Source organism: Sciurus vulgaris (assembly GCF_902686455.1).
Source record: "Sciurus vulgaris genome assembly, chromosome: 1".
In the NCBI taxonomy this organism is placed as follows: Eukaryota; Metazoa; Chordata; class Mammalia; order Rodentia; family Sciuridae; genus Sciurus; species Sciurus vulgaris.
Window position 1 is genome coordinate 204,810,964 of NC_136461.1, and position 288,358 is coordinate 205,099,321.

Sequence of the window (288,358 nt, forward strand, 5' to 3'; positions counted from 1 at the left end):
TGGGTGGTTCTGCCATCAGTTGGCCCCTTTCCGGTTTCTCCTGTCCCTGTCACATGCCCAGGGCAGGGCTGCTGTCTGGGGTGTCTCTGACCCACAGGTCTAGAGTGGGCTCTCGGGAGAGATGCAGGGTGGAAGAGCCAGGACTGAGGCGGGGGAGGCGGCAAGTCCCCACTTTGGGTCCCCCCAGGGGCCTAGGGCCTGCCACTGCCTCTGTCCCTCCGTCCTTTCTTCTCCCTCTTGTCTGCCTGGTGTAGTTCATGCACGGAGCCGTCCCTGCCTTCTTAGCCTGCAGGAGGTGTGACGACTGTTATCTACCACGAGCCGCCGAAGCCTTAAATTACAGCAGGAATGGTGACAGTGATAGATTAGGATTTTTAAAATCAAACCCGAACGGGTCCCGTCTCGGCTAAGAGAGGGGCGAGTTGACTTGAAAATAATTTACTTAGAGGATTTTGTGATGCATGGTAAATTAAGTCCCCCTCAGCACACAGTACTTCTCCAGCAAAGTACTAGTCTATCTAATTGATTCCCAAAGATTTCCTGCTATGACTAAAAACTACTGGCACCAGGAGGGACTGTCGTGAACCTGGACTTCTTCCAAGGGCTGGACGGACAGTTCATTCTGAAATTTTAAGAGGGGCGGAGTGGGGAGAGGGATCTGGAACCAAACGGTCTTTCTTCTCCAGCCTTGAAAGATGGAGCTGGAGTGCCAGGGGAAGCGTCAGTGACGACAGCTAATGAATTTTAAATACTTATTACAAGAAAAGTTAATTTGCTAAATTAGTCCTGTAGGTACAGGTTGAAAAATGAGTCACTGTCTCCTCAAAAATGCAAAACTCAGGGCCGCCAATGCAGGCAGAGTCACTGATGCCGGCCAGGTGGAAGGCCATGCCAGGTCCACATGCTGGGACCCTCGGCTGGAGTGGCCCCACCCCAGCACTGCACAGCACAGCACAGCACCTCCACCGTCGCCAGCTCTGGGGCTAGTTCACGAATGTCTCTGAGCGTTGCCTGAGCATACTCACCCCTCCCAGGACTGGCATGAGCTGAATGCAGGAGGGACAGGGCGCTCCCTGCAGAACCTTGGTGCACAGGGGGTCGCCTCTGGCCAGGGTGCCTGCTCCTTACTCAAAACCTGGCCTTTCTCCTTGGTTAATTGGTGGGAGCTTGTGAGGGGAGTCCAGGCTGCAGAGGGACAGCCTGTCCAGAGGGCGCTCAGGCCTATGCAAAGAGCCAGGGGCTTTGGGGGGCCAGGCCAGGTGGACACTGCCCTCGGCTTCCTCCCCAGTCCCAAGTGTCACAGGGACTCCTGGTGGCAACTGTCTCTCGCTCAGGCTGGCCCTGGGGCTCCTGTTCCTTCGCTGGGTCTGGCTCACACTTGGTCTCCTCTTAGCTTCATGTAGACCTTGCCTCTGACCCTGTCCCCAGCCCCTGTCCTCACTGTGCCCTCCTAGTGTCAGGAAGGCATTTACCGGAAGCCACACGGCCCAAGGAATACAGAAAGCGTCTGAGGACGTGACACGGGAACTTCATGTCTGCACTCAGTTCCGGGTGCCTTGCTCTCTAGCCTTCAGCGTCACCCAAGACAGGTCACTTACCCATCCCCTCAGCTCCAAAAGGGAGGGAAGAGTTGGCAGAGAGGCATGCTGGTTCCATGGCAGACTTGCTTGGGCTTAATTCCTGGCTCTGTCTTTTCCTCTGTGACCTGAAACAAGTTGACTCAAGTTCTTTGTGCTAACATTCCCTGTCAGTTAGATTCTAAGGACAGCACCCACCTCACTGGGTAGCTGTGATGGTGAGTGCTGTAGCCCTGGCACAGGTCAGCACTGGCGAGGCACCAGTGCTGACGAAGGCTCACGACGTCCAGTCTCACGAAGACTCAGGTGGTGGGAACCTGATCCAATGATGCCTGACAGGAGCCTGGGATCTGGCCCAGGCAAGCACGGAGCACACGGTCGGGTAGGGAGGCGGGGGTGCTCAGCCTGTGAGCTCGGGCTTTCTCTGGCCTGGCACAACGTACAAGCTAGGTCTTGTATAGATGCGTGTGTGATACAGAAGCTTCAAACGACGTTCTGGAAAGAACATTGCTTTGTCTAAAAGTACCTGAGAACAGAGGAGAGGGACCCTGGGGAGGAAGGAAAGAAGCGGCCTCTTGTAGGCCCTGGAATGTGCCACAGGACTCAGCAAAGTGGCAGGGGAAGAAAGCCTGAGGAATGACCCTCCTGCCCTGCACAGCCCCCAGGAGGGCAGTCAGCCATTCCTTAGTTCCTGTCTCCTGTATCTGTCCTTCTGGTAATTTGGGGTTGGTTGTGAAAATGGAGTCTGTGTCCTGGGGAAGAGCTGGTCCCCTGCAGCCTGTTCCAGGAGTCTCCCACCACCCAGTCCCACCTCTCCCCTACTAATCATGACCCCTTTGAGGGAGGCATTGGGGGACATGCCCATTTCTGTCCTCCACTCTTAAGAGGACAAACAATAACTGATATTTACAGAGTGTGGGCAGGTAGTCTGCTAAGGGCGTCTCAGCTTTGCTCAGTTAATTCTGTCAATAACTTGAGGAGTTCAAATTGTCTTCAGACCCATTTCAGAGTGAGTACATGGAAGCTTGGAGCAGTCTAGTAACTCGCCACAGCCCTGTAGTGAGAGGAGAGGCATGGGCTGAAGCCAGGTCCTCCACCTCCCACCCCAACAGTGGCCTGGCCTCCTGCACCGAGAGGACAGTGAGGCTGTAGGGCAAAGGACAGTCAGGTAGGTGATGGATGACTGGTCAGGAGGACAACTGCGGCAAAGGGACTACAGTGTAACACCTCCAGAGCACAAGGTCACCGCCTCCAGGGAACTGTTCCTCCCTGCCAGGAGTTGTGAACGGGTAGCCCCTGGGTGACTCCCTTCCCGCCCTGGTCACTCCACCTTTTGGTCAAGTAGGCAAGATAAGAGGAGGAGGGGACATGAGAAGAAAGGAAACCTAAACCGTATAAAGGGGCAGACACCCCCACTCTCTCAGGCACCAGCTTAGGACCACTTCCTCTGCGGAGGAGTCTCTGTGTCTCTCTGTCTCTGTATGTCTATCTGTCTCTATCTCTCTCTTCCTCTCTGTTCTATCCTTTAAATAAGACTTTTTGCTCTTGCCTTGGCTTTTCTTGGGTGTTCAGTCTTCAACACTGAGAGAACAGGACTTGAACCTGATTCTCAACACCAGTGTCATCTCTGGAGTTCCCACTGAGACCATCGCCGAGGCGAACCCCACATCTTTCTGAGGTGCACATTTTTCTCTCTCTGGAGGACAAGAATGGGCACCTATGGCTAATTAAATGCAGTTGGTGCAAGCCGCCATTCTGCAAGACTCAGATGACAGGATTCAGGGCCTAGATGGCTCTTAATCGCCTGACCTGCGGGTCAGGCACGCGGGGTTCTTACCATCCCATCCAGGCTCAGAGCACACTTGGCAGGAGCACGTGGTGTCTCTACTCCTGGCTGCCTTTCCACGCGTGGGGAAAGACACAGGGTTGGAACAAGTGCAAGGCTCTGGTCAGCCACTTCCTGGTGAACCTCACAGGCTTCTCCCCCGACTCCTCTCCAACTGTTCCTCTGAGGTATCCTGTGGTGCCCAGTGGATCATGCGGCACTGAGCAAAAGCCCCAGTTAACACAAGCACCTCTGGAGGAGTCACAGAGCACCCTGCCCTCCCCATCAGACTCCCACCATTGAGAGAGGGACGCTTCACATGGAGAGGGTCATAAGGAAATGCTGGGTCCCTTGGTTCACATGCGCAGCCTTTGCAAGCCCCTGGGGATTCTCCCTATTGTTCCTCCACTCCTGTGTGCTCCTCTAGCTTCTCTGTCTGCAAAGGGAGACATTTTCAATTTACCCCTTCTGTAAACTCCTCCAGGAAAAGAGAGTTAAGCGTCTAATGTGACGAGATGTCCTCCTTACCCTCCGGAGATTCCTTTAGCCCACAGAGCAGAAAAATGTACCCCGTCATGGGCCTTTTTTTCCCATGAATTATCATATTTAGAGGTTTATGATGGCAGGAGGTAGTCATGCTAAGTCGGAATTCTCCCAGGCATTTGGCATGGGGCAAGCAAAGACCCTCAGATTCTGCCAATAAAGCCAACGGCAATAGCGTTACCAGAACTGTGAGGTGACAGACGGGTTTTCTGGACTGTTAGAAGCTCATACATAGGGAGACATCCCAAGTGAAATGGACAGTTCTCTCCCACGCAGGCGCTGAAATTCTCTTTCCTTACCTAGATGGGAGCTTCATTCTCAACAGTTATGCCAGGTTCACCACTAGCCTGCATACCAAAAAATTGGGAGAAGTTTTACCCACAGACACTCAATAAAAAGTGTCTCATTTTTTGTTGCCAGTCCTGGGAAATGACCTAATCACAGTTGGAAAAAGAAGATGTCTCATAATTTTCTGCATCCAACCAGGCCTGATTACCAACTGGGGAAATAAAAACTGGTCTCCAAAGGAAACATAAGTTACAGGACCACAACTTAAGAGACTGATTGTACCAAAGGGGAAAAAAATGGTTAAAACGCCCCATACATGAGGTTTTGTCTCTCAAATTCAAAACACTACCTTCTCTTACTTAGCTTCTGCCAGATCTCTCTCTCTCTCTCCCAGGCTTGCAGTTAAAATGTAAATTGCAGAGGCTTACAGAGCTTGCAAGACTTATAAGACTTGGAGAGAACCGGTTGAGACCAAAGAAAAAGAAGTATGCTTTTAAATTCAAGCCACTTGTGAGACCTAAGTGGCTGGCTATCTTAACCTTTCTCCCATTCTACCACACTGGTTTCTTAACAAGCTCCTCCCTAAACAGCACGGGGAGGAAAAATGAAATGATCTCATATATACAAGTTTTCTTTACCTTGAGAGACTTTGAGGACTTCAGGGCTCACATATTGTTTAATTATCTGAACTGACTCTAATCTGATCTGATAAAGATGTTCTGCATGCTTCTTTACTAGAGTAATTATGGCTGTGCCATTATTGTTATTTTTTTTAGAACTCTCATTTTTTTAGATTCTATATTTTTGAGCTCATGGTTTTATGGTGAATTCACATCTGAACCTGCACACCTAAATTAGCATACTTTTCTGATCAGTCTTATTTTATCTAACTATAGAGATTTTTACACTCTTTGTTCAGAAGCCAATTTTTCAAGGATTAGCTCTCAAACACATTGGGGAAATCTCTCACAAAATCCTAAGGCGGCTACAGACATGGTGCTGTTGGGGATAAATTGGATAGCCATTGAAGACAAGTGGCCACCTGAACCTTTGATTTCAGTGCCCACTCTGTTGTTGTTGGTCTTTACACCTAGCATTTCCAACTGTACAGACCTTCCCTATATTTAAGTCATGATATAAAAGACTGATAGGCTTTATTTTAATTTCTACCAAGTTAAATCTAATTGAGACTTTAATAAACATCTGAAGCATTGCCTCCTATTGTGGAGATCTATCTACCCAAAGATGCAAGATCTTTCTTCCCTGTCTGTTTATGTATGTGTGCACACCTGTGTATTGTGTTGACACCATATATCATGTATATGGCGTGTAGGTAGGTGAGCTCTCATGAAGCAAAATTTAAATGAGAAATGCATCCAAATGCCTTTTAGTTTATGTGACTTAAAAAGAGTCAAATTAGGTACACAGATGAGAGTAAAGATGTCTTTAAGATTACTAACTCACAAGTTTTCCTAGGTGGTAATAAATAAACAGTGTGGTTTCTATAAAATGTCTAGAATGTAATATCCATTATTTATAGAATTTTTCTTCAATCGGGAAGAGAAGGCTAACACCGTTAACTACACTTGTCTGATATCTTGTTTTTTTACAGTTAAAAATGAGTAATATAATCTTCATAAATGTGTTAAGGAGACATCTGATTAATTTACAAAGTTAAAGTGCTAAAACATCAACTGCTTAATATAAAACCAAGTACTCTTAACATCTTAAATTCTGTAAGGTAACATATCTAAACGTGTGTTTTCATAAATTGATAAATGAAATAAAAAGGTTTGAAAATGCTTTGTTTCTATGTCTTCACTAAAAACAAGGTTACTAAGTTAAGATTCTATAGATGCATTTCTACATTCAAAGGGTACAAAATATTTCAATTGGATTTCAAATCAAGTACCATAAAAACAAAGTACTTCATCTTATTAAAACAGAGTAATTTGTGTAAATTCAGAAATTTCATAAGGGTTGTTTCAAAATATGAATTTAAAAAGCAGTCAACAACTAGGAAAGAGATATAAGAAGGTTCCAGGTATAAAAATAAATCTTAATATGGAAAGTAGAAAGAAAAGGAAATGTTTCTGAATGAGAAAGTCTTTTGTGTGGTAAAGCAAAACATTGTAGAATGTCTAAGTAAGTTATAGAAGGTTTGTGAAGGGTCAATTTAAAAAAAGTTTGTGTGTAACTAAATTGTCTTATATAAGTAGAACAATAAATTAAAGATATTCAGGGTTTTTCCCTAAGATCAAATATTCATCTACTGATATAAATGAAAGTTTAATCCTCTATGTGTTGAAGTAACAAAGATTTCTTAAAACATTAATCTACTCTTATCTATCAAAATAATTTCTTGTGTCTGTTAAGTTTTATTCTTTAGAGGAACTAGAATTAGGGCTTGTATAACTCTGGTTAAACAAAAACTGTTATTTTAGAGTATTACACTACAGCAGATTCTGAATTTTTCTTTAAAAGCTAAACTTGGTTAATACAAGAACATCGGTGCAATTGTGGTGCTGCTACTGACCTCTTTGTATACTAAATGTATTCATATCTTCCAAGTATACAAGTCTTTAAAGTATAAGGTTTGGAAGAATATTTTACCAACTGGTATTCTTCAAATTAAAAGTTTAAAGTAAAGGATTGGGATTATAAAAATTATGCTTCTTGGTTCATAGCTATTATATAAACTAAATAGCTATTATATAAACTAAATATTTTTTTACTCTTGTTCATTTCATTTTATATTTTGCTTGTAAACTGTAACTATTGTCCATCAATGCCTTACAGAAGTATGACTTCTAATAAAACAACCTGAGTGGATTTGAGATAACAGGCCATCGCCTATAGGGCCGACAGGATGTAAGGCTAACTTCCAGTAGTAATACTGACTACAATTAAATGGAAGTGGTGAATAACTGTAAAGTTATAGACATTAAAGGTAAAACCCAGAAATCTTACTTTAAGACTGGTGAAACTGATTTGCTGAAGGCTTAAGATCAAACTTAAAGACTAAAGTTAAAGAAGTAAAAGGGTCAGAGAAAATAGCTAATATGTGGCTCCTGCCCTCGGAGTCAGCTCAAACTCAAGAGAACAAGGCAACCTCTCTAAGGGCTTTGAGATTCTCTGCCACATGACCTCCTGATCAGGGCGATTAATTAGACCCTGGAGAACAGCAAGCCAACCAGTGTACATGCTGCAAAGAGGAGGGTTATTGGAGAGGGAGATGTTCCTGATGCTTCCAAAGGAAGCCACGTGGTCAAGGAGCTCCTGATTAGCAGATGACACTAAAGGAGATAATAGGCTGCTCTCAAGTTCCCAAATATGACCCCCTGAGGAAACTCGGCTGACTCTTAACAATAGATAGGAACAAAGTTAATTTGACCAGCTTGGTCTTAAACACCTAGTAAAAATAGTTATAAGCAAAGTACAGTCACTCCCTGGCATTTAAAAGGAAAAACAATAGTTCTTTTAATGTAACTTAAGAAGGGGCTAACACAAGTTAGCCCACCAAGAGTAAGTAAGGCTGGAGGCTGCCAAAGAGGGATTCTTAGACAGGAGTGCCTGATAACTATCAAAAGACATTCTCAGAGTCAGAATTTTTTTTAGTCAATTGAAGGGCTACATATCTTCCTAACTTCCTATATAGGAAGATTTAATCTGTGTTTGCTAGTATGATTATCTAGCCCTAAGGGACAGAAATAAAGGGCCCTCTATTAAACACAGAGTTTAGGTTATGCCAATAAAGAGAGATTTTACAAAAATCAGATGGCATCGTATATCTAAACTACATGCTATAAGGGTATCTTCGACATTATAAAAACTAAGTGTTATATTTATATCCCTGACAACTCTGACAATGTTAAAGATTCACATTCCCAAATATAGGCCATGTCCCCGTGTCCCCTGTCATGGGAACAACTTCTTAGCTCTTGCTTCTCCTGGTGAGAGATTACTGTTTCCTATCATCATCATGATATTCACTGACATGTTCCAGATGCTATGACATTTTGCATTAATCTCATTCCAGTGTTCATATCTTCTTGTTTCTCTCATAGAAGCACCCACCTCCCAGATGACTTTTCGACCTATTGCTTCCAAACCAGACTTTTTCCATGGGCCCCTCAACTGACCCAAAACATTCCTAAAAGGGAAACCCAAACTGCTTTCCCCACATCGCTCCCTCTCAGCCCAAAGCACTCAGAGCAGTCATGGTTCATTTCCCCTACAGTAGTAAGGGTTTCATCATCAGAGCGGGGCTGAGGTCGGGGAGCAAAAGGACAGTCGGCGTAGACGATGAATGACTGGGTCAGGAAGATGGGCTGAGGCAAAAGAGCTACAATGCTAACACCTCCAGGGCACATCCCCCTTGGCCAACCTGTTGCCAGGGTTACCTGCCTCCAAGGCACTGTTCTTCCCTGCAAGGAGTCGTGAATGAGTAGCCCCTAGGTGACTCCCTTCCTGCCCCTGGTCATTCCACCTTTTGGTCACTGGTCAGGTTGGCAAGATAAGAGGAGGAGGGGACACGAGAAGAAAGGAAAGCTAAAACGTAGAAAAGAGGCAGGACACCCCCACTCCCTCAGGTTCCAACTTGAACTCATACTTCTACAGAGGAGTCTCTCTCTTTCTCTGTCTTTTAAATAAAAACTTTTGCTCTTGCCTCAGCGTTTCTTGGGTGTTCGATCTTCAACATTAAGGGAATGGGACTCGAACCTGGTTCTCAACACTGGTATCAACAGTGCTGTCTGGACAGGACTCTCCAGGGGACTGGCTCTGACTGTCTCATCCTGGGTCTAACAAGGACCGTGGCCTCCCTGGGGTTCAGGTAATAAAATCAACACTGTCACCCAGGGTATCACACACATGCCCTTCTAGGGACTGGCTGGTTGATGTCTCCATATCTCCCGGAGGCACCGCCCCCAGAAAACTGCTTGAAGCCATAGCAGGTGGCTTACAGGCCCCATCTCTGCCCACAGTATGCCCACCCTAGCCATTCCAGGGGCCCTTCCTTCCTTCCTTTGAAGACCAGAGGCATATCCTTACTCCCTTGGGGCAAGAGGCCATTTCCTCCTGTGATAGAACAGCAGCCCTGAAACTTCCCCAGATGCCCTGGGGCCCCTATGGGACCCTGCAAGGGGAGGTGAGGGTGGTCACTGGAAGTCAGGTGAAGCTGAGCCCCTGCCCTGGGCTGCTGTATCTATAGCCAAGTGCTTGTGCACCTGTCCACCATCCCACCTAGAGGAAGGGATCTGAGAGTACTCAGTCTTGACCTCAGTAAGCCTGAGGTGGAGATGTCAACAGACTCCAGGGTGGGCAGCACTCGTCTGGGTGGCCCACCTCAAAGCTAGCAGATTTACCAGGAGCACAGACCAGAGATCTTAGTCACACAAGGCTGCGTCCCACAGGTTTCTGATGGTCTGTTTACGGCTCCTCGCAGACAGAGTGGAGCAGGGGCAATGCCACCTCTTGGCTGGCAGTGAATCAGACACTGGCCACCTGGAAACAGAAGAGAAGATCACTGACTCCAGAAAGAGAGCCCGGAAGCCCATCTAAGTGCTTAAGGGAGAAAGAGCACCGCCAGCTGCAATGTAAGGGCCTGGGTCTCAGGTGGGATATTCTAGGTGGGGCCAAGCCTAAGATTTGCACCTGGGCAGGGGACTGTGAGTTCACCCACCACCTCTCAGCAAGGAGCCGGAGACACATAGGCAAGGAATGCTTTTATTCCATCCATCTCGCCACCTCAGAATGGCAGGTGAAGAGGAAAAGTGCATTTTTCCTAAAAGCAAAAGAATGCCAAGATGGTAAGCTGGGCCCTGTGAGGGGTGGAGGCTACTCCACGTGACCATGAGCACCCACACCTGAGGACGGTAGGGCTCGGAGAGCACCAGGACAATCCCACCCACCCACCAGGGGTGACCCAAGACCACAAGGTCACTTGCTGTGGGGTGGCTCTCTCCCTTCCCCCAGACCATACAATGGGCCATATGAGGACGGGCACCTAGACAGGGACTGGGGATTGGGGATGTGACTGGAAAGATGCTGATGGGGACAGAGTCTCTGGAACTTGAACAAGGGGCAAGGTGGGCAGGAGAACTGGTGCACGTCCTTCCAGAAGCAGACGATGCAGGGTCATGGGTGCCTGTGCTGAGGAACTGGGTCCTGTGCTGCTGGTGATGCAGTCACCCTGACCACCCGAAGGAGGGTCAGGAGAGTCCTTTTTGGCCACCGGCAGGAGAGCAGAGGGCCAGACTGGCGTGGGATGTCCTCTAGAGCTCCGGGGCCGGCTGCGCCTCGGCCTGCTCCTCCACGGGCTGCACGGCCTCCTGCACGTAGACGATGAACTCTGAGGCCTCCCCGCCCTGGGTGTAGACGGTCACCGTTTCGATGCCCTCCACGTCATCGGAGGACACCACCAGGTGGTGCTGCTCGGCCAGTTCCACAGAGGCTTGCTGGAGGGTCTCCTGGATCATGACCGTGTGGTTGGAGCTGGGCTCCTCATCAGTGACCTGGGGAAAGCGAGAAGGCAGTCACACAGGTCCACACATAGTGACGAAAGAGCTCTGGTGGATGCACAGTTCACACAGCCCAGGCGCCCGACCAGACTGCACACAGCCTCAGCCACACTGTGTGTGCTTTTGCCCCACATTCTGAAGACAGCAAGGTTCCCTGACACCAAGCAACATGGGTAGGGTCCCTCCACTGTGGCAGATGGTGGACCCAAGTTCAACCTCAAAGTCCAGGCTCTTTTCCTGGTGCCAAGCTGCTCCTGGGGCTCCCAGGAGATGTGGGGGTCACGAAAGGAGGAGGGTTGGGTGTTAGGCAGGCCTGGGCTAAGGGCCTCCTGGAGATGTGTGGCTGGGTGATGTGGGGACAAGGTTTTCCTGGGTTCTGTCTTTCCACACACTCCAAGAGCTGACATCTGCATGAACACCATACCATCCCAAGCAGAAGCAGACGCCCTTAGGACCCTCCCCAAGGCCATTACTGACATATGTGCCCTAAGCATTCAGGAGGAGGCTTGTGGATGGACACTGTCTGCCACAGTGTGGGCAGAACAGCCCTCGGGAGCATCTGGCAGTGGAGGGTCCTGCTGATTTCTACAGCCGAGCCTTTCTCATAGCTCCAAGCTGGAAGAGTCTGAGTGCGGCTGAATTCCAGCTGTGCTGAGGCCCACGTCCCTGACTCTGTCCGCTCTGGAATGTTTTTAATAACGGCTGCCTTTGATCTTGAGAAGAGGATTAAAAAACATGGGATGATTTAGAAAAAGAGTTGAGACTCTAGAACTGCAAAAATGAGCAAAGGATTAGAAAACAAGCCTGGGAGGAAGGTCGGAGGGCCTGGGACTGTTTGGTGTAGGATGACCCTCAGGCTGCTTCCCATGGCTGAGAGGTAAGCAGAAGGAGCACGTGCCCAGCCTGCACTGGCCAGTGTGAGCATCCCTCCCGCTCCTGGCTGCGAGGTCACGTCTCCACCCGCTCATGCGACAGCACTTCCTTACGCACCTCTGCCCAAGGGACTGTGGCCATCAGTTACTCCTTTATTCCTTCATCAAGATGTCTGCCATCTTTAGAGCAACCTGTACACTCCACAAGGACAGGAGTACGTCTGCCTTGTCACACAGTAAGCACGCAATATCTGCTGAGTGTCAGACACTATGATAAGCACTGAGGTGGTGACACCAGAAAACCAGTGTCCCCATGAGAGCCCAGGCTGGGAGTAGGCATGCAGCAGACTGCCAGGGGACACTGGTTCCTGGGAGGTGTGGCCTGGGCCATAGGGAGGGCATGTGGCCTCCAGGAGGCGCAGGCAGGATGGGCTTGCGCGGGCAGCCCAGTGATGTTTCTGTCTCCTCTCCTAGCTCATGATGGATACTAGGTGGCTCTTTATCCCCCTGCCCTGCCTTTCTGTGATAGGTCATGGCCACACACCCCCTGGGAAGGGTCCATTAACCCCTGTGTTATTCCAGTTGCTGGATCAACAGGTGGTCTGGGTTTGACCCAGAGAAGAAATTGGAAAAGGCAGTTCAGGGCCCCAGCAGTTCTGACACCAGGGACTGGAGAACGTCTGGACTGACAGAATCCACCAGAAGCTGGAGAGCTGCTCTGAGAGGGCACTGGTGATGGATTTAGCTGGCTTGCTGTTTTAGAGTGAGTGAAGACCTTTTCTTTTTTCTTCTTTTACTGTTTATTTCAAGTTCACTTAACTGGGAAAATGTACCATGAACTAGGACTGGAGAAGTAAACAGTGGCATGTCACTTAAAAATCCAAAGGGTATGACAGAAGATGTGATGGGAGGAACATGCAAGAAACTTCTTCTCCTTCCATGTTAATCTACTCTATGCAGAGCAAGGGTGAGGACGTGGGGTGGGCTATGCCGAGGTCCTCAGGGCTTCATGTGCCAACAAGCCCAGCACACCCAGGTAAGTGTGATGAAGGTCCTCAAGCAGACTGTGAAGAACACAGCCAGATCAACGAGCCGCCCGTTTAAGGCACACTCTGGGGCCTGGCACTTTCACTGGGCAATGTGACTGCCTTTGAGGCTGAAGCCTGAGAGGAAGCAGTCGCCCACAGAAATATTCCACTGGCTGTGCATTCTTGTTTTTGTAACATCCTGACTCCCTGCTGTCTGAGTTTGGATGGGGCTGAAATCCTGGCAAGGACGAGGGGGACCTGCCCCATGGATCCTCCAGGGGCAGGGGCCACTCCCATCCCTGCTCCCAAGGGGATGCAGTGGGTGCACACTGAGTCCTCAGGGCTGGCCCAGGAGGAAGAGAGGGCCTGGGATGGCCAGCATGTGGCCACTGCCCACATGCGGGGAAGGAGGTGAGGGTCAAAGGATGATGCCTCCTGCTTGATGGGCAAGTATGCCACATGCCCGCCATTAACTCTGTCCCCTCAGGTGGGCTTCACAGAGGCAGCACTCAAGGGGCCACAGTGCTAAAGGGTACTGCACAGTGAGCAAAGGGCAGGCACATACCACAGCCCTGCCATGGCCACCACCAACCCCACTCACCGAGCCCCCAGAGTCCATCTCCCCCTTCCAGAATGCTCCACACCATCTGATATGCTGCCTGTCCCAGCTTTGTCCCTGAGATGCCCTCTGCTGTTTTCACAATGGCCCCGGGGCTGTTCTGACCTCTCTCAGATTCCAGGACGCCACACTGCTCTTCCTCAGGCTGCTGCAAAAGCTGGAAGGTCCTGGGTCTCGGTCCTCAACGTCTCTGCAGAGACTTTTGCTTCTGGCTGAGCCAGACTCCAGTCCCAACCCTGGGCTCCAGACTGACCCTGGAGTACATGCAAGAGTGACAGGGATGGTTGTCACATCATGCCTGAACAGGGCTGTGTAAGTCACAGTGGACAGAGTGGCGTGAAAGGACGATTACGAGCAGATCTTGAGTCACTAGCTGAAAGCTGGAGCTGCACTTTGCAGACAGCCAAGTTTCCACAGAAGGGCCCTGTCTCATCCAGTCTGTGGCATCTGATGGATCAACACCCGGCCCAGGTGAGACTTCCTGAGGACTGCACTTCTTTCACAGTCCCTCTAAGTACGTCTGTTTGTCCATATTACCTTTTCTAGACAGTAAGTCTACTTACAGAGAACCCTTTCTCTATTTGCCTTGGTTTTCCAATTTCTAGCTCCAGGGTGTGTCCAACAAAATCACCACTAAATCTATCCACTGCTAATTCCCAGGGTGCAATAGAATTTCCAAACACAACGGGTTGAGCTTATTTCAGAATAAGTGATGGAGGCAATTGTAAACGTGTGTCCCACAGAGGTCCTGCTAGGAGCGTCTCTCAGCAGCAGTGTGACGGCGGCACACTCTAGCGCTCTTTCACTGTGCGTGCCAAACATCCTGACACCAGCCGGGTTCCCAGGGTCTGCCTGCTGCCTGCTGTCAGGCCTGCTTCACACGCTGGACCTTCTGTGTGGCTCTGCGATCCCTGTAGAAGCTGCCTGTACTGGTGCCCACTCTGGTCAAGCCACTACTGAGCACCCTGCACAGAGGACGAGCCGGGGACAGTGAAGGCTCGAGAGGGTCATGAGGCCTTCTGAGGAGTGCGCGCCTCTGCATTTCAAGTGTCACATGATCACCTCTGCCTCTATGCAGTCTCTATTAACCAGGTGCACCCTGCCCTGCTCCCAGGGGGCCCAGGGTCCCCTGCAGTCTCCCGGACATTCTCCTATCTTCATCCCAACTACTTAGGCACAACTGTGGCTTGGGCATGTCTGTTCTTTTTACAAATGCCAACACTGAAGGTCCTCGGGTTCTAGTGACTCACAGTCAAGTGATTGCCAAGTAGCAAGAGCTGGACCTTGGCCTGCATGACCTGAGTCCAGAGAGCTCCCTCAGCTGGTGCAGGGCAACAGTGACTAAAGGCACCGCACACTGCAGACTGACAGAATTAAATTATTGTGCCTGCCCATCCCGAGCAGGCCAAGTCTGTCCATATAGCTCTCTACCATTCTCTGTTCAAAATGCTCACCCGGGTAGCTTCATCTATTAGCACAGTCTCAACATTGCTCTCTGCGGCAGAAGTAATCTGCGTTCACAATGTCATTCCCCCTGAGATGGATCCTCCATATCCCCAGTGTTGTATCTAATGTGTCCTTCAGCTAAATCATTAGCAGCATAGAGAGCTTAGCAGAAAACCTGTGGGACCAAATAGACGATTGTTCCATCAGGTCTGAGTGCTGCTGCTCTGCCTGTATCAAGGGCCCATCTAGGATAGACCCCGAGCTCAGCACTTGGGGGAGAGGGCTCCCTGGACCTGAAGAACAGCTTTCCCTGCAGACCCTGTTTCTTTGGCTTCAACCCCCATAGTCCACTCACCCGGCAGTGTTGATGGAGTCCCCAAGGGGTGTGAGGCCTCCAGGGTGGCTCTGACCACCTTACCCTGTTCCTTCCTACTCTCTGCCTATTTTGACCCTCCTTCTCCTCCAGCTCCCCTCTGCAACTTTTGGAAAAGCTACTCCTAGCAGGTTAAGTGTCTCCCTGTTTCCCTCCTAAGGTAAGGAGAGAGCGCCCTGAGCAGCTACGTATTCCAGGCCCAGCAGCGCCAGGGTCCCCACTGATGTGACCGTGGGAAAAGCAGCAGGCCCTCTGTGGAGGAAAATGCCCATCAGCTCCAGAGTCCCAGGGTCACCCCTGATTCCACAAAGGGGAGCCCAGGCTCAGAGGGAACAATCTGCCCAGGGCCACATGGCTGGAAACTGAGTCCCGACGTGACTTGATCTGCAGAAACCCCCTGCACCAGATGACTTTGCAGCAGGCCACAAAGCAGCCAGAACACAGCGTGGCGCCTGGCACTTTGGTGGGTGATAAGCGGGATTTCCCTGGAATTATCAAACAAGGAAAGCAGCTGACACAGGACAGTGAGAGGGCAGCTCTGAGCCTCAGGGACTACATCTTCCTTGCTGCTAAGAGTGGTTGGAACAGTCTGCTGTGATGATAACAAGGGTGCGCCAGAGGCTGGGCCAAGCAGCGCGCCTCGCAGCATCAGGTCTTCACGGCACCCAAGGTCCTAGTGCCCCTGCCTTGGAGTCAGTGGGGCTCAGGCAGGAAGAGAAGCGTCCTCAACAGCTGCCACTCTGGCATGCCCACCCCCACCCCCGCCCCAGGTGCAGGCTGCGTGCTGTCCCTGCAGGTCTCTGCCTCTGATGGACACAGGACCCCAGCTCCCTGCCCACAGCACAGGAGTGAGGCAAGTGGAGGTGGCATGTTAGGGGACACACATCTTCTTCCTGATTCTCCACTAGCCTCCTGTTCAGTACGGAGACTCTGAGCGCAGTACAGGGTAAACACATCTGCAGCACACCTTTCACCCACGGCTCTCAGAACACTGTGCAGTGCCCTCCTGGGCCCAGTGCCCTTGCCTGGTGAGGCCCTCATCAGCGATCACTGAACGGTGCTCATGACTCAGTGCTCATGAGTCACCAGAGCTGCCAGGCTCCAAGCGAGCTAAGTCAAACCAGCACGCTGCTGTTGGCGTTGCTACTTTGTGGCACTGGGGATGAAACCCAGGACCTCAAGCATGCTAGGCAGGCGCTCTGCCACTGAGCCACATTCCCAGCCTTTGTTCATTTTATTTTGAGACAGGGCCTTGCAAAGCCGCCCAGACTGGTCTTGACCTCGGGATCCTGCTGCCTCACCCTCCCAAGAGCTGGGAGCATAGACGTGTGCCACCACATCCAACTCTGCACATTATTTAAGCTTGGCTCTGCATACATAATACATGATGTCTAAAGAAAGAAGTGGAGAAAGCCCTCTCTTGGCCCTAAAATGAAAAGAAATCAGAAAGACGCACAGTGGGATGGCATCGGTTTGACCCATATTCGGCTTGTGACCCTTTGAAGGGTACCTCCACTTAGAGGCTGCCCACGCTCTCAGGGCCCTCCACAAGCCCACGCCCTACCAGGCACTGGAAGATGGCGAATGCCTTTGCCTCAGGGACCCCAGGGGGAGGGTCTGCTTAGGACAGTGATTGTCCTTTGTGCTTTCAGGAGAAGAAGGCTCATCATCGTCTCTGCCACCGCCACTGCCAGCACAGAGGCTGATTCACTTCAGGCACTTCATTTCAAATCCATTTTAAATTAGTTGACCAGGTTCCCATTCATTAAACTGTGTCTTGGGGAATAACCCTTTCTCAGATGTCATTAATGTCCATGGAAGGGAAGGCTCCTGGGGCCATGTCCCAGGAAATGAACAGAGAAGCCACTGTTTATCCTCCACTCACTGGCACTCCTGCTGTCCAGGATTAGTTCTCAGGACTTGTGGGAGTTGGTCCCAGAGCTGGCTCTCTGTGATTTGGGGGAGGCAGACAGGACTCAATGCCAGCAGGAGGACACAGTCATTGTCAAGATCATCAACACGGAGAATAAGCAACCCTCATGGGCAGGGCTCAGTGACATAACCTCCCAGGAGGAGGACAGCTGGATGTGGGCAGCTAGCGTGTGAGCGCGTGAGTATTTACATGAGTATGTGTCTGCACTTGCACACTTGTGCATGTCCATGTGCATGCAGGATGAAGCTATGGGGAAGTGTGTGCATTCTGTGTTCATGTGTAAAGGTGAATATATGCATGCACACGGGTGTGTGTGTGTGTGCATGTCTGTGCACACGTGTGGGTGGAGTCTGGGCGTGGCTTTGTGCACAACCCATATCGTGTGCAACTCTAGATCTCCAGCAGAGGAAACTGCTCCTAGCTTAAACATCCTTTTCCACTCTCCCCATCTGTTATGGTTTGGATGTAAGGTGTCCCCCAAAGGCTCAGGTGTGGACAATGCAGGAAGGTTTAGAGAAATGTATGGGCTATGAGAGCCTTAACCCTATCAGCGAGTTAATCCCCTGGCGGCATTAACTGAATGGTAAGTGAAGGCAGGTGGGGTGTGGCTGGAAGAGCAGGGACCGGTCCTTGGGATACATATTTTGTATCTGGCGAGTGGAGTCTCTCTGTCTGCTTCATGACCATCACATGAGCTGCTATCCTCCACCAAATCTTCCACCATGATGTTTGGCCTCACCTCGAGCCCTGAGAAATAGACCGGCGATCTGTGGATTGAGACCTCTAAAACAATGAGTCCCCAAATAAACTTCCCTCCTCTGTAATTGTTCTGGTCAGGTCTTCTAGTCACAGCAGTGAAAAACCTGACCAAAGTCCATCCCATCTTATTAAACTACCTACTCTTTGTGTTCAGTTACTTCTCAAGATGACCTAAACAGGCAGGCCCACTGCAGTTCCAGAGGATTTGGATCCTTTATCTCAATTTCACACAGCTCTGTGAGGAAGGCAGGGCAGGGAGGATTCCCACCACATCCTTTGAAGCGGGGGAGCTGAGAGAGTTTACAGGATCTCTCAGCTGGTAATGGATGATTCCAGAATTTGAAGCTGTGCACAGAGCATGGAGGTCCACAGTTTTGCTAGGTGGTTCTCTGTACTGTACACTAGCTCCCTGCAACCCTTGGGATAAGGTCCCAGCTCCCCCACTGCACAGGCAGGACCTTCCTGCTGATCCCTGCCTGCACCCCCACACACTCTCTTTCCTGCCTCTGCACTTCCCTTCCACTTTTGCTCCTCCACCAGCCTGAAGCCCCAACCACACCCTTTCCCTATCTTGCCCTTGGGAACTCAGGTACACGACCCCACTCCAGGAAGCTCCCAGGCTCCCTGAGCCACTGTTCCTGCAGAGCCCTGTGTTGATACCTGCCATATGTTCACCACCCAGGGGTGGTTTTGTTTTGGTTTTTTTTTTTTGATACTAGGGATCGAACCCAGGGGCTTTTAGCCCCTGAGCCACACCCCCAGCCTCTTTTTATATTTTATTTAGCGACAGGGTCTCCATGAGTTGTTTAGAGCCTTGTTAAGCTGCTGAGGCTGGCTTTGAACTTGCAATCCTCCTGTCTCAGTCTCCCGAGCTGCTGGGATTACAGGTGTGTACAGTGGGCACAAGGTACAGGAGGCCACAGAATGGTGTCCCTCACAGTCACACACCACTCCCTCCTCACCTGCTCCAGGCAGGCTTATGCCTGGTCCTCCCTGGACCTATCCTGTCCCTGGAGCCTGGCTGCCATCCCATCTACCACTCTTCCCGCTGCCTCTGCTCAGCCTCTGGCAGCAGCTGCCTCCAACTCTTTCCCTCCTCCACTCCCTCTGCACAGTTCTCTCCCCTCCTACTACCGCCCAGCACCCAGCGTGTCCTCTGGTCCTTGCTACATTCCACCTCCTCTTCTGGACCTGGAGCAGAGCCCCTGCGTCCAGCAGGAACCACTTCTCTGTCTACATCCCTTCCCTACAGCTTCTCATCCACTCACTTCAAATGTGGGCTTCAGGCTCATGACTGCCAGACCTCTTCCCTGACATGCAAACATGCAGAGCTTACTCCCTGCTGGACGCATCCTCCTGGACGTCAAAGGCGACTTCCAAGTTTACAGCTGAAATCCAACTACTCACTTCCACCCATCCCAAGGCTCCTCCCTCCCTTAGCCTCCTCTGGGCAAGAGGCATCACCACCTGCCCAAGAGGCCAAAAGCTCCGAAACACCCGTGGCCTCCTCTCCCATGAACTCCGTGTCCACAGCACCAGCAGGAGCGGCTGGCTTCTCCATGAAGCCGCAGTCGGCGCTCCCAGCCCGCTCCTCCGCAGGCACGGGTCTGATCACAGTGTTCTCAGGCAACCGCTCACAGCCACGGATCAGCACTCGAGTGGGCATCTCAGCTCACCTCCTAGAGCCACCAATACAGGGTGGCATTCAGTCAGACTGAGGCGCACATGTAGAAGATACCGCGGTCTGAGATGGCACCAAGAGCAAGGTGAGCAAATGGTGAGTGCAGCTGCTGTAGAGTCAGCTTGGACTTCCCAAGAGAGGAACCAGCTGCCATCCCAAGCTCTTCTCAACCACTCTCATGTTTTAGTGAGTTATTTTGCAGCTGTGACCAAAAGACCTAACAAGAACAATTTTAGAGGAGGAAAAGTTTATTTTGGGACACATGATTTCAGAGGTCCCAACCTGAAGATAGTGGCTCCATTGCCCTGGGCCCCAGATGAGGCATGACATCATGGCAGAAGAGTGTGGTGGAGGAAAACAGGTTGGGACATGACCACCAGGAAGCAGTCAGAGAGCTCCTTCACCACGGACAAAATATAAACCCCAAGGGCACGCCCCCATCAGCCCAGCTCCTCCAGCCATAGCCTACCTGTCCACACTTACCATCCAGGTAATCCCCATTAGAGAATTAATCAAGACTAGGTTAAGCTCTCATAATGTAGTCATTTCACCCCTAAACTTTCTTGAATCGTCTCACACATGAGCTCTTGGGGGAAACTTCACATCTAAACCATAACACCTTCAAGTCACAATGTCTCACCTGAGGACAACCTTAAGGAAGCCTCAAGACCCATCAGACATCACTCAAAGACAGCTGCCTAGCCATCTGTGCTAGAGAAAATGTAGGGCCAAAAAGCTGCCTGTGTCTTCTGATACATAGCATGATGTCATTTGAGGGGACAGCTGGACATGCTGTCAGTCCTGGGGGGCTGGGACTGACAACAGGATACAGAATATAGTTCCTTGTTTTCCAGAACTGAGGATAGCTCCCTGTTGCTAATGCTATCCTGTTGTTCCAGGAGCACCATATTGGGGTTCCCATCTCTGCCGGGGCTCCCTCTTGACTTCCCTGCGATCCTACATTCAGACAGCAGGAACATCTCCCCTTCAGGAGTCTGGGGAAAACAGCCCCGCCTTCCCAGCTTCCTCGCTGCCCGCCCCCTGAGGGGCTACTCCACCTGGCAGGCCTGGAGAGGAGATCACACTTGCCACTGGCCTCCCTCTCCATCCTGCTGTCTTCTGTTGGACTCCTCTCCCTGCACTGTGCAGGAAATCTGTGATCCCAGAGGCACAGCCCTCCACCCTCTGCGCGATGCTCAGGAAGATGTGCGGGTGGTGGCAATGCACAGTCATAAGGACTAAACAAATAGCAACAACAATGCTGTTTATGACGGTCTGAACCTGGAACCTAACTCTGAGTTGCACATAAGCACAGAATGCTTTGTGTGCAGTTTCAGAGAAGTACGCCCCTGTGCACACTGAGGGAGGCCTGCGTAGGAAAGCTCCCAGTGTTTGCAGGCTGCTCGCCACGTTGGATCACCCCCAGACACCACCTTCACTCAGCCTGGCTGGAAGCTGGTGCACCCATTGCAGACTATGCTCAGGTGATGATGAACTTAGCAGCTTAAAACAACACAGCTTTATCTACAGTTCTGGGGTTCAGAAGCCTGAAATCAACACATCAGCAGGGCTGTGTTCCTCCTTGGTTTCTCCAGCTTCTAGGGGCCCCCTGTCTCCCCTTGGCTTGTGGCTCCTTCTACCTCCAAAGCCAGCAGTGGCTGGGTAATCCCATGATGCTGCCCCTCTGATTTTGACTCTTCTGTCCCATATAAAGGCAGCAATAAGCTTGAGCCCACCCGTAGAATGCAGGTCAACCTCCCCACCTTAAATTCAGCCAGTCAGCAACTTTCATTCCTTCTTGCCATGAAGAACCTACCATGCACAGGTTCTGGGGATGGGGCCCTTAGCATCTCTGGGGACCACTGTTCTCTGTCTCTTAGGCAGTTATGGCTGAGTAGTGACATACTTGAAGTCTTACTGCTGTGCTGTAAGTAACTGAATCTGCTTCTCCTTGCCATTACGGTAAAGACACTGGTGTGATTTCTTTTTGGCATGCATGTGTAGCATCTATGAATTTCATCTGGGATGGTAACAGATGTTACAAAACACTCGTCATTCAGTAGGAGCACACGTCTGTGGGGTGGAGACCCTGTGAACCAGGTCAAGTTGCCCGCCTCCTGAGATGACCTGCCCTGCTGTGTCCAGCTCTGTTGAGACTAGAAAGCCAGGCTGGGCTCCAGCCCATCCTCCTCTCCACAGAGCTGTGCTCTTGTTACAGCCTGAGCTGGGCCTCGTTGCTCAGTGTTCCCGTACCCCGAGATCAGAGGAAGGGCTACGGTGAAGTGTTTCTTACGAGAGGGTGCCAACATCTTCTGAGTTCCCTTTCGTCCCGGACACTCCCCGACTCCAAGACGTGGTAAGAGTCAGAGGGCTATAGACAAAAAGCTCACTAGAGCCAAGCAGAAGAACAAGCAAAGAACCCCAAAGCCGGCTCTTCCAGGTGACACCACGGGGGACGTTCAGGCTCCAGGCAGGAGCTTACCCTCCAAAGCAATTAGGGCTTCTCCCACTGCTTAGACTACAGCCACACCACAGCCCCCTGCATTGAGGGTGGGAGGCAGAGCCACTTCATGAGGGTCAGAAGCACACGTTGGCCTTCACAGCCCTGTGCTCAGAGCAGAGTCACACGTGTCAGAAAGAAGGAAATGGCAAATACAATCCCAAATTTATGTGGAAAGAGATGGCATAAGTGAATGTGGTTTGTAAAAAAACCCCCATAAATTCCTAGCTGTAGAAATATGTATGTACAGACCAAACAAAAACGGGGGTGTTATCTGCAAGAAACCTGTGGGAATATCAAGATATTCACAGGCAGGAAGAACCCATTACAGATGTCAAGGAAGACTGAAAGCCTAAAAGGGAGAGGGCGGCGGGGAGTGAGGAGGCGAGATGGCTCACAGAGGGGCCGGCACACTGCCTGCCCTGCTGCCGGTTTTTTCTTGATTGTATGTAGACAGCAGACTTTTCTGGAAATACATGCCACACATGGTCCTAAGCCTGCACTGTAATGGCTGCCTGCTGACACTCATTTCCCTGCGAGTATGTCCTGGGTCTGAGGTGCTGAGCCTCCCAGGGGACGGGCAGCTGCAACCCTGTCTGCTGAGCAGCAGAGCCCTACACAGAGGGGCACCACTGCAACGTGACATGTCCACCAGCGGCTGGCCCAAGCCACAGGAGAAGGGCCAGCTCCCTTTGTTGTGAGAGGGACCTGCGAAGGGAGAGAGGCGCCACCGGCCTCTGCACTGCAGGAGAGGACAGAAAGGTCTCCACGCGCTGCAGAGCAAACAGGACTCACCACCGGGACACCTCGTACTCCTCTGGTTCGGGAAATGGGTCTAAAAAAGACCACCCTTCTCCTGCAACAGGCCTCTAATTCTCTTAGAGTGTGCTGTGTGAACAAAGAGAAGCAGAGGGGGTGGTGCCTGGCACAGGACTCCCCATGGCTGCTGGATGGCAGCCCTTCTGGGAGGAAGCTGCACTGAGCAGAACTCCCCATGCGCCTGCACTACCCTGTGCTTAGCACGCGCTCCTCAGGGTAGGTGCACCACAGACACCGCGCTGTGTCACTCTAGTATCCTAGCGTGTCCCTCAGGACTATTTTAAACCCCACTAGAACAGATGGCACTGCAGCCACAGTGGGGAAGGAGGCAGGCGGCAGCTGATGGCTGGAGCGCCTGCTGCTATTTAGACAGGATTTCTGCGCACGGCCTTTCCTTTGCTGACCTTTAAGCACACCGTTGGACTTCCAGTTCTCAGTCCACATACTGCGGGCAGGGCCCCTTCATCGCCAGGTGCTCGCACGGGGGTCTCCTCCCTACCTCTCCATCTAGCCTGGAGACCCCCCAGGGCCAGGCCGGCCTCCCTCCTCTCCTCAGTGGGGGTCATTCTGCTGCGCCCCTCAGCAGGAAGCACCCACATGCCCCGTCTTCACAAAGCCACCCAAGCACCCATCCCTGCAGGCCCAGCCTCCCTCTCTGCCCGGGTCCTGTCAGGCTGGTGCAGCTGGCAGTCACGAGGCAGGGTGTTATTGTCCCGCCCCCGAGGTGCCCCTTCCAGGCCAGGGGGGGAAGCCCTGGCGACTTTCCTGGGCTGACTTTCCCCCCGTCCGGCGGTCGGTTTTCTCTAGCAGTTTTCTGCCTGTCCTCAGACATGAGTGGAAGAAGCCGCAGCAAGACCCCAGAGGAGCCCTGCTGGACAGCAGGGTGGAGGAGGACAGTGCGGCGGTGAGAGCCAGGCCGGCCCGCCCTCCCAAGGCGGAAATCCAAGCCCAGCCCTATGGGGGTCACAGCTTTGTCTCAAATTTGTTTATCATGAGGCAACACCATCCACCTAAATCACTCAGCACACTTAACAAACGCAAGATGTTAGTAGCAAGCCGAGCCGTGAACAGAAAAAGAGACTGTCAACCCCTTCTTACTTTGAGCCCCACGCAGCTCCGAAGTCGCCCCGCAGGAGCTGGGGTGAGGAGTCTAAGATCCGAGGTTAGAGCCCACGGGTGCCACCCCACTCACTGAACACTGGACCACCTGCCCTCGCTACTGTGGCTCCCTCAGGTAGGAAGATCCACCCAAACCAGACTCCCTCTGGGCCTGCTCCCAGATCCGTGTGCTTCTGGTTAAGCTCCCAGCCCCAGCTCCCCTGCACTTGGGGCAACGTGCCTCAGCACCAGCCTTTCCAAGTCAGCCTCTGCCTTGCCTAGCTGCGGCTGCTGTGACAAAGCACCTTAAACAGGGTGGCTTATATACAACACAGGTTCATCTCAGTTCTGGAGGCTGGAAGTCTGAGATCAGGGTGCCAACATGGTTGGGCTTGTTGAGAGCCCTCTTCCAGGTGGTGGACAGCTGATTGCCTTTGTGTCCTCACCTGGAGGGAGGAGTGTGCGCCCGCTCTCTAGCCTCCTCCTCTAAGGACACTAATCCTATCCATGAGGGCTCCATCTGTATGGCCTGATCACCTTCCAAAGGCCCCCGCCTCCAAACTCCGCCCACCACATTGGGAGCTAGATTTCAACACATGAATCCTGTGGGGACACAAACATCCAGTCCACAGTGGCCTCCCTAGGACCTGCCCTGAGGTCAGACTGCCTCCACTACTAGATGTTGTAAGGCATCAGGTAATTTGAGCCACAACCTTGTTAATCTAGTGTAACTGCCTGCGTGGAGCAACAAGTTCCCCTGGAGAGAGGCAGCGTCCTTCCCACCTGGGCTCCAGGTGCCCAGCAGAGAGCCCACATGGTGCCCGATGCTTGCTGGATGGGTGCCACCCAAGGGGAGAGAGTGGGGCTGAATTCCACATGCAGTCAGGGCTTAGGGAACGCGCTGTGTCTGTAATGACACAAGCTAAGATTTTATCAGAAGCTTAGCAGCAGCAGGCTCAGGGGCAACTGCTTCATTTGCATCATCCACACGAGAAACCCCTGGGGCAGGCTAAAAAATATTTTAACATTTTACAGAGAAGGAAACAAGTTCAAAGAGCAGCACTTTGTCCAAGGTCAAGTGCTATCAAGTGAGATCTTGGCTCAACCCAGGCTGTCTCACTGTGCCGCTGGCTCTACCAGGGGCTGCTGCACCCTGTGCCACAGGCTTGGGAGACACTGCTTGCTCTGCCACCTGGCAAGGCACCCCAGTCAGCCTGGAGCTCACGAGCCCTCCCAGCAGCAGCAGCTGCCTCCCTCCCACCTGCCCTCTGGTCCGTGGTTCAGAACACTCAGCAGCCTCCACACTACGCCAGCAATGATCCAAGCGCTGGAGAGCCTGGAGGTGGGCGGGACCAGGTCTCCACCCACTTGCAAGAGTTTCAGCTGGAGGGAGAGAAGCCAGATGGCCACACTAAGATGACCAAGAACCGGGCTCGCGGGTGGCCTGCCCTCCCCCACTTCCACCACTGCCCAGAGCGGAGAAGAGTGTTGGCCCCTTGGGGGGAGGATCCCATTCTGATGGTCCACACTGACCACAGGTGCACTTCTTTCTGGGGTAACTACTTCCATGTGGAAGCAGCTTCTCCCAGATCTTCCACTTCCTGTGGTCAGCACAAGTGGGGTGGGTCTCCCCCCAGAGGACGGCCACTCCACTATTCTCCCACAGGTTGGGTGAGGTCAGGGAGTGACCTTAGGGCCCCTCAGATCTGAATCTCCGCTCCTGGGGAAGCAGAAGCCCACAAATGGCTGCAGCCTTTCCTTTGAGCAGAACCCCATGCTGCGAGGCGCTACAGGTACTGTGGAAGTGGCTGATGTAGAATCACAGGGGCGCTTTTTCCCCATTTGCCTATTATTTAGTGCCTGGGTTCATTTTCTAAGGCTGCTTAACAAAGTCAACACAACGGGAGTGGCATGGAACAGTTCAAATCCTTCCCGTTTTCTGTGCTAAAGTCTGCCACCAGTTCTCCACCCGTGACTCAGGGATTTGATTAGGCCCAGGTGGCTAAGCCTCTCAGTTAGGACCCACTGTGTGGCCTACAACCAATGGTGGTGACAGCTCATCATATTCACAGGTCCTAGAGAACAACACTCCTACAGATCTGAGAGGCTGAAGAGGCTTATGGAGGATCTTGTGAGACTGGCCAAGGGCAGCTGGGGCAGAGGCCATAGCTGCGCACATACTTGAAGGTGTTTGGGATTAGCTCGGTAGGACAGCGGGAGGGAAGGCATCCCAGGGCTGGTGTGTGATGAGCAAGTAGAGGAAGGGGAGATGGGAGGCAGGTGTCCATGGGGCCTGGCAGGCCCAGAGGTTCTAATCTGACTTTACGGACCCTTCTCAGGTCACTGGAGGGCTCTGGGTGAAGGATGTCGTGATGGATTACACTGAAAAAACTCAGCTGTCCTCCTTCGGGTAAGGCAGACCTCAGAGGAGCAGCGACAACACGGTGTGGCCAGAGAAGAGTACTCCAGACAGGGGAAGAGACTGACGATGGAAATGGGTGTGTCTTAAGCTCTGACTTATGCTTGAGGCACATGGGATGCTGGGAAGGTGCAGTCTGGCAAGGCAGGCCTGGGGCGGAGCCAGTGACTCTGCATTCTAAGAGGCCCCCAGTGCTGATGCTGCTGGCCCAGCTGGAACTGCATTTTGGCTTGGATAAAGGCAGCAGCCATGGAGACAGAGGGACTATTTGAGACATGATGGAGATGAAGGCCAGAGAACATGCTGAAGGTCAGATGTGGGGGTGGAGAAGCAAAGAAATCAGGACTGAGCACCCAAGTAGCTCTCGTGGGTAACGTGGAGAGGAGGGGAAGGGCAGAAAGTGGAGCATTCTAACTCAGGGGACTTCCTCTGGCCAGGGTGGAGACTACTACCCCCTGGGAATGTGAAGCAGCAGGGGCCAGCTTGGAGCTGCACTGTCCAGGGGCAAAGCCAAGGAAGGCCAGTTTCACCTCGCATGCTGATGGGCTGACAGCTCTGGCCCCTTCCGCCAGGGCATACAGCCCTGGGCCCAAAGCTGGGACAGACCAAGCGATCTCAGCCAGCTAGGTGAACTTCCAGGGAGCACCGTCAGGGAGGACAGGAATCACAGAGGAGGTTAGGATGCCGACTGGGACCAGGCACCACACAAGGAGCAATAAACTTAGCAGTATTAGAATTCAAATGAAGTGGGATTCTGCAGAGAGCACCAGCCACAGCCGCAGCCTACCGTGGACTAATCATGGGAAAGTGGGGCTTGGGAAAAGGAAGAGAAGGGAGAAGCACAGTTCAACAGGCTAGCATCCTCGGCGGGGTGACATGGGAAAGGGGCCTGAATGGGATAGAGAGAGGCCTTCATGGCTCAGTTTTCTCGACATTTCCCATATGGCCACAGACACATCATGGGACTAATTACTTTAATGATTTCACAAAATAATGGAATTTCAGTAACTACCATGGCATAAGAGGGCTCAGTAAGTTGTCTGACAAAAGAATTTTGAAAACAGAATGTGGCATGTCAAGTCATCAGAAATTATGCCAGAAACAGAAATCTCTGAAAGAGTTTTATTTAAGACAATGAAAAAGAAAAGCTTCAAACAGCTAAGGGAGGACCAAGGAAGGCCTACAAAGGACAAGGGGTGGTGTTAAGTGATGAAAGTAAGCCATCGCCAAGAGGCCGAACGAGTTTTCTGTCCCTGCGTCTATAAGCTGAAAGTCACCACCCAGAGGCTGCAGAAAACACCTTCTGTAGGGAATGGGAAGGATGATCAGACTTTACGAGGCTACCTATATGTATAACTAGGAGCTGGATATAATTAAAGCTGGCAGAGCCCCAGGAGCAAATAAATTGTACTGTGAAGTTCTTCAGGCAGAAGCCAAAGCTCATCAACCAACCAAAACCTGCAGCTGAAAAGTGGTTATCGTAGTAAGGCCGCACTGGGGGAAGCATCCTCAGTGAGACTTTGGCATTTCACATAGATCCAAAGAGCTGCGAATCAGACAACAAAAGTTAAACCTGGATCACAGACACCTGCTCAGTGTCCAGGTTGTGTGCCTGCGCATCCAGCATTAGATCACCTGGGCTTAGGCAGCCCGTGCCTTCAGTCCCTGTGACAGGCAACAGCTCAGATTGCCACAAAGGCCATCTGGGGTCCATTTGCACGGGTCTTCCAAAGGTGCTTAATCCATCATGACTATGAGGAGTGACAGGAGGCAGAAAATGCAGTATGTGTGTGTGCATATGTATGTGTAAGCATGTATGTGTATATACATGTGTACGTGTATGTACATGTGAGCATTTTGTGATCGTAGCAAAATAATAGAGGAATATGGAAAGCGGAGGAATATGGAAAGTGTGCATGTGTATGTGCATTCATGTGTATGCATGTATTCATGTGTATATGAATGTATTTGTGCATATGCACATGGGTGCTGTGTATGTGTATGGATGTGTGTATTTGTGTGTGCATGCATGTGTGCATGCACTGCATGTTTGTGTGTGCATGTGTGTATGCAGGTGTGTGCATGTGTGTGAGTGTGTGAGTACACTTTTTTCTTCATCTTTCAGGAAGAATCCTTAGATGAGCCACAACAAAGACCAAAAGCCACAAGAGGAAAATAGTCAATGGTACAACTCGAGGGTGCTGGATGTCCTGCTGTTATGATGTGTCACACACACAGGCAGCAGGGCACACAGGTGGAGGAGGCGCTGAAGGGAAAGGAAACAGGAGGAGGAGACAAGCTAGGGATACCTCCCCTTTTCTCCACCACGTGGAATCCCTGGAAGTCAGGGAGAGACTGTCTAGGGTATGCCTCTGTGAGGGAACAGAAAGGTGAAATCCCATTTCCTCATTACATAACTGAGTTTAAACGGATAATGGAAAAGGAAGGACTTCACTCATCCTTCTACCGGCAGAGGAGAGACTATGCTTCGGCCCACTTCAAGGCAACTCGGATGGCACATCTCCTAGACCAGGATCTTTCAAGGGTTCTTCAGCCAGGCCTTTTGCTACACATTTAAAATCAAATTAATACAACAGAGTGGTTGTTTTAAAAAATGATAATGAAGTACTTTGAAGCCTCTCCGCTTTCCATACTCCTCTCTATTATTTTGCTATGATCACGACGAAATGCTCAACACTGCCCAAGGGAGGGCCTGGGTCTGGGCTCCCCTTGCAGAACCAGGCTTCTCTCAGCCCAATGGCTGCACTTGAGAAGTCCCCCCGAGGGCAGTTTCTCCCCAGCAGATGCCCTGGTCCAGATGCACAGTGAGAAAGCGGCTCCGGGACCCAAAGCCTCAGGCCTGGAACTCTAACAGGGCAGACTGGATGTACACGTCTTTGCCAACAGGCTACTGGTTTAGGAGAAAAGCAGATATAACGAACAGCAAATAACAGTGATCAGGGTTTCCTAGTAAGCACTAGAACTAAGCTCTGCACACTGGGCCAGGGAGTGCCTCTGCTCTCCTCAACCTCAGTCTCCAGTGCCAACCCACAGCCACCCACCTGGGGATGACAAGGGCGGGTGGCAGCAGCTGGGAGAAGGTGGGTTGGTACAGGCAGACCTGGGATTCCTGACATTTTGCCCATTTTCTGCTCCTATAACAGATACCACCGCCTGCCTAAGTTACAGAGAAAGCTCCCTGTGGCTCGCAGCTCAAGAGACTGGATGTCCACTGTCAGGGACCAACCAGTAAGTCCTCCTTAGTGCATTGAGACTAGGCAGACGGCATTGAGCCACGTTAGAGGACAGAGGGAGGGAGATTCTGAGATAACCAACCTACTCTTAAGAGCCTCACTCTCTTCAGGAGGGTGGTGACCCCAGAACTGAATCCCCTCTTAAAGGCCCCATCCCACAATATTGTTATAATGGCAATTAGACTCCAACATGACTTTTGGGGGGAAAACTCAAGCTATAGCATTTGCCTTGATTTGTTTGTTCATTTATTTTTATTTTTTTTATTTTTTATTTTTTTATTTTTTTTTTGTTTTGTTCATTTATTTTTAAATCAACAGTTTGGTATGTGGGAAGCAGGCCGGGATTGTGAAAGAGCCCAGGGCTAGGCAGAGGGTGCCTGCGGGTCAGAGGCAGACTTGATCACTCCTTCCTGCCACTCTCCACCACAAGGCACCAGCAGACTCGTTGGAAACATTTAGCACAGGAGAGAAAACAATAAACAGAAGAGTGGCAATGCCGGGGGCACTGGAGAGCTGGGAATGGACAGGCAGTAGGCCTGACACCTCTCCACACATGAGCCAGGGGCAGGCAACTCTAGGGCTGAAGATCAGACGTCCCTGTGTGGACAGAGATGCAGGCCTGTGGTCAGTAGTATGAAATATTTACGCCCTTGGAAGGCAAGTATGACACCAAGCATCAGATGCACAGAACAGGGTCAGGTGCTCCACAGAGGGCCCTGGGGTGCTGTGGCTGTGATGGCACCTCCTGACCTGACACCCAAGATCTGTGCCAGAGAAGATTCCTGAGCCCTGAGCCGAGGTGTCAGCTGTGGCAGAAGTATAGACCTACCCACATGTGTGCACTCCTGCAATTTCCAAACCACCACGAAATCTGTGACCAACATCACCTCCATGACACCTGAGAATTCACCTGAGGGAGCCATAACCCTGGAATGAGTGACAGCCCTGCACTCTGAACTCACTTGTGCGTGTGAAGGTTAATTTGATTGTCAACTAGACTGGCCACGAGGTGCCCAAGGATTTGACTGCATGCTACTCTAGATGGGCACTCTACCATGAGAGTGGTTGTGGGTGAGACTGACATTTGAACTGGCAGACTGAGCTGAAGCAGATGGGTGGGTCTCATGGGTTGGAGACTTGGTTTAGGAAGGCTGACACTGCCATGGTGGTGATACTGGTCTGGGTGTCCCCCAAAGGCCTATAACTGAAGGCCTGGTCAACAGGTTGGCACTACAGAGAAGTGATGGCACTTACAGGAGATCCTGGGGTCACTGGGGGTGTGTCCTCACAGGGGCCTGGGGGAGCACTGTTTGCTTCTATACAAGCTCCTGCCATGTGTCACCTTCTGCCACCCTTACCACAGGCCGCAGTGGGTCCACCTGATCTTAGACTGAACCTCTGAAATTGTGAAGCAAAAGAGCCCTCTCTGCTTCACGGTAAGTAGGATTCACTATGAAGGTATCTTGTCATAGTGGTGGAGAGCTGACTGACTCTTCCCCAAGTAAGAAGGAAGTCCTTCTGCTGAGCCATCTTGGAACTGGGTGTTGTCTTCCCTCCTTCAGTCTCAGTTGACAAGTCACCTCCAAACCTGAACTATACCGTTGGCTCTCCGGGACCTCAGCTTGTTGATGGCAGGTCTTGGGATGTGTCAGCCTCCGCCATCACGTGAGTCAATGGTGCTGTGTCTCTGGATTGCTCTCCCAAACACAGCACGCTTTCTCACCAGTCTCAGCAGGGGTTGGCGGTCACCGCTTGCTGGAGGGAGTTTGGCAAAGTGCACGCCACTGGACGGCTGCAGCTGGGCTGAGCTATAGGAGGCGGGGCCCTGCACAGGGGAAGGTCACCAGTATGTCACGCATGGCATCTGAACTGAAAGAGTGTCTCACTGAAGTTATTTGGTTTTTTAAAAGGTACACAAAGAACAACAGATGATTCACACCATTTCACCTGCAGTTCAGAGACCTTCTCCCAGAGAGACCGTCCCTCACCTGAGGGGTCAACACCCACAAAGCTCCCAGTATCCCCTGAACCTTCCGTAGTAAGAAACAACAACAAAGGTTTTTAAGAATAAAAAGCTCCTGGATTATCAAATCCTCTTGACCTTGACAAGAAGCAGCTACACTGTGAGAGGGCAGGTTCCTCACCATGAAAACCCTGAGGAGGAGGGCAGGGCGAGCTGGCCCTGCTGATGACAATGACAGCGGCACAGTCCCAGAGAGGCACGGCTGCACTGGGCCACCTCCCCTGGAGGATCCCTCGCCCTCTGCGGTGACAGGCTCATGAGGGCCTGCACGGTCCTCCCTCCCACTGCACCCCTCGCCCCCAAGGCACCAGGATCATTCACACACACAGTAAAGGTACCATATTTCACGTTCCTCAACTGCCACAAAAGCTCCTCACCACCTCATTCGTCTGTCACTCACTGAAGTACCCCCGAGTGCTGAGGACAGCACTGGCCGGAGGGAGCAGCCTGGGCGGTGTGCGCTGAGTGAAAGAGCTTTTGGGTCTTCACAGCAGCCCAGTGTGAGCAGAGGCCTCCCACAGGATGCCCTGTCCTGGTCCCTGGGCCTGTGAACATGTCACCGCACACAGCACAGGGGACTCTGTGGCTGTGACTGCACCAGGCATCTGTGACAGGGAGATTATACTGGGTGAGACATCGGGAGGATCTGGGTCGGGGTAATCACAGGGGTGAGAAGGGGAGGTAGAGAGGTAGAGTAAGTGGATGTAAGAACTCAGTCTGCCCTGGCAGCTGTGCAGGGGCAGGAAGAACCAGGACACAGGAATGTGGGCGGCCGTGAGACCGAGGAAGTCCAGGAAGGGACCTTTCCCAGGGGAACGCAAGTCAGTGGGTGCCTCGACTGCAGCTCAAGGAAACTGCTTCAGACTCCTGACCTCAGAGCTGCAAGATAATAAGTCTGTGTTGCTGGGCTGGTGGTCATTTGTGACAGTGGCAACAGGAAATGCATCCAGGGTCTAAATGTGCCACCTGCAGCTGCTCAGCCAACACCTGCTAAATGTCTGCAGGTCAACATGAAAATGTTACTTATAGCCTCTAATGTAAAATTTAATCCATAAAAAGAGCCAAGCGTGATGTCTGTCATAAGCCCATGGGGAGATTGCATTCCTGCATCTTCTTTTCTTTATATGACCAGCTGTGACTCAGAGACTCTCGTGATAGTACTTCCTGGGCTGACAGATCTTACATCTAACCTACTCAGGCAGTTTTATTAATCAAATAAAACTTCTCATAAAACCCCAAGGAAACAAAAAAGAAAGAAATGCATTTAATGAAAACTGGTCTTAAAGACGTGCTTGGTGGCACTGGAGAACTGTGTCCTGCTGCAGCTGGCAGGGGCCAGGTTCCTCCTCCTGAGCACTGCCCAGTATGTGAGCCCAGGACATGTCCACAATGCGGAGAGGCGAGGAAAGGGAAGTGGGGACAACTAGGACGTGCCTCCATGTCCAGTAAGGACTCAGATGGTCGGACCATGGGCACCATCTCATCCCTATCTCTTTAAGAAGCAAGAGGAAGCAGAGACAAGCAGCTTCTCCTCGGCTGGTCACCCACAGGCTCCGCCTCCCCACAGGCTCCGCCTCCCCACAAGCCTGCCATTTTCCTCTGCCCAGAAACCAAACTCAAAGGCGTGAGGTTCAGCACTTTGAATTACAAATGAAGAATCATGATATGTAAGATTCTTTCAATTAATATTAATGGATCATGAGAAAAATAAAACTGTAAATAGAACATATAATATTTACTCATATGAGAAGGAAATCTGGACATTTCTGAATATCAAGAGTTCATTTTGGACACAGCAGAAGATGCATATAAAACAGGAAAATTCAAAAAGATCTTTCAATCTGCTATGCAACAGCAATTTTAAACCTCTGTTCAGCAATACTGCACACCATGTGCCTTATGATGAAGTGTCTTGCTTTTTCTTCTCCAGTGCTGATTTACAGGATACAACTTGAGAATCAAAACGTGAAACCCGCAGCGTGATCAAGTCCACTTAACAAACACTTACTCATCTGCTGCTCTGTGAGGTCTTGGGGTGGGGAGCCAAAGGATGTCTCCATCACAAGGCTGTGTGCTCCCCACAGGGCAGAAAGGAGGACAGGGGCTCAGCACACTCATTAGGCAGGTCTGACTTCCCAAGTAAAAATGTCCTAAACCAGAGTTTGACTGAAGAAAAAAACTGAAACCAACTCACCTGATATAACAGCTATACTTCAATTTAAAAGAAGGAACAACTGAATTCAGGGGCATTCTTTCACCTGGGAGAGGCTGCAGCCTTTTAAACGCCTCTGCTAAGGAAGTGGGTTTTCAATGTCACCTGCCCATCAGTCCATCTGTCCACTTCCCATCCGCTGTATGCCAACAGCCACTGTGAGCCGGGCTGGGCCAGGCAGACACACGCCTCCTGGAAACGCATGTCCACATGCAGCTCCTCACCTCCGTTCCCAGTGCCATGCTCGGTCCAGTGCTCACAGGAGAGAGGACCCTCTCCAGGTGGCTGCCTCCTCCTCCTGTGAACACCCTTTCCTTGTTCACACTGGTTATGCTGGATGCTCGTCTGCCTCGTCCCTTGTCGAACTAGCTGTCTAACGCCGGGAAGCACATCTAAGCTGTATCCTACACAGCGACCTCATGTATCACTGCACTGCCGCCGGTTCTCAATAAATCATGTCCCTGAGAGGCAGCAAATCAATCCTGCTCTTAGAAAGAAGACACAAATCACTATCAGGAGCACCTTCCCACACTCTCACAAGCATCTCGCCTGTCAGCAACATCCAAAGTCCTCCCAACACTTTGGATGGGAGGACCCAACCAGACCCTTCCTGAAACACCAGTCTAGCTCAGGACTCTACATGCCGAGATGCAAATGACAAGTTCCAGAAGAGACTTACAAGACAATCTGAGATTGCAGCCTAGGAAATGCCCATGAAAGCTGAAAAGCCATTCTGCCAAGCATACAGCCTGCTTTCAACTAGTGCAGAACACCAGGTCACTGCAGGCTGGAACGCCCAGCTGCCCACTGTCCCCCTTCCCTCCAGGACCTTCTTCAGGGAAACCCCATCATGGCAGAGGTTTGCAGGGCTTAATCTAAACGCTGCCTGGAGAACTGAGTCTTCTCTATGAACCAACAAGTCCGCAGCTGAGCAGGATGCTCTAACTGGACAGTTACTTGGCATGAACCCCAAGCTTTGAGCGGTGCCCTGGGCACACCTAGGGGAGTCATTAAGAGCACACTGGGATGCCCACTCCTGACTCACCAACGGCAGGTCCCCGGGACATCACGCCTGGGTCCACTTGTGAGAGCCACGGTAACACGCATCCCGACTTATCAAGGCCCAGCTCATCCATTCTCTGCGTTAACTGTTTCAGGTTTCCTTGTTTTCAGTTGCAAAATTCAGAGTCAAAATCCAAGTTTGGGTAACTCAGGAGACACACCCTCTTCCAGTGCCCCAACAACCCTTCACAGGGAAGCCCTGCTGCCTCCACTCCACCTCCCCTTCCAGCCTGTCTCAGGGGGCTGGTTCGCCTCAGCCACCCTTCATGGTTTGCTGGTTTATTCATGGTTTTGTCCTTTTCCCCTCCAGTGAGTGACCACCGAGGTGGCCCTGCATCCCACCTGGAGCCCCAGCAACCAGAACACTACTGACAATAACAGGCACCTAGTAAACACTTCCCCAGTGACTCAAGGGAAGCACAGACAGCTGCATAGAACTCCATGCTGTGCACTTCGACCTCAACCATGAACTTGAATTTTGATTCTACATTATGTTTCCCTGGTTCTGATGTTTGCCATTTGTGTTTTCTGTCCTTAAAGCACTCAAGTAAGTCAGCTTAAATCTTTCATGAAATGAAGCAGGAGACGGTAGATGGAGAGACAGGTGTAAAGAGGTAGAAAGGATGCTCCACTCCCAAACACCGTATTCGAGCAGACGGGGAAGCTCTGAGGACAGGAGAGTTGCTGAGCCAACAGTGTAAGCTTTCTTCTGCAGCCAATGTTCTTCCCGATGTTCTGTGTGGACCTAAATGACTGATACTTACTATTTAAGAAGGGCAATCTAAGGGGGAAAGGGGCCTGACATTGTGGGTAAACCCACACTTCCCATTGGCTACTGTCTGGTGAGGCCTCAAGCAAAGAGGGCTTTTGCTTTTCACCCAGATGCACCCACATGTCCATATCATGCTCGTTTTCATTCTGGAATTCTTTGAAAGGGAATAAATGAAGAGTCTCCAGAGTGTTTTTGAAATATACTATACCTCTCCCCCAAACACTTGCCCCATACAGAACTACTGAGGATGCAATCCCATAATAATCAAAGGTAGAAGAAAATGTACCAGATCAGACCAGTTCCATTCCAAACTCCCCTTTAGGCAAGTTAATGCTCTGGCAATGTGGGGAGGACAGCAAGGAGGGTCAGTGACACAGGCAGATGGGTATTTCCTAGGAGGGACCCTCACCTGCTTCACCACCGTCACTGTTCCGGGTGCCATGGCAACCACTGAGGCAACGGCGGTGGCGTCGTGGGTCTCGCTGCCCAGCTCGATAATCTGCTGCAGGATGTTCACAGCTGTGGGGTCGAGCCGGTCGCCTTAGGAGGAGGAAGCAAACAGGAGACCATTAGGGCCTGTAAAGGGCACCCCTGGCAAAATGGACCCTCCTTCTCTGGGTGCCTCACTGGGCCTCTTCCAGAGAATCAACAGGTTCTCAGTAATCACTCATTCTGACAAAGAAATAATTTGTATGGTACTTTATTTGTATGGTACTTTATGCATTTTCTCTAGAAACCTCCCAAAAGCTCGAGCACCTAATGAAGAAACAGCATTGTGCTCCTATGCCCATTTCACAGAACTATCACTTTAAGTGACACCAAAAAAGAAAAAACAGCCTTGAGAGACTTGCCTCAGCCATGGGATTCTATTCTGCAACCTTTCCAGGGACAGAGCTTGGTGCCTGACTCCTGTACTTTGCATGCTGGGCCAGGGTTTTCGAGGTGGTCAGTGGGTGGACACCATTCATTCACAACTAATTCATCAGCAGGCAAAGACCTGCTCTGGGTGTCACAGGTAGACAGACACGCCCTCACCATTCTCGGAGGTGTATCTCAAGTCCTGGAGTGCGGCCACAGCTGCCTGCGTGCCTTGAACATCTTCTTCGGCCTCTGTGATGTGAAGATATTGGGTGGAGGGTTCCTCAGATGTCTCTGTTGCTGGCTGAAATAAAAACAAAACCTAAGTGGCCTTCTAACAGACTGATCAACTCCCAGAGGCTTTAGGATAATGCGCTGAGATAAAAAAAAACAACACACAAAGCAGCACTTTGACAACATCTAATTTACCAAGCATCCGAAAGAAATCAGTTGCTCCAATGAATAATCCCCAAAGAGAAACCTTCTCTTTGTAAGTACCAAGACTTTAAAACCAGCTCTGGTGGAAGCTTCTTGTTCCTCATTCTTGCAACAGGAAGAGCAGTGTATACTGCTCCTAGCCAGAGATTTGTAAGCTTATTTATTCTTGCATACACACTAAGAGTGCCTTCCCCATCTCCTCCTGCTGCTACCAATGCTGAGTCTAATCTGCCCCTTACAGGGGGCCTCAGGCCATGGGGCTGAGAGAGGCAAGCAAGCAGCTGATGGCAGGAAAGAGAAGAGGAAGGAAAAAGGATGGGTAAGTACATGACGTGCAGAGCCCGGGTCCCGGCACATGGTGAGATCCAGTGAATCCCAGCTGTTCATGCCACTCTGTTTGTTACGTGAGGGATACGAAAAATAAAACTCACTACCAAAAATCCATCTGCGCAAGATCAGCACTGGGAGGGGAGGGGGATGGAAAGGATGTTCACAGGTACAGAGAGGGAAGAGCAGTGAAGGGAGGGGATTGGAGGGGAGAGGAGAATTTTCACAGAGCTGGACAGCAGCAGTGGTCTCCTTCTGGTCGGGCTGGGAATGAGAGCAAAACTGAGGCACGACTGTCATCATGAAGGACAAAAAGGACTTCAGACGAAGCTTAGAGGGGCCCAGTCATGCTCTGAAGCACTGGTCAGGAGCAGACAGGCTGGCAGCAGCAGGTACCTATCCTTTCACAGCCAGCTGGCCAGCTTCATTTAGGTTTTTCCAGTCTGACACGTAGGAGATTCCCAATAAATACCTGATGAATGCAAAGATTAAGAAAAAGAAGGGCATTTCCCTTAAGTGCCCTCAAGTGATGTCTGAGCTAGCACTGGACCCAAGCATGCCTGAGCCTGCGGAAGAACAGGATGCACATGGAATGCTGCTCTTACTCTGGGCACTTTCTGTATTAGTACAGCATTCTTTGTGTTTGTTTTTGTTTTTCTGTTTTGGGTTTTTTTTTTTTTTTTTTGGTCTGCTTGTTTTAGGCTTTTTCCCAAGAGAAAAAAATTTAAAAAAAGAAAGGAGTTATTTTAGGAAATTTGTCTATACAAATTTGGTTTTCTAGACAATTGGGATTTTTCCAAATACAGTTCACTTAAATAATTTCAGGACAGAAATCCTGGCCTGCCTCTGTAAGGCATTCCTGAGGCCGGGAAAGAGCACGAACTCCCAGAACAGGCAGCGCAGCATGTTGGTCCCCTGGTGGCCACAGGGCCCAGCTGGGTGGGTGCTTGATGGCCTCACTTGTGGGGTCGAGGACGAGGCTTCACGTCAACTACTCTTGCTCTCCTTAGGGTGGAAGGTACTAGAAGGTACTGCAGAGGACAAGGGCACTGCTGCAAGCATTTATGAACACCCAGTTGACCAGGGTAGAACGAGCTCCGCATCATGAACTGGCATCCCAGTGTCTATTTAGGGCATGGAGCTCTGCGGCACCAGGGGATTGACCACGTCCCCCCAGACGGAGCCTGAGGCCAAGGGCACCAGCCTCGCCACCAGCACTCTGGTCTTTCCGGGGCCACAGGCAGAGCCCAGCGCTTCACACAGCCGTCTCCAACCCACTCAGCCTCTCAGGATTGTTAGCCTACTGTTCAGAAGAGAACCAAGGCCACAGTTCAACAATGGCTCGGGTCAAGCCGTTGTAGAAGATAGAGACAGGATTCAAAGTCTGTCACTCCAAAGCTCATACTTAATTTAAAAATTATTTAAAATGCCAAACACTGTCAAAAGCAGAGAGCTGAGTCCAATCAACCTCCGTGTATCCATCATCCAGTCTAACAGTCATGAACTCCCACAAGCACTTCAAGCCCTGCCCTTGGATGATTTTGAAGCGAAACCAGGAATCATCTTTTCCTCTACAATATTTCAGAATGTATCTCTAAAAGCTAGAACTCTTTCAGAACATAACTATAATACCACTGTCACCCTCAGAAACTCAGCAAGAAGCCCTGAGTATTATTGGTGTCCAGGTAATGTTCGAATTTTCCCCAATTATCTCACTGCTTTACCACTTGTTCAAACCAAACCTCAGTGAGAGTCACTCCTGAGAACTGACTGTCTCAGGACTTTTAAACCCCACATGTGCTCCTCCTTGCTGGCCTTCCCCTTGAAGACTGCTTGCGGAGGAAAGCAGGCAGCGCCTCACAGGTCCAACAGCCTGGCACCGCCGACCTGCTCCCCGGCCCCATGTTTCCATCAGCTGGGAGTATGAGGTGACACGGAGGCATGATCAGACTGGAGTCCCTTCTTGGCGCGAGTGCCTCTGGGCGGCCCCATGCCCTCTGCCCTCTGAGGGACACGTGCATTGCGTGGCTCTTGTATGCGGTGTTGGCAGTAACTGACTCTCCCTGATAGATCCACGGCATCATTGCAAGGTTGCAAAACTGTGATCTACAGGAAAAACTCCCCCTCACTAAATCTTTGGTTACAATAACATTGGTGGTTTTTTTTTTTTTTTAAGGTATGCTAATTGCTTATTCATGGCTTTTATTACCAACATTCAAAATAAATAGCTGATTCTCTAGCATCCTACAAAGGTGACTGAGTTATTTTTTCCAAAGAGCATTATAAACTTATAAAATTAAACATATTTTATGTATTCCTTTGTGGTTACTAAGCACTAACAGCCTCAGAATAACAGTATCATCCCTACCACCACAGACAGAATAATTGAAAATAGTGCAATTTTTGCAATTCTTTTTGCCTTCAGGTTATATCTCTCAAGGAAGGTACAATCCAATTACTGTTTTAAAGGCTCTCAAAACAGTTCCTCTCTGTGCAGTCATGCCACCAACTTGATGAACGGGTAGAGTCATTTATTTCATTTTATCTCAATATTTAGAACTTTCTTTTTTGTAGTTTGATTTTTATTACTATGTAACATATGTCCACGGTATCAGAGAGAAATTGACACCCCAGGGAACGTGAAAGGAATGAGCCCCTCCCCGTCCTTTCCATCTCCTCTCTCTCCTCCCCCATCCCTACACACAAGGCCCACTTTTTATTTTTTGTAAATACTTCAGTTTGAAATAACTGTAGACTTCAACAAGAGGGCCCCTGCATGCCCTTTGCCAGTCTCTCCTAAGATTAACATCTTTCTTGATCACAGCGCCATTGTCAAAACTGAGAACGACGCTGGTACCATACTGCCAGGCAGGCTTTATCCTGACTCCAGCAGGTTTTCCTCAGTGTTCTCTCTGAGCCAGGATCCAACCCTGGGTCCCACGGCACATCGCCCACCTACACCCGGGGTGCTGGGCATGGAACCCCGGGCTGTGCACATGCTAGTCCAACGCTCCACTGTGGAGCCACACTGGCAGTCCATCCCCACAGGGTATTCAATTGCCATGTCTCCCTAGTCTCCGCCAGGAGGTGACAGCTTCCCTTGTCATTCACGATCTTGACACTTCTTAGAAGTCCAGGCTAGGCATGTGACCACTCACAGGATGTGGGCAGGTCTGATGGTTTCTCACAGTCTGACTGAGGTTGAAGAATTCCGTAAAGCTCCCTTCTGGTGACATCGATTAGTTGGTACCAGTGTCAGTACATTTTACTACTGATGACACTGACCTCCATCCCTTGGGTGAGTTGCTATCCACAGGCTCCCTTTGCAATTAATAAATATTTGGATGAAGAATTCTTGAGGTTATGCAAATATCCTGTTTCTCCTTAAACGTCTGCCCACTGGTTTTAGGGATCTCGAGCTCGGGCATGTTCAGGATGGGATGGCCACTGTTTCAGCAATCTCGAATGGAACTTGTCTGCGGCAGTCATTCCTGAGCTTTCTCTATTTCCCCCATTCTTCTACACTTATTGATCAGAATCCTTCTATGAGGATGCATAGTCCCTTCTCCCTCATTTATTTGTCAAATCACTTTATTTATATCAAGTACGAACTCAGGAATATTTTATTCTTTGGTTTATAATCCAAAACAGTCATTATTAATTTTGTTACTGGATTTGTTTCAGCTTTGGCCACTGAGCACTCTTTCAGGTTTGTCTCCTGTGTCCTTTTGACATACATCTACTTTTTATCCCTTCCTTTTTTGTTTTGTTTTCTGTCTGTCTGGAGCACATTTCTAGTACCACGTACTCTCCAGTATCCTCTAATAAATAATTACACACACACACACACACACACACACACACGCTGCCTCAGCCCAATGATCAACCACTTTTATAAGGGACTTTGTTCCTTTTATCAGAGAATGCTATTAGAAACTAAGGCCTGGGCTGAGTGTGGTGGTGCACCCCTGTAATCCCAGCAACTTGGGAAGCTGAGGCAGGCGGATAACAAATTTTAGACCAGCCTCAGCAACTTAGTGAGGCCCTCAGCAAATCAGTGAGACCCTGTCTCAAAATAAAAATTAGAAAGGGCTGGGGATGTAGGTCAGGTTAAAGCTGTCCTGGGTTCAATCCCTAGTATCAAGAAAAGAGAAAGAAACCAAAACCTGGTCCCTGGTGTGCTCACTGCTTCTAGACCCTCTCAGAACAAAAGGCTGAGAAATGTATGCCTGCACACTAACCACAGTACACACAGGTTGATCATTCCCTACCTGAAATGCTTGGGAACAAAAGTGTTTCAGAGTTCAGACTTTTGAGATTTGGGAACACCTGCACATCTACATCTCTCTATATAAAATGAGACATCTCGGGGATGAGAGCCAAGTCTAAACATGAAAGTCATTCATGTTTTATGTACACCATACACCGAGGCTGAAGGTGGTTTTGTACAGTATTTTTACTGAAATTGCATTTGGACTGTGACCCCTCAAGTGAGCACTGGATGCACTGCAATGTCTCTGTTTTAACTGGGGTGATCCTGAAAGCCAGGGAACAATGAACATTGCTATGCTTTGGACATTCTTGGTTTCCTCAATGGATCCCCTGGGGAGGGGACAATGCCACTGGTAAATTGTGGGAAGAGGCCCAGAATGCAGCCAAACATCCTGCAAGTCAGGTGACAGCCTTCCACAAGGAAGAATCACTCAGCTCAAAGGTCAACAGTGCCAAGTCTGAGAAACCCTAACTTTGTCCATGGAGGTGATACCTGGTATTTGAAAAGAAGGCCAGGTGACTGCTCCAACTTTTAAGGGGAAAAATGAAGGTAGCAGGAAGGAGCACCAGCACCCAGGGGAGGGACAGAAGGTCTGATCAGGAAATGGGCCCTTGCAACTCTTTCAGTGAGAATGGCTACATGCTCCCTGTCTTCCCTTCTTTCAGATGCAACATCTGAAACTCTGAATTTGTGAATATGAGAAACAGAAATGTCAATGCGAAAACTCACAGCAGAGTCTAATTTTATTCCAGAAGAAGAATTCGTACACAGGACCCAGATCTCACCCAGCTGTGCCCCAAGACATGATTATAAAAGGTTTCAGAAATTTCCCAGCCAGCAAACCCAATGCCCTGAGGATTGGCATCTGTGCCCTGTTATTGCCTGGATTGTCGTTTGGTTTAACAATGTCGGGATCAGTACCATACTTTAAAATTTACCTCCCACTTGGGGTCTCCGTCAATTTCCACCACCTTCAAGCCGTGTTTGTTCTTCAAGTGCCTGTTGAACTCCCATTTGGTGCCATACACGAAGCTGCAAACTGGGCACTTCAAACCACCTGCAAGCACAGACAGGTAGAAGGTGTTCAACACACCCAGAAATGCCAGGTTCCTCTCCTACCCACCCGCCTCAATCTACATGCACTTACATTCCATCCAAGTTCACCTGAGTTGTTGGATTAAACAGCAACAGTGTATATGCTCAGGGAAGAAAATTTAAAAGAAGAAATATACTTTTCTCATTTACTGAATAAATATTTGCAGAGACCCTAATATGTGCTTGATATTTTAGATGCCTGCCTTCTATTAAGAAATAAAATGAGTAACATAATTCTCTTGGCTGAATGGATAAATGGTTAAAATCATTCTTTCATGTTTTCATTTGCAAATGACAAATAATGTGAAGGGCAATGGCTGCTGCAGTCCATCTCCTCTGAACCAAACACTTAAGACCAGGAGCCAGATCCTCAGTCTCCTTCACACCAGAAGCTACGTCAATGGTACAAATTCCCACAAGACTCTCCCAGCAAGGAACAAATTAAAAGGCTGGTCACATTCTGAAAATGTCACTATTTATTGAACTGACTGAATTCTGCACATATTCCAGGAAGTGTCTGGATGCTTTAATTAGGAGAACATAAAACTCGAGGTTAAAAAAAAAAAATTAGAGTCACACAAAAGACTGTCTTTCTAAATTTATATTACAAATTGGGGACTGGACAAAAATCCCCTTGAAGAGTTGCACTTTCGAAGGTAAACAGCAGTCCTGACGTCAGCCCTAACTCTACTGGCCAGTCAGGCCTGCTGCCACCGCAGGGCTTTACCTGGGGCTGGGTGGGCCTGGCTGCCTTGTCACAGTGCCTCTGGGTTCCAGCTGCTTGCTCCCCTAGTGGTCAGCTCTGGGCCCCTCATCCTCTTCAGACCTGTCTTCTCCACTGAGACCAAGCAACCTCTCCTTGCCACCATCACCCTTCCCTGTGTCCTGGGACCTCAGAGTTCTGGGGTCATGAACCCCAGCAGGGAGGACCTGCCTCTTCCCCCTCCATCTACGTGCTCTCGGATAGATCCTCTCCAGTGGGGCTGTTCGTGCTCAGGGGCCCCAGGTGAGGAAGAGGCCAGGCCAGGGCCATGCTGTCTCACTTGGTCACTTTCCTTATGGGTATCACCCTGATCTTGTGATTTGTCTCTTCTCTTTCACAAGCTCCAGTTAAACTTGCTGAGTCTTCTCACCATCCTCTGTGTCTCTTTGTGGTCATCTCTGTCATCTCTGGGCAACGTTCTGGATGACCACTTTTCCTCCTCCTCCCCTGGACACAGCTGCACACGCTTACACTTCCATCTGAACCTGGCTCTGTATCTTGGGTTGCTCCTACTCTCACTCAGGATGATCTCTTTCATTTTAAGTTGATTTATCTTTTACTATGTATTGATTATTATTCTTGAAAACCCCTTAGGAATGCATTTGTCCAGAGCTGATATCCATCTGCTTCTCCTGGGCTCTTTGGAGCACTATCACTTTGGAACCTCTTGAAATAAGTCCAGTTCATCACCTGAGCACTCCTGTGCTCTCCAGGAACAGGAGTCCAGGCTTCAGTTGTGTGTGGGGGGGTTACTTTTGGGTCACCCCTACTGAGGACAGCCCTGGAGGTCTCCACCTGGTGTGCACTGGGAGTTTTCCTTTTCAGCCCTTTCCCCAGCGAGGCCCTCAGAACAAGCTACACTAGAGGCCAGACTATTGGATGCCCACAGGGAGAAGGCCCTGGGTTCCCTACTCTGGGTTCTGTTTTCCTGGTAAGTTTGGTCCATTAATTCCATAGTATCTTGTTAGCTTTTTAGATCTCTTAAGATTTTTAAAAATGTTTTCTTATATTTTTAATTGTTTTTGCATTGTAAGGAGTAGCCTAAATAAAGTGTCCCACCATTAAGACCCAGTTGCTATTATTTTTCCTCTAAATAATTCAATAGTATTTCTTCAGAACAACACCTTCTTGCGGATGAACTAGTTCAGCGAGCAGGAGTCAGGACCTTTCACCTTGACACATTCTTGTCTAGTTCAAATTCTGTCCATTGTTCGGATGCTGCTGTCTCACCCTCTTCCTCACCCTTGACAAAGGATCTGCAGTCTGCGTTGTCTCCCACGTCCCCTCGTCTGTCCCTGTTCCCTCTGCTTCCTCTCCACACAGCCTCCCCCGTCAGGGCCCTGGATTTTCCAGCAGCTTTTCTTCCTACTGAAGCTGTATGGCAAGTCCATGGCCTTCCTTGGTGGGATCCCAGGACACAGGTGAATCACAAAAACATACTCATTTTGACTGTCATGTCTCCAACTTCAGGATATCCCTAGTCCACTCTCCAATTACCCAGGAGAGTGACCAATTCTCAACCATCTCTTTGTTGTAAGTTCTTGCCTTCTACCTCACAACGAGAACATCAGGTGAGGAGCTTCTCAGCCTTCTTGTACTAAAAAATGATGTTCACTGCACATTAGCCTGGGCAGGTGCCAGGTGTGATGAAGTTCTTCTCCCATCAGAGAGCAGCTGGGCCTCCGGCCCGTGGCCCTAGCACAGCCCTGGTACAGTCCCACTGGACTCAGTGCCCTTTCCATAACCAATGGCTGCATCCTCCCTTATCGTTCTGAACACTGGAAAGCGTAACTACTACAACATTATCAACAGGAGGTCCTACTATAAAGGAAACCACGCAACGTTGTATGTCAGACTAGTTCAACTGCAGATGGTCTGAGCTGTGCCTCTGCAAGGTGCAGAGACTATTTAAAATCTCCTCAGGTTTGTGACCTGCCTGCACGTGGGCCCACTCCACTGGCACCTCTAGGTGGAGCGCTCCTCAGGCTCTGTGACCACACGCCAAGTTTCCCTGTCTCAGGGGCTGGGCTCCTGCTGGCTCCTTGGCTGGGTGCCCAGACCTTCTTTTCCAGGGTCCTCCTCCCACCCCCTCTAAACAAGGGTGAACCGAGGGCCTACTGACCCTCCGGGAGTCCTCACTCTGCGTGTTATTCGTAAGCTGATGATGGCCCTGCTTTAGCGCCAGCCCAGACTTCTGCACTGAGCTGAGCCTCAAGGGCTTCCAGGCACCCGTCCCACGCAGGCCCAAGAGGAGTGATGCATTCCAGTGCCTCCTGGTCCAGGCCACCGTGGTCTTTTGCACAGACGGGGCAACTGGTTCCTAACTGATCTCCTGGAAGCCACTCTCTCTTCTCCTTTGGGTCTGCTCACTACCTCGCATGCTGAATGGTCTTTTGCAAACACAAACTAAACCACGTGTCCGCAGGTGTGAAGCCCTCCCATGGTGTCACACCTAGAGCATGATCCTGGCTTCTCTTGGCCTGAGCGCCCACAACCTCATCCCTGCCTCCTCTGACCTCATGTCTGCCCTCTCCTTCTTTGGTCTTTTGCACCACCCAGCTCATTCCCTCCTGAGCTTGTGCTGGAAGTTCATTCTGCAAGATCTGCATTCAAACTCACTCCCCTCTGGAGTCTCAAGACTCGCCTCTTCAGAAAGGCTTTCTCGGACTCTCCTGGCTGAGGGACCCCCACCCACAGAGCCATCCAAGCCCCTCACAGTCGTCATGCTGAGCAGTGATAAGCTGTATTTCTTATCTTCCTTGCACATTTTCACTGCCTACCTTCCCTTCTTGACGACACCCGAGAGGACAGGGACTTGGTCCACCAAACTCACTACCTGAGCCCCAGCACTTAGCAACCCTACATCCTCAATTAATGGGTCCTGACTAACTGCCTCTAGGTCTCCTCAAATCCTCTTTTTCCAATTGTCTCTTCCCTCTGACCTCATCTTTCTCAGCAAATAAGTAAGCTCAGGCTTATGGGGAAGAGGGGACAACCAGAAAGCCCACCCTGCCACCAAGGTGCAGCCCTCCTCAGAGTCGGTGTTTCAGTGAGCCTTTTTGCTGCTGTGACTAAAAGACCTCTCAAGACCAACTTTAGAGGAGGAGAAGTTTATTTCAGGGCTCACGGTTTTGGAGGTGTCAGTCCATAGATGGCCGACACCCGTGCTCTGGGCCTGAATGAGACAGAACATCATAGCGGATGGGTGGTGGAGGAAACCAGTTCAGAGCACGGTACCAGGAAGCAGAGAAAGAGACTGCTCTTCTCATGAAGGACAAAATATAGACCCCAAAGGCACGCCCTCAGTGACCCACCTCATCCAGTCACACTGCATCTGCCTATGCTCCCACCCAGTTAATCCCTATCAGGGGATCAATGCTCTAATTCAGTTAAGACTCTCACAACCCGATCGTTTCACACTGAACTTCCTTGCACTGTCTGACACACGAGCTTTTGGGGAATAGCTCAGATCTAAACCATCATAGCCAGGATGCCATGAAGAGTTTCCATCTCCAAGGATCCCAATGACTTTTCTTGAGATAGTAAGGAGGGACAGGAGGTTGAGGGAGGAGGGCTACTTTTCACTACACATTCTTCTGCATCCTCTAAGTTGTATTCCATGAGAGAATAATAACCCTATCCAAAAAAATTACTGAGTTTAAATCTAAACCAGAAAGTAATATGAAGCCATCACTTCCCTTCTTCCCTTCCTCTCTATTACTAAGGATAGTGGTTCTTTTTTTTTTTTTTTTTGGGGGGGGGGGCGGGGGGGTTCTGGGGATTGAACCCAGGGCCTTGTGTTTTCAAGGCAAGCACTCTACCAACTGAGCTATATCCCCAGGCCCAGGTCAGAGGTTCTGGCCTGGAGTGATTTCCTCCTAGACAGGGACTTCCGGTAATTTCTGGAGAAATGCCCACTGTCACACAACTAGGGGTGCTGCTGGTATCTAGTAGGCTCAACATCCTACAATATGCAGGGCAGCCCTACAACCAAGAATGATCTCCTCCAAACCTCTGGCTGCTGAGGCTGAGGGATCGCACTCCTACCACAGCGAGCAAGCGCTGCACCCAGTTCCTCCTGCTGCTGCACACGGCAGGAGCCCAGCTCCCTCTCCAGTTCCTCAGGGAGCACCATTTTACTCCCCGCACCACTGGCTCTGCCACCAAGGCAGTGACACACCACCCGCCTCTCAGACACCTCACAGGTTGGCTTACCTCCCAAGAGCCCACCAATAGACAAGACTTCCTGTTCCATACAGAGACTTGTGGTGGCAAGGTGACATTGCTGAGGTCACACTGCAAAACCCAAGAACTGGATCTATGTCTGCCAGTCTCTGGGGCTCACATCCTGAACCCCAGGCTGTGCAGGGCCAGTACGAGTGCTATACATTACACAACAATGCTGACCACATTCACCAGCTAAAGCAACTTCTTCCTGGGCTTCTGTGAGCCCCAATTCTCCTCTAAGCATCTTTCTGATGCCAACTTCTGTACTGCTTCTTCAGCCTGTTGGCAGTCCTAAAGTCTTGACCCCTGATGGGCACATCAGGGTGTCAGAAACTGTCCCCTTTCCCCAACACTTTATGACCTGAACAAATCATCAAGATGCAAAAGAGCTGAGCTGAGCACTGAGTGTGTCCTCATAGTAAGGCTGTCTGGACAAATTATGTAAGAACCAGATAAGCTCATGGGGATGTAGAACACTCACCCTGCCCCATTTTTGGCACTGGGGACTGAACCCAGTGCCTACCACTGAGCTACAGTCCCAGTTCTTTTTATTTTTATATTTTTAATTCTGAGATAGGGTTTCATTAAGTGGGCCTTGAACTTGCAATTCTCTTGCCTCTGCTTCCCAAGTCACTGGGACCATGAAAGTCCCAATATAATCATCTTCCAGAGGCACCTGTCACATATCCTTTACCAGCTCCCTGTCACTGGAATCGATGCAGGCACTGTCTGTTCAACAGGTTCCTCATCGAGGTGGTGGGTGATCCCACAGTCGTTGGCAGACCTGGAAGTGAACTTGGAGGTCAGGAGGTCCCCTTCCTCACTCACCGCTTCACAGCAGGTGCACAGAGACCAGAAGGTAAAGCGGGTGGCTCCCGCCATCATAGAAAGATCACAATGGAGTGAATTCTTAACTTCTGGAACATTCTACAGAAAGACAGCTCAAACTGATGCTTATTTTCTGAACTGCAAACACACTGCACTTTTTTTTTTTTTTTTTGGACAAGATCAATGGGCTTTTATCTTGACCAGAGGATAATTAAACTTGGTTTTTAATCTCGATTGTTATCACTTATTAATCACCTAAAATGATGTCTTTTCCTATATTCATCTTTGAAGACCCTCCAAGGTGTGAGGACCTCCATCCTTGCCTTTGGCAGGACTGACGCTGCTTCTCCTTGGAAGACCTAATGTGTGGCCATGACCAAGAGCAAACACCGAGGGTTAACTGGGGGCTTCAAAATGAAATTAAGGATTCCTTCTAGGGTACTCTTTAATGGAAACTAATTTAGGGAGAAAAACATTCTTATATTATGTTTAAATTAAACTTAATACGATAATGCCCCCACACTAATTAAAACTTCAACCTTTGCCATAGTGACTTTAATTAAAGAACAACAAATGAAAATGTGTGATCTAGACTGCATATAACTATGCTAGTTAATTGACACCAAAGCTAGAAGAAATTAATTTCTATTTCAATTCATTAAATCCTTAGCAAAGAACAGTAAAGGTCAGCAGAAGACTTGGTGGATTGACTCACAGCATTGATATGAAGTACACACCATAAAAACTGCAACCCCCAATCACAATTTCCTCACATGGATGATCAACCAGGCAAAGGCACAGAATTTCAGGAGCATTTTAAAGTCCAATCCTGACATCCTTGGCTCTTTGCGAAATGCAATATATTTCAGAGGAGTTTCAGGCATTAAAATATTTGCACTCCTTTGTGGAGCTTAACATTATGGAAAATTCAATTTCATGTTCAATAATGTACGTCTAAGAATGGCATGGCGCACCGGGCAGGTGGTCAGAAATCCTGCATCTGGCACAAGCTCAAGTGACCCAAAGTGACGTCCTTCAACCCTCGGGTTTGAGCGCTCTCCTCCACGAGGGTGAGAACTCAAGCTCAGACCCTTAAAGAAGGCACAGCAGACAGCAGGCAGAATGCTGGGACCCAGAGAGGTGGGCGTGCTTCTCCTTGGAGTCCGTGAACATGCTGCCGTGTGTGGGCAAGGGGCCACACGATGTGACCAGTAAAGCTCTGAGGACCATCAAGTGGGCCAACGGAAAGCACAAGGATCCTTCCAACAGAAGGCAGAAGAGGCGATCAGGTGGTGCCACATGGTGCCATTCCTGGCTGTGAAGACGGAGGCAGGGGCCCCAAGCCAAGGAATGTGGCCCCCTCTACAAGCTGGACAAGGCAAGAAAACAGGTTCAGTAGAGTCTGGAGAAGTGCCACAGGCTGGTTAGCCCCTCGACATTAGTTTGGAAGACTCATTGTGGAAGTTTGGCTTTCAAAACTGTAAAATAAAATATTTGTGCTGTTTTAAGACATTTGTTACAGCAGCCATTGGAAACTGATACAGGCTCTATGGGAATCACTGGATCAGAAGCAGATGAATTATCAAAGGAACCGGATAGAGAATAACTCGTTCAGGGATGTGGTCTGTGTTGACATTCTCCCCTCCTATCATCTCTGAATTGGGTACTTGCCCTAGAGCCTAGCCAGAATCCCAGTTTAGAAGGAGAAAATGTGCGAGGGGTAGGAATCAAGTGGAAGTCATGCGTGAGCACCTCACGGGGGTTCCTAGTGGTGTGGCATATGGATAGACCACATCTGCCATGGGAATTGTAGACATCTGAATACTGCATGAGACCCCAGCCCCATCTTCCCAGGGAAAGAAAGTACAGGAGAGAAAAAGCAGCACATTTTGTCCAAGGTCAGTCTGATGTCACCAACCCCAATGAGGAAAACCTGGTAAAGTTCATATAAGGTCTTCCCAGTAGTCCTCCCTATGCACTGTTCCTCAAATCTTGGGATCTCAGACTCTCTGAGGAACCAGGGGAAGGACTACAAAGACAGGCAGGACCCACGGTCATCCTTGGGTCAAACTAGCACCCAGCCTAGGAATGAAGACAGAGAAAGTAAGCAGCAGCTCCGGGCAACCACGTGGCCCAGCAGCAGGTGTGACCCAGCCCACCCTAGAACAGGATGGAGATGTCCTCCGTCTCCTTGCTTTCCTCTAGACCTCTTCAACAAGCACACACTTGCAAGTTTCTCATGGACGTGTGCAGGGCAAACACAATGCCCAGAGAGGACACGGGGTTTGGCTTGGCTACCTGCTCACTGTGTGGCCTGTGGTCAGCATTTGTCCTCTCTCCATTTCCTCATTTAAAACTGAATGCCAATCTCACAGGGCCACTGCACAGGAGCAATTAGCAGGTACCTAGAGCCAACAGCAAGGCATAACATCACATCACTGGAAGCATCTACCAATAATTTATTGAATCTGGGCCCTCACAAGTACAATTTTAAAATAATAGGGTCTCAAAGCCAAATTCACGAGTTTTTAGGTTTTGAGCTATGCTGTTTTCCTAACGTGAAAAAGACATGCAGATACATTCAAGGTCCATGTGTATAGATACATTCAAGGTCCATGTGTATATGTATTTGTATTCTTCTCATATAATAACATAACTTAACAAAAAATTTTTGGCAGATGCCCAAAACTAAGCCTTCTCCTTGACACGCCTCCTGTCTTTGCTTCTTTATCTCAAGTGTGTACTCTCACCTCAATGCCTCTGCAGCTGGGGACTCGGAGAAGGCTTGGTCACTTGAGAGAAGCAGCTGACTTTCCTCCTGTATACATCCCGGCACAGGCAGAAGCAGGGTCTGCTTTCTGCTGTACTGTCAAAAGCAGTGGCCTCACACCCGTCCCCAACCTAGACAGCAATAACATAAATGCTACCATAGGATGGCCTCGCTTGACACGAATTCCAGCGGCTAGCATAGTGCTGGGCATATTTTAGGAGTTCCAGGGATGTGGGCCAGAAGAAGAAATATGGAGATAAACATAACAGCAAACGTGAGCCATTATCAATTATTTACTACATGTTGGACACTGCCTAGAAATCTTAGCGAATGAGATCTAATCCTTGGAACTACTGTTGAGGCAAGTATTAGCTCTCCTCTGCAGATGCAAAAAGAGGTCAGAGAAGGTAAGCACCTGTCCAAGTGAGCCGAGACCCCTCCAGGTCTTACTCCCTCCCCTGTTCATTCCATGACCTAGAGGGACTTGAGAATGTTCTTGGACCTGTGGCAGCTGGCCAGCCCACTGAGCTCCATCTTCATTGGGTCATGTGCTCGAGGAGGGAGCCAAGACCTCCTAAGGCTTGGCTCCAAAGCACCTTACGCTTCTTGCTGCCTGTGATTTACGGACCAGTTCCTGAGCTAGATCAATGAGTCATGTTTCAAGGAGAGGAAAGAGGCAGACTACTGAAGCAACACAAGTGTATCTTCTTTACACAGAACCAAGAGTGCATTTCTGAGGGAGAAAGCCTCAAGTCCATGTTAATGAATGAGTGAGGGCTGAGAGGAATCTGCTTTCAAAATACCAGATGTGCATAAAATAGAAGCTGAGTAACACACTGACTTAGTGCTAAGTCTAAAGGTACCAGCACTCTGAGGAAACTGGTACATTCTGGAGGAGTCCAGCTGACAGGGACCTGGCAATGTCACCCCTGTGCCCTCAGGATCCAGGTTCCTGGAGCAGCCTGTACCAGCTCACAGCCCAATGTACACACACCTTCCCAACTTCCAAGCTGGAGCTTGGCACTGGTCACTAGGCGCATCTACACCACGGTGACTGACAAACGCTACACAGGTCTTCCCTGCCCTCCCTGGGAGAGGCGGCTGTGAGATGTCTGCCGCACACCCCTGGTGGGCCCCAAGCAGCTGCCACCCCCACGAGCTTCAGGAGCACACTGAAAACAGCCCAAGCTCTGTGGAGAAGACTGGGGCCGCTCTCCAGAAACCCGAGAACAGAAATGTCTTTTCTGGAAAGAGTTCAGCTTCCTTCTTGCCTTTTTCCTACTTCCATCAAAGCATGGTGTGCTGACACCCTTCCCAGACCCCCTGTGGCATGGAGGGCAGGACAGCCTTCTCCAGCAATTGATGGCTCTGCACTCGTCACAGTGTGACACCATTTAAATGTGGTTGGCAGACAAGGAATCCATGTACTTGGTTCAAGGAGTCCCTAACTTCGTTTTGTGAAAACTACATTTTATTTATGGCTTTTTTATTATGTTATTCTAACATATCTTCCTCTATATCTATCTATTTTAAAGAAATTACAAAGCCACATAAAGATGTTTTGTGGGGAGCAAGTAGAAAAAAAACAAAACCAAGTGAAGATGAGGAGAATTACTTGAAATTAATCAAAAAAGGATAAAAAATTCAGAAGGTACCAAACAATTCTGTATTTCCAAACAATTTAATCCAGTTTCACATTCTCCCTCCATTCTTCTTCCCTCTCCCTGACAAAAGAACAGCGTGAGCTTTGTGCTCCTTAGATGGCTAATGCATGTTCACACTCTGCCAGCTGATTTCAGAGACTCCAGCTAAAGCTTGATGGTGGAGCCAGGAGAAACTTGGGGTCTCCTCCAACATGTCCCAGGAAGAGGTGGAGAAGGAGGAGATTTTCATAAAAGAAAAAGACCAAACATACCTTGTAAAGATTAAATAAAACCCAGACCTGCCTGGAAATGCCAATCGATTACAGAGAACCTTAGTAACAGAAAACTTAGGGCATGAGGAAGTTCAGCCTCAGCACATTTTTTACAAGGCAGTGATGAAAGGTTGGAAGCACAGAGCAATGACAGTTTCATCAATCAGATCTACACGCTGTCCCACCAGCCACAGTAAACGTCTATTTCCTGTCAATCCTATCCATGAGTGTGAAGGATGTGAAAACGAAGCTCTAGCCTTCCATTCCAGCTATTTACAGTGACTCTAAACCAGTCCATCCCCCGCTCCATGATTCTTGGGCCTGAGAATCGTCAAAAATAATGTAATGGGGTGGGGTGAAGCTCAGCAGGGGGCACTTGCCCAGCACCCTAGCCCTGAAAAGTAGCAAAGGCTCCATAGTCTCACGTATCTTTACGGGAAAAAAATACAAAGCTAAGAATGAAACTGTTCCACGCCAATGCTTGAGTATTCGCCCACCACATCTCCTCCACTTTGCCACAGATGGCTGCTCCGAGCTCCTCTCTACAGAGAAGAGGCCTGAGAAGAGCGGTTAGGTAACTTGCCAAAGCCACTCAGCCAAAGAAAAAGAATCAGACTTGAGCCAGGGCCTCCCTACTTCTCCATCCTGCTCCACAGCTCCATAAAACTGCCACCCCAGAAAACAAAGGCACACGCGCTTTGTCGCCCAGATGGATGGCTTTGCAACCATCCTGAGGTCTCTAAGCCGCTCCTTCACTTCCTCATACCAGCTCTGTCACTGCAAGTGCTGAAGGATATGGGCTGTTGGTTTGTTTTACATTAAGATGCGTCTCCTGGCTGTTTTAGCAGGCAGAGCTGCACACAGTCTCGGAAAACGCAGCCCATAGTCCCACACTGCTATTGACCAGGGATGGATTTCTAAAACTATCCTCAGCTCAGTGAGTACCAAGACCCGGGGAAGAGCAGCAACTGGTGAAACGCACGATGCAATCACTTTAGCTGTATTACTCAAGGGTGGCTACAAATGCGACAGCATTTCTCCACAGAGTAACAGCACGTGAGCTAACACCTCCTGAGAAGGAATGCAAGATGATTTATTTAAAAAAGCAACAAAACACCAGAAAATAGTTAGACTTTTCAATAATACCACAGATTTTCATCGATTCTCATTAGTTCTAATGCTCTAATGTTTTTCCTTTTCAGGATGAATAAGTAATCTGTGTATCCAATAATATTTTTAGATAATGCAAAAAAGTTTGTCTATAAATAATATTACAATAGCATGAGTTATAACTGCAAAAAGAAAAAAGATAAAGAAAAATCTAGAAACCTCACAATGTTCAGTAACAGAAGAACCATTAAGATAAAATAACTTGCATTTAATGTTGTATTACCAAAAGCCCTTAAAAAATACAGTTAGGAAGACAGTAAATCAAAGGGAAAAAATGTTCCTGTCAATCAATGTTAAGTAAAGAAAATAAACCAGGAACTTTACGCTCTGCAAATCATGTGTGGACGGAGTAGAGAAAAACCCCGAGGAACCAACACGGCCAGGAGCTGGTAGAATTTGTGGGTAAGTTTTTGCTGCCGTCATTTTAGATCCTCATTAAGGCTATTCTATCCCGACGCAGGCAACAGTCCATACAGGTCAATAACAAGAGGAAGACAACAGACAAGAATGACGAAGAAGAGGCCAGGCGCACATTCATGGACTAGGCTCAACAGCAGGTGCCAGCAGCTCTCCTCAGGGGCTGGGCCTGAGAGGACGGAGCCCTGGGGCTGCCCCCTGCCTACCTTGCTGGATGAGAGCTTCTGCGGCCAGCTCCCCGCTGCCCGCATTGGCGTACTCCTCGTTGGGGTGCTTCCTGTTGTAGTGCCGCTTCAGCGAGCCAGAGATGTTGCAGGAGTAATGGCAGTGAGCACACCGGAAAGGCTGTGGGGAAAGCGGGTGCAGAAAGTGAGCCCCAAGGGAAGCAGAGGAGCACAGCTTCCCTGGTGCTGTCTCCCTCTGCCCGCCTGGCGAATATCTGTCACCCAAAACCCTGTGACAAGCAGGCCCGGTCAATGGTCAGATGTCTGAGGGAAAGTGCTGATCTCAGGAATGCCAAGTCCTGCCCCGTGGGACCCACCATGTGGCCAGGACGAAGTGTCCCGTGCTGGAGTTGTTTTTCCTAAAGAAGTCTGCTTTCATTGTTTCATTTCTTTCCCTTTTTGGTCTACCCAGAATCTATAGTTCTTGTTTAAGAAGATAACACACACATACGCAAAAAAGCAAGACAGTCATCGATCACTCTTTTAAGAGAATGTCATGAAAAGTAGCTTTCATTACGATTAATTTCCTGATGTTTGTGCTTCTTCGGCTAAATGATTTCCTCTGTCCATGGTATTTACCTGTAAGAATCTGTTAGCCACTGGGAAATTCCATCTGGCAAAATCCACTTCCTTACCCCGGTAAGATGAGGTACTTTCAGGATGAGGACACATATGGGTCCAAAGCCTTGTCTGCCCTCCTGCTCACTGCTTCAGGGAACTCATGAAGAGAAGAGGTGAAGGGGTGCCCACACAGCCCTCCTGGGAGGCAACGGACTGGGCCATGAACTCAGTGATAGGTATGCATCCGATCACTATGGCATCCCGTGCTCTTACCCCTGGTCAGAAGGATACCAAAGTGTCCTCCTAAGCCATGTGCTGTGCTGTTCTGATGAGTGTACAGGAATGCTCAGTTTTGCTCTGGCAGCCACCCTGCCCAGCAGGAAAGGAAGAGCACACGGTAGCCAACCATGGCCCCAACACTGGGTGGTTCAGAGGTTCAGACAGAGCAAGTTTAACCACTGGCCAAGTCATGAGCCTCTGTGAGCACTAGTCTTCTCATCAGGAAAATGTGGATGGTTACAGCTCCTTGTGAGGCTGGGGTGAGAACTAAATGTGTAAAGTGAATGGCCATTTAAGAAGCCGTATTAACATGCCACATTTTTCACTTTTTATCAGAACTCTTGAGATCTGGGAGCTAGCATACCACTGAGTCTACCAAGACCACGTTAGGTCCCTGGCTGTCCAATTCATCAACATTTTGCCACTCCTACGCTGGATGGCAAGCGCATGGAGCGGGGATGTCCTCTCTCCTCTGGGGTTCTCAGCGGCTCTCACAGTGGTCTCCTCCACTCAGGTCTACAAACGTGCCCAAGTGTCCTCACTGAGAGAGACAGCAGGGAAGGAGGAGGGGTGGAAGAACATGGAAGGAAAGCCTCCCCAGGGCTGCACGCTCTGCCCTCCTGAAGAGCTGCTTCCACCATGGCCTTCACACCCTGCCTCCCTGACCCAGGCACAGGGTCTCCTGGGCAAGCAGCTCCTAAAGTTTCAGTCAGTGCTCTCTTCTGGGACCTCACCGCCCTTGTCACCATGGCTGCCTGCCACTCCCAGGGCCAAACAGAGGCATCCCTCTGGCCAGGTTCTCCCGGCAGGCACTCTGGATGTTCTGGGTTTACTGATGGGTTTACTGATGAGACTTGCTTCCCAGGCCTGATGGTGAAGGCCGACACTCTCCAAGGTGCTGTCCTCGGGCCACTCCTGCTCTCTGCCCTGGGTCCCAGGATCATTTTTGTGCTGCTGAGTGTTGAACCCGCATGCCTGGTGCAACTCTCCTGAACTTGCATAGCCAGTGTGACTATCTAGAACCACAGACGGAATTTTCACTGCTTTCCAGGCCTCTCCATAGGGATGTTTTGTAGGCCCCTCAAGTAAACACATTTTTGGACCCTTTCTCCAATATCCGCTGATCATTCAAAGACAAAAGCCTGACAGTCGCCCTAGGTCTTTCCTTCTTTCTATACTCAGCCATTTTGAAACGTTCAGTCTGCTGGGACCCTCTCCAGACTCTGCCCTGCCCCTCTATTGCTGCAGCACAGGGAAAATGGCCATCCTGACCTTTGAAGATAACATGTCACTCCAAAGAGGGTCCTTCTCCAAGAGAAACACACAGGGAGGTTAATCCCATGGCCCACCCAGGTTTGACGTTCGCCAGGGAGTGTGAGACATCAAGGCCACACTTGCAACAATTGCTTTGTGCTGTTGTACACAGGCTAAATGCCTATTTCCAGTCCTTCACCTAAGAGAATGCTGTTGGTTTGGCTAGCAAGGATTTCTTAAACAAAAGGACTCGGCGCAAAGGCAAAATTAGTCAGGATTTCTCATCCATCAACTGAGTAGAGAACAAAAGGTCTAAAATTCCAATATATGATTATGGTAAAGTTAAAATAAAAGCTAAACCATTTTCAAGTGTTTTCATTTCTAAATAAGCAAGTATTATGAAGTCGTTATTTTTGGAACATTAGCATTTACACAGAAATCAAAAAGAAAAAACTGAAAATGTCACAGTGCCAGCACGGCAGTCAGTGGGCACCAGGGGCAGCAGGAGAGGGGGCGTCCCGTGAACCTAACTTCAGACCTGGAGCCCATCTCCCCCTTCCCGTGGCAGAGCAAACTCAAGGGTCTCACCCGCTTTACTCAGCTCCCTGGCAGAATCACAAATGAGGGGAAGAGTCAAATGGGACCTGAGAGACCACTCTGAACGGCTGATGCCTACCTTCATGTTGGCCGGGAACCTCCGTGTGGACCAGTCTTCCCTCCCCAGAAGCCCTTCTAGCATCCCTGGGGTCTGTGTCTGTTCAGCTTTGCTTTGACAGAGGTCTCAGCAGCCGCAGCCTTTCACTGCCCCGCAGCACTGGGGCTGGAAAGACGGCCTGCCCTCCCCGCCCGGGGGCTGCTCCTGCTCCCTCGCGCCCCTCACCACCCTCACCATCCTCCCGTGAAGTCAACCGCTGCTGACTGCCACTGCAGGTCCTCTCTCCTCACCTGCATCCAGGTTTTCACAGCAAAGCAAGTTCCGTCCCAAGCAGCAGGCCAGAGGTCAGCACGGAGTCCACTAGGCTGCTGCAGGGGAGGAGGCAGTGCCAGAGACCGCAGGGGCAGAAAGCCCGACTGCCTACCGATGCCGCGAGCCCCGAGACCCCACCTCCGAGGCATCCATCTGCTGGCCCCCACCGGGGGCCTGCGGTGAGTGAGGCGGATTTGTGACTCTCGGAATGTATACAAATTTTGGGACTTTAACGTCAACACCAAAGATTAAATGCTATCTAGGCAAGCTAAATCATAAAACTTGGTTTCTAAGTCAGACATTTGCGAATATCAAATGACACTAGGTCTCAAAAGGGAAGTTATTTATTCAGAGTTCTCAGGCCAGAATCCAGCCAATCCAGGCTGCACCAGCATAGTTCACCTGGAATAACTTATTCTGGTCCAAAGAGAGTGAATCGAACAAGACAGGGTCCACTGTTGTGATTAGCGATTCAGTGCTCCGCCGGAGTTATGAGCCAGAGTAATGAGATCTAACATCCCAGTTATTACTATGGAATGCTTACTGAGAACTACCATACACCAGATAGTGCTGAGTGTTTTCATGGGTTCATTAACGAATAACACAACAACCTTACATTGTATATAAAATTATTATTCCCATTTTTCAGGTAAGGAAACTGAGGCACAGAATGATTAAGGGACTTGCCCTAAGTTTCCCAATCCCCTAGCCAGACCAGTGGTTTGTACAGGACTTTGGACTCCAGGGACAGCCAACAATAAAGGATCGCTTTTATTTCCCATTGGCTATGATTTCCTGAGCACATATTTTCCCAAACCCCACAGGGAGGGACCTGGATTGGTATTCTTGGATCTCCCTGACATAAGGCCACTCAGCTCTAACCATCAGCTTCCAGAAATAAGGAGCACTGTGGTGAACTGGGGAGAAGCAGGGATGGGGAAGTGGAGGAATGAAGGCAACCCCCAGCCAGGTCACTGTGTGCTGGGTGCTGGGTGGGAAGTGATGTCAGGCAATGGGAGCCACCTGCGGGCCTTGGGCGGGAGAACGATGTGGCCAACTCCCCATTTAGAAATGTCACTCTGGAAAGACTTGAAAGGAGCAAGCCCGAAGGAAGAGGACCAACTGTGCAGTTGTTTAAGGGGCTGAGACAAGATATATTAAGACAGCATTTAAGGCAGATTGAGGAAGGACGATCAGCCAGACCCGGGCGCTGGGATGTGGTGTGGAGAAGGGAAACTCGGAGCCTCAAGGCTGACTCCGTTTTCCACTCTTGGTTGACAGAGCGGGAGAAATGCCAGTCGAGAAGAAGTTCTGCAGATGAGGGAGGCAGGGCTTCCTCGAGCTCTGGATACTCTAGAGAGATGCTGGAGGCAGGAGTCTGAAACTCAGAGGAAAGCTCCAGGCCGCAGATGCAGACCTGAGTACAGGCGACTGGCAGATGCCCTCCAACCAAAGGCCCCACAGCAGGACAATACAGAGTGAGAAGAGATGGCACTGGACTGGCACCCTGGAATAAAGGGGGGTACCAACGAAGAGGGACAAGAAGGGGGACAAGAGAGAACAAAGGCAGGTGGAAAAACAGGTCTAAGAGTCATGAGGTCTACACAGTGCTGGCCTTCAGGGAGGCAGAGACAACAGAGTTAAGTGCACGAAGAAACCCAATCAGAAAAGGCCTCACCAGTGTCACTGGTCCTGGTGGTGAGGGGTCACTGGGGGTCAGTAGCACATAGAAAGAAAAGCTGAATTCAACAAGTCACAGAGAGAGGACAGGACAGAAGTGGGCCTGTTTTCAAAAGGCAGCACAAAAGACCACAGTGTGAGTCCAAAGAAAAACTGCAATTAAATTTGTGAGGCTGACACTTAAAGTTCTTGGACTTATGTCAAGAAAGCAGATAAATATGTACGATTTAAATAATGAGAATTAATTAGCATAATTTTAAAAGGAAGGTAAAATGCACTTATTCACAATTTAAGAAGTTATTATTTTAGTTCTTCAAACAGAAAGAAAAATGGAAGAGGAATGGAGGCCCTGTCTCACAAACAAGTGGGTTCTAGAAAACCAGATATGATGGGAAGACATCTAACTACACAAAAGGAAGGCTGCTCCCACTTTCTGTAACATCAAGGAAGGGACCTGCAAATGTTCTAAAGGAGGTAAGAGGTTGGTGACAAGGTCATGTTTGAGGCTGTGACACTGACAAGAAACTAGAAGCCAAAGCACAACGGTTACACTGGGTAAAAGGAGAGGCTGCTTTTGGCTTCTTGGCAAGCAGGGGCTCTCACCAGGAAAGACCTTGCAGCCTGGTCTGCAACCTGGCCTGGTGTCACGGCTCTGGGTACCTCTAAAAGGCTCAGAAATCAAACCGTGAACCTGTTTCTCAGAGATGGGTCCACCACCCCATGCTGAGGATGGAGGAGGATTACAGAAAAGAAGACATCGATGACACCAGCAGGTACCTGGCCACAAATCATGATTTCATGATTTCAGTTGGATGACACAGAGAGATGGGGACACAGGGACAGAGAAACTGATACAGAAGATGACAAACCGAGCATCTGATTAGCATCCTGGCAAATGCAGGAACAGGTCATGCCCTCGTTACACCTGCAAGAAGGGCACTGGTTGGTACGAGCACCGTTAGACTGTGAATGCTTCAGTGCAGAGGGACCTTCACAAGGACATCACGGCATTACGACCCCAGGCAAGGGGGAGAGGGAGGCAGAAGGAAGCAAGAGTGGACCAGGGCCAGGAGACCAGGTCAGAGGTCGGGCCCACCACAATGAGCTGGTCACTCTGGCTAAGCCATTAAAACTTCATTGCTTCAGGTCCCCATCAACAAACTGCCCCCTAGGCACCCAAGACAAACCTGGGCTCGTCCTTCTTCCTTCCCTTTCCTACACTGATCATCAAACTTCCATCAATTCCAGCTCCTGAAAAGCTCCCTCATCCAGCACTCCCCCAGCCTCAACCTGGAAACCGCCATTATTTTTTAATGAATAAACACAGCAGTAAACCTCTCTGCGTGAACTCTTGCCACCTGCCCCCACCCCTCTATTTTCCACGATGCACCAACACAAATTCGCTACGACCTTCCTTGGAGCAAGTGCACACTCCTCAGCCCTGCTCCCCTCTCCAGACACTACACTGGCCAGTCACCCTGAGCTTTTGCAGCTCCCCCAACATCAGTCAGGCCTCTGTGGGGACGCTCCTGCAATCGTAACTGGCTCTCTCCTCTGTCCTCTGTCCTTACACATCTGCCTCCCTCTGGGAAGCTTCTCTGACCCCTCAGGACTGAGTGAGAATCTCCCACAGCTCCAGGGCCTGGGTTGGTCAATGTCGTCCCTGAAGAGTGTCCTCCCTGCTCCTGTACCCAGCAGCACGGGCCCAGCTGTGAGCTGAGTCACTGAGTAAGACACGTGCAGTCTCTGTAAGACACACTTCGCCTGCATGACCCCTTGGCCTCGCAACAGTCCTGTAAGACTAGAAATGGTTTCCTCATTCCAGAAAAAGCAGCCAAATCAAAAGAGGGCACATTGGCAGTGTTTACAAGCGCAAATGTTGGCATCTGGACACATGCTGAGTGTCTCCAGAGCCCGAGACTGGTTCGCCAGCAGCAGTGAATGACCAACTCCAGGCATTCAAAGCACGCATCGCTCTACACGCCCCAGTGACACCGAGGCAAGGTGGCAAGGAGTGGAGAAGGCCACGGGGAGGAGTCTGGAGTGGGGTTCTGGGTGAAGGCCAAGGAGGCCCGAGGCACCATTTCTCCCCGAAGTGCCCGTGGGGAAACCTCTTAACCCTTCTCATGCCTCAGTCTTCCCATCTCTAAAATGGATCTAAAAACTTCAGAAGGTTGCACTAAGGACTGAACTGGATGCTCCACGTGAAGTACCTGCACACAGCGTAGTGAGCATCAGCTCTCATCAATCCCCTCATTGTGGTTAGTCAACATATTATGACAGAAAATGTCAGGAAAGAAAGCAAATAAACCATAAAAAGTGAACAACACCAACAGGAAAGAACAACCTTTACAGGATCTACAGAGAAAGTCTCAGTCATGCTGGCAAAAGCGAAATGCCAAGGGAGGCCATGCTTCGCCTGCGAGGGTGAGGGCGTGTGACAAGCAGGATCCTCTTGCCTCCCTCGGCTGCGCACGGTCACAGCTGCTGGCCCAGAGCTGGCAAGGGAGACTCTGCTAAGTGAGGTGGGACTGTAAAATGCAACAAAGGGCAGGAGGAGGAAAAGGGATCAGCTTCAGAACATTCTCTTGAAGGGAGGGAGGAGGAGGATGGCAGGAAGGGCTGAGGAGTAACCCCAAAACTCCTTGCTAGAAACTTCTAAAGGCCCTTGGCCCATAGCTGAAGCAACCAGTCTCCAAATGCTGAGGCTGAGTAAGTACCATGGCACGCGTGAGCAGGGACCAGAACAGCAGCAAGCCTGCCTGCACATGAGGCGGCCAAGACTCCCTAGGCACCACCACCTATGAGCCACGTAACTTCGGGCCCTTTCCCAGATACCCTGGCGTGTCCGTTTCCTTCTCTGAGATAGGGGGTCAGAGAGTACTGACGGCACACAGTTATCATATGGGGCGAGAGAGCGGTAGGCAGCAGTGTCCTGCTCCCCACCTGTCCCCCGTCTTCCCCTCCCCCTCACCTGGGATGGTATACTCAGGATTCATGACTTCCCGACATCTTTTCCCCTGTTGTATACCTCTTGTAAAAGACTCACAGCACCAGGGTGACCTCCCTGTGCCCAGGCTCCCCCAGGCATGCCCTCCTTTGCGGGACTCCTGCTACGTGAGATCAGAGACCACGTAGCCCAGCCCCACTTTTCCAGGGAGCCACCCCACTGTGCTCCTGTGTCTTTGAACCGGCTTATTTCAGTGGCATTTACTACCTCTGATACAACACTGGCTGGCTGTTATTCTGATTTTCCTCCTTATGAGAGTGGAGTTCAAAGAAGGCTGTTTTTGCTGGTTGTCTCTGGTCTGTTCTGATCACTGTGCTCTGTAGCACCTTGGACAGTGCCTGCAGGTGGGGGACTGGGGATTGATGGAGTGCATGTGACTCTGAACAAGCCTTGGGACCAGGTCTGCTCTGTGAAGACCAGGAGCTGCCGGGGTTTCCCTAGGCATCATTGGGTGGTGAAGGGAGAAAACAGAAAATGCACCAAAAGGTGAGCAGCGGGCATGACTATGGCTATGCTTATTATTTTCTTCTCCACAAATTGCCATGTGTTCAAAGCTTTCTACAACTGAAGCACTTTGAAGTAATCAGAATCATGTAAATATTAAGTTAAATAAGTTTTAAAAAATTAGACCCAGGCTGTGAGCTGAACTTCTGCCAGAGAGCATGACATAAGGGGGAAGAGACTGGCACAACTCTCACTGAGGCAGGGAGGCCTTGGTGAGACTCCATGGCACAGGGCCTGACCAGGGGCCTTGGCCCACTGAGCCTGACACCTACCTGGGGCAACAACAGCTCAGCTTGCTCTCCAGTCACCTCACTGGCCCTCTACAGCGGCGTCCAGAGAACTATCTCTTACCAGTGTGAACCAGACCATGTCACATCCAGCTCAAGCCACCCAGTGGCCTCTGATGGCACTCAAGGAAAAAGCCCACCTGCTCTGCCAGGGCCTAGAGGGCCTGCCTGCTTGGTGCCTGCCCACCCCTCTGACCACGTCCCTCTCCACAGTCACCCTCGTTCCTGTGGCTCCAGCCACACTGAATCCTTCCTCACTACTTGGCCCAGAACAGGCCACCAGCAGATTCCCAAGTGTGACTGTGTCCTGGGTCAAAGTCAGGTCTCCCACTGCCCCTCTCGCCCCAGACCCTGCCTGTTATTCCCTTTCTACAAGTATCTGGGCTGGTCCCCTGTTCAGAACCTCCACAGTCTGTCCATAGCCCATGGAGACAAGGGGCATATAAGAGCCCAGACCTCTCCAGGTGCACTCCAGGTGCTGCGCACTCAGAGAGGAGGCATGTAGGAGCCCACACAAACCCCCATCACCCTCCCTGGCAGTCAGCCAGGAGCATGCTAGGTGCCTCGCGGGAGCCCACCCACTCCACTTTACTCCTCTTGGTTGACTCAAGTTTCTAAGTAGTTCCTTTCTGAACATTCCCTACCTTACCCTTCTCTACGTGGCTAAGCTCTAGGGGCTCAGGTGGTGATTTCTGTCCCCCTTAAGGTAGCGTGCAGGAATCCACTTCTGATCTTGCTCCTTTCTACCTGATTTCCTTGCGTTAGGTTCTGTATCTCTTTCTTTTAATAGTCTTAAGGAAAGAATACATTAGCCAGGCACAGTAGTGCATGCCTATAACCCCAGCTACTTTGGGAGGTTGAAGCAAGAGAATGGCAAGTTCAAAGTCAGCTTCAGTAACTTAGTGAGGCTCTATCTAAAAATAATAAACAGGGCCAGAGGTATATAGTTCAGTGGTAGAGCACTTGCCTAGCACACATGAGGGCCTGGGTTCCACCTGTAGTACTAAAAAGAAAAAAGAAAAAGGATAAGTCTAACACTACAGGACATTAAAACAAGAACGACACATGGTTATCTTAGTGAAAACCAGCAAATGTTTCTGAAAGAACAAGGATTCCACGCTGGCCTGCTCATTCCAAGCAGAGCATCAAGCCTTAGATCCCCAGGAATGCATCCTGGGGTCAGACTGCCTGCCCGTCTACGCCTCCCCTTGTGTTCTGAAAGGAGACATCATTCTGCTTTACAGATCTGAGCTGAAGTTTATGAGTTCAACATTTTCTTTATCCCCAAGTCCCAAAAACTGTGTAAATACTGTCTGGTAGTCCTAGAGTGGACAAGTTCACCAGACACGCTCCCATTCACTCCTCAAGGGTCTTGGATCACATGCCATTTCCCTTCCCCTCTGAAGCTCCCAACTCCCCATCTGGCCCCAGGAGCCAGGGAACCTGGCACCAAGTCTGCTGCCAAGCAGCTGTTATCTGCATGCCCAGTGCCCCAGCCTTCCAGTCCTTTGAGGGAGGAGTCCACTCAGAACTCACCTATGCTTCCCAGGAAACAGGGCAGAGCTTTGTGCAGGTGGACATGAAGGAGAGAGAGTCATGTGCTGAACAGAAAATGGAAATCACCTGCCTCTTTCTGTTAACAATTTATGTGAGGTTAGTCTAGAAAATCCTCCTGACAACAATAACAAACCCCCCTAAGAAACCAGATCAGATGTTTTTTAAAAAATAAGAACTTTAAGACATTATAAAGTGACCAAAAGTGACAGAATGAGAGATTCCTTTTACAACATACAACCAAAAATCAACCCACACCCAAAATATATAAAGAATTCCTAAAAACAAATGTAAAAACAACAAAATCACCCAATAGAAAAGTGGGGAAATAATCAAACAGACATTTTACTCCCAAGCACACAAAGAAGAGAAGGAGGAAGGAAGGGAATTTAAAGGCCAAGAAATATGAGAAAGGGCTCGATGTCACTAGCAATCATAAAAAGTAAACCACGCAGAGAGGCTGGCAAGCCCACCAGGCTGGGGACCAAGGCAAGGACCAAGGGGTTCCCGACTGCTGCTGCTGCCAGCTGGGGCAAACGCTCCAGGGAGAGCTGGTGACCGCCGAGGGACGCCTAGGGCATGCATGTCCCACGGGCTGCAAATCCTCTGTGGGCATATTTACCCCATAGAAACTGAGAACAAGGGCTACAGGGCGTGTGTGCAGACAGCCCACAGCAGCAGAGCTCACAGCAGCAGCCAAAGACGCCATCATCCATCTGCAACAGAATGGACTAGAATGTCATGCTGGTTCACGCAGCAGAGGACTACTTCACATAACGGAATGCTGTGCTGCAAAGAAACAAAAGATGAGAGCCAGGTTCAAGGACACCATTCAGTCTTACCAACGAAGGCTGAGTAAAGAAGCATACTCAAAACAAACCGTGTGACAAAAATTTAATGCATATATAAATCCTTATAGTAATTAAGATGTTCAAAAGCACACACTAGATTACTCTGTGTAGAGATGCATACCAGGATGGTAAACTATAAAGGAAATTAAAAAAGCAATTCTCAGTGAAGTCAGGATAGTGGTCATTTCTGGAACAGAAAAGGGGTGGGCTCAGGAAGTCCCCACAGAAGGACACCTCATGATTGGCAGTGACCCGTTCTGGTCAGTGGCCACGACTGTTTGTTTAAGACTTATTCTTCTTTCCATGCATTCAATGTTATATACACTATTCCAGATACACATTCTATTCACAATAAGAATAAAAGCAAAGAAAGGAACAAAAAAAGAAAGCAGATGACAAAGTGAGGAAACAAGACACAACCCACCCCTGCACAAGGTTTTTATGAGGACTGCAGGTAACCTAGGTGAAAGGCCTAAAACAACACAGAACCCAGTGGTAGTCACCATCAAGTACCGACGACGACACTTACAGTCAGCCATGCAAAGTGATTTTTAGGTTCATTTTCTTTCACCTGTACAATAAAAATTGCACTGGTACTATAAATGTGCTCTAATATAACCCCAAGTGTCCAAAGAGGAGACTGCAGCAGGAGTGACAGGCCTGCAGAAAATATTAACTATAACTCTAGCGCTGCCAAGCCTAAATCAAGTTCCACGGTGGAGGGACGGTCTTGGATTATGCAAGCATTTCCCTGGGGCTTCAGTGACAGGACACCTAAACGATTTACAGCAGTGCTTCTGCAGCTGAGAAAACTCGACAGGAAGATAGAGGTTTTTCATTAATGTCTGAGGTAACTATCAATCCGGTAAAATGCAAGCTAGCACCAAGTCACCCTGAGAGATGCAGCTGGGCTAAGGGGAGGGTGGGGAGGGATGCCAAATTCTTGAGAATTTTGAATTCAGGGCTCGTTTCTCTCCCAGACTTAATTAGTTACTACTGAGATTTGGGAGACAATTTCAACTAATCAGAGTCTGGAAAGAAAAGGATGAAGTGACAACTTCCTCAAATGGAGGTCTTACCTGGATTTTATTTCTGGAACAGGGCAATCAGAACAGATGTTTCTGCAATGTGTTCCCCAACACTTGCCATGGAAAGAACCACGGTCGGGGACATTTCTCATTGATTGGTAGGGGTATCACCAATTGCATAAATGAATAATAGTGTCAACAGAGCAGCCTGCACAAAGAGGCCCATAAAATTATCAAACACTGGCAGCTTAGACACAGAAGCTCAGTGCCAACATTTAAAGGAATAGAAGTAACGATACTTTTCACCTGAAAATCTGCATTTGGAGTTTAAGAATTCCCACGTTTATTCCTGCTACTGCCGAGGGAAAGGAGATCAAGGGGCAATGTGAATCCACTGCTGACAACAAGAGTGGTTACAGTCTCTCCTGCGTGTCCCAGTGGAAAAGGAAAGAGTCAATATCTGTCTTTTGCAGATGAGACCCTGGGAGGTGGAGCTGAAGGCCCTACAGTCAATCACCAGCCACACTGGTTTGGGCTAAGGTCTGTCTGAGCCCAAAGCTCACACACTCTGCTGGGCCACTGGTGCCCCCATCGTCAAGGCCACTGCAGGCAAGCATTGCTTAGCATCTGTCACTCCTGCTGATGACTGCCTGGGTGGCTTCTGCCACTCTCCCTGTTATAATGCATTTGAAGCTCTGCAAAGGACTTCAGACTTCAAATCAGGGCATCACCAAGACGGAACCATTTCACAGTAGTCTTTCCAGCACCTAAGGTTCTGCAGCACCACCTATTCACCAATTCTTCCCCTGCCCTGCTGCTCCCACCTTGGGGACTTGCTCTCTATAGCCTTGGTCTGGTCTGCCTGTGAACAACCTGCTGTCTATCACCACCTGCAAACCTGCAGGTCAGACAGGGTTAACACTGCTGCAAAACTGAAGATCGATCATGACTTCATTTCCATAGATCTCCAAAGAACACACCAGAAATGGATTACACACATGGCCTTTGACAGGAATTTCCACTGAGATTCCTTGAACATAATACAATAATGAAATAAGGCTTACTGTGCCCAGCACAAGAAAACGATATTCCTATAGATATTAAACCTGTTCTTTGCTAAGAGCTCCTGACGGGATGAGCTGAGCATCTCCTGTCATCTGTTGGCACCAGTGAGGGGATGATATAGAGTGTTTGGTGAATGTGAAGAATCCTATGAACCTGGGACCCTGCTGGTTACCCCGGAAGAGAGTCTCTCACGTCTACAGCACTCACACATGCTCCATCTCAGTTTAATCACTACACCCCTTGCTGCTGGGGCGAGGAGGGACAGAGTTTCAGACCATAGTGCACTGAGAATGGTGTGAAGATCCCAGCACAGCCCCACAATGGACAATCTTTGAACTCTGAGTCGAGTTCTTGGGTTCTGTATCCTTGAAGGAGCTCAGATGAATCTGCAGCACTAACATTCTGTAGAATCTATTTGTTTACTCATTCCTTCCCTCAATTAATATTTATTAAGTGCTGACTAGGTGCTTAAAGAAGAACAAAAACTAAAAACACAGAACCTCCCTTCTTGCATCATGAACAAGTAAGGAGATATCCTTAAGCATACAAAAATAAAGCTAGCATACAAAAATAAAGCTATGTGGTAAGACCTCAAAGTGGTCCCGGGCACCATCTGGAAACAGAGCACATAGAGAAGAGCAGATGCAAACCAAGCTGGTAAGATGCGGTGCAGTCCACTGGGTCTATACTGGGTGTGTAGAGACTGAGGCCGAGGGAACAACAGACAGAAGGCAAGCTGGCAGGTGCTGGTAGCCATCTGTAGATGTGTGCTTTACCTTGGAGTGTGACCAGAAGCCACCAGGTTCATTTTACTATTTTCTGTTTGGGGATTCTCTGCTAACCAGTACTTTCCTGTTTCATAGACCCAAACGCTGGAGGCACTTAGGTTAAAAAGGAGGGTAGTTTCTGTCACGTCCTCCCCAGACCACCTGCCAACCCATGGAATTTGTGTTCTAGGGAACACACTCTGGAGAACTCTGCCTCAAACGTCTTCCAGTGGGAGCTTGTTGAGTCTCTCCCAGGCTGACAGTGCTTCCTGAGGACAGGTGCCATATCTTCTCGCTTCTGCTGGGTGGCCCACTGTGGCCAATGGAGGACTTGCAAAGTACAACATGCAAAAACAAAACCCCTGATTGGTTGACTGTTGGGATAACCTCGCTCCTCAATGGTAATGTGTCTAGGAGAATCTCCTTTCCGACTCGGAGAAATTTTGTTACACTGAATCTTAGAACCTTTAGGTTCCACTACCCACCAAGGTTCACCCAATAAAGTTTGTGACCTTCTCAGAATGTTCTAGATGATGATGTGGGCCAAGACTGAAATGTTTTACAGACATGCAGTGGACATCCTCAGTGTCTGCTCTCATCCTCCTGAGAGGCATTTCAGCAGAGCCATGTGCAGGCTCATATAGCAAGAAACACTGGCCACCAGGCCCGTCCCCAAAGACTGTTTCTGCTCCCCTGAACTGGGAAGCGAGCCACTCAAAACATAAAAATATGCACACTCACAAGAACAAGGACCAAGATGGCAAATGATAAGATGCATGGTGATATACTCTTAAGGGACGTTCCCCAAACACATGTGTATCTGGAATCCTTCCACACCTCCTCCTCTGCCTCGGCTCAGTAGGAAATCAGACTTGCAAGCACACAGAGGCACAGGGCAAGGGGGACATCGCCCACCCAACCTGACATGAACACAGAGAGCCTCATGATGCACTGACAGTCACAGGAGAAAGAAGACAAAGAGACACAAGCAGAGATGCGAAAAGACCACGCCACGGAGAGCACCAGGAGGAAGGATGGTCCCAGGGAGCCATGCTGCTGACAGTAAGCCTCTACAGACGATCGCCCCAAGATGACAAAGTAGTGGTGATGCTTACAGGTCTCGATGTGAACGAGAAGATCATTCCCTTCTCCTTGCCCAATGGCCAAGTACAGTTCAGACAGATTTTGTATGCCACGCTTGTCTGCAACCTGAGCCCTCCTGAGAGCCGAGTGGCTCAAGGTCAAGTTCCCTTGGCCAGGGGGTAAAAATCCCGTGATTTTTTTCCCCCTTTCTTTTTCCCTCTATCTCTTTAGGATTTCACACTTGAGAGAATGAAGCTGAAACTTAGCTCCATCTGGGATCAACAACTACAGGAACAAACCCAAAACTGGGGTAAGATCCAGACAGAAAAAGCCAGGTTTTAAAATAAGGCCAGAAACGAATTAAACAATTTAAAAGAACAAATGTTTTAAACCATGGGGTACCACAAGTTCAAAGATGGCTTGCGTTGAGGCAATTATCTCATCACAATAAGTAACAGTAAATCAATCCACACTAATTACTTTTCATGCCAGCTCTTAGAAGACTCTTTAGCATTCTCTGATTATTGATTTTTTTTTGTAATCACTTCTGCTGTCAAAAATGTAATATTTCCCGAGAATAGACTGCACATTCTTAGATGGACAAAATTTTAATTTAACATGAAAGTATCCGATTTTCATTTTTTCCAAAGATGCTTTGAAAGTCTAAAGCACAACGGAGCTGAAGATGAAACCAAGGTTTTTAGCAGAGACTTTTCAGTTGAAAGCAATTTAACAAATGGCCCCTCCTAGCCACCCCCACCTCCCACTATCCTTCTTCCTCCTACACACATGCCACACTCAAAAGAAATGAGAGAAACGTGCAATCTTGGATTCTTCACTGTCCTGAAAATTCAGAACTGAAAAGCAAAACAAACACCACCAATAAAACCCCACACTTTATTTCTTAGCCTCTGCCCCTGGGTTCAGTCATTTCTCCTGAACTTGGAAAATGCTCTGGCTGCTAACTTCACACTCAGTCAGCATTCTGCTTAAAGATTTTGCTTGAGTTTTGATAGCTAAACACATAACTGCAGGCTTATGTAATCAAGGCAGTGAGGGGGAAAAAGGACAAAGGAGTAAAAATGTTCCTCCGCTCTGCTTGAAAATGAGAAACCATAGACTAATGGGTAGAGAGTAACTGTTGATAAAGACAGAAGGTCAAAATCCCAGTGCAAGCATTTGACAGCTGTGTTACTCTTGAGCATATTACTTAACTAGATTCTGGGCCTCTGTGTTCTCAGTTATAAAATGTGACATTAATGCCCACTGTGGAGGGGTTTTCAGGATAAAATAATGCACACAAAACACCTGCTGTGTTATCAGGCATGTGCCTGCTGTGAAAGGGCCCTCCGTCTTCCTTATTCTGACACTAGATATTGAAACAGTCTACCTTGTGCTAGAACTTTTGCACGGAAAGATGAAACCATCTCCTGGGTAACAGAAGTTGTAGTATAAATAAAATCACAGTGCCATAAGCAAAGCAGATTACACAGCACTCTGAGAACTGAGACTTTCAGGTTGTGAATCTGAACTGTTTATCAGTGTGTGCCTTAGAAATATTCTGCTTATTTGAGATCCTCTGTCACTCCCTTGCTCGCAAAGTTTAGATTGAAAACCACGAGTGAATTGCTCAAGCAGCCACAGCCTTGACGGACCTCATCCAAACACCACCTCTGTGCGATTTGGCATGGAACTCATTTTGGCTTCACATGAGCACATTAGGGGCCCATTCCATTATCAGGAAGGCAGCAAGAGGTGGATGTCAGTCAACCACAGAACTCTGCAGGTTTTTAAAGACATAGGTTTTACACAATGGGATAATATTATATTAACCCAGTTAAATCATGACTTAAAAACTGGTGAAGCTGGAAGAGTTAATCTGTTGCTCTTCTGGGTTCCCACTGCCCTTGGTATGTAGCTCTTGCAGCACTCAACATATTTGCTATTACTGTGATGCACATGTGGCTCTGCTGAGATCTGAGCCTGGCAAACAGACCCAGCTTCCCCACAGATCCCTGTGCCTGGTACACTGCCTGACCCAGAAGTGCCTGGGACCTGAAAAAGACATGTTGAACCAAGGAGTAAATACCTCACACGCTTTTCACCAAAAAAAATCAAAAGAAAATATAGCACATTATTTGTCCTTCTGTTGTCTCTAAAATTCTGAATGCTGGACTACAGTATGACATACTCCATATGGAATACTCAGGAAAGTTCATCCATGATGAAATCAGAGAAAGAAATCTCCCTCACTGGTCACCAGTTTTGGAAAAATACCATAGTCATGTATATTTTGAAATTGCAATAGGCAATAGAGTCCTTAGATCTCACAGCATGAATTTCTGAGGATTCAATTGCATTTAGATATATATCAAACATAAATTTAACTGTGGGTTGTCCATATGATGGCCCTGTCTATTTTTCCAAACTCACCTGCACCTACAAGGTTTCTGGCTGCATGAGAGAGGTGGACCTGTCCTTCAGAAGGACCACAGCTCTCCATTCACTGGCCAAGGACATGACTGTCAGGCACTGCAGGGAGGGTAAGCACTAAGTCACACAGCAGTTCCTAAAAGTGCAGGTTTCGAAGCTGCTGATTTCAGACTGAAGTTTCCTTCTTTTGCAGACTTGTACATTCACACCCCACACTTTTCAGTTGCTCCTCAGGAATGTCTTGGTGACCTTGAAACCTCAAAAGAGGAAAGAGCCAAGGCACAAGCTCCCTCCAGTGTCGGGGCCCTGTGATGTCCCTGAGTGCAACTAAGGAAACAGGGAGGCCAGTGACGGGAGAGAAGGGGGCATGTGCAGGGCGACCCTCTTGCAGGGTCAGACCTGGAAAGCACAGCAGCAGGAGGAGCAGAAGGGGAACACACCCGCTGGGAAGACGCCTGCTGTTGGAAGGCCAGCGGCTAAGAACTCCGTGTGAGAGGCACACCTGGCAAAAGGTTCTCTGTCCACGGACAGACCTATGTGGTCAGGCACATCACGAAGGAGGGTGTCAAGTCTGTGGAATCGGGTTACTCTAAGTCCACGAGTGGCAGAGGCTGCCGCAACCAAGAATATGAAACAAAGGCAGGATAGAGGGAGAGAGAAGCGCAGTCAGGACAACGACGCAAAGAGGAGGAAGCCGAGAAGCCGGGATGGGCCTGCCAGAGGCGAGCGCCTGAGAGCCACGTGCCCAGTCCTCATCACTTGCTTCCACGCTAGTCTCAATATACTCAGAAGCAGCCAGAGTGCTGGCCCTATCCCCACATGACGGGTAAGTTACAAAGGTTAGGGTTCTTGTCCAAGGCCACACAGGGAGAAGATGGCAGAGCTGGATTCTAAGGCTGCCTGGTTGAAGTGCCATGGTATCTCATGTCAGGACAGGGTGTCTAATGTAAGATGGAGGCTTCTTCCCTCCTGCACACTGGGGTTTCTCCCCTGTGCACACTCCCCAGGGGCCCTGCATCTCCAGGTCCTCCCTGCCCTGCACAAGGGTAGCACCATGTGGACACTGCTGACCTCACGTCCACTTGGATCTCTTACACCTGTGTCAGGCTGCTGCTCAGTTGCTCTCCTCGCTCCTGACTTGCAGCTGAGGCTCTCCGTGTCAGGGCAGGTAAGCGGGCAACATGAACACCACAGGCACCCACACTGCTAAGGCACCATGGTAGGCACCGTCAGAATCACGCGGAGGGGCATGTTTCTGCTTCCAGTTAGGCTACAAAGAACCATAAAGGACATCACTCCCACACTAACAACATGAAAGACCTTTTCTTTAAAATCCATCAAACTGCTGAGAACATGAAGAAACTTAAGTGAGCTCATTCCAAAAGGGAATAAAATGCCAGGAAGAAATAAAATCTGTGGCTTCTTTCATGCCTGGCCCAATGGCCTATCCACCCCTTCCCTGTGAAGTGCAGAACTTCACCACACGTGGCTTGGGGACAAAGCCCACTGTCCTTACACAGTCCACAGCCTCACCAAGTGCACCACAGCCTCTCCAGGCTGGGCTGGGAAGGAGACAGGCGAGATCTCCCAAGGGATGGAAAGCTAGAGCAGGGCTGGAAAAACAGGAACTCCAGCAACAGGAAAGCTGGTGGCTGGCCTGAAAATTCCCATGGTTAGAAACCCAGCAGCTGAGCTAGGAAACAGAGGGATTGCTGGAGTCTCACTAGTGATCAGATGCCCAGCCTTGCTGGAAGGAAAGTCCTGATAAAGTACTTAAAACAGCTGCAGAAGCGGGGACCAGCTCTAGAACTGCAGAGCCCAGATCCAACTCAACTGCACATTAGATTTATTCACTCTTCTGCTGAGGGTCCCCAAAACTACCAGTGAGGTTCAACAACTCACTGAGAGGACTCACAGGATTCAACATACAATTTGTTATAGAAAAAGAACACAAAGCTAGATCAGTTAAGGGAGGAGACCCTGGGGCACAGCCCAAGGGAACCAGGTGCAAGTTCCTGAGAGTCCTCTTCCAGCACAGTCATATGGGACACACTGATTTCCCCAGCAGGGGGCTACGACAACACACAGGGACTGGTGCAACCAGAGGGGCTCACTAGAGGTTCAGCGTCCAGGATTTTATTGGGGGCTGATCGTGTGGGCACCCTCTGCCTAACATGCAAAAAATTCTAGACTCCCCAGAAGGCAAGTAGGTCTTCAGCATGAACTACCCTCAAATACCATGTGGACAGAGTAAGCTCCTCTCATCCATCAGAGTGCCAGAAACTTTTGTGAAGTACAAGTTCCCAGACACCAGTCAAGGGCCAAGCTTGTAAGCAGGCCTCTCAAAGGGCAGCGGGCAGGCCGGCCTGCACCATGACTCTTCTGCACAATCCCCACGATAAGAACATTCACTCTTCCAAGCTAAATGTTTACCTCAGTCTCTACTATTTTTTTCACACATAATATCTGGCATTCAATTAAACATTGTAAGACATGGAAAGAATTAAGAAAATGTAACCACAAATCAAGGAAAAAAGTCTATATGAACTGATGCACAGATGACCCAGATGTTGAAGTTACTATATCCAAACATTAAAATAACTGTGATAAAGGCTCTAGGAGAAAAGGGAAAACATGTATGAACAGATGATTAAATTCAGCAAAAAATAAAAATAAAAACTATTAAAAAACAAAATGAAAATACTAGGATATTTCAAACACTAAAAATGAATGATTCATCTGGAAGTCTTCAAAGCAGATCAAACATATCAAAGAAAGGATAAATAACCTTGAAGAAAGGTCAACAGAAATCACTGAAGCACAAAGACAAAGAAGAATGAGAGTAATGATCGGAATGATGTGAGATAATATCAGTTAAAAGTATGTGATATTATTGTCCCAAGAGGGAAAGAGAGCAAATGAAGAAGGATTTAAAGAGAAAATGGCTGAGAATGGTTCAACCATAAAAGATATCAAACCACAGATCCAAGAGCTCACCAAAGCCCAAGTAAGGAAAACCACACTTGGACTCACTTGACATTAATATAATAAAAACAAAACAAAACAAAGACAGGAAAATCTTAAAACATCCAGAGGGAAAAGACCCATTACATACAGGGGTATCATAATAAAGGTTAGAGAAAATGAAGGTCAAAAAGTAATGGAAAACATCTTCAGGGTGAAGTTTCCTAGAAATCTGCAACCATCAAAATACTCTTTAAAAGTGAAGCCATTTTCAAATAGGAAAAAGTAAACACAGGTCTAACCAAAAACCGAGGAAGGTGAACTAGAGTTGACCCTGGCACTTAAGAAACGCTAGAGGAAGTTCTCCAAGCAAAGGACCACGCATCAGAGGAGCCCAGGCCTGCAAGGAAAATGCAGAACACCGGAAAGATTAAAAGTACAGGTAAATTCACATCTGAACTTATTAATTTTTAAAATTAATTTCTAAAAATTTATTAATTTTTTATTTGATGGCTTTTAAAAATTGTATTTTCATGTGCATGTTTGACATATCTCTAAAATATTTACTGATTAAAGCAAAAAACAACACTGTATTAAGGAGTTTACAATATAAGTAGAAGCTACATATATGATAAGAAAAAAAGCACAGAGGAGAGTAAGCACTACGTACTAGAGTGTTTTATGGCCCCGAAGTTGCTCATGAAACAGCACACTACCTGAAACTGGACTACGCTGAAATAACGTGCTCTTCGCAGCAAGCACAGAAGCGCACAGGCGTGCACGTGCGCCCACACACACACACACACACACACACACACACACACACACACACGGTTTAGAGTCAAAAATCCCAGATGAAGGACATTCGATAAAACACTCTATTGACCAGGGTTCCTCAAAACTTCCAAGGTCATCAAAAACGAAAAGTCAGAAACTTTCAAATGCAAACAGGGCCGAAAATGATATGAAAACGAATGTGATGTGGCATCCTACTGAGATCCAAAAGCAGAAAAGAAGATTAGGTGAAAACCAAAGAAACCTGAACAAAAAGTGGACTTTAGTTAATAATAATGTATTAATATTGGTTCATCAGTTGTAACAAATGTACCGTATTTATATTAAATGGCAATAAGAGGGGAAACGAGGTGTGGGATATATAAAAACTCTCTGTATAGCCTTCAAAACTTTTCTGTAACTCTAGAAATATTCTAAAATAAAAAGTCAATAGAGGAGATAAAATGAGATGCTAAAACATACTGATTCGCCCAAAAGATGCCAGAAAGGAGGGAAAAAAACCTGACAGGACAGAGAAAATAAATACCAAGATGATACTCTTAAATTCAAACATGAGCGCAGTTCTACACTGTTGATGAGAACACATTTTAAATGTAAATATCTAACAGGGCATTTCTTCACAGAGTTCCAAATCCAGGGCAGTGGCTACAGACTGCGGCCCAAGGAGCCCTTCCTGGGTGGAGGAAGCTGGCAGGGCCCCCAGGGTTAAAACCCTACATGCACACATTTGCCAAAAGCCCATGGTGATCTCGATGCTGATTAAAGCTGGAGGAGAGCCAAACTGGTGGGAAAGGGGCCAGAGCCCTTTAAGAAGGCAAGCTGAGGCCATCCCCAGTACCTCCTCCTGGAGAGTGGCCTGGGCAGGGTGGAGGCAAGTGTGCCTGCGCCAAAGGGAGACATTCCTTCTGGCAGCTTCCTCTGGGCAACTCCTTCTGAAAGAGTCCTAGAAATACCAGTGTCATCATTCACATTTTCCAAAGGCATCCACAGCTCGAAGGGCAAGGGGACCCCCAGAGGTCAACTAGTTAGTTTGTAGGTAGCAGCATCAATATTTTAGCCCCAAACAGCCTAACTCCAAAGCCAACAATCCCAAAGAGCTCTACAATTACATAGCATCAGTATGTCTAAAGCAAATAAAGAGGAAGACTTAACACCTGAAAAATATTTGGTGTATTTTAAGCACAATTTAGTCTCACCAAAAAGAATATGAACATGATCAGTCTGGTTTATACTTCTTGCTTCACTTCTTTTGGGAAATTGGAGTAATTTTCAAGAGATAGGGGAGGAAAAAAAGAGCTAACTTTCTTTGATCACCCACCAGGTACCATGTACCATATCAGCTCCTCATAAAAATTGTATTGCTTTTAATATCTCCAACACTAGGAGATAGATATCACCATCAGCACTTTACAGATAACAAAACATATAGAAAGAAGTTAAATAACACAGCCTGCAAGCAGCACAGCCAGGAACTGAACCTCATCTGATTCTAAATCCTGTGCTTTTCTAAGATCTCATTGCTTTGAGATTTTCAAATGCCAAACAGAATCTCACCAAAATTCTCAAAGGCATTTTACCACTATCTCCACAGGATGAGATGAATGAGAACATATTTATACTCTGCTTTGATTTGGGGGAGTTTCTAGGATATCATTTTTACCTAAATGTTGCTGCTTTTTATTTTAAGTTTTTGAATAGGTAAAACATGCGATTCGCATGGTTCAAAATTGTAAACATGGAAGGTCTCACGCACAGACCTGTCCTCCATCAACCCCGTTTCCCTTCACCCAGGTTCCTTCTTTTCTCTGACCCCCTCACCCCTCTTGTGCTGGGGGTGGAACACCAATGGGTGTTTCTTTGTTTATTTTCCATGAATTCTTGGGGAGGTTTTAATACAATTGAGTTCTGCACATTTTAACCTTCCTTTTTGCACTTCATCATATGTGACAAACATCTTTATATAAAATAAGTGGAGTGCTTTGGGATTCTTTTTTGCAGCTGCACAGCATGCTGTTGTGTGGATGCCCTGTTTCCACCGAGCCCTTACCCCGCTCCTGGGTGTTTCTGCTGTCTTCACTGACTAGCCCTGCACGTTATCGTATCGGTGCAGACATATTTCTCGTATCTGCACCTGTATCTGTAGGAGATGAATTCTCACAAGAGGCCATGCGAAGTCAGGGTATATGCATTTGCGATTCAACAGATTCTGCCACCCTGACCTCCACAGGTGTCACAGCCACTTGCAGTCCTATCAGTAGTGAGACGAGAGCTGATTCTCAGAGTCTCATCAACAGAGGGTGCTCTCAAAGTTCTGGATGTCTGCCAATTCAAGTAAAAAAAGAATATCTTATCGTGATTTTACTTCTCTTTTTTATTATCAATGAGGCTGGGCATTTTATCATGTAGCCAAGAGCTACTTCCTTCTGGGTGACCTATGCTTTTTCTATTCTCTGCTTATACAAGACAACCATTCAAAAAAGTAAAACACATAAAAAGCCAACACCATATGAAAATAAGAATGATTCCAGCTGTTCAATACTTTTTCTTGGTTTTTGAAAAATACTATTTTAAAATACCATTCTCAGACTCTGATAGCTAACAAATATGCTAAGAGAAATCTAGCCATTTCCCAGAATGAATCAGTTAATCAATCGAGCTACCAGCAACCCCATGAAGGAGGCAGAGTGACCAAAACCAGCTAAAATGGCACTGTGAAGAAGCCTTCTGTACAGGCTGTGGTACAAGCCCACTTGACACGCATCTGTTTCTCTCCTCCCTGCCTCCTGCACTGCCACCCTTGGCACCTGACCCCCAGCCTCAACGTCTCTCATGACTGGAAAGAAAACAACACAACTACTTTTTTCAGAGTCAATCATTACAATCCAGCCTCACAGGTGAACAGAAAATAAAACCAACCCTCAAACTTAGTGTGTAATGACATATACAGAAAGAGCACCCTGTTTAACTGAAAAGATGAAACTTTACTTAAAGCAGGCACCTTTTATGTTTGGCAAGGCAACGGTCACTGCATCAACCAGCCCTGTCGCCAAGAACATTTCTCTCAACAGAGTCCAGGGCTGAGGGAGCCCAGTGGAGAGGGTCAGAGCTGCACAGGTGATCCCCGTCCATCGCCCACACGCCTTAGAGGGCAGCAGGCCGACTCATTTTCCAGCAAGAAAGCAAGAAGTTTGACAGCGACAAGGAAGGAAAATGCTCTTTCTGTTAAAGCTCCCTGGCTCTGCAGCAGTCCTCTTTGCCCAGTATCTTCCCTGGCCCTTCTCTGAGGTTGAAAGCATCAGCTCCACCTGAAGGAATGTGTTTTAACTACAGCTCCAAGAAACGCCGGTAACACCTCTACCATTTGTGAATTCCCAGTGATTTGAGGACTTCATTCTGTGTTTCATAGCCCTTTAGATTTTAGTATGACACAGAAATACTGTTTGGACATGTCCAATGTAGGGTTACTTTTAATAGCAAAAACCAGGAACAACCAAAGTACCCAAATGAGGAGCATGTTTAACTGTAAGACTTACCCTTAAGCAGGCATTAAAACTGTTGATTTTTTTTATAATAATGTAAGATTAAAAATTATTTTACATCATAAAAAAGTAGTTTCTAAATGTTTTTAGAAATGCCTATAAAATGACAATAAAAAGACAACATTTACAATTAATAGTCCAGCCTTGTCTTTGACTGGGAGATTACTTTGTCTGACTCTGAGGTAAAGAATTCTTAGCAAACCTTCTGGTCACAGCTCCAGCAGAGCTTTATCAGGATAAATCTGATGCTGTAATCTCCAGCAGAAAGAATATGCACATACTGTATAACCTCAGCCACATCCAAAACATACATTTAAGAAGTCTATGAGGAAAAGAATCAACATTTTCAAAAATCATAATTAATGAACATAAAGAACTGGATCCTAATTAGAATGTCATATTCCATGTGTGTATAATATGTCAAAACACATTCTACTGTCACGTATGCCTGAAAAGATCAAATATATATGTATATATATATAAAAATAGAAAACATGTAACAAACTATATATTGCAAATTATATATCTACATCTAGAAAAGCAAATTGGTTTCATCTTGTAAACCAAGTATAATAGATTAGTATCTAAGAATTTCTGAGGACAGAGACTTGATTTGTTAGCAATGTTTACTACTTGTATGAAATATGTATGCATATTGCTGTGATTTGAATCTGGAATGAAGCTGAAAGTTTCATGTGTTGAAGGCTTGCTCCCCAATGTAGCAATATTCAGAGGTGGGGCTTTAGGGAAGTCACTGGATCATGGGGCTCCATCTTCAGCAGTGGCTTAATCCACTGAGGGCTTCATAATTTGAATGGACTAACCAGTGTGAGGTGGTGGAAACTGTAGGAGGTGGGAGCTAGCTGAAGACAGTGGGTCCCTGGGCATGCCCTTGAGGACAGTGTCTTGTCCCCAGCCCCTCCTCCCTCCCTCCCTCTTCTGCTTTACCATGACATTAGCAGTTCTGCTCTATCACACCTGTCCTGCCATGTTCTGTCGCATCACCAGTTCAGAGCAATGGAGTTGAGTGACCTTGGAGCAAAATTTTTGAAACTGAGCCAAAGTACATACATCTATGCTCCTTTAAGGTGACTTCCTCAGGTATTTCATTACAACTATGAAGAGGTAACATGCATACCATGTACTTCCTGGCCATGATGAAAACGTTCTATAATAAAGCAGATATGAAAGGAAAAAAACGTGGAGGAATGTCACTGGCAGAATATTGCCCCTTCAAAGAAGTCTACGTCTTAATCCCTGGAACCTGTGAATAGGACACCTTACGTGTCAAAGAGGAATCAAGTAAGACTGTGGGTGGAACAAGGTTGCTAATCATCTACCTTAAGATGCGGACACTACCCTGGGTCATGTGAGTGGGCCCAGTGTCATCTCAGGGTCCTTGCAGGAGCAGAGGAGGGTCAGAGAAGACGTGATGAAACATAGCATGCTGCTGGCTCTGAAGACAGAGGAAGGGGCCATGTGCTGAGGAACACAAGTGGCCTTGGGGAGCAAGGAGAGGCAAGGGAGTGAATTTTCTCCTGGAGCAGCCAGAGGGAAACAGCCTGCTTATACCTCAATTCTATGTTAGTGAGACACGTGCTAGATTTCTCAATTACAGAACTGTGAGATAATAAGTGTGTATTGTCTTAAGCCACTAAATTGGTGGTAATTTATTATGGCAGCCAAAGGAAGCTAATACAGGATAGGAAGGAGAGAAGACAGAGAAAGAGTAATGGCCACTGTCTGGATGAAGGTGGTCCACATGGAGCAATTTCATTTTGTCATGTTAGACCCAATTAGCTGAGAAACACCCCCTAAACTAACTGGCACAGGAAAGTTCCCTGATTTATAGGATAGAGAGACCAAGGATGACTTCAGTAATCCTCACTCAGGCCTGAGTCTCCTTCCAGCCATGGTATGACTTAGAAGTGAGGGAGCCCACGTCCCCAGGACCAGCTCAGCACAGGAGCTACAGGTCCAGCACTGGATACCAACTGTGTGACAGCAGAAAAAAAGGTAATAACCACATATCATAAGCTCAACTAAAACCATCCTCAAATCCTCCTGCTCTGCACTTGGACCAAAGAAGCCACAATCTTGGAAAGAAAACAGTAAGGATTTTCATGGCAGAAAGATGGCTTCAGCTGTGTGTGGTCAGGAAAGGAAAACATCCACACTGAAAACCACGGCCTGGAAGCCAAGCCTGCTGATGATGAGTAGCGGGAAGATAACTGACTCTGCAGGGTCCACATTCCTTATCCGCATAGGAATGGCTGTCTTGGCTCTCTACTTTGTAGCTGATAAATGCACTAATACAGAAAAGTTGAAGTCTGACAGAGAAGCATGGCTTGGAGCTGAGAAATATGAAATAAAACTCTTAATTTTGATTTTATACAAAATATGCATAACACTGAAGACCTTCCCCAATTCAGACACCATGACACTCCCACCAAGTGACATGTGGGTTCTTTCTAAGAAACCCTGTTCAGTATAGAGGACAAAAGCAGCTACATAAGCAACAGCCTGCAATGGTTTTGCCATTTCCAGCCCCTGCCCGCTTTCTGGCCACAAGTAACTGAGAAGATGTAATGAGAAAAGCACAGGATCACTAGCGAGAAGATAAAGTCCAATTCCAGTTCCTTCACGTGCTGGGCTTTGAGAGCATATCATCCCTTCACCCCAAGCCACTTAGCTTCTTCAGCTCTAAGAGGAGAAAGCAAGAGAATCCATGTCTCACAGGTAGTTCTGAGCATGGGATGGGCTTCCTGCTGGGAAAGGTCCTTGTCACCTCATAAGTGGTGAGCAAAGTGAGTCAACATGACAAGGGTGACTTCAGTTGAGGACATGGGTATGACAGAAAAGAATAAGGGTCACAAGTCGATTTCTGCTGTTCAGGTTCTTCATTTCTCCAACAGGGTGAGGGTGTCTACATGGGAAAGATCTGAGTGGACAGGCATGTAGCTCCTGGCACAGAGCCAGCATGGAAGAGCTGCTCGATAAATGTTAAGCTGCGAGTGTGGTGACCCCAGTCCCTTCCTGACTCCAGATGCTCTGGGGTTTCACTGTAGACACCATTTGAAAAACCATGTTAGGGCCACACATCTGCAGATCCTGATGACGCCACTTCCATGTGTGCAGACCACCAGGAGCAGCTGCAGTAGGAGTGGTTTTAAGGGTCAAGTTTCCCTAAGTGATGAGTAGATATTTTTACTGAACGAATAACTGGACCACAGTTCTTATGCTCAATAGCTGCGCCAAGAGCAGTGACCAAGTGGATACTGTGACCTACATTAAGGAAATGTCACTTGGAGGTAATAAAAGAACACAGAGGGGCCTCTCTCTGGAGCCCTGCCGTATGCTGGTCAATGGATATGCCTCTGCTCTCAAGGCCCTGCTGGCCAGGCCTCATCAGAGCTGCTCGCCAGGTGATGAACTCACACTGACCAGAGCTGAAGACATGAGCATTCCTAAAGCTGCACTCTCTCACAATCACTGGTTTTTGTTTTTATGGCAAAATCGAGCCTTGTCTTCTGTCTGCATCCTTTCACACACCGTTTCTTGTCTTGGAAGAGAGAGATGCCACACTGGCAGAGAGAAAGCACAGAGGAAACTGAGGTATTCCTTGGACTCCAGGTGTGGCAGCTTAGGGGCCTGAAAGTGAAGGTGAAGCCCCAAAGTAGTCGTTTCCAGCCAGCAGCTCAACCTCTATCTTCCCACATCTCTTACCTTGAAGGAGGCGTGCTGCTCCATGTGCCGCAGCAGCTGTGGCTTCTGGGCTGCTGTGTAGTCACACACTGTGCACTTGAACTGCTTCCCTGGAAAGAAGCGGAGGACAAGGTGAGCATTGCAGGCTGGCAGCCCCTGTGTGTGAATGAGGCCAGGCATGGAATAGTCCACGCAGGAGTCCCTTGCCAGGTGGAGACCAGGACCTCAGGTAGGAGACAAGAAGGAAGTACACTGATGCAATGCAGCATGCTCAGTCTTCGACAGGTAGGACTGGAAAGGAGCTTGCCACTGCAGAAGGAACAGCCAGCCCCACTGGGAAAGGCCTCAGCATGGACACTCAGCAGGCTCCTAGAGAAAGAGTGGGGTGTGCCCTGCCGCCTGGAGAGAGGGCAAAGAGGAAGAGGGGTACACAAGGGTGGGAGCTGGTGGTCAGGAAAACGGAGTAGCTGGATCTTCTTCTGGAACCTGGAGGATAAGGGCTGTAGGAAGTCAAAAGCTCAGCCTGGGGTTGGGGGCCAGAATATCAAGGACCTGGGCATCTCACTAAGGAACTCAGATGGGATCCTCAGATTCCTCAGACAAATCTGCGGAATGATATTCTTTAGGCAGCAAGCTTTGTGTCGTAGAGCTGCTAATGCTGCCAGGAATATAAACAGCATTTTTGAGGGAATACTAGAAAGAAAACTACAGAGAATATAAAACACCACTCTCTTGGGAAGATTAATGTTTTAGCAATATTTAAATATCCAATAATGGGATGATTGGGCCAACATGTAAAACAAATTAATGGATATACAGGGCATACTAAATTATTTGTTCCTGATTAGTGTAAATAAAATCTCCATTTGCAACAATACAAATGCACACAACCAAAAAGAAGTATGTCCTACTTCCCACAGCAGTAAATGGTTCAACATTGGCTTGCTCCTGGGAAACACAACCATACCCCTGTAGTGTGCACCCAGCAACACTGGCTCTTCTGGAGCATTCTCCTCCTTGCACTCTCAGGCGGCTGTGAGACCTGTCTACAGCTGCAGCCTCTATGCTCTCCAGCTGTTGCACCCCTGAATCCAACAAAATCTGCCTGCTGGCACCAGCAGGCTGCAAATCCCATTCTCACCAAGGTAACCAGTGAACTCCAGGGGGCCGAGCCTATGGTGGACTTCAGTCCTGACTGTACAGGACAGTTCTCTGGAGTGTGACTGCTGACAGTGGATGCTCTGGAAATGTCTTAGGACCCAGGACACTGCCTCTCTGGGGTTCTGACTATTCATTCTGAGTGACCTTGAGGCAGCCCCTCCCGCCCACCTTCTTACACAATGATGTTCCACAGTGTTCCAGTCGCACCCCTATTCTCTTCATGCTGTGAGCATCCTTGCACATGACTGTCCCCTACAGGATTGTGTAATCCCTTGATGCCAAAGTCTACACTTCTCTGATCTCATCCCTAACCTGAGACTTAAGTATCCAACTCTACTAGCCTGACCACGTAGCTGCCCCAAACGTCCTGAGCTAGATTTGTTATCTTCCTCATCAAATGGGCTCCACTTCCAGTCCTCCCAGTTCAGCACCCACATGACCCCCAAGTCAGACACCTGGTGGCATTTTTCAGCATCATTATGGCCCTATCTTTCACTCCCTGCATTTTTTCAGCATCTGATTTCACCTCCTAACTACTCAACACATCTTGTCTTTCTATTTCTACACCTCCACACGGGTTTAGATCCTCCTCATTCCTTTCCTAGACAACTGCAAAAGCCTCTAAGCTGGTTTCTTTGCCTTTGTGAGACCTTCCCATCAATCCACCATCCATCCATCTATCCACTGCCCATCATCCACCACACATACTTCCTTCCCACATAACCCAGGAATGGGCCCGACTGTAGACCAGCTCAAGATCCAGGGCAGAACACAGAACGTCCTCCACAACCGGAACTAACCCCATCTTTCTGTGATCTCCTCTTGTGCCTGTCCCTTCTATATCTGGGCTTTGTTAACAGCTGCTTCACTTCTCCTAACTATATGTCTACCTTTGTACTCTCAGGCCCTGAGATTTTGCTAACATTTTCCATGGCTGTGATAGTTTTTCAGTATCTGGCCATTCTTCACTTTAACTCAAAACTCAAGTTGAACATCTCGTAAAACTGTTGTCTGGCAAAAAGCCAGCCCCTCCACATACCCCCATGACACATCAGCCATACACCTCAGTCTAGGTCCCCTTGTATAGCACTATAAACACCTGCTCACAATTCAGGGGCTGCCGTCAGCTGCCCATGGGCAGGAACCATGTCTTGCTCATCTTGGTGACTCCAGGGCTTGTATGCATGCAATACTGGACATGTCCATGCATTTTACTAAGCTGAACTGGGCAAGGAACAAAAAGGAAACTTTTTAACACCTTTGATAAAACTGGAAAAAAAAAACATGAATTCCAAATAGTAAATATATCAATACTACCATTGTACCTATTATTTCAGGTACAAATAAGACCTTACTAATTCAAGTCCAAATCATGAAAAACTTCTTCACATGTAAAGCATACACGTTATCATCAGGCAGCAACTAAAACTCTCTTAAATACAGTGTCACCTTTTAGTCACATGTAAGGCCACACATCTCTACACATCATCAGTATGATCTTATCCACACACACACTTCTCTGCCGGTGCATGAATCATGTAAAGACACCATCCCTGTTCCAGGCAGCCCAAGGAAAATGGTGTTTGGATTCTTCACCACCAGAGTGAGTGGAGGAAAGCTGAAGAACCAGTCTCAGATGCAACAGATATTTTGTCACTCATAATAAAACACTCAGATCAAAGAGTAAAAGATTAAGTGCTAAAAAGGAGACTGAAAATGAGTAAATGAAGTTTCCCATTTGAGATCAGGAGTCAGCCTTGTGCCCATATACTATTCTCAAGGCTCTGAAGAGACTGGAAAGAACAGAGCTCCTAAGAGAAGGTGCCACCAACACTGCCCTTGTTTCCAGCAACCCTTGACAGCCCTGATCAAACAGGCCTGGGAGAGCACTTGACATAATCTTCTGCTGCCCAATTAAGATAATGGAATACACATTCACGACTAATCGTAAAGGAGAGCTGTGAGATTATCAGGCTGCTCTCTTATCAAGAGACTCCTGAGAGTTACAGGAGAGTGGACTGGAAAAACTAGCATTTACTCAGGCTAGATGACCTCAAAGGGCTGCAGATGAATGTCACATGTCTGTGGATAAAAGTCACACAGCATCCCACCAAAAGAAAATGATTATAAAGAAGAAACAGAGACTGATTTTTTTAAATCACTCACTCCTCACATGTTTGTTGTACCTGGCTAGCTACTGACCTGCTAGGCACTGTGAGCAGTGCCAGCCCCTCACACACACCATCTAACTGTGCATCTGAGTCTGAGACTTAGGCGGCACCACCCCTAATGGATAAGGAACTAGGATCACAAACCTGAAAAACTTGCCAGGTTACAAAGTGGTAGGTGGCAGAGCCTGGATTTAGACCCTGGTCTGTTCAACTGCAAATACCCTGTTTTTACTTATTTATCCTTTCAGCTAATACAGGTGTGACATGACTTCCCCAAGGCAAGAAAGAATTTACGCCAGTAATATGGTTTGAATGTGAGGTATTCCCCCCAAAGCTGCTGTTAATGCAGGAATGTTCTGAGGTAAAATGACTGTATAATGAGTGCTGTACTCTAATCAGTTCATACTAGTCTGAATGAGCTAATTGGGTGGTAGATGTAGGCAAGTGGGGCATGGCTGGAGCAGGTGGCTCATCTTCCCTGGGCCCCTTCCACAACCCTTCTGCTTCCTGGCTGCCTCGAGGGAAGCAGCCTTCCTCTGCCTCACTGGGGCCCAGACCAGTGGAGCGCTGCCTATGGAGAGATCTAAAACCATCAGTCCAAACTAAATTTCCCCTCAAGTTGTTCCAGGTCACACAACACAAAGCTGACTAAAACAACCAGCGGCAGGCACACTGTGCCACTCACGCACAAAGGTGACACAATAAGGCTGTCCATTCAAAAGGGCCACCCAAGGGGGGTCAGTGGCAGGGGCAGTATGTGCTGTCTGGCTTTGTCCAGCTCACCCTGTGTGACCCTGGGCTCTTTCTTCTTTGCTATTCAGAGGTCTCATCAGAGAAAAGTAGGACGTCAACCCTGCCTGTTACAAGGATGACCATAGGCACAGGTCCTGGATACCTGATAAGTAGCCCCTGAAGTATGTCCAGGTGTGCATAGGGGACCCAGCAGCAGTCCCTCTCCATGGTGGCCACCAGGGCCACTTGGGAGAGCCCTGTGTCTTTAACTCCCTTCCACGCCCTTGGAGACAATCTAAGGATTCAGTTCTAAGTATGCCACCTAAAGCTAAAAGATGGAGACGGCAGGAGGAAGTGCTTGTAGAGTCCAGGAACACGCAAGCAGTCAGGGTGTCAAAGAACAACTAGGACCTTGTCTCCGGAGAAAGGGCCCAGCTGGCTCCCGTCTCCACTCCAGGGCACAGCGCACAGCCCACGGCAGGCCTGTGCTGGCTCTTCCCAGGGCCCAGGAGGCCCTCCCGGATCCCCCAGGGTCTGCAGGCGCAGCTCTCAAGCATTCCCTGGAATGTCACCTTCCTTCCCACCACACCCCCTCTCAGATCCTCCCCTCCTGAGGCACTGCTCGCATTTTTTAACCTATTTATTTTTATTTTGAAACTGAATCATTTCACATTTTTCTTTCATATCTCAATTTCTCAGCATTTGCAATGTTTTCATATTTCCCTTGTAATAGAGCGTTTTTATTGATCCATATCATGTTCATCATCTGTCTCACTCACTCGAATCTCAGCCTCTTGACAGGTGTGTTTGCTTGCTTGTTGCTGCTGCCCACCGCTGTGCCGCGGCTGCCTCGTGGCCCCTCCCAAGGTGTGGGCACTCCAGGAAGCAGAGGCTGAGAGGCGAGGCATGCTGGAGGACAGGCTGTGGAAGGTATGGGAGCCCCCCAATCCTAAGTCTCCTTCCTCCTCCCCACCACCAACGCCTCCTTGGTGGGTGTCACTGGCCCTGCCCATAGTCCCCGGCTCCAGCCACAGATGATCAGACCACAGTAGACAAGTGAGCCAAGCTGAGCCAGGTGCTGGAACATCTGGATGTGAAGCACCTAGTCAGGGGCCACTGGTCCTCGTGTTCTCACTCTGTGAATGAAACAAGAGGACAAGCAAGTCTGCAGGAGGGGTGGGGAGAGACAGCAGAGAGAAGGTAGCAACATCAGGGGGAAGCAACAGCAACAGACGGGCGAGGTGGCAGTACAGATGGCCGCCTGGCTGGCTGTGCTCATTACTAGCAAGCATCACTGAGTGGCCACTGTGTGTCAGGACCACACCTGCCCCAGGCAGATGAGAGGGGACAGGAGCACAAAGCCATTGCCCTCATGGAGCTTATCACCTAATTGGGCAGCAGCAAGTATGCCAACAAGTAACTAAGACTCACCACCCATGACCAAGGACACCAACTGGTGGTGGAGGACAGGGGGTGGGGCTGGGTATGCCACAGGACAAGCTGGTCAGGGCAGCCCCTAGAGGAAGGGATATTTGGCTGAAATGAGGGACAGGAAGCAAAGGCAGGTTTGGGAAGAAGAAACACAAACATGAAGACCTGAGAGTCCATAGGCCCCCAGGGCCTTCACTGGGCCTGCCTCCTGGCCACTCCAGCTCCTTAAACAGCTCCTATTAATCGGCAAGGAGTTCCAGCAGGTACAGTGGCTGAAGGAGCCAGAGAAGGCATGAGCATCAAGCACACGACTCCAGAGAGCAGACAAACAGAAAAGGGCAAGACCAAGCAGCTGCCTCAGGAGGCACTAAAATCAGATTTAACCAACCAGGAGAAGCCCCAGTGACAGAACACACCTACGAAGTACATGAACCCATGCTATATGTGCTTTAGGAACAGGAGTTCATTTCGTCTTTATATTACATGGGGGCTTTAGAGTTTCCAAATAAATACAAATTCTAACATGGTAAAACTGGACACCCAATAAACAAACAAAAAAAATTAAATATTTTTAGTAAAATGAGGTCGTGTTTTTTTTTCAGGGTTCCCAATATTGCATTTAATTTTTATCTCTCCAAACACTTCTTTATTAAAAAAATTTATTTTTTTTTTTTTATTTCTTACAGACTGCATTTTGATTCATTGTACACAATTGGGGTACATCATTCAGTTTCTTTGGTTGTGCACGATGTAGAGTCATACTATCATACTTGTACATAGGGTAATGATGACTGTCTCATTCCACGATTTTTCATAGCCCCCCCCTCATTTCCTTCTACATAATCTAAAGTTCCTCCATTCTTCTCATCAAAGTTAAGATGGGACACTTCCATATCTCTGGGATACATTTTTGTAAAGTATATTGGGTGCAACACACCACCAATTGTAAGGCCACAGTTACAACCACCAAAGCAGAACATTCACTCTGTTCCTGGGAGTGTGTCCTAAGGAAGGCAGCCAAAAGAAGGAAAAGGTAATGTACAAAAAAAAAAAAGGCCCCTCTAAGGTATAATAATGGGGTGGGGGGAGAAAACAACATTGTCCAGAAATAAGGAAATGGTTGTTACTCATGGACTACCACCTTAAAGCAACACTGTACACTTCCTGAACTTGTGATTTATGCACTGTGCAACTACAAAGAATAGCTACAATATTAACCTCAAGGCTACAAGAGTGACATTTATCCCTGCCTCACAGTTGTATAATCATTCCCTCTAAATGTGAATAAAGGTTTGTAAGGCCTCACTCACATGTGAGGTTTGCCTGTAGGATGGATGTTTGTCTTCTGTCTGCACTCTAATGGAAAAGCATTCCAGACCATGAGCACCCATCTTGGGCAAGCCAGGGTGTGCACCCACACTGAACACAGGAAGGAAGGCAGGTCTCTCAACGCAGAGCCATGCAGTGGTTCCAGTGGTTCCTGAACTTAAAGGTTCACATGTTTGCTGGCCTGGACCACTTGTGGCTGTTTCCCAGGGCTTGGTCTGCCTGGGCTTCTTGGCCTAACCATGAATGATCTCAGGGATGGTCAGTCTTATTTGCTGAGGCAGGATCTAACTTTAGCAAGTGGTCAAAGTCACCCTGAGCCAAGCCTTACCAGTCAGGAGGAATGCAAGCTGAGACACACCTGTCTCAAGAAGCACTCCTACAGAGAGCAGTCAGGCCTACTGAGGAAACAGCACCCTGGCAAGAGAAAGCAGAGGGGGGAACGAGCTGTCTCCATCACTAACCACAGAATTGATCCCTGAGATGTTTGTGAAATCCATCTCACTTGACCCAGAGGCCCAGGGAATGTTAAAGTCCAAGTCACAACAACTTAGACAAATCTCACAACGTATGTTAAGAGGAAGACGCCAAGCCCCAAAGAACACACATGACAAAGGGTCAGTTTATACAAAGTTCACAGAAGGGAAGGTCTAGGGATGGTGCTAGAACTCAGAGCAGAATCCACCCGGGAGAGGGCTGGGAATGTTGTCTGCTTTTTGTTCTAGGCTGTGGTCTCACTGGTCATACTATGTTGAGATGTACACTTACAAAGCAGCACTTCTGTGTAATGTATAATACTTTCATTTTTAAAAGGTAAAAATAATGACAACAAAACATGCCATCTTTCCCAGAAGGTGCTCAGAAACTGGCATCAAAATTCATCCAAGAAAGGAAAGATTTGTTACGTAGTTCAAAGATAAGGTCTGAGGACTGCCTGATAGGCTGTAGATTACCCAGGCTGCTGTCGCAGGTGGAAAGAAAAAGAACATACCCAGCGTGACATGGCCTGTGCTTTTCGGTTGGGCATCCCTCTGAGTGCCCAGTTTGCTCAGGTGTCTACTGCACGGGCTGCAGCTCCTGCTGAGATATGGCCTTCACCACCAGCTCCAATCTCCCTCCAAGGGGGGCTGCCGTCTCCTCTACCTCTGTTCATCTTCCAAGGAGACATGACACCATCTGTGCAAAGCCTCTGTTTTCAAGTTCTCTTTTAGAAGCAGCCCCTTCCCTCAACTAAGGTGGACTCCTGGGCCTTGTCCTGTACGGGGCCAGCTGGGGAGCACGCCTAGCCTCAGACTTCCTGGGCATTGCCTGCACTGGCAAATGAAAGCTGGCCAAATTCAAGTGTCTAGAGACAGAGAAAAAAAGCACAGGATCCTGAGTCCCATCATCCTGAGCTCTGCCTCTTGCTTGGGTCTTACTCAGGGGCAGTTATTCAGCTGCCCTCTGAGGACAGGGCTGAAAGGATCTGGAGGTAGGAAGAGAGAATGGAAATGCATGTTATCCTCCCCTGGGTTAGATAAATAGAGGCGCAGCAAACCCAAGGAAGCCAGGGTCATCCTGCCATGCATGAGCTGTCGTGGGCTGGCCAGGAGGGGGGCACTGTGGTGGGGCTGGCAGAGCATCTGTCTTGCTGATGTCCAGGCTCCAGTTGGATCATCCCCTAGTAAATGCAGAGACCCAAAAGTGCCTCCATTGGCCTGGACCTCCACAATTGTGCCCATAAGGGATGGACATGCCGAATCACCATTTTCTGCTCCTGAAAATGAAGGCAATTGCTCCTCGCTTCCAGGATCGGGGTGGCCCCTCCTTGTGGCAACCACACATCCAGCAGACAACCTGTTGTTTCATTTCTTACACAACCTCATCTGCTCCATGAGCTTCCATGAAACTGATCTCAGCTGTTCACTTACTTTAAATAGAGTCCTATGTAAAATTAAGGAGGAATGGAATGGTAGACAAATCTTCACCCATCCCCTTCAGCTTGTGGCATTAGATTTCCTTCAGAACAGTGGTAGAAAATCCTTTCTGATTGAGGCAACTTGTTTGAAATATGTTAAATCAACCAACACTGCAAAAGCAAACTTTATGAATGCCTCGAACTTGAAGGGGCACTAAAGTACTTAGAGGAAGAATTACCATAAATCCAAACTGTTATCAGTAATAACAGCTAGAGGCATAAAAGTGAGAGTGCCTCCTACAACTGTTTATCCAGGCTTACTGAAAAAGGTAGTATTTTGCATAGGCAAATTTTCAGCAGTTTTGGGAAAACTGACTATACTTTTTTTTACAAAGCTGACATTTACCCTTTTCAACAGTGGTACTCTTTGAGTATTGTCTATTGTATTTTGTCTTCCTGAAGACAGAACATCTGAATGCGGAGGAACTTCATCTTTCTTTGATGATGTGGATCATTGCTGCTGATATCTCCTCCTGACGTGTGTAGCTTACAGCTGCTGGGCATCTGAGGACCGTGCCTCCAGAACCCTGCAGGACCCAGCCGTGGGGCCCCAGCTCCCAGAAGTGCAAGCCCCACCTTGGGCGGCAGGCAGATAATGCCCACACCAGCACACTGACATCCAGGCCTGATCCCCTGGAACCTAGATACGCTACTTCACATAGGAATCAAATTGAGGATCTTAAGCTGGGAGAGGATCCTGGATTAGCTGGGCAGGCCCACTGAAATCACAAAGGGGTTAGGAGGCTCCAGGTCAAGAAGATGTGCTAATGAAGCAGGGCAAGAAGAGCCAGAAGATGCTATGCTAAATGATCTCAAGATGAGGAGTTGGGGGGTTCTAGGCCAAGCATACAGGCAGCTCAAGATGCTAAAAAGGATGAAGAAAGAGCTGGCCCTAGAGTCTCCAGAAGGAACATGGCCCCCAACCCTGCCCAAAACCTGACACCTCTGGAGGTTGGAGAGCTGATCTCCAGAGCTGTGGGACAATCAACCTATATCATTCTGAGCCATTACATTGTGGTGACTTGTTCAGCAGTCACAGGAAACAACCGCATTTGGAATGGGGCTGAGGAAGCACCTGTCCCAGCAGGAAGCCTTCCAAATGGGCCCACCCTCCTGAGCCCACTGTTTACCCAGTACACAGAGGTTCACCATCTAGGGGGAGGGGAGCGACCTGGAGACAGTCCAAGGAGCGACTTGCAGAACACATAACTTCATCGTTCCAGCATCTACAGTAATTTGTGTAATAGCAAATCAGAACAGAAATAGCTATGGCAATAAAAATACAGTTTCAGAAGTCTCCGTGCATTAGAAGCTGAATCTCAAGCAACTGCAGACTTTGCCTGATAATTCTCTGTAATTAGTACATCAGTTTTGATATAAGGAGGAATGGATCAGCAGGAGACTCAGTAGAGACACAGATAAAAGCACAGGGAGGAGGCGGCACCAGGTCTGGTTTAAAGTGACAGACACTCAGCTCACATCTGCACCCACGACCCCTCCACCCTTGTGAGGTCTGAGGTAACCAAGTCTTACTCAAAAGTTAACTTTGTAAATCAGCCCGAGATATCTGCTCAGTGAGCTCACAGAGTGGGTTTTGTGGTGTGGGTGCAATTATTCCCAACAGATCTTATGGTTCTGAAAAACTGACAAAGAGCTCAAATGGACCCAAACAGAATGCACCTGCAAAAATGGACCTTGAAATCAGCCCCACCCAGCACAAAGACACAAGCCCATGGAGACAAGCCACGGAGACCCAGGGTGTTCACCCAGCAGCACCACCCCCCACCTTAACCTTCTGCTGAGGTGAGTGGGAGGAAGGATGGGGGCCGAGGATGCTGCAGGGAGACCGTCTCATCAAAGCAGGATGGTTGCTCAGGTACCATTTGCTTCCTGTTTCTTGAGACGGGTTTTGTAGAAGTAAGTGGCCATGGGATAAGTGGGGCTACTTTACCCCAGAGTAATTTGGCTTTGTAAGGGACAGGAAAGAGGGGGCAGAATCTCCACACTTGTTCCTCCTAGACTATTTCAACATGTAGCCATGGGATCTTTTATTTTGAATTGAAGACGTGAAGGAAGAAATATGCTTCCTCCACTCAGACCTGATTTCCATATCCGACTCTTCACTTGTCTAATGATTACATTTTACAATAGTGCTTAAAATCTGGGTGACTCTTCTTTGTAAGTTTTGCCAGGAAACTTTTTATCTAGAGTGTATGAGGAATGGTTGGACTGGGAGAAGTGGAGACCCAATGGAATCAGCACTCAACTTCAAAAAGCTTTTCACTGCATGATCAGATTCTCATTTGATCATGTAATGCCAAGCACTGCACGATTCAGCTCCCTCGGGGCCAAGGGCGGGCAGAGTCACGTGCAAACCTCCAGACTACGTCAGGTGTACGCCCTTTTAAAGTCAAAAAGGGGAAATGTGTTACAACAGTTTTTGCTTTAAATCCTTGCACGCTGTTAGCATACATGCAAAGCGTTTGATCAGACCCTTTACAGATCTACTCTCTGTACATGTTGCCTGGCAAACCTTTTTAAGTGAAACCTTCACCCAGAATGGCCTTCCTAAGGTACAGTAATGAGCTCCTTTGGGAAACAGAAATGCAATAAACAGGGATACATCACTTTAAATAAGCCAACAAATGTGAAAAATTGAGATTTGCAAGTAGGTAGACAGGGTAATTATTCAATTCCTTTTTACTTCATTAAAAGATGCCCAAGAAGATTCATTTAATAGTGGGTTCCATATTTTAAAATATCTAATTCACAAGAATTTGATATAACATAATTATCTGAGAGATGAAATGGGAGGAAATAATTGGCAGTTTTTGAATACTATTATATTCCAACTGCTTTATGCAGGGTATTTTACATTTTTTTCACTTATTAACTCTATAAAAATCTACAGAACGTGTACTATAAGCCAGGTACTGTTTTAGGTGCTAAGATATAAAAAAAAAAAATGTAGTTAAGTCAGAAATCCCTGCTTGCAGAGCTCATGATCTAGTGGGAGACCAAAAGACTGTGACTCAGCAAAGTGAACAGTACGCTGGAGAAAACCCTAAGGAGAAACCAGAAGAAAACGGATGAGTGTGAAGTAATGGCAGACGAATTCCAGTAGTAGAGACAAAAAAAAAAAAAAGAAGAAGGAAACGAGATGGTGCACCTAAGAAAAGCCAAGGAGAAAAACCAGCAAGGGAGTGTGGACAACTGCAGGCTGCTGAGAATCGACACTCAGGCAGAGCTCAGGAGGCACCTGCCTGGAACGGGACTCTTCAGTGGAGACCTAAAGGGCAGGAATGGGAGTCCACCAAGACAAGGGAGAAGAACTCTCCCAGAGTAGGAAGGGCCCCGGTCAATGCCCTGCGCATACTTGGCAAGTTCGAGGGCCCAAGGGGCTTGAGATATAGGTGAGATGGGAGCTGGGAAGGGAAGGGAACGTGGGCAGGCTGCGGGGCAGCCAGGCCTGGGAGAGGACCTGGGCTTTGCCTGAGAATGAACGCAGACACGGGAAGCTCACCGACCAGGCGTGAGACCTTGACCTCTGTGTTGGCACGATCACTGGCCCCAGGCTGACAGCAGAGCCCAGGGCAGAAGTGGGAAAGCTGACAGGCTGCTGCTAGAGTGGAGGCAAGGGCGTCTCCCTCTGTGGACAAGGAGGATGGTAGTTACCACCCCACAAGGTCACACTGGCACTCAAACTACCTATTTCATCACTTCTGAAATACACACTTTTCATATTTTAGTACTTTGGAAACTGGAAGGTGTCTTAAAGTCAGAATGACTTGCAACTGCTTCCCCAAGTCAGGGCCAGCCAGCAACACTGTGCAAGCAGGTGTAAACTTAGACTGATTGTGCACGTTGTCACCTCAATCACGTGACACACACTGTCAGTACCTGCATGAAATCTGACTGCCACTTTGAAATGTCTTCAGAAACTTTAAGGGCTGATGATGAGCTGGTGACGAGCTCAGTGGCAGAGGACTTGCCGTGTTGTGAAGCTGCTGGATTCAATCCTCAGCCACACCCCCCCGCCCCCCCCACACACACAACTGTTCTAAACATAAATGGTCATCATGTCCACCGAAGTCACGGCATGACTGTGATATGAGTGAAGCAGGAATGGATACTTGAGGGAGGACTCTTATTCCACGTTTTCCTGCAAAAGTGGTAACGTATGAAAGGAAGTTCATAAAAGCAGGCAGAGCTGAGTTACGGTGAGTCCCTAGCCCATGTGGCAAAGGACAGCATGTTGCATCCCAAAAGGTTCAACTGAAAGTAGCAGAAACTCCCAAAACCCTTTGAACAGGTGACAGAATGAGGAAGCAGTGAGAAGGAATACAGCCATTTCATGCTGTATTCAGAGAACAGAGAACACCAGCAACAGACTTCCAGAGTGGGTGCTGCAGCCTGAAAGAACATGTTGGAGACAAAAGAGGACACCACAGTGTGCCCAAAGTACCCAGGACCATGTGAGCGAGCAACTGCAGATACTCAGTACTTGGCCAGAATCACTGAGAAGAGTTGGGCTCACATGGGAACACATTTAGGAAAATTGCCAAATTACTTCCCTATTTTTCTTTTTATGTACATGAAAAATATATGATAAAATAAGACTATGGTTAATTTTTTTTAAAAGAATGAGGCAAGAGTTAATATCTGTTTGGACTAAAAAGGGCGCTGTGAGGTGCTGAGAGGTGGGAGAATTCTGGGTTGTGCTGAGGGAACTAAAAAGGAGTCACCATTTACTTAGAAGCAAGCAGAGACCAGCCAAATCCACCCTACTTCCTGTTTTGTGAAGTTGTGAGTTAAGAATGACTTTTACATGTTTTAAAAAAGGTTTATTAAGACAAAAGACAAGACAAAAAATGATATTGCAGGATCCAAAATGGCGGACTAGACGGAGGCTGCCATCCTTCTTGCTCCATAACTCAGGTTTCAAGCAGAGGATATCTGTTTCTTGGTGAGGCAGTTTTTGTTACTTATCAAGCCCCTGCTGTTTACCCCATTTGTCTACTGTGATCACCTGCAGTCTGCCAGCATATCGACACCTTTTTGAGTGCAGATTGCTCACTGTCAGGCGCCTGCCATTCGCCATTTGCCTGCCTCTTGCCTGTCCATCGCCTGCCTTTCACCTATCCATCACCCACTGCTGAGGTTCACCTCCTGATCCTCCGACAGCAGTCAGCAAACTGACCACAGACAGCCAGTGGAGCGCCAGCTGCCTGCTGCTACCTGCAAGTTCACTGTTACAGTACCTGCAGGTTTGGTTACATGTGGCTGCTGCCATTTTGAGATAACAGCCAGGCCCCATAGGACCCCTGGTCAGACTGACTGAGCCCGTCTCCAGGATCCCTCAGCCCAAAAAATCACTCCCTGCCTCTGGGGCCCTCACATCGACTGACTGCTCCCCACCACCAGGACCCCCAGACCGACTAACTGCACCCTAACACCAGGAACCCCAGACCGACTGATTGCACCCCGCCTCCAGGATCCCGCAACCAGACTGACCACACCCCACCTCCAGGACCCCTGCCTGACCAACTGCACCCTGTCTCCAGGACCTCCAGCTGACCACACTCACATCCCGAGAAGCAGCTCCCCATTTGCCAACACATTTGGAAGCCACAGCGGCTATTTTGGATAATCCTGGAAGCTGTATCTTCCATCTTTAGGTGGGGCAAATCCCAGAAGCCTGCTGGAGACTGGAAGCTCATTGTCAGGTACCTCTCATATATCAGGCTACTGAAAGCTAGGAGGTTTGTATACTATATGACTGTTACAGTGTAGAATTTCTTTTTTCTCCTTATTTAAAAATTTTAAGTTTTTATTTCTTTACTTCTCTTGCTTTCTTTTCCTTTTGTTTAACTGTTCCCCTCAGAGTCTCTTTCTCCCTTTTCACATACTAACAACCAACTTCTTTTGATTACACTCTCATTCTTTTTATTATCTAGAACTTCTATATATTCTTTTCTTATCCCATTAAGAGCCACATCCTACACCCCTCCGCATCATCTTTGCCCTCCATTAGAAACTGTAGACCATGTTGCAAATCTATTTGTTATATTGAAGATAATAATTGAACTCATTCTGTTTATTTTGACAATATTGTTAATGTCCTCACAGGGGCTATTAGGTCTAGGATTGCATACTGTCTGAACTGGGCACTGCTAATATTTATCTCCCCCTTAAAGAAAAGGTTTTGGAAACCTATAGGGTCACTATAAGCCAATAATGGGGAAACTGCAATATCCAGATCTGCACTGCTAGAGGGGAAGATACATGAACAACATGAAAAAACAAGAGAAGAAAATGATCCAAATAAACCTAGAATCTATATTAATAGAACCCAGTGACAGTATGGTAGAAGACAGGTCAGAAAAGGACTTCAGATTATACATGATTAAGATGATTTGTGAAGCAAAGGATGAGTTAAGAGAGCACATGCAGGCAATAAATGATCATACCAATAAGCAGTTGAAAGAGCAACTGCAGGAAGCAAAAGATCATTTCAACAAAGAGAGATTCTCAAAAAAAAAAAAAAAAAAAAAAAAAAAAAACCAAATGGAAATCCTTGAAATGAAGGAAACAATGAACCAAATAAAAAAATCAATGGAAAGCATCACCAACAGACTAGACCACTTGGAAGACAGAACCTCAGACAATGAAGACAAAATATTTAATCTTGAAAATAAAGTTGCCCAAACAGAGAAGATGGTAAGAAATCATGAACAGAATCTCCAAGAACCATGGGACACCGTGAAAAGACCAAATTTAAGTATTATCACAATTGAGGAAGGCACAGAGATACAAACCAAAGGAATGAACAATCTATTCAATGAAATAATATCAACAAAATTCCCAAGCCTGAAGAATGAAATGGAAAATCAAATACAAGAGGCTTACAGAACACCAAATGCAAAAAATCGCAACAGATCCACATCAAGGCACATTATAATGGAAATGCCTAACATACAAAATAAAGATAGGATTTTAAAGGCTGTGAAAGAAAAGCATCAAATTACATATAGGGGGAAACCAATATGGATACGAGCAGATTTCTCATCCCAGACTCTAAAAGCTAGAAGGGCTTGGCACAATATATTTCAAGCTCTGAAAGAACAGAGAATCCTATACCCAGCAAAAGTAACCTTCAGATTGGAAGATGAAATAAAATCCTTCCATGATAAACAAAAGTTAAAAGAATTTACAAATAGAAAGCCTGTGCTACAGAATATTCTCAACAAAATATTCCATGAGGAGGAAATGTAAAACAACAATGTAGGTCAGCAAAGGGAGGAACTACCTTAAAGAAAAATCCATTCAAAGGCGAAACCAAGTCAAGTTAAAAACCACAAATAAGCCCAAATGACTGGGAATACAAATCATATCTCAATAATAACCCTGAACGTTAATGGCCTAAACTCATCAATCAAATGACATAGACTGGCAGAATGGATTAAAAAGAAAGACCCAACAATGTGCTGCCTTCAAAAGACTCATCTCATAAAAAAAGACATCCACAGACTAAAGGTGAAAGGATGGGAAAAACCTACCATGCACACAGACTCAGTAAAGAAGCGGGGGTTTCCATCCTTATTTCAGATAAAGTGGACTTCAAGCCAAAGTTAGTCAGAAGGGATAAAGAAGGACATCTCATACTGCTTAAGGGAACCATAAATGAGGAAGACATAATGATTGTAACTATTTATGCCCCAAATAACGGTGCATCCCTGTACATCAAACAAATCCTTCTCAATTCCAGGACTCAAATAGACCACAACACAATAATTCTGGGTGACTTTAACACACCACTGTCACCACTGGATATATCTTCCAAACAAAAACTAAACAAAGAAACCATAGAACTCCATAACACAATCAATAACCTAGACTTAACGGACATGTATAGAATATTCCATCCATCAACAAGCAAATACACTTTCATCTCAACAGCACATGGAACCTTCTTGAAAATAGACCATGTTATGCCACAAAGAAGCCCTTAGGAAATGCAAAAAAATAGAGATATTGCCTTGTGTTCTATCAGATCATAATGGAATTAAATCAGAAATCAATGACAAAATATAAAACAGAAATTACTCCAACATCTGGAGACTAAATAATATGCTATTGAATGAAACATGGATAACAGAAAACATCAGGGAGGAGATAAAAAAAATTCTTAGAGGTAAATGAGAATGACGATACAACATATCAAAATCTCTGGGACACTATGAAAGTAGCACTAAGAGAAAAATTCATTGCATGGAGCACATTCAAGAAGAGAATGAAAAGTCAACAACTAAATGCCCTAACATTACAGCTCAAAATCCTAGAAAAAGAACAGAAAGAAAAGTAGTAGAAGATAGGAAATAATTAAAATCAGAGGTGAAATCAATGAAATTGAAACAAAAGAAACAATTCAAACAAATTGACAAAACAAAAAGTTGGTTCTTTGAAAAAGTAAACAAAATAGATAAACCCTTAGCCACACTAACAAAGGGAAGGAGAGAGAAAACTCAAATTACTAAAATTCCTGATGAAAAAGGAAATATCATGACGGACACCACTGAAATACATAACATAATGAGAAGCTACGTTGAAAATCTATATTCCAACAAAATAGAAAATACTGAAAACATTGACAAATTTCTAGAGACATATGCTCCTCCCAAACTAAACCAGGAGGACATACACAATTTAAACAGATCAATATCAAGCAATGAAATAGAAGAAGCCATCAAAAGCCTACCATCCAAGAAAAGCCCAGGACCAGATGGTTTCACAGCCAAGTTATACAAGAACTTCAAAGAACTCATTCCAATACTTCTCAAAGTATTCCAGGAAGTAGAAAAGGAAGGAACCCTACCAAGCTCATTCTATGAAGCTAATATCACCCTCATAACCCAAACCAGGAAAAGACACATCAAGGAAAGAAAATTTTAGACCAATATCCTTAATGAATACAGATGCAAAGGTCCTTAACAAAATACTGGCAAACTATATTCAAAAACATATTAAGAAAATTGCACGCCAGGATCAAGTGGGGTTCACCCCTGGAATGCAAGGATGGTTTAATATCCGTAAATCAATAAATGTAATCCATCATGTCAATAGACTTAAGGATAAGAATTATATGGTTATTTCAATTCACACAGAAAAAGCGTTTGACAAAATACAACACCCCTGCATGCTCAAAACACTAGGAAAAATAGGGATAGTAGGGACATACCTGAACATTGTAAAGGCTATTTATGCTAAGCACAAGGCCAACATCATTTTTAATGGAGAAAAACTGAAAGGATTCCTTTAAAAACTGGAACAAGACAGGGATGCCCTCTTTCAACACTTCTATTCAACATTGTACTTGAAATACTAGCCAGAGCAATTAGACACACTAAGGAAAATTAAAGGAATACCAATAGGAAAAGAGGAACTTAAGCTGTCATTGTTTGCTGATGCCATGATTCTCTATTTAGAGGATCCAAAAAACTCCTCCAGAAAACTTCTAGACCTCATCAATGAATTCAGCAAAATAGCAAGTTATAAAATCAATATGTATAAATATAAAGCATTTTTATACATAAGTGATGAAACATCTGAAAGGGAAATGAGGAAAACAACTCCATTCTCAATAGCCTCAAAAAAAAAATAAAATACTTGGGCATCAATCTAACCAAAGAGGTAAAAGATCTCTACAATGAAAACTACAAAACATTGAAGAAAGAAATTGAGGAAGACCTTAGAAGATGGGAATATCTCCCATGTTCTTGAATAGGCAGAATTAATATTATCGAAATGGCCATACTTCCAAAGGCACTATACAGATTTAATGCAATTCTAATTAAAATCCCTATGACATTTCTCATAGAAACAGAAAAAGCAATCATGAAATTCATCTGGAAGAACAAAAGACCCAGAATAGCCAAAGCAATCCTGGGCAGGAAGAGTGATGCAGGAGGTATCACTATATCAGACCTTAAACTCTACTATAGAGCAATAGTAACAAAAACAGCATGGTACTGGCACCAAAATAGGGAGATCAATAGTACAGGATAGAAGACACGGAGACATACCCACATAAGTACAGTAACCTCATACTTGACAAGGGTGCCAAAAACTTACAATGGAGAAAAGATAGCCTCTTCAACAAATGGTGCTGGGAAAACTGGAAATCCATATGCAGTAAAATGAAACTAAACCCTCTCTCTCACCTTGTACAAAATTCAACTCAAAATGGATCAAGGATCTAGGAATTAGACCTGAGACCCTTCACCAAACAGAAGAAAAAGAAGGCCCGAATCTCCGTTATGTTGGCTTAGGACCAGACTTCCTTAACAAGACCCCCATAGCATAAGAAATAAAAGCAAGAATCAATAAATGGAATAGATTCAAACAAAAAGTTTTTTTCTCAGCACAGGAAACAATCAATAATGTGAAAAGAGAACCTACAGAGTGGGAGAAAAATCTCATCTCCAAAGTTTATAAAGAACTTAAAACACTTTACACCCAAAATACAAAGAACCCAATCAATAAATGGTTTAAGGAAATGGGCAGACACTTCACAGAAGAAGATACACAGGTGATCAACAAATATATGAAAAAGTGCTCCTCATCCCTGGTAATTAGAGAAATGCAAATTAAAACCACCCTAAGATTTCATCTAACTCTAATTAGAATGGCTATTATCAAGAACACAAGCAATAATAAGTGTTGGCGTGGATGTAGGGAAAAAGGCACACTCATACATTGCTGGTTGAGTTGCAAATTGATGCAGCCACTCTGGAAAGCAGTATGGAGATTCCTCAGAAAGCTTGGAATGGAACCACCATTTGACCCAGCTATCCCACTCCTTGGCCTATACCCAAAGGACTTAAAATCAGCATACTACAGAGATACAGCCACATCAATATTCATTGCTGCTCAATTCACCATAGCCAGATTGTGGAACCAACCTAGATCCCCTTCAATTGATGAATGCATAAAGAAACTATGGTATATATACACAATGGAATATTACTCAGCCATAAAGAATAGTAAAATTATGGCATTTGCTGGTAAATGGATGAAACTGGAGAATATCATGCTAAGTTAAATAGTCCAAGCCCAAAAAACCAAAGGCTGATAGTTTTCTCTGATAAGTGCGTGACAATATATGATGACAGGAAGTGGTGGGGAAAGAGAAGAATGAAGGAACTTTGGATGGTGTAGAGAAAAAAGGGGTGGGAGGGGGTGGGAATGGAAAAACAGTAGAATGAAACAGTAGTACCTTATATATACGTATGATTACATGAATGGCGTGAATATATATTGTGTACAACAATAGAAATGAAAAACTGTACTCCATTTGCATACAATGAATCAAAATGTGTCTATAAAAAAACTATTTTAATAAAAAAATGTAATAAAGAAATGAATGAAATGGAATAGTCAAGAATGGAAAAAAAAAAGATATTGCAAAAACTGAATATGACACTCAAAGCCTAAAATATTTCCTATCTTTCTGGCAGCTCCTGGGCCACAGGAGACTGGGACTGGAAAGGAAGATCAGCAGCCAGCTGAGTAGCCCAAGTCTGAGGGGCCTGTAGACTCTGTATACAAATGTCCAGAGGCTGTCCCAGCCGCAAAGCTGGGGCCTGGGGTCTGGGGACTGGGCTGGAAATTCAAGTTTGGAAGCCCTCCACATAAATGGTGTCTAACACTCAGACACCAGAGAGGGAGAGCACGGAGAGTGCGAGCACAGCACCCAGGGACGGAGCCCCGTGTCTTCCGAGAGGCACATGGGAGGAACCAGAACAGGAGCCTGGCAGGGGCATCCAGGAAAGCAGGAGAAAGCCCAGGGAGCACAGGGCGCGACCTCCTCATTGGTGCTTCAGACCCCTCTGGCAAGGGATATGTAACTATCCTCACTTTATGAGGAATGAGGCTCAGAGAGGCAATCTGACCTAAGTCAACTTGCAAGGAAGTGGCAGAAAAGCCCCAAAGCCAGGCCTCCCCAGATCTACTTAGTGCTTGTGGCTTCTTTACAAAAGGACCTACAAAATCATTACTGGTACAATAAACACGACAGAAACCAAACGATCTCTGACAGGCTTTAAAGCAAAATCGACTGTTAAATAAAAGGCTGACTCTATGGTCAGAGGCTAGAGGCTCCATCCAGGCAGCGGGGAGATCTCCTCGGGCACAGTTCCTGGTGGATGCAAAGCTCGGCACAAACGCAAGGTGAGTCAGGCATACTGGCTCTGCCAAAGCCATTTCTCACTATCCTGTCCAGGCTCAGAGCGTGTCCGCTGTCAGGAGACAGTGTCCCTGATCCCAGTTTGCCTTTGGATGCATGGAAAGGAACAAAGGACTGAAACAACTGTGAGAGTCTGGCCAGGGCCCCTAGCTGGCGAATCTTAAAGGTCTCTCCGCTCCTCTCCTGACACAAGAGGAGCACACTCTGCCGTAAGTCACTTTTCCCCCATGGGTCATCACACTTTGAAGTCTACAGCAGCAGGAGGACATCAGACGTCTGCTGCTAACTCTGGATCCTCCAGGGCCTTCACCATGCCGCAAGCTGTAGAGCCTCACTCATTCTCGGCAATGAGGCAGCAATAAACCAGGCAGAACCTTGTGGTGAGAGAGGGGTTTTGATGACCTTGAGAAGCTCATAGGGAGACAACCCTAAGTAAATGGAGTTTTCTCTGGTCCAGGTGCCTGAGTTCAGTTTGTCATACTCAGATGGGAGCTTCATTCTCAACAGTTAGGTCACCACTAGGCTGGATACTGAAAAGCTGGGATAAGTTTGACCCATAGATGCTCAAAAAGTGCCTCATTATCTTCTCACAGGCCGGGGAAATGACCTAATCACAGTTGGAAAAAAGCAGATTTTCTGCATCCAACCAGGCCTGATTACCAACCGGGGAAACAGAACCTGGTCTCCAGAGGAAGCATACGCTGTAGCACCACACCATAAGAGACTGATCTAACAACACAAAGGATGGTTAAAATGCCCTATGCATGAGGTTTTGCCTCTCAAGCTCAGGACATCAGCTTTCCTTACTTCTTAGACTGTGCCATATCCCTGTCTCTCTGAGACTTGCATCTGAAATGAGACCAAAGGGGGAAAAAAGTGACACTTTTAAATTCAAGTGACTGTGGGACCCAAATGGCTGCCTAATCTGTTTTTGCGCTCTACCAAGATGCTTTCTTAACAAGTTCCTCCCTAAAAAGAACAGCACTGGGAAGGAAAATGGAATGATCTCATTTACACAAGTCTTTACCTTGAAAACCTTCACCTGAGGATTTCAGGGCTCTCACGTTGTTAAAATATCTGAATCGACTCTGATATGAACCACAAGTACACGCTGATCTAATGAATGCTCTTTACTACAGTAATCGCAGGCAAGTGATTTGTTCTAGAACTTCTGTTTTATCAAACTCTATTTTGAGTTCATGGTTTTATGGTAAATTCACTTATTAACATATTGTTCTGATGCATCTTATTTTATTTAACTATAGAGTTTTCTTCAACAAGGAAGAGAAGGCTAACTGTTAACTACACGTGCCTGATAACCTTGTTTTCTACAGTTAAAAATTAGTAAATCAGATTTAACATCAATTAATCATGAATGTACTTGTTAGAAGAGACATCTGATTAATTAGCAAAGTTAAAGTGCTAAAACATTAACTGCTAAATATGAAATCAAGTACTCCTGACTTAAGTTACAGAAGTTTGCTTAGTTACAGAAGAATGCTTAATATGTTTAAGCATTAAGTGTGTTTTCATAAATTGGTAAATGGAAAAAGGTTTAAGAATGCTTTATTTCTGTGTCTTCACTAAAAACTGGGTTACAAAGAGTTAACATTTTGTGAGATATAATTTTACATACAAAGATTACAAAAGTTTTCAGTTGGGTTTCAACTAAAGTACTATAAAAACAAAGTATTTCATCTTATTAAAGTGGAGTAATTTATCTAAATTCAGAAATTTCATAAGGATTATTTCAAAATGTGAAATTTAAAAAGGGGCCAATCGTTAGGAATAGAAGAACAGTCTAGGTATGGAATTATATTTTAGTATGAAAGCAAAAGGAAAAAAATGTTTCTGGATGAGAAAGTCCTGTGTGGTAAAGTAAAATGTTGTAGAATGTCTAAATAAGTTGGAGGTTTGTCAAGAGAAAAAATCTCAAAGTTTGTGTGTAACTAAGTTACTATAATTGTTACAATCAGTTAAAGCTATTAAACGTTTTAACTAAGGTCAAATATTTATATACTTATATAAACCAAACTTTAATCCTCTAGATGTTAAAGTAACAAAAATTTTTAAAAATATTAGTCTGCTCTTATCTATCAAGATAATTTCTACATCTGTTAAGTTTTATTTAGAGAAACTAATCTTAAAGGAATTAGGGTTTGTACAACTCTGGTTAAAATGACAACTGTTATTTTCGAGTATTAAACTATATCACAAATTCTGAACTTTTCTTTAAAAACTAAACTTGGCTAATATAAGAATATCAGTGTAACTGTGGGGCTGTTACTAGCTTCTTTGTATAATAGATGTATTCATATCTTCCAGGTATAAAAGTCTTTAAAATATAAGGTTTAGAAAAGCATAATATCAAGCTGGTGTTCTTCAAATGAAAGTTTCAATTAAAGATTTCGGACTATAAAATTATATTTCTTGGTTCATAGCTATTATACAAACTCAATGTTTTTATTCTTGTTAAAAATGCATTTTACTAAAATAAACCATATCTTATGCCACAAAGCAACTCTTAGTAAATACAATAAAAATAGAGATAATACCCTGCATTCTGTCAGATCATAATAGACTGAAGTTAGAAATCAATGATAAAAAGAAATGGAAGCTACTCTAACACACGGAGACTAAATAATACACTACTGAATGGTGAGAGTGAAACCAGAATTGAGGACAGGCAGTTAATGAAGAATAAAGAATCTGGTCCAGTCAAGGAATGAAGGCCATCTGAGTCTGGGAAGTTGGAGACCACCCTGGGAGAAAGGAATGTCAGTGTCTCCAGGGCCCTTTTGATCACCAAGGTTACCTGCCTAACTGCCCCTCCCAAAAAGCAGCAGCAGGGAATTGCTATTTAATGCCTCCTGGGCCCTACCCTGCCTGAATCACTTGGGCCCTTCCCCTGCCCATCTGCTTCTCACCTTTTTTGCCATGTCACCCACATCTCCTGGGTCTAGTTATGTAGGCAGGAAGCAAAGATATAAGGGGGAAGGAAGAACAAAGGAGACCCTAATCTATAAAAGACGTAGGGTGTTCTCATTTCTTGGGACTCTAGAACATCAGCCATGGCCCCCTTCTCCTTCCTGGAAAAAGTCTGTATTTAAATAAAACCTGCATAGTATGTTTGCCTTAGAATGCTTCTCTGCTGGTCATCAAAAGCCTACCAACAAAGAAAAGTCCAAGTCCTAGACCAGATGGTTTCTCAGCTGAGTTCTACAAAACCTTTAAAGGAGAGCTCATTCCAATACTCCTCAAAGTATTCCATGAAATAGAAGAGGAGGGAACCCTCCCAAACTCATTCTATGAAGCCAATATCACCCTGATACCTAAACAAGACAGAGACACATCAAGGAAAGAAACTTTCAGACCAATATCCTTAATGAACAGCGATGCAAAAATTCTCAACAAAATTTTAGCAAATCACATCCAAAAATATATTAAAAAGATAGTGCACCACGATCAAGTGGGTTTTATCCCAGGGATGCAAGGTTGGTTCAACATCTGGAAATCAATAAATGTCATTCACCATATCAACAGATTTAAAGTTAAGAATCACATGATTATTTCAATAGATGCAGAAAAAGCATTCGATAAAATACAGCATCCCTTCATGCTCAAAACACTAGAAAAAATCGGGGTAGTGGGAACATTCCTTAACATTGTAAAGGCATCCATCTATGCTAAGTCCACAGCCAATATCATTCTAAATGGTGAAAAACTGAAAGAATTTCACCCTAAAAACTGGAACAAGGCAGGGATGCCCTGTTTCACCACTTCTATTCAACATCGTCCTTGAGACTCTAGCCAGAGCAATTAGACAAACCAAAGAAATTAAAGGGATAAGAACAGGAAAAGAACTCAAACTATCCCCATTCGCTGATGACATGATTATATATTTAGAGGAACCTGGAAATTCCACCAGAAAACTCTTAGAACTCATAAGTGAATTCAGTAAAGTAGCAGGTTACAAGATCAATGCTCATAAATCCAACGCATTTTTATACATAAGTGATGAATCTTCAGAAAGAGAAATTAGGAAAACTACCCTATTCACAATAGCATCGAAAAAAATAAAATACTTGGGAATCAAACTCACAAAAGAGGTGAAAGACGTCTACAATGAGAATTACAGAACACTAAAGAAAGAAATTAAAGAAAACCTTAGAAGATGGAAAGATCTCCCATGTTCTTGGATAGGCAGAATTAATATTGTCAAAATGGCCATACTACCTAAAGTGCTATTCAATGCAATTCCAATTAAAATCCCAATGATGTACCTTACAGAAATAGAGCAAGCAATTATGAAATTCATCTGGAAGAATAAGAAACCCAGAATAGCTAAAGCAATCCTCAGTAGAAAGAGCAAAGCAGGGGGTATCGCAATACCAGATCTTCAACTCTATTACAAAGCAACAGTAACAAAAACGGCATAGTATTGGTACCAAAATAGACAGGTAGATCAATGGTACAGAATAGAGGACATGGACACAAACTCAAATAATTACAATTTTCTCATACTAGACAAAGGTGCCAAAAATATGCAATGGAGAAAAGATGGCCTCTTCAACAAATGGTGCTAGGAAAACTGGAAAACCATATGCAACAGAATGAAATTAAACCCCTATCACTCACCCTGCACAAAACTCAACTCAAAATGGATCAAGGACCTCGAAATCAGACCAGAGATCCTGCATCTTATAGAAGAAAGAGTAGGTCCAAACCTTCAACTTGTTGGCTTAGGATCAGACTTCCTTAACAGGACCCCCATAGCACAAGAAATAAAAGCAAGAATCAACAACTGGGATAGATTCAAACTAAAAAGCTTTCTCTCAGCAAAGGAAACTATCAGTAATGTGAAGAGAGAGCCTACAGAGTGGGAAACTATCTTTGCCACTCATCTTTCAGATAGAGCGCTAATTTCCAGAATCTATAAAGAACTCAAAAAACTCTACACCAAGAATACAAATAATCCAATCAACAAATGGGCTAAAAAAATGAACAGACACTTCACAGAAGAAGATGTACAAGCAATCAACGGATATATGAAAAAATGTTCAACATCCCTAGTAATAAGAGAAATGCAAATCAAAACTACCCTAAGATTCCACCTCACCCCAATTAGAATGGCGATTATCAAGAACACAAGCAACAATAGGTGTTGGCGAGGATGTGGGGAAAAAGGTACACTCATACACTGCTGGTGGGGTTGCAAACTAGTGCAGCCACTCTGGAAAGCAGTATGGAGATTCCTCAGAAAGCTTGGAATGGAACCACCATTTGACCCAGCTATCCCACTCCTTGGCCTATACCCAAAGGACTTAAAATCAGCATACTACAGAGATACAGCCACATCAATATTCATTGCTGCTCAATTCACCATAGCCAGATTGTGGAACCAACCTAGATGCCCTTCAGATGATGAATGGATAAAGAAATTGTGGCATATATATACAATGGAATATTACTCCACCATTAAGAATGATAAAATTATGGCATTTGCAGGCAAATGGATGAAACTGGAGAATATCATGCTAAGTGAGATAAGCCAGTCTCAAAAAACTAAAGGACGAATGATCTCGCTGATAAGCGGATGAGGACATATAATGGGGGGTTGGAGGGGTTAGCGTTAGGGTTAGGGTTTGGTTTAGGGTTTGGGATAAGGAGGGTGGTAAGAATGAAGGAAGGAAGGACTGTATAGAGGGAAAAGATGGGTGGGAGGGGTGGGGGGGGAAGGGAAAAAAATAACCAAATGAATCAAACAACATTATCCCATGTAAATTTATGATTACACAAATGGTATGTCTTGACTCCATGTACAAATAGAGAAACAACATGTATCCCATTTGTTTACAATAAAAAAAAAAAAAGAATGCTTCTCTGATATTATACTTCAACATCTGAGAAAGTAGAACTCGGCACTGATAAATGGTGGTATCAAAAGGATAGTAGAAGAAATCAAGGATGAAATGAAAAAATACTTCAGGTAAAAGAGAATACTGCTACAACATACCAAAATCTCTGGGACACCCTGAAGGCAGCTAAGAGGAAAGTTCACTGCATTGAGCTCATTTATTAAAAGAATAAAAAGTCAACAAATAAATGGCCTGACAATAAATTTCAAAGCCCTAGAAAAAGAACAAATTGACACCAAAAGCAGTAGAGGACAGGAAATAATTAAAATCAGAGCTGAAATCACTGAAATTTAAACAAAAGAAACAGCTGAAAAAATTGACAAAACAAAAAGTTGGTTCTTTGAAAATAATCAATAAAATTGATAAACCCTTAGCCATGCTAACAAAGAGAAAAAGAGAGAAAACCCAAATTACTAAAATATGTGATGAAAAGGAAATATCACAATGGACACAACTGAAATACAGAAGATAATTAGAAACTATGTTAAAAATTTATATTCCAATACAATAGAAAATATTGAAGACACTGACAAATTTCTAAAGACATGTGACCTACATAAACTGAATCAGGAGGTCATACATGACTTAAATAGAACAAATTCAAGTCAGGAAATAGAAAACACCATCAAGAGCTTACCAATTAAGAAAAGCCCAGAGGCTGGGGTTGTGGCTCAGTGGTACAGGGCTCTCCTAGCATGTGGAGGCCCTGAGTTTGATCCTCAGTACCACATAAAAATAAAAAGAATAAAATAAAGGCACTGTGTCTACCTACAACTAAAAAAAAAAGTCAACAACACACAGATTCTCAGTTGAGTTCTATAAGAACCTTCAAAGAAAAATTAACACCAATACGTCTCAAATTTTTCCACTAAATAGAAAAGGATAGAACCCTCATTTATGAGGTTAATATCACCCTGATACCAAAACCAAACAAAGACACATCAAGGAAGGAAAACTTCAGTCCAGTATCCCTGAAGAACACAGATATAAAAATTCTCAATAAAGTTCTGACAAATCACATACAAAAACATTAAAAAGATAATGCACCATGATCAAGTGGGGTTCATCCCAGGGATGCAGGGTTGATTCAACATATGGAAATCAATAAACATAATTCATCATATCAATAGACTTAAAAACAAGAATCATATAATCATCTCAATAGAAGCAAAAAAAACCTTTGATGAAATAGAGCACCCTTCATATTCAAAACACTAGAAAAACTAGAGATAGTAGAAACATACCTCAACATCATAAAAGCTTTATATGCTAAACACAAGGCTAACATAATTCTAAATAGAGAAAAATTGAAAGTATTCCCTCTAAAAACTAGAACAAGACAAGGATGCCCTCTTTCACCACTTTTATTGAACATTGTCCTTGAAACTCTAGCCAGAGCAATTAGACACAAGAAAGAAATTAAAGGTATATAAATAAGTAAAGAAGAACTCAAACTATCACTATTTGTTGATGACATGATTCTATATTTAGAAGATCCAAAAAATTCCACCAAAAAACTTCTAGAACTAATAAATGAATTCAGCAAATAGCAGGATATAAAATCAGTACCCATAAATCAAGCACGTTCCTCTACACCAGTAATGAATCCACTGAAAGAGAAGTTAAGAAAACTACCCCATTCACACAGTTGCTTCCAAAAAAAAAAAAAAAAAAAAAAAAAAAAAACTTGGGAATCAATCTAACAAAAGGGGTAAAAGACCTCTACAATGAAAACTACAGAACACTAAAGAAAGAAATTGAAGAAGACCTTAGAAGATGGAAAGACCTCCCATGCTCCTGAATAGACAAAATTAATATTGTCAAAATGTTCATACTACCAAAAGTGTTTTACAGATTCAATACAATTCCTATTAAAATCCCAATGACATTCTTCATGGAACTAGAAAAAGCAATCATGAAATTCATTTGGAAAAATAAGAGACACAGAATAGCCAAAGCAATCCTTAGTAAGAAAAGTGAAGCAGGAGGCTTCACAATACCAGGCCTCGAACTATACTACAGAGCTACAGTAATAAAAACAGTATGGTACTGGCACCAAAAGAGACTTGTAGCAATTGTACAGAATAGAAGACTCAGAGACAAACCCAAATAAATACAGTTATCTCATACTAGACAAAGGCACTAAAGACATTCACTAGAGAAAAGATAGCATATTTAACAAATGGTGCTAGGAAAAATGGAAAGCCAAACATAACAAAATGAAATTAAATCTTTATCTTTCACCCAGAAAAAAACTCAACTCAAAGTGAATTAAAGACCTAGACGTTAGAACAAAGACCCTGTACCTACTAGAAGAAAAGCGGCCTAACTCTTCAAAATGTCAGCCTAGGATGTGACTTCCTTAACAAGACCCCTGAAGCATGAGAAGTAAAATCACAAATCAATAAATGGGATGAACTCAAACTCAAAAGCTTCTTCTCAGCAAAAGAAATAATCAATAATGTGAAGAGAGAGCCTACAGACTGGGATAAAACCTTTACCATATGTATTAATCTCTAGGATATATACAGAACTCAATAAACACCAAAATCCCCTCCCCCAATAACCCAATCAAAATGGGCAGCCATGGCTGAGCCAGGGTGAGGAAACTTCACCTGCTGCTTCCAGTGAGGCACTCTCCAAACTCCCAGATCCTACAATCATGAAAACAAGATCAACATAGGTCAGGCAGACCCTGGGAGGATCCTCAGGGCCTGGGTGATGCTCGGGCTTCCCTGGACGATGCAGGCCTGCCACCAGGATCTCTGGGGCTTGAGTATGAGGTACATCACCACAGCATCATCTAATCTACAACCAGCCATGGACCCCCAGGTATTATAGCAGTCTGTTCCAAGAAGTGTTCCACTGACTCTGCCCTTCTCTTGCCCTGTGAGCAGCAGCAGCCTGAGAAGGCCAAGCAGTCCTGGCAGAAGCATGCTAGAGATGCCAGCATGCCTGCCACCCATCTCCACTTCTCAACACGGACATACCCCCTCCCAGCCTGGGCTCCCAGCATGACCCTGTGCCCAGCTGCTCATCCTCCCAAGGTACCTCCACAGGGTAATCCCACAACAGCAGCTGGGTTGGAAGAGGGTGAGGGGGAAGATCACCAAATGCATTCAGCAATTAAGCTGTATACCATGTTTCCGCTGGCCAGTGTCCAGAAAGAGAGTGGCCCCAGTGGAAATGCCCAGCCAAGACAGACAGAACTGATGGACAGCCAGAAGACCCTGAGCACTGTGTATGCTGACACCATGGTGTGGGAGTGAAGGGTGCTGAGGGACTCAGGCAACTGCAAGGATTCCAGGCAAGACCACATCTGCATCTACCAGAAGACTCCTCTGCCATACCTGTGAGATACAGCACAGAGACTCTTCCCTGGGACACTTTCCCTGCCCTGCTCTTTGTCCTACCTCCCATGCTTTGGGAGAAATTTATTCTTAATTGCTTTTTTCTTAATAAATTATATAAAAAACTGATGTTTCAAAGATCAGAAAAAGGCTGTTTTGGTTTATTATTGTTGTTATTTGTTAGTTTTGTTTTTCAGAAGGAGGGTCAGGGCTCCGGCTGTAGCCCAGCAGCCATTTTCTCCAAAGCCTGGACCACTATGCCTCCCTCCCCTGCTCACGGTATACTTGGTGTTCTTGCTCACCTTGAGCCAGGGTAGATGAGGAATCACTTGCCTTAAGCCAATGTAGACAGGGACTTGCACTCCTTGACATTGTATAGGCAAGATGCTCCCCTTAAGCCAGTGTAGATTTGATCATTTTGAGCTGATTGCTTTGACCAGAAGGAATCCTTCCTCTGGTCTTCAGGCCCTTTCCTGAAGTGTGTGGGGAGGGTGGATTGTGGATTGTAGCACTGGAGACTCCAGAGTGTCCTGTGGCTTCATCTCCATAATCCCATATGCAGGGAAGGGAGAGCTGGGCCAGTAGCAGGGGCGGGCCTGCCTGCAGCAGTGGCTGGGTGCCTCACCACGCGCCATGCAGCCTGCCACCCTACAATTCCTCCTGGTCACAGCTGAAGATTGTGGAGAAAGACCACTTGGAATTTGGGAGCAGAGATGTGAAATCTCAGGGATGCTACTTACATAAAAGCCTAGTGCAACCATGTGGAATTGCTTGTCTATGGCTTCTGTTGACACTGGATTTTGAAAAGCAAAGAATTCACAAAAAGTAAGAAGTGCTCACATTAGGGCAGGAGGCTTCCTGCACCTCCAGCTCTGGGACTTCCACAGCTGCTCTGGCAGCTTCTTCCTGCCCTTCCCTTTAGTGCTCAGAAATTGATACCTTTTAAAAAGAGATAAGCCATGTGTCATTTTAACAGTTTGCCTTTTCTAACTTGAGCCAAGAAGAAAGTTTTAAGGTAAAAATACTTTATCATGCCATTTTAACAATGTGTACTATTTGTAAGTGTCAGGAGACAAAAGAATAAGTATTAGCATGTGCACATAACATAGATTTTCTCCAATTAAATTTATCCAGAAAATTGCTCTCAATATGTAAAATATAGCTGTAAGACTTTTACTTTTTGTAGCATTTTGATGATGCTTTGGGATGGAAGCATTTTATATGACTCCATGTTTTATATAGCTCAATATCTTAAAACTTTAGTCTTATAATAACTTGCTCCATTAACAAATTTTTGTTCACAGCAAAACGTTTCTAAAAATCTCTTCTTCACAGAAGGCAGCCCTGTCATGGGCCATGTGACATTTTAGTTCAAAAGCTGGGTGCCTATCAAGTCCATGGTCACAGAATCAGCAATTCAACTCTAAAACTGAGAAAAGGTTTTCTTTGTTTAGAATTCCTTGTTAACACTGAAGATTCTGCAAGCTAAGTGGTCTGAGCTACAGTTCCTGCTTTATTTGTTCTTGGTCCTCATTTTCACAAATGTGAAATGTGGGCAACAGCAGGTCCCTCAGAGTGGACTAAAGGGTCAACTTAAGCTACATGATGGATAGTGTTCAGACGCATGCTTGCCATCATCCCACACATGTTCATGAATATATAATTTAATACATAAAAACTAACTGTCATGATTACACCATTTTCAAACGAAGACCTGGTTGTAGGAATGTGTTGAATTTAACTAAGGCTACCTTCACATTTTGTGATAGGAAAAGAAATTTCCTTCCTGACCTGTCACAAGTCCTAAACCTATTGTCAATTTTAATCTGATCAGAATCACCAGAGAGTTAAGAAGATATGCAATATTTTGATCACAAATAGAAGTTCTCCAAAGGCATTTGGTAAAATGAATATGAAGTTGTATAAAACAACTCAGCCACAGTGGTGAGCCTACAGGACACTCAGGCATGTCAGGTTCTGGCAGGGCAGGAAGGATGCACCACCTCTGGCACCCAGTCCCTGGAGTGTACACCAGCCGAACCAGGACACACCTCTGGATCTCATGGGTCACTCTTGAGTTGCTTTGATGTCCTGCTGGACAGGACACAGGGTCTCATCCAAATCCTATCATTCCACATTGTGAGCTCTTCAACTCCCTGCCCGCTGCCAGTGAGTCTCAAGTTCCATGATCTCTGTGCTCTGATCCAAGGTCCTGGCACCCACCCACCTGATTTTCTAAAGACCCTGATAAGGCTAAGGAAGACTCTCACAGGAGTCTGTCAGTCTCAGACATGTCTCAAACAATCTGAATCCACATAAACTGTTCTCCTGGCTCTAGGTCTTTCCAGAAAACTTCTAAACTCCTACAGAAGCATTAAGGCCAGTGGGTAAGATCCACACACAAAACACACAAGAAACAATGTGTACATTTTTTGTAAACTGAGAACTAGTAGTTCAGGTACAGTATTAAAATAGGTTAAATTGAGTGGAAATTTTTAGATACAAATGTTTCGGTATATGAAAATACGGTATTTATATGCTGTAAGACATCGGAAATATACAGTTACAATTTATTATATGTATAAGATACTTTTCTAGACACTTTACATTCTCCCATTCAACCAGTCAGCCAGTCAGCCAACCAACAGAGACAGGGATAAAAGACAGATATTTGATTATCAAAGAAAAATAAATAAGTAGTAGCACTTCCCCATCAACTGGCTGCTAACACCTCTGAGGAAGGGGAAGGATCACACTTCCCAACATAAGCAATCAGCCCCTGCATGGCTCTTTTCCTGCCTTTTGGTCACGCAGACATGAGAAGAAAGGAGTCTTAAAATCCATGAAGAGGAGACACCCACTCCCACAGGCACCAGCTTGAGGCCCATCCTCTCCAGAGCAGTCTCTGTGCCTCTCTCTCTCTCTCTCTCTCTCTCTCTCTCGACAGATATCAGCTGGGGGCTCAGCTCCGACTGTCACTGAGGTAAGCTCCTTTGTGCCCCCACGTCTTTCTGAGGTATGCCTTTCTGTCTCTCTTGCTTTCTGAGGACAATAATGAGCACCCATTGGCTAATTAAATACAGTTAGTGCAAGCCTCCATTCTACAAGACTCAGGTGAGAGGATTCAGGGCCTAGGTGTCACCTAAAATCACCTCTCCTGCAGGTCAGGTACACTGGGTTCTGCCAATGCCATTTCTCCCTGTCGTATCTGGGCTCAAAGCATGTCTGGTGTCAGTGGTCAGTGTCCCTAATCCCAGTTTGCTTAGAGAAGCCCAGAGAGATGAACAAAGGGTTAAAACAACTGTGAGATTCTGGTCAGGGCAACTCCCTGGTGAATCTCAAAGGCTTCTCCCCTGATCTCCTCTCCCAACAGCCCAAATAGGGCTTCTTAGTGTGGTTGGTTGATGAAGTGGTGCTGGCGAATACCCAGTGACACACACCAGCAAATGAGCTGAACTGTGCTCTCCTGCACTCTATCTTCCTGAGCACTCCACTCCTCTCCCCGATCAGAACATTGCGCATCAGACTTGAGCTGTTGAGAGGGACACTTTGCATGGAACAGTTCACAGGGAAACATCTAGGTTCCCTTTGTTTACATACTAAGCCCTTACATGTATGTAGGGAGTCCTCCATTGTTTGAATGCTTCATGAGTTTCTTTGGCTGCAAAAAGGGAGATGTTTTCAATTCACTCCTCTGAGAAAAGGATGTCAAGTGTCTAAAAACCACCCCAAGATGTCCTACTTTTCCTCTGGAGAGATTCCTTTAGCCCGCAGAAACAGGAATATACCCACTGTAGGTGTCCACCACCCCCATGGGTCCATCACAGTTGGAAATTTAATGGTGGCAGGGGAGATCAGTCATGCTGCTGGTTCTGAATCTTCCAGGGTCTTTGTCATGCAGCAAACAGGGACCTTGTTCATTCTCACTGGTAAGGCAGCAATAAATCCAGTAAACCCAAGTAGTGAGAGATAGGTTTGCTGGCCATCAGAAGCTCAGGTAGAGTGGTGTCCCTAACAAAATGAACTCAGATGGGAGCTTCATTCTCAACAGTTCCAACAGTAGGCCACATTCAACAGTAGGCTGAATACTGAAAAACTGGGGTGAGTTTGATCCACAAATGCTCCAGAAGTACCTCATTTTCTTCTGCTGCCAGGCCAGGGAAATGACCTAATCACAGTTGGAAAAAGGAGATGTCTGGTAATTTTTTGCATCCAAACTTGGCCTCATTACCAACTGGGGAAACAGAACCTAGTCTCAAAAGGAACCATAAACTATAGCAACACACCTTAAGAGACTGATTTAACAACACAAAAGATGGTTAAAATGCCCTATGAGTGAGGTTTTACCTCTGAAGTTCAGAACATCCACTTTCCTTACTTCTTAGATTGTGCCAGTCTCTCCAAAACTTGCATATGAAACGTAAGCTACAGAGGGAATTATCCAAAACCACTTAGAAACCAAAGATTAAAAACACAAAACAGGTGTCACTTTTAAATTCAAGCCACAGTGGAACTTAAATGGCTGGCTATCTTATCTGTTCGTAAACTCTACCAACTGCTTTCTTAAAAAGTTCCTCCCTAAACACTACAGCACAGGGAGGAAAAATAGAACGATCTGATATGTACAAGTCTTCTTTATCTTGAGAATCTTTATCTGAGGATTTCAGGATTCTCACATTCTTTAAATATCCGGACATATTCTAATCTGACCCAAAAGTACACTCTGATCTGATAAAGAGGTTCTACAAGCTCCTTTACTAGAGTAATTACAGATATGTCATTGTTTAGAACTCCTGTTTTGTTAAAATTTCTATATTTTTAAGCTTGTGATATTATGGTGAATTAACATTTGATGCTACATGCTTAAATTAATACATTTTTCTGATCAGTCTTATTTTATCAAACTATAGAGGTTTTTACACTCTTTTTTCTGAGGTCAATTTTTCAAGGATTAGTTCTCAAATATATTGGAAAATCTCCTTTCACAAAGTCATAAGAGGGACATAGACATGGTGAAGTTGAGAATAAATCTGATAGCAATCAAGGGCAAGTGGTCACCTGATCCTTTGATTTCAGTGTCCACCAGGGCTGTTGGACTTTACACCTAACATTTCCAACTGTACAGACCTGCCCTATATTTAAGTCATAATGTAAAAGTCTGAGAGGCTCCATTTTAATTTCTAACACATTAAAACTAATAGAGGATTTAATATACCTCACTAGCATTGTCTCCAACCTGTGGAGATCTTCCTACAAAGAGTTACAAGACCTTTGTTTCCTGTCTCTTTTGGTATGTATGTACACCTGTGTATTGTAGTGTTGTGTCTACATATGTGCTTATTTATGTTCATATGTCATGTACATGGTATCAAAATTGGCACATAGATAAATGAGCACTCATAAATCAAAATTTAAATGAGAAATGATCCAAATACCTTTCAGTTCATGTGACTTAAAAAAAACAAAACACACTTCAATTTAAATTAGATAAACAGATGAGAGTAAAGATGCCTTTAAAATTACTCACAAATTTTTCTAGGTGGTCAGACAGATTTCTAGTTTCTAAAAAATATCTAGAATATAATATCTATTGCCTCTAGGATTTTTGCTTCAGCAGGAAAGAGATGACTAATATTGTTAACTACACTAGTCTGATATCTTGGTTTTTACAGCTAAAAATTAGTAAATCAGATTTAACATCAATGGGATTGATCATAAATGTGTTTGTTAGAGGAGACATCTAATTAATTAGCAAAGTTAAAGTGCTAAACCATCAACTGCTAAATATAAAATCAAGTGCTCTTGACGTCTTGAATTCCAGAAGGAAATATATTTAAACATTAAATATGTTTTCATAAATCGATACATAGAAAAAGGTTTAAGAATGCTTTGTTTCTGTGTCTTCAGTAAAAATAAGGTTAGTAAGAGTTAACATTCTATGAGATGTAATTATACACACAAAAAGTACGAAAGTTTTCAGCTGGGTTTCAATTAAAGTACTATAAAAAACAAAGTATGTCATCATATTAAAGTGAAGTAATTTGTCTTAATTCAGAAATTTCCTAACCAGTGTTTCAAAATGTGAATTGAAAAGGGGTCAACAGCTAGAAAAGAGATAGAAGAAGGGTCTAAGTGTGGAAATACATTTTAGTATGAAACTAAAGGAAAAAAAAAAGTTTCTGGATAAGAAAGTCTTTTGTGTGTAAAAGTAAAAAATTATAGAAAATTGCAGAAGGTTTGTGGAGGGTAAGTCACAAGAAGCTTGTGTGTAACTAAGCTGACTATAATTGTTACAATCAGTTAAAGCTATTCAAAATTTTACTAAGGTTAAATATTAATGTACTGATATAAACCAAACTTTAATCCTCAATGTGTTGAAAGTAAAAAGGGTTTCTGTAAACATTAATCTGTTCTTATCTATCAAGTTATTTTCTTATGTCTGTTAAGTGTTATTTTTTAGAGAAACTAATCTTAAAGGAATTAGGACAATATTCCTGAAAGGGAAACCCAATCTGCTTGCCCCACATCACTCCCTCTCAGCCTGCAGCAGCCAGAGAGATCTTTTCACATTCCCCCTTACAGCAATAAATCGTTCCCTTGATCAGATGTGGGGGATGAAACCAAAGGACAGATAATGAGTATAGATAATGAATTATAGGGTCTGGAAGATGGGGGCTAATTCAAAAGGAAATAAAATGATAATACCTCCAGAGCACTTCCCCCTCCTCCAACCTGTTACAAGGTTACCTCTGCCTCCAGGGAATTGGCTCTTCCCAAAGCAAGGAGTTGTTAATGAGTACCCCTTCGGTGGCTCCTTCCTCACCTTTAGGGCAGGTGTAGAAAATAGGGAGAGGCATGCCCTGGGTGGCACCTTTCCCACCTTTTGTTCTTTCCCACCTTGTCATATAGGCAAGATAAAAGGAGGAGGGGGCATGAGATGAAAGGAATAAAGAAGAAATCTATCTATAAAGGTTCAAGACCCGGCCAGTCCCTCAGACACCAGCTCTGGGTCCCCTCCTCTTCAGAGGAATCTCTCTCTTTCTCTCTCTGTTCAGTTTCTTAAATAAAATTTACTTTTTGCTCTTGCCTCAGCATGTCCTAGGGGTTTAATCTTCAACCAGGGGAACAAGGACCTGATTCTGATTTTTAAGACTGTTACCAAAATCATAAACTAAAAAAGTAGTAGAAGAATTTTCCCCAAGTGAGGAAGATTCCTTTAACCATAGGTTTCTCACATTCTGACCTCTACCCAGGGGCTGCCTGACCAGACATCCTGGCAATGCATGACCTTTTCCCACACTCCCCAGATCCCTGACCAGGCCCTGAGGCCACTGTGCCCATTCCAGTCCCCGTGAATGCCCTCCTAACCCTGCTACCATGACCCAGGGTATGCTCCAGACTCCCCTGACTCTGGGGACAGCTGTTCTTCATGACTAACGACTTTGGCAGTCATGTCAGAAAACATGATTCTTGCTGAGGTGTCGAGACTGTGGGAGATGAGCAAGGTTACTGCTTGTGGAGGTACAGAATTCACGTGCGACAGATGGCCTTGATGCCTTTGCTAATCACGCGTGGCTGCTCAACTCTCCTTATACTTTTTATTTTTGATTGTGGATGACTATATTCAGAGAGCACTCACTGCCCACGTTTTAACAATCATGATTCTGGCTCTATTTGTGCCTTCACCAAGCCCTGGCCAAACACTCTGAGGAATCCCAGTCAACCCACAGCCTCTCCTCTCAGTCGTTCAAGCTCAACCCAGTTCCTGTCGAGGACCCAAGCAGTGCACACACTCCAGGACTGATGTTCCGAACATTCACACAAAGCAGGATGTAACAGGTACACCATCCCCTAAGTTCTGAAGTTAATGATCACAACTGAGTAACTTTGACCTTCATAGGGAACTCTGTTTTTTGTATATAATTATGGGAAATAACAATATATTTATAAGTAAATTTTATAGATCTAGTTACCTGAAGCATTCACAAGTCCCTCATACAGTTGGGGTTTCTAAGTAAAAATCAAAGTTGTTTAGGTCTTTTATGGTTTAGTTGCTTTTTTCCTAGAACAAACCTCCTTTCCCTCTGTCAAGCCCATTCCAGGGGACCAGTTTTGGTGCTGGGCCTCCACCCTCCTCAATTTTCACCCTGGTCTCCAGAGCCCTCCCACATTCCAGTACTCACCTTCACCACGGCCTCTCCCCCTTCTACATCACAGCCTCCCTGAAGACAGGAGCTGGGTCTTGGGAGGATTTGGGCTTTGACTTGGAATGAATGCAAACCACTCGATCACTGGCCTGTCCTGAGAGCAGACCCTGGGGCAGAAGTGGGAGAGCTGCTAGGAGGCTGCTGCAGGAATAGAGGCAAGGGTTCCTCCCTCTGTAGACAGGAAGGTGGTGCCTACAGACCAGCACCCTGAGAACCCACCTTCAGGTTTAGCACACACATAATCGAACGGGGCGGGGTGCCAAGGAGTAAATGAAACTAAGAATCCACTGGGTATGCTTCACGAAATCAAGTCCACCCAACACTGTTCATATTTTAGGTTGGGCCCCATTTTGAACTGAACACAGAAGCCCTGAGGCAGCTTGGATGACAAGAGCAACAGCTTGAAAAATCAAGCCAGGTGAAATCAGAGTTGCCCCCCTTCGATCCCCAAGCTCCAGGTGGAACAGGGGCTGAGAAGGGTAGAAACTTTCAGAACCTTAAGGCTTCTGAGGATGCCTTACTCCAGGAGGTAGCCTCCAGCCCCCATCTTCCTGACACCTGTACCCCAAGTGTTTTTCCAGCACCTGCTGGAAATCAGGATTGTTCCAGCTCAGGCAGGGGACAAAGAAAGACTGGAAGGACCTGGATGCACCTTGGGACCATCTCCACCCTAAGACCATTTCCACTCCCAGAACCCCTACGCGCCTGCCCCCGGGACACACAGCCTCTGTTGGGCTTGGCAGACTAGCTTGAAACCACAGATCTACAGAGGCCCACTGGGGTCGCTAGCTCACCATCAGCAGTGTGAAGTAGCTTATGGCTCTTCAGTGTTCCTTTGGATTTGAATTTCTTGCCGCACATGTCACACAGGTGGGTCTTCTCAGTGCTGTGCCGATTCATGTGAGCCTTGAGGTTGCTCTTGCTACGAGTTGCATACTCACACAAAGAACATTTGAAGGGCTTCACACCTACCATGGGAAAAATGTGTACATATAATTTTCACATACATACATGCATATATCTGTGTGTGAATCCAAAGCAACCAGATTTATGCCTATGAAAGTGTCCATCTGAACAAGGCAGCACACATGCTCCTCCGGAACACACCCCACGCTCCCCGAGCCAGGCTCTTCCTAAGCTCTCCCTCCCACGAGGATGATCTTTCCTGCTGGATGGTCACCCTATTGCCTTTTCTGATCTTTTCACAAAGATTTCCCTACCTGTCAGTGTTCCCACATCCTGTCATTCTCCTGCTAGAATGTTCACAGTACATTACTGAAAGCTATTCACATCTGCATTGCCCCATAGTCTGAATTCCCAGAGGCCAGAGACCCTGAGCAACTTGCAGAGCAGAGAGTCATTAAATTCAATTGAACTGAGTTAAACTGAATAAAATTAAGGGCCCCAAGGGCCTTTGCAAAAATCAATGGGATTGGGCACTCAGAATTGAATGTGAAAGCATACATTAGTTCATAGGATAAACAGGTTTATAACACCACTGTTGGGCCAGTGACTCAAACTGTAGGGGCACCTAGCATCGAACTACTCCTTCATTCAACAAATATCTATGGGGGACCTACCTTCACACTAAGTTCTGAGGGCTAATCTTGAAACTGAGAAGACTTGATCCTTGCCCTCACTCTCCATTGGGAGATGCAGACAAGTAAAAAGACCATTACAGAACAGGGTGATGTTATGGGGATGGGGGACAGATGGTCCCCCAGTCCTAAACACAGGATAATGCTTAGTAGGCCAAACATTTTCACCCAATATCTATACCACCTATGACTTTGCAGTTGAGGCAATGGAGGCTTTAAAGAGGCTGTGGGATATGCCCAGAGGCACAGAGCTAAGATACTTATGGGACTAGCATACTTCACAGTCCATACAAAGTCCAGCATCCAGCTGGAGTTCTGGAGAGTAATAATCTAACCATAACCATAATAAGGTACATGACCTTGAACTAATGTTTAAGTTGTGGATTCCATGTTTGTAAGTGACAGAACCAGCAGCTACCTTCCAAGGAACCTCTGGACACTGGCCTGTGTTCTGGGCAGTTCACTTCTAACACACTTGCATGAGAGCAGGCTGCAGGCTGGTCCCAGTCTGTGATCAGTGTCTTTCTGGATCACATGCTGATCTAGTACCCTGACCAGGAACTTAAACACCAGGTCCCAGTTACAGATAGATCAGCAGTATCACCACCATGGAGAAGCCCACACAGGTGGAACGTGACACCCTCAATACACTTCATAAATGTGAGAACTGAACTATATTCAGGTGCTATTTAACCAAGAGTTCTTCTAAAAGATGAAAGAATTGAGCAATGCAGATAGAGGTTCTCTCACATTCCTAAGAAGACACATTCCTAACTTTTGTTCTTCATCTCCATGGGAGGGAGAAGAGCCACACTGCAATTCAGGGCCTCTCCACCCTCCCAGCGCCCAGCTGTGCAGACCAGCACCCTAAGAACCTACCTTCAGGGTTAGCACACACATAATCAGCCAGAGGTTCTCAAGGAGTCACCTGGGCAGCTATGCACCTCTACACCCTCACATCACATGAGGTCAAAGAAAGAGGTGAAGCTGAAGTGGCTAACAGGGCTGTGCAGACCTCCAGCTTCCCAATAGGCAATTCCACCAGGACACACCAGAGGCTTCCCACTCCATGCTCCTGTTTTAACCAGCAGGAGCCAGTGTTCAGAACAGCTGTGGGATTAGACCCATGCAGCACTCAACCACAATGAAACCCTGAGCAAATCACAGGTCCTCTAAACAAAAAATGGCATGCATAAAAAAACATGTCTACCTGTGGTTAATTACTACAGCCCTTGTCCATGTTTTCTTTATTTTTCTTGGTATTTTCTATGTTTTTCTCTTTTATTTACTTGGTTTTTATTTCTGTTTTTCTTATTGCATGTTTTATTTTGAGAGGAAACAGAGACAAGGAATAGTTATCATGCAGGAATCAATGGGATCAAATATGTGGTATGCACAAATATGCTTTTTTTCCTGTGTGATTTCATCAGTATAGAAACAGACTAGCAAAAAATTTAATATCAGGACACTCTTAACCAAAAGCAGAAGCCCGGTTTTCTGAAACTTTATCACAATTCTGAAGTTGTTTAGATTTCTTCCAAGTGGTAAATACACAACATCAAAGCACATCATACCGGGGTGCAATGGCATCCCAGGTCTCCAGCACCCCAGTGCAGTAAGCCTCTACTATGAGTCTTACACAAAGACCTCACTGATCTGCAGCAAATCCCAGAGTAGCTTATATCCCTATCTTATAGATAAGTAAAATGAAGCTCAGGAAGGTAGATGTTGTCCCAATCCACAGCTCCTAAGTGGTGAGCGCAGATCTGAAGCCAGGCCTCTCCCTCCAGCTCCTGTATGCTCACGTGAGCACAATCACAGAGCTGGTGCCTCTACAGATCCATGGCCTCCAGTCTCCCTGGGCTCCCAGGGCCTTCATCAGGGTCAGTTCTCCGCTGAATCTCACATTCCACCTGTCCTCCAGGCAGATGCTTCTGCTTCCTTCTTTGCTGAGAAAACTGTGACCAAGGGCTGTGAATGCCTTCAGCCTCATGAGGAGGAAATCACACACATATATTCATCCCTGTCACCACCCTCAAGCCTTCCCTGCTGCACAGTGCAGAAGAGGTATCCTTCCCTGACACAAGTCATTGGTGAAGCAAAGAACATGGGCTTTAGAATCGGATGGCATGAATCCAAATTCCACTGCTACTACTGCTAGCTGTGTGACCACAGGCAAACTACCTAACCTCCCTGAGCCTCAGTCCTCCCCACAGGTAGAAAGGAGGAGCTAATGGTACCTGTCTCTAAGGTTACGGCAAGTACTGAGTCCATCAGCGTGGGCAAAGCACTGAGTGTGCTGCCCAGCAGTGTGCAAGCATCATGAATGTCAATAAACGGAAAACACCTTCCAGCCTCACCTCTGCTCTGAGTCCTCTGCTCCCTCCTGGCTCGCACACCACCCGCGACACTTCTGTTTCCTGGACCTTTGGTCCCTCCCTTCCTAACAGTTCCCCCTGGGACTTACAACAGGCCACTTTTATCCCACACTGCAGAAAATACCTTATCGTTCAGCCCCCTCTAATCTTTTTCTCCCCCTCCTCTATGAAGGACTTCATCTCCACCTGGAGCTCGCACCTTAGGAATCTCTCCCCAAGACGCAACGGGCACCAACCCACATTCCTGCAGCCCTGGTTGCCTCCCTTCCATCCACTTGTAACATAAAACAACAGTTCTTCATGCATTTCCATGGTGCTATGGAAATGCACCACGCCAGGCACGGAGCCATGCTGTGAATAAAACACAGTGTCCTGCTCTCTGGCGCCTGCTTTCTTCCGGAGGAGGTGAGGCAATTTAGCTCAGTACAACTGCACCCAGAGCTAGGAAGAAGTGGAACCTCTGCTCACTGCAAATGCAGCTGATCCAGTAGTAATCAATCAGTGACCTTAGCTGGCTGGTGGACACAGCTCTATAAGCTAAAGAAAGTCCAACCACAGGGCATGAGGACAGGGCTTCTCCTCATGATCTCCCAGCGTGAAGTATGGAAGCACAAAATTAAATGGCTGCTCCATATGGAAAGACAAGTACTTACCTTCATGAGCCCAAATATGACGCTGAAGGTCTGAGCCATTCTTCATAAAGTAGAAATCACAATAGGGGCACTTCATGGCTCTCTTTCCAATGAGCCCCTTCAGCTGGACCCTCCTCCCGAGAACCTCAGAAATGGTGTTCATGGAGACCTCTGAAACAGAAGTAGACGGTAGTCAGGGAAGCCAAAGGCACACAGCCCAGGGTAGCTGTGAATAAACCTTGTGATAGCATCTGCCCCTGCAGGGACAAGGCAGAACATGCCTCACTGTGTCATGAGACAGCACCTTTGTCTAGAAAACTAAACCAGAATCTGATAAAACACCTGTTGACATGAAACGCAAGGAATGAAGAAGATATCCAAAGCAATGATCAGACGACATGGCTGTAGAACGTTAACACTGTCTCTAGCGAAAGCAACTCAGTTTCTCTCTGAAATCAATGGCAGGGAGAAAAGGTCGGGGTGGGAAGGCTGGAAGGCCACAGGACAAGAGAAACCTAAGAGACATAATCACTAAACAAAACTGCCTGCAACTTAAGTATAGACAGGCAAATACAAGTAGAAAGAAGGACTCGCTGTTAATTTTGTTTTTTATTGGTGACACAGTGTTACATTGAGAAAACTATGACTTAGTTGGAGATGATTTGTAAACTGTTTTATGGAGAAACGGCATGATATCATATTCTAGAAAACAAAGTTTATAGGGTAGATACATGCAAAGAGAATCTACAAAATGCAGATGCCTGTAGAAGCTGAGTTATGGGTAATGGGTCCTTAACTTATTCAGTGTACTTGCTTGGGGTTTTCCATAATGAAGTTTAAAATAATGAAGAAAGGATGCTTTACCTCTCTTCATGAGCAAAGGTTGGCAATTTTACATGACTACCTTTGGCTCATATTGGACCACTGATCACTTAGGACACAGGTTAACAGGGAAAGGACAGCACTGGACCTTCAGAGCATCAGGAGGCCCACGCATTGCCACACTGATGAAGGCTCAGGCGGTCCATTCCCAGAGAAGACAGGAGTGTTTGCGGCCCTTCTGCTATTTATCTTCCTCCATGTCTTGTCATTTACAATCAGCGAGTCAGCTCCTTTATGCCAGGGCAGACAGGAAAAGAGGAAAGAGGCAAGGACGCAGAGAGAGCCACATGTAGCCTGCCTATCACTGGTTTACACAGTGCAGTGGGCCCACATCTGCTCTCCCTGGCCCTGCTTATGGGGGGAGAAGCCCCACCTCAAGGATTCCATGGGGGATGGGGAGAGTACAAGTGGCCAGCACACCACAGTGTCAGCAGGAGGGCTGGCCACAAGATCCTCCCCAAGGACAGGGCTGTGAGGGAGGACAACAAACGGGAATTATCCAGGCACAAGAAGGTAAGTGCACCAGGTGGCAAGATGCACTAGCATGTGGATGCTCAGGTAATGACAGGTCACATATCTGAGCAGCATGGGATGAGAGGTCCACAGTAACGGTCACTCCAACTCAGGGAAGCCCCTCAGCCTGGTGTATGCAATGCCATTTATACCACCACTGTGGATAACACCAACTTAGAACAAGGGCCAGGCACAAGGAAGGATCTAGGTCAGACCTAAAGCTTAGGAGACCCATCTAAAGGCATCCAAGTTCACACTGAAGGGGAGAGGGGTCACTGAAACCACAGGGGGTGGAAGGAGGCATAGCTCTGGGCCAGATGAGAGGAAAAATTGAAATAACTACATAGCTATCCCAGCTTTAAATACAAATGATTGTTTCCCTTGAATTTATCATGTCTTCATCCCTTTTCATTTCCACGCAGCACAGTTGATATATAAAGCTATGTTTTAAAGTAAACATAAGCATTTTAAAATTAATCTTCCACTCCAAAATCCATAACCTTACCAGGATGGTTGGTCTTGATATGTGACTTTATCAATCGATCTTCTGAAAAAGACTTTTCACACACAGGACAAGAATAACTCCTTTTGTCCTTAATAGAAAGAGAACACAATCAACTGACCATCTATAGAAAAATAACTACCACCACCACCAGCACCACCACCAATATTGTCACCACCACCACCATCAGCAGTAGCAGTCTTGTCAGAAGTAGCCACAGGGTGCACCCTTCCAAGAGCTTCACTAAGTCTCCACTGGGCCCTGCACAGCCCAGAGAGCTCAGCAGAGGGGACAGGAATTGGCTCCGTCTCAGAAGGGAGGAAGGGGCTTAGAAGCCAGTCCTGGGCCTGGGGAAAGCCACAGTTCCACCACCGGGACCAGTGCTACTCCACAACCCAGCAGCAGACTGCATTCCCAGCACTCCCTGCATGGTCTGCAGGGGGTTCATGTAGGTCACTGTACTGAGACCCCCAAGCAACCACAAAAGGAAAGAATTCTTCATGTTCATGTTATAGATTAAGAAATTGAGGCCAAAGTCTGAGAGGAAGGGTCAGGTGTCAGAACAGGAGTGTCCAGGAGTGGCCCCCTGGCCCCAGGATGCCTCTTGCCATTCCAAGGCCATCTCCCTTCAAGGCCTCGGGAAAGGAGATCATTCTGCACCACTGCCAGCTTGGTCAACCCTGGTCACCAAGGTTACACACCCAACCAGGGAGCAGCTCTCAGGATGATCAGGCCATACACTTTGCTCATCTCCCTGTCTCCCAGAGGTCACTTGAGAGCTACTTTACATCAGGTTTCTCCAGAGAGTGGGTGTTATGGATTGAACTCAGTTCCCCACAAAATTTCTGTATTGGAGTCCTGACCTCCAGTTCCTCAGAATGTGACCTTCATGGGAGAAAAGGTCTCTACAGAAGTGACCCAGGTAACATGAGGTTCCCAGGGTGGGCTGTAACCCAACATGACTGGTATTCCTATAAAAAGAAGTTTATACACAAACATACACAGGGAGAACTTTGGGCTGAGGTACACACAAGCCAAGGACGTGGAGGCCAGGACAGAGGCCGGGCAGATGCTCTGTCACAGCCCTCAGGAGGAAGCGACCAGCCAACATGCTGACCCTGGACTTCCAGTCTCCAGCTCTGAGACCACAGATGGCTGTTGTGTGAGCCACCCAGTGTGGAGTTCCTCTGACTCACCTCCCAGGCCCATGTCTTCCAGAGAGCCAAAGCCTGGTGGGAAGGATGTCTGCGTGCAGATGAAGGAAACTCAGAAACAAGACTCACAGAAGCCCCCAGTGGGGAGATGCTCTGTGTCCTGACAATGTCAGCACAGTCCATGTTCAGGAGGGCTGGCAGCAGGAAGAATCCCCACCTGGGAGCTCAGCACCCAGCAAGCGCTTTCCTGCCTCAGTGAAGGGGAGGCAGGCCCACGGCCCATGCCACACCCCCACACCACCAGCACCACAGCCATGCTGACATCTTGAGAAGTCCATGGACACAGGAGGGGAACCAAGGTCATGCCACCACAAAGCACAAGGGTGGAAAGCCAAACCAGGCCTCTGGCCTCCAGAGCACTTGCTCTTGTAAGGCTATGACCAGAGGCACAGATTCAGGGCTCAGTGCCCCCAAGATTCCCCTTAGTACCTGTGAATTCACAAGTGGTTTGACTTTCCAGTGCCTCAATTTCATCCTCTATTAAATGGCACACTTAGGAAAGGGGACGTTATATTAAAAAAAAAATAAAAATCCCTCTGAACAGTAGGGTCTGAACACATATCCCACCAAACACCTGGGACCCAACAATGCCTGCCAAGCCCATGTGTCTGAGTATAGGAAATTCTTGAGAAACCATCCTGAGCTTTCTGGCCAACCACAGATCCTACCACAATCCCAGGCTGTGCCAAACAAGCTCAGAGCTGCTCAGTGTACTCCTATCACTGTCCTGCACTGCCCTCAACCTCCTGCTCACAGTGCCATGCTGGAAAGATGCCCTGAGCACCCCCTGCGGCATCCTGGAGGAGGCCCCACCACCCAGCGCCCCTCGGCACCTCAGCATCAGGGCTCATGGAAGCATTGGGAAGGGTTTTGAAGACGCTGCGCTGACCTCCTGCAGCCCCTGCTACGTGATTTTCTTCTTTTAATCCCTGAGAGTTTGAAAGCAATTTATCTCAGAGCTTATCAGGACCCCTATTTTGTGATGCCTTTGAAGACTGTCAGAAGGACACAGACCGTGGTAGCGGGTGCAGGGAGAAGGGTGAACTCTTAGAACTCATCTACTTCTTTTTCAAAACATCAGTTCCTTAGAGTTGGGATGAAGCCCACACAGCAAACCTAAAAAGAGCTGTGGTTTAAAGAGCACCTGGCAGAGGCGGGAAGTGGGAGAGAAGAGAGACCTGGCCATGGGATGGGAAAGCACCCAGGCCTTGGAGTCTGTGTGCCCAGATGAAGACACCTTCAAAGCAATCAGGACCCTCTGAAAGAAGGGGCACACCAGCCGGAGCCACAGCCATGGCAAGGGTGCCAAGCCAGCCCCAGGTCCAAGGCACAGCAACCAGCTCACCATTCTGGGCACCTCAGAGGCAGGTGGCATGGCCCCCAAAGGAACGAGACAGTTCTCAAGTCTGAACCTCCACACCACAGGCATGTAACCCACGCATGAATAAGTGGCCCTATAAAATACCTGATATCAAGTCACTGAAACACAGGCAGGGAATTTCACACTGAACAATTTTTCACAAATAAATTCCCTGGTCGTGGTGCCTACTTTCCTCTACAGCTTCACTTACTCGTTCCTCAAATGTTAAGGGGTCCCGTTACATGGCAGGCACTGTGCTAGGGATGAAGGTGTGAAACCCCAGCACACACCGGCTCACTAGGGAGATACACACATACTCAGAGCCCACCAATCAGCATTGAGGGAGGCAGGAGGTGCAATGAGGCACAGGAAGTGTGGCGCTTAGGTTATATTGAGTTGATCAAGTTAGAAAACAGCCAGAATGCACCTGACTTAGGACTGCGGCAGAAGATTCTACTTTCCACTGGAGATGGACATATCCGTCAGTGCTAACCTCAGCTATTCTATACACAAACACAGCTGTGCTATCCACAAGCTCTGGTAGCCTACGGCCTGCTGCACAGTGGATGAAAGGCCCCAACAGGACCACACTGAAACCAGCCTGCTTTGAGATCCAGTAAGAAAGGATCATACTCTTGCAGCTCTTGAAAAGGAAGAAACATTATGTTCAATCACTTTAAATAACAGTTCCCTTTACTTGATAAAAATACATACTGACCAGAAGTACCCATTTGTTTCCAAAAAGATACCAAAAGTACTTTCCTCTACTTTTTTGTGCTCTGTTAGCAATAGATTATTTCGGCTTATTTTTAGCAAGTACACGTAAGATCGTTTAAATATGAGTTCCTGTACAATCAAAAATAAATGGTGCACTTCTCAAACCCTGAGGCCAAACATCCTAAACATGCACAGAGAAATCAGAGACCCTGGAGGACGTGCCACCACCCCCACTGCCAGTGACCCTCCTCCGCCTCCTTGTAGCAGGCACTTTGGACAGGCTCCTCCATGCAGACCAGTGACCCTGCCGTGTCTCTTACAAACATTATCGCACTAAGTTCTCCCAGGAATTCTGGAGGGTGGAACTGATGTCCCCATTTACAAGTGAGGGACTAGAGAGGTTGGGAAGCAAAGCCACACCCCTTCTAAGACTTAAAAGCAACACTATACATGCCAGCTCCCAGGTTCAAGCTCCAATGACTGCAATGGCCTTAGTGACAGGTATTTCTGAGCTCTTCTGAGAAAAAATGCAAATTATGTTCATGTGTGAATACGGCATAGTGAATCCCACTATTACATATAATTATAATGTACCAATAAAAATAAATGATCTTTTTTTTTAACAAAAGTCAGAGGAAGTCAGAGGCACAGGGGATAAAGTGGTATATCAGGCACCATAAGCCCCACTCACTGCTATTTCTGCTTGTGTTAGGAGGAACTTCTTTCTGTGACAACCCCAGAACCCCGCCTCAAATGCGATAGAGGTGGGAGTTCAGGAACCACACTCTAACAACTGCCCCCACTGGACGGCGACTCAGGAGGGCACCAACTATAGCACTGTGCTCAGTGGCTTACAGTCCTCTACAACAGGACCCCAGGAGGTTGCCCCCTTGACAGCACCACCCAGCACACTGTACACACCAACGTATGAACGCTTAACATTGAACCAAGACCACAAAAAGTCGCACTTATCCTGGGTATGGGTGACCACCACTGAGAATTTCTATTTCATTCTATCCTATTTCATTTTTAAAATAGCTAATCACACCTCACTAAGTGGATTATACAGCCTTCTCATGGATCATGACCTATGGATCTTTCCTCTGAGAGAATGCTAACCTGGGTTAGGGTTAATCCCCACTATTCTGAGAAGTAGAAGAAAGGACTTTACCCCCATTTTACAGATGAGAAAACTGAGGCTCAGGGAAGCTAAACAAATTGCCCCAAATCACAGAGGTTGATATGAGATCTGAACTTGAGTGTATGAGAACCCAAAGCCCCCTCTCATTCTACTAAGATCATGTTTTCTGACATCTCCTCTTTACAAAGTTTATACAATGCTATAAAGAAAGGATCTGCTCTGGAAATATCACTAACTCCTTTGACTAGGTCCCCAAATTTCCTTGATGCCAACAGTCAGCCGTTCATATTCATAGGTTCCTCATCGGTAGATTCAACCGTGAATCCAAAAATACTAGGGAAAAAAGTCTGTACTTTTCCTTGTTATTATTCCCTACCCGACACAGTATAACGACTGTTCACATGGCATTTACTTTGTATTAGATATTATAAGTAGTCTAGAAATGATCTGAAATACATGGGCGGTTATGTGCAAATACTATACCGATTGGTGTAAGGACCTTGAGCATCCTTGGATTTTGGTGTCATGGGTAACCTGGAACCAATCCTCCTGGATAACAAGGGATGACTGTGTATCTTTGACTATGAACTGATACCACGGAGTTACTAATGGACAAAGCAGGCATGGGAAGAAGTTACACCAGATGTGCACACTCCTTTCAACCATTACATTTATTTTTAGCTAAGAAAGAATAGGCAGAGTCACAGGAACTGGCAATTTGCCAAATTATCCCAGCATCGTAATACAACTGGAATGGACCTGGATACAGGCCCTCTGGAGGGTAGGAGCTGCTCTTTTAAATGTCCTTAGGTTTTTCTCTGCATAGGAATCTGAGCTCAAAGCAGTAAACGCCAATTACAGAACCACAGTAAGACCTGCTCCCATGGCCAGGGTACTGGTCAAGGAAAGAAGCCCAGCACCCACGCTTTTCCCAGTCACTGCGCCACTCCCTAACCAGCCAGTGCCTCCCAGGAACAGAATCTCAGCGCAGCCACGGACATCCTGAAGGCTCTTGCACTCCGTATGCATGGTCGCCCCTTCTCAGAAAGCAGGAGGTGTCAGCCTCCACTTTCTGGAAAAGGGAAACAAAACTCAGAAACACGATGACGTCTGCAAGAGGACACAGACTGGAGCTGAGACTCTTACTGGGACCCACGTCCCCACACTCGTCCGCTTCACAGCAGCGACGACGCCACTCCCGACAGGAACGGGGGATGGAGGGACCATAAAGACAACACTGCGGAATAAGGATGGGGCCCTTTCTTCTCAGCATCTTCAAATTGTGGAAAGCGTTTCCAAGGACAGTGTGGAGTTGGGAGCTCCACCCTGTGGAGTTACCCCTGGAAGGACGGCGGCAAGTGTCCTCAAACTCAGCACAATGCAGGGCATCCACACGACACAGAGCCACTAGGCTATGACAGGAGCGGAGTGTGAACACACGCTATACTACAGACGACGAGATGGAAGAGAGTCGCACGTAAAAGGTTTCATGATTCCTTTTATATGAAGTGTCCAGAACAGGCAAATCCAGAGACAGAAAGCGGATCAGTGGTCTCCAGGGGCTCAGTGAGGGAGACAGCTAATGGAAATGGCTTCCTCATGGGATGACAAATGTGTTCTAAAGTTAATTGTGCTGACAGTCACATAACTATGGACATAATAAAGCCACTGATGTTTAAATGAACAAATTGTATGATATGTGAATTATGTCTTGATAAAGCCACTACCAAAAAGAAAATTCCTGGCAATGTGCCTTGGAGATCCACATAAAACATTGGGAGATAGCATCTTCACTGTCAGGGCAAAAACATCTGCAAGAGGGGCAGCAGAAGACTACCTGTGTCAGCTTGCCACCGGAACGCTTGGCTTCATCACAGAAGTGATTTACAGGCTCAGAAGACAAGTGATGTCTAACTCAAAATACTGGGACCTTTTCCATAAGCAATGCTCCTGACACAGCAGCAGTTCTCCTGCTTCATGGAAAACGCTCACAGTAACTCAACATCCTGGTCCATCTTACCACACTTGAAGCCCCGGCTAGAGCTGAAGGCCTCCTGCTTCAGAAGCAGAAGCCACTGCTCATCTTTGAACAGGTCTCATTTGAAGACTTGCAAATGTCAGTGTGGCGAAGGTGGAAATCTGACTTCAATGCTACTAAGAAAACGGGGGTCCTGACAACAGGCAGGACAGCACCACCTTTACACGGCTGGCCGGGTCACGCTCCCTTACTCAGAGCACTCGCTCCTCCTTTGTCCCTATGCTAAGATGATCACTCACACGGCAACAACTTGCCCACTCTTTGGAGTCTGCAGCTCAAAACCTCAAAATCATGACACTAACAGGCAACAGTGCTTATTCCAGGCCAGGCACTGTGAAGAGAAACTGACATACATTCCCTCGCCTCATCTCAGCTGAGCATGGGTAAACTGAGGTACGGAGTGGTTACATGACTTGTCCCAAGGCTACCCACGGTAATTGGGCAGCCAGGGTTAACAACCAGTAGCAAGTTTCCTGCTTTCAACTGCCACCCTATAGGTCTTCTCCCAAGAACTGTTGCTCACACCAGCTTCTCTCCCTCTCGACTGCAGAAGACTTTGCAGCAAAGGCACCTTAGTGAATTCTGCCACTTCCAGTTTTCTTGCTCTAAGAGGGAACTGGAAGCAATGCCAAGCAGACAGTAATTCAATGAAAAATTACAAACTGAATGCCTTGATGACCTGCTCACAGAGGGCAGGGGGAGAGAGAGAGGAAGAAGAGGAGAAGGAGGAGGAGGAGGAGGAAGGGACAAACAGGGAGGGAGAGGAAATGTGGATCAGGAAGTGCCAGGTGCCAAGCAGAAGCCACACAGAGGCAACCACATGGCCAACACCCCACCTAGTTCTTCACCTAGAGCATCCCATGCCACCTCCAGTATCCACAGAAGAGCTCCACACAGAAACAAACACCTGTGTACACATGGGGGGCATGTAAACACATCTGTAATATAAAATGTGTGTACACGTATCTGAGTTTGTATGTGTGCATGTATGTAAATGTGTGTGTATGCATATAATGGAACTTCATGTATATGCTTCATACAAAATGCTACAAAAGATCTCAGAAAGAACATCTGATTTGTCCAAGGTCACACAGCGTGTAGGCATGCTGGAACAGTGTTGGAAGCCAGCTTTCAGCCTCAAAACCCACAGTACCCAAACACCTCGACTTCACCCTTTGTGACAAAACACCAGAGAGGTTCCAAAACCATGGCAGCACACCAAATTTCTGAAGCCTCTTTTTGTGCTGTCTGTACTATTAAACAGCATGCAATCAAAACAGAACCACACCTGGGCCAGGTGTGCCTCCGTGAAGGAGGCTCAAGTCACTCTCAGGTGTCAGCCTCTCGAGTCAATTTGGAATCTACAAAAGTGAGCATCCATTCACTGTTACACGATCTCACACTGGAGCACTAAACAAACATTACCACTGTGAATACCAACAGCAACTCAAATTAACACATCACTTTTTTTAATAAAAGTGCTTTGCAGACACTATGAGTGTTTTACAACAAGTAACATGATAACATGACAGCAGTGGTCACCAGCATTCTCTGTGTTCTTATACGTGCCCAATACTCTTCCTAGTATAACCATCTAATCTAATTTATCTAATTTAATCTCCCAACAACATTTGTTGGCAGCTATTTTCATCATCCCCCTTGCTGGCAACTTGTCAAAATGTCATTTCAGAAACCCTTGCTTTATTTCTATTCTGTAGACCTTCCTTTTGGAGACTTTTCTCAGATGCTGACAAATTTACACAGAAAGCAATTGGCTCGATCTAATCTTTTTTTCAACATATTAGTGACTCCTGCCATGAAAGCAGTCCAGTGGCGCCTTCCGTGGAGGAGGAGCCGTGGAGTGGGAAGGCACTCCCTGCTTTCGGGACTGGACGTCCACGTGTGGACAGCCTGCAGCAAGGGACACCTCCATAAGCATCAATCTGAGAAAGCAATGAGCACCCAGGGGAGACAGGGCTGCCGCTCGGGCGTGCTACTTACCAGCTCTGTGTGAACTTTAAGATGTGCCTGTAGCTTATATTTATCTGGAGTCGAGTAGTCACAGCCGTCAGTGGGACACTTCAGCAAGATGTTGCTGTGTTTCTGAATTACATGGCGTTTAAGGCAGTTTTTGGTGATGGAAGAATAATGACACTGGGAGCAATAATACAGATGTTCCCGGGTGTGGGTGCGGACATGCATGTCAAAATGCACTTGGTACCAAAAAAGTTTGCCTAAAAAAATATTTTCACATGAGAACAAGGAAGTTTCTTTTATACTGAATTTGAATTTTTTAAATTATTATTATTTTTTAACTACTACATCTCTCTCCCTCGTAAGCTTGTCCAGGCCACCCTCAGCCTTTCCACCACATTTCTATCTGGAAACTACTTCTCAAAGGTGGCAGACTGTACATATTAAGGTGCTATCATCTTGTGCATGTCGTTAGGGACAGGGAGGGGGAAGAAATGTTTGTTGAGGACCAAACACTATGCTGCACATGCACAAACAGAAGAGTCTCTAAGCCCCACTGGCAGTCCCCAACCCAGGTCTGGAGCTGGGCTCTCCACTCCCTGCACCCCAGCTCCCAGGAGATCCAGTAGCCGTGCATTTACTGTGCGCTGGAAGGGTGCCGTTCGGGACCACTCTACAAAGAGCTGTGGCCACTTTCATACCTTCTCTCTGCTCACCCAGAATGTGGCCACAACTCACAGCTCGACTTGACACCTGTCACATACCAGAAGAAAGATTCTTCTTAGGCAGAGTGCTGGTAGAGGCTGTGTGTAACCCTCCGCATGCGCACATGACCACGCCAGCACGGTCTACTGCGCAGTCATCCTGGCTGCCTCCAAAGACGCCAACTGCTACCTTCAACACGGGGTCACCTGTTCCTATCTACCATGGAGGAGGGTGGCTCGTTTAGGAGGTGTTCTTTGCAAAGAGACATGAGCTCCAGTGGAGCCCGAGGTGACAGAGAGCTGGGCATGGACAGGGCTGCTGGGAAAGAGAGCTTCACTCAGCGCACGCCCAGTGCGGCCTTTCCTTACCACAGTATTCACACTCCAGGTCTCCGTAAACCTTCCGGATCCTCTCGCACAGGCCCGTGTTCATTTGCTTCTTCTGCAAACTGTCCAGGACCTTCATAAATGCAGTGCTGCCAGGCCGGTGCTCAGAGGCAGGTTTGCAAGAGTCAGGATGACACAAGATGTCCCCACTATCAGCCACCTGAGGAAGGAGGTCTGCAGCCTCAGCTGGGTTTGACCTGAGACACCTGCTAGGATCTGGTTCACTGGCTGCAAGGGCAGCCTCCTTCTGGCCCTCCCTTGGAGGGCTCTCAGCATGCTCAGTCTCCTGGGTGGGTCCTGCACTTTTGGCCTTGGGTAGCAACAGTGTGACTTCCTGCCCCTGAGTCTGGGCTGAGCCTCCGTGCTGGGCTCCTAGGGTCTTCTCAGCAGCAGCAGCAGCCTCAGGAGAGGAGGCATCATTTTTCAACAAAAAATCATCTGAAACCACAGCAAGAGAATGCAAATCTGATGTGACCACAGTGGTTTCCAGCTCGCAAGGGGACAGGGCAGTACTTTCAGCCTGAGTGGTGCCCAAGGGCACAGCCGAGTCAGGCATTTGCACAGGGACTTCCAGCTCCTTCTGGCCCTCCTCCTGCTGAGCATCCACAGGACAGGCCTCCTCCTTGAGCACATCCATCCCCTGGCAAACGCATTCCTCCTCCACGAGCTGCAGCTGGTCCCCCAAGGCCTCTTGTTGGATGTCCCCACCAGGTTCCAGGAGGCAGAAGCTCTGGTTGATGGAGCTGGTGAAGACCAAGGCCTCCTGAGCTGCCCCGTGCACCTCTTTGATGTGGGAGCGCAGCCTGATGGAGCTGACGAACTTCTTGAGGCAGATGGCACAGACATACACAAAGGGGTGCTTCCTGACATGCAACTCCAAAGCCTGGTACTTGGTGGCCCCATGGCCACAGAGCTCACAAGCAAAGGGCCACTTGTCACCGTGGACCAGCATGTGGCGGTCGCGGTCCAGTTCGTTCTTGAATTTGCGCTCACAGATGTGGCAATCATAGAGCAGCTGCCGCTTGCCCTCCCTGGTCATCAGGCGGAGCTCATCCAAGGCCTCCTTGACCTTCTTGTCCTGCGGATCATGTGTGTCCCGAATGTGCTTGATGAGGTTCTTGACGTCAGAGTACTTCTTCTTGCAGAAGCGGCAGTGCTGCTTGATCTTCTTGTGCACCCGCTCAATGTGCACCTTGAGGTGGCCCTTGCTGAGACACGTGAAAGAGCAGTAGTCACAGGCAAACTTCTCCCCGGTGTGCTTGCGCAGGTGCACGTTGAGGTTGGCCTTGATGGCGCTGGCATAGCTGCACTGCGGGCACTTGTATGGCTTCTCATTGGTGTGGATCCTCAGGTGGGCCTGCAGTGAGTGCTTGAACTTGAAGACCTTGTTGCAGTACTCACAAGTGAAGATTTTCAGCTGGGTGGGACCTAGCCTAGAGACAGAAGACAGTAAAGTTACCTTCCTCAGTAAGCAAGCACCAAAGGCTTAGTAGTGAACTCAACGGGGCAGAGGACAGGTGAATGTATCATTCACTCAACAAACAGGACCAGAAGGACGGCTGGTCAGACACAGACCAGATGAAAGAGCAGGTCCTGGTCCCATAGTAGCTCACAGTATAGGGAAAGAGAAGTCAGGCCAGAAAATACTGCAGGACAGGGTGGCCAGTGCTGAGAGGTATGTATGCAGGGCAGAAGGAGAAAGACTCCAATGTGGATGAAGGTAGCTGGAAAAGACTTGCTGAAAGAAATGTCTTAAAGAATAAGAAAGAAGGCAAAGGGATGTGAGATTTGTCACTCACACAAGCACAACAGTAACCATGTGTGTTACAAAGCTGATCTGTATGCATTCTGGGATTTTTTTTTTTTGACAGATGGAGTCTTACTGGGACAAATTTAGTCTCCATGAGAGTAGTTTGTTGTTGTTTGGGGTCAGGGGATTCTGTTTGTTTTTGGTACTGGGGATTGAAGCCGGGGGCACTTTACCACTCAATCACATCCCCAGTCCTTTTTATTTTTTTATTTTGAGACACAGTCTTGCTAATTTGCTTAGAACCTCACTAAGTCACTGAGGCTGGTCTCAAACTTGCCATCCTCCTGCCTCAGATTCCTGAGTCGCTGAGATTACAGCCATGCACCACCACGTCCAGTTCGTTCTGCTGTTTTGATAATCCAGACCTGCCTGTTCACTTCAACCACTGTTGGGGTGACCTCATTCCCATCCTGCAAGCTTCCATATAAGGGCCGCTCATTAGTGAAAGACCCTGGGTCTTTTTCCAGGTCCTTGCTTCTTCCAGGAGAAGAAAACCAACTTATCTAATTGTTGGATTTAGAACAAATCCTAGAATTCCCTGGCTGAGCTCCACCTCTCCCTTTCTGGTGAGGAGGTGCCTGGCTGTGTAGATGACAGGTGCTCAGCCTGGGTGACATCTGCACACCAGGCCAGAAGTGGCTCCACCTGGGGGTGTGAGCAGCAGGCTGCCTGACACTGCAGCATAGCTAGAAAGATCAGTGCTGCTCAGTGCCACTCCCCACGGCTATCAGAGGCAGAGCTGACATCAGACTCTGTCCTCCTGCATCAGGGCTGGTTTAGAGCTCAGATGGGAAAACAGCATTGTCATTTATTAAATGCATACACATTTAAACAAATGACTGCCAGTGATTAACAACTGCCCATGTGTAACATACACTGTCAGATTTTGCATGTGGTAGAAAATAAAAGCATAGTGTGCCTTGTGGAGCCTGTAACCTTCAATGTGAATGCTGAACAAGACAGAGCACCAACCAATGATTATTGAGTACCTCTAACATGGCCAACTCTACATCGACTATTCAATCCTATTATACCCATTTTACAGATGAGAAAGCTGAGCATTTACCCAACATCTTACAACTGGTAAGTGATCAGAACCCAAGCAGACTACCTGCTTCTAGAGCCTGCTCACTCATCCTCTCCCTCTACTGCCTGAAATGACTGATGCAGACAGCATCCCCAGTGATCCTGCACACGGAGAACGCTCCCTGTATGGGGCTTTGCCGCTGTTGAAATGGCAGTCTTGTTTCTGAAATCAGCACATGACAGTCACCAAAGTACTTCATACGCACCAGGGACAGAAACAGGCCGAGGAAACCAGAAAGGCAGGTAGGACTTCCTCTGTGGCTATCACTGTTCCCTCCCAGTGGGGCGTCCAGTGAACCAAAAAGGACCTGTGACGCACCAGTACTCACGCAGAGCTGTTGATCAGATACCATCAAGCTTCACCTACTGCAACCGTACAGTCTGCATTGATAACACTGTCCGCACAACCAGCTCTGATCAACACAAGTAAACTCATCTCTAAAGTAACACCATTTAAATGGACTGCAATCCATAAACACCAGTGGGTATGACTCACATAATTAAAATATTCAAATCTGAAAGTCACTCGTATGCCTGCATCCTCATGGCATATTTAAGGGAAGTAATTTGGACCTTTCCCAAATGACAGATATCCAGAAGGTGATACATTTTATTGGTATGAAGGACACTGAAGGAAAAAAGTCCTGGATTCATAATGTTAATTAAATAAACGAACCTCAGCATTTCCTCCTCTAATGCAAGATCAAAATGGTCTTAAGAGAATCTTCTGAGTTTTTGCATTATTAGACAAGTACCTAGCAAAGTCCTGCGTGCCCTGTTGCTGGCAGAGGGTGATAAATCTGATGAAGATGCACAGCACTGGCCTTTGACTCTGAGCACAACCACTATGTCTACGAGCAGATGCACAGGGACTCAGGTCCATACAATTTCCACTAGATTATTTTACTCCAATGTTGCCTATTCAGCGAGAGACCTACTGTCACGCTGCATTTTAGAAAGAAATCGGGCAAACTTTACAAGTTCATATACCTTAGCCCAGTTGATCTACCTCTGGGAAGGCATTTAGATGAAGGTGCTCCTTATCTGTTTTCCACAGTCATTAAGAACAGAAAACTGCTTCAGGGCATCAACACAGAGAACTACTTTCTTGGTACATTTCTTTTTTTTCACTCATTCATTCATTTAGAAAAGGGTTCCAGGCACTAGAGATACAAAAGAGAACAAAAGCAAACAACACCTCCTCTCTGGAGCTCACCCTGCTAGTTTCCAGTCAGCAGTAGGGACCATTAGGTCCCTGCGGGAAGGAAAAGGCAGGATGCTTCCAGCACCTAGTTCATGGCAGATGACCTTGTCTGGGGGAAAGGGAAGGCCTCCCCTGAGGACAGGATGTCTGAGCAGAGAGCCAAAGAACAAACAGTAGCTAACTAAGGGTGTGGGGAGGAGCCACAGGTACCACCAGAGAGAACAGAGAGTGGCTGGAGCAGGTGGCTGAAGCTCATGTTTCTCCAGGAGAAGCAAGGAGGAGACTGAGTTGGGAGGGCCAACCTTGGAAGACCTGTTCTATGGAGATCAAGGCAAACCCTTCAAGGTAACAATCAGATGAGCATTTTAAAAATCATCTCATTGGCTTCCAAGTCCAGAGCTGAGTAGATTGCACTACATCCTTAGTAAGTTAATGCATACAGTTAAGAAGCATAAAGTTTGTGATTAATTTGAGTAATAATGAAAATATAATGTGACTAAGTTTCAAAAACAAGATACAAAATCACATATAAAATATAAACTCAATTTTATAAAATGAATATGCTGAAAAAAGGCCATAGGGAAATACATTAAAAATATTAACAGTCTTTGGGTAATAAGATTACAAATTATTTGTTCCTTAGCTTTCTGGGCTTAGAAAAGTTTCTATATAAATCTGTATCATACCTATTTAAAGGAAAAAATGATATAACCTAAGTGTCTTAATCTATACTTTATAGAACAAAGTTCTCATGAAAAAAAAAAAAAAGCTGCCTTTCTTAACTATTCTATAATTGACACAATGAATATTAAAACATGCCTAATAGGAATGTGGCCTAGATCTGTTGATGGAATTTTGAGTACATTCTCCTGTTACTAGGGTGTCATTCGGCTGAACTCCTCCCCAACAGACCCTGAATACTGTAATAATTAGTTGAGGTCTGCAAATCCCCCTGAGCTGAGACAGAGAACGATCATGAGATTTAATTCTATTACAGATTTATCAGGGGAATGAGTATTCTTACAAGTCCATCGAAGACTTCAGTTGTTCATATGTACAAGAACAGAGGACTGAGGCTACATACAAATCATGGAGCAGACCATGTGATGTGACAATGTAGTGGTGTGACATGTGCAAGGCACCACACTCACATCTCGTCATTTATTCTCACCAATGAACTAAGATTCCACCAGACAACCATATGCCAGGGTGACATGACCAAAGGCAAACGACTGTGTCGAGCTGCACAGAATACGGGGTTCCCAGGGTCGGGGCTGGGTTGGACTCTGTCACATGCCAGCACCCAGCATGTAACAGGTGCTCGCTTTGCTAAGTTGAACTCAGGGAGAACAGTCTGAAGACAGCGGAGGGTGGTCTAGTCTTTAGGCTTGAGTTCTACTTGAGAAGACCTCACTTTGCCTCTTCTAGAAACAGAGAAACACTGGGAACTGGCATCCCTTTGTCTTTGCTCTTAGATGGGAAAACATTTTCAGACTTCTGCAGGGACATATCATAGCTGAGACACCCGCCCTGGGAGGAGGGTATAAGGAAACATGCTCCTTCACACAGGGTCAGATTGACTTCTCTCTGCATTGGGAGCATAGAGTTTAATGGTGGTTCATGTTTGAAGAAATCATATCCTGCCATGCAACAATTTCACTTCTATCAATTTATCCCACAGGAAGTCTAGAAGATGAGTGTTCAAAAATATTAATCACTACACTGTCCATCATAGCAAAATCTGTCTATTTAAAGGACAACAGGCCCACATGATAGCAAATACAGATTTCTACAGTGCTGGGAATCAAACCCAGGGCCCTGCAGATGCCAGGTAAGCACTCCACCAGTGAGTTACATCTCCAGCTCTTAATATTTTTTAAAATGAAAGGTTTCCATGGTGCAGTTTTTTAGAAGTTGAAAACAGTACACTTGGTATTTCATGCTTGAAAAACATAATAAAATTAAAGCAATGTGTGTTAATATATTATGAAAAAATTATGGAGATATGAACCAAACTACCAATAGTCATTAAATCTGGAAAAGGGAACTATGGTTTACATGAAATCATATCATCTGGGATGTCTAAACTATAACATGATTGCAGTACTTTTAAAAGAGGGGAATGAAGACTGTTCATAATATGTGCAGTAGAGAAGTCAGGCTATACTTATACCTTTCCTAATAAAGGTCAAGCACATTCGCTTGAAGTGAAACGCTCCACACTTTGTTAAGCCTATTGGTGCTCAGTTCCAAAAGCAAGTTGCTGTGCCTTGCATTTCAGAGGCAATATGCACTAGGACCTGTGATGGAGAGTGAATTCTTTCCTTAAGTCAAGAAGTCAGCATCCTTTACAATTAAGCTTGCAGACAGACAGTAGGCAGACAGACAAACTGACACTTCTCCCCCTCTGTGGAGGTCACTTGTGCTCATCTCCAGCTGGGGTCACACAGGGCAGAACACTTACCTGCTTGACTTCATGGGTTGCTCGTATGGAGTCTGTTGAATGGCGTATTCCTGGTACCCTCTCCGTGGTACCAGGTCTGCTGCAGTGGTCTCAGGATTTGCTGCACCTGTTTCAGGGGGCCCCGCCTCTACTGGAATGATCTTGGTAGCACCTGAGATGCATGCACAATACACTGCTTACTGGACGGCACTAGAAAGGCACTGACCCCTCCCAGCAGAGGCAGTGCTGCTGGAAGGCTACTCCCTTATGGAAGGAGTCCTGTGCAACACACTAGTTATCCTTCAGCTGACACATTTAACTTGAATGTGTGCCTATGCACTCTAGTGCATGTGTGCACATGTGTGTGAGGGGAGAAGGGGCAAGTTTTCTAATCCATCTAAATGTACTCACAATGTACATTTCCACTTACAAACATGTCACACACAAGGTTTTAATCAGAGCCACAGATGTTGAGCTTTAAGCACAGGCTGCATGGAGACAGCACGGAAGGGCAAAAGTGTAGACAGGAACTTACACCATTTGGGGTCAGTCCCAAATGTGACATTACCTTGACATCTGTCGATTTCTCCTTCCAGACCATCATTATGATATGAAAAGTTCAGAATGAAAAATCTCAAAGGTCCCCTTTGCATCTTGGATTTTATAATATGAGATGATCAAAGACCACTTTCTAGCAGTGGACCCCCCACACATGCTTGCACATACCAAGGATGCACGTGCATGTGCCTGAGTGTGCCTGGACCTGTGTGGCAGGGTGAAGGGAGGAGTCAAGTGCTGTAAAGAGAAGTTTCCAACCAACCTCTTGTTTCTGGAATATCAAAGAGAACTAATTACACTTTCACCTCACTTGTCAAAATCTCAAAATATTGCCACTAAATTTTGAGAAAAACTGTAGAAAATTTCTCTAGCAACCACTGAGAATATAAAACTCTCCTCTGAACAGGATAATTATTCAGAACAGAATAATACTGTTCCGAAGTTAAATGGGGCAAAGTGACTTTCCAAAAAGTTCTAGCCACCTAATTTTACATTGTATATTCTGTAGTGATTGCCTGACTTGGTAGAGAAGTATTTATTCAGTTTTCACTTAAAATTGTGAGTAACTATTAGCATTGGAAATAGATGTTTAAAAGGCAGTAGTTATTTTTCAAAATCCTGAACTTGATCTTGTAAATTTTTTGATAGCTACCATTCCAAATGAATAGAAAAAAAGCAAAACATTATCATACTTTGAAATCTACTATTATAAGCTACTTTTTTGTTTAAAATATCCCATCCTGGAAGAGAGTGAACAATAGCATAACATACCCACCCGTCATTTTACATAAAATGAAATGGAAATTTCTCGTATTATACAATATTTGGTGAACCCACTAAAAATGCAAATAGTTAAGCAAAGTTCCCTGGGTCTGGGAACAGCTGCATTTGTCTGAGCTGAGTGAGCTGCCTTCCTGGGAGGAGGCAGGTGGGCAGTAAGGGAGGGGACCTCGGTGGAGGCGCTGGAGGAACACAAGTCAGTGCTCCTGGTGAGGCCGACGCAGAGACCCCACGACAGGGGGAGGCACGGGGCAGCAGCCCTGGCTACCCCACACAGTACCCCACAGCCCTGGATGGGAAGCAGTTCTGCTGTCGTCCCAAACTCATGAGTGACTGAAGGAGGGCCCCATCAGCAAGCAAGTCACCAAGACCACAGGTCTGAGCCAAAACTCCCAGTCAGACTACCCTGCCAGGCTGCCCTGGGCACCGTGCTAAAGGCCCATCCTGTCGTTCCCCGCCTGTCATGGGCACCTGGAATGGCTTCGTGAGCAGTTAGAACCACACTGATGATGGGCTTCTTGGCTCCAGAAAGCTGTCCCGCCTCCTTTCCCGAGATCTTCTGGACTTTCTCTGTTTTCTGCACCCGAGGTCTTTTCGGGGCCTTTTCTCGATCATCGTCTTTACACTTCTTTTCTAGTTCAAGGTCCGACTCATTACCTAGGGAGTAAATGCCAAGATATATAAACTATCCTTTCAAATTAGTAACAGTCACTCATGGGGTGGTGACAGTAAAGGAGGTGGGTTTCTGTCCCTCTCCTTGGCCCACAGAGCCACACAGACCCCCTCTGTCACCTCGGGCACCTCCTCGTGGCTTGCCACTCCTTCGATACAATGCACATTCCATGCACCCAACCCAGCCACCACAGGGAGCAGGAATGCACTGCGGGGTGAAGCGGACACCAGACTCAACAATAAATAACACTGCAGAGAGATTCACAGCCTGCCAAAGAAGCCACTCCATACCTGGCTTACACTTCCCAGTGCCTCTGCCTGCAGGTCTGGACCTGGTGGGTGTAAAAAGTGAGGCAGGCAGGTCCTTCCCTGGCAGCCCCTGCAGCCCAGCAGGAGAAACAGACATGCAAAAGGTGCAATCAAGAGCAGTCTGCTCTGTGCTGAATGGAACAGGAGGGTACGGAAATGAAGATTCCACCCATGAGGTCAGAAAGGCTTTAGAGAGAAGCAACCTTCAGCTGCGCATAAAAACCAAGGTAACTAAAGCAACGGCTGGGAGTAGTGGACCAAGCACAAGCAGGTATGGGGGGTCAAAGGAATTGGAATGGTAGGAAACAGGGGTGCCCCAGGCTGAGAAAGGAAAGACAAGGAGTGCTCCAGAGGCTCTGACTCATGAGGAACAAGGGCATAAAGTAAATCTGGTAGAGGCAATAAGCCCAAATCTTGGAAAGCTTTGAATGCCCAGGAGGAGTCTGGAATCTTTCTTTGGTGCATTCTAGGGGTGAACCTCCAATGCTCATGGAGCCCAGTCCAGTAGCTGAGTGAGAGAAGCTGTGAAGTGGGACTGAGTGACAGAGCGCAGGACTGACAACCCTGTTCAGAGGGTGACTCACATCTTCTGAAGATTCAAAAAGAGAAATCTAATTGTTTAAGGCTGACCCTAATCTAGAATTCCTTAAAGCAATCAGTAGCCAAACAAAACATGTCTAGTTCCCAAGGGACAGTGGGCTCCCAGGTGCACCTCTGGAAGGCAAAGGCAGAGCACCAAAGCAGACCAAGCCAGGGAACAGCTGGACCGAAGCCAAGCTTGGAGTGTGCATCAGCACCGTGGAGGGTGGGCTGGAGGGGCTCAAAAAGCACGCCAGTACACCACAGGACGAGCCCGTCGCCACAGGCAGCAACTGCGACCCTCACACAGGAATGTGGCATCCACCAGAAGGGTAAGGACAGCTTCTCTGCTACAGCTGAGGAGCACAGAGCGCTCTCTGAATGCAATTTAATGCAGATGCAATTCGAGCTGCCTAAGAGAGAAGGAAGTACAGGAAGGACAGGTGGGGGTGCTCTCTCAGCATCAAAGTCATCAAATCTGCAATACCCTGCCCCGGTCCCTGCTTCAGAGGGCATGTCATTCCACGTACGCCTTTTGCAGAGCGCGTTTGGGGTGAATGGGTGGGCACAGGACAGGTGACAGGCAGGCAGGCACAAGGAGGGGGTCTGGAAAGTGCTGAAATGTGGGGTTATCAGGGAGGTGCTACCAGAGCCAAGCGGCAATAAGAAGTCCGGGAGCGGGAGAGCCAAGGGAAGCAGGCAAAGGCAAAGCGGCGGTGTTTCCTGGAGTCCAGGCAGCCTGCAGCACAAACTACCAATAAACACGCAGAGGCAGCCTGGAGGAGGACAGACTGATTCCTGGAAGGAGAGTCCCCCCCAGGGGAGGCCAGAGAAAACCTTGGTTAACGAGGCACAGTAAGAACAAACAATCTCAGTCTCTGTTCTACAACTGAAAGCTGCTGGTGCTTGGCCTATAGTCCAGGTGCTTGGATGGTCTCTAGACCCAGTAAAACAGTGTTAGGGAAGTTTAAAATTGACTGGAAAAGGTCTTTAATTATATAATTAGAATCAATGTTCAATATGTTAACATCAAAAGAGAAAAATGAGTAGCTGAGTGCATGAATCCAACACCTCACTCCAAAGCCAAATCAAGAACCAACACTGATGTCCATCCTTGAAGGACACAGGACAACCATGGGGGCATACAAGCAGAGCTGGAGCTAGAGGTGTCCAAAGCTGCCGTCAGGGCCCACATTTTGACAGGCATGGTGTGTACCATGCCCCACAGCAGTGTGGGTTTTATTTTATTTTATTTTTTAGTGGCTATAACAAAAACATTTCCAAAGGTCTACAAATTGTCTGAGTCACAGAAGTCTTTTTTGTAGCTTGCATACTGGGTGATACATGTGCATAAACAACTATAGCAGAATATGCTGGTTGCTATAAGAAGGTAGGAACATCATCTATGGAATTTTTGCCCTTAAAATGATGCTTCACTATATAATAGAATTTGCCATGGGACACAATTCAATACGTGGGTGATATGCCAGGAATAGATACATGTCCATAAAAAGTACCTGAGAATTAGAGCTCACCACAGCATAAGCCAGCTGATGGCATGAATCAAAAACTAAACAGGCCCACACACGCCGTAGCTGGAGTTAGGGGGAGGGAGCTAAAGCGTTCCCACTCTGCAGGGAGGACCCGAACCCACTCTGCTTTAGGCAGCAGGCGTGAGCACACTGCAGAGCTGGGTCATGAGCATGGTGCATGGGATGGGGAAGGTTTGGAAGCCTTGTCACATTAAAATCCAGTTTAAAAAACAACCTGAGCTGTGAACAGGACAAGACTGGGTAAGAATCTTGCCTCTCGCCAACTCATCAGCAGCTCCTGCTGGGAAGTACCCAGTGCTGGTTCCCACCCTACCCACTTCCAGCGCCTGCCCCTCCTTGAGGGCAACTGCCCCTCCACAGAGCTGAGAAGCTCCTGCAGCTGTGCTAGCAGCTGGGCCTGCAGGACCTGGGCTCGGCCAGTGGCGTCTGGGAGGAGGGCGCTAGAGCTCTGAGAGGAGCTCTGCCCTAGAAGGCAAGGTGCTGCCCTGGACATTGCCATGCCCCGCCTAGAACTGCAGCGGGGCCAGCCACCAGGAGAGGGCAAGCAGAAGCCCAGGGTCACAGAGGAAAAGGGAGATCCTGGAACTTAATGGCGCAGCTGTGCTATGGACCCAGCCCTGGACCCAAGGCCTAGACACCTTGTCACATAAGGAAGAGACTCATTTCGTAACTTGTTTTTAAAGATGCTCCTACTAGTAGGGTCTTAACTAACACACTCTCCAACCACCTTACGCCTTGACCCTAGAGTCAATCACTTTCTCCTTAAGAATCCGAATCTAAGCCTGCCACTTTCTCCTTAAAACCCCTTCAATGTTTGTGCTCCCATTGTCCCTAGACGGTGGCAGATAAAGTCCTCCAAGATTTGCCGTAAACCAACTATCCCACTATCCTTGCGTGACTGGCCATGACTCCACGCACACACCCTCACCCCATGGGCTCCAACAACATGAACCACAAGTCAACCAAGCACCCCAAGCTGTCTGCAGCCCTGAACCTGTGCACACACCCTGGGAATAGTTGTTCCTCAAAGGCTCATGTGCCAGAGTCTTGGTGCCCAAAACCACAGTGATGACAGGTGGCGGGGAAAAGAAGGTGAAGGAGTGAGAAATGTAAAAGGCAATAGAAAAAAAAAGGCTGCAAAAGACAGAAAGGGTGACAACTCTGTGCCTTCCAACGCTACTGGACAGCCAGCAGCCTCCTGCCTGTGTGCTCTCTGCACTCTCTCCGCTCCTCCTTAACACGGGAGCAGCCACGGTGAAGCAAAACAGTCTCCCTGAGCCACCACTGCAGGTGGTTAATGCTGGCAGCCACCGTGGCTGCATCCTCAGAGTCCACACTTGCAGCCCCCAGCAGCAACCTGGGAAAAACCCCTGGCTCTCCCCTGCAATGTCCCACTCCCCAGACCCCCATTTTCCACTTCCTAGGACCACATCCAGATAAACCACCCACAGCCACTGTGGCTCCCAGGACACAAGCTAGGACACCCCCAGGACTACCCCAAGTGCACACCTCAGAGAACCCACAGCCTCAGTTCTCCAGGGCCTCACACCCTGTGGAGCCACAGACCAGGCCAGACACATTCTCTTCTCCAGAGCTTTAGAAGCCTCAGCACTAAGTTTTCTCAAGAGGCACACTGGGCCAGGCACCACACTGAGCAGCTAAGGAAGTGGTTCTTGGAGAGCATCTTGGCAGATCGCTCCAGGACTAGGGTCCCATAGAGAAGAGCGAGCACACTCGCCGAGGCCAGTGCTCAGCACATTTAAGAAGCAACAAATAATTCAAGGTAAGACACCAAACATGTGGAGGCTGAGAAGGGCCAGCGTGAAGACCTGGATGCCGCCCAGAGACTCTGGCCACAAGTGCAAGTGTTTCATGTACAGAAATGTCAGGTTCTCCTGCAAGCCCATGTGCTCCTCCTCCTCATAGCCCAGACCTGGCTCCAACTCAGCAGCATGGCTACCTACTTCCATTCCCAGGATGAGTCCATACACTGCAGGTACTCAGCACTTCTTTGTGAAAGTGCAGGAAGCATGAGGGAAGAAGAGGAGGACATTTTAACAGATCTTGTTGGTAGTTCTGTGCTTACTTACTTTTGGGCACCAAAGCTTTCATTCCCACTTGACCTGGGTGCTCATGACCTTGCCTGCATCCTCATTTGACCGAACTGTGCACTTCACAAGGTTGACTTTCCCACCAAAACACCTCCTGGACTCCTGCTGAAAGTCACTCTGGCACATGACTTCTCATCCAGCTCACATGTATCGTAGCCTTTCAAGAAGGTGTTTTTAAAATAGTTTCCTGCTTCCTCTGACTTACTTTCTAAACTTTCCTACATTCCCCCCAGCTAATGCCCACATTCCCTCAAGCTTCCTTTCTTTTGAAAATTCAACAGCTCTGTGATGGGTCTGGGTTCCCCCTCTGTGCACGGTTGCCGGTTTGGTGCAGCTGTGAGCACACTGCGCATGCACTGGCGTGCACAGCAAGGGGCCTGTAAATGGAGCCAGGGAAAGGGGCACAGGGGAACCCGCACTATGTTCAGAGTCAGAGAGACTTGATAGGGGACAGACACACTCAACCACTGATAATGGGACTTGGGACAGCTGATTAGTATCCACAAAACAACTCACAAGAAAATAAAATACAGTGAAACAGACCTCAAGGGATTGCTGTGAGAATAAAAGGGCAGCCTCTATGAAGGCCTCTGTACCCATCTATCATCCCATCCAAGCTCATCTGTTCCTTTTCTTCCTTCTGGAAACTTCTGGGATGCTGCCTCTTCAAGCCACGCCACACCTTCAGCACTACTCTTATCCATCTGCTTGGGAGTCAGTTCTAATGCACATGAGTTTCAGAAATTATGAAACAGAAGAGATTAAGTTAGTCGCCAGAGGCCATCTTGGGGGGCGGGGCAGAGCTCACTCACCTCTGCTGCTCTGGGGTTCGCAGTGGCAACCAAAGCACCACATGCTTCCACACCACCCTCTCAGAGCAGATTCTGTCTGCAGCAAAGTCCTGGCTCTTTAAGAAGAGAAATGCAAGGAAGCCCCCACCCCACACTCGCACAGTGAACAAAATCCCTCTTCCTGTCAGACCTGCTTCAGTTTTTTCAGTCTAGAATACCTTGTTTGGAATTTAGCTGTGTTTTTAAGAGTTTTAACATCCCTGCCACACAAATTAAATAAACGTATAACACACTGTAGTAGCTAGCAGAGTAACAACTGAGGTGAGAAACTTCTCGGGCAATGACACCACGACATGCTAACAAGAGCCGAAGGTCTGGGGTCTAATCCAGATCTAGTGAACCTCAGACTCCAGCTGCTTGTTGGAGAGGTAGTTACTATCCAACCGTCTCAAAGGAAGACTGTCCACACTAACTGCAGACCACTTAGGGACAGGGATCCACTTAAGACAGGAAGCCCTGTCTGCCCGTTCAGGACATGCACGAGGGCCCTCTGAATAGCACTCAGTCATGGCTCCTGGACTGGACAGCAGCGGTCTCCACCTGGCCACCTGAGCAACTCCACAGCCAGGAGTGTGACAGCAAGCACACACAGAGGCACCTGGGTGAACCCTCACTCCAGGGCACCCAGGCCACCCCACCCCCAGCTGTCCTGTGCCCATCTCCACAACCTCCTACCCGGGCGTTTTCACACACGGCATGTGAGGTGGCTGCTGCCAAAAGAGGCAGGGATGGCAGCTGGGCTCTCCAGTCTCTGCAGGCGGCTGATTCAATAGGCAGCGTCACAGGTCCTCTGGGAGTTGGGAGGAGGGAGGGCCAAGGACTTGTGCACAGTCTCCCCGGCCAGTCCCCACCACACAGCACAAGTCTGTCTGCTGTGGGTGCATGGTGGACACTCAGGCCGGACCTCAGCCCTGCCTTCCCACCCTGCACTGCACCCCACCACTGAACGGCATGCCCAGGGACCTGCTTGCTTCTAGCTGCAGACTCCTCCTGGTTGTGAGAGGAAGGTCCTCCTCACCTTAGCAGCGGGGCTTGAGTCTCCCCTAAAGCAGCACTTCCATCTCCAGGAACAACCTCGACCACACTTCTGCCACCTCACAGAACAGTCTCTGTGAGCTGATTTTCTCGCTTTCCTCATACTTCCGGGTTTAAGTGTCCATCTTCACACGAAGGAGCTCAACACGGACTTGGAAGTCACTGGGCACTGAGGAATGCACTTGCTCTTCACGAGACCTGGCTCATGCCACAGACCCGACAGCCCAGCGCTGGGCTCACATCTGTGATTTGTATAGATCTGTGGAGACAGGATCTGCCTCAGGAGCTCGCATGCTAGTGAGGGAAGACGATGAACTGGAACGTAGCGTCAGTCACAAGGCATGCTAGAAGGCAGCCATCTTTCCTGGCCCCAGGCACAGAGGAGGCCTGGTGAAGCAGGGGAGTGGAGCTCCTCCGAGCCCCGGTCTGCTCCCACACCTGACAGCACCCCTACTGAGGCAGCACCCCTACTGACCTGCCTGGCTCCTGCATCTGTCCACTTGCTTCTCAGCTGTCAGCATGTGGTGCCTCTGCTGGGTGTCCTCCACAGAGCCCAGACATCATGGGTACCAATAAGGTAGAGAGCCAGGAAGGACCTCCATCCTTACAAAGGGCAAGAATTATCAAGGGAGGCCCAAGTGTCTGACCCCTTGCCAGGCACTGGGGGCCCAGAGGAGGGACAGGCCTATTTCCTGTCCTCAGGCAGCTCAGAAGCACCCCTGCGTACCCCAGCCACACAGCTCGCCACACCTGCAACCATCCTGGGCCTGCACAGAGACAAACCAAGCCTCAGAAAGGGGAAGGGGCAACATGGCCCGGAGACCTGCCTTGTCAGTGGCAGACCCAGCATGATGTCCAAGTTCCGCAGACAGCAAAGCACGTGTGCCCCAGGTCCTCCCCATCTCTGACGGGGAGCACAGGACAGGGGCGAATGGGGCAGATGTCAAAGTCGCACACTGTCTCAGGGCAGTGGAGTACAGACTGGCCTGGCTGCTGGGCCAGAAGGTGATGCACGATCATCGTTCTCCTTTCTCTGTGGGAAAACTGCTTAACTGGAGGACTGTTCACGTACCATAGCCCTGAACACTGCCACTGAGCAGCCCGTTCCCACCCCCGGCCCCCCTCCCTCTGACAGGGGTCCCAGGGCCATTGTGTTAAAGGCCAGGGTGGGCAAAATAAAAGCAGCATTTGCTCTCTGGGCCCTCGGCCGAGGACACTTGCTCCTAATGGCTTTTCACAGTCAAGCAGTCCCACTGGAGCCTGCACCAAGGTCCATGGCACACTTGATGGCCCAGCTGGCTCAAGGCGCAGCAGACTGCCACTCCAGTGCCGCCTCTAGCGCCTGGCATCTACAATCCCTTACGCTTGCCCAGGGCGTGCCGGCTCTCCCAGCTCTGCAGCGCCACTCCTTGCTAAGAGGAGGCAGTTTTAAGGGAGACAAAGAAAGCAAGAATTATGCTCCAAGAATCAGGGCCCATCCATCTCCCCTGTGTCGAGACAGTCTGAACCCCCTGGCAACACACACAGTGCAAAAAATCACTCTGTCGAGAAGGCAGGACGTGAGGCAGTCAGAGAGCTCCCAGAAGAAATCCAGCTAGCCACTAATGCCAACTGGGAATTATGGATAATTCACTTATCCTTGTTCCATAGAATGCCCAGCTGACTTCTGAGCCTAGGCAGAGCACCTGGAGAGAATAGCTGGCCAGCTGATGTCCTAAGAAAGACATCTCAGTGTGGAAAATAAAACACCAAGGGAGCTGGACAGAGGGGGTCCGGGTCTCTCCAAGTCTTCCAGATGCCTCTTTCAAAACAACTGCCTTCCAAATGTCCTGCTTTGGGAATCCCAAGTGCCATACTTTGGATAGGGAATATCTCCCAAAGACCCTTGTGTTAAAGGCCTGGCCCTTGGCTTGGCACTACTGAGAGGTGGTGGGACCTTCAGAAGGCAGGGCTGGAGAAAGGAAGAGAGGTGACCAGGGGTGTGCGCAGGAAGCAGGTACTGGTACTATCTCTTTCTCTCTCTCTCTTTTACTTCCTGGTCTCCCTGAGGTGAGGAACTTTGCTCCACTGTGCACTCCCAGCCACGATGTGTTGCCTCACCACAGGCCCAAAAACAAGAGAGCCAAGCAACCAAGCACTGAAACCTCTGAGACCCTCTGAGACCCTCTGAGACCACCAGACATAATAAAGCCTTCCTCCTTGTAAGTTGATTACCTCAGGGATTTTTTCACAGTAATGGACTGTGACTAACACATACCATTCCATGGTAATATTCTGATTTCAGACTGTAGCAAATGTTTGAAAATATTCTCACTGAGCTCTAGAAAAAACTCTTCTCTAACAGAAAACAGGATGTAATTTTAGTGAGATCAATAGCTGAAATCTATCTGAAATGCTCAAAGACCTAGAGAACAGAACAGGTGACATCATAACCCTACAGACTCTTTCTGACCCCACCCTGGTGAGCCAGGGCACAGGGAAGGAGGACAGTATGGATCCCATCAGGGTGTGGCTTTCACACAGAAATATCTAGTTGCAGTCTGCGCCCCTGGTGTTCCTCCTCTGACGAGCACCTCGGAAGGGAGAGAGACCACCCACCGCAGCAACCCTCACCGGGTGGAGCGAGAAGGCTTACAAGCACTGGCAGCCATTAACCGGCACCCGAACTCCACACACACGCCGTCCAGCCAGTCTCCTCATCCTCACTTTTTTCTCCAACACTCTTACCAATGTGGTCCTCCAGAAAGCAAGGCCCCAACTACAGTCCCTGGTCCCCTGTGTAGAGCCAGCTGTGACTGACGAAGCACCAGAATGGAGGCTTTTAAACTATTTTAGACACTTTTTCCAAGCGACCTTTTGGGCAATTTCAATATGATCAATGAATAAAAGAACATGACTTCTTAGATGGCGGGTGGGGTCCCTGCCAGCTCCCCTGACAGCCTCCCACGTCGTCCTTGGCATACTTGCTGCCCCAGCACTGAACACCTCCGAAGAGCCCTAGCAAGAACCTACAATCTCCTGGATTAGGATACACAAGGTACTCTGCCAAGTACACTGTAAGTACCGTGCCTCTGGAGAAGGCTTGGTAGAGAACACCAGGTGTGCAGTCCAGGGCACTGAGTGGACACCCAGGCTCTCCTCCCAGCTGAGTGAACTCTAAACTCTGAACCACGATCACATCTGCAGAATGAATCACTGTAAGGCTCACAAGAGGGAAAAGATGCAGAACCCCTCACGTGGTGAGACACACATCATGGCCCTTGGGATGTGTCTACTGCATACAAAAGTCCCACTCAGGCCTGAGGCTGGAGCGACTCCAGGCCCCTATGCACAGCTTCAGCTACCCATGGTTAATCATTGTCCAAAATTCCCAGAAATTAATCAATTGATAGATTTCAAATAACTTTTATTAAAGTATAATGTTCTAATTATTCTATTTTATTATTACTTAGTGTTAATTCCTTACTATACTCATTTTATAAATTAAACTTCATCATGGATATGTACATACAAGAAAAAGCACAGTATATGCAGGGTTTGGTCCGATCCATGGTCCCAGGCATCGCCGAGGGTCTTGATGACTGGACCCCCCTTCGGCTTCGTTACGGTTTTAATGAAGAGCACGGTGATGTGCTGCCTCACTCGCCACCTCGCCTGTGTGTTCTCCCAAGTCACTGACGATCTCAGAACTACAATTTAATTTCGTGACATCTGTGCCACATTGCTCTTCACCCCAGCACGCTGACGTCATTCTTTATGTTTTACTTCCTTTGGAAACCATAGCACTTTCTAAAGTGATGATGGCGCACAACAGGGATGTGAATCTTGGAGGGGTTAGCAGACGCTCTGGAGTGGGCGTCCACACCCCAGTGCTGACCCTCCCCCATGCCAGCAGGCCCCCTGGTGCCCCTATGTGCACACATGTGCACATGCATACACACTTGTCACTGGCTCTGATAAGCAAGCAGCTCAACCCTCAACGAGATCAAGGAAACCCAGCTGGGACAAAATCCAAGCATGTTCCCTTTACCCCAAGCACTTGCTGTGCTCTGCTCGCCACCTCTCCTCCCCTAGGGGCTCCTTCGGCAGGGACACTGCCTTGTTGTCCAACCCTATAGGATCTGGGTCTGCATGTTTCACCCCTGAATTTCCAGTACAATTCGTCAGGGTCTCTTCGGTAACTTGACATTCAGACAAGATATGCTACATTGACCACGGGCAGGTGAAGAGTTAAATGTAAATGCAATCACACGGTTGTAGAAATTAGTTGTATGCATTCATTTATAATTAACACTGCACTAATATTCTAAAGTACCTATTCTAAATTGTCCCAGAACTAATTAAATCTCAGAATGCCCCAGAGAGCAAAAATGTTAGCAACCACATTAACAAAAGGCCCAGAACCACTGTCAGAACAGCAGACTGATGAGGGATTATATTCTGAGGCTCTGCCACCAATTTGCTCCCCCCTGCTAGGGCAGCAGTTTAAGAGCTTCTCGGGCCCAGAGGCGCTGTTACCTGCTGAATATGCATCCTCCGCTTTCCCTCTTCCCCCGGGCTTTCTCACATCTTCCTGTCTCTCCCATGATGAGGGAAGGACAGGCAAGCACCTGCTTCCAGGGCACTGTTCCCACAAAGACTGACTGACACAAACCAGGGACAGGCATGCAGCCTTCACCTGTGCCTTGCCCCAGCCACTGCATGTTCCAGCTGCAGCAAAGCACCTCACTCCTCACATGTGCCCACATTCCCTCAGCTGCAGGCTTTCACATAAACCTACTGTACCTTCCTCTCTACCACCTCCCTGACTGCCATCGTTAGGGATGTAGCTTGTAGCCTGCAGCCCATAGCCCCCTCCTCCAGGGAGCCTTCCAGAATGCACCCCTGCACGTGTGGCTCAGCCCACTACTACATTTCATCTATTTGTATCCCTGACTGCTCTTCAGACTCAGCTGCTCAAGGGAAGAGACTCCTCTCATTCAAGTTCAATCCTTAAAATTTAGCTCAGTGTCCACAATAGCGTAAGCTCAGCAGCAGGAGAAGAGAATCTGCTGCCACAGGGACTTCACATAGCCACGCTGTAGCCTACCTCCTCGACATCTGGGGAGCACACCTTACCTTAAAGGTCATGGGCCCTGGGCTGTCCAACCAGTGTCTCAGACCTCAGGAGCCAAGAGAGCACTCAAGACAGTCAGAATGCACAGCAGCCGCTTTCTCCTCTCAGAACCTTTCATTACATCCCTGCACCCGGGGCTGCGTCACACCCACCAGCCCAAGCCCTCCACGCCGGGAGGTTGTGGGCAGCACACTGAACTTCAGACAGCAGTACTGCCATTGGGCTACCTGCTTTGCCTCAGAGCACCAGTCCACTGGCTTCTAACAGTCCCCAAGAGCCCCAGCCCCTAGGCTGGTCTCCAAGATGTTCATAAAGTCTTACTTTCAAAAGTCCTAGCATAAAGGACTTTATGGGTGAGTGTTCCCCACCCATAAAAGGTCCTGAGCACCCCCTGCTTACTAAGAGCCATGGATGCCAGCAGTCGACAGAGCAGGGCACATAGCGCCAACAACACACCTCATCAGAAGACTTAACTACCAATGGGACCGAAGCTCCTCACAGGCGCAAGGCTCCAGGGGCCACGCTTTCCTCCTCTCCTCCTCCTCTAAGCAACTCTGGTAAGATATCTGAACTTCCTAAGTGTCAGATGTCACTGGAGTAACAGGCATGCAGTGCCTTCCCCAGCAGACAGCCACAACCGCCCAAGCTGCAGGCACTGTGCTGGCTAGAAAGAACGAGCAAGAACTCGGTGGCTGGCCTGAGGGGCTGAGGGGGAGTCCCAGGAAGAAAACACTCCTTCACAAGATCACAGGGCGAGTGGAGTCCAGACGCAGCAGCTAGAGATGAACTGGTCCAGTCTCAGGGCAGGGTAAGGTCAACCAGGCCAAGCAACCGCAGGGGAGGGGAGGCACAGGAAGACAGTCAGCAGGAAGCAAAGGTCCCCTCTGTACTGTGCACACTCTGTGAAGGACAGGCATATGGGACCAAAAAGGCAAGGACCAGTTAGTTCAAAGGCTGCCACAAAGCAATCCATACAGGAGATGAAAGCCAGACCAGGGGCAGAGGGAAGAAAGTCAGCAAGCTGGAGGAAGAAATCAGAAATCAGTGGGAAGGAGACCCGGAGCTGACCCTGTAAAGACTACAATGAAGCTATGACCTAGAGATGAGCAGGAGCTGACTGGCATGGGAGAGGGTCCCAGTGTCCCAAGGAGAAGGCACAGGTGTATGACAGGACCCACTGTTGGGGCTGCCAGGGTTCAAAGATCGTTGAAGGACTGCGATTACCCAAAGCGGAAAGGAAAAGGGCACCCAAGCAAAACGAATGATGTGCACGAGAGAAGAGGCGAGCACACAGGACACCACTCATGGGCCTCCGAAGGCCCCCTCATGCCACAGGTGGGCAAGGTGGCAAAGGCTAAGAAAGATGTCAGGTGCAGAGCAGAGCGGAAGCCAGGCCTCAAGTGGCCCAGCAGGTTTTTAAGGGGCTCAGACTTTGAAGAGTGATGGGCTCTTGGAGGGCTGCCTTCAGGGTAAGGACAAGAATTCCTCTTTACCTTTCTTACCTCGTCCTTTTGAAAGTAAATATCTTTATATATGTTGTAATGTCTAGAACATATTAACACAGCAGTGTCCATATCTGAGCCAAAATGCCTGGGTTCACATTCCAGGCCCAGTGCTTACTACCATGTGGTACTAGAGAGGATGTATGCCTTGGTTTCCTAACTGTAAAATGGGGACAAAACAACAATTACCTCACAGGACTTCTACAAAGAAGGAAAGAGTTGAGATCTGTAAGATCCTTGGGATAATGGCGCCCACAACAAGAACTCCAAGAACGCTCGTTAAATTAAAAATATACAACTTATCAGTAAATGAACGGATCTGACCAGAGACATATTCCCAACCACCAGTGTACACAGCAAGTGGACTGGAGTGGAAGGGCAGAGTTCCACCAGGGAGATGCTGAGGCCTGGCCCATAAAGACAGTGGCCAGGATGGAGAGGAGAGGTACTACTCAGCAGGAAGCCAGCCACTGTGATTAGGAGCGCGATGTGGCAGATGAGGGCGGCTTCTGACTGAGGCATCTGGATGGTGGGGCCATTCACCAGGATGGAACCAGGGAAGAACACCTATCGGGAGCTAGACAGTGAGGTCAGGATTGAGTACACTGCACAGTAGCAAAGCCCTGCAGGACACCGAGAGTGAAAAATGGGCAAGGAAGACATCTGCAGGACACCAGAACCATGACAATGCACCAAAACTTCGTGGCAGTCACACTGAAGGCCACCAAGCACGGCCAGTTCCCCATTGTCCTGGGAATGGTCCCGGGAAATGGCAGGGCTGCATTTCTTGATCCCAGAAGTCAGGTGGGGCCGTGTGACCCCTCTTGACTAGTAAGCTGTATGGAAATGGCAGATGTCACTCCTGGGCCAAAGTGAAAACACCAGGACTTTCTTTCTCCCCTGCATTACAATCTGCCAAGTTGAAGGTGGCAGCTGCTTCCTCTCTGGGTCACTGAGCAAGCAGAGCCTCCTGAGAACCTGCTGAGAACGTGCAGCTTCAAAAAGAAAGCAGACATGGTAGGCATGGTGAGGTCACACCCTGGTAACCTGGGGGCACTCTGCACTAGGGGTGCAGCCTGGTCCCCCTGACTAGCAGAATCAGGGGTAGTTCTGAGATAGGCAGAAGAGGAGCAGCAGAGAGGCAGGAGGAAAGCTGGGGAAGAGGGTCACAGAGAGACCTTGAATTGTGCTGAGCCACACCCGCACTACCAGTACAGCTGCCGAACTCCAACTTTCATTCCCTGAGTAGTACTAAGAAAAACAAGGGCATACAGGTGGCAAAAAGAAAGAGCGCCATTATACCTCTTTCCACAGAGACAAGTGTGACACTCAGGGGCTGGCGCTGCACCACCTCCTCCCCGCAGACTTCCAAATGCAACACAGACCCGTTTTCAGGTATTTACCAAGTCAGCTGCAAAAGCAACAAATTCAGGCACGGCAGAGTCCTGAGTGCCAGGAGACGGCTCCAGGAAGAACACAGGTGCATCCTAGGTACAGCCGTGAAACTCACGCCTGCTCTTCTAAGAGGAACTTAACAAGAGCAAAAGGAAATTTTTACAACTCTCTCTGCATAAAATGACCCCAGAAATAACAAGCTTAGAAAGGTTCAGAAGCCACTTTTATAAACTAGACATATTGATTTCTGTAGGCTGCAAAATGTTTCTCAAAAACACCAGCTGTTCCACATAGCAGCAGGGGAAAATTTTTTCCTAGTTTCTTTCACTATTCAAAGGGGAATAAAATAAAGGTGGAGGACACATCAAAAGTGTTATTTTAATTTGCCATGGTTCAGAGTAAAATCTTATTTTGTTTTCTTCTAATTGTTTTAACAAGCTATAGAGTCAGGGTCAATTATTTAAAATGTCACCATACTGCTCTTTACAGAGTACATATAAAAGAATCATGTGAGAATTTTCCAAAAGGCAATATTGTATTTGGTAAACTCAGGAACATGGTGCAGATGCGTGGACCTCGGCCACAAGGCAGTTGGGCATAAGGTCATTTCTGCATGTTTGAGAAGTTTCCACTGTGGCCAGAGAGGAAAACACACCTAAGCTTCCACCTTCCCATTAGGTACTTGTGAAATTAGAGTCCATTCTGGTCATTTCAATCCATGGAATATGAGACCATTTTCTGTACTGCCTATTGCAAGAGGAAGCTAAGATCTTGGTAGAAGAGACTGTGCCTGATGCCCCTGCTGGAGAACTGTAGACAGTGAACACCAGGAAACGTACAGGTAGAGCTTGATTTTCTGCCAAGTCGAGAAAAACCTGGCGGAGGAGCATTGAAACACATTCTTGAAGTTGAAGCCAGACTGGTTGTAAGACAGGAATGTGACGGGCAGGTCAGTCACAGGGCAACAATAGGGAGTTTGGGGTCCTGTCCCCCACTGAGCAGGGACACTCCATAATATCACCTCTGGACCTCAAATTCCTCAATTATCAAATTAGAAATGGGGTCTAAAAAGGATTTTTAAATCCAATCTACAAGGTCATGTACTGTGGAATTCAATTCACACAGAGAATCACAGAGTTCAGGACCAGATCAGTGGTTTCCAGATGGGGATGAGGGAAAGGGGCGGCTCAAGGACAGTTCTGCCTCCTACTGGAGGAGCTGCCACGCGGGTCTCCCCCTGGGTCACACATGCACTTTCATTCTCGCAAACCTGGTATCAGGCTATACCTGTGAGATACAGGGCGGGGGCGGGGGCGGGGGCCGGGGTGGAGGGCACATGGAATCTTTCCACACTACCTGGGCAACTTCCTATGAATTTGTAATTACTTTGAAACACAAAGGTTTATTTTTTAAAGGGTTTTCTTTAGACTTTGAATGAAATTTTTTAATTCTTTGAATTCTAATTTTTCTCCAAGGACCCAATGATGTGAAATAGTTCATTGACTAAATTGCATTTATTGAGATTATTCCCTTGCCTAAACTATATATATATATATATATATATATATATATATCTCACTTCCCAACTGATGCAAAAATATAATTTCCAGGCGGATCAAAAATATAGGTGAAATGAAAGCATCTGAGTAACAGAGGAATGTAGAAACACAGAAGTCAATTTCTGTCATGTTGGGGCATGGCAAAGCCTTCTAAACTATGATACAAAGGCAAGAAGTGTACTATGCCCGCAAAATGCCAAAAAAGGCTACAAATAAAATTCAATGATAAATGACAAACAGGAAATATTTGCAGCCTACGTGCTAATCCAAAGGTATGAGTAAAAGACATGAACAAGGAATATCCCCAATCACACACCAAACACAAGCAACTAATAACCATGCACAGGAATAATCCAAAGAGCTACAAACTAAGACAATCACCCCCATCTGGGACTGGCAGGGGTAGACCAGAGGATGGAGGCGAAATGAGCAAGAAGGCTGTGATGGAAACCAAAGCACATTCTCAAGGTGGTTGGACAACGCACATGTGTGTCAACGTGCAAAACAAGCCCTGTTCACCCAGCAATTAGTTAATAATGGCACCAGTGCAAAAAATGGTAATGACAAAATAAAAATGTACGCTCAACACTATTCACCTGAGAGGATTTTTCATCAGTCAGAAAAACCTGGAACAATCCTAAACACCCATCAACTGAGAACCAGTGGGGAGAAATCTGTGCCTGCGCATGTGATGAGATGCTGTACAGGCTCTGAAAATGACAAGAGTGGACAGTCACTGACTGCTGGGGTCAGGACACACAGCAAACAATCAAAAGCACAAACCCTGTAGCCACAACCAAGCCACCACATGCAGGTTGCATGCTGGCAAACTGGTGGACCTCTCTGTGCCTCAGTTTCCTCCTATAAAATGGGAGTAATGATGGTGTCTTGCTTTTAAGTTTGCCAGGAGAACTCCAAGAGCTATTAGCTATGAGACACTGAGAACGGCCTCTGTAACACACCAAGTGCCAGAAAACGGCTTGTTAAATGAAAAATACTGTCATAAAAAAATATGTCTGCCACACTGGAGAACCAGAAAAGACCACCAAAGAGCGCAATGACCCCTTCTGACAGCACAGGCAGGCGTGCACAACAGGAGGGGCCTCTCTGCCTCAGGAGCAAGGCTGTGGGCCACTGCTGCTTTCTTCTTAGCATTTTCTATGAGGTTTAAAGAGAAAACAAAAAGTATGATCTCCAACAAGCACTCTCAGACATGTTTGGAAGGTAAGTGCTAGCAGTTTTCTGGGGCAAAATCGGGCAAGATGTACAACTCTTTCTGACCCAGCAGTTTACATCCTACTTCATAAGAATGGGTCCTACAAAAACAAGTCTAGAAATAGATATGCATGTACATACCCATAATAAACACATGTGTACACACATGTGCATACACAGATACATACACCTAAAGATTACTGAGATTTACTAAAGAGCTATTTACAACAGCAAACAACTGACAGAACCTGAACTTTCATCAGTTGTACCATGGCAGGCAGCAGAACGGAATACTGCACAGCATGGGAAGATAGTCCACATGGCTGGCAAGTGTCATTTCAGTGAGGTTGAAGACTCTGCATATCACTGTGAAGGGGACACTGGAGGATTGGTGCCCAGCGCAGGCCCTGACCCTTGCAGGCAGGAACATCCACACACCTTGCATCCCACTCACACTCCCGAAGACGGACCTAGGCCTGAGGCTGGGGATGGAGGAGAAAGAGGAATGTTTGGTGTTGGCAGGGTGGCATCCCTGGTCCTAGCCATAGTTGCCAAGATGGCTGGGTGCATTCACAGAAAAGTCTGACAGGAGACACCTGGCAAGGCCCAGAAACAACAGATGTGCAAGGAGATGGCACTGGACTGTAAAAGAGCCAGGTTCTCAGAAAGACTGGGCACAAACACAAACAGGGCAGAGCTGTTTCTCACCTCCATGGCAGCGCTGGTCCCACTGGCCAAGATGCAACAACTATTAGCTAGCAGTGCCACAAAAAGGGGGAGGGTTGTGCGCGTATGCGTGCATGTGTGTGTATGAGAGAGAGAGACTGGGACATCCGTCCACACAACTGCAGAGACTGTCAAAGCCATGGCAATGGGTCGAAGAAGGTGGGTGCTGATCTGCACCTCAACATCTCCTTTCTAAAACTGTCCTTATTCGCCAAAAGAACTTTCTTTCAGTTTCCAGTCAGCACTGATCCCTCTGCAATCTCAAATCCACGGCCCACACTGCTGACATAGCCACTGCCCCTCCTGATCTCAGGACAGATGTCCCCACTGCGGTGCTGGGACCTGGGCTGCTGTTTGTTAGTCTCTGCAGAGGTAAGGTTTCAACAGGCACTTTGAGATCCCTATAGGAGAAGGAACACATCATATATTTTCTACAACCTGAACAGATGTTGGCAATGAGCCTTGGCCACCACCCTAGATGTTTGATGAGTATTTGTTGATGAATTACTCAATAATCATCCAATCTGGGCTAGGATTCTGCACACCAAGGTCGTGCTTCACTGTAGGGAGGCATTTACAGTAAAAGCTTAAGAGCAGGGGTTCAGAGTAGGATGGCCAGGGTTCAAAGGCCATGACGCTGACAAACAGACCTAGGACTAATTACTTCATCTCTCGGTGCCCAAGTGTATCCTTCAAACTGGAAGAATGACAACAGCGCTGTCTCCACAGTGCTGAAGTGGGATTCCAACCCCCGCAGCCACTTTCCAGAGCCAGAGTCCTGACCTGCGTGGTCACCCCTGCAGCATGCTGAGCACGGCAGAGAACACTGAGCTCTCCCTAAACAGGGGTGCGGCCTGCAGTCTTGGAAAACAACTCAGGAGCAAACAACTACGAGCCGCTGCCTGCAGTGCAACCTCGCTCCTCCAGTGAAGGCAGGGAAGGCGGTGAAGGAGGCGCCGTCCTGCAGCGACCTCACTCCTCACTGGAAGCCACCCCTTCAGCCCTTTGTGGAGCAAACCTCCACACCCCAGTCCTTAGCCACTGGCAGTCAACCAGGCCCTTCACAGGGCCTTGAGTCCCCCAGTCGCTCACTGTCCACATGGCCCTGTCCATCCTTAAGACAACCTCCTGACTTTCAGCCAAATGCCAAATACCTTTAAGGCACCAGGTTCCCTGACTCTCTCGGGACACCTTCTCCCAGGGATGCCTTGCTATCCTTTAACATTCTGCATTTTAAAACTCGATCTCCTTTCACAGAACATGAGCTCATAAGGGTAGAGACTATTTTATTCTGTGATTCCCAAAGTACCACCAAGACTGGTACCCCTGGGCCTGCACACCATGGGCTCCTGCTCACAGATGACACATTAATTTTAAAGATCACACTTGGTCATAGCCAGTAACCATTATGAAAATAAGATAGGGGAGAACTGTATAAATGCATGCTATTCCCAAATAACAACCAAAGCCAGAAACAAGTATTCGCAGTTACATCTCTGTGAGAAACCGACATGGTCACCTTGTCAGCATTTACCTGCTTCTCCTTCCTCCTCACCCAGATTCAGCACGATGATGCAGATGTGCTTCCGCAGCTGGCGCGTGTTGGAGAACTTCCGACAGCACTTGCCACACTCCAGGCTGCTCGGGGCCAGGCCAGCCCCCTCCTCTGGAGCCAGCGGCCCCTCCTCACTAGGGTTCACCAAGTTTTCCACCAGCTCCTCTTCGGCACTGGGCTTCTTTGTGGACCCCTTGGGCCTGCCTCTCTTCCTCTTCATGACCAAAAACTCTGCAAAGGAAACAAAAGCGCAGGGTAGAGTGACACAGGTGGCAGGGCAGAGCATGCACTCACTTCTACAGGTAGGATATGTTCAGGTCTCACATTGTATTAAAAATGAGAAGTCTGAAGAAGCTCCAGAAAGGACCAGATGCAACATCACCACCAGCACTACTGTCCCTGGGGCTAAATGCTAATGGTAGTTGATCTTCTGATATTCTGCCTCAGGACTGTCAGGGGAACCTCTGCACATGCCCCTTCTGTGAAGCTTGGGAACTAAGTTGTGGCTGTCGGCCCTCAGACCAAAATCCCCGCTAACCACCACTCCCATTTAAATCCAGACCTCTCTGCTTCTTTGCCAAGAGTTCTCAGATGCTGCTGAGCTTGTCATACTCTTAATGAGTCAGACAAGTATTCAGATTATTTCAAGGAGTCAAACTGTCCTGGTAAGAAAGAGAAAAAATAATTATAATCTAAAGCCACAAATTATAGGGCAAAGACAATAACAATATTTTTCAAGTTTCCTAGCGACCTACTGATTTAAATGACATGATCAGAGCTGCTTTAAAGCCAAGTTCCAAATCATTTTACAGCATGTATTTCTTCTTAATTAGTATTCATTTTTAAGTCATTCATTGCTGAAATGAAGGTAGAAGGTAAGAGCAAAGTGGGGTCAGGAAGCAGAGCATCATATATAGTCCTGCAAAGTGAAGCAGGGGATGTGACTTGTCTAAGAGGGGCCCCTGAAAGAGGCCAAGCAGGGGTCTCTCCTGGCCAGGCTGAAATGCCCAAGGCCAGAGCCATCTGTCTGACTGAAGGATGGCATCTGGGCAGCCCTCTGAATCTGAACACCAGAGAAAAGGGAGGACTTCTGGGTCCTGGCACCATCTCAGTTACAGACTAGCCTATGGAATGAGGACATCTGTGGGGAACCTTCCTCCTTTTTCTAAAGTTGTGGCTCTGCACAGTGAAACACCAGCCACTTCATCATTGCTAGCACCACAGAGATCCTTTAATTAAAAGGGTGGCCTTTGCTCACAGCAGAGAGGGAGGCTATGGGGGCAGAGTCCACAGGGAAGAGCAGTTCACCTGCAGGCACTCTGGGAAAGGCAGCTGACCTTGGCACTGGGTCCCCGTGAACACAGGAAGACAGGCACCCATCCTCCTGGGGCAAGAGATTTCCAGGAGCAAAGCTTCTGCTGAAGTGCAATGCCAAGGGCAGATCTGCGTTGGCTGAGTGTCTAGGCCAGAGCCTTCTTCAGCCAAGCAACAGGCACAGTTACAAATCATGAAGGCACACGGAGAGACCAGATGAAACAAGCAGCAGACCATAGCCCTGGTCCCGTCGCCAGGGTTGGATTTCAACAGGACAAAGGCTGTGTTTCCAGGAGGACCAGCCCCCACAGGGAGGGACAGGGGAGGGAAGGAATGCAGTTACAGAGTAAGGAGAAAGTGTTTACTCAAAGTCATTAAAACTTTTCCTATTATTATTCTTCACAACAGCATGTACAACCTACTGAAGCAGCAGTTAATATCAGAGCAGCAGAATTAGCCAAGTCTGTGAAACACCCACATCATGTCACATCAGCTGAGCTGCACAAACATGGTTCATAACAGTCTACTCAAGTTTGTAGCCCAGATCTAACCCCCATGATCAACTCTGGTATTCACTGTGAAGAGGCCACTGCTCTGAAATGCTCTCTCAGGACACTGCTGTGTAGTCAAGAATCAACCTAACCCAAAGGGAGGTCTGGCCCTTGCTCTGGGTGACTGGGAGGGATCTTCAGACCCCTAGATGTCCTTCTGGATGGAAGAGTCTGTATTTCCCTGGGGTCTTTGGCCCCTGGATGATGGATGATGCTTCGGAGCATGGCACCTTGGCTAAAGTGCATCAACTCCAACCTCAGAGACACTGGAGAGCAGTCGTGACCCACATGGCCATGTCACTGAGGCCCAACAGACACTCTGGACAGCCAAGGCTCCAGTGAGCTTCCTGGATGGAGATTCTCTTGCTGTTGTTATGCACTGAAGATGGAGGGGATGGTGTCTAGGACTCTCTGAGAAAGAAGTGTAGAACTCTCCTTAGTTCTGTGAAATCTTCTTACAAATTGTCAAGCCTAAAGGAGACCCTTAGGGATCCCCAAATTTGTAGAAAGCTGGTCAGAGAAGGTGGTCCTGGAGACGCCCCTGGAATTGTGGCTGGCGTCAGAAGCCTGTTAAGGACTTGGTGATGGGGCGCCCCGTGCTCCTACCCTGGGGTGTGGCAACTGGCATGGCAGATCTCCCACATCTTCTCCAGGACACACCTGAGCACACAGTCAATAGCAGCAGAGCCTACTGAGCACAAGACAGCTTGCTGGCAGCACCCTGGGAATGCAGCACAGGGTGCCATGCAGCATGCAGCAGAGCTGTCTGGAGGTCTCCCTTCCCACAGACTGGAGACCCCTTGAAGGCAGAGTCCTTGTCCTGCTGATGCTTCATGCAGTCTGCACCTCGCCTGGTGCCCTGACCCAATAACGCTGGCTGAATTAAACTGAAGAGCCGTGTGCAATCTGGTTGTCAAGGAAGAAACAAAATCAGCCCTGAAAGCTCTGAAAAGCCTCAAACACAACGGTGACAAAACTAATCTCCCATCTTGCTACATCCATAATTCAGATCCTCAAGACCAATTAGTTAGCTAAAAATGAAATATTCATAAATGAACTTGGAATAATTTAAGCACTGCATACTCGTTGCTGCTGTCAACCACCCACATTTTATAAAAGAGCTGAGAATCCTAGAACCAGGCAAGGAAAACGGCGCAAGCTCCAAATTCAAACATTTGGATGGAGTTAGTTGCCTGTACTTCCTCTTCCTCTTCCCTGAATTCCTGTACTCAGGTGTCACTCAACTCTGGAGAGTTTGTCATAAAAACATCTGCAGGGCAAACCCTTGTCCATCCCCAGGAAAACTGCCAACCCATGCCTTCACACAGACTCCAGACTCCAAGCTGCCGCTCCAGGCTCTCCTTGCCTCCAGCTCCTTCCTGTCTCCCTGTCATTACCTGGCCCTGGAATCTTCCATCATTCTGGATGACTTTGCCCGTGCACTCAGACTAGCCTTCTAGGCACAACCCTACCCCCCGCCACACACACACACACAGGCACAGAGTCTCCCCCTCCCCTCCTTGCCCTCCACCCCTCATTGCAATGTTCTAGACCTCCCTCCCCTGGACACACAGTCCCTGTCTCTTCACTGACCTGCTGGTCTAGTCCCCCTGCCTGTGGCTGTGTTCCTCAGTCCCAGTCAGACCCCTAACCCCAATTCACATCCCAACGCTCCCAGTCCAGTTCAAGTTTCAGCGTCTCTTCCATAAGGCTGTTCCCAGCTGCTTTAAGCAGGACAGGCCTCCCGAGCTGAAGTGCGTTGTGACATGGACCTCGCATATCAGGGCGTGGACCCCACAGTGTCCTTATTGTTGCCCTTTTCCTCTCCTTGCACAATAAGCCCTACAGTTTGAACTAGGCTCTCAATTCCTGGGTCCCACGGGAACTGAAATGGAGCTGAATATGGAATAGACATTTAATAGCAAACACCTTGATCAACTGTTTGATGACTGAAAAAGAGACATTTGGAAAATAAGTCATTCCTTATGTTCTAAGTTTCCATTAAGAAAAAAAGGGGTTGAACCATGGTGCATCTGAACCTGCTGTAAATCCACAGTCTGGGGACAACTTCCTCTTGTCAGATAATTACCCTTGCAGATTCCAGGAAAGATCTGACAAGGGACAGAAAGCATCAAGCAAAATCTTTTTAACTTGATCAAGACATGAGTATCATGAAAAAATAACCCAATGTAATCCAAAATTTAATAATGTAAGTTCTTTATGTGTGCATCACTCAAGTTTGCAAGACAACTTCCCTGCTATTATCTCATTTTATTCTTCAAAATCTTATAAGATGAGTGTAGCAAACTTAACTTCTTCAGTGGAAGAGGAAAGGGGAGCCCAGATGTTCTGGTGGCTTGACACACCTTCCAGGGAGCCATTGAGCTGCACTGGGACCTGGGTTTCCTCATTCCCAGCCAAACTTGTCCTGCTGAGCCACACCCAGTATGGGTACTGAGGGTCATTTCCACATATTTTAAAGGAGAGAGTGTGCATGGCACAGAGAACACTCACTTGGAGTTACACAAACCTGGATTCAAATCTCCTCTGAGCCTCAGTTTCCAATGTGAAGAATAAACACAGACTGCCCCAATTTTACAGAGTCACTGTTGATAACAGTGATCTGCTGTCATACTGAGGACAGTACTGAGGTGACTGATAAAACAAGAACCTTTTATTATTCTGGCCATGGTCCTTAATATCCTGATTTGGTACTTCTCTTCCTAGCCAGTCCACTGTTGGATCACATGATTCCTTGATGTACATGCATTCTTGTTATTCTGATTTGGTGCATGTTTTTTCCTTGATTTCTTCATTTTATAATAGCTCATACACAGAGAAATCCAATATAGAATTAAGTGCACGTGAATTTTCTTCTGCCTAAGGTCACAGATACGCCAGCCTCTGGGTGCTCTCACTTGGCAACTCAATCTCCAGTCACACCAGCTCAGAATTTCAGAAGAACATGAAACACTAATATTTTAGAGCCCTGACAGTCAATCTCCCTGGCATTTACTTCCAAAGTCCAAGAAGCACTAGGAGAGACGATGAATCATTTATCAGAAGAGGAAGTGTGAGCCTCTGGGGTCTGCAGGAAGCACAGCCCTCTGTGGGTCAGGCTGCATCCTGCTCTGCAGCACCAGGCTCTGAGGGCAAGGCTTCCGGGCTCCATCAGCCCTCAGTGGAAATGCCTCATAAATGACGGCAGTAACCAATCACGATGGAGCAACCAGACCTCAGGCACCACTGCCAAGCATTTCACATTGATTTCCTCATTTAATACCCAAGGGTACCCTTAGTATTGTCCCTTTTACACAGGCAAGAACACTGAGGCACACAAAGAATAACTAATCTGCTCAAAGTTCACAGAACTGAACAGGGCCAGCGGCAGGATTGGAACCTGGACCTGTTTGCCTCAGTCATCGAGCTTCACAACTAAGCTAGAGAGCAAGTCCTTTGATTGGTGCAATTAACAGAGCAGAGAACTAACACCAGCTGACCTCCAAGTTCTACAGGAAAACGACAGTCTCAGACAGCTACGCACCTCAATGTGACAGCTCCTGGCATGAAAGAGCACTGGATGCAGGGGAGGGGGCAGGTTTACCATGAACTGAGCACTCACCGCAAACTGCACACAAGGCTGCTACAGTGGCATGCGAGAACATGTACTTGCCTCAGATCCTTGAAAAAGGCCAGTATCTTGTCAGGCTGCGACAGATGACAAGAGTCGCAGCCTGGAGGACCCTCCAGGGCCGACGTGCACCCGCCAAGCTTCAGGCTCAGGCACTGGCTGCATCAGTCCTGCACACCTTTCATGCATGTTCACCCGGAAATACCTGTGACTGGCTCATCCAGAACAGGTACCTCCTGCGACCTGTAGGGGCTCTGTGTGTGCCCAACAAGGCCCTGCAGCCATGCGAAAGCCCCAGGACTAGGACCCAGTCTATGGGACTCCAGGATGTGTGCCCTTTCCTCTACAACCACAGTGCCAACCCAGGCAGGCTGAGGCCCCGGCCGCTACTAGAACAAGCAGTACAGCATCCCTAGTAGACTCACATGACTTCATTTGTGGCAAATCTCCAGAAGAGACAACACGGTGACCTCAATTTAGATACTCCCCCTGGGAAGCCTCTTTTTACCCTCAAGCCAGAATGAGTGACCCACTTCAGGAGCCCACCCAGGCTGACCCCATGGAAGCACTCATCCACTGCACATGGGGCCTCCTGGTCAACTTGCCATCCAGCAGGTGAGAGGCACCCACACAGGCACTGCCTGGGCCGGCACCCCCAGCACCGAGCACAGCACCCAGGCAGAGTGGGCCCTCAGTCAACAGGGAGTGAACAGAGAAGTGGAAGAGGGCAAGCGAAGGGAAGTAACAGAAAGAAGGGGAAAGTTTCTACTGAGGATCTGAAAGGGGGAAATGGAAGAGCCAAAACAAGGCTCCCAGGGACCCACACGACTCTCCCTTCAGCAAGCTGGCAGCCTGCGCAGAGCCAGGAGACCAGCGCGCACATGCACACACAAACGCGCTGGCTCCCAGGGCCCGCTGCGCACACTCAACACACGCTCGCACATCTGCACTACGTACTCACAGACACAAGGAGAGAGAGTTCAGTTCATCAGGCAATTTCTGCTTGGACCACAGCCAAAATTTGATTAGGAAGGGGGGGAAAGGAAAGGTCATTGTGTAGACCACTTCCTACTGGAGCCAAAAAGATTAAAAGGCTATAAAATAAACCAGAGGATTTAGGAACCTCCATGTTCTAAAGGGAGACCAAAATAATAAATCAATTACTACTCAGTTAAAAGTTTAATTAAACCATTTCAAGTATCTCTCAAGTTAAAATGAATTGTGAAGGTTAAACCTGAATGGAAATCATTAGAGAGAAACGAAGCCTCCACAAGCCTCAAATTTTATGGACTTCCACAAAGAAAAGTAGGGCTTGAGGTTCTTAATGAAAGACTTTTGAAGAAATTTTCTTCTATAAGAGGCTGAGTTTAATTAAAGTCTTAAGAAATACTTTTTAAAATTAAACTACACAGGCAATTAATCTTCCAGTATGCACAACAGAAAACGAGAAAATGCATTCAGGAAGAATTCAAGGCACAAGCGAATTATTTAATAAAGGAAAACAAGATATAAAAGTAGCTCAGTGGAAAGGACTTGCCTATGCTGTCATCCCCCTAATCCACGGTTGGCTTCCCATGGTTTCAATTACCCATGAGCAACTGCAGTCTCATAATACAAAATTAAAAAAAAAAAAAACTCCAGAGCTAAATAGTTTGTGAGTTTTAAATTCCACACCATTCTGAGAAGCATGATGAAATCTCTCACTGATCAGCTCTGGCCCGCCTGGGACATGATTTATCCCTCTGTGCAGGGTTTCCACTCTGTATACACTACCTGCCTGTTAGTAGTTTAGCAGCCAGCTCGGTTATCAGATCAACAAACCTTCTGAAAAGTTAACAAAATTAAAAGCAACTTAAGAATGAGAAAAAAAAAATATTGTCAAACAGTATATACAGTAAGAGGTTATGAGGAAGTCATACAATTTGATAGCAAAAAATTAAAAATAATAATCTGATTAAAATGTGCAAAGGAACTGATTATGTATTTCTCAAAAAAGACATAAAAATAGCCAATGGGTACATGAAAAGGTGTTCAACATAACTAATCATCAAAAAACTAAAATCACAACAAGCTATGACCTCACACCTGTGAAGGTGGTAAGGGCTATTATCAAAACAGCAAAAGAAAACAAATGTCACGAGGATCTGGGAGTATAAATCAACATACCATTATGGAGAACAACATGAAAGTGGCGTAAAAATAAAAATGTAACACTATACAGTCTAGCAATACCACTTCTGGATACCCTGAAAATGGAAACTAAATCAATAGGTGGAAGAGATACCTGCGCTCTCATTTTCATTACATATGATTTGCAATACTCAAGACGTGGGAACAACCTAAGTGTCCATTAATGTATGGATAAAGAAAACAGGTAGATACAGACAGATAAGGTCCAGTCATACAAAAATAGAAAATTCTGTCCTCTGTGAGGACACGAATGATCCCTAAGTGCATTATACTGGGTATAATAAGAGAGAGAAAGAGAAGACTTCATGATCTCACTTACATGTGCAATATAAAAGACTTCAAACTCAAAAACAGACTGCAGAATGCTGGCTACCAGAGAATGGGAGGTGAGGGAGAGCAGATTTCTAATGTACTCATTACACACACACACACACACACACACACACACACACATCATTATTAGGTACAGTGGCAGACATTTTAACTAATTTCACTGTGATAATATCATAATATATATCAAATCATCACAATGCACATCTTAAATCTGTACGATTTTGTCAATAATGCTTCAATAAAGATGGGAGAGACAACATGTTTTGAAAACAAAAAGGTCTGAAATCAACAGCCTCCCTTCCAGCTTAAGAAACAGAAACACACTAGACTCAAAGCAAGAAAAAAGACATAAATAATAAAAATTAGAGTAGAAGGAGATGAAATAGAAACATGGAAAAACAAAAGAAAAAGTCAGCAAAACCAGTTTTGAAAAAATCAAGGAGGAGGTTTCAAGATGGCGGCCTAGAGGGTGGCTGCATTTCATGTTGCTCCAGGACTCAGGATTCAAAAGAGGAGATATTGAGACACTTGGGACCAACTCAAAGCAGCCGGGTGACTCTCACCCGTTGGGAAGGCGTCCCGGATGGGACGGTGGTCCCGGAACGCAGGGAACTTTGTGAAGTAGAGCTGCCGGCGAGACGCCCCTCCCCCCGCTGGAGCAGTGAATACGGACAACTGGGAGCGCCGTAAAGGAGGCCGCTCAGCACACCGCTGGGACTCGGAGCAACCACTGGGGCTCCGGCGGCTGCCCAGGGGAGGAGTGGCGAGGAGAGCTGTGTGGACTCAGAACACCAGGGCCTGCTCTGAGGAGGAGGAGGAGGAACGTGGCCGCTTGGATTCAGAGTGACTACACCAGAGCTACAGGCAGTTGCCAGAGGAGAAGCTGCGTGGTGAGCTGTTTGGACTCAGACCACTTCTGAACCCCGGGGCCTGCCCGGAGGAGTAGTAGGAGGAGGAGGAGGAGCGCGGCGCGTCGTTTGGACTCGCAGTGACTGCATTAGCGATCCAGGCGGCTGCTCAGAGGAGAAGGCGAGTGGTGAGTTGTTTGGACTTAAAGCAACCGCTCCTGAACAGGGGGGCTGCCTGGAGGAGGAGTACGGTGGGTTGCTTGGTCTTCAGTAACCGCACCAGAGCTCCGGGCGGCTGCCCAGAGGACCCGTGTAGCGGGTCACGTGGATTCAGAGCCACTCAGAGCGACCACTCCTGAACACCCGGGGGGTTATCTGGAGAAGGAGGAGGAACGGGGAGGGTCACTTCGACTCGGAGTGATTGATTGCCCAGGGCTACGGGTGGTTGGTGGGAAGTGGAGGCACGCAGTGAGTTTCCTGGACCCCTAGTGACCGCACCAGAATACTGGGCGGCTGTCTGGAGGAAGAGGCGTGTGGCGGGTCTCTGGGACTCAGAGCGATTGTACGGGGCCCCAGGTGGCTGCTCAGAGGAGTGACCGCATAGCCAGGCGATTAGGTGCAGAACAGGGTCCCAGGATCTAGGAGGCTTTTTGGTGGAAGAGCCGCACAGAGACAGGCTTAGGGCGGAACGAAGGTTCCAGGCCTGCGGACAGATTCTCTGAGGAGGGGCAGCCTAAGGAGATTCATCTGCGAAGGGTGAGGCTCCCAGGCCCAGGAGGTAGGGCCGGGCCCCTGGGAACTTTGCAGAGGAAGGCAGCCCAGCCCAGGCGGTAGCTATAAATTGAGGGGAACCTCTAGGAGGGAACTGACCAGCGAGACCTCCCCACTGGGTGAGTCTTCCCTGCCGGGTGAGGTTTCCCCACAAGGACGGTAAAACCAGAGACTCAGGCCCAAACAGGCCTTGCCTCAGCCCGCAGCCTACGTCCCTTTTGGAAGACCATTGGTCAACAAGTGGAGGCACCTCTGCCCACTAGCAGGGATTATACCCCACCTGAAGGCCACCACTCCTAGAGAAGCAGCTTCCTTGTGGAGCACCGCATTATCAACTTCCTCCAAGACTTCAGCCTACTGAAGGCTAAGGGGGGATATATATAGAAATCGTCAGGGACACTGGAAGTCAATAAAAGAAATCTGCAATATCTCAGCGGTCCACTGATACCTGAACAATATGAGAAAACAAGGAAAGAAAATGCTGCAAACAAATCTAGATGTTACATCAATAAAACCCAATGACAGCATGGCAGAAGAAATGACAGAAAAGGAGTTCAGAATGTACATAATTAAAATGATCAGGGAAGCAAATGAGAGAAGAAAGAGCAAATGCATGCACTGAATGATGAGATGAAAGAGCAAATGCAAGCATTGAATGATCGCACCAATCGACAATTAAAAGAGCAAATACAGGAAGCAAAAGATCATTTCAATTAAGAGTTAGAGATATTGAAAAAAAACAAACAGAAATCCTTGACATGAAGGAAACAATAAACCAAATTAAGAACTCCATAGAAAGCATATCCAATAGGATAGAACATCTGGAAGACAGAACCTCACACATTGAAGACAAAATATTTAACCTTGAAAACAAAGTTGAACAAACAGAGAAGATGGTAAGAAATCATGAACAGAATCTACAAGAACTATGGGATATCATGAAAAGGCCAAATTTAAGAATTATTGGGATTGAGGAAGTCCTAGAGAAACAAGCCAAAGGAATGAACAATTTATTCAATGAAATAATATCAGAAAATTTCCCAAATCTGAAGAATGAAATGGAAAATCAAGTTCAAGAGGCTTACAGGACTCCAAATACACAAAATTACAACAGACCCACACCAAGGCACATTATAATGAAAATACCTAACATACAAAATAAAGACAGAATTTTAAAGGCCGCGAGGGAAAAGAACCAAATTACATTCAGGGGGAAACCAATACAGATTTCAGCAGATTTTTCAATCCAGACCCTAAAAGCTAGAAGGGCCTGGAACAACATTTTTCAAGCCCTGAAAGAAAATGGATGCCAACCAAGAATCTTATACCCAGCAAAACTTACCTTCAAATTTGACGATGAAATAAAATCCTTCCATGATAAACAAAAGCTAAAAGAATTTACAAAAAGAAAGCCAGCATTACAGAACATTCTCAGCAAAATATTCCATGACGAAGACATGAAAAACAAAGAAGCAAATCAGCAAAGGGAGGAATTATCCTAAAGGAATTGTCAAATAAAGGAGGAAACAAGTTGTGTCAAACAAATAAATAAATAAAATTTAAAAAATGAACCAAATGACCGGGAAACCAAATCATATCTCTATAATAACCCTGAATGTTAATGGCCTGAATTCATCAATCAAAAGACATAGACTGGCAGATTGGATTAAAAAGAAAGATCCAACAATATGTTGCCTGCAAGAGACTCACCTCATAGAAAAAGATACCCATAGACTAAAGGTGAAAGGATAGGGAAAAACATACCATGCGCATGGACTCAGCAAAAAAGCTGGAGTATCCATCCTCATTTCAGATAATGTGGACTTCAAGCCAAAGTTAGTCAGAAGGGATAAAGAAGGTCATTTCATACTGCTTAAGAGAAGCATAAATCAGCAAGATATAACAATCATAAACATCTATGCCCCAAACAGTGGCTCATCCATGTATGTCAAACAAATCCTTCTCAATTTCAGAAACCAAATAGACCATAACACAATAATACTAGGTGATTTTAACACGCCTCTCTCACCACTGGACAGATCTTCCAGACAAAAATTGAACAAAGAAACCATAGATCTCAATAACACAATCAATAATTTAGACTTAACGGACATTTATAGAATATACCATCCAACCAAGAGCGAATACACTTTCTTCTCAGCAGCACATGGATCCTTCTCTAAAATAGACCATATATTATGCCACAAAGCTAATGTTAGCAAATACAAGAAGATAGAGACACAACCATGTATTCTATCAGATCATAATGGATTGAAGTTAGAAATAAATGAAAGAGTAAAACACAGAAACTTTCCCAACATCTGGAGATTAAACAATATGCTATTATATGATGAATGGATAACAGAAGATATTAGGAAGGAAATTAAAAAATTCTTAGAGGTAAATGAGAACAAAGAAACATCATATCAAAATCTCTGGGACACGATGAAAGCAGTACTTAGAGGGAAATTTATTTCATGGAGCGCATTTAATTAAAGAGTAAAACTCAACAAATAAACGACCTAACACTACAGCTCAAAGCCCTAGAAAAAGAAGAACAGAACAGCACCAAAAGTAGTAGAAGACAGGAAATAGTTAAACTCAGAGCTGAAATCAATGAAATTGAAACAAAAGAAACAATACAAAAAATTGACAAAATAAATAGTTGGTTCTTCGAAAAAATAAACAAAATTGATAAACCTTTAGCCACACTAACAAAGAGAAGACGAGAGAAAACCCAAATCACTAAAATTCGGAGTGAACAAGGAAATATCACAACAGACAGGATTGAAATACAAAACATAATTAGAAGCTATTTTGAAAATCTATACTCCAACAAAATAGAAAATTTCGAAGACATCAACAGGTTTCTAGAGACATATGAATTGCCTAAACTGAACGAGGAGGACATACACAATTTAAATAGACCAATTTCAAGTACTGAAATAGAAGAAGTCATCAAAAGCCTACCAAAAAAGAAAAGTCCGGGACCAGATGGGTTCTCAGCTGAGTTCTACAAAACCTTTAAAGAAGAGCTCATTCCAATACTTCTCAAAGTATTCCATAAAATAGAAGAGGAGGGAACCCTCCCAAACTCATTCTATGAAGCCAATATCACGCTGATACCTAAACCAGACAGAGACTCATCAAGGAAAGAAAATTTCAGACCAATATCCTTAATGAACATCGACGCAAAAATTCTCAACAAAATTTTAGCAAATCGCATACAAAAACATATTAAAAAGATAGTGCACCATGATCAAGTTGGTTTCATCCCAGGGATGCAAGGTTGGTTCAACATCAGGAAATCAATAAATGTCATTCACCATATCAATAGACTTAAAGTCAAGAATCACATGATTATTTCAATAGATGCAGAAAAAGCATTTGATAAAATATAGCACCCCTTCATGCTCAAAACACTAGAAAAAATAGGGAGAGTGGGAACATTCCTTAACATTGTAAAGGCCATTTATGCTAAGCCCTTGGCTAATATCATTCTAAATGGTGAAAAACTGAAAGCATTCCCCCTAAAAACTGGAACAAGGCAGGGATGCCCTCTTTCACCACTTCTATTCAACATCGTTCTTGAGACTCTGGCCAGAGCAATTAGACAAACCAAAGAAATTAAAGGGATACGAATTGGAAAAGAAGAACTCAAACTATCCCTGTTCGCTGATGACATGATTATATATTTAGAGGAACCTGGAAATTCCACCAGAAAACTCTTAGAACTCATAAGTGAATTCAGTAAAGTAGCAGGTTACAAGATCAATGCTCATAAATCCAACGCATTTTTATACATAAGTGATGAATCTTCAGAAAGAGAAATTAGGAATATAGCCTCGAAAAAAATAAAATACTTGGAAATCAATCTCACAAAAGAGGTGAAAGACCTCTACAATGAGAACTATACAACACTAAAGAAAGAAATTAAAGAACACCTTCGAAGATGGAAAGATCTTCCATGTTCTTGGATAGGAAGAATTAATATTGTCAAAATGGTCATACTACCTAAAGTGCTATACAGATTCAATGCAATTCCAATTAAAATCCCAACGACGTACCTTACAGAAATAGAGCAAGCAATTATGAAATTCATCTGGAAGAATAAGAAACCCAGAATAGCTAAAGCAATCCTTAGCAGGAAGAGTGAAACAGGGGGTATTGCAATACCAGATCTTCAACTCTACTACAAAGCAATAGTAACAAAAACAGCATGGTATTGGTACCAAAATAGAAAGGTAGATCAATGGTACAGAATAGAGGACACAGACACAAACCCAAATAAATACAATTTTCTCATACTAGACAAAGGTGCCAAAAATATGCAATGGAGAAAAGATAGCCTCTTCAACAAATGGTGCTGGGAGAATTGAAAATCCATATGCAACAGAATGAAACTAAACCCATATCTCTCACCATGCACGAAACTAAACTCAAAATGGATTAAGGACCTCGGAATCAGACCAGAGACCCTGCAGAAAAAGTAGAAGAAAAAGTAGGTCCAGATCTTCACCTTGTTGGTCTAGGACCAGACTTCCTTAGCAGGACTCCCATAGCACAAGAAATAAAAGCAAGAATCAATCACTGGGATAGATTCAAACTAAAAAGCTTTCTCTCAGCAAAGGAAACTATCAGCAATGTGAAGAAAGAGCCTACAGAGTGGGAGAATATCTTTGCCAATCATACTTCAGATAGAGCACTAATCTCCAGAATCTATAAAGAACTCAAAAAACTCTACACCAAGAATACAAATAATCCAGTCGACAAATGGGCTAAGGAAATGGGCAGACACTTCACAGAAGAAGATCTACAAGCAATCAACAAACATATGGAAAAATGTTCAACATCTCTAGTAATAAGAGAAATGCAAATCAAAACCACCCTAAGATTCCATCTCACCCCAATTAGAATGGCAATTATCAAGAATATGAGCAACAACAGGTGTTGGCGAGGATGTGGGGAGAAAGGTACACTCATACATTGCTGGTGGGGCTGCAAATTAGTGCAGCCACTCTGGAAAGCAGTGTGGAGATTCCTTAGAAAACTTGGAATGGACCCTCCATTTGACCCAGCTATCCCACTCCTTGGCCTATACCCAAAGGACTTAAAATCAGCATACTACAGAGATACAGCCACATCAATGTTCATAGCTGCTCAATTCACAATAGCTAGACTGTGGAACCAACCTAGATGCCCTTCAATTGATGAGTGGATAAAGAAACTGTGGTATATATATACAATGGAATATTACTCAGCCATAAAGAATGATAAAATTATGGCATTTGCAGGCAAATGGATGAAATTGGAGAATATCATGCTAAGTGAGATAAGCCAATCTCAAAAAGCCAAAGGACGAATGATATCGCTAATAAGTGGAGGATGGCACATAATGGGGGGGAGGGAAGGGTTAGTATTAGGGTTAGAGTTAGGGTTAGGGAGGGGGGCAATATGGAGGAAGGAAGGACTGTATAGAGGGAAAAGAGGGGTGGGAGGGGTGGGGGGAAGGGAAAAAATAACAGAATGAATCAAACAACATTGTTCTATGTAAATTTATGATTACACAAATGGTATGCCTTTACGCCATGTACAAACAGAGAAACAACATGTATCCCATTTGTTTACAATAAAAAAAAGATTAAAAAAAATAAAAATAAAAAAAAAATAAAAAAAAAGAATGGTAAAATAAAACTCAAAAAAAAAAAATCAAGGAAAATGGTAAATCTTCAACTAAACTCACCAAGAAAATGGAGATAACATTCAAATTGCTAAAATGAAAAAGCAGATATTACTATCAACCTGACAAGTCAAAAAAATTATAAGGGAATACTATGAATGAATAACTGTACACCAACAAACTAGATAATCCAGATAATATGGAAATTTTCCTAGAAAGATACAAACTATTGAATTTAAGAATAGAAGATGTGTATACACCTCTAATGTGTAGAAAGACTGAATTAGTAATCAGAATTGCCCAGTGGAAGCCAGGCAATCTCAGCTACTCAGGAGGCTAAGGCAGAAGGATCCTAAGCTCAAGACCAGCCTCTACAACTACAAATAAGAAATAAAAAGGTACTTTTCTCAGTCGTAAAGTACTCCTGGGGGGTACTCAAGCAGAGGAAGGGAGGACTTCCCAATGGAAAGGAAAAGAAAAGAAAAATAGGCCTAAATGGCTTTACTGGTGAATTCTAACAAGTTGAAAAAATTAAAACTAATACTTAATACTTTAAAACTTTTCCAAAACATAAAAGAGAATAGCCATTCTATAAGTCCACTATTACCATGACACCAGAACCAAAGACATCAGAGAAAAGAATTTAGACCAATATACTATGGATATAGACACAAATATCTTCAGAAAAACAGTAGCAAACCAAATTGAGCAGCATATTTTACTAAAAGGATCATGCAACATGATCAAAAAGATTTATCCCAGGAATCAAGGGCACTCAACCTGTGAAAATCCACCAATATTGGTAGAATGGATTTTTTTTTAAACATGATTTCAACAGATACAGAAAAAGCATTTTACAAAATTTACAAAATCCATTTTATGATTTTAAAAATTCAACAAAGAATAGAAGGAACCTCCTCTTCCTAATGAAACTATCAAGAAAAGAAAAAAAAAAAAAAAAAACAGCTAATGTAATAATGCTAAAAACTGGATGCTTTCCCCCTAAGGTCAGGAACAAGACAAGGATACAGGATGTTTACTTTTAGTATTTCTATTTAATATTATACTGGAGATTTAGCCAGGGAAATTGAGCAAGAAAATGAAACACAAACGGCATCCAGATTGAAAAGAAAGAAACGGAACTATCTCTACCCACAGACTGACAAGATCATATATAGATACACACATCCCGAAGGAATCCGCTAAAAAAAATTAGATCAATAAACAGATTCATCAAGGTTGAACACAGGATAAAAGACCAGAAATAGCTGCATTTATAAGTCAGCAATAAACGATTTGAAAATAAAACAATATACTTACAATAGTATTAAGAAGAATAAAACACTTATAAATAAAAGTAGTCATGGAGGTATAATACTTGTACACTAAAACTACTAAACGCTATTGAGAGAAATGTAAAGATCTAAATAAATGGAACTCCAGCCACGCTCATGAATTGAAGGTGTATATATGAGGTAGCACCCAAACCGATCTACACACCCAACGCAAGCACTATATTAAAATTTCAACTTCCGTTTTTGAAGAAATGGACAAACTGATCCTGGAATTCTTAAGGAGCTGAGGGAGAGCCTGAAAAGCCAAACCAATCTTGAGGAAGAAAGCGAGGCCGGATCACTCACACTAACCACTGCACTGCCTGGCAGAGGTAGGAGGACGGGCAGATCACTGGGTGAGGGCCCAGACCACTCAACAGGGAAGGGCAGCACCATCAACAAATGGCGCCAGATGACCAGAAGCCAGATGCCAAACAATGAATCGGAATCCCTCCCTCATGCCGTATGCAAAAATGGATTCAAAATGGATAACCTCCAAACCTTCAAGGTCCTTAGTAATCAAGGAAATGCACATTAAATCACAATGAGACCCCAGTTCACACCCACTAGGATGGCTGTAATTAAAAATGTGAGAATCAATAAATGTTGTCAGGAGTGTGAAGAAAGTGGGCTCTGTATCACTGAGGAGAATGTAAAATGGTGTGTCTGCAATGGAAAATAGTTTGACAGGCCTCAGAACTTTAACAGAGAATGGCCACAGGTCCCAGCAATCCCTTTCCTTGACATACACTCAAGAGAAGTGAAAACACACATCCACAGAGCAACCTGCAGAGGTGCTCACAGGCACAGGGCTCACCACAGCCACCGTGGGGACAAGGGACTGTCCATCAGCAGATGAGCAGATGGACGAAGAGTGGAACCTCCACCACCCAAGTATCTCTCACCATGGAAAGGAGCGAAGGCCTGACACGTGACAACACTGACGAATCCTGGCCACTTGACGCTGGGTGGAAAAGCCAGACACCGTAGCCCAAAGCCCCTCCTCAGGACAGTCCCTTACAAAACGACATAAGACGACGACAGCGTGTGCACAACCAGGAAGGCGTGGGGTCCCGGGAGGCCGGAGAAGAGCCAGCGACCACACAGGGCCTCGAGGGCTCCCACAGCAAATGGCCCTGAAGAACTGCAGGGGAGGCCAGGAAGACACCTGCACGGGCTTCCCGCACAGGGGGGCTCTGCACCCCACAACCACAGCTCCCCCAGCAGCAGGGCTCCGGGGCTGCAAATGGAAGGTCACAAGGGGAGGAGTGGGCACGTGGGCTGCGGGGGTGAGAGAGAGGGCAGATCACCAGGAAGAGAAAGAGCTCCTGAGTGGTGGCTAGGCCTGTCACCAGCACCGGGGAGGAGGGGACACACCCAGAAAACACCTACAAGAAACTCCATGTGAGATTCTATCTGCCTTATCATTTGTCAAGTCCTTATTCACTAAAGAAAGAAAAAGGTAGGATTACTTTCATTTACATCTTGTGGTAAGAAGAAAATCTTAACAAGCAGATACGAATAAAGAGGGAACTAAGAGCTTTGGCAAGAGTCACCCTCAAAGCTCTTTCTCTGCTAACCACAAGGCTTCCCTCTGCCATAGGCATGTGACAGAAGCAAACGGCCATTTTTCTGAGTTCATCCAAGTTCAACCCCAGAGGCAGGCACCCAAATGCTCCAGGTTGGTGACTAAAGACCTGGGTCCTCTGTCTGGAAGCTGCACTCTTCACAGGCCAGCAGGGGAGGTCCTGGGAACACAGGCCAGCAGGGGAGGTCCTGGGGACACAGGCCAGCAGCCCCTCCCTGGGCAAGACTCCAGGCCTTACCTGCCCCACGGCGGGCAGGCACCAGGAGGTTCTGAACTAGAGACCCTGGCATGTGGCAGAGACTGACTCTTCCTACCCCACAGAAATCTTCCTCCTCTCTTTTTCCTCAAAGCAGAGTTTGGAATGTGAGCAGCAGCGTGAGGTGTCATTACGTAGGACTGGCCACCTCACCCTGCTTCCTTTGAGTTGGGAGAGGTAGACGTGCCACCCTGAGAACTGCCACCTATGTGCCATCAACGCCGGTGCACCTGCACACCAGCTTCAGGTGCTAGATTCTCTTAGCTTCTTACCGTATGCCACTAACAGGAACCAGCAGAACTTCCCAACTCCTCAACAACTTGATCCTCTCCAGCACCCTGGGAAGGGGCCACGGGGACTTATTAACCAAACATTTTTTGTCTGCAGTCTCTGCTTGTTAACAGTGTCGACAGATCATCAATAAGCCAGCCTGTTTAGAAATGCCAGTCTGGATATTTCCAGGAAAAAGCACCTGGATTATCAGTGTGGCTGATGAATCCTGAAATGGGACATTTACTGTCATACCTGTGTCTCTGCATAGGAGGCTGGCTTGTCCCTTATCATATGAAAATAGTTTTGTAGGGATTTTTCTAGCCCTTGCCTGCTGTTCCTCTGGGCTATATATTTTCTTTGTCATCTGTGGGGACCTAATTACAGTGCCTGGATGGCTGCTGTAGTCCACGCGTCTGCTGCATCTCTATCAGTCAGTGGACACCCAACGAGTCTCACTTTACATCCTGACTGTGAACCTGAAGGGCTCTGAATGATCTGGGGCTTTGCAAGTTGAAGCCCTGCTCCAGGTTCATGCGATCATTTTGGAAATGCTCTAAAGTTATACATACTAATTTATTAAGTTTAACAACAGCCTCCTTTTACTGTCTCCTGTATCTTCTTTGGTAGGTATATTCCCTGACTTAATCTGCATGTTTGTCTTTATTTTTCAGATAAGCAAAGTGGGGCTTGGAGAAGGAACACCATTTGCTCCTGGTACTTCCACTGCTGGGTGCTAGAGCTGGGTGCAACACACCCTTGTGGGACAAGTTCCTATACAACCAGATCCTGCAGGCTCCTGTCATTCATTCGTTCATCCACCAGCCAGGTGCTGGAGCAACCCCTAGAGAGGCTGGGGAGAGGAAGTTCAAAGATGACACCTCATTCGGGAAGATCTACAACTGGAGAGTTATTGGATTTTTCCAGGATTCTGCTGGGCCATGCGACAGAGCTGGCATCTCCACGCTGGAGAGCACATGGGCATCAACAGGCCCCCACCCTGCACACAGCTGCCCTTACCGTCTCCAGTCCTGCTTGGGTTGGGGGGCTCAGGAGTACTCAGAGGCCGAAGGGGAATGATGATGTCATCCGCATTAACCCCTTCATCCCCGTGCTTCTCAGACACGTGGGAGAGGAGCTCCGACTGATTTGGCGAGAAGAGATTACAGCATTTGCACATGAAGATGGCCGTGCTTTCTGTAAGAGAAAAAAGGAAAGTGTTTTATTTTGTCTTCACATAAATTATCACTCCCAATGGCCAGAGAAAATGCCAGCCACTGCCCTTCCAAACAAATGCCAGCCTCCAGCGAGTCTCCCTCTCATCCCGGGTTCTTTCTTCAGCGTGCTGGAGCCTCAGCCCTCGTCAGATGGCTCACGTGGACCTCCCTCTGCCCAGACCTGCTCAAGTGCCCAGACCCCAGTCCGTGGAACCTGAGAAGTTAAATGCTGCCCTCAAATAAACCACCACACTGATAGCAGTTAAGTACCTTAGTCTTCCCACTGGACTCTCTCTCAAATTAAGGTGCAATGAAAAACCGGCCTGAATAGCACTTCTCTAGAGCTGAGACACCTTTCAATGACTGGTTCAGGAACTAAAATCAAAACAAGGAGGCTAGGCATCGTGGCTTCTTTAAAGCCACTTAATTCCTACTTAAATGATCTCTCTGTTCACAAAACAGTGACCACCAATCCATTATGTTCCTCCCAGTATACGAGGCAGCAAGACATAGTGAGGACAAAACACTCACCTTCAAATCTGATAAAATAATCAGAGGTGCATACAAAATATTAAATTGAAGGCACAGGAATAATTAAAAGTTGGCTTTTTTGTCATTACTTTTACATTATAGTGAAAGGAGGAATTGATATGATGGAAAAGCCAACAGCTTTGAAGCCAGACAGACCCAGTGAAATCCCCAAGCCCCGTCCCTAGCTCTAAGCCTGGGTGACCTGTGAGAAGCTGCGGTAATCCCTCCGTGGCGGGAATTAAACAGGAAGAGCAGCGGGGACGCAGTAGGCACGCTGGGAACAGCGCCCAGGCCCAGCCCATCTCTCCACGTGCTCTGCCCACATCACCCAGCAAATACCAGAAACCTCCGCGCACTGCCTAGCTCCCCTTGACCTCGCCCAGGGGCCTCCTGGGAACCAGCCTGCCAGGCCACCCTCGGGATTTCTACACCACGCCCTCTGTCCAGGCTGGGCAAGCAGCTGGCCAGTTCAGATCTCTGGGCCCCTTGAGCTCTGGCAGTGGCAGCTCTCCCCCTCCCCCCGCTCCCCTTCTCCACAGTTGCACACCTGCTACGTCACTTGAGGCTGAGAGAGGGCAGCTTCCCCTGCCTCACCTGCCACACAGGTGGCTCCCCCACCCCAGCCTCACTGCTGCTGGTGTGAGGGTCCACGCTGGGGTGGGGGCAGCATCCACACAGGGCAGGGGCTACTCACGGAGACAGCAAGAGCAGAGCAACGTCTACTGGAGTGACTTCCAAACTCTGCTCCACAGGATGCTCCTCTCCTGCCCCACCCAGGAAGAGCCTGGAGAGGGCACTGTAGGCTGGTGTGTGCAGAGCGCCCGGCCCCAGGCCACCGCTTCCTCCGGCGGTCGCGGCCCTCTGCTCTCTGCTGGCCCTCTCCGTGGGCCTGCGAGCATGGGCATCTCTCCAGGTTAGAGTGACAGGCTCTGCAGCCCGCTCCCCACGCTCCCTGCCCCACTTTTCTCCACCACCAGAAAGAGAAGACAAGAAGGAAAGAAAGGCACATGAAGTCTTTTCCCGGGAACACACAGGGCAGGCAGAGGCCCCAGACAACTCTTCCCAACCAAAGAGAAACTCTCCCACAAAAACCGCCAATTGATCTCTTATTTTTTCCAAGAAATGTTTTTTTCCCTGAGGAACCAAAACCTGCTTTCCAAACAAGAGGTCCCGGCAGAGCTTTCCTTCCCAGGACACATCATCTCCAGCTGCTTCCTGCCGTGCCCACATCAATCCCGATCTAAGTAGAAAGGGGTGCGTCATCCTCAGCCCACAGATGAGGAAACTGAGGTTGGGGGGAGAACTGACCTGTCCTGTCACAGCAGCAGGGAGCAGAGGGCAGATGCTTTGCCACCTGGTTTTGATACAGATGGATTTGGCTACAGGCCACAAGCACACTCTAAGAATTTTAGCTGAGTTCAAGCCGAGTGTTCTAGCAACATCTGAAACGAAATTCTGAATGGAGAAGAACAAGAGCCCTACCTCACAGACCAACCCCAGGCCTGCTCCATGAAGCACCTACTGAGCACATCTCCAAGTCCCACCGCAGGAGCTGGGACACAGGCCCAGGCCCTGCCTACGGGAGGCCATCTCACCTGGGAGAAAGACGTGTCACAGGACAACTGCATCTTATAGTTTGTACTAAAATTGTCTCCCAACTGGCCTCTGAGTATTCCTGGCTCCTCAGATGCACTCAGGAAGGAGGGAATTCTGTAACACTCAACAGAAATTCCAGGGACCCCATGGCTACCATGAAGGGTCTCCAAGTTGAAAGGCACATCAAGCACTGACTGCAGATTAAACAAACGCTAGTGCATCTATTTATGGCCAGGTTTCAGAGGCTGCTGTGAATAAGCCAGCATCCAGCTGCTCCACAGCCCGAGGCCCAGGCAGCCCAAGGTGGCGTCTGGCCTGAGCCATCTGCTATCAGTTAGTATGAGTTTCCCTGTGCCCCCTGCAAGTCCAGTACTGCAAGGCAGAGGCAGGCCTGGAGTTCCCTGGTGGAGGCAGAGAGGAGCACGGGGACCTAGAACGACCCTCACATAACTGGGCGTGGACCTGAGATGTGGCCCTGGAGGAGTCGTGGGTAGGAAAGGCCGCTGGGAGCAGGAGAGGCTTCTCAGCCAGGGCACTGTGGAGTTCAGAGCTGCAGGAGGCAGATGTGCAGACCAAGGAGGAAGCAAACTCCCAGCACTGGCACACGGAGGGGCAGACTTCAGTCAGAGAGGCCTGTCCAGGGCTGACAGCAGAGATGCAGGCCCAGACGCAGTCTTCAGAAAAAGTCAGGCCCAGCAGGCAGGACATCACCCCGAGCACAAGAGTGCCGTGGGCTTGTTGGCGACCAATCTCATCTGCAAAAACCGCTGTCCCAGAAGTCAGCGCAAAGCACACAGTGCACCCTCTTCAACACGAGGGCCCGACGTGGAGGGCAACAGTGTGCCCCGTAGAGATGTGCCCAAGCAGTACCACAGAATGCCAGGCACACAGAAGGCACTGGAGGGTGCTGCATCCCCCAGGTATTAAGATTGTTAAGCTGCCAAAACAGCAACCAAGGCACTACTTCCATTTTTTATAGTGGACTAATATGAAAAAATGTATGCGCCCTGAAATACCATCATAATTATGTTGTCAGCTAATTCTGATGAAGATGCTATAATTTGGATGCATTTCTAGGTCCAATTACTGTGCTCTCATCCTTATCAAAAGAATTCAAGGGGAAAATGACGTACTCAGAACAAGAACAATCACAGCAGTTTGGTCTGGGCGTGTGATTGCTATGAATGATCTGCCGGTTTTAAGCAGCTACTCTGTACTATAAAAAGGAAAACTTTAAGTACACAAACTGGTCCTCGCTTCTGACCTCTGACTGCAGGAACAGCCAGGTCCTATCGGGACCTCTGGTCTCCTGCCTGCCCTGGGAACCCTGGGGTGAACAAGGGCACTGCCCTGCCCCTCCCAGAAGGTGGCCATGAACTGGAATGAGTCCATGGATCCAGGGGAACTGGACCCCTCCAACTCTGGAGACCGCTGTGAGCCGACAATGCATGGCCATGGGTGGCCAGTGCTTTGGTCAGGGCAGCACAAGTGCATGCTGGTGCTGGCCTGCGGAGGGACTCCTCCCCAGACCTCAGCCTCAAGTCAGAGGCCAACACGGGAGGGAGGACCCTGCAGCCTGCACAGCAGCACCCACGGCCCAGCACTCACTCTCCCAACTGCCCTGGCAGAGCGTTCCCTAAGGACGGGGTAGGTGAGCTCTCCCACTCCTCTTACCGAGAACAGCTGAAGAATCTGATGTTACAGATCAGACAAACACAGGAAGGCTGGAAGCTAAGAGGAGACAGGCAGTTCACCACCTCCGACCCGAGGTACGGCAAGATAATGGCGTGCTCAAGTTTTTCTGTGCCTCCTGACCCCAACAGAGCTACAAGGGCCAATCGGCCACAGGCTAAGCAGCTCCAAGAAATGCCTACTGTCTGCAGCCAAAGGACAGGAGAGGGCAGCCCAGGACAGGAATCTCCAGACAACATCCACAGCAGAGGCAGGGAGGGAGGCCTTGGTTTCACTGCCTCCCCCAGTGTCCAGCCCCAACCCCACAGGCAGTGGACCCCAGTGGACCCCTCCCCCACAGCAGTGGCAGGGGGTCTGCCAAAACAGAAGATTTAAGTGACATCCAGATCCAGGCTCTCGCAGGATTCAACCAAAATCATTCACCACGATTTTCTAAGAACCAGGAAACTCACAAGTGGAATGAGACGAGGCCATCAACACAGCAGCAAGGCATGACACAGACGCAGGATCACCAGCCAGGACCAAAGAGCCCCCTAAACACGCAGTCACAGAGCGCGAGCACACACCCACAGCAAAGACCAAGGCGACGCCTCAGACCTCAGACGGGAGGCAGAGACGGAAGCCACGTGGCACTCTCAGCATGAAAGAAGACAGATGACAACCACAGAAGCAGGAGGCCAGAGGCCTTCAGTGGATGGGCTCAAAGCAAGTGCAGAGTCCAGGGACTCGGTGATCCTGCAGAGCAGTGGGCACTAAATCAGAGGAAACTGACCTAAAAACGACCACAGGGCCTCAGGAAGCTGGGAACAGAAAGATGGAGCATCCGTGCCCTCCCAGCCAGGAGGGAGCCACGAGCAGGGCTGGAAAGACAGTGCAAGGAGTAACCACTGAAAATATTCCAAATTTAATAAAAAGGAAAGCAGCAGACTCAAGCAGCCAAGCAATCCCGAACAGGATAAAGCCAAAGAAGTTCACTCTAAGAAACATGACTGAACTCTGAAAACCAAAACAAATCCAAACACAATGGAAAGTAGCAAGGAGAAGCAATCTCCTGCTTAGAAAGACAGTTCGGACAACTGCAGGCTCCTCACCCACCACGGGGCAGCGGGAAGTGGCACAACAGAGCTTCAGGTGCTGAAGACAAGCCTGTCACCGGGAACCCAGTCCAGGGAAGGTGTCCTTCAGGAGTGAAGCGGCAAGGAAGCAAGGCACTCTCTCAGGGGCAGGAGAGAGGGGCCTTGTCCTGGGCAGAAGAGACGTAAGCGTGGCTAACAGAAGCTGGCCAACAAAGGGACAAACGAGTCCTGTGCCACCAAACAGAAGGAGAAAAACAGTGTAAAGGCTTGGGCACGTGCAGGGGGCTTTCCTCCCGAGTTCTCTAGACCATGTTGAATGGCTGAAGCCAGGAGCACAGCTGTGACAGGGCTCAGTGCACCAGGGGGCGAGTCCCACCAACCGTCAAGAGGAAGGAGGTGCAGGGAGGCAGGGGAGGCACAGGCTGGGCAAACTGGAGAGTCAGCAGATGCACAGGAAGGACAGATCCGAGGGCACACTCGCTGGGCCAGCTCCGACGATTGGGTGTGAGCTGTGCGCTGCTTACTGAAGAGGCAGCCCCAGGGGAGGCTGATGAGGACCTTCTGCAGACAGACAGTGGTGAAGGCTGCACAGCCAGGCGAATGAACCTGGTGCTGATGAGCTGCACTCTCAACACGGGCACAAGGGTAACGCCTATGTACACTTACAGGAAAATTGTTTTTAAAGGCACAGTCCCTCAAAGTAAACTGGGCATGAGACTTCTCTATTATCTTTCCAACTTCCTACGAATCTACATTTAGTTCAAATACAGTGGCAAACAAAACCGGCCTGGACCCTCTGGCGAGTACCTACAGGACAAGACTCGCACACACTGCGAGGTGAGCCATTCTGTCCCAGCCACCTGTGTGGGAGGTGCGGCTCAGAAGCCACAGAGGCACAGCGGGATGCAGCCCGGTCCACATACCCATCTTTGTGCGGGGAGAGAGATGCAGGGCCTGAAGGGCTGGTAGTGCACCCCACACTTCACCCAGTACCTTCCACAGGGCCTCCACATGTGACAGCTGCCACAGCCAGGCCAGCCCAACACCATCTTCCACTTGGCCACCATGCCACCAGGGATCCAGTAAGCAGCCAAGAAGTGTCAGCTGCACTGGGGTTACAAAATGCTTAAGCTTTTATCAGTAACCACAGGAAGACAAAACGGACAAAGCTAGACTATTAAATACTCCATTTAAGGGCAGTAGTTTAAACATCTCTTGCTTCCTCTCCTTGATGAGTATAAATCACCGTGTCCACTCTTTAACTATCTTTTACGTGGATTTATTAACTTTAAACAGAATTCAAGAGTCACAGCTAAGATCCCACTGAACCATCTGTCTCATGAAGAGAGAAGCAGGTGGCAAAGGTGTCCTGAGGTGCACTTTAGTGTTCCTGGGTTTCACTTGTCCCTACGTTATTAAAGTCATAAGAGCCAGCAGCGTCCCAGCGTCCCAGCAGGAGTGAAGTACTCCAACAGCATAAAGCCAGACTGCGATCACCCCCGACATAACGAGTGACGTCCGGCACGCGGCTCTGTGCAAAGTGAGGCGGCTGCGCCCCTCCAGCCTCAGGCAAGGCTCAGCTAGGTCAGGCACTCCCCTTCCCCGCAGCTTACCCCACAGCACCCTGAAGCAGCTGCGGACAGGCCACACACCACCAGACCCGCTGAAAACCTGCTGGGACCAAGTCAAGGGATTGGAAGACGAGGGGACCAGCCACTGAATTAATCCAACCCGCACCATGACACAGCACCAAGACAACATCTAGTTTAAGAAGCACCGATACTGCACATGTCACTAAAAAAGACAAAAATGCCGCTGTGTAGACTAAGACACGCTGGCCTCTCATCACATCGACTGTAAGACACCTCCGGCTTGAGCGGTGTTGAAATGCGAGTCTGGATCACCCGCCCTCAGAAACGCTTCCTCACCCCAACAGGCAATGCAGGTCAAGCACAGCCCAAGTCAGGGCCAAGTGGACCCGACCCTGACTTGCAGCCCCCTCACCTGTAAGGCCCCAGCCCCCCACTTCACACCCCCACACACTCCGGCCGACCTCTGCTGCAGCACTGCAGAGCCTGCTTCCAAGAAAGGGAAGGAGACGAACGCCAAGTAGCAAGGCTTTAGCGACCCCAGCACCTTCACCCAGTCAGACGAGGCACCTCTGAGCAGCAGACACCAGCCCTCCCATTAGAGAGCACTCGCAACACACTGGGGTGCTGAACCAGTCATCCTACTACCATGTGCAGGAGACGTCCATGATAAACACACGTCTACCATACGCTCCCCAGAGGTGACATCTTTGTGCCATGTACAACCTGCACAGCTGTACACAGGGGCTAGGCACTAGCAGACCTGAAGATATCATCATCCTGTGTTACACATGAGGAAGCTGTAACTTGCCCAAGAGGATCAAACACAGGTCTGTATGATGGTCCCAAAGCTACCTGGCAGCTCACAATGAGGAAGCAGAAAATGAGTCGTGCCTACACAGGAACATAACCTCGCGCTACAGGACAGTAGGTGGAGAAGGCAGGAAGCCCCCTGGTGTGGCGGGGCAGGGGAGGCCATGCTGGTCCAGGCGGTGGGCAGAAGGCAGCAGAAGCAGCATCAGTGGAGCAGACCAGGACCCCCGACTCTGGGGTGCAGAAAGGGGAGGTGGACTGGAGACAGACAGGCATGTTGTGGCCCCTCCAGCAGGACAGCGGCAGCCGAGGGGGCCATGCTGCCACTCAGAGAACCCCTCCAGGAACTGCAGCTTGCCCAGAAGGCCGGGAAGCCATGGCAGCATGTGGGAATCCTGCAGTAGGATGCACCACCACCAGGTCCTGTCGGGGGCTCAAAGCCAAACGTGTGCTGTAGTCTCCCAGCAGGCAACTAAATGAGATAAAAATATACTGTGCAGCAGAGAAGCCAGGAGAAGAGGCCTAGACAGACAGGCAGCGACAGACAGCAAGAGGGAGAGGGACCACACGCCGTCCATCCACGTAGCTCCTCACCAGCCCGTGCCAGGGACCGGCCCTGCCAGGTGGAGGATGAACGGAGCTATCCCCAGCTTAGTCTTTTTCTTAGGTTTTCCCATCTTCCACAGTGGGACAGAAGTATAATCCAAGAAAAATTAAATTTTAAAAAAATCCTTAGGCTGATGTTAGAAATAAAGGGATAATGCCTAAAAAGGTAACGAGGTGGCCCTGCTGAGAGAAGACCCATCGATCCCAACAGCTTTGGCCCCGGACCAGCCACGAAGCTGTGGGGAAAAGAACCAGCTGCACCAGCTCTGGACGCGAGTGAGGGGACCCGTGAGGCCAGCTCACAGCACTGCGCCAAGCTGCCGAGCCAGTGCGCTGGGCGGCGTGTCTTAGGTCTCTTCCTGCCTGTCTCTCACGACGAGGTGCTATCCCAATAAAAGGACCAGAAAAAGAAGAGGAAACTGGTCTAACCATTAGCGAGATGGATTTAGGTGTAGATTTAGATTTGATGGGAAAAGACGTTTTTGACACAAGTCATATGCATTGCAACTCGGGGCCTGGTGGCATGGTAGGTGCAGACTGCCTAGTCTCAAGTGGCACATTCCAAACCTACAAGTGCGTGGGCCAGGTGAGTAGAGGGCCCGGGGGGTGGAGGGCCCAGCTGGGTGGAGTGGAACATGGACCCAGGGGCTGAGGGAGGGCACAAAAAGGCACTGGGAGCGCCCAGAGCTGGGTGCTCAACAAGTTTCCATGTGTCCTGTGTCAAAAAAAGAAGCATCAAGACTTCACAGTTCAAGGGTGGAAGTGCTGAGGAGTCAGTGTAAATTATATTGTTATATTGTGTGCACACGTGGATATGTAACAACAAGTTCCATCAATATGGACAATTACAATGCGCCAATTAAAAAAGTGGGGAAAGACTTCACAGTCCGAAGAGGCACCTCCGACCTCCCCTCCCAGCCCACTGCAGAACAGCACTCCCTCCTCCAGTGAACGTACGTACACAGACCGTCACGTTCAAGACAGTGCTGGACTTTCCCTGCTGTCTTGTGAGGCAGCCAAGTGGGGGTGCCATCGCCATCATCACCCTCACCATCACCACCAGCACCACCATGCTCGTCCTCAGCATTACCACTACCATGACCAGCACCACTGCCACACCACCATCACGCCTACCGTCTCTGCAATCATCGCCATCGTCATAATCACCACCACCATGATCACCATCACCACCATCGTCACTATCACCATCATCACTATGATTCTCATTTACAGAGGACAAATCTGGGGCTCAGAGAGGTACTGAGCTTCCAAGGAGTCCCCAGACAAATAAATAAGAAAGATAAAACTTAACCCAAACCTTCCAAACTAACCAGCATACCTCCCTACCCACTGTGTGCCTGCCCTGTCCTACTTGGAAGAGCCTTTGGTATTTCCTGAAATACTCGGTGGTTACTGTGAGGAATGCTAGTCTTGGTTCCCTGAACCCAAGCCAGCATCATGGTGGTTGGACACAGTAATTACAACTAAGAGGAGCTACACTAGAAAGCGAAATTTGTTCCTTGTGTCTGTTATAATTTGTACCACAATTCATTTCAGGGAGCAATATGCCAGAAAATGAGAAAGTGCCAGAAGTGAGCAGTACAACCCACCCGACCACACTCTTACTAAGCATGTCCTCTGCACAGCCTGGCAACGGATCCAGAAGCAGGCAACAGTGGACCACCAGGTTGGAGGCTGATGGCTTTTAGCAAAACACTGGGAGATTCCACAGGCAGGTGTGATACACGTGCTTGCAGCACCCTCTGGTGGTCAGTTAGGGCACTACAACTCATGGGCTCACTAAAAACAGGGCTCTCCTTAACTGAATTCCAATTCTCTGCCAGGTGCTGTGCTTCGCCTGTCACCCTACTTAACCTCCACATTAAGCCAGCAATGGAGGGGCTGCTGCTTATTTTAAGAAGAGCAAACCAGGCCAAGAAGGGGACACAGGGCTACATAACAGGTGGGCACACAGTGGCAACACAACCCCAAGTCACCACTCCATTACGCTGCTCTTCCAGAGCAGGGCAGGTCTGTCCTGGCAGCCAGGTGCTGGCCTACTCCAGCAGGTGAGTCAGGTGTAGCCCTAACCACAAGCTATCCTCATCACAATCAGCCACTTCCAAATCTCACAGGGCTTTGCCAATCACCTCCACATTTCTGCACAACAGAAATGACGTGACTCATTCAGGCACCTGCCTGCGCTCATATCAAGGCCAGGAAGGGCACAGCTACTTGCTCAAGGTCAGGACAGGGCAGGCCTGGGCATGGGCTGGGGCTGGGGTCTCCTGATCTGCTGCGGGTAACACAGCAAGTCAGTGAAGGCCTGTGAGCACTCACAGAGCTGCTCCTTGTGGGATGTGCATCATTCCGAGAAAACTTAAACCCAAAGTGTTAAAGATACAGGGGAAAATGGTGCTCTGATTGACGGGAACTCTTGTTTAGAACAGATCTGAACCCTACTTTGGTCCGTGTAGCTGTGTGACCTTTGGCACACAGTTTGGTTTCCTCCTCTGGGGGACTGTGGGGAGGATGGCAGGACCCCGGGAGCACCAGGGCCTGCTCAGTGCCCAGCTCCTACACGAGGTGGCAGGAAGGGCTGGTCCAAGGCAGGAGCCCAGGGCTCCCAGCTCTCACCCCGCCAGCCTCTAAACCTCTTTGAGCCTCATTCTTCACATCTAAGACAACAGCCCAAATTACAGTGGCCTTGTGATATTGCAGAGTTGAACCTGGTCTTCCAGCCTGACCCAGAAGCTAATGTGCAGAGACAAGACACAGGGCGACCTAAACCAACGCAAGCGGGGGACAGACGCACCGGCACCATTCCCCCTGCCTGGGGGCACACGTAAACAAACCTCCCTGCCCATAAATAATCCCTGAAGTGCTTCCCGGCTCTGAGGCTCCAATAAATGCTCCCCGCTAAATTGTGGAATTATTACTTTACTATGCACCTCATAAATGCTGAGGAACACGCCAGCTTCCACAGCTCGCAAAGTTAACATGTTTATTAAATGCAGGCGGAAATCCCACGGGTGTTTTTCTTTGCTGAAGCTGGATTAACAAAATAAAATAAGAACTGCTCAATACCCACCATAATTAAGGCTGGGCCGACAGTTGCATTATAATTGTATGCACACACATTTCTTCCATGTTGAAACTTGGCATAGTTTTTATTTTTTAGTTATTTTTAAGCACTCTCAAAGTGAGAGCCCTGGGCAATGAAGTGTATTCACAATTAATACAACAATCACAGCTGAAAACCCTGGTCCTTTCCGTAGGAAAGAATTCCACACAGACGGGGCACCCCGCCCGGAGGACACATGTGGAGGCACGGAGGGTGTGGAGGCCTTGAGGAGCGCCCACCATGACTGAGTCTCTGTGATCATCCCTGCATTAGAGGTAAGACGAACAGCCTCGCTTCTGGTGGACCCAAGGGGGAAAGTGCAGAGCCACAGCCCCCGCACTGCCCCCCAGCTCTCTGGCTTTGGTCCTGACGCTGCTGCCTTCTCACTTCTGACTGGAGGCTGCCTCAGGGCTTCGAGCCTCAGCTCCAGCAAGAAAAGTCCCTCAGAAGGCTGAGGCAGGAGGGTCCCAAGGTCAAAGCCAGCGCAGGCCACATGAGCACCTGCATGAAAATAAAGAGGGCTGAGGAAGCAGCTCAGTGGCAGAGCACCTGCCTCCTACGTGTAAGGCCCTGAGTTCAGTCCCCAGCACTGAAAACAGCCCCCAGGGTTAAGTCCTGAGTCACAGGCCACCAAGTGACTAAAGCTGCCTCCCCACTTCTAAGTCTGTGACTCATGCGTAGCTGACCCTGTAAGGATGGTGGGGGTGTCGCTGGGGGAGTCACTGTGGGACAATCCTGGGAATTCTGAAGACCGCTCAATGTGGCGCCAATGCAGAGAACAGGGACTGTCTTAATCCCAAAAGTCCAGCTGGCTGACCAGCCCTGCCCACTGTCCTAGAGGCTTCTGCTTCCCTCTTACACACGCACACAATGCACGCACACAGGTGAAAACACGCGTGTACACGTGTGCACCAGAGACACCCACAATGCACACACACTGCCCACACAACGTCCAGAACTTTCTTTCTTTTAGTGGCGGTGGCTCTTAGAGAGGGAGGACAACACAGCAGTCACCATGGCCAGTGGAAACCAGGCTGAGCCCAAGGAACTGGGGAAGCCAGAGGAAGGAGGGGAGGAAACGGGCAGAGGAGAGCTGGTGCCTGCAGGGCTGCTGATGCCTGGAGGGCAGCCTGGGACCCGCGGAGGGAGGTGGAGCCCGTTCCGAAAGAGCCCCCAGCCTCCTCCACTCCACCCGGCCTCTGCCTCCGCACGTTCCACCCACAGCAGGAGGACGAGCTGTGACTGAAGTGATGTGGGAGCGGCGGAGCACGCAGAGGCTCCTGTGCCACCTTGCTTCTCCCCTGCCTCCAGGTTCAGGACGACGGCGGCGAACCCAGCGAGGCGCCCAGCCCAGGGCCTGGCGGCACTGCCCGCCCCTCCCCATTTCTGCAGTTTGTGAACATGGCATCTCTTGGGCAAGAGATCCAACCAAGGGAAAAAAAGCCCTTGCCGGGCAGACACCTATGATCCCGGGTCTCCGGAGGCCAAGGCAGGAGAATCCAAAGTTTGAACAGCCTGGGAAAACTTACCGAGACCCTGCTCAAAATGTCTTGAATCTAAAAAGGGGCTGGGGATACAGCTCAGTGGTACAGTGCCCCTGAGTGAAACCCCCAGCAGCACGAGAGAGAGAGAGAGAGAGAGAGAGAGAGAGAGAGAGAGAGAGAGAGAGAGAGAGAGAGAGAGAGAGAGAGAGAGGGGTGAGGAGGGAGGGAGGGAGGGAGGGAGGGGGAGGAGGGAGGAAATGAACTGAGTGGAGAGGAGAGGAGAGGCTGCTCAACCCCCTCCACCTCGGGCAGCATTTTCAATCAACAAACATGTGAGCGGCCCCTGCCACGGCAAGTCCAGGAGGAGGCCTGAGCAGAAAGCGAGGCGTGTCAGCTGCTCTTGAGCTGGACGATCCAATGGGGAGAGCAGGCTCATCCCCACCCACCTGTAAGGCAGGGGCCTTGGAGAAACCCTCCAACCCTCTAACCAACCAGAGCAGAAGACACAGGCAGAGGCAAGGCTCTGTGTACTCCAGAACAGAAGACAGATGTGCAGCTCTGCAGAAAACTCAGGCCCAGGCCCCCAAAAAAGGATGCTTTGTTAGGACAGCACTGTCCAACAGAAATACGAGGCAGCCAGGGATTCACTTTGAATTTTCTAGTAGCCACATTAAAATAAACAGGTAAAATTTGTTTCAAAAATATGCTTTATTTAACCAAACACATCCAAAATAGTGTCATTTAACCTATAAACTATTTTTTAAAGCTCAATGAGAAAGCTTGTTTTTTTTTTGTACAACGTCTTCAGAATCCAGCACTACTTTGCACATCATGACGTGGACTCAGCACAGACCAGCATTATTAGCATTACTTCCAGAACACCAGACAACTCTTCTGTAGATCAGAGAGGTGCAACACACAGGTCCCTCCTCAGATCTCCCTGAAATCTGGGACTCACCAAGTTAGGAAAATTGGTGCAAAGAATGAGCAAACCTGGAAGCCGCAGCCTAGCACCCTGTGTGCACGCTGCAGAGAGGGGGTGATGACTGAGGGACACTCCCAGTTACTACCAGGCCGAACTGCTGGCTGTGTGCTCGGGGCTCCCCAGGTCACCACCCAAAGAGATGAGATAAAATGACAGCCTGGGCAGGAGCTGGAGGCAGAGGAAAACAGGTAAACTCAATTCCATATTTGAAATGTCTAATTATTTATTAGAAAAGCCTGAAATTAGTCTCGGTTTTGAAGTGTTCCGACTTACAAAATTAATTCGAGAAGAATTGCCCTTCGCTATTCAGACACATCTAGCATCTTCTGAAATTCCAGAAGAGGACTTCAGGTTAAAGGAACGAAGCCAGTGGGAAAAGAACCCTCCAAACCCTAGCACCCACCTACCCCAGCCAAGCAAAGTGACCTGCCCCTTCCTGGCAACTAGATCATGGAGGGGCTGTCGGCCTGCTCTCCAAGCACCCGGGCTCTGCAGTCGGCCTGTCTGCTGGCTCGCAGTCAGCACTACCAGAGGCCCAACGTGTGTACACCTATGCCAGTCGCAGTCAGAACGAGGACGACAGGGGCCCTCCCTGCAGGGCCAGATGGGTACTGACACTGCCGGGAGAATCGCCGCACCTGAGCACAGTGCCACCTATGGTCTGACTGCAGGAAGAGGGAGGCAGAAACACCTGAGCTCCGCTCCCTGGCCAGCATGAGGCCAGTCAGGCAGCCTGCCCGGTCCCTCTTGACGCACAGACAACACTGTGCAGGCAGTTGCCACCTGTGCTTCCGCCAGCGGGAACTACAAAGCCAGGGAGTCCCCTCTTCCCCAGGAGGCGCTGGAGTTCAGCCTCGGGTGACCCTGACGCCCTTTCCACAGCCGGGCAGCCGTCAGAACTGAACGAGCTATGGAGGAGGAGGGTTAGGTCTTCCCTCCTGGGGGCCTGGACCCCAGTCCCTCAGCCATTCCTGGTGCACCCCATGGTCAAGGGAAGCCATGCTGTGACTACAGCCCAGAGGCCAGTTCCCATCTCTGCCTGTCTCAAGTCACCTGCAGCAGGTCCACTCACATGCATGTCCCTGGGGTGATAATGGGCAAAAGACAGCTCCAGCCCAGGCAGTGGGTTCTGGGCTACAGGCCTGCATGCCAGCGGGTGGGGAAGCTGGGCAAGCGCCTGGCTCTGCTGACCCGGCTCGTCTGTCATTCAGGAAGCCCACTCGCCAAGCCTCAGCTCCAGTCGCGCTTCCTCAGAGACACTTTCTAAAACCCTCCTCCACATAAATTAGGTTGCCAGGACTCTACCTCCCCATTTGCCTTGGTGCTGTGACTATGATTTATAATCATGTATTTAATGGTGTGTTTATTTCTTTAACCTCTTTCTCCCATAACAGACTGTGAGCTCCAATATCATTTTATTCAAAATAGAGTTAAATGTTTAAAAATATCAATGTTGAATATTATAAAAGATATTTACCTATAAAGAGAAATGCTACATTTCCTTTGTGGCAAGAACTAGAACATTTCCAGGCTATTCACCTAAGAATCCCTGAGAATAATGTTAACAGTATGAACTCATGCTTGCGAGCAGTAAGACCACGTGTGCCGGGGGCAGCAGAGCAGGCTCACATGGGAAGCCTACAGCCCAAACCCCGGCAAGGGAAAGCACTTAACAGCTCTGACCCCTGGACTCCTCGTCCTACAGAGCAGCATCTGAATGGTGATTTGAAGGAATTCAAACCAGACCAAGACCAAGCGCCTGGAAGATAAATGCTGAATGAAGGCCAAGAGAAGCCAGGTGTTGGCAAGGGCACCTCAGCCGCTCACGAGATAACTCAGCTCCAGTCCACAGCCTCCCCAGGGCTGCGCTCTTCCAGACACTTACACCTTTGGCTCTCTACTGCAGGCAGAGGGGAAAGGGAGGAGCAGGGAGGAGGAGGAAGAACAGGGGGAGGAAGAGGAGGAAAAAGATGAAGCAGCAGTCCTTCCTTTCTCCATTCTTGCCACCCTCCCTAACCCTAACCTTAAACCTAACCCTAACACTAGCCCCTCTCACCCCCCATTATGTGTCATCAGCCGCTTATCAGCAAGATCATTCGTCCTTTGGTTTTTTTGAGATTGGCTTATCTCACTTAGCATGATATTCTCCAATTTCATCCATGGGGTGGGAGGGGTGGGAGGGAAGGGAAAAAATAACAGAATGAATCAAACAACATTACCCTATCTAAATTTATGATTACACAAATGGTATGCCTTTACTCCATGTACAAACAGAGAAACAACATGTATCCCATTTGTTTACAATAAAAAAAAATTTTAAATAAGTAATAATTTGTTTAAATAGTTAAACAAATGAATACATGAATAGAAAAAAAAATGAAGCAGCAAAATCTAGTCCTTTCACAGAAACACAAGATACACACTTGCCCCCAAAATTCACACATTCGAAGAACATAAATAAACGAGCATGGGGATCCTAAAGTGAAATCGAGCTGGAACAAATGAATGGCCCATACTTTAAAGGAATGACCGCAACTGCATGAAGTGGGAAGAGAGGCTGTGAAAGGTGGCATTTGTACCTACGCTTCAAGCTAAAGAGAAAAAAGACCAACTCCATCCTGAACCCTAGATAGGAGGCTGCTTGATCCAAAGTCAGGGTCATGCCTCTGAAACTATTTTTAGTACATTCTAGGACTGAGCAAATGAGTGTCATACTGCGGATGCGGAGCCAGCGACCCCTTCCAGAGAAAGACCGGCAAACATGGCAATGGGAAGGACAGAACAGACACGGTGCTGCTGGACTAGGGCTGGAAAAACCTACTCACACTCAGTGATCCTCAGGACAGAGCAGAAAGAGCTAAAGACGAGCAGGAGTATGTACGTGGGAGCCTGGGCACGAGGGTGTGGTGGACAGACAGACATCCAGTTCCCAGCTGTATGGACCAAGGGCTGAGAAGCTGGTAACGATGAGCTCACTAGTCCCCAGACCTGCTTCTAAACATGACTCCCCTAAAAGAAAGAGTCCCCTGGTAGAAAGAGCCAATTCCAGAGCTGGAACGGAGAAGCATAGAACGAGCCCAGCAGGGCCTGTTGCACTGAGAACACAGAAGTGCTCGAGGAAGACTGGGCATGTCAGAAGGACACAAAGGCCTGGAGACTTGGGAGTGACCAGCATAATGGAATTTTTTGTCTCATTTTTTCTGCAAATAGGAAATTATACAAAAGTTAAAAGGGAACTAATTCTGTGGGTCTGGTACGCTTCCTTCACTAGCTGAGCATCTCTGGGAGTGGTCACTACAGCTGAGTTCTCTCTGGCTCCTTCCCTCCCTCCTCTCCATGGCTGGTTCTCCTCTACCTCTTGGAAGCCTCCAGATTCTTTTATTCATAGCAACTTCTGCTCTTCTAGCTCCTGTGTCTCTACCCATTTGAACCCTCGCACCAACAAGTTGCTCAAAACATAAGCTTCCATGCAACAGAAGTCTCTCTCCTGAAAAGCACATGGGGTGCTGACAGGGAAAGCAGAAAGGTCATTACCACAGTTATTACTATAATGAAAATTCTCCACATGGTTCCTGTTACATATCAAAGATTGAAAGAAAGGAAAGTTAGAAAGTAAGTGCTCAGAATATTTTTCAATATTGAAAATACATAAAAGAATCAAGTCGCCTGAGAAAGGAGGACTCGCAGGCTGGCAGCAGCCTGCCAGGAGCATCCTCTGCGCTAGGCCGAGAACTCCCAGGCTTCCTAGTTTCAGAGGAGGGACCTGGGTGAAGAACACCAAGGAGAAGGTGCCAGGGCAGAGAAGGCTGGACCTGACGGAGGCCCCCAAGCTGGCAGGTATGAGATGTCATCCCGCCACGGGGCCAGAGTCCAAAAGGTGGGCCGCAGGTCTGGGAGAAGGGGCTGCCTTGGATCCCTCCCCATGGTGTGTAGCACCTAGGGCGGTGTTTTAATCAGCTTTTCTGCTGCTGTGACTAAATGATCTGACCAGAGCAATTTTAAAGGAGAAGTTTGAGGGCTCCCGGTTTCAGAGGTCTTAGTCCACAGAAGGCCGGCTCCATTCCTCAGGGCTGGAGGTGAGGCTGAACATCATGGCGGAAGAGGGTGGTGGAGGGAAGCAGCTCGCATCATCAGTAAGCAGAGAGAATCAGTCTCCACTCTCCACATACAAAATATACACCCCATAGCCACACCCCAACTCCCACCTCCGCCAGCCACACCCACCACTTCAGCCGCCACTGGGTTAATCCCATCAGGGATTAATCCACTGACTGAGTTAAGACTCCCAACCCAGTCATTTCTCCTCTGACCCTTCCTGCACCATCTCACGTGTGAGCTTTCGGGGACACCTCACATCCAAACCGTAACATGTGGTCTGGCACAGGAAGTCCTTCACGCCGACATCATGACATTCAGGAGATCTGCTTCCGATTCCAGCTGGGTCTCGGGATGATGGCCTGGGGCTTTCTGGAAAGCCCAGAGATGATCTTCACTGAGGTCCTCTGAGGCTCATGGGGTCCTAAGGCTCCATTTCTCCAGCTAATCAACAGGAGTCATTTTTCATACAGTCCCTGATCCTGCCATGAAGCAGCACGAAGGGAAGTGACAAGGGCCACGGCTGTCACTAGAGTCTAAGTCCTTATGCTTCCAACTGCAACCATAGAACCAATAGGTCCCAGAAAGGCTGGGTAGAAAACAGGGTCAGAGAGAAAATTACTTTCTAAAATACACTTTCTACTAAAAGGGCAAAGGATGAGCCGGGCTGCCTCCTCCCTCCCGACCCTACAAAAGGAGACCCCCTCACTCTGCTAGGATAACCCTCTCCACCTCCACAGAGGCCGCGCCAAGGGGGACCTGGTGGGCTTGGAGCCCCTGGAGACCCCGATTGGCCCAGAGTATGTCCGTAACCTGAGGCTGCACTCTACTAACCAACTGGCAAGTCCAAGAGGCATGACCTGGTCAACAAGCCCTGACCAAAGCGGGGCTGGCCCAGCCCAAGCTGACTGCAGGTAACCAAGTCCCAGAAGACCTCAGCCAAAAGCGTCCTGCGACCAATGAGTTTGGGAAACCCTGAATGTTGTCTGTCTTGGGAATGAAAGTGAACCACTTGAAACATGGAACAATGTTCATCACTCCAGTGCTGAGCAGCAGACCCTTCTGTCACCTGTTGAGACCTTGCACCGAGCACAGTTCAGGAAACGCTGAGATGAGTGGCCGCCCAGAGCTGCTCAGGAAGGTAGAGGACTTGTACAGCAGTGCAAGAAAAGGCTCAGCCAGTGTGGAAGGGATGGAGAGCGCCCCTTAGGAGAACAGCTGGAGGACCAGCACAAACCAAGCAGGCTGCGGAATAGGCGCAGATGCTCCAGGATGCTTCCTACTGGAGTTCTTGTTTACATAACAGTAGTGATAGCAATAAAGGGGGCCCTGGTCACATCTGTGTTCCTTATACTCAGGAATTCCAAATATGAAGCTCACCCAAATCTCTCCTGCCGTGAGCCTCCAAAGGCCGACTGAGCCATGTGTCATACCCACCATGTCACAGGGCTCTCATAGCACTGACAGGACCAGCTTCCCAGGGCCACCAGGAACCTGGCATGGCACCCTGCTGGCCACCCTTTCACCTTTGATTCTGTCCCTGGACTGGAACCAGGAAGCGGTCACCCGATCCCACAGTATTCCCATATATCTGCATCTGTCTTTGCCTGCTTCTCAGTTCCCACCACCAAAACTCTTTCCCAGTTCATCTTCCGCTTGTGGGCAATTCATGCAAACACCAGGGAAAATGAAAAATGCAGCATGCTTTTCCTGATGATTTTGTTTTCTAAAAATTGAGAACAGAGAAGAAGCAGCAAAACAAATGAGAAGCAGAGAAGTTTTGAAGACTGAAGATGGTAAACTGCCACATTCTGCTGTGGGCGTGAGCTCTGCTACCCACCCTAAGAACCCTCCTGCCCCCACCACCCATTTCAACTACAGACACTTCCAAGGTGCCAGGCAGTGGCGGTTTGGTGGTGGATGTGACCTCGTTCCAACATGCTTGTACCACGAGGATGCTGTCCACCTTCACAGAACTCTAAAAGAGGCTTGTGACCAGCATGGCCCAGATCTCTACCCCCAATTTTAAAAATGGTACGATGATCACTTTTTTATAACCCACCGTGGAGAGCACAGGGGCCCCGGTGGCAACTTTTCTGATGATCCTGACTCACCTTCCGAGAGGTGGTGTTTCATTTTGTGTAGGCTGTGATCCCTTTTTACGTTCCCCTTGTGAAAAAGCAGTGGCGACTCACTGACCCCCAGGAGAAGCTGTGGCAGCAACTCAGAAGAGGACAGTGTGCAGAATTTAATCTGCCATGTGATCAGGGCACAGAGTTCGGCCTCTTCACCAACTGCCCGACGGGCGTACGTGCATTCGCCTCCAGAGAATTCCAAAGCTAAAACTCAGAGTCTGCACCCTCCGCGGGACTGGGTGCACTCGTGCAGGCGGAGCTGTGCCGGGTCTGGAGGCCACTGCACCAGCTGGCACTGTTACCACCGGGTGGCACTGAGTTCCCTGTGCTTTGGCCCCAGCCTTCTCCAGTCTGGGCCTGAACTTGTCAGGCAGTAAAATACTCTGGATGCTGTCCGAGCACAGCAGATGGTGGGTCAACTGATCTCCATAAACTCATTTACACTTTTAGAATGATTCTATGTGTCTTGTTTATAAAGTCTGAATCGAGTTCCTAAGTATTAAGATGAAAGAATACAAATACTATGATACACACCAGGAAACTCATCTTATTCTTGTTTCCTCAAGTTTCAGGTTCCACCACAGAAGTCAGTCCCGGGACATGTTCTACCTTTGTCAATTCAGTGCAGTTGAGACTTCTTGGTAATTTGGGAATGAAACTTCTAAGGTTAAAGTCTTACTTTATCATTATTGACGTCTCTTTGATGTAATCTTTCTGTATCTTTCTCTAGAGACCACAATATTGTAAAATGTTCATTTTTGGAATGACAGGTATTTAAAAGTACTTGGGATTTTCTGTGTCTGCATGTGTTACGATTCAGCGGTTACCAACAGTTTTTAACTCCTAGTGATATCACTGTTATTTAAAGAAGGGGCATCTAAGTTGTAACTTTGACTTTTGTGGAATAATTTGTTAATGTTAAATTCTCTGCATTTTTTTAATGCAAACGAGTTATCCCTGGATTCTGATACTTAAGATCTTTCTATTCCAGACATTTCTATGTGGAACTTTAAACTAAGATCGATTCTCAAATGTGAATTTAGGCAATGTTTTACATTTGGAAAATGAAATGAAAAATATTTTTCTTCTTTAAAGCAAATATAACTGGTGTTGACATGAAGGTGTTCTGTGCATGTATTTCTTTGTAAAATGAATTAATTGAAATTGTCCTGTTCTTCAAATTAAAGAGATTCTACAAATCTTATTTTTGCATATAGTGATATGAATGTATTATCTGATTCATAATACACTGAAGTCTTAAGGAAAAGCGTCTCATATGTACTGTTAAGCATTATCCTGGAATGCTGAATGTATGAGACTGTGTGGCTCTTTTAGGACTAGAAAATGTACAGACTCTTCAACTGTCTTACAATAGACTCGCTAATGCATTTTATTATGAAATAAGATTTTTTAAAAAACTGAGAACAGGAAAAAGAGGAGAGGGAGAGTGAGAGACCGACGGGTGTAGAGGGGCCTCGACCTCTGCAACTGTCCCTCCAGCGCTCCCGCCCTTCTCTAGAGCTGCGGATCGTCATGCTGGCACCCCACATCCCCTTCCCAGGGAGCAAGATCTGCACCCACAGAGCGGGGCAAACCTGTCACAGGAACAATGGCAAATTCTGCACAGCGTTCAACAGAAGTCATAGAACGCGTCCATAAATCTGTAAGAGAAACAGCCCCAAAGAGGGAAAGTGACGGAGGCACGAAGAGCACGGATCCAAACCAGCGGCACCAAAACCTGGGCTTCGGGGCCACACGGGCCGGGCGGAGAGCGGCGCTGCCGGAGGGCTCTGAGCCAGGACTCCGGCTGCAGGGCCAGTGCTGTTCCCCAGAGCATACCTTTCTGGGGGTGGGGGTGGGGCCCCCAAGAACACTCAACCACCAAGAGGCAAGGCCAAAGGCACGAACCAGGGCAGCGTGGGGGAGTGCCGGAGCAGGCACTGTCGACGGGGCATCGGGTGCACCAGGACTCAGCAGGACCCAGCGGCCCTGTCGGGAGGCCAGAAGTGCCAAGCACGACAGGGGCAGGTGGAGCACAACCCCCTCCGGCGCAAGGCTAGAGGCCTGAAAGTGTGCAAAGGCATAAGGAGGGGGAGGGCCACCACTGAACTCTGGGCTGTTGCTGCCCGCCCATGGAGGCACTGGCCAGGCCTGCCTCTACCCCTGCAGTGTCCTCCTGGCCTGGTCACTCTGCTTGAACGTCACGCTGGAAGCTTTCCTGAGCCCCTCCTCAACCCAGGCAGCAACAAGCACGTGGTGTGTGCCCCACTCCACCCTGGACACCCCTCTAGCATAGCACCTCCTGAGGGCCTCAGACTGGTCAGCGGGTTTCAACACAGGGCAGGGAAGCGGAGACATCACCACAGTCAAGATTCGTCCAGGACACTTCCCTCTCCCTGCCAGCTCCTGCCAAGACCCTGTGATTATGTCTAGAAGTTCTTATGATACAACCGTACAGTACAGTCTCTTCTTTAACTGTAGTAAGATGCACATAAAACTTAGCGGCTCAGCCGTCTGTGTCCAGCTGGGGGGCGTGAGGCATTTTCACAGTGCTGTGCAGCCATCGGCACCAGCCACCTCCACAAAAGCTCCCTCTGCCCCAGTGGAAACTCACTGCCCTCCCCTGGACCCTGGCAATCATCATCTTGTGTGCTCCCTCTATGAACTTGACTTTCTAGAATCATATGGTATTGTCCTCTCGTGACTTCATTTAACATAACAGTCTCAAGGTTCATGCCTGTTCTCGCATGTGCCTAATCGTCATTTCTACAGCTAAATAATATACCATTGTATGCACAAGCCGTGTTTTGATAATCCATCACTTGTCAATGGACACTCGAGTTGCTTCCACCTTTCAGCTACTGGGAACAACGCTACAATGAGCACACATGCACAATTACCTCTTAGAGACCCTACTTTCATTTATTTTGGGTCTATACCAAAAAGTGAAATTGCTGGTAATTTCATATGGCAATTCTTCATAAAGTAATTCTACTTTTAATTTTGGGGGACCCATCATGCTGTTTCCCACACTGTTTATATCAGCTGCAGGAGTTTTCATTCTCACTATGCACAAGAGGTCCAACTGCTCCACATCCTCACAGTATATGGCCTTCCCTCTCTGGACTCCTCCATTTAATATGCTGTTGAGATTAGTCCATACTGTTGCCTGCATTAGTAGTTTATTCCTTTTCATTGCTGAGTAGTATTCCACAATTTGTTTAGCCAGTCACAAAGTTGATAAGCATTTGGGTTGATTCCAGTTTGGGGCTATAACAAATAAAGCTGCTACAATGTGTGCACACATGTCTTCACAAGGACACAGGCTTGATTTATCTTGGATAAGTCCTAGGACATAAGTGATGAGTTATTTAAGTGTATGCCTAAGACAGTGAGAAACCACCAAACTATTTTCCAAAGTGACCTCCATTTTACATCTCCACCAATGATATATCAGAGTTCCAGGTGCCATTCTCAGCAACTGGGACTGTCAATCTTTCTGATTTCAGTCATTCAGTTGGGGTGCAGTGGTTTCCCATGGTGGTTTCAAGTGGTATGTCCCTAGTGACTAGAGAGGTCAAACATCTCCTCATGTGCTTTTTAGCCATTTGTGTATGTCCTGCAGAGAGCAGCAGGCCTTCTGTATCTGCGGGTTTCACATCCATGGATTCACCCAACCATGGATCAAAAGTATTTGGAAAAAGTGTGTCTGTACTTCACGTGTACAGACAAGAGAACGTTCAGAGGTTACAAGAAGACACTACACCATTTTTACAAGGGATTTCAGCATCTGCAGATTTCGGTATCCATGGCAGATCCTGGAACCAATCCCCAGGGAATACCAAGGTACAAGTGTGTCTTTCTACACATTTGCCCATTTCTTAGCTGTCTTTCTATGCCCTATGGGCTGTGAGCTCCTTGAGAATGGGCTCCCAGCTCCATGATGCTCAGATTCTGGGGACAGCATTCCCATGGAGGACTTGGGAGCCATGCTGTGGGACCACCCAAAGACTCAGGCCTCAGCACTGCCATCAGCCCAGACTAGGCAGCTGTGTGACTCAGTCAGCAAGCATGATGGCCAAACTTGAGGGGTGTTGGAGAGCAGCCCAAACAGGCTTCTTTTATCTCTGGCCACTCAGGTCCCCCCCCTCACCAGGCCTAAGGAGCTGACGCCTTGTGCATCTGCAACCTGGCCAAGGCCCAGATTCTGAACGAGGCAAGGTTCTAATCAAAGATCTAGAAGGAGCCTCTTTAAAGAACTCACAAAACCAACATGGCCCTTATCACCAGGTCCAATACTGAGTGAGTGCTCAGCTCCCCATGACTAAGTCCCCCCTGAGAGCAGTTCAGTGATTCCAGAGCCAGAAGGACCAAAGCTTCTGCTTTCTCCAATGAAAAGCAGAGACAATAAACTTGTAGAGAAATGATGTTACCAGGCCCCATCTTACTCCCCTGCAACTGTATGACTTCACAAAGGCTCAGGGCATTAAGATTCGCTCTCACTATGCTTCAATTGCCAAAGATACTACTAAAACTACAAGATGTTCAGGGGAAGAAGGTGACGATCGACAGAGGCTGAGGGAGAAAGTGAGAGAAGGCTAAGATAGATGATGAAAAAGAGAAATGTCCGACGGGGCCAGATGTGTGCCCAGTGCTTCACGACGGAACTTCCACAGCCACGCTGCCTGGCGGCCTCAAGTGACCATTTTTATGTGAGGCCTTGGTGGCTCCAGAGACTTGGCAAGGTCCCAGAGCCATTAAACAGGACCAGGACTTCCTCCCAGTTCTTCTCTTGCTCCCTGCATTACCTGGTCCCCTACTGGGCTCACTCCTGTCAGGACTCAGCCCCAGAGCCCCTGAATGCTTCCAGCCAAGGAATCCTCAGAACTGCACCAAGTATCCTCCCCATGAGCTTCGTAAGGGAAGAGAGGCCTCGGTTCCCAAGAAAGGGCTCCCGAGAACGAACCCAGGACCTGGCAAGCCCTAAACCAGTACACTGGCCGAACTCCAAAATAAGTGGGGAGCAAAGTACAAAGGCCTTTCTCTCCAAATCACAGAAGGCAATTAAAGGCATGGACAAGGGCAGCAGTTACAAAGTCTGCAAAGACTTCTCTATCCCTGGGCCTGCTGCGTCCATCATCCCTCCTTCCCTAAAAACATAGATGGCTTGCTGGACCCTAAGGTAAAATCCAATCGGTCAACAGTTTCGTGAGTTTTTTTCTCAGAACCATATCTGCAAACCTGTCCTCCCTCTGTCCCCCGCCAAAACCTTGGAGTGAGCACCTGGGGTGAGCTTCAACACCTGGGTGTGCCATGACAGACCCTAATGAAGGCCTCCTGCCTAGATTTTTGTCCCTTCAGAATATCCTAAATGCCCCTTTTATTTATAACTCCAAAAATTACTTTAAAGCTATAATAATCAAGATGGTGTGGTACTGATCAAGGATAAACAAACAGATCAGACCAGAAAGCTCAGAAATGTACCCAGGTGACTATCAACGGAAGAGCCAAAATAATTCAATGCATTTGCTGCTCCAGAAAATGCAGCTAGACAACTGGATATCCAGCTGGACATCAAAACCAAACTCCATCCCTGCTTCTCACCATCCACAAACTAATCAGAGATGGATGGCAGACCTAGGCCTAAGGGCAAGAAGTGAAGGGTGTGGGGGCTTAGCACTTGCCTCGCATGCGTGAGGCACTGGGTTCCATCCTCAGCACCACGCAAATAAATAAAATACAGGTACTGTGTCCATTTACAACTAAAAAAAAAAAAAAAAAAAAAAAAAAACACTTTAAAAAAAGAATACAGGGGGCTTTAAAGATAAATAAACAAGCAAACCCAGAAGTACAGCTTTGTGGTTTTAAAGCAGGAAACAGGGAGACTGAGCGGCACGCAGCACGCTCTCCTAGAGGAACTGGCTTCCCACTGGCAAGACTGCATGAAGCCCTCAGGGGAAAGAACCAGGACCGTCACCCTGGCACCAGCACAGTGTGGCAGATATCTGAGGGAAGCTGGAAAGCAGCGACCTGAGGAGAGACAGGGCCCTGGGGCAGGCCAGGAGAACCTGACACCCAGGAAGCAGGCCTGCCCCCAGGAGCCCTGGGCTCAGCAGGTAGGACGCCCTCCAGAGACGCCAGGCCACGCAGGCTCCCCGTGCTCCACGTCTCAGGTCCCCTGGCTGAGCTGGGCCTCCTTCCTGCCACCTTCCTATCCATGGCCTGCAGCTCCGACAGCACCTCCGAAGCCAGGTCCCTACCCTTCCCACCTGCCTCAGCCCAGACGCTGGGATCAAAGGCACCAGGTTCCAGAGTTCCACACTGCAACTCCACCGCCCACGATCCCAAAGAACCCAGATTTCAAATCTGCACACGGCAGGGACATCTGCACTCCCATGTTCACTGCAGCCAGCCACAAGGGACAAGACGCAGGCACCTAGTGTCCACCAACACTTGTGTGGGGGAAGAAAACGAGCACACAGACACCAGAGTACAACTGGACCTTAAAAAGGAGTCTGTCTTCTGTGGAAATGTGCATGGAACTGGAGAACATCAGGCCAGGTGAAATGAGCCGAGCTCACAACACACACGCAGGTTCACGTGTGGGATCCAGAACAGGCAGACTCAGGACACAGGCAGAACGCCGGTTACCAGAGGCAGGGGTTGGGGTGGGAGGGACATCAAAGGACTCCAAGCCTCAGTTAGACCAGGGCAGACTGCACAGCACAATAAGGCAGATAAGAATGTACTGCACATTTCCAAGTCTCCAGTGCCCTCGCCACAAGAGGTGTTGGGGCGATGGGTGTGCTAGTCACCTTGGTTTAATTATTCCATATTGTATTCGTAGATCATAATACGACTATGTACACCATAAATACAGACAGCTACAATTTGTTGATTTATAATTTTTAAAACTTTTTTAAAAGGAACAAAAACAATTGTTACCCAACTCTAAGCCCGTTTTCAGATTCACATCAAGTATTATCTTCTCATAAGCAATCTCAACTTTATCTGTACATTTTATGTTCCAAAAAAACGAGGCAACCTCAAATCTGTAGCAGGTGTTTAAAATGGTTGGTTTGCTTTACTCTCTAATTACTTTTTTTTTTCCAAAAAGAAGTATCGTAATCAAACTCTATCCCAGAGTGCCAGTCATAAAAGCTTTTAAAAGTCAGTGCATGACAAAGCACTGAGCTGCACAAGGGAAAGAGTGGGCCTGGGTAAGAGGGGACAACCACCCTCCCCACTGCCACCAGCATCTACGGTGCAGGAGTAGGAGAGGGCTCCGAGTGGTTGTCCTTCCCACCCTCTGCACCGCTCCAGCACTTAAAGTTCAGGCGTGGCCCTGGGAAATTTCAGTCAAGGAAAGCTTCACAGGGTAAGTCGCCAAGAAGAGGAAAACTGAACTCAACACTTCTACATAATTAAAATGGGCCCATCTTGGTGCAGAGGTCTTCAGAGGCGACAAGCATGAAACCATCTATAAAAGGAAATGCAATTAAGCAGTCTTTCTAATACATCTAAATCTGACTGCCCTTGCCCTAGGCAGCGGCTGAATTCTACTTAAGGATAACTTTCTTTGAAAAGTTGTTATGTAGATTATAAGGTTTGGGGAAGAAGGAGCGGGGATCTTTCCACCAGAAGGAAGGGAAGCCACTGACAAGGGAGCAAAGGGTAGCAGCCACCACTGACAAGGAGGACCATCCAGCTCTGTACCACCGAAGCTGTTCCTCACACGCCATGTGCCCCTCCATCCTGGTGCCATCTATTGTACAGTTGCTCTAAAATTAACCTAACCACCAAAACAGGAAACTTTCTAGAGATTAACTGGCCATGAGTCAGCTCTAATACTTCTTCAAAACTTGCTCTTTTCTTAATCGTTACCACCAGAAATGGAAGGAAACAACAACATAAGCCCAGGGTTCTTTCTAATGGCTGCTAGGTGAATTCCAGAAGACAGGTGAGCAGGTCATTCTGTGACAGGGGAGGGGAAGGCAGGGAACTGAGCAGTCACTACCTTAAGAAAGCATCCCCAGGTAGTTCCCCCTGACCCACCACTCTGGCTCTGGACCCCTTCTTCACCCCACTACTTGCACAAGCTCGCCTGGTACAGCTGGGGTCAGAGTGGAAGGACCAGGACGAAGGTCCCCACACTCTTCACCCTGCCTGACCTGTAGAGGGGCTTCCTACAAGCTGTCGGTTTGAACCAAAGCATGACAGGTGTGCCCAGGGGACTCTCCTTCTACACGCTTCCTCCGATGAATTGAGGGCTCTGTGGACCCAGCGCCGAGAGGCAGTGGTAGAGGGTAAGCCTAGCGACACCCTCGTGCATCTCGAAGGTCACCTGGGCTCCCGCAAGGAAACCTGACGGGCAGTCCGTAAGTACACCCTGGCCACCTGCCGCGGGCGGGCACTACCCTACGGTGGGAGTGCAAGCCAGCAAGCCGGCAGGAGCCTGGACTCCAGCCCGAGCGGGAGGACGCTGATTTCTTAAGCCTCAGCTCTGCCATTTTTACAGTATGACTGACCTCTCTGAACTTCTGTTCCTCACCAGCAAGTGACCTACGCTAAGAGCTGCCAACAGAGCTGAGCAGCAAGACGCATGAAGCCGGTCTTGGGGGCACGAGTGCCCAGGCAGGCGAGGCCCCGCTCCTGGGAAAGGGGCGGCGCCAGCTGTCGCGTGGGCCTAGCTGCTTCCGGGCGAAGCCAGGGGAGGCTGCCTGGAGGAGGCATGAGCTCGGCCTGAGCCAGGCTGGGCCGCGGGACGGGGTGAAGAACCACTTCCAAAGCGTGTGGCCAGGCCGTCCGCGGCGGCGCCACCCCCTGGCGCCATGGCGCCCTCTATAGGACGCCAGGGAACCTTCCTCCAGAGCCCTGGGCCTTTGAACGTGCCGGCCAAGCGCGCGCCTGCGACCATCAGGAGAGCTGTCACAGAGCGGAGCCCGGGCCCGACAGAGGCGGGCTCGGCCAAAGACCACCCGCAAAGAGCGGGCGGCACCGGGATTCGAACCGCCTGCCCGCCATGAGGCGCGCGCCCCGGCGCCGCCCGTCGTCCTGGAGACGGCCCGGCCAGGCGCGCTGCCTTCCCCGCCTTGGCGCTGGCCTTCGCTTTTAACTTTTTTTTTTTTTTCCGGCGGCGGAATACTGCCAGCGACGGAACGTCTGGCGCAGCACGTCGCTACGTCCGCTCTGCGGCGCGGCCGCGGATCCCTCCGCCGCCCGGCGGCCCGCGCGCGGCACCCGACCGCACGCTCTGAACGGCTTCCCGCGCGCCGCGCCGCGCCCCACCCCCACCCCGTCTTCACCCCAACCCCCAGCTCGGCTCACCTGCCGCCCGCGTCTCCATGGCAACGCCCCCACCGCGGAGGAAAAAAAAGCCTCGGCTCTTCCGGGACCCCTCCCGTACCGACCGAGAAGGCGGGGCGCCCCGCTGACGCTTCGCTTTTTATTTTTATTTTTTTAAGAAAAGAGCAGGCGAGGTTATGGCGAATCTGCGGCATCCAACATGGCGGATGGAGTCTTCGCCCTCCTCCCCACGGGGCTCCGACGCCTACGTAACGACGTCGTCCTCCACAGGGGCCCTCCCCCAGCGCCGCTGCCGGGCCAGTGCGCATGCTCGCGCCAGGCTGCTGCACTCTGCCTCTGGTTCGGACGGTCCGCTGTTCCGCGTTTTAAGCCACGCCCAGGAAGCGATTCCAAGGCGGTCGGGAGTGCGGATCTCCGGATCAGGAGGCGGAGTTCTGGTCTGGTCTCCCCGCGCCGTTTTGCCAGCTCCTACCACTGCTACTCCTGCTGTTTTTGCAAGAATTTTTCATGGTTTCAGCTTAGTAACTTGCGCTCGGGTGGCTGCAGCTGCACCACACTCAGATTGCAGCCTTTCCCCAAGAGCGGAAGCCTGCCGCTCGGGGTGCCCGGCTTGGTTGGGTAGGTGAGTAGGTAGGTTGGGCAGCCTGCCCTCCACGGGCGGAGGCGACCCCTCTCCGGCCGGCTCCGCCTCGCAGCCCTCGGCGAGGTGTGAGCTCGCCCTCACCTTGCTCGCCTCTCTGCCTCTGGCCCAGCTCCGCGGGCAGCCCTCTCTGTTTGAAATCTGATGACCTAGTTTGTTTTTGACGTGCAGGTGGTTGACTCTAAGGCTCCCCTTAGTTTTCGGCTCGGGCGACTTCCCAGGGGGCCCCTCCCACCCCATCTAAAGTAAGCTTCCCACGTCACTTTATAGTTCCTGCGCAGTAACTCTTCCTGCAGATCCCAGAACTGGACAGGTATTGAATCAATTTCTGTACATAACAAATGGTAACATGTTTATTTATGGTAATTAATGCAGTAAATACAACTAAAGTTACTTTTTTTAAGTCCCCAACTTAAAATGGTATACATAATGCAGAGAAGTGGAGAAGACCATAAAATGGAAAAGCAAAATTTAAGTGACTGAAGCTTGGGAAACTAATGTGTTTTTATGCTAGTCTTTGCCTGCTCTTTTCTTAGAATGACGCCCTTCTATTGCTCCTCTGGGCAATTGAATTCTCTAACAGCCCCAAAGCTCATACCTGTGTTCCCACAGCTCAGGGTCATACTTGGATTGCTGAGTTCCCCAAGTTCAAGTGCACTTTAGCTGTGGGCACAGCCCTTTTCCCAGTAGACCATGAGCTTCCTAAGCAAAGTCCTTACAAGTCTTTTTCATGTTTTACTGGCACCTATTACATTACCGGGTTCATTTGGTTCCATCGTGTGTCTTGGTTTTTAGTAATAAAGTGCCCTTGGGCTATTAACTTTAGGGTGGCTCATTGGATTTCTCAGGTATCCTTTCTAGTTCCTTAATCCTGTTCTTGGGAGATAAGGTGTCATGTCAAGACCCCAAACTTGCCACATTATTAAATACATGTTCAGAGATGTCTCCTCTCCAGCCCCCTTCGTTTTATCCTCACCACCCAAGAGGTTAAGTTAAACAGATGTGAAAAGAAGTGTTCGGAGAGTTCACATGGCTTTCTAAGACACAGCGAGCCGGTAGCATATGTGGACTTGCCTCCCCTTACCCAGTGCTTTTCCACTTCGCCATATCACCTCCCAGGAGCAGAACCTATCCATGGACTTCTAAAAGAGCCATTCCAGCACAACCACAGAGATACCCCCACACCCTCCCTGCATTCTGGATGCAAGAAGGATGGTTGGGTGGGGCCTGCCAGAACCTTTTAATTGGAAATGAACTGCTCAAAAAGCCACATTGATGAGCTTTTCCTTTTAGAACTATAAATATTTACAATAATCACTTTTGCCTCCAATCGATTTCTGTCAGGAAATTAGAGTTGTTCTGGGTTGCTGACAATATTGGTTTTGTGCTGGGTTGCCTTTCTTGCAGCAGCATCTAAATGTTATTTATTGATTAGCAGATGGATTGTTGCTTCTGGATGTTGTAACCAAAATGAATTTTGGAAATGAAGCAATTTAAGATTTATCTCAAAGCCCAATTATTTCAGAATATTAAAGTCTAAAGATGAAATCGTGGACTGTGGGTGATGGTCCTAGTTTCATTATTTGGATAACTGTTAGTTTCTCCATTATTCCTGTGGCCTCGCCTTCCCTCTGTCTCTTCATTTTCCATTTACGGATCATCTATTATTGTGGGAAACTGTTGGCCATGGGCAGATGGAAGTTGCTAAGGGAAGACCTCCTTTGGGAAACTCACACCTGTAAGTGGAGAGTTGAGCCCGCAACTCTTCCATTGCCTGTGTGACCTGCACATTTTCAATCAGCAAACATCTTTATTCTTTCCATTTCCCAGTAGTATTTCAAAATGCCTTCAGTTAATGAAAAAGCATTAGTGGAATTAAGTGTAAATCACTCAAAATTATATAATTAATGGCCTCCTGCTGCAACAATGGTTCTTAGAGGAGATGAGCTTCCCAGCAAGCCTGCTGGTAGCAGCCAGCCTCACAAGGCTAGCTCGTGAGTGAATTCAAACCAATAAACTTATGGACATAAGATGGCAATTATATAAAAAATGAGATTTGCATAATTATATTTGTATCAATAATTTTACAGTTATGTCAATAGCTCTTTGACATACATTTACGTGAAAATTATAATAAAATTTATGTACATGATTTCATAAGATGTTATCTGGAAAGCAGATTTTGATAAGGATACTTAGATTGCCTTAAAATTATGGGTCTTGGGCATACAACAACGTTAAAGGCAGAGGTGGACCTAAACAGTTCTAAGTGTCAAAAATCTAAGTAGGTATATTGTAGAGAATTCACTTAAAATTTCCATAGAAGTGACTGAGGGCTTAACTAATGACAGCACTTGCCTAGCATGCACAAGGCTCTAAGATACATCCTAGCACCACAAAATGATGTAATTGTATAAAAGGATATAGTAATGTTTCAGCAGTGTAAACAGTTACTGTAAATGTAACTGTGACCTTAGGCAACAGCTGAGATGGGCTTTATCTTTTCAAGGATCCTCAAATGCCCGTCTCCTTGTAGCACCCACCTGGCTGTACACTCAGCACCCAATACTGATGTCATCAGTATTTCTCATTAGCAGTAGCCAGGCCACTTCAAAGAAGCTGGTTCCATTGTTGGCCATGTGGGACCATTAGAATTGTCTGAAATAATATTACTAGAAAATAAAGATGCTCCAAAAAACGCTGGCCTGCTGAAAGATGAAGGAGCCTGTCCAAGTACAAGGGGGTTGTGACAGGCTGGACTGTGACTCTTTGCATATCACGGAAAAACAGCTGTTGGTCTACAAGTAAACTCTGAATAGCCCTAAATCCTTAATGATTAAAAAAAGTTAGTATTACGGTTGGAGGACATAGCTCCAGCACCCCACCCACCCCTGCTGCCCTAATGCTCAACATGCATCAGGCCCTGGGTTCAAACACCAGCACCCAGGGGCTGGGTGGGGGGGGTGGGGTTAATGTTATGTATGCAAACAAAACTCTGCGTAGAACTATAATTATGAATTTTGAGTAGAAAGTGGATGTATTTTAAATAGATAATTTTGATATATATGGGGTTATTTTTGAAGTTCTGTGTGTCTATCTACAAAATGATAAATCTGCAGTAGTTGAGAAGTTTATTGTAGTAGTCAAAGATTTCCAAAAAGAGTAGGAACCATGCCAAAGCCAGGATGGCAAGCCAGGACCAGTAGTCTCATAAATAACCAGGTAGAAAGAGTCCAGTAATCTGTGCTGCAAGTTAATGAATTAGCCAAACATCCTAGGAAAGTAGCTAAGAAATAAAACTACATGTCCCTGCAAATCATACTGAAATGCTAATGCTACCTAATGAAGTTGGTTAGAAACTGCGGCAGAATATTACATACCCCAAATTTAATGTGCACGGGTATGAAGGATGAAAGAGTTTACTTACAAGTCCTGGTGACATAGCAGTGGAACCTGGTCTGAGGGAGACCCAAGTAGTAAATATCTGCTGCCATTTCATTCACCTTGAAGGATTCTGTGTTCCATCTGTGAATCTGCCAATCAACAGCCCAGAGGCTGTGAATGTAATGCACCTGGAAAGAAGATAGTCTTTCTCTTCAGGGTCTGATAAATGCAATCCTGGAAAAATAACAAAAATAAGTTTTACAGTGGTTAAAAAAAAAAGTCAAATCAGTAATGCTTCATACAAATAGGCTTAGATATGATGCAGTAAAAACCTGTGTTTTTAAGGTACTTGAAGCACTTAGAAGTTACATCAGACTCAGTTGTATCAGGATAATTTGTAATTTTTTAACAATTCAATTTATAAGTTTTTAAGTTTTGATTCATCAGTTGTGTGTAGTTTAGGGAAAAAGTGACTAGATTATAACCATCACAGATTTCTTTTAGCAGTAACTGGGCCATGAAGAAAGGAGGAGGGTGTCCCGGATCCCAGCAACAGGAGAGAGAGAACAGAACTTCCAGAGCCTGGCGGGATCTCAGGCTCACGGAGGAATCAAACAGCGGAGGAAGAAGGAGGAAGGCGGAGGGAGGGATCCAGGAGCAACCCAGGTGGGTGAGGGAAGGAACAACACACAATTAAACATTTATTTTGTAGCTGTTACGTTAACAGCACAGAAGTCAGAATAGAGAAGAAGCAGACTTGACAAAAACAGGGGTGTCCGCCTGGCATTCATGATCATTGGGCTGCTCAAATGATCTAATGCTGATGGAAATCCCATGCAGCTGTTAGAGAGATTGACACGTGGAGATGTGTGTGTTCCAAGCTGCCCCATCCAGTGAAAAGAGCGGGGTATAGAACAGCACATGGAGCATGCTACTGTTTGAGAACAGTTTTACAGCAACTATGTAAACATGATTGTAGATGCATGGAGAATCCATGAAAAGATGAAGGGCCACTTCTTCACAGACAGCCTTTGAACAAGATCTGGGCCTGGGGATCTGCTCACAGGGAGACCTTTTCACTAATCATCTTGTCTGAATGCCTGAAGGTCATACTAAATGCTGCACAAGACAAAAAGTGGGAGAGGGGCTGGAAGCCCAATCTCTAAGCTCCGGCCCGGCTCTGGTGGTCAACAGCTACCTGACTTGGGACAAGTTACCTGTTCAGGCTGTGCTTTCCTCCTCTAGGCAAGGCTGTTGAACCCCACATCAGAGCACTGTGGGAGGGAAATGAGACAGTAGTCCAAAAAGTGCAATTCATGCTGTGGGTTGTTTGGTGGATCAAGTAGCTTTGGTGCATCTGGGATCCAAAGCAGTTCATAGCTCCCAACAGCAAAGGTAATAGAGAACATGCCAGACACTTCTAATGTGGGCTGCCACCATCCAGCCACGTAACTTCCGAAAGCAACCTGGATTTCAAAAAAATGTCCGATTTCATCATGATAATCCGATGAGGATTCAGGGGGAAAGATCCACTCATACATTGTTCATGGATCTGAAAATTAGTGCAACCACTCTGGAAAGCAGTATAGAGATCTCTCAAGACTAGGAATGGAACCACCACATGACCCAGCTATCCTACACCTTAGAATCCTATCCAAAAGAACTAAAATCAGTATACTATAGTGATACAGTCACATCAATGTTTACAACAGCACAATTCACAATATCCAAGTTATGGAACTGCCCCATGTGCCCATCAATAAATGAATTGATAAAAAAATGTGGCGCATATATATATATATATATATGTATATATATATATACACACACACACACACACATACACTTGAAGTTTTACTCAGCCATAAAGAAGAATGAAATCATGACATTTGCCTGTAAATGGATGGAACTGGAAAACATCATGCTATGTGAAATAAGACTCAGTTAAGGGTCAAATGTATTTTCATATGTGGAAGCTAGAGAGAATAATAAAAAAATCCTGTGAAAATAGAAGGGAGATTAGTAGAGTTGAGGTAGCGGACCACGGAGATGTGAGGAAGAGAGGGAAAGGAAGAATGGGGGAACAAATTCAACCATATTATTCTAGGTGCACTTAGGAATATAACACTCTGCATTCCAATTTTATATACAATTATAAATAATAAGTAGAAGGAAGACCAAAAGTGTAGAGTAAGAGAGGGAAAAGAGCACTAGAATAGAAATGGGGAAAACAATGTTGGATTCATTTATAAATATGTCAGAATGAACCCTCTACTACGTATAACTATAATGCACGAAAATCAAGAAAAAAATCAAATGTCTGGATTTCAGTGTCATCTGTAAAATGGCAGTTGTGGGGGAATGTGGAATACACCAGATGGTTTCTAAGGGTCATGTCTCCTGTAAAGCAAAGAGAGCATGATCCTCACACTGATTAGAAGCTGCTTCTTTCTCAAACAGTCATACAAAAGCCTGTGGGTGAGCGCACACCAGAATCAGCATTTCCCACTGCAAGTGTGTGGAAGGCCTCGGACAGGCACTGGCCCTCTGAGCTGGGTCTCATTTGGTGGCAAAAGTGAGGCAGAATTGCAGAACAGAGTGTTTTGTTTTTTTCAGGTGTTCTTGCCTAAATCGTACAGGCCCTAGAGCCATGCACATATACATTGTTTCAACTGTTCTTATAAAGACCCTCAGGAGGAGTGGGTCTGCAGGCAGTCTGTGTGGTGCTGGCCCTGGGAATCACATCCTAGCCTAGTTCCCTCTGACGCTGACTTTGAGATTGGCCAAGTGACTTGCTTTGACCAGTGGGACATATATCAGCATCAAGAGGGCTGGATAAGCTGCAACCTGGGTCTGGTCCTCTTAGAACTCTGCTCTGGAAGTCCACCTCCATGGTGTAAGGAAGCCCAAGCCAAACTATCATATGACACGAAGCCACAGGAGGGAGAACGCAGAGGACAAGAAACCTCCTGGGTGTTCAAGTCCTGGCTCTTCCCCAGCCAAGGTAGCCATGTGGGTGAACCTGGCTGCTCTGTGTAGTGCAGGACACTCAGCTGAACAGATAAGCTTGTTGATTTAAGCTATTAGTGTGGGGGTGAGTTGTTGAGCAGCAATAAATGACTTTGTCATGTGAGAGCTAGGATTTTAGTCTCAGCGAGGCTTTTGAGAGCCCCCTGTGTCCCTTGAGGGGATTATGCAGTCTTAAGCTTGCTGCATCTGAACCAAATGGGGAATGAGATGGACAGCCCTTTGGATGGACTCCAAGCTGTCCTTCAGGTAGTAAATTTTACTGAAGAATATACGAGAAATTGGGCTGCGATATGAAGGATGTTTAGAACCTGGATCAGTGAGTACAGGCCAGGAGATGCTTGTGAAAGAAGTCAGCGGCAGAAGCAAACAGCGCCAAGAACATCCAACTGCCAGAAGAAACTACTCAGGGAACACTGAAGTTGGCAGTGAGAAGGTCTTTTTCCAGAAGAATCTCAAAGTCAAGTATTCTCTTTAGTTCATCTGTACAACGGTCAGACCACACACCATTTGGGGTCCAAATCTGTGACCACCAGGGGTAGCTCCTGTGGGAGCAAGCCTTCTCCCTCCTGCCTAAGTGGGCGGAAATGAAATGGAATAAAACAATTATGAATGATGGTGTGGACCCAGGTTCCTGGAGTTTTCCAAGCCTTTCTGTGTCACACAGCCATCACACTGTCCTGCCAGCCTTTCTGCTGACCCCCCCACCACATGCTAGTCAGGGGACCACATGTAAATAGACTTTGGTGGAGCAAGGCCTCTTCTAGCTGTGAGTCAGTGAAAGATAGAGGAAGCTCAGCAGGGCCGGCAGGAGAGCAGTCCTGTGTGTGTTTAGACCAGTGTGGTGAGCGAACAGTAGGAAAGAAGGCCTAACTATGAAAAGGAGCCACCTGACCAGCTCCTGGCCCACATCTTTACTGCTGGATGCTACATTCCACTCACTCTGCTGGCGCGTGTTCAACACCCACGCCTGCCGTGAGCCCATGGATTTATTCCGCAGCTTGCCTGGCCAGCACACCATGAGCATCCCGGCCCCATGGGAAACGGTCAGGTGCTTTTCTTCTAACAGTGAACTCAAGTTCAAGTGCCCACCAGCCTCCCTAAATGATGCCAGAAGGAGAGGGTGCAGGAGACTTCCCCTCTTAGTGGAATTCTCAGACCTACCACTGCAGCCCAGGAGTCACAGGGTGCTGGAGGAGGAGGCCACAAGGCTGAGGAGATGCACACTTTATCCATGGGGTTGTTCTTAGTACACGCTGCATCTTGAACCAAGACTTGCTGCATTTTACCTGACGGCTTGGCATTTCTTGAGGTGCCAGGTCTTTTTGCAACCCTGAGCCCTCACATGTATCTAGAACATTTCCACCTGCTGAACTCCTTTGCATCCTTCAAAACCCAGACCACACATCTCCTGCTCCATGAAGCCCTTACCTCCCAGGCAGCTCAGTGACACCCACAGCCCTTTCTATGATTCTTACATACTGTACCATGCGTGTTCACATGCCTGTCTTCCCTGTCCAATGGGAGGCTCCTGCAGGCCAGCGGCAGATACTAACTCATTTCTTTATGCCCTCTCCCCTGATGACCTGAACCCACATGGTTGAAAAATCTGTGGTAGAAAACAGACAATTTAGTGTAAGGGGATGAGACAAGAGTAGCATGTTAACTGGATAACAATTTGAAAGGAAGTCATAAGGAACGCAGGGTTGGCTCGCTCATTCTCCTTTAAGCACTCTGGAATGCCTACCAAGTGCCAGAACTAATTTCTGAAGGCATGGTATGGCCACAGGATCTATTCTCCCAGAATTCAGGACTCAAGAAAGGATGCCTAAGAAGATGAGTATAACGCAACCCCCGTGCACAGGACAGAAAAGCAAGGGGGACACAGTCCAGCCTGCAGAATCGGGGAGAATGGCAGGAAGAGAAACTGGAGGAGCTGAGAGCCCAGTAGGGAGAGGGTCAGCCTGGGCAAGGCTCAGCGACAAGCAGCAGCATACCAGGTGCAGGGCCATTTGGTCATGAGGGGAGGCAAGAATTTAAGAAAATAGGGCCACCCTATTGCACTCAGAGGTGACTTTCCTTGGTCAAAACCATTCAACTGGCTGCTTTGGGTTGTCCTCCCCCAACCCCCAACCCCCAACCCAAGACAAATGATGACTTTTATATAAGCTCTCACCTCGCCAGTACCCTTGTGACCCACAACCTACTCTGTAGAGGCAGCTGCTTGGATCATGAGATGGAGCATGGCTGGCCCAAAAGACAAACAGGAAAAGAGCCATGAGTTTAGGACACAGACATGTATGAAGGAAGGGCCACATGAGGACACAGAAAGAAGGTGGCCCACTACAAGTCAAAGAGAGAGGCCTCAGAGTGAAACCAATCCTGCTGACACTTTGACCTTGTACTTCCATCATCCAGAACTCTGAGGCAATAAATGTCTTGGTTAAGCTACTCAGTCTGTGATGCTTGTTATGTCAGCACTGGCAAACTAATACTTACAGCTTAAGAAGCAGACAGACATGAACATTGCTGGCTAGAGCCTAGAGTAAGAGTGAATGGGATAACTGGTTGACCCTGGAGGCTGCGTGCATCCTGCATCCTCCTGCCCAGCACCCGCTACCTTCCTCTTCTCACACTGCAATACAGCTCAGCTCCTTAGCAATCAAAACCTAGCAGGAAACAGATGGCACCTCAAACTGCACAGTATAAGGAGAGCTTAATAAAGGGACTGTCATCAAATGTGTAAGTAGGGTGTTGAGGAAGTTAAAAAGAGACAATGCATCATTCAGTGCCCACCCCCATCTCAGGCATGAAGGGACAGGGAATTGCCAGAAGCTGTGAAGGACCTGCAAGGAGAAGGCCACCTTCAGCAAGATGTGCCACCAACCCTCTGCAGCTTAACAGAGGAGGGGACTGAGGAGTGAGTGTGCAGACCTTACTCTCATCCCACCCTCCTGGCATCCTGCCAGAGTCTCTTCTTTGCTGAATAAACCCAGCCTGCAGACAACCCTGACTGCCCCTCCACTGTACTGGGATGGCCATGGTCCACAGAGCTGAGCTTTTGGGATCAGCCATCTCCCTCACCTTAGGCACAAGGAATAGTTCCATACATGCATGTTTCCGCCTGCAATAGAGGTGCATGACCCAAGTCCCTCATCAGAAGCACAGTTACAAAGTCCCTGGTATCTGGCTCAGATGAAAATGCTGTCACAGCTGAGAGAAAACAGGTAACCTTGAGAGAGAAGCAGCCATGGAAATCTCAATAGTTGGCAATTGTTTAAAAACAGTCTCACATAAAAGAAGGTACCAATTCACCTTTTCATCATGCCACATTAAGCTGTCCACGTAGATCAAAACCTATGGGGCTGCTTCAGCACGTTTGCAGCCTGACTTTGCTTTTGTTCTCAGAATCTAGGGGTAGCCTTTGTGGGCTCTGTTTGCTGCAGAATCTTCTGCTGGTTTCCATAAACAGGCTCAGGCCACTACCTGTAAAAGAACTCAGAGGGAAGACAATTGAAGAAAACTCTGTGTTTACTATCTTTGGCTGCCCTCTCCATAGTGGGTGATGGTAACTGCCCTGCAGATTCTTGGGAGGTATCTTGGGAGTTAAGGAGGCACAGTGAACCCCGAACCCAATCAAGGGATAGCAGAGGGAAGGACAATGAAACAAGGGTAATCCAAGGTGACCATTGTAAGTAGATATGGCAGATGCTGGCTAATCAGAAAGAATGTCCCTACAGTGTTGTTGAGATATAGGAAAGGACATCCTGGGTCTTGGGCCCTGACCTTGGATGGAGTTGGCATGAGTATGGATACAGGGCTCAGGGTATAGCTCTCCTAAACCACTAAATATAGAAGTGGTCATTACTGTAATACCTACCAGCCATAACCCTACTGCTGAGTCCAGGTTGGACAGACCTGCGAAGGGTAACCAACTCACCCTGACTAGTCTGGAGTTTTCTGGTTTTCATGCTGCAAGTTCCATGTCCAGGAACGTCCTTGGTCCCATCCCAAGTATTATTGCACTGGCCATGGTACCCCAGTCAGGTCATGAGGCACAGGCCTGAAGCTTTCACAGGGAAGAGGCAGAGGGAGAACCATCCTGACTCGGGAAATTTGCCCACACTCCCCAGAAAAAAGCCTCCTTCCCCTACTAATGGTTTTAGTCAGTTTTTTCCCTGTTGCGACTAAAAGATCTGACCAGAACAACTGTACAGGAGAAAAAGCTTATTTGGGAACTCACAGTGTCAGATAGCTTAGTCCACAGAAGGCTGGGTCCATTCCTCTGGGCTTGAGGTGAGGCAGATCATCATGGTGGAAAAGTGTGACAGAGAGAAGCAGCTCACATGGTGATCAGGAAGCAGAGAGACTCCACTCTCCAGATACAAAATATATAGCCTGCAGCCACACCCGCAATGAGCCACTTCCTCCAGCCACACTCCACCTGCCTTCAGTTACCACTCAGTTAATCCCATCAGGGATGAATTTACTGATTGAGTTAAGCTCTTACAGCCCAATCATTTCTCCTCTGAACCTTCTTGCATTGTCTCACATGAGTTTTTGCGGGACATTTCACATCCAAACCACAACACTGACTCACACCTATGAGGTCCTCAGCACCCACTAGCCTCGCCTATGGTACTGTCCACCTCAGACTTGGCTCCATAAAAGACTGCCATACTCCGTCACTTGAGAAAGCAGCCACCTATGTGTCCTATCCCTCTACTTGGACACGGAGGATGGAACCCAGGGTCTTGCACATTCTAGGCAAGAGCTCTACCACTGAGCCCTATCCCTAGTCCTTTTTATTTTTTTATTCATTTATTTTTTTTTTTTGAGACAGTCTGGCCCCAAATTTGCCATCTTTTGACCTCCACCTTGCGAGTTGCTGGGATGACAGGTGTTGCCACCACACCCAGCTGGCCTGCATAATTTTTCCTCACCTTCCAGGTATCTGGTTGGAGACCTATACTCAGACAAGGTTTCCCAACCTGAGCTGGAGAATTGAGGTTTGCGTCTGTCCAGTGCATTTCTGGGCATGCTTTGTTCCCTGTCCCAATAATGTCATCACTTGCTTACTGACTTTCTCCCCAGAGGTGTAAACTCCCTTGGGACAGGTTCAAGTGCCTGGCCAAGTGAGCATTCTATAAGCAAGGAGTGAGCAAAAGACTGGGCAGGAATTGAAGCAGAGTGGTCAGGCTGTAGCCTTGGTGATATGTTAGTTAAGCCACTCATGCCCGCCCTCTTGGTCTTTGTCCCTGTGTACTGGGTAAACAGGAAAGCCCTGTCTTCGCTGTCCACTGTGAGGCCAGGCCCCATGGGGAAAGAAACTGAGGCCTAGGCCTCAGTAATTATGGTGTGTTCATTAATTGTTCATTTCACCATTCCTTTAGTTAATTAATTAATGGAATGAATTAATTAGTGGATTCAACTCATTTCATTAGCTACTCATTTGATTAGCCCATTCTCTTCCTTTGGGATCCATGGCAAGCCAGGCCCTGCCCAGGCACCGAGATACAATGAGAATTGAGACAGGCAAGAGTCCTTCTCTGCTGGAGTCTGGGATGACTGTCACTCAACAACCCTGGGTGCTTTCATCTACAGATGAATATAAAGGGGGAAAATGCCCCAAGGGTAATGTTTTCTAGAGTCCCTATGGGGGAAGGGAATGATTCTTCAGAGTGGGTGGTCAGGAAAGACCTCTCCGCTGAGGTGAACCTTAAGCTGAAACCTGAGCAATAAGAGCAACCGCCTGGTGGATACCCAAGGGAAAGGGATTGGGGCAGAGGAAGCAGCCAGTGCAAAGGTCCTGAAGTCAGGAGAAGGCTGCTGCGTTTTAGGAGAAGGAAGACAGGGGTAGGCTCTGGGAGGTGGGCGAATGAGGAAGGGCCATTGCTACTTGTGCTTTGCTCTGTCTCCTCCTTCTGCCCCACCTCTCTCTCCCTAAGACCCTTGTTCTCTTCCTTTCATGCAAGTGTGCTCTTTTGGGACCTCCACAGACTCAGAAATATAAAAGCAAATTTAAAAATACTACATATAATTTTTTTAAAGTACTACTTATCTTACAAGTTATAAACCACAAGTTGAGCCAGTTTTATGACTTCAAAAGGATGGTGTGGTTTCGTTTGTTTGTTTGTTTTTGGAAGTTGTTGTTGTTGAAGAAATAACACAACTAGAAACTAAAGCTGTCCATCAATGTCAGGGGTTAGCAATCTTCTTTTTTATTTTGCAAAGTTTCATATCGTAAACATTTCCATGCCCCAGGGTGTCTGCTAAAAGTACTCCACTTTTCCCTGATGGAAGCTGCCAAAGGTAATGTGTGAATGAATGGCTGTGTTCCAATAAAACTTTATTTACAAAACAGGCATTAAGTAGGATTTGGCCAGGGGCTGTGTAGTTCACCAGTCTGTGATCTACTTGCTAATGATAAGTTCATTATCAAAAATACATTTTTGTCACTTTAGCATAACTGTGAGCCAGGCAAACACGGCACTTTGGGGTAGTCTTGTGACCTGGCACTGAGCAGACACTCTGAACCAGATACAGTGATGAGTGGAGTGACGAACAGTCACTTGTGGTGCAATTCTATTGAAACATTTTTTAGAGGCCAGTATTAAAATCTTTAATTATAAACTGTTGTTCCCAAGACCAAGCCAAACTCCTTCTGGCTCTTCTCAGCCACTGTGGCTGCCTTCCAGTCTCAGGTAGGACAGTGAGGTGTGCAATTACTGCCCGGTGACAGGTGCTGGGAGGCAGCATCAAATGGAGCTGTGCAAAAACATGCATAAGGAGTGGATATAGAAACAGGCATGCTCACCCTTTCCAGAAGTCTGTGCAGTCCTGCCTGTGCCCTCTGACAGATCATGAATGGTTCATGTGAAGTGGGTGCACCAGCAAGCTAGCTCAGGGCTTAGCTCGTCCACTAGTTAGCCTGGCACAAACTCCCCTGCTCTAGGTCCCGGGCACCACTCGAGCCTGTGAGGATGCTGTGCGTGTGGGGCTACTACTCCCACCTTGCCCAGGCAGGTAAGCCTGCCGAGATGCTCAACCGCTCCCTCTGCAAGCTTAACAGCCTAATAAAAGGCTGTTGATTAACAACCTAATAAAAGATTTCAGAGCTTGTGGCAGCTCTAAGTTTACATTCCTGAGCAAGTCTTTCAAATGTTAAAATTGTAGGGTCTCTATTAAAATCAGCCTGCACACATACAGCAGAATGCCTATTCTGAAATATTTTAAATTAAATTATGCATAACACAACATACCTCTCCTCTTTTACTGCATTTGTGATTTTTTAAAGAATTAATTAATTTTTCTGGATTTTTTAAAATGAGAGGTAAGATAAAATTTGACTTTTTATTTTCAGTATTGAAATTCTGACAATGCACCATACAGTAATTATCACATTCAAAAGTGTAAAGCAATTGTTAAATATTCTTCTTAGGAGAATTGTACTATAAGAAAAGGACACGTTTACTCCAATAGTAATAACATCCCACCTAACACCTGTGTTAGGGATGGGGGCCAATAATGCACAGACATGTTCAGACCAAGCACAGACCTCATACAGTCGTTAATGAAAAATCAGGACACAGTTTTAAATAAAATGTAGAGTGTGTGAAGGATTAGAGAAAGAACAGGAAAACTGTTGCATTTCAAAACTTGTTTGCATGAACATTCGATGAAGGATTTGTGTGAGTCCGTTCAAAAAGGGGTAGGTGAACAACTTATTTTTACCAAATGAGATGGTCAAGATAGTGATATTAATTTATTTAACTGGATGTGTATTGATAGCTCTCTACAAATGAGGTGCACAGTTAGTCTTTGCTGCATACAACAGCCCAACATTCAGTGGCTTAAAACAACTATTCATGACTACAGCTCCTGGGGTTCCAATGGGCTTGGCTGGTCCATGCTAGGCTCAGCCATGCTTGCTCACACAGAGCAGATGGAATGGGGACTCTGCCCTAGGCTGGGCTGGGCTAGAGCACTTTAGGTAGGTAAAGTTCCATGTGGCTTCCGTCTTCCTGCTGGGACAGTGAGTTAGCCTCTGCAGAAGCAGAAAAGAACGAACAGAAATTCCCAGGACTTTTTACAGTCTCTTAAAATCCCATTGGCCAAAGTGAGTTTCATGGTCAAATTCAGAATCAAGGGGCAAATATGCTCTGCTTTTAGGGGGTGGAAGGATGTAGAGGATAAGTCACGTGGAAAGGGATGTTCCTATAGGGTAGGGCGAAGAACTGGGACCATTAATGCAATGTACCACACTTACCACCCTTTGCCTTCTACACAGCTGAGTGACTCCAGGCTGGGCTAAGTAGACAGGAGCAAGACTCTCTCACCCAAGATTTCATACGGAGAAGAGACATCCACAGAACCACAAAAAACACAGACTTGAGCTCAAGCTTGACATTTTCCATCTGCTGGCTATGTAACCTTGGGTGGGTTGCAGTTACCATGCTTTTGGCCTGCCTGGCACCCCTTCCTCCTCCTGAGGACAGCATACTGTTTTGGGGGACCTCCTTATCCCCACGGCACATTTATATCCCTGTTACTAACACATTAGTAAGCTTTGCAGCCCTGGGACACTCATTTCCAGACCCCTCCATAAGACAGGGCAAGGATTAGATTAGCTCTCATCCTAATGCAGAGCCAGCCAGGTACCAGACCCCAATTCTGACCTGCAAGTGAATATTTCCCTCAGCACAAGGCTCCCTGCTGTCACCCTGAACTGGCATCATTATGAGCAGGGACTCAGAAGTTCTGCTGCCTGAGTGTGAAACCCTGGCTCCACTCTTGCAAGAGGTGCCCTAAGCGAGTCCCCAGACCCTGGGCATCTCAGTGTTCCCTGTCGTGAAACAAGCGTGATAGACAGGTCACATCCGCTGCCTGGGCTCACTGCGAGGCTTGCCTGGATGTCAATGTGAGGGCTGCATTTCCTCTTAAAATATTCAAAGCCATGTTCCTATGAGACTCTGTGGAATTTAACATCTCACATGCCTAATTATTATTTTCCTTTCCTCTGCCCTGCTTTTGAGTTTTGATGGTGCTTAGGTCAGTTAAATTAGGACTGTCTCTGCCAAATCCAGAGGGGTCTACCATCTGGATTTGATGACCTGTCCTCTGGTCCTTTCATCTGTGTCAGGAAGAAAGCAGAAAGAGGAGTCTGGCCTGGGAACCACTTGCTGCTAATGAAGCTCATCCTGGGCATGTGAAGCGGGAGGGCTGCTCTGAGCCTGTTTCCAAAGGGAGCAATCCACAGGCCAGAGTCCCCAGGCACGGGGTTAAGGCACACCTCACCCCTCCCCTCCCACTGTTAGTAGTTACCCTGCAGCCTCCACCTTTCCCATGACCCTTGCCTTTTAAGAATGCAGTTGGCACAGTTACAACCTCCCGTGGACGCTCAGGGACCCCGGGCACACAATTCACTCTCCTCCTCCCCATTCCTGTCACAGCTGAATTTGACACAAAAGAGACGAGACCTCTATCAGTCCAACGCTGAATTCCTAGAACCATTCCTGGAACATCCTTGGTATACGGGAACCATTTAATAGAAGCAGGAAAAAAAAAAATGAATAAGCATCTTCATTCTCTGCTGTCAGCAGATGGCTAGGAGAGGTTAACAGGGACATTTTAGGGAGAGGGTGGTCCCTGTATAGAGATGTTTGTGGGCATCTCTTCCCCACAATAACATTTAGCACAGTGTTGGAGTTAAAGTGACTCTTAATTTAATTGAACCCCCTCATTTTAGAGATGGGGACCAGAAGCCCAAAGAGGCTACACCTGTTCATCCAGCCACCAGGACGACAAACAGGTGCAAATCCGTGTCTTTTGAACAACATTAAAGAAATTAGAAATATTTTGGTTCTCTTCCTGCAGAAGATGATATTCAGGGGAACATGAGCATTGATTTTTAAGTTTCTGAAGGGTTGCTATATACAGAAGGGCTTCCCGGGAGATCAGAAGTGTCTAAAGATGAAACAGTCTCCCCTGCAAGCCTTGAGTGCACTACCTCTAGAGGTTTCCAACACAAACAGAAATAACGTACAGAGAGGAAAGAAGCATCAAAATGAGGGCAGGGAAAAGGGCTCAGATGATAAACGCAGAAAATGCCACGCATGGAAATGACATGGGGCAGGTGGGACTCAGACACCCGCTTATGCAAGGGTGAGGGCACAACCACTTTGGCAAACAGGGTTTCTGGTAAGGTTCAACTGACATCTCCCTGTGTTCTAGCAATTTCACTCTAGGGACAGACTCAGAATGCATGTGTGATGGGTGCATTGCAGATGATCCATAATAGCCCCCGAGTGGACACTCCCCACTGCTCACCCCCAATCAATAAGTCCTAGCATTCACACGATGGAGTACCGTGTGGAAGGAGTTGGACTTTTTCTGTAAAGGACCAGATAGTATTTTCAGCCTTGCAGACCATATGGTCTCCACCTCCACGACTCAAGTTCTGTCACTGTAGTGCAAAATCAGCCGTAGACATAGACATGCACAGAAATAAATGGACATGGCTGTTTAAAAAAAAAACTACAAAAACAGATGGCATACACAGTGTGCTCAACTTTGTAAGATTCATTAAGGTACACAGCTACAACACGTGTGCTTTCTGAGTGTCGATTAAACATTTTCAATTTTTTAAAAAAGGTCTTCAACAAAAAGCTTTTTTTTTTTTTTTTTAAATACAGGGACAAAAAGCTATTGACCTATGAATTCATGATTTGTTGACTAGTCTCAGATCAGAGACAACAGCACAACTGGAACTGGAATCCAGGCCTGGGTTCCTGGGAAGGAGAGAGAACCCACACCCAGTAAGCACTTTCCTATACAAGGCACTCAGCAGGCAATCGGATGATCACGCTCAGAGAAGGAATTACCATACACACTTTTGTGGATGATAACACTGGGGCCCAGAGAGGACACACACTCAGCCAGGATCCTCAGTGAGCAACAGCAATGCCATTTCAGCCCAGGTATGTCTGATTCTACCAGACATTCCCCTCGCCCACATCCCACCCCTGTTCTTAGGCTTCCTCCTCTTCGGCTTTAAATGCAAACATGGCATTTCTTACATGAGCATTACAAGTGTATAAAATTAAACTGTAAACACCAAGCTAAGAAATAATGTTCAGTTATCATTAACTCAGCCAGGCTCCTGAGTTACGATGTTCTGCCAGCTGCTTCTGGGTGAGCATGGGCCATAGGCATGGCAGGAACACAGGACCACCCTGCAGGCATTTCACTGTGGCTTTTCTCTTGGAAGCAAGTATGGGGTGGGGTTGGGGAGAGGGAGAACAGGCGAGGTGCTGGGTGAGGTAGCTTTCACAGCCAGGGGAAGCTAGGAGGCGGACCCTGAGGGTGGAGGAACTTGTCACAAGGGACCAGGCCAGAGGGATCCCGGAAGCACGTCCTTGGGTAGCCACTTGCCCTTCACACTCCCTGGAACACTGTCACCTCTGCCCCCTGCTCCCAATGCTGATTGTGAAGAGTAAGAGAGAGTATCTCCTCCCCCAACTCAGAGAAGAGTGTGGGGCTAAGTTCAGCCTTGAAGAGTTTGGGGACAATTTTGATTAGTCCTAATTGGTTAAGAAGCAGGATAGTTACATTTCTAAGTGTGGCAGCCACTCTGAAAAGGCTACATACCGAAGATTTCCAACTACAGATGGTCCTCAGCCCTGAGGGTTTGACTTCATGATATAAAAGTGATACACGTTCAGCAAGACCTACTTCAAATTTTGAATTCTGGGGCTAGCAATATGTGGCACAAGGCTCGCTCCTGATTGGGCAGGAGCAGTCACAGCTGGGATCCTGCATCAGGAGGAGGAAATAACCCACACTGCACAGCTGCCATGTCACTAAGCTAGGATCTTGCTGGGCTAGGGGTATTAAATGTACTTTCCACTGAGGCTGTTTTCAGTTTACAGTGGGCTTGTCATGTTGTAAACTGAAGAGCATCTGTATATCTCATTCTAGAGGAAACAGAAAAAAGGCTAGTGATTGCCAAGGGTCGGTGGGGGTGGTCTGGAGAGAAATGAATAGGCAGAGCACAGGAATTTTAGGGTAGTGAACCCACTGCATGATATTGTAATGAATGCATGTCATCACACATTTGTCAAAATCTACAGAAAAAAAACAACAACAGAGGGAACCCAAATGTGGACAAGCGACTTTAGCTAGTAATAATGTATCACTATTTGGTTCATCAATGATAACACATCATAGTAATCTGTTAATAAGAGTAATTGTTAACAGAGAAGGAATATTTAAGAAGTCTTTGTACTTTACACCCCGTTTTCCTGCGATCCTAAAATTTTCCTTAAAGAAATAAAATCCACTAATATTTTTAAATATTATTTTTTTAACTCACCAAAGGGACCTTAAATTCTGACTTCACTGGAAAAACCTGTCTGGGAGCACAGGTCTCCGTTCAGCCATGGCTGGCTTCTAGAAGAGTCATTCCTCTGGAAGATGCACAGCTTCTCTGGGATTCTCTCCCTTAGAATACCCCAATTCTGCCATCATCAAATGAACCAATGTCACCCTTTCATGGTTTCTCTCTGTCTTTGGAGTTTGGGACCTCTAGGGTAAAATGAGCAATTCACTACAATGGCTTTCAAGCTGGGCTCCTCAGATCCTCCCCTGCCCCAGGGGTGTTAGAGCTGGGGAAGGTCAGGTCACTGAGCCCTGACTCCTCCTTCATCTGGTGCACACCTGGACTTACTATGATCTGCTCCAGTAAACGGTCCATGAGTAAAACCCAAGTGCAAACTAGCCTAATGAATTTTTCACAGATGGGGAAACCGAGGCTTGAAAAGGCAGTAACTAGCTGAAGGTGACTGCTCAGAGGTAGAGGTGGTGCTGTGTCCCTTGACTGATCCCTAGAGTGCTCTCTGTTAGATAGACAGTTTTCCACTAGTGTCTCCTCCTGGGGAGGTCACCATGACACTACCCATTTCCAGTGCAACCTGATAGTTTGAGGGATGTTCCTGTCATGGGACACCTGCTTCTCGTTTGGTTTACCGAACCAGCTCTGTCCTCCTGCAACACCTGTTCCCCAAGGTCCCTAGATTCATGGTTAAGGCCATAAGGCTTAATTAAAAGCACATAGTCCTAACCTACACCAGGTCTGCAGGTGGACTGGGCGATGAGATCTTGCAGGACATTTTGAACTTTCAGGGTGCTCCCCCATGTCACAGAGAGCAGGGGAGGCAGCCTCCTGCTTCAGGGCGCCGTTCAGGGTTTTGGCAGAAGCTGCCGTTTGTGTTCAGCCTCCAGGTCAGAGCATCCTGGACTGTCCCCCTCTTCCTTGGGCTGCTTCCTGCTACTTCAGCGGTTCCTATGATATGAAGCTACTCCTGCTCCTCAGGCTGCTCCTGCCACCTGAACTTGCCCCGACACATTGGGCTGCTCCCAAACTCTTGTGACCAGTCTTCGATTTTAGGAAAGAAGTCTCCACGAATCCTGGTGCCTCCCCGGAGTGTTCTCTGTGGTATCAGACGCTTTCTTTCAGCCATGCCCCACACGGTCGCAAGCATTTCACAAAAAGGTTTGCAAAGCAATTGTGTGGCAGACACATCTTGGTGGGGAGGAGATTGTGTGGTAGACACAGTATACAGTAGACAGGGACGGGCATGGTGCCCAGCTGAGCTCCGCAGGCAGCAGCAAACTCTGCCCCCAGAATTAGGGGTGCAGCTCAGAGGAGCTGAAACCTGAGCCCAGCCTCACAGATCAAGTAGGCCCTGAGCAGAGGGTGGGCGGGGTGTTCCCCACGGAGGGCACAGCTCTGCCTGGGCACAAGCGTGAAAGAACGTCCTGTATTCAGAGAAAGGCTGATGGCCCAGGGGTGCTGGCATGCAACTACCAACTGGACAGAGAGACAGTTTCTGAGAAACAGCAAGCTCCCGCAGCTGCTGGGTCTCAGGGCATTAGGGATGGGGGAGGGCGGCCGTAACCCAATCCTCTTATCAGATCTGCCAGCTCCATCCTGCCTCCACTTCTTTCTGCTCTGTCCTCACTTGTCAACAGCTCAGCAGCCAGGGCTTGTGAAACCACACCTGCCATTTGTTCATGTGCTGGCAGAAGTGAGGTCACATGGCTACAAGTGTCTACGTGTCACCTGCTGCGACCTGATGATTGACTAGGTAGGCTGTCTGACGTGATCCTGAGCTGGGCTTTTATGATCTTCCCGTGTCAGGCCTGTGATGATTTTAGAGCAGGGTTTTTGTTTTGCTTTAAATCTGTATCTGTGGCTTTGGCGGATGTGTGAGCATCCCAGGACAGACTGGTGTGACTGCTTCTTCCTGAGAAACCTTGGTAGCCTGACCCTTTACATTGGAAGTGAATGCCAAATAAACCCAGCCAAGGGTGGCAGCATGTTCTCTCGCCAAGAGCACCAGGCAGTGGGTAGGACCCTGAGCACCCACTGAAACTGGAGGGGTGCCAGTTGACCCTACCTGCTCAAGTGAAGATGCACCTTTAAAAACCCATTTCCTACCATTCAAAATGGAACAAAAATCAAGAACTTTGACAGAACCTGACTGTTTAGTTATCCAATATAATAGAAGTTTTAATTGGCCTTTTCTTAAGCCTTTGTAGGTCTTTTCGTATGTTATTCCCTTTTAGATGTTACCAAGGGGTTTCCCCTGATACTTGAATCTGGAAATGATATAGGGGGGAACTAATATAACCTAAGCGTGTGGGGTTTTGTTTGTTTGCTTGTTTACTACACAATGAAATCAGTAGGTCACTCATGAGGCCTCTGGTCAAGATTGAATGCAAATGATGCGTCTGCACTTGACTCCTACATTACTATGCCTTATCAAGGAGTGCTCACCAGGACCTAAGAGGTTCAAACAGGGTTTTCCCTGATTCTAGGATTATGTCAAATAAGCACAAGTCAGGACCTCTTAAAAATAAAAGTAACCAAAAATAGTGTCTAATATCACTGAATATGCCACCTATGAGTCCATCCTTGACCGTCACTTGGTGCACTTGTGGAGGCAGGACAGCAGCTCCAAAGGTGAGCCCGCAGTTAAGACCCAGCCACCTGCCCTAGGAGGAAACTGGATCCCTGTCAGCCCTGTCATGAGAGGCTGAGGAGGAGGGACCAAGGCTCCGTGGGTCCCGGATGTTGGAACTGAAATCCATTAATAGGGTGATGCGGGGGACTGAGCAGCTTGGCCACCAACCCCATTTCTAAAATGGAAGCATCATGAGGAGAGAGGGGAGGACAAGTGGGGATGGAAAAGAAAGAAAAAGGACCACACCTATATTACAGAGAGTCTCTTACACATCGACCCTCTCTTCCTATAAAGTCACAGTATTCAGTCACAGGGGCCCCACCTTGATGACCTTAGCCAATGACTCAAAGGCCCCACCATGGTCAGACTAAGTTTCCACACTGAGTACCTCACAACAGGGACAAAATCCCAACACATGAACCCTAGGGGACATGCTCCAGCTGTAGCAGGCATGGAACAAAGGAAACTCAGGGTCTGATGGGATGACGGTGCAGGCAGTGTGGAGCAGAGGCTCCGCCCCACTCTCTCGCAGACACCTGCGTGTCCTTGCCCAGGGCCTGCTCTGCCACTGGACCCCGGTTCGCTTTGCCCTGTGGGCTGGAAGTGATGAGGATTTCATGTCCTCTGAGCAGCTGTCAGCACGTGAGTGAGGGTGGTGGCACAGTCCCAGCTTCTCCAAGCCCTGGGCCACGGACTCCGAGGACAGGTTGGTACACACCCATCTCTCGGAACTCCCCCAGCGGGACCGAGGGCCAGCTGCCCACGTGATGCCGTGCCCAGGCCCACAGCTTTACCAGCTTCTTCCCTTCTCCTTTCTCATTTCCTTCCCCATGACTTACCAATACTTTCGAGAGTTATTTACCAAGAAATGCTGGCTCTCAAATCCTTTCTTGTCTTTGGCAAATGCACTGTAAGACAGCAGGCACGCCATCCCTCCGAGGAAAAGTGGGTGAGAAAGGATCTCAGGGAAGAGCAGCCGCTGACCTGAGCTGAGAGAGCCGGAAGGCAGGTGCCCTGATGGGTCCGGGTGCTACGTGGAGGGAGTCAGAGTCAGCAGGTCCCTAAGAGGAGAATGAACCATGCCACTCGAGGCAGTTGGAACCATGCAGGTCCCGAACTGTTAGCTGCAGGCTGATGACAGAGTGCCAGGAAGCCTTGGTCCAGACAGATAGAAACTAACCGTGCAGAGCTTTGTCACAGGCGACTGGGAAGCGCTTCTGTACAACACCTAGTTCTCTTCTTAACCACAAGTTTTCTGTTTGCCGCGTCCAAAAAGGAAATAAGCTGTGCTTTGTCCCAAGCCTTCTGCAGGATAGGTCAACCTAGTGGAAAACAAAGCACAAGGGCCCCTCACGTGGAATTTAGCCTCAGGCCTCCGGAACCATGGAATGTTCTGACCTTTGGAAGGACCCGTGGCCTCCAGTTTTCCTAGGACTTAGAGCTCATGTGCGCAAGCTGGGAGAGCCGGGGAGCCACATCAGCACAGTCTATTGGTCTCCCTCCGTGCGGCCAGCCCACAAACTCCTGGAAGATAACTAGTAACAAATAACATCAGATGAAAGGAGCTACAGGATTCTATCTACCAGACCCGACTTGTTAACACCACTTGAAAAGTGTTTCTAAGAATAGGCTGGAAAGTCATTAAACTCCATGTGCGACCTTTCTCCCTGTCTTCTCCCTCCATGAAAGCCTACTTAGCCCAGGACCTCATAAACCTTCAGCGTTCAAGAACGTTTTTTACGTGAACAATTGAAAACTATACTGCGATTTATGATTGGAACCCAGAGCCTCTGCACCCAGGGATTCCTTTCTTCCCACAGAATCCACACATACCCAGGTTCCTCCACGAAACATGACCCTCCACCCCTCAAGGAGTTCTTGAAAGAATGCTGCTCTGTCTCCTTCCCTGGCCTTCACCCCCTCAGTATCATGCCCTCGGGCTCTGCCCCAGTGCTCCTGGAAACTGCCCTGGCCAAGGCGTCCTTTGCCCTGTGGCCCCATCATCAAGACACCTGTCCGGTCTGCTGGACTCACCTCCCCGTGCTGTGGTCCTCCTCTGTTCTCTGGCTCCCATGACACCACTGATTCCTCATTTCCTTTCTTCCCCTGGCCAGCTCCACCACGTTTGGCTTTGCCAGTCTGTTCTTTCCTGGCCGATTTGTAAATGCAGGTGTTTCCCTCCATCCTCCCGTCTCTTCATCCTCGCTGCGCACACTCTCCCTAAGTGGTAGAAACATTTGCCGTGGATTCCCTTACCCTCCACATTAGTCAGGGCTCTCCTGAGGGGCAGAACCCACGGGGGTGGCTGAGACTGGCTCACATGGTCAGAGGCGGGCAGCCCCACAGTGCTGTCGACAGGCTGCGGAGCCGGGAAGCTGGTAGCTGCTCAGTCCAAGAAGCCGGAAGCCTCGGGTAAAAGGTGCCAATGATGCAGCCCCTCGAAGCCCTGGAGGTCCCCTGAAGACCTGCTGGAACGGCCTGCGATCAAGGGAGTCCACGTCCACAAGCAGCAGCAGCAGCTCAGAACACAGCTGCTCAGGAAGAGCCAAGGTCTGTGTGCCAGCACCGCCACCCTCCTCCCCTTCATGCCATCCCCAGCCCCCCAACCTATTGGATGGTGACCATGTTCAGGACAGGCCTTGCCCACTCTGTTTGCTGGCTCACACGCCAATCTCTTCTGGACACACCCTCACAAACACACCCCAAAATGTGCTTTGCTCATTTTGTAGGCCTCCCCCAATTCAGTCAAATTGAAAACCCAAGGTGACAACCGCTCCGTGTACATGCCAAAGCATCCTAAAGCTGTGCCCTGTCTGGCTTCTCTTCTTAGCCCCAGACCTGCACATCCTGCCTGCTTAGTTGTCCCACTGACACGCGAAACAAACACCCCAAGCGTAACAGCACCTGCTCCCATCTTGCTCTGAACAGGACGCCTATGGACTCCGCTTCACCAGTTTAGAAAGAAACAAGGAAAGTATCTTCGTTTTGCTCTGCTTCTCCAGCCCCCTCTTTATTCTGATCAGCAAGTCTTTCAAAGTCTGCCTCACGTCTCCTCAAGGGCCCTGCCCAGGTTCGGGTCACCATCCGGGATCACTGAAGCGGCCTCCTACCTGGAGTCTGTCCTTCAGTCTTTTTTTTTTTTTTTGGTGGGGTGGTGCCGGGGATTGAACTCGGGGACACTCGACCTCTGAGCCACATCCCCAACCCTATTTTTTGTATTTTAGAGATAGGGGCTCACCAAGTTGCTTAGTGCCTCGCTCTTGCTAGGGCTTATTTTGAACTCGAGATCCTCCTGCCTCAGCCTCCAGAGTCACTGGGATTGCAGGTGTGCACTGCTGCATCTGGCTATCCTTCTGTCTTATCACTATTCTTAGTGATGGAATGAGAAAAGAACTCACTCATCTACCTCTTTCTATTGCCAGGCACCTGGGGAGGTATATCTCTGCTCAGGGTCTGCCAAGCAACACTACCTTTCCCTTCTGGGAAAAGGGGTCATTACATTGCTTCTTCACTGCTTTGAGATAGAAAATGTGAGCTGTAAGGAGATAGTAGTAGGGATGGGCCAAAGAGTTTCTCACCCAGACATTAGTGTTCTATTGCTGCATAGCATATAATCACAAACTTAGTGCCTGAAATAAGTGAGAGCAACCCAAATTTATCACATGTCCTGGGTCAGAATCTAGGCTAACATCGCTGCATGTTAGCCTCTTACCCTCCTGAAATCAAGGTGTTGGCCAAGTGTTCCCATCGAAGCTCAAGGTTTTCATCCAGGCTCACTGATGTTTGGCAGAATCCATCTCCTCATGATTGTTGACTGAGGTCTCCGTTGTCTTGCTGGTGGCCAGCAGGGCCACTCTCAACTTCTAGAGCCCAGGGATCTCCTGCCACGCTGCTCCCTCCGTGGTCCTTCTGCAACACAGCAGCTTAGTTCTTCAAAACCAGCAGGGCGCTCTCCTGCACTTCAAGTCCCTCATTACCCTGGAGGGGCTCACCAGGCTTGTTCACGCACACCCACCATAACCTCTCTTGATGAATGTGGTCCGTTGATTTGGACCTTTGTTCATCTGCAAAATCTTGTCACCCTTTTACCTAATTGTGGGAAGGAAATACGCACGTTGAGTCCCACCCACCCTGAGCAAAGGGAGTGCCGCAGGCAGGCTGGGCAAGGGTCCAGACCAGGAATTCTCTTTCCTGTCCCCTGCTCTACCTCCCCGCCCAAGCAGCGCCTCGCAGGGCCCAGGTTCCACCTGCACTGCCCTTGTGCCTGCTGCAGGGACTGTGCCATGGGTGAGACAGTTCCAGACCCTAAAGCTACGAATGTGGAAAGGTTCTGCCCTGAGCCCACAGCTGGATGAATGTTCCAGTAAGGGGAGGGGATGGTGAGGTCTGAGTTGGGCTTGGACTTTACTGCTTTCTCCACCATAGAAGAGGGGAAAATGGGGCCTTAGGATGACAGGAAACCACAAATTCTTTTACCTAGTTAGATTAGCTAGGGGGTCACCTTTGTGCCAGTTTTCATAGAAATAGTCACCATAGGCAAATATGGTTTCTAGGCGAAGGAGATTTCATCAGGGGCATTTCAGTCAGCTTTTCTGTAGCTGTGACTGAAGGACCTGACCAGCACAATTGTAGGGAAGGAAAGTTTTATTTGAAGGCTCAGGATTTCAGAGGTCTCAGTCCACAGAAGGCCAGCTCCATTCCTCAGGGCTCAAGGTGAGGCTGACCATCATGGCAGAAGAGTGTGGCACAGGAAAACAGTTTCCATGCTGATCAGGAGGCAGAGAGAGAGTCCACTCGCCAGATACAAATATATACCCAAAGCCACGCCACAATTCCCACACCCACCACTTGACACCACTCAGTCAATCCCTGTCAGGGGATTAAATCACCAATTGGGTTAAGGCTCTCTCAACCCAGTCATTTCTCCTCTGACCCTTCTTGCATTGTCTCACATGTGAGCTTTTGGGGGGCACCTCATATCCAAACCAGAGCAGGCGGTAAGACGTAAAGTTTCCCTCCATTGCTGCCTTTTGAGTCTGGGATCCATGACCCTGCTAAAGGGATTTCCTCAAGGGTCACCAATAATGCCTTCCTTTATTTACTCATTGAAAAGTCCTGTGAGATGAGTCAGTTGCCATTATTACTCCCATTTTATATAGAAGGAAATATATATATATATATATATATATATATATATATATATATATATATATCCAGTATAGAAAGATGGGACTGGTTGCCTGTCTATCAGGTCCGAGGGCCTTTGCTGGTTGCGATTTGTGAAGTGTCATCTTACTTTTCCATCTCAGCCTCTCTACATGTGCCTTTTCTCTTCACTGGGTCTTTCCTGTCTAACACTTTATAAGGAAGCCCCTGCCAGGTTTCATCAGCTTTGAATGTAGAAATTTTCTTAGCTTGAAATCTACCATTCTATGAATTGCCTTTAAGTTTGCTCTTTGCAGCGCACTGGAGAAGAAACCTCTTCTGAGTGCCACTCAAATACTTCGCAACCACTCTCGTATCTTCCCTAAGACCACGCCTTCCCAGGCTTTCCACCATTCCCCACAGGACTCGATTTCCAGATCATTCATCATCCTGCCTGCACTCTGGACAATCTTTGAGTGATCTGCCAAGCACAGCTGCAAGACAGCCACCCTCTTGATATGGACACTGTATTTGTGTTAGGTGTGCTGAAACCACATCAGCTTAAGTGGTCAATCTCATTGTTTCCTCAAATTTACATTGCATGGGGCTACACCCCTGGGTCTATCTCAACTACTCTGATGTCAGGCAGAGCCAATCCATCCTGAACATGTTGCTGGACTTTTCTTGATCCTTGTTGCAGCTCTCTTTTGGAACATGCTTAATTCCTCGTAAGTCTGAATCTGCAGCGCAACGTGTCAGTTCTTCTTCCAGTCCTGAGTCAGCAGCACAGTCGCTAAGTCAGTTTTCTGTCTCTTTCTCCAGATATCAGTCAAGGTTTATGAAAGACAGACTGAAGAATAGAGTTCTCTGAGGTTGACTTGACAAGTTCAATAACTTGACAGTTTTTAAAAAAGTTATTCAGCCCTTAATTGAACTAGCATTCAGGCTTTGTGAAAAGTGGGATATGATGTATCTGCGACATTCTGTTTATTCAGGAACCTAGTGATTCTCTTAAAATGGAAATGAAATTAATGATAAATAATCTTTTCCTAGAAAATCCATGCTGGTTCTTAGTTATTACTAATGATCACAAACCATCTGTTGAAAGTCATAGGCTAATGTTTTGACAGGGACTAACACTTGTCTTAGTCTGTTTTATGCTGCTATAACAAAATACCTGGGACTTGAAACTTTAAAAAGAAAAGAGGTTTATTTAGCTTGCAGTTCTGAAAGTCCAAGAGCCTGTCACCAGCATCAGTTTCTAGTGAGAGCATGTGGATAGCATCACATTGCAGAAGTGCCTGTGAGACAGAGGTCACTTAGTGAGAGAGGAAGCAAGTGAGGAAGCTGAAACCCACTCTTGTACTAACCAATCCAGTGCCAAAAAACTTGGCCCACTTCTGAAAGATGAGCATTAATCCCTTCCAAAAATGGAGTCCCCCTGATCACCTTCCACTTGGACCCATCTTATAAAGGTTCCACCACCCATAGATACCATTACATTGGGACCAAGTTTCCAGCACATGAATCTCTGGGGGCCATGCCATATTTGAACCATAACAATGCTATTATAATCTCTTCCTGGAGTATGCAGTACCTTCTTTCTAGAGATCTTTAGAATGGTTTGAAACCTTTTCACAGTAGTGTGAATCTTGAATGTGTTAAAGGTTTAGTTCCTGGTGTGGCACTCCTGACCTCAAGTCATGGGGGCCATGTCCCTAATGGTGTTAGTGGAACCCCAAGCTCCTTCCTGCTTCTCTCTTTGATCCCTGGTCAACTCTTCATGAACTGGAACTTCCAAATCAGTGAATCGAAATAAACTTTTCTCTTTATAAGTTGATTATCTCAAGTGCTTTGTTGCAGTGATGGAAAGCTGATTAACACACTTGTTTAAGCGCCCTTTTAAACCTTACCTATATTAGCAATTGGCTTATATATTTTTCTTAGTAGATGTTTTTAAAAATTAAAACTATCCTATTAATTCAAAACATCAAATCAGCAAGATTCTAAAAATGTTTCTAAATACTATTATTTATAACTTTTACATTTCAAAAATATAGCCAAACATATCAAACTTGTACCTTGAACTACATTTATGGAACTTATAACTGTGAAGAAAAAACTTGGGTGGATCACAACCTCTAGTTCAGCTGGAATAGAGTCTTGGTCTAGGCTTCTATTTGTTCTTATTTTAAGGTAATCTTTTCCTTTTTCTGAGGTCCTACAACTTTGTGTTGCAAATTCCTTTTTATTATAACGAAGGCCTCTATATCATATGAAGGTCTTAGTAGATCACAGGAGATGTGAATTCATCTAAAGCACATCAGGTCTGGATGACACCAGCCGGATGACAGATACCTGGACTTTGATATTGATGGAGTTCAGAATTAATAAAATGTGGATAACAAGAAACAAAGCTTATAATAAATGTGTGGAGTTTGTTCAGATAGATCTATCCATTTTATCACAAAATCACATGTTGATTAGATTTAAAACTAAAATCTGGGGTTTTGTTAGTTTTAAAGTATTTTTGAAAGGACTGGGGATGTGGCTCAATGGTTAAGTGCCCCTGAGTTAAATCCCCAGTACCAAATATATATATATATATACACACATATATAGATACATATATACATATATATACACACACAATATATATATACAAAATATATATATATACTATATATATATATATATACAAAATATATATACAAATGCACCAGATGTATATGTACAGTTTAACACATGATTATTAAGTAAATGCAATCTCTCCCCAGGCCGAGAAACAGAATACCAAGAGCACCTCGGAGTCTCCTCCATGTTCTAGCCCATAACCCCTCTCCCCACCGCCAAGAAGTAACGGCACCCTTTCCCAGGGGCCATTTCCTTGCTTTTCATTGTTGTTTTACTGCCTGCAGATGCCTCCCTAGACTACATATTGGTTTTATCTGGTTTTAAACTATTTAAAAATGGAGCTATACTGTATTATTCTTTATGATGCTTTTACTTGGCTCAGTGTTTCCAGATTCATCGCACTGCTGCCAGTAACTGAAATATTTATTTTCTTGCTGCATGGTAATACACTATATGAATATCCCAAAGAGTGGGCATTTCACCCTTCTCTAGGTTTTGGAAATTTTGGAAAATGTTGCTTTGAGCACTGTCGCACGCACGTGTTTCTTGGTCTGTGTAAATTTATGCATCTCTAAGGTACGTGGAATATTCAGCTATACTCAATAATACAATGCGTTTGTCACAGCAGTATAACCAGGTCACCTTCTTGTCACTAGGAACATGAGTTTTCCGATCTTCACACCTTAACCAACCTGTGGTATTGTCAGTCTTTTCACCTTTTCCAATCACCTAAGTGGACGGTTGTAGCTCATTCTTATTTCAGTTTGTATTTCCTAGCTAACCACCAGGTTAAGCACCTTTCACAAGTCCATGGGCCATTGAGGAATCACTTTGTGAGTGGTACATGCTTAAATCTTTACCCAATTTTTTCCTACCAGGTTGTCTACTTTTCTCATTTATTCTTAGTATGCCATACCTATTTTGGGCATTAGCCACTTAAGACTTAAATGTGTTCTCCCCCGCCAACCCCCGTGACTTGCACTTTAACTCTTTTGATGAACAGTAGTTTTAATTTTTAATAAAATTAAAATAATGCAATTTAACACTTTTCCTTTTTATTAAGTGTTTCTTTATATTAAGAAAAATAAATAGTCCGGGGCCTGGGGTTGTAGCTCAGTGGTACCGTGCTTGCTTCACACGTGTGAGGCACTGAGTTTGATCCTCAGCACCAATAAAAATAAATTAATTAAAGAAAGATACTGTGTCCTTCTACAACTAAAAACAGCATTTTAAAACAGGCATATAGTCCAAAGTTATGAAGACATCCTCTTACACTATTTTCTAAAAGCTCAGTCCTTAGCCCATCATATGGGTCTGTGTTGTGCACGGTTCTGCTGCTAAAACAAAACACTTAGAGTAATTCATACGCAACAGAAAAGTATTGCTCACTGTTTTGAAGGTTCAGAAGTCCAAGATCAAGCTGCCATGGCTTCGGTGTCTGGGAAGGACGTGTCCCTCGTGGACCACACCTTCTGCATCTCCACATGGAAGGGAAAGGAAGCTCTTTTATAAGGGCCCTGACCGCTCATGAGGGTGAGGCCCTCTTGAGTAGATCCCACCCGGCACATGGACTCACCTCTCAACATCCATCCACGGGTGTCTGATTCCAATCTGTGGATTCTGGGGTTCCATGAAGTCTACGTGATTTTACGTGTAGCGTGGGGAGGGGCTATGGTCTCAGTTTTTCCACTATGGAAATCTGTCCTATCATTTATTGAAAACACTATCCTTGACCGGCAGCCATTTCTGTTATAAATCAAGCCCACGGATGTGAGATTTCTTTGTAAACTATTTAGTTTCACTGGGCTATTAAAAAAAAAGTTGCTTGGATATCATACCATCTTGATAGCTTTAACACTATATCTTGATACTTATAAAACAAATCATCCCACATTTTTCCTTTCTTCCACCAGCAGCTTGTTAAATTCCATAAAATAAAACCGCTTGAGATTCTGATTGGGATCATACTGAATCTATAGATCACTTGAGAGGCTCTGACATTTAAGAAATAATGATTTTTCTAACTCACAGACTCACAAACATGGTATAGCACTCCTTTATTTAGATAGTCTGTCAAATCTCTCAGTAAGTTTTAATGTTTTACCTTTTCACAGATTTATTCCTAAGTAATCGATACTTTAAAAATTATACCTTTGGTGGGTATCATTTTAAATGATACTTTTAACTATTTTTTACTAGACTAGAGAAATAGATGATTTTTTGTATATTGCTATTTTTGTTATCAGTGATGGTTTAGCTGTAGATTCCTTTGGATTTTTTAAGTACACATGATGGCACCTGAGAAAAATAATAGCGTTTTTCTGGATGTGTTGGTTGAGGCAGGGACAAGAAAAGGCAGAGAGCAGGTGCAGAGATGGTGCGTAGCAGGACCCGAGAACCCCAGGAGCGAGGCAGGGACCCTGGAGCTGCAGTAACGAAGGAGCTACGAGAATGCAGCATCAGAGTGAGGAGAAGACTGGGCCTGAACCTGGGAGATGGGACGGGCCCTGAGGCCTGTCTTGTGCAGAGGAGGCCTGGCCCCGGGACTGCAGCAGCAGGCTCAAAGGGCACCAGCAGGGAAAGTGTGCAGACGGGAGGATGGAGATAGATAGGCGGAAAACTCAAACCCCTAGAAGGGGCCTGAGTGTGTTTGAAGCTCAGGCCTGGGGACAGAGAGGTTGAGCTTGGTCCCATCCCCCTCAGCCGTGTCCTTCCACAGCCACATTTGTTCAAATCCCAGTGCCGGGAGGCCACCAACCACCGGGACATACACAGAAGTCTGGAGCTGATCAGTTTTACAAACACATCCAATTACTAAACTTTGCCTCTGCTCCCTCTCTCTCCTGGCATTTACACACCTTACACACTCCTACTTTCCTGCCTTCTTCAATGAAGTAGGTTAAAAAACTACATTATGCAGCCAGGTGTGGTGGTGCATGTCTGTAATTCCAGCAACTCAGGAGGTTGAGGCAGGAGGATCACAAATTCAAGGCCAGCCTCAGCAACTTAGTGAGACCCTAAGCAACTTAGTGGGACTCTGTCGCAATACTACTACTACTACTACTACTAATAATGGGGGTGGGGATGTGGCTCAGGGGTAAGTGCCCCTGAGTCCAATCCCAGATACTTGTCACCCATTGTGGCTACAAAGCTGAACCCCTCCAAAGCCCTCCCCTTGCCCCTGGTGACTGCCCGCTCATGGACTCTTGCTGAGTGTAAGCCAAGCCAGACTGAACTGGGCTAACCTCTCCCACCAAAACCCTCTCCATGGAAGCTCCTCCCTTTGTATTCCGTCCACTGGCTTGGAGAGGAGAATTTGGGAAGATGGACAAAGATCCTAAGCAGCCTACCATTATGGGCCAGACCATGAGAGAGGAATGGGGAAGAGGGGTCGTCGCCGTCTCTGTGACTGTCAGTGCCCCTTGGATTCCGGCTGCCTTTGGTTCTCAGCGTGGTTCTCTCCTGAAGTGATGTGCATGTCACATAGTCCCAGGGAAACCAGAGGCGCTCCATCAGTGCAGGTCATCCAGCAGTAGGGATCATGGAATTCCAGCCTCAGCTCTGCTTCCTGTTACCAGTTTGACTGTGGCCTTCTCCTTAGAACCCAAGCGCCCAAGCACAGGGTTCTGTCATTCAGTGGAAAACACAGTCAGAGTGCTTAACTCAAGTCCTGCAGGACCTCGGTAAGTGCTTCTCCCTTCTTTGTCCGCCAGAGAAACAGTTACTAGAGGGGCAACGCGGGCCTGTGTGGTGTGGTCAAGAGGCACAATTGAAGGATGGAGGGACAAATGGCCAAAGGAAGACAACCAGCCCGTACACACCCAGGCTTTACCATTGCCGGGGGAAGTGTACTGGAGGAAATAATTTTTTCTTTCTACTTTCCATCGAAATATTTTTATTAATGAAGCTAACCATGGTAGCTGGTTTTTGTCTGTCTGTTTGTTTGTTTTTGCAGTGCTGGAGATTTAACTCAGGACCTGACGCATGCTAGGCAAGCGCTCTACCACTGAGCTACAACCGCAGCCCTATGGTGGTATTTTTATAAAAGAAATCAATATTTATTGCTATATCATTCAGCTATTTAAATGAGAGCATTATTACTCATAATGTTATCATATAACACCAATTAAGCTATCAGATTGTGCGCATAGAAGTTACAGATGGCTGCCCTACCCCTTGGGAGTTTTTATTCAGATAGGCAAATTAGCAAACAGTAATCAGGTGATCACTGATGTGTCCATGAATGAGGCAGCTGAGGCAGCCCTGGCAAATGGAGAAGCACTGGCCTGTGACTCAGAACTCCCTGCTCCTGAGACTTGCTCCACCAATTAGTAGCACCTTGACCTTAGTAAGGTTCACACGTTTCTCCTGTCGCACCATAGAATGGTTATAATTACTTTAATTTGAAAATATTCATTTCCCTTTACAAACTGTTAACTGAAAACATGTCTCCTGCACACCAGTGAGTCTGCCCCTGGTCCTTAGTACGGTGTCCTACCTCCTGGGGACTCAATAAGTGTGTGTGAATGCATTCTTGGTTGAGCCGAAGGGCCCTAGACACATTTCCTTTTTCTCTCTGTTGGTCAGTTCCTGCACCTCCAAAATGAGAGTTAAATGACCTCTAAGTCTCCTTCACTCTTGCAGGCCTTTGTCACGCTGCCTTTGCAAGCCTGCTTGTTTGGGTTCCTGCTCCTTGGCAACCCACATTCTGCTGTCAGAGCTATCATCTCTGGCATGTTAGTTAATCTGACCGTGTTGCTCCTTTGATGAAGTTTTCCAAACGTGAGCCTCAGCAGGTCAAAGACCAGATTCCTGAACCTGCACAGAAGCCCTTCACAGTCTGGCCTCTGCAGTTCTCCTGTCTGTCCAGTGAATTCCTTCACGCTGTTCCTCTCACCATTAAGCCATCTTGAACTTCTTAGAGTTCTCCAAATTCTCCTGTTGAACTTTACTGTTCTAGAAAATAGGCATATTTACAAAGCTGTCATGAAGAGTACATACAATAAGAAATGTTGAGATAATTCTAAATTATCTAGATATTCATTTAATTATCTGTTAACATTGCATACATATATTAGGATTGACTGACAAAGGGCATATAAATCAGCTTAGGTTGCTATAACAAAATGCCATAGACTGGACAGCTTAAACAATGGGCATTAGTCTCTCACAGTTCTGGAGGCTGTTAAGTCCAAGATCAAGGTGCATACAGCTTCAGTATCTGATAAGTCTTGTGGATAGTTGTCTTCTCACTGTACCTCACTTGGAGGAGAGGAGAGGGAGAGGGAGGAGAGGAAGCATGTAGAAGCTCTTTGGTGTTATGAGAACCTTAACTCAATCAGTGAATTAATCACTGATGGGATTGAGTGGTGACTGAAGGCAGGTGGGGTGTGGCTGGAGGAGCTGGGCATTGGGGGCGTGCCTTTGGGGTACATATTTTGTATCTGGCAAGTGGAGTCTCTGCTTCCTGATCATCATGTGAGCTGCTTCCCTCTGCCACACTCTTCCTCCATGATGGCCTGCTTCACCTCAAGCCCTGAGGAATGGAGGCTGCCGTCTGTGAACTGAGATCTCTGAAACCGTGAGCCACCAAATAAACTTTTCCTCCTCTATAATTGTGCTGGTCAGGTCTTTTAGTCACAGTGACAAAAAAACAAAAAAACAACAACTGACTGAAACACTGCAACTCCAAGATGAGAAGTTAAATGACCTCTGAAATAACTTAGCACTAAGCAAAGGGGACAATGGTTGACAATGGCCCTGGACCATATACCCAGTAAACCTTTTCTAGTACGGCACTACAGAAGCAGGAGTTTAATGTTCAAAACAAGATATCCTGCACATTAAAAAAGAAAAGCTACATTTTGTATGGTAATGGGAGAAATAAAGTTAGGGCTTGTTGGGCAATTAGCAACAGGTAAAAGCTGGTTCATGGAGGAGTCCTGTATTTACCAAAATAATGTCAATGTTGTCTTATGAGGGAGGAGGATTATGAGATGGCAAGCCTTGTGACACTCTGTCACAGCGCCGACTGTTAGCTTGAAGATGTATAAAGCTGCTCATCCTAATGATCTCACTCCTGGGAATTCATCCTAAGAAAATAACCCAAAAGGTCAGGAGAGGTATGTGTACAAAGATATTTATTATATCATTTGTAAGAATAAACCTGGAAGCAACTCGTAGAGGAAGAGTTAAGCAGTTATTAAATAAAGCTCTGCTGAATGAATCAATAAACACATTTAGAATGTAAAGCATCAGTTAAAATTGTGACGTCCAGGTTAACAGAACAGAAAAATCTTTGAAGTAAGACAAACAAAATATAAAAATATAACTGCACAATCCTACAGCTATCTAAATACAGCCACAAAAGACAGACAAAACAAAAGAATGGATTGGGAGACCACAGACTGCCAGGGCAGTGCAATTATGTGCCACCAACACATAATGTTTAAAAGATGTTGCCAGTGTAAAACTAAACACCATCCAGTCCTCTCACAGGTAACCAGTCTGGCTGTCTGCAGCCACAGCCTGACAAAGTACCTTTGTGTGTCGCCAGGCTGATACTTGGCTTTCAGTGACACAAGTGAATCGATAAAATATTTGGGGTCAATACAGTGGAAAGAAGCATTTGTTTTATAATGAAGCACAAAACATTGGGAAGCAGGATAAAGGAGGAAGAGGATTTGAACTGTTGAATGAGCTACATGATTCCCGCCAAGGTGTCCATTATCTCCCCTGCAGGATGAGGAAGAGAGCCACTATACTGCGACAGTAGCCGAGCAGAACCAGGCTTATGCTCACTTGCAACAAATACTGAAAAGAAAGAAAATCAGGTGTTTGGCAGTACTTAGGCCATTTCTGGATTCTGCTTACACATCTCATCTCGTGGTAAGTTTGCTGAAGGTTGAGTTGAATTTCAGTTAGAAAAAAAGACAAAGGTTAGAAGGGGCAAGTGATCAGGCCAAGGTCATGCGGTCAATATTTAGGATAGGAATACAAACTCTGGCCTCAGCCACACAGAGTATCAAAGTTCAGAACAACCACTTTCTAGCCATGTCTCAATCATATTTTCCCTCTGACAGCTGCTGGGAGTTTGTGTCCTGAGTGAGTCACTCAGTCTCGCACAGTGCCAATTTTCTCACCTCTAAAATGAACCAAAGGACTCTGATGTAGTTATTGGTGGCTCTTGCTGCCCAGTGTCCACTCCCTTCACCAGGAGAACCACCTGCTGGCCAACTCTGTCCACTTGGTCTGCATAGGTGCCGGGTCAGTTAGCACAGGACATTCCACAGGGCCCTGGAGCTGAGTGAGGGATGAACACGGAGCTGCTGCCTCCCTCTTGTCAACACCTGCAGGAGTTAAGGCCAGAGCTGAGAGGCAGGAGCAGACATGTAAGTCCTGGAATCAAGCTATGCTGGAAGCCAGCACTACCTTCTGTTTGTTGACCAACAAATCCTGTGTGTGCACGCGTGTGCCCATAGCTGGATTTCCTTTCACTTACAATCAAGTTTCCTACTAGAATGTAGGCACAAGTGCCAAACACAGCGAGTGCCACACATGATAGTGTTTTAACAAACTCTGGCCCTGCTGGCTTTTTCCCTTCTCTTCTTTCTTCTCCTGATCTTTCTCTTTGCCAAGTTTCTTCCTCTCAGCGGGCTTTCCCCCACTAGTCCTCTTTTCCTGGACACGCATACACGGGAGCATTCTCCCCCTCCTTGTGACTCTCCCAGGCCAGATTCTGGCACGAGCTCAATGCGCTCCGCCCTGGGACCCAGGGTCCTGGGGTGCACGGAAGCCAGGCCACTCTCGTGAGGAGCCCTTGCACTCTAGAGCGTTTTACCAGGCTCTCACGCCCACCTTCTCGTCTGGTTCAAGGTCGGCCATGTGCAGGGGCAGGGCAAGGGCTCTGTGATCATGCTCATTTCTCGAATGAGGAAGCAAAAGCTCAGGAAGGTAGAATAACTTGAGCACACACACGTGGAAAGGCCAGGCGCTAGGACATAAACACGGGCTGGTCCGGGTGCCAAACCTACCGTCCTTCCCACTCTCCGGCATGGAGCCTCTTCTTCTGTTTGAGATGCTCCTGTGTGGTGGGTCCTCTGGTCCTCCACCCTGAATCCCAGGGTCTCTACTCCACCCCCAGATGTTGGGCTTATTCCTGCTGGGTGTCATAGCTGGGTCCTCACTGGGAATTGCTGTCAGTGGTGAGACTGTCCCACCTGAGATTTGGCTCCTTCCTCAGAGGCAACCCAGGGCCAATGACTGACCTCCTTGCTTCAGTTCCGGACAAGTAGAAGGCCCACACTGTTGCAGAGCTGCCGGCAGGATCCAGAAGAGCTGCCAGGTTGGAAAGAGGGCTGGCCACGAACCCTATTGCTGTGCGGTATGCACGTGCTCACTTGTGCTATGGAATCCAGCGGGTCTGAAGGTACTTACGTGCTTCTCTGCAGACAGGATCAGCATGTGGAGGTTTCTGGTTGGTTGAGGCCTCAGTTACAATCATGTCACGGGCCAGCTTCTCCTTCCACCCATTCCTGCCTTTCTTTCTTCTGCAAAGGTGTCTCCTGAGATCACTTTCAATACACTTTCTGAAGTCTACACTGTGGCTCAGAGTCTGCTTGCAAGGATTCTAGTCTAAGAAGATTGATATGAGGCGAGGTCCTAGGAAGTAGACTCTAAAATAAGAAGGGCCTGTCACTGGCTAGGACACCCATTCCCGGAGGAGAGTGGGATGTAATATGTTTTATAGACAGCTACCAATCTCGGCTCCCTCTTCTTCCAACCTCAAATGCATCAAACTCTAAAATACCTAAGATCTGGAACATCAGCTTCTGAACAGAAGCTAATAATTCCTAATTCAATCTTGATCTCTCATAGTGAATCAAACTTTGGTGGGAGGGATGATGGCAGTGTAGATGGTAGTGTAGTGGTTTTAGGGCAGGACCACAGACAAGAACATGATTATTCCTTTGGGGGGAAAAAATCAAGAAACAAACTGTAGAATTTGGGAAAATGCTGCAACTGAACTTATGCCTAGAGTTGAATTTCTGAAACAGCTTCCATGGAGTATAAACAACATAAAGGATATTTGCACAGGTCCACAAATATCCCAAATGGAGCTGCTTCTTACACTTCTACCACTCTCTCCTCTGTCCAGCCTGCCCTCATCTCTTCATATGAGTTAATGAAATCACCTCTTAACTGGCCTATTTCCACTTTTGGGCCTTCTCAAATCTAATCAGAGAAATCTTTCAATTGTATATCAGATATGATGTCAATTCCCTGTTCAAAAATTTCTGTGTGTTCTAACTGCTTACCACAAACTACAGGCTTTAACATAATTTGTTTATCTTACTGATGGCATTTACTCTCTCATCTTATCCTATGCCTAGAACACAGAAGTATTCTACACTTCTGTGGTACACAGAAGTTGCTTCCATAAATGTTTGTAAAGTAAATGCATAAATGCATGTGTGAGTGCTCTCTGCAACCACCACACACATCAGGCATTGTCCCCATTGCATGACGGAGGACACCATGCCTTGCCTAAGCTCTAAAGCTAGCTGATGGCCCACCTTCTAGAATTTCCAGGATTTCCCCAGACTAGCTGATTCTATTAAACTAAGAGTACCTGGCTTTAGATAATTTGGCTTCCTATCCTGGGTATTTGAAAAAAATTTGTGTGACCTTGAGCAAATTAGAAAAGTTGAGTTTTCTAAGCTGTGATTCTTATCATGCAAATAAAAGTAAAGAATTTTTTAAAATCTGCAAGGTGCTTGCCAGTTTACCCATTACTTAATCCTTGTTGTAATATTTGCCTTCTGCCTTGAGATAAAGAACGTGTAAGAGAATAGTGAAGATGTTGACTGTGCAGTGGCCTCACGTTTACCCAGTGAGGTCCATATCAGGCTCTCTTTTCCTTGGCAGAATGCCAGGTACCTCTGGTATTGGCCAGGCAGTGCTCTCCTGTCCTTGCTAATTCTCTCATCTTGGATGAAACTCTTGGCTCCTCTAAGCTTTGTTCTGAAGGTTAGGAGGGATAATATACATAAGACAGAATCAAAATTGCTTATTCCTCTGCAAATGTTATAATACATACTGCCAACATACAGATCAACCAGGGATGATGATTCTAAGCTTGAAGACTGTTGTACATAGCGCCTATCCTGGAAATATTTCTTTACTATGGAAATTGTTAATGTAGTTTCCATGTGGTTTCTTCTCCTGGAAAATAAATGTGCAAACTCATACAGAGTTATGAGACCATAGGAATAGAAGATTGAAAGTGATTCCCTGACACAACACAGCCTCTATGAATAACCTCTCAGATACATCTGATGTGTGTCTTTTTATTTGAATTCTCTTGGGGAAAAAGTACTGTTTTGTGTGCATTTAAAGCAGGAGTGCTTTGCTATGAAGCTGACTCTGCTTCGCCTTCCCAGGCTCACCAGTCCGTGTTCCCAGCTGGATGCCTGCCACTCCTTCACCTTCTCCAGGGCATGGCGGGGTCCGTCCATGTGTTGCCTCTCCTAGTGATACTCCTAAACAGGAGCGCTGTGGGAACCCACAGGGGCCGCTAGTAGGAAGGCCGGCTGGCACCATCATTCTGGAGATGAATCGGGCAGGACACCTGGTCACTTTCCAGTTTTACATCCTATCATGACGGCTGTATGGTGGAGATGCAGCGTTCCGGAAATCCAAGAGCCAGAAATGCGCAGCAGCATGTTGAAAGTAGGATATGCAGCTCAGGAGGGCCTGCTGTTCCATTCTCAGGAATCTGGTGAGCTGGAGTACATATTCGGCCATTATTTAAAATTGAACTATATAAACTTAGAATTAAATAATGTATATTAAAAACAAAAGTAATAATCACTTAAAATGTTGTTTCCAAGCTACTTCATCACTAGATTTTATTATTATCCTGGTTCCTGAGGTTACTGAGGTCCCCTGAATCTCTAGGAGGGAAGCACTATATAAGGTGTACTGTTGCTGCCCTGGCTTCTCTCTGTTCAGGGACTTTGTCGAGAGCCTGAAGCAGGCTGTGGCAGGAATAATTACGCCATGGAAATCAGCAAACCCTACAAATCAGGACTTTTTTTGCTAACCCTGGAAGCTAATTGTTAAACATTTACCAGGTCACTGGAGACTGGTATTAACGTTCCTTTACAAATGAGAAACTGCAGCTCAGACAGCTTAAAACATTTGCCAAGAATCATACAGCTTGTGACTAGTGGAAATTGGATTCAGACCCAAGTCTGTCTCAGACCTCATACTTCATTTTGATGAAAATCAGACGTGAGTTACAATGTTTAAACTATAAAATCCTCCATACCTTGCCACCAACATTGATTGCATTTGTGCTTTTTTGTTAAAAAAATAAAAATCTATTGGCTGCTAGCATCTGGGTACAGTGTGAAATCAAGTAACAGCACAGTTTTTAGAAACACCTTCTTACCTACTGAGCTTCACTAACTCTTCACGGGAGAGCTCTGTCTTCAACCACAGGTGTTGTTGCTTACAGTGTGCATGAAAAATAAATGAGTTCAACCTTCAGGTTAGTGTTGTGAGGCTCTGTAAACTAATCGTTAAACATGACAGCCAAGTTATCTTAGCTCCTGTATAACTCAGAAAGATTCGTTAATAAATAATGCTCTTTGCAGACAGGAGGTCTTGACCCTGTCTCTCTCTGCCACAAACTTTGTGTTCGTTTATATAGAAGTCACTTCCTAAATTTAACTTAAAATCTAGTCACTTTTTCTTGTCAAATACCTACTTTCTCAGTCATGTAATTAGTCACCAATAAACATGTATAATGATGATCACAACTTGAGAGCACAGCTTAACAAAATTATTTCTAATAAGACTTAGTTCAAATGTCTCATGAATAAATGCTTTCTAAAACATGAATATGAGGTGAACATAACTTTATACCAGTGTATCTGTTCTCAGCTCCCAGGCCAAAAAATGGTCAAGTGCAAGGGTGAACTGAAATGAGGGCATAGCATACAGTCATGAAACTGATGCTTTCCTAGGCCGACAGTCTTTTAAAAAAGCATTTTTAACATGACAAGTTGTTTACAAAAGTAAAGAAATATTGTAGTGGATCCCCACGTAACCACTACCCAGCTTCAGCCATCACTAATCATGATTCACATAAACTTTTAGCCAAACCTGCCAGGTTCCCCATCCAGTCCCAGGGTATTTCACTTATTCAAAGTATCATTTACGTCCTCATGGGATGCTCTGTTCATCTCCTCTGCTCTACAAGAGCAAGCAGACACTGGGGTACTATGTAGCCACTTACAGTGCTTTCTATCATCCATTGTATAAATGAAACCAACTAATCTTTCAATTGTCCTATAAGGTTGAATGCTACCATTCTACAGATGAAGGCTCTGAAACATGGAGGCCACATAGCTGGGATGCACACCCAGGCAAACTGGCTCAAGGGGCCACACTTCATCCACACATCACAGCCCTGTACAGGGTCTGTGTCCCCTGGACACTGGCAGAGGTCCAGAGCTCCTGTGCTGGCATTGTGCCTGCCCTGTTTTGCTCCAGATGGATGAACAGCCACTTTCCTTAAAACCCTTTCAGGTGGCTCCCCGCCCCAAACAAAAGCATTAACTCTGAAGCCATATCCTGGTATGTTTGTAATTTTGAAATGTCAGGCTGTTGTCCTTCTTTCTTTCCTCTTCTTTTTTTTTTTTTTTGTTTTTGTTTTTTAACTGTTCCTAATCAAGGTTACACAGATCTCAGAATTGAGTTCCTCCTAGAACAAATCATTAAAATAGCACATTCAAAGTGGGTGTGGTGGCACACACCTGTGATCCCAGTGACCTGGGATGCTGAGACAGGAGGATGCTAAGTTTGAGGTCAGCCTCAGCAACTTGGTAAGATATTATCTCAAAATAACATACCAAGGGCTGGGGATGTGGCTGTAGTGGGAAGGTGCCCCTGGGTTCGATCCCCAGTCCTGAAATTATAACATTTCAAATTATAACATTTAGTATTTATTTAATCTTATCCTAATTCAAAAACTTATGTGAGATGTCTGATACAGTGCTGAGCGCAGAGGTCCCTATACATATTAGTCTCTCCAATTACTCTAATAACCAAATCAAGAAGGTTAGAACAGCACTATTAACCAGATTCATGAAAAGGCCACATTTCTTCAGCTGCTCTGGATATAAATGGCCATAAAACCTCAACCTGCTGACTCTTGACTCCTGAACTTGGTTTTTTGTTTTTGCCTTTGTTTTGTTTCTGAAAATAAGATCATTTCCTCTTGCTGGAAAGAAAAAGGAAAGGAGTCAACTAGAAAAACAAATAGTTTCAGAGGGATATTGGGTGAAATTGGAGCTTTTCATTTTCAATTACATTCCATAGGTATAGAAGGAAAAGCAGTTGGCAGGTAATAGCAGACTTAAGAGGTGGCTGTAGGGGGTCCCAAGAAAAGTCTCTGCTCTTCACTGACAGAGGGACTGTCATGTGAATTGAAGAATGCAGGGACATGTGGTGAGAGGCTACACACAACTGCAGAAACCCTCATGCAGGTCCTCTTGCCCCTGCCCAACGTATGTGGGAGGTTCTCTGAGGCAGAGCCAGCAGCGCATAAGTTCTGTATTTAGCTTTGTATGTCATAATAACCACAACCAACATTGTGCATTGCTTTAGAGCTTACAAAGTTCTTTCAGATTTCATTTGACCTTCCAAATAATACTGGGATGGACACTAGTAAGCACATATTTAATGAGAAAGAAATTAAGGTTCAAAGGGAGTCAATAAACTAAGACCTTAACAATTTTGGAGAAAATGCATGAGTATTTGGGTGTGTGTGCGTGTATGTGAGGGAGAGAGACACTGATTTTTAAGAATTGGTTCACATGATGATACAATGTGGAGACTGGTAAGTGTGGAAGTCACAATCTCAAGTCCAGGACCCATAGGTGAAACAGGCAGGCTGGAGACCCAGGCAGGACTTCTACTGCAATCTTGAAATAGAATGCCTTTGTCTCTACAAAACACCAGCCTTTGACTGACTGGTTGATGCCCACCCACTTGTAGAGGGCAAGTCTATAAATGTAAATGTTAATCACACCTACACGCTACTTTTGCAGTGACAACTATACCCGTATTGACTGAATGACTGGGCACCATAACCTACCAGTCAAATTAACACACTAAATTAACAGTTGTGGCAAAAAAAGTATTTAATAATAATAACATTCAAATTTTATTAATGATATTTTTTAAACCTAAGAGTAATTTTAAACTAGGAAGAGAAGGAAATTTTCTTTGTCTGATAAGTATTAAAATAGCAAATGCTGAGTATCAACTATCTGCTAGGTATCATACTAAATGTGTCCTGTGTATTATCTCATTTAATTTTCACATCCTTCTCATCAGGTAACTGTTCAAAAAGTGTTGCAATCATAGTTAATGAGCCAGGATTTAGATCCAGCTGTGAAGCCATGCATGGCAGGCAGAGAAGGCAAAACTGGAAGTGGCTGCCAATTCCTAAAGGATGAATTGTTGCTTTTTCTCCAGGTGCAAAATGTCTAATGTAATCAACTTGCTGCCACTTGGGTGACTGTATGGTCCCCTCAAGGGATGGAGTCACACTAGAGGCTCAACATTGGTCTCGGCTATGAACAATGTAGGCATTTGACTGTAGCAGTAACTACATCAGCCTTAGTGAGAAGGAACCCAGGCACAGTTTCCATTCCTGTCTTTAGGGTCTCCCGTGAGGGACCCCACTGCAGCATCACTGTGGTGATGAAGGAAAAGAGCTGGCCAACTTCATAAGTCGGTCCACCTTTGTTGTTGAGCTTGTCTTCTGCGGTGTTTGTGTCTGGCAGACAGTATTAGATTCAGTGGTTCTCTTTTGTATTTACTTCCATAAGTCCATCTCTGGCTCTTCCCTAGGCTTTCTGGTCTCTGCTCTTCCAACCTTGCCTTTTCCAGGTCCCAGGCCACTAAACCATTCGCCATTGCCTAAGTGACCATATTTATCCATCTTAAGCCTTTTATCTCCTGACAAAAGATGGACTGATTGTACAACAGTCAGCTAGGAGATTTGCCTTGACCACTGTCCTCATAATTACAGAGAAGCTGCAGAGTGACAAGAATGCATTGTCAGCTGGCACAAATACTGGGCCAAGCTACATTTCTCTTCCTGTGTTGACTGGGAAGCTAGAAGCAGACCTTAGCACAAACACATCTGGTCAAGCTCTTATATCTAGTGCAGGATTTGCAGGATCCACAGGCAAGACCACTTTCTCTGGGAAGCAGGGCAGACCCTGCTTCTTGTGGTGTTCAGGAAATCTGGAGTTCAAGGCAGCATGTTTGCCCTTTCAAATAATCTATCCCATGTCTCAAGGTCTACTGTGTCTTTTTTGGACCCTGATGCTGACATTAGAGACCTGGTAGGCCTGTTTTTGTTCTTGGTAACTGTGCTGCACTCACAATTAAACCCTGGCAATGAGTTCCAGCAACGTTCCTGTAGCAGAGGCTGGGAGGCAGATCACTACACTTGCGTGGAAGCTTTCAACATTCCTTGAGGTTGAGTTGGCTAACCTGAGCCTGCCATTTTCTTTTCCTTCTACAAGACTTCCTAAGACCATAAACCAGAAAGTCAGCTAATTCTATGCTGTTTAAAATTAACTACATATTTCTTATATCTACCCTTAGCATGGTAGCCGGTGCTTCATCTTCCACTTTCATCATTTCACCCCAGCAAAAATGTTAGTACTTGTGAGGCTGCTGCATGCCAGCAGGAGTGACCCACCCACTTACCAAGAGGCGCCATCATTGACCTATTAGTCCAATACCAGAATCCATCGGAAGTGTCTGTCATAGGGCTGTGTGTGGTTCCAAGAGTCTTAGCCAATGTAGCAGGGTTAAAGAGAAGTGCTTTCATGCAAAAGCTTATTTTGGAACATGGTCCCAATGAAAAAGAATGGTGACTGGGAAGAGTAAAACAGGGAAAGAGGACTCTCCAGGTGATCTCATTCATGACTGAGAGGAATCTCTGCTGGGTACTCTGTGTGCTATATAACTAGAAAATTATTTGTAGAAATAATATGCAGTATAATAGGTTTTTGATGCTTCTGCTAGATATCTGGGGGCACTTACAAAACTCAAGATTTTCTGTGTCCTTAGCCATCAATTGAAAATAAAATACGGCTAAGAAAACTGATGGCTGTTTTGCTTCTGATTCCTTCTTATTCTTAGGATATTAACTTTGAGTCCCAGACCAATGTGCATGGACTTACTAGGAGAATACCCAACTTAGTAAGCCTTGAACTTTGTCTTTTGTACCTGTAGACTCCAAAATGTCAGGAATTTGCAGTGCTGACATTTCACTTCTTGAGCTTGGCAAATACTATCAAGACAAAAGTGTGCGGCTTATCATCCTACACTTGCACTTATTCTCAGATGTTAGCAAGTCCTATATTATTCATTATTTTTTGCTTTAGTTAGTCTGTGTATGTGTGTGTGTGTGTGTGTGTGTGTCTTGGAGGGAAGTTTGGACCAAATTATTGAACCTTCTATTACTAGAAAGAGAAAATCCTGCTATTATTATTTTCCCCCAAGTTCTAAATGGTTAAAATTATTTGCTAGATCAAGAAACAGTTCTCTACACAAATAAAGGTATAATAACTACACATCAAAGTATGCTGTTCAATAGTTGGGGCAATAAAAGGATCAAAAGTCTGGAAGAAAGGAGATGCCAGGTTTTAGACTCACCTCATTACTGACATCTTCTTCATCATCATAAAACAGCAGAAGTTACTGTACTTAGAGCATAAAGGTTAAACATGTTTTCCAGTGTGGCAACACTGAGCATCTTCCACCCACCCAACTCTTTGTATGGATAGTTTCTAATTCATAGGTCCTCCTACTCAGAAGCAGGAGTTCCTCTGCCCACGTATCACCTGACAATATGCTGAACCATCCGATGAGCTTCATTTTTAAAGATTAGGAAAATGGAATTTAAAGAAGTGGAATATGGGCTCCCAGCTTCTATGATCCAAATCTGATGTTCTTCCTATTCTACCATTTAACTTGCTTGGTTTGGGCAAATCAGTTCAAGGTCACCTCTTCTCCCCCAGCTCAACTTTCTTCAAGTACAATGAGAAGTCAAGACTGAGCAAAGTGAATGATTCTCCTTTCTGCTCTGACAGTTTTCCCTTCTAGAAAATAGCTGGGCCTGCCTGCTTAGCTGCTGGCCATGTAGCAGTTATATAAGAAGTCACAGGGAGGATGGTGGGCTGGCAGCTCCCTTGCAGCGGGTGGATTTGTGAGCCTTCTTTGCTGCGTGGAGGACAGCATATCCTCAAATCAGAATGAGTACCAATGATCCAACCACTCACAAGTTTTCGCCATGCTCACTGTGGGGTCTTTCAAGATCCACAGTGTCATCTGCACATTTAATTACCTTATGATGTGGACAGGCTTGTAAGTACCTAATACATTTCATGCCTTCCAAGGATAAGCTCTTCTCAAGAGAAGAAACACACAAAACAGCTCTGGGGAGTGAAGTCCACTCCCATTTTCTTAGTGAAAAATCACAGGTTCTCACTTGAGGATGTAGTGGGAAGAGTATTTGAGATTGGGAATTCTAAATTTACTTAAAAGCCCTTTGCTATTAATAAGCTATGTGACCTTGGGTAAGTCATAAACCTACCTGGATTTTAACTTCTCCTTTGTAAAATGAGTATAAATAATACATCACAAATTCTTTGTGAACTCTCAAATTGCCATTCAAATGTAAGTTAACCTCTTTTAAGGACGTCAATCTGGGCATTGAATAGAGTAGTGAAGGGGGCAGTGGGGAAGCAGGTTTGCTGTTCTACTCCAAAGAGAAAAGAACCAGAGAGTTAGAGGAGAGGGAATTACCATCCTGAAACACTTCTGTTTCCTGTACCCCCTCCCCTCTGTTAGCAAGTTTCCCACTGCACTGTCTTGGGAACAGTCACACAGTGGGAAGAACGGAGACTTAAGTCTTAGTTGTGCCACAAGCTGAGTGGGTAGGAAGATTGCCTCCCCTCTCCAGGACTGGTTCTTCACCTATTCGATGGCAATTGTGAAAGTTTCCAGAGGTCAGCACGACAAACACCTACCAGCGCCAGTGTTTTGGATATGGCAGATACTCAACCAATGCAAAATCCATTATTTTTTCTCATACAGGGCAATTTCTGCAGTTATGAATTTAATTTTCTCAATTTTTTAAATTGGGAGTTCACTGGTCCCCATCAGTGGAATCACCTACAGAAAGGAAAAGCTTACACAGAAGTCTGTGGTCTGTGATAATCACATGAGAGGTACAACATATCGTGTAAGCTACAAGGAAAAGGAAGCTTGAACATGATCTAAGAGTGACTCTGGAAAGTGGGCTATATAATAAAATAAACATTAAGCAGTACCGCTTCCTGCTTGCTCCACTCTTCATCTCATTGAGGCTCACCCACCTATAGCACTCGAATGCACAACATTCTTCCTCCCAAAGATATGGCTTTCTGCTTAAAAGGAGAAAGAGAAGCAGGCAGAACAAATATCACTGATCTTCTTTGCCTTTCAAATTACCCCAATTTAACTCCCAAAGAACAATCCAGAGCAGCATTGTCTAGCTGAAACTTCAGCCTAAGTGTTTCTATAACTTCTCAGCTGAGTTGTCATTTGTAAGCCTTTTAAAAATTAATTATTAAAGCCATTTCCATTAGTCTTTCACTTGGCCTTCATGCAACCATTTTTCTTTTGTTGTTTAACAAGTGAAAAACCACTGCATTAGCTATAAATACATGGCACCAGATATGGGGAGAAGGCTTATGACTCATGCCGGACAGTTCCGGGGGGCCAACTCAATAATGATGGCTTTCTGGGAAGTGTGTCAGGTTCACTCTCAATTCCAAACAACAGGCAAATTCCAAACCAACTGGCTGTACAATGGGAATTCTCTTCTTCATCAGCACCTCCAATTCCCCTTCTCAGTTCCAGGTACTGGGAAACTGTATTCACTTAGTCAATTGGTATTCTTTTATCTGCTTATCTGTCCATCTATCTATCCATCATTACTGATTACCAACCGCGTGTGTGACACTGGAGGTAGACTATCAATAAGAATGTGTTCCAGAAAGAACACAATTACCATGTGGCAGTCAGACAACTAAATCACTATTATAGTGTAGTAACTTTTCTCACATGAATGAATGGAATGAGCAGGAAGCACAAGCCAGGGCATGGGGGCACATTTCTAGGAAAAGATCTTATTGAGGAAAATTAAACGCCATCAGTAAGTGGTGGGAGGATGGTGGAGAGTTCACAGTGGAAGTGCAGATAGGCAAAGGAGCAGGATTACAAAACAGGGCTGTCTAAGAGAACTAAAGGTGGTTAAGTGGCTAGCTGAGAGGGTTTTCTCCAGAGGTGAGGATAAAAGAGGGTAGGCTTGTATCCCATCAGCTTCAAATTGTGCACCTCAGATGCTACAAGGTAAAACAGAGTACTTAAGCAGGTAGATTCACATTTATGTAATTTACTTATTGGTCTTTGGCAAAAAGATTTCACGTGTGTGTGTTTGCAGTACTGTGAACTGAATCCAAGACCTTGCACATGAGAGGTAAGCACTCTACCACTAGTTACCCCCATCTCTGAGAGATTTCTTTTAAAAGAATAGGTTCTACTACTAAGAATATTTAGAAACCACTGCTGTTTGTGCTAAACTGAGGGTTGTGAAACTGATTTGTGAAATCCATGTTCAACAGAATGAGTGACATTCTGTCTGCTTTTGCCTCACTCCCCAGAAGACAGTGGGTGTCAACAGGAGGAGAGGGATATGTTTGAAAAATAATGTAACAATCTAGATCATGAAAAAGCTGCACTGTCTTAACAATACAAACTACAAGAGACAAAATCTGGTAAAATTCTCTGGTGGACGATGGATTAAAAATGCTGCACAGTAACAAACAGGTAAGCCAGATTGGACATGAACAAGATGCAGAAAGTTACTTATTTAGTAGCTTACACACTTCCTGCCCCTGGTGACCATCAGGGAACATGCATGTGGTAGGAAATCACCATGTGTACTCCTTTTGAAAGTCTGACTAAAAACATGAAAACTAAATAATTACAACACTCATACCTTACCAGGGCCTTTGGCTCTAGTTTCCTCTTTCATTTGGAAAATCTGGTCAGAAGGGTAGGGTCTAGTTCTGTTTATAAGTCATTACAGAAAGAATAAAACATATAAAGCATCTATTTTAGAAATCTTTTAAGATTAGGAAAAAAGGCCTTTAAAATCATGAGAGAGAGCAGGTCCTGATGAATTCCCAGGGAAGACTTTGGACAGTAGTAATAAGGTCAGTGCTGCTTAGAAATCAGACCCATTGTCTACACCAATCTTAGCATTTTCAAAATTATTTTTATATAAATAAGTTTTAATTCACAACTCAAGAAGTAGGATAAATATGGTGACTGGTGTTCAATTCATTCATGTTAATGCATACAATCAGGAATCTGTGAAGGGAAAAGACACAGAATACAGGTCTACCACCCTGGTGTTGCAAAATCCCAACTCTGAGCTACCCCACCTCGATTCCTAGCATTCTAGAAAGGGTTTAGAAACATCAGTCGTCATCCATAGAATGTCTAAGGCATTCTCAGATGTGGTTGGTTACAAAATTATGGGTGTGGTGGTCTAGGCTTTACTCTGTTCTTGAATTCTGGAAATGAGTAGAATTTTTCATTCTTTCCAGGCATCTTTGATTCTCCATGTTGTCTACGTACCTCCTCCACTCACCTGCCTCTATTTCTTGTCCTGAGGCCAAACAGTGGCCACAGGTAGTACTACCAGGCGAATGTTCTCATTTTCCAAGACACACACTGGCCTACCAGGCAGTAGCCCACTAAGTGGTGAGGGCGGCCATCACTCTCCCTCGCCCCTGTCTCCCTGTACCCACCCAAGCCTGGCTCTCCTCAGCCTCCTTCAAGGTCCACTTGTTGCAGGAAGCCTGTCTTAGCTGCTTTCATCCTTGCAGATGTCTTTTCTCCTTTACCTCCTTCAATAGTTGTTTCCCTTTACACTTGGATCCTTGCTTCCTTGTGTTGTCTGTTTGGTGAAGCACATGTTTTGAAACCAGAGAGGTATATTTTCAAATGCTAGTTCAAGCCCTATTAGATTTTAAGTTATTTAACTTCTCTGAATCTCAATTTTTACATGAGAAACGAGGATAATGTAGGCAAATGTGACGACAACAATATATTTAAGCACATAGTCTCCCTCTATCACATGCTCAACAAATGGTACTCAATAAATGTTGAATTAAAAATAAGGGTAGAAATCATATCCTCTTCCTTTTTTTCTTGCTTATATAGGTGGAAGGCGCTACAAAGAACAAGAGGTACACCTGGTACTTTTCTCTACTGCAGCTGACTCAGCTCACCTCTGGTCCAGGAAACCAAGGAGCGATGTTTTCTTTTTCCCCCTTCATAGGAATAATTAGCCCATGTGAGTGTGTCATCACAGTCAGGGAGCTAGGAATACTTTTCTTTTTTGTGGTGCTGAGAATTGAACCCAGGGTCTCACACACGCTAGCAAACGCTCTACCATTGAGCTATATTACCAGGCCTAGCAATACTTTTGATAAGACTCATTTACATGGTTTTTCAACATTTATAAAGGTGGGTTTTTGTTTTGTTTTTTGATATTGTCGTGTTTGCTTTTCCTAGTAACTCCCACAATGTAGTTAGAGAAAGCGTTATTAAACTTTATAAACTAGAAATCCGAGTTGAGTGGTTAACGTTAGTAATACCACTTTTACCATAATTTACACTTTACAAGGCACATATACGTGTATTTTATTTGATTACTTAAGATCCCCATAGTACTTAAAGTTTAATACCCTAAAATCTTCCAGATATCAGTGGACGCTAAACTTGGGGTGCTCTGTAGTGACTGCTACAAAAAACAGAAAAGTTAAAAAAGATAAGTTGCCTCCCTTGTAAGTCTGAAGAGCCTAAAGACCCTAAGGATGTAGATCTTTACTCCTGAAGACACAGAAAGAGCAGCTGTTGGAGTTCTCAAAAAGTAAGTTTCTTCTTTACTCAGGTAGTCTATCAGTGTCCTTAATTTAAAGACTCACAAATTGAAAGAGGACTTGACATGTTTCTAAAATATATGGCATAGCTCTGATATCCTTATTTCTTTATACTGCAATAATCATTTCTAACTTTCCACAGTTCAAATAACCCAGTCAGTCAGCACTAAATACCTTCTACAGAATGGCCTCTTTAATTAAACAAGAATTCAGTAAGACCTTGGGCAATTCACTTACCAAGTCCTGTTTCTAACTTAAAATACGAGGAGTTTGTTTGAAGCAACGGAGATCTTTAGCTCAGCCATTCCATAACTCTGAGCTAAATGGATTTATGGAAATACTAACTTCCTTTCATTTGTTTTCAAGGTCTGCTCTTACCCTTGCAGCTCTTTTTAAGAAAAAAAGTTACAAATAAACCTTACCTTTCATCCCATCCATCTCCAAGCTCTTTGCTCTTAATTTTGTGAACATCCTTAAGCTATCGTTTTAAGTGTGATTTTAAAATTTTTCATGCATACTCATTTATTCTTAATAGTTCTGCTTTTCAGTTACATAAATGGCATCATGCTGTACTATACTTTTGTCACTTTAATCCTGTATGAAATAGTTTGAAATTTATTCATATTAATATCCCTCCATTCTAGCTCTTATTTCAATGTATAAAGTAGGCTATTTATTCATTACATTTCTACAGGGGTTAGCCAGAGTTTTCTGTAAAGGACCAAATATGCATACATATGCATACATATGTGGTGGAGACCATATCCATATTATTTTCCAATAGTTTTCCTTTCCCTTCCTTCCTTCCCTACCCCATCCCTTTCCTCTATTGATCTCCCCTTGATTTTCATGTGTCCCCCACCCCCACATGACTTTTCTTTTCCTTTTTCCTCTCTAGTTCCACATGAGAGAAAAGATAAGACCCCTGACTTTCTGAGTTTGGCTTATTTGACTTAATATGGTGTTTTCAAGTTTCATCCATTTTCCTGCAAATGATATTTCATTTTTCTTTATGACTGAATAAAACTCCATTTTGCATGGGTATGTGTGTGTCTGTGTGTCACATTTTCTTTATCCAGTAATATGTTGGATACTTAGGTTGACTCCATAGTTTGACTATTTTCAATTGTGCAGGTATAAACATGGGTATGCATCTATCATGATAGTATGATTAATTCTTTAAGATAAATACCAAGGAATGGTATAGCTGCATCTCTCTCTACATACAAATTTAATGATTCTTTAAATTATATGTCAGGGTCCTGGAGACCACTGTGCAGGTCAGTGACTAAGAGAACTTGGAAAAATGCTTATACTGACAGTTACAGTTTATTAAAAAAAAAAAAAAAAAAAAAAAAAAAAAAAAAGCTTAAAATCAGCAAAGGTCCCAGCAGCTTGGGATGCTGAGGTAGGAGGATCGCAAATTCAAAGCCAAACTCAGCAAAAAGTGAGGCACTAAGCAACTCAGTGAGACCCTGTCTTTAGATAAAATACAAAATAGGGCTGGGGATGTGGCTCAGTGATTGGGTGCCCCTGAGTTCAATTTCCAGTGTTCCCCCTTCCAGCACCCCCCCCCCCAAAAAAAAAAAAAAATCAGCAAAGGTAAAAGGTACTCAGGGAAGAGTCTGAGAGACACCCAGAGCAAGCTCTAAATTTGTCATCACTCAGAGGAGTATCATGGGTAATATTTAATCCTTCCAAAATGATGCAGGGCTGATATGGATATTGTTAACCAGCAAGCCAAGACCTAGAGTCCAGGGTTCTAATGGTAGGTCAGTCACAGGAGCATGGCGAGCCCACCTGGCTGCAATTACTTAGTTTTTAGTCTTCTAGCAGTTAAGCTGATGTGCCCAGTACAATGCCCCCATCAAAACTCCTGATTAGCATAAACTATGTGGCGTGATCCAAGGCCTCACCAAGGTCAGCACAGGCACCTGTATCAGGCAGGACATTCCAAGGGCTTAGAGGCATCTCTCAGGAGCTGGCTCAGAGCCAGACCTCTTTGGCACATGCAGGGTTTGACCATGTGGAATCTGCTAAGTCAACTCTTGCATGCACACACATCAAAACCATTTTTAGGTCCCAGGCCAGGGACAGAATTTGACTGAAGACACCAGTGCTAGTCATGTAAGTTGCATTTTTTGCTTGCTACTTAAAATACTGATGTGAGAAAACATTCTTGCACTTTTCAAATTGCATTCAAAAGTGATATATTGTTGAAACAAAGGTACCTTCTTTCAGAAATAAATTTCGAAAAACAGAAACAAGTGTATGTATTTCCTTTAAAAGGAAACCAGTTTATAATGCTAATCACTAGAACCCAGAAATTATTTATTTAGAAGCAGAGTTATAAAAATCTGAGCTTTTCCTAATAGGAAAACAACTTTGAGTCTCACATGCACTCTGCCATAAGCAACAAATAGCTCTGTCATTTCTGTTCCATACAAATAGAAAGGAATTTTGTCAAATTGTTTTATTACACATACTTTCTAATCTGACCTGTAATCTTTGTATGAATGTCAACGTTATGGAACAAGGCTTAGATAATTGTAGAAAGTCAAAATACAACCCATATGAGACTGAAGTTATTTACAAACTGCATTTATTGCTATTACCTTCAAATGTAGCTGAGTTTAAAGCAAAATATTGGAGTTTCTTTTTTCTATCTACAGCTAAGATTTGTCTTACAATAAAAGCAGGGTAATTTTCCAGCTTTTGGAAAAAGCAATTCAGCCTCTGTCTTTTGCTATGAGTGCTTGAAAGTGCTGTCTTAATTTCTAAACCTAAACACGACACACAGCTTTAGTTTTGTAAAAAGACAGATGTTGAACTGCTGTTATAAGCAGTATGTAATTTCAACTTCACTAAAGTCACTGAAAAAAGTATGAATGAATTTTCTCAACATCTTTGCCAATCCTAGGTATTATCTGTGAAATGGTGTCTAATTATACTGACATTTTCTTGACTACTAGTGAGCTAAAGCATGTTTGGACCAATTAATCCTTTGGTTCTCTCTCATGTTGCTTTTTACTACCTCTTAATTAGTTGTTCATGAAATCTGGACCCTTATTTGGTCACTTACTGGTGGACATATTTTAAGTACCTTGCAAGTCATGGCTTGCCTAATATTTAGTGTCTTCTGTCATACTAAGTTTCTTAACTTTAATATAGTCAGGATGTAAATATTTTTCTTTAGTTTTTACTTTTTTTCACATTCAACAACTCCTTCCTTACATGGCATGCAATTTTCCCTCTTGTATTGAAGATGTTTCCTCCTCCCCCTTGTCTTTGATCCATCCAGTTTTTGCATACGGTACATAATTTTTTGCCACATGGGCATGCATTTGTCCTAGTGCCATCTATTTAAGTCATTCATTTCCCCATGCTGTATCATACTAGGTTCTCATACATCTTTTTCTTCAAAAATAGGTCTGTATTCCTATCCTTGCACCACTAGGGCTGTTTTATCATTATAGTTTTACAGCGAGTTCCACTATGGTATCATAGGAACCCCCACCCTCCTCTTATATTCTGGATCTGGAATGTCCTCCAAAGGCTTATGTGTTGAGGGCTTGGTCCTCATCAATAGGTTCATCCATTTGATGCCTTAATAATCTGATGACAGCAGGTGGTGGTTGAAATTTTAGATGTGGCCTTGTTGGAGGAAAGAGGATGCTGGGAGAGTGCCCTGGGAGGGTACTTATTGCCTCAAGTCTCTTTCTGATTATAGGCTGCCAGGAGCTCAGCAACTTTCTTCTGCCACTGCTTTCTGCCATATTCTGCCTCACCTCAGGCCCAAAGCAATGGAGCCCTGGAGGGTGGACTGAGACCTCTGAAAGGATGAGTCAAGATGATTCTTTCTCCTCTAAGTTGCTTATGTCAGGTACTTGGGTCACAAGGCTGAAAAGCTGTTATGTTCCACATACACCTAATTCTTCCTTAATTAAAAAAAAAAAAAGTCTTGACTCTGTCTTTCCATGTCAATGTAGGGTTAGGATTTTAGGTTCCATGAAAAATTCTACTGAACATTTGATTGGAACTTCAATTGAATTTGTAATTATTTTGGGAGAAATTATGCTTTAATATGCCAATTTTTCTTATCTCTAAATATGAAGTGCTGCTCCATTTATTTATTTATTACACAATTCTGTCGGATAAATTATTAGGTCTCTTATACCTTTTATTATGAATGAAATGTACTTTTATTAAATAGTACTTTCAAATAAGATGAAAGGAACAATATTGATTCTTATATATTGGCCCTTTATGCCCAAACCCTCAACCCCCAATTGAATTATATAATACTGTGAAGTTTTCCTTGGACTTTTTTTTTTTTTTTAGTTCGTTCTTTTTAGTTATATATGTCCCTTGGACTTTCAAATAAACAATTACCTTGCCCTCTGATGGCATTTCCCTTTCCAGTCCTTATCTCCTTTCCTGTCCTTATCTCCTTTCCTCCTGTAGTCCTATTGCGTGGCCAGGATCTCCATTGCAACATGGAATTGATGTACAATAGTCATTTTGGTCTTACTGCTCTCTGAAACATCTCTAAAACTGTATCATTAACTTGTGATGCCAGCTAAGGGATTCTCGTAAGCTATCTATCATAATAAGGAAGTTCCTTGCTATTAAGAGAAAGCTTCATTTTGTAAAATCACCAATGGACGTGACTATTGAATTTTATCATCCCTGCATTCAGGGACGATATTACCATTGAGATGGTATTATGGGTTTCTCCTCAATCTGCTCAATCTGTGGCACACTATATGGAAAGGCTTTCTAAAGTTTAACCATCCTCTTCTGGCACTCAACCTTCCTTAGTCATAACTAGTGTATCTTAAGTTGTGAATTTGAAATGTTAATACTAGGACATTTTATACATGTTCCTAAGAGAGCCTGGCCTACAATTTGTTCTTCTATTCATAGCTGTTTGATTTTAGGGTCAAAGTTGAACTTTCCTTCCTCCCCCCACCCCCTTCTCTAGAACAGATTTTAAGAGCTTTGGTTTTTGAAGGTTTGATATGCCATATTACAAGCCATCTACATCTGGTTGATTGCTTGGGGCAGATTTTTAAAGACAGGTTCAGATTTACTTAATGATATACATGTCAACACACACTTAAAATATAGTATCAGTGCTCACTTTGGCAGCCAATGTATTAAAACGAATCCTAAAATCTCAAATTTATCCATGTAAATTCTCAATAGCCTATAATTAAAAAAAAAAAAAAAAACTTAATTATAGCCTGTATTTGTTAGGGTTCTACAGAAAGGTAGAATCAAATGGGTGTCTTTATCTATAGATACATGAAAGGGGATTTATTAGAGGAATTGGTTCACGAGATTATGAAGGCTGAGAGGTCTTAACAAGAGGCCATCTGCAAGATGCAATACTGAAAGTCAGCTCAGTTCAAGTTCAAATGCCTCAGAATCAGGGAAGCCAATGGAGTAACCCTTAGCCCCACACCAATGGCCTAAGAACCCAAGGCAGGAGGGGATGCTGGTTAAGCATTGTTGTCCAAATGCTGTTGAACCTGGAGTCCTGATGTGCAAGGACAGGAGAGGACAAGCAAATTCCAATCAGAATATGGGCATATTCACCTCTTTTATTTCTGTTCTCTTTGGGAATCTGGCTCATTGGATGGTGCTGGATTACCCGAGGGCAGGGCTTCCTCACCTAGTCCACTGAGATACACAAACAAATCTCTGCAAATACCCTCACAGACACACCTTAAAATAATGTTACCTGGTTTCTAGTTTCTCCTTATTCCAGTCAAGTGGATACCTACAATTCACCATCATCAATCTTTTCCTGTATCTTCTTTCTTGTTACTGTTTTCTTAATTGACTCTTGCCAGGAGAGTGGTAACCTCTATCCTGATTCTATCACTGCCTTAGTTTTTAATTTTTCCTTTATATGTTCTTTGAATGATTGCCAAACCATAAAGGCACTTTATCATCTTCATTCACATTTGGAGCTTATTTCACAAGGAATTTTCTGTATGTATGGTGTGAAGAAAGGGGTCTTGAGAACTCCCCCCACCCAATATGTACCTCCTCTTATTGCACCATTGCCAAATATACCTTTTTCATAAATTGGTTGACCTTAACATGTGGATCTGTACTAGCCTATTGTTACTTGGATCTATTTGTCTATCCCTATGCTAATCAACATTATAATCTCAGGTCTTTGTATCTGTTGGAAAATTGAGTTTTGTTGTCCATGTTTACTTTTGATAGGTCCTTCCTTGCATTTCTAACAGCTTGTTAATTTCTCCAATATACTGTTTGGCTCTTGGTATCATATTGAACTGATCTAAATTACAAAATTGTTTTTTAAATCATGAATGTGGGAATATCTATACATTTATTTAGATCTTTTAGAATTTGACATTTTCTTTAAAATTTTTTTCTGTACAGTTGAACATGTATGCTAGTTTATATGGTATCACTTAACAATTTCAATTTGTTCCTGATAGAAAATTTTTATATATTGACTTTGTATTCAGTGACATTGATAAACTTATTAAACACCATTTGAAGATTCTTTTGAATTTTCCATGCACATAGACAGTTGTCTGCGAAGCATTATTGCCTCCTTTTTAAACCAGATGCCTTTTTATTTCAGGCTTTGTTCTCTTGCAAGCATCTCAAGCACAATGTTAAACAGTAGAGGTTATTACTGCTATCAAAGGCCCAAGAATCAACCTTTTAGCTTTGTTGGCTTTAAGGTATGTTATCTATTTCTGACTTTGACTTTCAGCCTTCCTTTTTACTATGAATCTGAAGCCGTTTGCCTTTTCTTTCATTCACTACTGTAGCTGCAATTCACTTTTGTCATATTTTCTTTTTTTCCTTCATTGTTCACTTCAAAATATAAGATTGTTTTTATTCTTTGACCCAGGAACTATTTTGAAATCATATAATTCCCAAGTAGCTGGAAATTTGTCATCTCTTTGTTATAGGTTTCTAACTTGTTTCTAGTTTTCACTGTTAAGAGAAAATATGCTTTTATCTATTGAAATTTCTAGTTCGCATTATGAGTCAGCATAGGGTCAACTTTGGTAAATGATTTATGTTTACTTGAAGAAAATGTGAATTCCTTGTTAATTGAAGCATAGCCAACTGCTAATTTTCAAATTGTCTATGTGTGGACTTCTCCAACTGTGGCTAGAAATTTCTCCTGTCGTTTTTATATATTTTAAATGTTTTTGGCACAGACTTAGGGTCCTTATATTTTGAATGGATTCTATTAAGATGTCCTCTAATGATTATTTTGGCCTTCAATCTCTGCCTGATAATACCCCAATCAGTATTTTTATTTGGTTATTGTTTGCTTAATCTATCTTTCCCTAGGCATTTACTTTCAAATTGTATGTTCTATAATATTCAAAATGTATCTCTTCTTCTAAGCAGTGTTTAGTTGGGTAGCTCAGGCTATTTTTAACTTTGATTCAAGTAATTAATCATTTGTGAACTGTATAGTTTTCAACTTTAGATTTGACCCATTTTGATTTTTGCTTTCTTTTAAATGCTTTTACTCCTACTAAATCATTAGAGACACATCCTATTATTTTAGTACTTAAGAGGTGTAGCAGGCATGCTTGACTTCATAGTCTAATGTGAATTTTCCCTCTAATGCCAGAAACCTGAGAGCACCAGTTTCATTGATCCTCCTCCTGTCCTTTGTAATTGCACATTACACTTTAATTCCCTTAAATATTTTAAAACAGCCACTATTTACTCATTGATTAAAATTTTCTCAAACATTTACCATTTCCATTGCTCTTCATTTATTCCTGCATTTTTTGTATTTCATTGGGCATAATTTGATTCTGAGGGAAATTCAACATTTCTTTCAAAATCTCATTCTCCCCTGGAAAATCCTTCTTTTGCCATCACATTTGGAGTGTTATCTTTTGGTCCTGGTCCCTTCTTCCTTATTATCTGGAACATGAGCACTGTAGCAGTCATTTTTTGATGATGAAGACAGAAGTCACATGGTAAAGATTATGGACCATACAAGAATGAGACGGGCCCAGGCCCATTGACCTCTGGAGTTACTCTACTGAACACCTGGGACAGCCTACGTCTCAGAAGTAAGCCTTAACAGTATAAGCCACTGTTATGTTCTGTTCCCACTGGGAAAAATAATTCCTGATGTCTTTGTCCAATTGTGGAAACTTCTTAACTAATTATGGTCTCTAATATAGCTGTTATCTGTTAACATTTAAATATTCCAGCATATACAGTATGACACATGTGTATTACTCATATAAAGTCATTACTTAGGTCCTGATAGCATCCTGATCAAGAACTAGCATCCAAATTCAAGAATCTATCCCAGTGGAAACGATTCAAGGTAGTGTTGTATCTTGACCAACCTACGAAGCTGTAATAATGTACAAGTATCAGAAATTTTTTATTGGCAAATGATTTGAAAAATGCACCTCTAATGGTGAAGTTAAAGATTTTCAAGTTTAATGGCTAACAGCAATGCCCCAGCCCCTTGCCCCAAGAACATAAGAAACTAACTTTGCTCATAACTTAGGTGTGTTCTTTTTGAACCCCTCAGTCCATGTAACTGGATCTCCCGTGTGTTGCTTTCAGTTTCTACCTCTTCTGTGCTAGTCTTACTCCTTCTGTTGTTTCAAGTTATTTTCCAACATGCCTGAGATATACATCAATCAATCCTTTTACCCAATGACTTTATAATAGAGGCACCAAGAAGACACTTGTCTTACTGCTTTACTTAATGTGCCCAAAACATTAGGCAGTTCACAATTTTTTGTTTTTGGTACCAGGGATTGAACCCAGGGATGTTCAACTACTGAGCCACTTCCACAGCCCATTTTTTATTTTGAGACAGGTTCTCCCTAAGTTCCTTGGGCCTCACTAAGGTTACTAAGGCTGGCTTTGAATTTGCAATTCTCATGACTCAGCCTCCTGAGTTGTTGGGATTACAGGTGTGTGCTACCGCACCCTGCGGATTTCACAGTAATTTTTAAGCCAAGTATGGATACTCCTGAGAGCAAATCTCATGTGAATGTCAGCTCTTGCTCATCAAAATCCTTCCTCCACCTCAAAAGTTCAGACAACTTGGCAGCTTCCTCGGCCAGTGTGTAGAATTCTGCTTACCCCCTTTCATAAGGCTGTAGGCTGTAGCACCTTCTTGATGTTGGCTTTGTACAGAAACATCAGTACTGGCTTCTCTATTGTGCTGGACTCTAACTGTTGCTATAAAAATCTCAAGAGTCCACTGGTGAGGCTCAGAGACAAGATTATCATCCCTCAGGGTTGGTGCGGTTTTAGCTCCTGAGTTTACCACTCTGGCTGTTTTCAATCTTGGCAGCTGGAATATCCTTCCTTTTCTTATGCAGTCAGCTGTGTGTTTGTTATGCTTTATCTGGCATCTTGAGTCTGGAGGCACGGGATGGTGCTGGTAGGTTTACTTGTATTATTTCAGTGTGCCATGCCACCAAGATTCCTAGCTAATAGCTCCACTGTCTCCAGACATGTCCCAGTGAAGTTTTTCAGCCTTATAGGAAATCTTCTAATCTGTGAGAATAGCTACTTGAATCCCTAACGTCTGTTAGAGCACAGTGACCCAAGCCAAACTTTGATTTTGCTCCGAGTGACAATGTGCCCAGCAAAAGAACTTTGTTCCTTGGCCTCTGCTGCAGCTAATGGACAGCCACACGACATAACTGTGGCAACGAGACAAGCTGCAAGTTCCTGAACTTGCAATGCAGGCAGAACTTCTGGCCTTCCTCCTCCCACCTCCTGCAGTCGCTATTAAGGCTGTAATGGTGGCAACACCCAAAACCATCTTTGGAACTCCACGTGAGAGTTTAAAATACAAACCTGTCTTGCTTAAGCCTTTACTTGTAGGTTTCTGCTACATTGTAGCTGAATTCAATCACTAACTGTTAGACTTAGAAAAGATCAAATGAGGAGAACACAAAACAAGGCTGGAAGAAAATGTTTATTCAGCAGTGAGAACAGGGAGAGAAATTAGGAGGCGGGGATTTTAAGAGCAGCTTTATAACATGATTACTGGGAAATGTTTTGGACAAAACTTTCACATAATGGGAGTGATAACCCAAGTGGTGGTAAAGCTTCCCGTGCGTGTCTTGAGTTCTCACTGCCTTAACTGCCTTAGGAGAGTAGCATAAAGTAAAGGTCTACCTTCATGTGTTCAGAAAACAACTATGCAACTGAACTGTCGATATGCCTTTGCCATTTGATCTTCATTACTCTCCCCACATTAACATGATGGAAGTAAAGCAATTGTCACCTTTTAAATTCTGTTTTCCAAGATAAAACCAGAGTATCAACTAATCTGAACAATACCTCTAGCAGTAATCTGTTGTACATGGTGAAATAAGCTGACCTTTTCTCAAATTTATAGGGTATAATATTAATTGAAACCAACTCTATTCAGGAAATATTTGAGTAGTCTCTATTTACTAGGCAAAGTGCTAGCATTTTAAGAATATTATCACATATTAACCACTACCATCAAATAGTAATAAACCCCACTTTGTAGAATCAAAGAGAAAATAGAGCTTTCTCATTGTCATATGGCTAGGAGGTAGCAGGGCTATATATGAACCAGGGCTTTTAATATCAAGAACATCATTTTTTATAGTGTCACTATGTTACCTTTACAGAGTTTCTGATCATAGCATCTTAATTCATATTTAGTAGACAGTTATCTTCATTTGGCAGTCATTTTGTTACTTTCTTTTCTTACATGGAAAAAAATGTGAAGAGGCAAGGGGGAAAAAGTGATTTGAGAATGTGGCCAGAGTTTTTTTTACAACATTCCTATGTGCTCCAGGATTACCTTCCCCTGAGACGGGGAAAGGACAAAATTTTAAAATAGTAAAATTTCACCATGCTAGACAATAAACTTATGAAAAGGAATAAACCCATCTTTATTCTCAAGGGGCCTGTAATCTGAGAGGGGAAGTAGACATGCAGATAAGTTAGTGATAAATTTAGCATTAGTGACAGCAATTTATCATTAGTAAATACTAGATACATTTGTGGCACAAAGAGAAGATCAACTTTACCTAGAAGGGCCAAGATCAAGGACCTATTAAGACTGAAGATTTAAGCTGAGCTTGCAGAGTGGGATATTTCCTAAGTGCTTAGGTGTCAGGTAGTGTGCTAAGTAACTTATCTGGATTATCTAATCAAAGCCCCTTTTTCTACAAATGAGCCCAGGCAGTTTAGCCCAGAACTACTTCTGCTTAATAGTATGCTCTATGGACACACACAAATACACACAAAATAAATAACTGGGTGGAGTCCCCTAGGAAAAAGAAGTTATGAGACTATATACTTTTCATTTACATACAAGGAATATGGGAGGTCAGAATGCTTTAAAAATTAGTTGAAGATTGCAATGTAAAGACAGAGACATCTCATATTCTGTCAAGGGTCTGTCTGCGAGATCACTCTAAAATACTGAAAATGCTATTCACTTCCTGCTTTTGCCTTTAACTCTTTGAAACAACCCCTAAGCTCTGAAAGCTATTTCAAATCACATACCAACTTACTGGAGGATGAAGTCATTAAATGACTATTGTGTAGGGAAACACAAATTAGTAGGGTCAGTAAATATTTAAAACAATGTATTTACTGTAAATACCAGTGTTTTATAAGCAATGACCTGGAAAGGCTGGGAAATGAGCAAAACAAGTTTTCCAACTTTTATGCATATTGTTCCTTCCATACTCAACCTATTACACGCAGAAATAGACACAAGGCATGAATCAAATCCCAGGATATCCAAAGCAATTTTGGAAAAGACTTCTCTAATGTATCTGTTCTGGTCTACCCAGAGTATCTCTCACCCTTTGTACACTGTAATCTGTTGTCCAACAGCCACTAGGCCTGGCCCCTACTGAGGTTTCTAACAGGCACTCTGATTATAGTCTTTGGGCATGTCAGTCCTAGGAAGCCTTCTATCTGCCCTGTCTGAGCTATGATTTTTTTTTTTTAATTAGACAAGACAATGTTATTCAGTTTTGTATCACTATGACTGAAATACCTGACAAAAACAACTTAGAGGGAAATTTTATTTGGGGCTCGTTGTTTCCCAGGTCTTAGTCCACAGAAGGCTGCTCTACTGTTCTGGAGCACATGATGTGAGACAGCACATCACAACCAAGGGAACAGTGGAGGGTTGATGCCTTGCTCGTGAGCCAGGAAGCAGTGGGTGGAGGGGCTTTAAGGAAGACACACCCTTCCAGGGCAGCCCCCAGTGACCCACCTCCTGCCATGCCCACCTGCGTACAGTCATTATCCAGTTGCTCCATTCAAACTAGATGGACTGACTAGGTTACATCTTTCATAATGTAATAATTTCACCTCTGAGTGTTCCTGCATTAACACAGAAGCTTGCAGGGGGCCATGTAAATGAAAAGTATATCTAAACCATAACAAAGATTAGACATTTCACACAATCTTGTTCAATATGAAGTTGAAGGTTTGATTGCTTGTGTGAAAATGGTTTGACTTGGAGGTCATAATAAAAATTCTACCAATCTTATAATGTATGCAGTTTCAAAACATATTTTACCCTAAAGGTTCAAGGTAGATGGCTTTAATACTGATTTAAGATATACATCACGGTTGGGGATGGACATTGAGGAAGCTCATTTGAGCCTGAAAGCAAAAGAAAGAAATAGTATCCACTGAACACCTTAACTGTGCTGGGTCCTTCACATAGCTCTTTAACTCCCAACCCTCATTAATAACCTGATGTAGGTTGTTTATTTTATAAAGAACTATCTAGAGAAGTTGAGCAATTTACTCAAGGTCACACCAATGTTAAGTGATGGAGCCCAGATTAAGACTGGAGGTCTAATTCTCAAGGACATATTAGTGGTAACATATTAGTGGTATTAGTCTTCATCCCTGTTTGCTGACACAGAGCTCCTAGAACACTTGGAATCTCTGGATGGTAGTAGCCAATGAGATGACTGGTGGCTGGGGCCCCAGACAGCTTCAGGCTGGGGGCTGGTCTCTGGGATCACAATGATGAGATCATGCCCTGTGTAATGAAGCTTCCCTGAGAAAGGGCTCAGATGCACTTCTATACATCTGAGCACGCAGCATCCTGGAGGGCGTGGATCCAGAGTGGGCAGGGTCTCACTCCACTTGCACTGTCCACTATCTGGTCATGTGCATTCTTCCATGAGCCTTTGTACTATCCTTTATAATAAATCGGTAAATATGAGCAAAGCATTTTCCTGATTTCTTGAGCCACCCGCAAATTAACCACACCTGGGAAGGGACAGTGGGAATCCAGGTTTATAGCCAGTCCTTCAGAGGCACAGGCCCACAACCTGTGCTTGCTAAGTGGCAATGTGAAGTTGGGGGAGTTTGTGGGACTTACCACTCAAGCTGTGAGATCTGGCATTGTGTCCAGGTAGGCAGTAACGGAATTAAAGAATGTCCATTAGAAAATTTGCAAAAAAGAACTTCTGGATTGCTGGTAGGAAGAAATCCTCACACACGTTTGGTGACAGAAGTGTGTTGAGTGTTGTGTGAGAATAGGAAAAAAGCACTTTTCTCCCCTATATTTCTAATAATGTTCCTTCCACTGCACTGAACTACTGCCTCAGGAAAAACTAGGAGTGAAAAAGGAACTCTGTTTTTAACATGCATCACTTCAGTCACTTGTGATGGGTAATAGAGATGAAAGAAAAAATGAGAAAACATTTAAAATTCCGTTTGGCCATACAGATGAATAACAGTCAGTCATTCTTGACAACTGTGTCTACCTTGGGTCTAATTTACTACGAAGCACGAAGATTCTTCAGACATCACTAATAAATATATGTAGAATGCAAACATGTATTAACTTCACTTATTTTTTTAGATACTGATATTAATTTCTATGTTTGTATGTCCAGTGTTCACTTATTATCCATGCTCTGATACATGAAATTGTATCAGGTTTAGAGACACAGTTTGGTCACTGTATTTAATACAAAGACACTGAGGAAATTTATAACATTAAAAAATCTAAATTAACAGAATGAATGATCAAGTATTTAGAAAGCTATTTGAAAAAGAAGGACTGATGATACCTGGTTCCCAAACTCAATTTCATTCATACTCATACATTTACCCGAAAGTAAATCAGTATTTTGGTTAATAATGACTATGCTACCAACTGCAAACAGGAGGTTTTTCTGTATGCTGTTGACTACACACAGGGGGTAATTTTAAGCAAGTAACTGTTAAATACAACGACATCCAAAACAAATTCCTCCCATCTTAAATGACAATTACTTAAGTCTGTAGGAGACATTTAGAATCACAAAATTTTATAGGAATTAATGAGATTAGAAAAAGACAATAAAATGGGAGAAACTGAGATATCAAATGTTCAAACTTGACAGAAAATAGTTCAATTCCAAAACATCCTAAAATTATCAAAGGAATTCAACTTTATATTACGTTCTCTATCGACATAATAACAAAAGGCAATATAGTAAACAAGGGGGAAAATCAAAACATTTTAACATTTGCTCAGATTCTGTAATATTTAAAACTAAAAAGCACATGTTCATCAGAAAAATATTTCTTTTTACAAATCTAAAAAATATGCAAAATCAAGTATGCCCTATAAGGGCAGGGGTTGGCTCACTACAACTAGAACACTTCATTGTATTCATTCAAACAAATGCAATGCTTCATGTATAGTCTAGCCCACATGATCAAATACCCTCTTACATAATAAAGAAAATATGTAAAGAAATACATGACTATCAAGGAACAGAATAAAGAGCACCCACTTAAACACTAGAATTTGGAATTTAACCTAGAGGCCATCTGGCAAAACCTAAACCATATGTATGTTAATTTTTTTCTCTGAGATATGAAAGAAAAAGTCTACCTTATATGATGTTCAAGTGTGAATTGATGGAGATTTTCCAAATATGCTTAATTTGTAAAAGACACTTTATAGAACTACTTTTAGATTATATCCTTCCATGATGGATTATAGTGTTTCTTGAAGTACTATGTAAATTATAAAGTAATGTAAGCATTTTACAAGTTCCAATAAACGTGTGGAACTCATTCAAATGAGGTATATTTTGTATACATGTACATAACAAGATAACTCCTTCTTGATAGCAAAGAAAATAATCAGTATATTAAACAAAAATACCACTCACCTTCAGAAACAAGTCTCCATGCCTTTATTTCACATTATTTATTTATTTAATTATGAGCTTCTCATAATAAGTAGAACATCTTCCATAGAAACAGCACCAAACGCAGATTCTAATTCTGGAGGTAGGCACCGGCAAGAACTTAAGACACCTGCCAGGCTGCTGGAGTAATGTGAGCTTTTTACATAATTCTGGTTTTGTAGCTGTTGTTTTTCTTTTTACCTACAAAGACTGTGGATATGTCATCAAAAATGGAAAAGGTTGATTTCATAGAAGTGGAAAACAAAACTGTATGAAATTAATTCTAAGTAGAATATTTCTAAAAAAGGCACAATGTTGAAGTATCATTCTGATCAAACAATACATCTCTGTAATTATGGGGTATTGGCTTATCTTTAAATCATTTAGAAATATATGGCACAACCAAGCTTTGGAAAAAAATAATAGATTTATTACATGCTTTTAAAATAACAACAACAATGGCCATTACTTGTCAAAAGCTTAGTCTATACTAGGAATCATACTGAACACATTAATGGTATTATCTCATTTAGTCCCAACAATCCTATCAGGTACTATTATAATTACGATTTAGCAGACTGAGGAAACAGGGAAACAGATAACTTACCAAAAGTAACACAGCTCCAGAAGTTGGTCTTCAAAACTCTTTGTCAGTAAACTACTGTGATTTTGACGACTCAAACCATGTATATTAAACTAAAAAGTTAGCATCATCCTTATCCTAAAGCAAGTTATATCTACTTTAAACATTACAGCAACTATTTACTGAATACCTAAATGCAACTGCATTAATAATAATGAACACTTACTGAGTTCTTAATGTGACAGGTACTGTATTAATAAACCACCACCATATCTACTTTACAGACAAGAAAACTGAAGTACAAAACTGCTTCTTCCTACAGCAAATTCACAGGTAGAGTCCAGAGAGCCACAAAATCTGATGTCAAAACCCAGGCTTATTAAAAGAACCCTGCAATGCCTACAAATGTGACGACTCCCAGAGGAGGACATCACTTTGTCCTGACACCCGGAGCCTTCTGTCATGTTAGAGATTCAGTGGTGGCATGGAAAAGATAAAACTGTGACTTAGAATGAGCACACTAAAGAAAGCCTCTGTAATGTTCTCGTCACATTCTTTATCAACGTGAGCTGGTTGATATTCCAAGTCAGCTGAAGTAAACACCCACCTCCCAGCCAATCCGCGTAGTACAGCTGAGTGTAGGATGTTTACATAAACTGAAACTTGGTTTAAAGCAGGACTCAGGAGACTCTTTACTACGTTAACACTGGTTCTTTACTGGAGACTCAAACTTATATTAAGATAATGATGAATTTATTTTCTAAAAACATAACTGTAGAATCTGCTGAAAAAAACAGGCAGAGAGATTCATACAAATGAGGCAAAGATCAACTCAAAATGTAGACTCCAAGGAAAAGGCAGAAGTATACCATTTTCACGGAAGGAATTTATGGCAATGAACGCAGACACCCTGTGGTGCTCCAAGTCCTAAATGCAACTGACTCCGCAGCCTGCCATCTTCCTACATCTTGCCCTTTCGAACAACGGGGACTTGTTTTCACAGGAACCCATTCAATGGGCAATAAGAGGCATCCACCACCTTTTCTCTTAAGTAGATTTCTGATTTGGGTAAGAGACGAAGTTAATGAAATACCTGTGCGGAGCTCTGTCGCTGCTCCCCCTGCTCTCCCGTGCCTCAGTTCTCTTCACCTCAGCACTTCTTTCCCACATTCTGACCTCTTTCTACCTGCTGCACCGGGTGTTCTTAAGGTGCCTCAAAGTCTCTTTCCATCTCTTCCCCTCTGATTAAAAAAATCTATCACTGCAAGCACTTCTGCTAAGCGTTACAAGTGGCCCTACCAACACATTCGCATCAAGGAAGAGAAAATTCTCAAATTTGGACGTAAAATTAAATATAATCAACACTGTCAGCTAACTGTAAACATGGTTGGCATATCACAGACTCCCAGGTCCTTCAGGAACCTCCCAAGTTTCTACCTGGACCCTGGCTCTTTACAGCTGTTTTGTGAATTCCTGGTTTTCAAGACTACACACACACATTCACATACCCATAAACATTGTTTTTCTGTTTTAATTACTACTGCTGCAACCGTGTTTTTTCTTTTGCTTTTCTTTGCAAACATGTTCAATTAGGTTTTTGCTCTTCTTTGTTGTTGTTTTTTTTTTCTTTTTTAAGCTGTAGATTGAACCCAGGGCCTCAGATATGCTAGGCAAGCATTCTATCACTACACTATAGCTCCAGGCCTTTTTCAAAATTGATTTGATTGTCTGTGAGGGGTGGACACTGGGGATTGAACCCTCATTCATTATGATTCTCTGAGCTACATACACAGTCCTTTCTTAAAATTTTATTTTAAGACAGGGTTTGCTAAGTTATTGAGGCTGGCCTCCAACTTGTAATTCTCCTGTCTCAGCCTCCTGAGTAGATGGGATTACAGGTATGCACTGCCAAGTCTAGCTCAATGAGGTCTTTGTGGACTAAACAATTAATATACTTTTTTTGTTTTACCTTTTTATTAGTCATATTATGAAAATGCTGAAGAACAGAAAGTGCCCTGCTAGCAATTGTCAGGGACTTAACAGAAGTCAGCTGTTCATTCTAAAGAGTGAATAGTTGGAAAGGGACATGATAATATTCCCAGCTGGGCATTTGCTTACATCAGAGCTGTTAATAAAGCTATATAGCTATATTTTTTTTTTGGGGGGGAAAGGACTTTAAGTTTCCAACAAACCTTTTTATAATCCAACTTTTGGACTACTTTGTTTTTCAATGGAGAACTTCCTGCGTCATATTTTAGATTCTAATTGGGCATAGTACCCAAAAGGGAAAAGATGAATTCTAGGGTTCTGAGAGCCTGGGTCCAGAGCAGTAGCAGCAGCAGTTGGTAACTTAGGGAAACATGCATGTTCTCAAGTCCTACCCTACTGAATGAGCAGCTCTTCTTGAAGTACCTAGCAATCTGTGTTTTAATGAAGTACTCCAAGTAATTCTAATGCATACTAGTATGAGAAGACCCCTGGATGGTTTGGCCAAATATGTTGCAGAGCCAAAGCAAAGACAGAGGTGAATGTCAAATCCTTAGAAAGTATATGATACGTTACAGATAAGAAAAAAGCAAGGACAAAATATAGACCAAATATCTGCCCCTAATTAATCAGGCTGGGGAAACTATGGCAGAGACTATCTAAAATAGCATAATTTTAGTAAGTAATTAAGCTTAGACTAATTCAAACTAAGAAAATTTCCTGAGATACACAGCAAATAATGGCACATTCATCTGATGAAAGAAGTTGTCTAGCCATAGGAGTGGGAAGGACTCAGGTGGGGCGTGCTATATGCAATGGGGATAAGGGGTTTTAAAGGTTCATGGTCTACTTCTAGGTCACCCCAACACTCTTTTATTTTTTTTTTTGCAGTACTAGGGACTGAACCTGCGGCCTTGTGCATGCTAGGCAAGTGCTTTACCACTGAGGCATTTCTCCAGCTCTTCAATCCTGACTCTACAGAGAAATGAGTCAGGCATTGAGATCAATGAAGTATTTCTCTGACCATTTTCTAACCAAGAATATCCTGTACAAATCAAAACTGACTTGCAGACATAATTTTGTAGTTTACTTAAAGATGGAACACTCTATGTAATGTCAAAGCAAATACTAAGGAAATATATTGCTATTTGCAGAATGGCGTTGAGTACTATTTTTTTTTTCTTTACTTTTAATATTAACTGGACCAACAGATTTTAAATAGTAAAGAATTTCTGAGCTTTCTAAATCCTGTCAATTAAGAGCACACACTTTTCCCTAAATATCTAAGTTAAAGGATAAGGAAATAAGTTGCTACAAATTTACTGAAAAATACTGATAAGCTAACATTTTAAGGCATTTTCTCTACACAATCAACTGTTAACCTTGTAAGCCAATAGGAAGTTAGTGGTTCTTTAAAATTAAAATATAAAGAAATCATCTGTAAATCACTAAAGGGTCGTACTTAAGCATATTGAAGCAAGGACATTCAGAATTAAAGCTGACATGGTCTTTAATTCACTTCACTAGGGCAGAATAATATACAGCAAATGTCATATAACAGATTGTGCCATTAATCCTGTAGCATCTAAGGATGACGGGACTAGCTGGGTTGAGTATAACAGCTTTATGTAGAAAACCTATTCCTTTTAGCTTAAATTTGGCTTATCATTTTGAAAAACCTTTCAAATTCAGCTATGCAAATGATTAAATTATGCAATTTCTATTCACCTCACTGAATTTTAAAGCTACAAAGTTTTTATGGGAAAAACACAATCTCACCTGGCTAAAGAAAAAAATTCTATTACCAGAGGACACATTACATTCTACCTCTGGCAGGGAACACTTCTTGGGCTCCAAGAATGGCTCTATCCATTTGCTATTTGAAACTGAAAGCTTCCAATGTGCTAAAACAGAGGGTCACAGAATATATAATAAATCTGCTTTATTAGGAGTTCATAGGAAGGGATGCTTCATGCATGCTAATCATCAAGTCTAAAAATTGTATGAGTTAAAAAGTTACCTGTGTCTGAAGTAACTAATTCCTTCCTTCCATGTAAGTCTCATACACACATTATTGTTCTAGAAATATAAGCTGTAGCACAGATATATGTGGAGTCACTTCACCACCACCAAAATTGTCATTTGCTAGAGTGGATCAATGATAAAGGCAAACAGTAGATACTGCTACGATACAAGAATATAAATTATTTGAGCCCTATATGATCAAGGTGCTATACCTGATGTTTATAGCAGGAAAACCAAAACACAGAGCTAAATCTGTCCTTGGGAAGTCTGCAATCTAATCAAATAAGATAAGCATATAAAATATATTAAAAAGAACTTTGTCTTTTGGCTTAATCATGTACTGAACCTAACAGTGTGATGTTTGGCAATTTCATAAGTGATAAAAATATCAATGCCTTATTGAAGAGAAAAATGTCAATAAAATACAAATATTTTCCAGTAATTTAAAAGAAAAACAGAAATGAGAACACAAATTTTTATAACTCAAGAAAACTGTAAAATTATACATTATTGATTAGTTCATGCTGAATGTCATCTACTAGAGAATTCCTGGATCATTCAGCTTTCTGGAGAGAAGCAAAAAAGTAGATAGAGCACGCTTTCCCTCAAGTCAGCTAAAAGCCAGGTGATACTTGGAAATAGTTAGGAAAGTATTCTTGACACACAGGCATACGCAGCCATTAGCAAATGCGGCCCATGGGAGAGGCGGCTTGAAAACTGACAGCCACCGAGAGGCGCTCTGATCAGAGCGTGACACCACTCAGGAGAAGAGGAGGGAGACAGGGGAGGAGAACGACAGAGGCGACGAATTCCGACTGTGCGGTCGGTAGTCGTGGCAAGTACCTTCTAGAGAATTCGTAGCTGAGAAAATCAGGCTGCTGAACTGCTGGGAAGCTAAGCCCCAGCCTACTCAGGAAGGCCGAAAGGAATACACTCGTGACAGGATAAGGACGGAAGTAAGAACCAGGAGTGGAAGGAAAGCCTTTTAGAAACCGATTTCCTGCGGCCCAGCAGCACCTAAGGGCACCCGCACTGCACTCCTGGAGGCACGTGCTGTCCCAGCGGCCGGGCCCAGCCGCCCAGCGCCCTCGCCGCGTCCGTCCGCGCAGCCGTGAAGAGCCGGCAGCAGCAAACATCTGACTGAAAGCTCGGCTGTGTCCCACAGCTTCCAGTCGGGGATGTTTACAGCGACAGGCTTTCTCAAGAGCACGTCAGCAGGGGGACTAGACACGTGTTGCCCGTCACCAGCTTCAGCGAACGGTTTACAGGACTCCAGAGCCGAATGGAGTGCCATCTTGGAGCAAAGACGGCAAGGCTGACCCTCCTGGTTAACAAGGAGGAAGCGGCCCACTACCTGCGATTTCTTCTGGATTATCTACTTAGGGAGCAAATACACACTACACGATTCTCTTGGCAAATACGCACCATTAAAGATCTTACCCTGTTATCTTACATGAGGATACATTTTTCTAGCACATGTAAAAATGGCTTTTTCTCTTTCTAAGCCGAGTTGAAAACGCAATGAACAACCTTGATGATTAGAGTGCCCAACCATATACTTCAACACGCCTCAAACAGTCTCAATTTATGCCTGCTGCCCTATTATAATTATTAAAAGTGACCTCTTTTATTAGCAAAAGTGTCCTAATTTAGGTAACAGCAGTTTTACTGGCAGTGGATTCACAGTGAGGTAAGAGTGTAATATTTTCTTCCACTGTCCCCAG

The 288,358-nt window shown here is 46.4% G+C and overlaps 1 protein-coding gene across 4 annotated transcripts; it reads right to left on the reverse strand.

The window, feature by feature from the left end:
* Positions 1–9,942: 9,942 nt before the first annotated feature.
* ZFAT (zinc finger and AT-hook domain containing) lies at positions 9,943–215,089 on the reverse strand. 4 transcript variants are annotated; one of them, XM_079134761.1, is made up of 16 exons: positions 214,888–215,089; positions 185,638–185,814; positions 165,831–166,082; positions 146,145–146,330; positions 144,357–144,507; positions 137,775–139,225; positions 136,729–136,961; positions 128,261–128,348; positions 126,382–126,531; positions 122,547–122,720; positions 83,277–83,365; positions 54,912–55,050; positions 42,459–42,577; positions 36,660–36,786; positions 36,034–36,164; positions 9,943–10,748 (listed from the first exon to the last, which is right to left on the reverse strand). In XM_079134761.1, exons 1-16 carry the CDS (start codon positions 214,904–214,906, stop codon positions 10,509–10,511), a joined length of 3,726 nt encoding a protein of 1,241 aa, XP_078990887.1. In that variant the 5' UTR covers positions 214,907–215,089; the 3' UTR covers positions 9,943–10,508. The 4 variants fall into 4 exon arrangements, with proteins under 4 accessions (XP_078990887.1, XP_078990889.1, XP_078990888.1 ...); XM_079134762.1 differs by lacking the exon at positions 9,943–10,748 and adding an exon at positions 30,505–31,380; XM_079134763.1 differs by lacking the exons at positions 185,638–185,814; positions 214,888–215,089 and adding an exon at positions 166,414–167,271.
* Between the last annotated feature and the right edge of the window lie 73,269 nt (positions 215,090–288,358).

Coding starts and splice junctions, on each gene's coding strand:
- ZFAT (XM_079134761.1), bottom strand. Junction 126,532..128,260: donor TATCAAGACCAACCATCCTG/GTAAGGTTATGG, acceptor CTTCTGTTTCAG/AGGTCTCCATGAACACCATT. Junction 42,578..54,911: donor AGAAGCTCTCATCCAGCAAG/GTAGGCAGGGGG, acceptor CTGTGCTTGCAG/GTGGTTTGAAGTGCCCAGTT.